General features: G+C 40.2%; 1 protein-coding gene across 2 annotated transcripts; it reads right to left on the bottom strand.

The window, feature by feature from the left end:
• Positions 1 to 92,223: 92,223 nt before the first annotated feature.
• EML4 (EMAP like 4) lies at positions 92,224 to 259,632 on the bottom strand. Of its 2 annotated transcripts, XM_059827574.1 has the most exons (24): positions 259,570 to 259,632; positions 167,429 to 167,611; positions 155,917 to 156,046; positions 150,068 to 150,241; positions 147,833 to 147,961; positions 144,899 to 144,924; positions 144,397 to 144,429; positions 131,584 to 131,707; positions 126,308 to 126,457; positions 124,741 to 124,810; positions 123,280 to 123,390; positions 120,824 to 120,919; positions 118,528 to 118,662; positions 118,164 to 118,299; positions 116,198 to 116,349; positions 114,502 to 114,627; positions 114,247 to 114,378; positions 113,552 to 113,619; positions 107,296 to 107,384; positions 106,050 to 106,147; positions 101,439 to 101,526; positions 100,057 to 100,155; positions 95,574 to 95,704; positions 92,224 to 95,054 (listed from the first exon to the last, which is right to left on the bottom strand). In XM_059827574.1, the coding sequence occupies exons 1-24, from the start codon at positions 259,592 to 259,594 to the stop codon at positions 94,590 to 94,592; spliced, it is 2,970 nt and encodes a 989-aa protein (XP_059683557.1). In that variant the 5' UTR covers positions 259,595 to 259,632; the 3' UTR covers positions 92,224 to 94,589. The 2 variants fall into 2 exon arrangements, with proteins under 2 accessions (XP_059683557.1, XP_059683567.1); XM_059827584.1 differs by lacking the exons at positions 150,068 to 150,241; positions 259,570 to 259,632 and having other exon boundaries at positions 167,429 to 167,603.
• Positions 259,633 to 288,358: the final 28,726 nt, after the last annotated feature.

Genomic DNA, 288,358 nt, shown 5'->3' with positions numbered 1-288,358 from the left:
GAGTATCTGACAGTGATCTGATGCTTCTAATTTGTCAATCAAATGTGCAAGCTGTGACAAAAAGCAGGCGTCTTTTGGAAAGTGGAAACGCACCCGGGGAAGCTCAGTCTTATTTAGTTACTTCACATAGCCATTGATGCAGGCAAAAAAACTGTAAGGCAAGTAGAAAGTCTCCTTCCTGACAGCCTATGTGTTTGCCTGAAGTCCTTCTACATGACGTCTGCAGGTGCCCGCTCCAGGGGCTGCAGCATGGTGTGAAACCCCACAGGACTGGGGCTCCTCACCCCCAGCCTCAGGCTGGGAAGTTTAAGGCTGGTACCCCTTTCCAAAGCAAAAACACTGTTTCTCCCCTTCTGCAGTCAGTAAATGCATACGCTGCTTTTCTCTTACATACCTAGAAAATTCTTTTTCTTCTCCATCCTATTTTCAGAAAGAGCAAGGAAAATGGCAGAACTGATCTTTTGCCTTTGTCCTGTTTTTCCAGCACTTTTCCTGTCCTCCCTGTGGTGTCTTTCCAGTATAGTAGCAATATGACACATTGCTTAAGCCGGGCTCTTTTGATTACCGAAATATTTCTTTCTCTTAATGAGAGAAACTGGGCATTTGTTTACCATAAGTCCTGCCTTAGTCATTTCAGACTGGGGTAAATGTTTGTTCAGTGTCCCCTAATAGCTACTAACAGTAATAACACATATTCTTGGGGGATCACAATGTCTTGCTATTAAGACAAATGTTCTTTTTCTGAAATACTGTTCTTTACAAAGTAACCTCCTCTCAGCATGTTATCTATACAGCTGCAAAAGACTAAGGAAGAGTCACAATCCATTCCATTTCCATTCCATCCACAATTCCAAAAAGCAAGAGAAGAAAAAGAAAAGAAAATCCACGTGGAAAGCAATGTCTTTGAAGATCTGCCCTGAAGCAATCATAGCTTAACCTAGAAAGTAAACTTTTCTGAAGCAGCAGGAAAAGGATGACTGGCCCGAATGGGCTTCTCCACTCCCCAAAGAGCGTGGCTCCTCGATGAGCCTGACAGGGCATTTTGCACAGCTGTGGAGTACGATCTGGCCCTATCCTTACAGCCAGCTCTGCACTGAGCGTAGAAATCTTTCTGTGCTGGCGCAAACTTACTGTCTTGATGGCTTCATGTACTCAAAATGCCTGTGTCTGAAGCTTGCGTCTCTGTATCTTCAGAAGTGTTTGTTTTCTAGAGTTTTCAATGACAGGGGGTACTTTGTCTAAAAGTTAGAAGTGATTTCATAAGTGAATTTAATTTTCTACTAGCAAATAAATGTGGATTTAAAACCTCTGCACTTGATGCCCTGTGAACTAGTAGGAAACCCTAAGGCTTACGCTCATTAGTTCACATTAGAAACATGGCTTTCTGAGATGCAATCCTAATGACCATTCACATTTTTCACAGGATTTTTGTCTAACTTACACAGGACTGCTGGCAGGTCATTTTACAAAGCAGTTAGTGATATCTAGCCATATTGCTGAGGCAAACTGTTGCATTTGATACGAAAAATTGTAGTGCTATAGTTTACAGTGGAAAAAGAGAACTGATACTAAAGCTGCTGTAGAGTCTCTGGAGACACAATTATGGCTTATTTCTGATATTCCAAGTAGCTGGACTCAGCATAATCACAGTCTCACTTTAACCCCAAAACTAAGTGGATTTCTCCTTGGCACTTCCCAGCTCATGGACTCAGTAATATGTAGCAATGCGCATAAAACAGTACTCAATCCAATTTCCTTTCAGACCAGCATGTTGTAGAGACATAAATATATACAAAGAATTTTCACCACTGGAGAATCAAGTTGACTTTAAGTCAGGCTGGCTAAGGCTCTGCCAGAAGAATTTTTTAGGTTCTTAATCCTTTTAAGTTCTGGACTTCAACTTTTGTGCCTTAAACTTCCGTGATTATCATGAGTCTTATGATAGTGCATTCTTTATGTCCAGTGCATCAAATAAAACTAAAATTCTCAAATTTTATTTCCAAGAAATAGAAAATCTAGTGCTCATAGCTTCAGAAAAACATGATCATAAAGGCTGAGAAACAGCCTTTTAAGAAAAACTGTATCATTTCTGGGTTTTTAATCCTATGATTTGGAAGATGGCAAGTCAGAGTCCCGATTTCTGAAGATCAGCAACTCATCTCTTGCAATCTGTTATCATGAAAACCATTAAAACTTCTGGATAAGTAAAGACTTCCTGCTGTATCTGGAATTTGGGATTCCAAATCTAATAACAGTAATTCCGTATTTCTTATGTTTCTTTAAAAAAAAGTAGAAATATACCAACTTCCTAGCATTGGCTTAGGTAGTGATGTAAGTTTTCTGATGAATAACTAGCTCAGGAAAAGACAGAGTTGCAAGGACACGTTGATCCAAACACTAATCAGAATGCAGGCTCCTTCTTGAAAGGTAAATACCAGAAGCTTCCTTGACACCTGCTCTGGGCACATGCACACGCTTCTGACAATATCTTTGTAAATCTGTCATCAGATCTTGCACCTTCTACTCCAACAGGATCTTGCCTTTAGTTTTTAAATGTTCAACAGGATGCCACCACCTCCACTAGTCCTTTCCACCACTGGGGCCAGACTTTCTGCACTTGGGCAATACCTCCACATGCTTCTTCCCCAACTCAAGGAACCGCACACTTGGCCCCTTCTACTGTCTAGACCTTTTCCACCTTGGGCCAAGAGCCTTTACACACGCTCCTTTTTAGCAGCATATCCACAGCGTCCTTCCACTTACTGCTTTTTCCCCATTGCTGAGCCTCTTCCCTTCAGCCCAGCTTCTTATAGCTTCCCTTGCTGCTTGACACTTTCTCCCCAAAAAATTTACTAAGGCATGTATATATTCTTTTAGGACATATAGGCCTGATTTCAACTTAAAATAGCTAACTGTGGTATCACTAGCAGCCTACTTGCAGCAATATAGTGCTCTCCATAGGATAATTGACTAAATTAACTAACTTTCAAGGCATCTAATTATCCTATGCGATGTTCCATGTGGCTGGACTACAACATATACTGGAGTTAGCTAACTGTAAACAATACCACCAAATCCACATGAGGTGTGTTAAGTAAAGGCGGCATAGCAGTAACCACAGTATAGGCAGACCCTCAGGATCAGGACTCATTTATAGCATTATCTAGCTGATATCCAGATAACTGTAAAATGCTGCAGTCGTCACATCCTACATTTGTCCTGATGGCTGATGAGCCAAAGAGTGCATTTGGGGTCAGACTACAGGCATGAGCCAAATCCAGCCATTGCTCAATCCTTGCCATATGGGAACCAAAACCTGGAGTCCTTCACTGGTGGAAATTGCAGATGCTCTTTCACTTTCTGCAGATTCCCTTTCTCTCCACACATTGTTCCAGACAGCACTGCATGGATACTGCACTACTTCTCCTATTTTTAACAGTACGAGGCACTTGGCTGGGAATTCTCCATGCTCTAATGTGTGTTTGATCAAAAATTTAACTACCTCCTATAATTTAATTGTAAAATGAACACTTCCTGCTCCTGCAAATGATGTTTCCATGGAAACTGCTCATGGCACTGTTGCTGCAAAATGAAGGGGGTTTATTAATGGGTCTTTCTCTTTTTTCTGAATTTAAAAAACAACTCTAGCTCAGAGTCTTGAGGCTTCAGTATTTCTCATTTATTGCAGAAAAATATATTCTGACAATGAGGTATATAAAACAAGCCATAGTACTATCATAGAGTACAGTAGCCTAAATTCTTGGCTTAAGCTTAAACTGAGAAGGGGTAGTTGAGGTGGAATTACATTTTCTGTTCAAAACTGTTCATGCAGAATGATGAAAGATACCTATTATGGGATGATACGTTTGTGATTTCAGAAGATGATTGTAGGCTGCACTGATGAGGAACATTTCGAGCACAGTTGGAGACTCCTGAAAACCAAGTAATTTATTTCATCAATGTCATCAATATAATCCTCATTGTAGGAAATGTTACTCTGGACTCTTCTCAGAAGCACTATTAGCGTGAGGGAAGCATCCAAGATAACTTCCTAGCCTTCTGGTTCAACTGGTAAGCAACTGGTATGCGTAGTAACACCTTCCTACAAATACCCATGTGAAACACTCATCCGTAGGGCAGATCCTATTTTATCGTGCTAAACTAAATCACATTTTGTTCACAGACACTGGAAGTAAGTGGACTCTGAACCTTTCATACCATGAATTTCTTAGTCTGAGGCAATGGAAATAGAGGTACTGAATGGAAGATCCCGTATTAGGGGAGCATGCAGAGAGGCTGAGCTCCATCTGTGCTTAGGAATCGCAAAAGGGAATTTCCATTCAAAGACGCACTGCTGGAGGCCTCGCCACTGACAGGCATGGGTGGAGATTAGGCAGCAGGTAGCCCCCTTTTCAGCTTCACCTGAGGCAAAACTTTTGGCATATGGCCTCTAACTAGAACCGAGTCTAAAGCAAACTCTATCTCTCTTCCATCTGGTAACATGGAAAGATAGGGTAGTTGTGATGGTCCTCAGGGTCATTCACATCCAAGAAATCTGGCAAGTCTCCTCTATTCACTGACTTCTACTATATAAAGGAGACTTTTCTACTCACCTAAAAAAACCTCTCTCTGAGGTCCACACAAGCTGACCTCAAATGTGGGTACTGCTCCCCACCTGAAGGCTGCCTGCAGTGGCAGGTGGCAAGGATACGTATGCTTATGCTTAAACTGCATCTCCAAGGTTTTATCTACAACTGCTAGAATTAATTAAAGACATATTTTCTAAAAGGAAGACCATGAAAGAGCAGGAGTTATACAGTGCTCATGATCTCCTTGAAATCTATGTAGACTTCTAGTTGGTAGGTCCTGGATGATGAGCAAAGAAAACCATGTGTAAAACCTGTTTTGCCGATATAATTTCACATCCAAGAGAGAAACAGCAAGGCCTTGTCCATAAGTTAAACTAGTATTTAAAGCAGAACTATATCTATGTCACTGAATGCATACATGATAATTTTACTTACTTTTGTGCTACTGAATGCTAAACAGTCTTCATCCTCCAGTTCCTTTGCATTTTTGCTGTTAATTAGGAAGTCCAGAGAAGAGAAAGCATATTAAAAGGAGTCAAAAGCAGGCAACTTTCTGATGATATAAGAAGATGCCATGGCAGTTGTTAAAGAAATCCCAACACAACTTAGCTAATTTGTTACTTTTGATCTAGGATTATAGAGCTTTCTTCCCTCTTGTTAATTGACTAGTTCAGAATTTCCTGAACATTATATCATCTTTGATGCAGCTGCCCTCGTTCTCTTTCATCTCTTTGCAGAACTCCATTTAACAATACTAGCAAGAGTTAATGACAGCTGAAATCTTGGTATTTGTGAATGAGAGTGCCAAAGTCATCTTTGACACTGGCTATCAGCCACAGCAGCTTCTGCTGAAAGATAAGGCTTCCCCGGCTGGTTTTTAGGCTTTTTGGAAAATGTTGGTGATAAGGTATCTCATGTTCTTTCTTGACCCTGATATCTGAATTCCACCAGGTAGCAAATGGCTCACAATGAAAGAACTCCTGTAGCGTGCTGTTAACATGGGTCTAAGATTGCTAATACTAGATGATCAGTACAAATGACTAGTGTCATCTGAATTAGATGACATGGGAAGAGCATCTTTAGATATTGCTGCCCTTTTTCTTATCTTCCAGAATGTTATCATCATGTTTTCCAAGGCCTTTCCTCTTAGATTCTCTCCTGGATTATGACACTACTATGAGGTGTTCGCCACGCAAACCAGTTTTGGGTTAATTTGTTATCTGACGATCTTGGGAGATGAAGGTCTGTAGCACCTGTATCATTTGCTATATATGAGAAAGTGTTGGTTGACTACTGGCAAACCATATCAAAAAGTATTGCCAAATTTCAGGAAAGAATTCTTTTTTTTCTTATATCAGTTTTGTTTTATGGAGCATTTTTTTCAGTTTATCCTGCTGATTTGGAAATGAGGAGAGTCAGCAGCACTTTGCCAATACCACAGACTTTAGTAATACACTTGCTAGATGAGGAGTTCAAATAGCTTTCCTTTGGCCTTTTGAATTTTACAGCTTTCACACCTGAAGAAAAATCCACACCTGTCTAAAAAAGCTATTTCTGTAACACTATTCAACCCAGATAGGAGGAGAACTAGGATTTTTAGCCCAGCAAAGAGAGATTTAAAGCTGGCCTTCCCTGCTGCTGACTTCAGACATTCACCTTTACATCAATAAAGCTCTACTCTTCTTGCCATATGATCCCTTCTCTGGCAGGATGTAAAAACAGAACTTGCTTTCACTGTCACTAGGTATTGCCAGCCACTTGTTAAATTAAAAATTGTCAGAGAGTATGATGTCCCATGTCCTCCGCATTGGCCATTACCATGCTTGCCCCTCCATGGTGGCAGTGATGATAGGATTGAATACTCAGGTAGGTCTGGTGCTAACAATTAACTGTTATCTCCACCAGACACAATTTGGTAGGCCACCTGCCAGCTATGGCACCAAAGTGGTCCTTTTCTGTGACCATTTACAGCAAAACCAAAACCAGGTCCACTACTATCACTGCATAGAAAACAGTATTCAGAGCCCAGGTACAGGGATTTGACAGATGTTCAATCAAGTTAGGGTCTCCAGTTATTCTAGGAGTCTTTTGGGGGACTAGCCTGCAAGACCTATGTTTTCATGTGTTGCTTCTGTCATTATCTTAAAGTACAATGTCATAATTTGGAGACTGACTAAAAGCTTGTAAAAGCCATTTTACAATGAACAAAGGAAAGAAAGGTTTCTAACTCTAATTTACCTTAGTTGGACAACAGAACTCAAATTAATTCTTATTTTCAGATTTTTTGTATACTATCATGGACCAATGTATCTTGGTTTGACTCTTTTCAGTCTTACAGGACAGTAAAAACTAGCAGGAAAAAAAAGCCAGCAGAAGCTGCCCCTGTGTTATTCCTTTAGGGCCAGGACACAAGAATAAATAGTTTTCTGAAGCTCTAACTCTGGCAATCCTTGCTTCTGATGAGTGGTTGTTTCATTAAGTCCTTTCTTGTCCTTCTCTAATAGTTATCCGGTTGCTTGCCTTGCTCTTTCCACCTTAACACTTCTGTTTTTTCTTTACTAGACTTGGATAAAGCATTAGGCAGATGTTAACCAAAAGTGAAAATGAAAATATGTTTAGGGATAATGCAGCGTCCCCTAAACTCTTTGTTCACTATTAGGAATTTCCTTTTTAACACTGTACTTAGAACATCTGACTTCTCAAAAGAAGGCAAGATTAGTGAGAACAGTTTTAACACCTTTAACAGAGATTTTTATGCCAACAAGGACTATAATACATGTACAAGTATACTTTTCACATGCAGAGCAGAAGATGAAAATAAGGATAGAGGCTCTGCACATACAAACAGAGCATCATGGCTTTGGAGTCCATTAGAAGGAGTGCTTCTAGCAGCAGGAATTGCAACCAGTTGTCTTATCCATAAATATTTTGTGATACAGCCCATGTTCTCTTAAAATTATGGCATAGGTCTTCTTTAAAGAGCAAATCATCTATGACATTTCAGTGAGATCCTTTTTACTTAAAGCCTTGCTACAAAGAGGGATTTTTAAAGCAGCTAAATAAAGTAGCCACCCCATTTTGTCTAATGCATGGATGATATGACTCAGCTCTGCTGGCAGCAACTACCTTCTGAGGGCTGAGTCTATTTATAGCTTCATAAAGAGCAACTGATAATGACCAGTGCTTATACATTCTGTTTCTGATATTTTATTGATCAGTGTAGGTGTCTGAATGGTGATTTCCCACTGCCAGTTCCATTGAGTAACAGCTTGTGAGTGCTTTAAATATTAAATATAGCTGGAAGATTTGATTTCCACAGAGGGAATCCCATTGTTTTAGCCCGTGCAGGGTTATTGTATTATGAATAATTGAAGAAAGTGAATTGAAAGGTTAAGGCTCCAAGCAAGTCTCCCACAGATCTAAGAAGAGCTGGCTAAAAGCAAATTGGGGGGGGGGGGGGGGGAGGGGGGGGAGGGGGGAATCACACAAAGTTTCATTAAGATTTAAAAAAATTGTATTATTCTCATAACCAAATTGTAGTGTGCAATAAACAAATCATGAAAGCTGATCTGGAGACATTCCATGTACTGATGCCATCAAGATTTCCAATAGTCTGTTTAGTTTTCTTGGCACAAATCCTAGGAAAAGAAGTAGTTCTCATCATAAAAGGCAGGGGCATAGGCACAGGGAGATTGGTGAAACAAGGTTTTGTAAGGACACAAAAACCACCTCAGAACAAGCCAGCTCTTCTAAAGCAAACAGTGAAATCAACTGGATTAGAAATAGAGACTTCCAATCATTTCCTGATTGATTTGTAGCTGTTGGCTACAAACTCGGGTGTGTTTTCCCCCTTCTTGAATACAAGCCTGTGCTCAGAATTGTTCCACTGTAAACAAGGATGCGTTTACAATACCTTTAAAGAAATGGATCCCATGTTTAACTGAAGATAAACATGTTTATCTGAAGAAACGTGTTTTTTGTTCAAGGAAGCGTCGAACTGCTGAAATAAAATCGCAAAGGTAAGGTGTCACTTCTGTTTCACCAGACGTAAAATGACTACAAAGTAGAGAGGACTGGTGGTTTGAGCTTGGCAATAATTTATTTCCCAACACTAAAGTGGCAGAAAGTCCTCTCCTTCCTATGCCAGAGACCAAGGAGTTTTAAATTTTGTATCAGTGCTAAGAAAGCCAACGCTTTTCGTTTAACTGTCATGAAGCAATGCATATCAGGCCTAATTTCACTGTAAACAGATTTTATTCACTAGAATTGTGTTTCCTTTCTTCCAGCCAAGCTTCATTACTTACTAGAGCAAGAAAATAACATTGGCACACTAGCCATTTCTTTAAAATAGAGTCACATTAAGAACACATTAAAACCTAACATCCATATGCACTCATCTTCTTTAAGGAACATAGTCAGGTATTATTTTAAAATATCTTATTTGTCGTGATGGTACTGAATTTTAAGAACAAGATGAGCTGTGAACGAGACAGTACCAAAATTTTTTCCAGTTAGAAACTTCTTATAAGGCACCATAGCCATCACAAAGAAATTCTGAGCACCGTTAATAGGCCAGAGCTCAGAAGATGAGGAAAGCACCATCCTGGAAGAAACCAGAGGGTCTCGGTTAGCATAGGTTTGACATTCTTCTTTTGAAATTGTCGGCTTTTGGTAAATGAAATATTCACATAAGTAATCATTGCTGTTGTCACCTAATGCTATATCTTAAAACTCTCGACTTGCTTTTATTTTCAGCATTTGATAAGGTTCTCCCAATCCTCTGAGGAGAACACTGAGTCCAAGCAAAGCTTCATCCATAAAAATTAAATTATGTTGCTCTGGTCATCTACAAAACAACTTCACGTCTTTCTAACAACATATTCACTGTTATCTCTTTTCTCTAAACATGCAGAGACTGTTCCCATAATGTTTGCCGTGTTGAAAAATTCTTGGAGTACTCACAATAGGATAAGGCAATTTCAACTGCATACAACTCTAAAATTCAGCAAGCTATAGAGGAGTTAGTATAGACTCTCATACACAATTTAAACTGTAAGGAAAACTAAAACAGGCAAATAATCCTTTTGCTTTTTAACTAAAAGAACAAAGAACAATGCTTTTATACAAGACCCTTCCAGTCCACAGCGAATTCAAGAGCAGCACTGTGATTACTGTGATTACTGGCCTATTGCTGTCCACTAACCCATGTTGTCTTTTCTGGCTTTGTGGAATAATCAGAAACGATACGGTGAGAAATTAATAGCGTCCCAAGCAGAATCAGTCATTCACCACTTCTGCTTTTGTGGGCCATACATCAGCAGACAAATGACCCCAGGCCATCAGAGCAAAAGATCATTACTGAATGTGATTCTATCATTTTCAGTTAATATACTGACCTCATACAAATAATTTGCTGTGATGCTGTGAGAGCTAGCGAGTAGCTCAGGCAGCGAACAATTCTGTTTGAATAACAACTGTCATCTTTTCGTCTTAATCTCTGAAAAAATTTATGAAGTAGGCCCTGCAGGCAAACCATGGATGATAGGGTGCCCATAAGCCTGATAGGATGCCATTAAGCTAACTCTTTGCATTAATGTTTAAAGTGCCAATGAATCTGTTGTTTTGTTTAGCTGTATGAACTGTTTTTCACATCACAGCTGTTGGATACCGAGATTAATTAATGGATTATTATGTATCCTCACAGCTTCAAACATATTAACCTTGAGCAGCCTTTTACAGTTAATCTCAGCTGAAAAAGAATATTGCACTAAAAATTCTGAGAAAAATCAATTTTCTTCTTTTTCGCTAGCAGCATTTATCGGACAATAAATTAGAAAATAATTATATTTAAATGCTGTTTTCCTGGAGTTGCAACTTTTTTTTCTTTCAATTCCTCTTATAGCTAAAGCTGACAAAGTTGTGACTAGCTTCATTTTCAATCAAGAGAGATAATATTTTAGGGGATACAGTAAAAACAGACTAAGTATCCCTAAATACTGGGTCTGCTGCTAGACCACTGATTACTGGCACATCCTGTGTTTTCTTCCACATGTTGGTCCCCAGCACGGGAATATAACAAGGTCATGCAGGGCCCCACACAGGAACAGCCACAGGAATGCAGCTTGTTTTGCTGCACAGATGACCACCCAATTACAAACAGCAGAGAAGTAAACCAAACAGTTTCACCATCCATTACAGGAAGACAGAAGACCAAAGAAAATAATTTGCCACTTTGTAGGCTTAATGGTTTCCTCTTGCCCATCGTTTTCACCCAAATATGTAGCATGGAAAGGAAAGACCTCAGGAACGCTAGCTTGGTGCTTTTTCTGTTTGCTTTGATATAGCGACTGAGCTATTGTAATGTTTCGATAACAACTTCTGTACAACTTCTGCTAATGGAGTCTTAGAGTCTATAAAAATACACTCTGTGTGCCTGATGTAGGTCTCAGGTGCTCCCCACCAGAAAGTCAGGAGACCGATTGCTGCTAGAAGCAGGAGCAAATCTCATCAGGTTTCCAGGCACTGTCCCCTTGTTAAATTCTGCTGTCAGGTTGCAGATTGCTTTCCTGCCTTCTTTCTGTGCTCCGGCTTGGGGTCACCCCCTTTTCAGGCACTGTAAAATGGTCCTTGTCAGAAAAAAGTCTTAATCCTTTCCTTTTCATCTAGCATGGTCGTAACTATACCTATTAGATGCAACAAACTCTTGATCCTTTCTGTCTAGCACAATTGTAACTATACCTATAATATGCAACATGATTTGTACGGGAGAGCAGTTTGGGAAATAAAGACAGGAACAAGCTTTGAGCAGACTCAAAAGGCATTTCTTTTCTGTATGTGATTGCTTCCTCTGAACTCCTTACTGAGTTGTTTGAAGTCGCCACAAATCTCAGGTATTTAGAGGGCCACCTTAGATCTTACGTTATCTTTCTCAAGCCAGTGGGATTACAGGCTCTAAAAGCAAGCCAAAAAATAGTCTCCTTTTGATGCTATGAAATTCCAGCAGATAATTTCTAAATGTGTGACCCTTACAATAAATGTAGTTACTTTGGTTTGGTACAAGATACAAAATTTGCTTGACTTTTAGTGCCATGGAAGGAAAGTAGACTGCAGGAGATAACTATCAAATGTGAGCTTATAGGGATCCAGTTGGGTGACTTTCTTGCTTTTCTTCAAGACTGTAGCTGCAGTCCTGCCCTGTTTGACTCTTGATAGTCTTATCATCAAAACCAAATTCTCAGGAAGCTGTTTTCATCTGAAAATGCATCCTGCAGAACAAATAATAGTTTAGGCAAGCATTTGTATTGCCCAATAACCTTCTCTAGCATACCTCATGATAAAACGAGAAGCTCCTCATAAAACTTGCCTGTAAGTTATGTGACAAGCATGGGTGAGAGGACATAAAGAGGTGATTTATCCACAACCCCTTCTCCCTAGGAACTCTAAGCACTTCATAAACAGAGACAAGTACTATTTCAGAGTTGCAGAGCAAAAGAAGATGAAGTGTTTTCTCCACAGTCTCATAAGTCAATGATGGAAACATAAACAGGCCTTAGGTCTTCTAGGAATGCCTTCCTTGAGAAAGAGCCAGAGGTCTGAAGGCTGTGGCTTCTAGGTGCTCTCCTACGATTGCCTCCATACCTTGGAATTACATCTTTATGCTCTTACACTTCAGTGTTTCCTGTAACTTTATTTTATTTAAAAATACTCTCGGCTGTTCAGTGCTTTATAAATGGGTGCAAGTGATTTTTAGCGTCTGCCCTTCTGTATCTATGAATTTTATGCAAGTCTTGTAGGCATATGTGAAAATGCAGTGACAAGGAAATGCTGTCTATGAGGCTGTCCAGAAATTTAACCAGATACAATACACCCATTTCCAGATTCAACAGGCTACCTGCCAACAAAGAACACCTTGCTTATCAATACATTCATAAAAGTTATCTTGCCATTTATTTGAATGTAAAATATTCAGGGAATGACAGCTCAAAAACAGTAGTGAGAGGAGAAAAGAGCAGACATCACCTGGGAATAGTATTCCAAGAAAAGAGCGCAAAGATGGGATAGAGTATTGTGAGTGCCAGGCAACATTTAAGAACCCATTGAATAATTCGCAAAATTATTTTAGGACATCCATTCCTGAGTGTGGAGCCTCAGATGAAGTCAAAATATTCTGAAGCTGAAAAAACAGTTGCATAAAACAGTCGTATCATTTTAGACCAACAAAGTTAAAAGTTATTTTTGAAAGTGTGTCTTGCTAAAAAGAGCCCAAATTTCACAGGAATAGGCCAACTGAGTAAAAATAAGTTAGCTTTGCTGGGCTGGATAACTTCTGGGAAGACTTTAGTTTTGTTTAATATGCATAACTCAGAGGTGTTTCTTTGTAAACCAGCAACGGCAAACTTCTTGCATATGGACCACTGGGGCAGTTTTGAAAAGACGATATTTTTTCTCTCTATTAGGAGCCATGTTTTCTTTGAACTAACAGCAAAGCGAAAAAGGAATCTCTGAACTGACTGTGATACAATCAGAGCCAACTCCTATACTGTATCCAAACTGGCTTAGAACCTCATTTATAAAGTGCTGTTGACACTTTCACCTGAAGACTGAATACTAAAAACACCACTAGATAATATAAGAGAAATGCATACAGTGTCAGCAAAATTCTGAGGACTCTCTTAAATCTTTAAGAAATTGTGTCTGCAGGAGCTGAGAGGGCACAAAAATTACTGACCAAGAAATGAAATCAGAATATACTTAAAAGAAAAAGGAAAAAGATAGATTGGTCCACAGTCCCTTTTTTACTGATTTGAAAAAGCTGATGGGGTCTTTAACTGCTATAGTATGGATAATGTAAATACATTAGAGAAATGTATTTTTCTTGTTTAGTAAAATTCAGAGACAATGGCTTAGCATCATTTTTCACATAGCCAGTTACTGATTCCAAGTTGCCATAATGGTCTTTAAACAGAATTCAATTGCATGAATAGGGTGACACAGCAGCATAGACCAAATTCAAGGATCTGGTTAGCTGGACACAGCTTCCCTGCTGTAATCATCGGGGCTGTGTGGTTTGTGGCCAGTCAGCACAGGAAGGGGGTAGCTGCCTTTGCTCACACATGCTCAGGTACTTCCATCTGCCACTCTGAATCTCTGGAATAATCCAGCTTTCACAGCACCATCTGCACTGAAACATTTATCAGAACAGGTTTGAATTTTGGGACTACTTGGCATCCCTTTGTCCTCCTCCCATTCAAAAAGCAGATGCTATTTTAGAAGGAGCACAGTTAATGAAGGCTTTCCCAGCCTACTACACTAAAACCAGCTCTCTGTTCACGCTTCTGAGCTGCAAATAAGTTAAATCAAGTGCTCCTGAGTGTTGGTCAACTACATGGCTTGAACCTATAGGGTGGGTGTTTTCAGAGACCATGACAGCATTTTCAGGTCTTCCTGAAATGTGAAAGGTTGCTGAATTCAGGAGATAAAGTTGGCTGCAGAGAGTGTTATTCTGTTGCTTTTACAGAAGTATTCTGTTAAATAAATTCTGTTTCTGTTAAAGAAATATGAAAAATGTGTCCTAACAACATTGTTATCAATGGTACATCAGTACTTCTTTTTCTTTGCTGCCATCAAAAGGTACCCAAAATGTGCAAGGCAGGCCTGAGAAATACCTTTTTGACAGTTGCCATAGTGTCGGATGCACCCTGGAGAGGTAAAATGGCACTTACTCCACCATCCGGGTGCCAACGTGTCCCCATGCCATTCAAAACTTCGGAGCCCACTGGGTATTGTCAGCGAGGCAGTGGGCAGCCTGTCTCAGTGGCTGGAAGTATCGTGGTGGTTTCCTAAACATGGTCTGACAACCTGAAAGTAAGCCCATCAGCTCAGGTACAGACCCAGGGCAGGCAAGGGGGGTAAGGGATGCCCTGAGTAGCTGCCTCCTGGGTGCTGCTCATCACCAGCTGACCAGAATGACACAGGAAACTTAGTTACTTAAATTTGACCGGGTGGTTTGCTGTATCCATTTTCGGTGTACCTGTTTATGTTGCATTTTTAAAAATGTAAAATACCCATGCGCAAGCTTTTCATATCAAGGTACCTGTGTGCTGTTGGTTTATAAACAATTTAATACCGTGTAAAAAAGTCTTTCTGCCTGGCTGTGGATAGTTAAGCCTCTAAATTATCCTTCAAATTGGGAAAACGTATGCTGAAGAAATACATATTAATTACAGGAGAAATCTACACACCGTTACAAAGAGACCATGCAGCTTGTCTGACAACTGGAAAGCATTATGCGCATTCTAAATGTGCATAAACAAGGCTAATGTGAGTGTGTGTTAGCGTATGACAGCATTGGGGTTTACACATTCAACAGTTAAACCCCTAGTAAACAGATGACAAAAATCTAAAGGTAGCAAAATTTATGAAGAACTGGCAAACGTCATTATTTGAAGTACACTTACTATCATGATGCAGAAATGGCACATAGGGCTCTTGCACATGAGTAAATTGCAAAAGGGCTGATGAACATTTCAAATCCTGCTCTCTACTCCATTAAACCCGTTTTATGCCCATGCAACACCATTATTGTTAATAATGAATAGTAAATAGGCAAATCCATTTGAAAACAACCTATTGATGACAATGAGTGCAAGTCATGCAGTTAATAACCTCATCACAAATAAAACTACTTTGAAGGAAGAGCAGGATTCTATTAAATAGTTCTGTTCATGGTGATCTCTCTCACAGTTGTACCCTGAGATCCCTGCTAGATGCTGCAGGTATAACATAAGAACCCCTGCCTCAGGAAGCATGCAACCTAAGAAGGAGGATGAAACAAAGCTCCATGGCAGTGAGGTGACTTGACTGAAAATGCACTGACCGCAGAGCTACACTTGGAAAGAGGACACGCTGCTTGCCTCTGCAGCTCCTTGTCCTCAGACCTGGTCACCCCCCCAGGGAATGGATCACACCAAGTACTTCAAGCTAAACTTTTTTATTTATACAGAAATATGCTTTCTTCTTCTAAATCTACAAGTCAGACTTCATGCCTCCTATTCATTGCTAGCCTGAAGCTGAAGTTGTCTAAAGTCCTGTAACAGATTCCCACCCATAAAGGTCTCCTAGTGTCTAAAGATGCTCTCAGCATCAAAAAGACTTACTCACACCTGACACGGATACCACTTCATCTGCCAGGCCCAATCCAGTCAAGTTTTCAGAGCTTCACGAGCACATTTGCCAGGATAGAGGAGAGGAGGAATAGGAAGTGAGCATGTGCAGCAAGCTTTCAAGTGGGGAGGTTTTAACTGCTGCTCTTCATTTGCAGCTTTTCCGTTTAATAGTAATAATAAGGCGATTAGCTATTCATTCACAGACAGGATGTCCACAAGTGTAAAGTGCTAAATTCACTTTAAAAATTGAGACAATCTAACAGGGTCATAGAAGACATACAATTTGCTTGCACTTAATCAGCATGTCTGGAATTTCCTTGGTAAATATTATAGTGCTGACACTTCTATCTGCAATAATCTACAAAATAATAGCTCAATCAACAAAGAAGATCGTGAACTATTCCAACATATACAAATTAATAAGATTTCTAGATGGGAGTATGACGTCTATTGAACAGGCTGCTAATGTGTTTGGATTTATTTCAGAAGTATTCATTATCTCTGAGCAGACAACAGTGAACCACATTTAAACTGATTTTTATTTCACAAGCAGTAAAATGTTATGGAAAGATAATAAAATGCAGTCATTTAGACTAGTATTTCAGATAAGTCCCACAAAGGCAATGAGCATTTATAAAACATTTTCTTCTGGCAATATATTAATTTTAAGTCAAATTAATTTACTTGAATGCTTGAAAGACAGCTGGATGTGGTAATCAGGAGGGGATCCTCTACCATGCAAGTGTCTCGGAGATGAGGAAAGAGCCTACGAATCACAACTGCTCAGGTACAGGTTTAGATTAAGTGCGAAAATTGATCTCTCTACCACACACCAGCCAAAAAAAACACCTGACATAAATCTAACAGAGTGAAGAAGAATCTACCGTGTTTTAGAGTAGAGTTCATGCATTTGACCTGAAGCTAAACCAACAGTATAACATTTGGCAGAAAGAAGAAAACCTGTCTGGCAAAGGCACAAGACAACTTCTTCAGTTTTCAGAAAACAGCGACTGAAACGTATTCCAAGCAGTAGTAGGAGATCTTCTTAAACACAGGATTTGCTTTGATTGCATATGCCCTCTATAAAGACGTTACTTTTGGACTATCAGCTTAAGAATTTAGAGACCCATTTTATCTCTTCTCCACAGAAGTAAAAAAAACATTTTATTATAATGTATGAAGATTTATTATGACCACTATGCAAGATAGTTGCTTTTGCTTAATTAGCTTGAAATCAGGGAATTTACTTATATTTTCTTAGCAGGATGTTGGTTTCTGCAATTAGCAAATCATCAAGGTCTTGCAATACCTTTCTGGAAGATCTACTTCATAAAGGAAACCTGTGTAGCACTTTCATTTGTGTTCTAGGATAATCCCATATTAGCCTTTATATTAGCTTCAGGATAATATATTGAAAATGTTGGATCTGAGGGGACGTAACTCTAAATTTGTTATGTTGTCACTTTCCCAACAGATAACAAAAGCGCTCAAAGTCAGGTTCGCGTAACAACCTTAAGGAAAGTCTTTAACTAACTTGAGAGCTGCAGGAAAGGTAATATAGCAGGACACAGATGCCCCGGATTTACTTATTTATTTAAAGTTAGACAAAACAACTAGGTGGGCAGCTACTTTTTATTCAAGCCTGACAAACAGGAGGGAAACACCTGAGATCCTTAAGGCAGAATGCAGTTTGCATGAAATAAGTCGTGAGCGATAGCACTCAACGCCAGGGAAGGAAATAACAGTAGGGTGAGGAGGCGAGGTGGGGACACTCCTGCAGAGGAGGAGGAAAGGAGAGCAGAAGCTACCGGCTGCTGCGGAGGGAGCAAGACCACTTAGGTAGTCTGACCAGGTCCTTCACTGAAGGAGCAGGAGGCGAGCACATAACAGATGACGAGGAGAAGGCTGAGTTGCCCTTTTGTATTAGCGTTCACAAAATCTGTGAAAGCCGATTAACACAATTAATATTAGCAGGTGGGCAGAAAGCAGGGCAGAACAGTTGAAGGGAATGATAGAGAATGGATAAATGGACTGTATTAAAGTCAGTCAGGCATGCTGAAATGTACCCTAAAGCCAAAGGAATCTCTTCTGAATCATTATCTTTGAGAAGTCATGGAAAGCTGGTGAAAGGCAAGCACTGTACATCCCTTAACACAGAAAGGGTTCAGGGAATTATAGATCAGCTTATTTCATACCCTGAAAGATGCCAGAACAAATGTTAAATGACCAATTTGTAAGTACGTAAAGGGTAGTAAAGTGATACAGTGGACATCGCAGTTTTCATGTATATCAAAAATGGTTAAAAAGAGTATAGTGGTTAATTATTCTCCAAGGTTATTGAAGGTGAAACAAAGACTAAGTGGTTTGTTTCACAGCAGGGAAAGGTTAGAGGCTCGACTGGAGTTTAGAGCAACTTTCTACTTAATAACAAGGACAGCAAAATTCTACAAGAACGCCTACAAAGGTTATGAAAATTAAGCTGGAGGTTTTCAGCAGTGTGTCAGGTAAATATCTGCTAAACAACATTTCAGTGTGACCTCTTCTACCTCAGAAAATGAAGATGAAATAGCAAAACATGAGATATATTCCAGCACTTTATTTCTCAGATTCTCTGTTTCATATATTTTAGGAGGGTATTTTCCTCAGTTTCCAATACATCTGTATTTTTCTTACAGATTTTCACATATTGATTTCAAAGGCAGTCCCAGATATCTATCATAACTCTTGCCAGCTCAGAACTTTATGGTGACCTTCAAGGTACTCAATGACTTCAAGACCTCAGCTCATCATTCATAAGATTTTATGAGAATACTAGTTTTCACTTTAAAAAAAAACAACAAGGGGGATTACAGCTCCCCTCAAACTTTGTAGTCCTTGCAGCTATAGAGAAAAACTTGACAACATGGCCAAAGTGTAATCTAAGACTCAGAAATCAAAGAGGATGAGATTCCTTTTTTGTAACTTTGATTTTCAAAAGCTCGATGAACTATTTTTTAAATATTCAGGAGTGGTCATAAGTCAAAGAAATAGATATTTTCTTCTAATATCAAAAAGAATTTTAATTAAAAGAAAGCCAAATTTAAATTTACTCCTCTTTGTTGGGTTTTAAAGCACCCCACTCTTATCTTGCATTGTTTAAGGAATTTAGTATGGTTTTTATCAGCAAGAATAGATGCAACAAAGTAACAGGGGTTTATTTAGCATGCAACTCAAGTCTTAGGCTCCTAATGAGGTGCTTTTGCAATACTGAAAGAAAAAAAAAATACAAAAACTTTTAATTAGACCTCCTTTTCAAGGTTTCCCTGGACTACCCTTTGACACTTTGAACAGGCTTACATGAGAGCACGTAACATAACACAAATCTATTCCTAACACAAGCGATCACTTTTTTTTTTAAAAACATTATCATGTATAAACCCAGAATAGCTGTAAATTATGCCAGAATGTATTCTGTTGATTTACAACAGCATGACTGGAAAGAGTGTGATCCAGGGTTATGATGCTCTTGACATAGTGCTCGGATAAGATTTACATGTTCCTCCCAGCCTGACAGGTATCATTTCATACTTCATACTTGAAAGGAGTATAATGTGGTCACCGTGCTTTTACCATAGTTATATTACTACATGTTAGCTAACATACGTGTTTTCTCTGTGTTCATTAAAGTTATAAAAAAATTTAAAAGTCTGAAGTGATTCCACCCTTTCTGTATTTCTCTTCTACTGTTTTTTACTTATTACATCACAATGATGAATTTTCATAGTTTTTTTCCCCAATTTTTACTTGCCATTTAAATCGCAAGTATATGAGTTTCAATCTTTCAATACCTAAGCCCAGATTTACAAAAAAACAACCTCTCACTCCACTAACCTTGTTTTGCATCTGTACCTACATGTGCAATTTTATTCATCTGATCTAAATCAAGATATTCTCCTAAACATCACTTGGTTAATTCCTTATCTAGATATGCATCCTGAACATGCATATAAATGATGCAGAATCTGAATTTATAATTAATTGATGTAACAACGCATTTGGGTGCATGATCACCTTCAGCATGCGAATACCACTGCATGGCTGATGTCCAGCATTTTTCAGGACTATGACTTGATGAGTAATATAAATGATGAGATTTATATCTGCAATTAACTGTTGCCCACCCAAAAAAAGCCGGCAAGCATTTAACAAGCCCAAAGAATATCTGTGAGCTGAAGAAAGATGGGCAGAAACGTCTTTAAAGAATGAGGCTCATTTCTTCATATATTCATAAAGTGTCCCTCAGACCCCATATGCTTTGTCAGATATAAAACTGTTTTAGTCCTAAGTCAACTCTTACTCTGGAGAACTCGAAGAACTGTCAAGCAGGAACCAACATGACATGCATCTAAGACAGAATATTAGGGTCATGCAAGCACAGTAATATGATTCTTTATGTATATAAAATCTATAACTCATGCAGTGCTTTTTAGGCAGCTTGACTATCGCTTGCTGTGATACTCCTACAAAAATGTTAGTCTGAAAAATAGACTTAATTGTGCACATCAGACTGGGAAGTGACCACAGACTGCATTATTTCCCTTTTTAGTTTCAACAGGCTCTCTGATAGTGCTGTTTTAAACATTGTTTTGTAGGAGATACATGTGGGTGAATTAATGAAGTGTTCTCTGACAACTAGATAACATGGGAAAAGATTAATTAAGAACATTTTTTCTTTGCACCGTACAAGTCCCTCAGAAACAGTAGCATTATATTAATTCTGTGAGTACAGTTAAACTCTATTGTCATCACTTTATTTCAAAGATGACATTTTCCCTTCAGATAATGAATAAAGACAAGGTATCTTGGGTGCTTGTACTCCACTGAGCATCATTCATGGTCTCCATCTCCTGATTCCCTTTTTAAGACTATTATCTTCATCAATTGAAATGAAATAGAGAGATATTTGACTTTGGGAAAGGAAGTGATGAGTACAGATTCAATATCAATATTTTTAAGTGTCCTAGCCATTTTGGAAAAGTAGGACTCCTACAGCAAAATATCGGTACCTGGGAAGTATCATGCAAACTGAGAGGAAGAGGCTGTATGCTGCTGAAATGTAGCTTATTAATTCACCAGCTTTTGTAACACTGCAATGATGTTGAAGGACTGCTGAACTAATCAATTACTGCATGTAACAGTCTCAGAGGAACAGCTGCACAAATAGAGTGAACATTATAGAGATCACAGGTGCTGGGATTTTAGGTCCATCATCTGTGCAAGCATAAACATTTAAGGCCAGTGTCTCACATAACACCCTCTCAGACAGCGTGGAAACAGGCTTATCACAGTCATTTTAGCCATTTCTTACGCTAACAACCTATACTTTCTAAAAGTCTTATCTGCAGAGCTAGAGTGTAATGCTAACAAATCTTTCTGAAAACCAATTAGGTCAGATCCCAATACTGGAAGAGTTATTTGTGTAGAAAAGCAAGAACTGTAAGAACAGGAACTATTCTCATATTGAATACCTTCTCCTCACTTTCTTTTTTTTTTTAACCATGAAAATGCCCTGTATAAGAAAGGCTGTATTTCTGTCATGAAACTGTAAAAAACAAGACAGCAGGTGAATTGCAGTATATTTCTAGTGTGTGTCAGAAATGCAAATGACCTCTTTTACATTTATCATCAGTGAACGTCTCATGTTAAACGATGAAACTAATTAAGAAATTATGATTTCTTTTTACTCAAAGCCGAAAGGCAGAAAAAAACAGCTCTCAGAAGAAGGAGGCTTTGAAAAGCCATTATAATCTATAGTACCTTGCTCCTCAAACTATCAATTCAGAGGAAGAAGTCAGCCATGATATCAAACCCTGCATCTTTTACACTATATTCCGTAAAAGAAGTTGTACTATTTTGCAATTAAAAGCAGCGTAATGATATGTATAAAATGAGATAGAGTAACATTTGGAACAAGCCAGTGCTAATCACAATGAGACACATCAATACTTGCAAAGCAATTGGTACCCACCGTGTGTCAGATCCTCCATCGCCCCAATGTCAGCCATAGCACAGAGGAGACGGGAAATGTTGCAAAAAAGGAATGGCAAATCCCTGTGTGTTTACCTGACTTCACTGCAGACGTCCAGACAAAGTAAAGGAACACTGACTAAGGCCCTAAACAACTCACTCTAAAATCTAGCAGAATCGGTGTAGTTTTCCCTGTGCAGTCGGTGAAAACTTGAGTGCCACTGCTTTTGAACACACCCTGATGTAACCTCTGTGAACTTAACAAGTAAATCGAGTATTACTGATGTTCCAGAATTTTATGAACTCTTCAGAAAGGCCTGAACTACATTTACATGTAATTTACAAAACACAGTTAAGATACACAGGATATTTCATATTATTTCACAAGACTACCAGTAATTTGGACTAATTTGGAGCCAAGTTCTGACACCACTGAAGTCAAAGACTGAAATCCTATTCACTTCAGTATAAGCATTTTTTTATCCAGCTGTGCGCACAGGAGGCTGCTAGAAAAGCTGCAGCACATCCCAAGAAGAGGAAACTAAAATGCGATCATTCATAGTTGTGCGTGAAGGCCAGAGTGCAACCATCCCCTCCAGAGGCGTGAGGCGTATCTGTGAACACAGATGGAAATGTGCTGCAAGCCGGTCATCAGGGTTTTCCTCATTGAATCTGAGTCACACATGAGACTGAGCTTCGATTTGGGTTTCTTATGACTAATTAAGCTAGTAGATACTGTAAATGAAGGAAATCATGCAAAGGTTGTAAAAGACTAACAAGCCATAAAAGTGCTCCACTGACAGAAAACACAGAGCTTGAGGAAGAAAGCCAAATAATGCTCTCTAAGGCAGTTTCCTTTGGTTAAAGCTTTTGTAACTTGTCAGCATCATAATCCTGAAATTAAACTTCATTTTTATTAGGAATGAGGATGATTTCTGCCCCTGCCGTCCCCCGTCCGTGTCCCCCCCCCAGTGTTTGTAGATTGCTAGAGGGGAAAATAAGACCATTTTCTCTCCTTAGTCCTGAGGCTACACTCAAGTGTTCAGCAGCTGTCCCCCTTCTCCCTCTTTTTTGCTGTGCTGGAGCAAGTGCTTGGGCGGCTACACTGCAAGACAGATTCATGTGGAAAAAATGATTCCCAAAGTGTATTTTTTGTTTTTTTAAATCAATCTCATGCCGGCACAAGGTAGGATATACGGCTGGACTGGGAAGCCTAAAGGGAGATAGGAATGAAGTGGCAACTACTTAACCAATATTGCAGTAAAAGTTATTTGTAATACTCACATGACTCATTAAAAGAGGATGAGGTAGAGACTGAGCTAGATTAGGTAAGTGGAATGCAATTATTAAAGGCAGCTTTACCTGGTCCAGCTAATAGCATTCAGCTCACCACATATAATCTAAAGTAGCCTGAGAGCTGCCCTATATTTTATTATTAATACTCTCAGATACCTTTTCAAATACCCATGAAGAGGAGCTCTGGGAAGCTCTTTTTCCCAAAGTTCCTCCCCCCTCCTCCTACCCCAGAACAGAAGATGGAGTGCTGGAGAAGGGGTTCTTCATATCCCGTAGGAATCGCTCTTGGGCAAAGGTGATTAGGATAGGATGGTAAAACCAGATCTCCAGATATTTTGCTGGTTTACTGCAAGAACAAAACTGCCAAACCACATGGGAGGATCAGGGTTTGTATGCTTTCAGAAACACTCTGTGAAGTAAAACCCACAGTAAATGATTCTCTGACAGTAAATTGTTGAAAATATTGAGTCATCATACCAGATGAGGAGCTGTACTTTTCCTTTGAGTTCACAGTCTTCCTGGATTGCTGTGGCAGGTCCATTTGCACTGCAAAATGAAAATTCATCCAGTATCTGCAGGATTAGAAGCAACAAGATAAAAAAAGTAAATGGCTAGGATGAATTGCTATGTACCTAAAAGCAAAGAATGCTAGGAAATCCAGCAGATGTGGTTTGACTGATTTCTTTACACAACCTGCCTGTTTAGTTAGAGAATTTAAGAAACCAGAAGAATCCCATCTGAAGTCTGAAAATATCTAGATTAATATTTTTCTTATTGATATTCAGTAAAATCTTAATTTCTTTTTGCTATGATCAGTGAAAGATTATACCAAACCAACCACTATGTCTTCATGCTCAGATTCATGATCAAGTCATCAGCTGAGATATGGTAGCTCTCCAAAGATTAATCCCACTTAACCTTAGACAATTATATCTGAGCTAGTCATGTAGATGCCTTTTAGACTCAGTGGAGCAGGATTCACCTGCTCTGTTTTGAAAAGCTTTCCCAAGATAAGACGAAGTGCACTCCAGAAGCACCTGTTTCTTTCCATTGACTTTAGCATGAACTTAACTAGCTCAGACATAGACATCTCTAATACAGACATCTAAATTTAGTATCCCTCCCAATGTGCACTCCTAACCCATGGCACACTGGGAGTAATTTGATGCAATGAAAGAGAGTTAAGTAACATTGCTTGGCATTTTATGTGTCAACCGCACACATGAACAATTGCAACAACTCAGCTGACACACACTGACAACTTCACTTGCTGAGTTGTGGTAACTTGATTGTGAGAGTAAGCTGTTAATCATACAATATCCTCCAGCTTCTTGGTTATGCAGGAGGGCTAAGAGACATAAAACCCTTTGGGTTTTGGTGGGTTTTTTTTTTTAGCATCCTTACATTGTCATGGATTTGACAGGAGGAAACGTGGTACACTGGTCATAAAATAATCAACCTTTCACAGCACCATATTATCTCTTCTTTTTTTCCCCCAATCACATCTAAGCATCTCCAGCTGTCCAAACTCTCAGCACTTCTTAATTTCTCTCTCACAGGTATGTGATGAATCAAGAAGACTGGGTAGCAGACTGATGTTGATTATGGCTGAGCAGCCAAGGTTTGGATTCCTAGCCCTGAACAGGGTATCATATGTCCAGTCTGTTTTCATCTCCCTGCTTCTCTGTGAATTTTTTCTTATGGGCTTTTGCAGCTGTCTTATTGTATCAGCTTTTAAAGTATTCTGTTCTTCACATTGCACTCTTGTGCATACTGGCAAAGGGAACGGCATTCAGACTGAACTTTTTCGCCCTCAGAAGACACACCAGCCACCGTGAGTTCAAAAACACCGAAGTGTTTTCTCGATATCAATTTGATCTGTGATATATGATGATAAATGCTTCCCAGAGTCTTGCTTTACCTGGCACTCTAACAGCTGGACTTACTCAGTGTGTCTACAGCCATCCTTCATGGCACAGAGTGTAGAACTTTGAGTAAAACTAACATGCAAAAATCATGCACTGCCCAGTCTTAAAATCCATTCCAGAACAATTATTTTTCTTTCTTATGAATCCTCAACTCTCCTTTCAATTATTTTTTACCCTTCCATACCCATCTTTCTACTAAATTCAATCCAAAAGCTATGTAACTGAATAGATAAGGCTATAATATCTTGTTATATACACATCTATATATATATATTAGTCCTCTGTGTACCCAAGGTGATTTTTAATATGTCCTCAAATAAAAGTGCATAAATGGCCAGTCTGGTTCTGAACACCAGCTGATATAAATGAACAAGGCTTGTCATAGCATTTTCTTTAATAGCTTTTGCTGGACCAGAACTTCAGATGGCAGAGACTGAAGCAGGACTGGTATAAAATGATAAAATTGCACTCAGGTCATAGGAGCTATGTGAATCTGAAGGATGCATAACATTTTTTCGAGTGCATCTGAAGAGTCTTCAAAGGTACTTCATGCTGAGGGAGGGGTTCATAACTTACCGGAATCATAAATCCAGCCAAAGTGGGCTTGCTCATTCAAGATATTCACAGCAAGGCACTATCCCTAGAAACACTTAACACTTCCGCAGCTTACCTGCTTTCAGGACGTGCAGCTGGAGGAGATGTGTTCACAGTTTGGTTAAATGGGCAAAGCCCTGCTGAGATCACTGGAGATGTACCCCTGATGCATGCCTGGAATTACTGATACAGGTTTACTCCTACCAGCATAGAGATAACCTAGCTAACTGGTGGGAAATTTTTACAGTGAACAAACCGCTTAATACAAAGTCTTTGCAGGAGTTCATTTATTTTGTCTGTTCAGCCTAGTAGGAATGGTCTAGGGTAGTGAGGAGAAGAAGGGATGAGAAGGTCCCAGGTATTCATGTCGTTTGGGATAATGAGCCAACACACCTCAGCTGTGGCACTATGCTATTCAGCAGCTCCAAGGCAGGCTGGTGTTCCCCACTGCTGTGAGGAGACTGCACCTGCACCAAGCAGGGATGTGAGGGAGCTCATGGTCCACAAAGCTCTGTGCCTCCTCAGTAAATCCACCCAAGAGGAATACAAAGTGTGATGGGTATCTTCAGAAAAGCTTGATTTAGTGGAAACTCAAATTCATTTAGCCTTGCCTCACATGGTAAGGAAAAAAAAATTCCTCTCTGTTGTTGTCAGCATCCGTTTAAAGAGCTCCAGAGCAAATTTCCCAGAGTAGCTGTTAGACACAGTGTTCACTCCTGAGCATCAGATGGAAAGTTCAGCAATTTTCATCCAAAACCTGCTTCCCTTGGGCACATCCCACATCTCTTTCAACACGTAAGCAAAATGAGTTTCTTCTACCAACTCTCCATGTGACTTCATCACTTTGTGCAGTTCTGCTGTCCTCCCACCACCCTTCCCACTCTCCCTTGGGGAAAGCTATCCATCACAGTAAAAGCACAAAAGGGATGTTACAAAACCAAAATCTCCCAGGTTTCTGAAGGTGGTCTTCTGCTGCAGGTCATACCAAAAGGAATAAACGGATGTAACTGCCAAATCCTTGGCTGCTGTAAATGAACAAGATTATGGATATATTTGCTTCATCAATTTCACACAGATGCCACAAGCTGAATCTTCAGCTGATTCAGATTGAAGCAGAGGTTTTTAAGGGCTGAAAGTCAAAGAACAAAAAAAACCCAAACATTTTGAGATGTCACATACCAACTCAACAAGTTTATCTCAAAACACATTTCTATTTTATAACATCATGGCTGTGAAACACTGAAAGGAATGTACTTTAAACTGGATTCAAGAGCTCAACAAGTTCATCCTTCTCTTCTTAAAACATCCAGAAATAGATTTTCAAATGTCATGTGTCAGAAAAAGTGCGGTTAACAGGGCAAAACATGTAACTCCTTTTGAAAATACTGCCATTGAATTCCAACATCCTCTGACCTATGCTCAAAACTGTACATGCCACTGTAGCTTAAAACTGAGAGGTCCAATTGATAGTTTTAGGAAAATAGGAATTTTTGAAAATGCTAGTTCTGCTCCTCCAGGGGCTTCACAGAGATGAGCTTTATTTGTCTCATAGTTAACTGTCAAGTTCAATTACAGTGAAACAATTTCAGTGCTAAGGGTACTCCTACTCCATGAATCTTGGTTAAATGTTAGTGACTTGCAATTTGGGGCTGCCTGGATCTGCATAAAAATTATCTTTTATAAAACAATTTTAAAATATTGTAAGTACTTCCAAGTTTTTTGTAATCAAGCATCACGTGATTTGCAGCAGAAGCCAGCTAATGATTCCTGAATTCGAAACATTGCACTTCAGTTTTCCTGAAGTTGGACAGTTAAATATATGACTGTTATACCTGAGTAATGCCAAGTAGGGCTCATATCTATATGAGTAACAAGCAGAGATATGAAAGCATGTAGCCTTTGTATGTATGTAATATCTTGATAGATTCAGTACTGGTACTTACATTTATGATGTTCTCGGTCCACACGTGAACAATGTTGTGGTGAATCCTTAGGAGAAATTGCTTGCATCTCAGCCTTGATGCAGTTTCAGCAGAGGGGTGGCAACAAAAATGTGCATTTGCGTATGATTAAAGTCATCATCATTGATGACACTTAGTGGAAAATGGGAGATCTTTGCAAGTATAGTGGAAGCATTTAAATCGAAATATTAGGTAAATACTCACTGAGAACAAAAGATAGCAGCTGGCATAGATACTGACCAGTTTTAATGGTTCCCAAGAGACCATCTTGGACAACAAAATTGCTTTCTAGATTGATGAACCACTACCTTCATGTCTGGAGGCAAAGAAGAGCATCTGAGGCTGAGGACATCATTATTGAGCAGGGCTTCATCTGAGAAAAGAGAGATCGATAAACAATGCAATTACATTAAAAATAAACTAAACTCAATATCCAGAAACAACAATAAGGAGTGAAATTCTGAATATGCTACTTGCAAAAAAGTAATAAGTAAAACCATGATAAATAAAGCAACTTAACAGCCACAGCTCTTCAACATCGAGACACCTGGGGAATATCCCAGATTTGGAGGTTGAAAATAAGGACAGTGGTATATGCGGCTGGTGCAACCTTCTTTGAATTCCCATTTACCTGATGAACAGCTTTAACTCCACAGAGTTGTCCTAAAGCACTTTGGTACTTTCAAGTTTTATGTTAAGACAAATTGCCTTTAAAAAAAACAGTAGTTTTACTGAGTTTTCAGCTTAATAAAAGGCTTATGTAGATTTCCAACCAGTTTCTATAATTTACAAACACTCCACAATAAACAGAGTCTTTCTATCCAGATTGTGCTGCAACTATGGAACAGCAAATTTTCCACGCACATTTTCTGTTTGATAGTTAAGCATTTCGTGACACTTCACCTTGCAATAATGATGGATAAGCTTCTAAAAATTCAGCATATGGTTAAAAGAATTTTTCTTGCATTTTTCATATACAATAATTTTCTCGTTCAGCATGTTTGCACAAGTTACGCAGGTAAAGAAGCTAACAATACACATTTTTACAACATAAAAGTTTACCATCTATTGACTGACCTCTAGTGGAAATAAGGTAAATTTTGGAATAATTTTTTAATTGGTATTGGGTATTATGAGGACTATGGGATTTTGTGGTGCTAAAAATGTAGTTAATTTGCATTATATGCTTGACTGTGTAAAAATACGAAACAAATTTGAGTACATGGGACTTTTCTTCTCAAAGTCTATCCAAATACGTTACTGGAATGGCAGGATGAAACCAGACCCCCAGAACAACAACAGTGATTAATCACAATTACTATTATGCTGCACACTCAGAAGTCAGCTCATAGGTTTTATTCAAACTAAGTAAATCTAAAGTGGCAGCGTATGAAATATGTCAATAACACAGACCCAGGCTAACGATGCTCTGTAACAGGGCACAGACCCAGCTACTTACTCTGTGTTTGTCAAAAACACTTAGTCATTATAAATAACCACAAACTCTTTCTCAACAACCTCACACATTTTCATCTTTATGCATGAGTTTCATCCATCCACAGATGCTACCTCCCCATCGGCTCCATTTTGACTCCATTCTTCGACAGATGTTGATTCCTCACAAGATCAGTGTTGAGGCATCACTAAAATTTGTTTTCTTCGCATTTTATTGTCTTCACTGTGTGTTCCCTAATTTCACCTCTCCTGTAAGAATTAGTGATTGGTACTTAAAGAAATAAGGGGTGAAAGTATATCTGTATGTGAGACACGAATTTCATTCTTTTTTTTGTAGGACCTGGAAGTAATTGAAAACTTGCCCAATAGCAAGAATGCTGAGCATATTTCTTTGCTACTTATTTGTCTTGCCCATGTCTGCTTGCCTGATTACTAATGGAATTCCACCTCGTCTCTCCTGACTGTTGGATTCCAGATACATCCTTGCAATTAAGCCTTTGGTTCTGTAGCATATGGCTATTGATGGTTTTGAATGAGGAGAACACAGTAGCATCTGGAGGGCTTTGAGTAAAAAAATATATTGAATATAAAATAAGCCAAAACAGTTTCTTGTAAAGATGCCTTCATCAGTCAAAACTCTCTGTTACTAGAGAAAATACTAATGCGTAATTTCTAAGGCTGCTGCATCTGAAAATTTTGGGCTTGCCATCTATTCAGCTCAGCCAGGCCTTTCTTGTTTCATTATTTGCCACCATTTTGAAGTCTGGAGAAGCAATCTTGCACTACTGTATGATGGGATTAGAGGAAAGCCAGGGAGTCTGTGTACTGGAAACGGTTAGGAATAGTAGGACAGGTTTGTAGTATGTAAACATTTGACTGAAAAGAAGAGCTATTTTGACTTCAGGTACATGGACTCCTCTGGTATAATTAGCCAACATTCTAGAATACATAACAGCTTCCAGTTCAGCTGTATTTCTTTCTCTGAGCTTACCTTTCTGGCAAGTACCCTGGACTATTCCCCACCTTTGCTCTCCCCTTACCCCCATCAGACATCCCCCACCTTAAACTGAGTTGGTGTCTTTTCTTCTCCTACCACTTTTTTCTTACCACGGAGACCCTCTCTGATTCCTGTTCGTCCAAGTCACCTTCACCATCCTGACATCATTACTTGCATCCTCACTTCCACTAATATATTCACACAGTTATACATTTCCTTGCTTAATGCAAAAGACATTAACAAGCTCACCATGGGAAGGAACACTGAACAAAAATACTGACTGTTATTTTATTAGGCTTTACAAATACCTTCATTAAGGGTATAAAATGAAGATAGCTCCTACTTTGAAGTTGGATGAGACACACAATAATTTTTGCTTAATTTACTTCACGTATTTTTCTTCACTCTTTTTGATTACATTTATTTTATAAGCAAGTCTACAAACTTGGTTTGGTTGGTTAAAGGAAACTTTTTGTAGCTGATGGATTTTTGCACTGACAGTAATAGAGAAATATATAGCAGGTCATTCACTGAGGGTCTTGTAATTATACATTGTACCACAGACATTGACAAATGCTGTTGTTTGATATAAGAAGAATAAACTGTCTTTATTTTGTTGAGTTTATTAAAGAGATTTTACTTTGTTCCTGGAACTGTGATCACATTTCTGATAGTTCCTCCACTTTTTTGTATTGGCCATGCTTGCCATTAGCAGTAGGGTGAAACTGTAAAGATTAGAACATCCCCATTTTCAGTAAAGATTTTAATGATGCAGTTAGAGGAAAGAAAGTACTGCTTTAATCCTGATTGGAGGACTACGTTTTATACAACACAATTTCATACTATTTGTTGTACACAGATTATATAAAGATGATGTGAATAAACATTCATTTAATGAGACTTTTCTGTACTTTCTTAGTTCTGATTCAGACCTTTCCCAAAATTAGACTTTCAACAACTTTCAATCTCCATTCTTTCTGCCCTTGTTGTAGTTATTGTTGTGCACTCTGCCTACTGTCCCAATCTCTTAATAGTTTTTCCATTCTTTATAGTGGAATAGAGGTTGGGTTTCAAGCTGCTGAGTACCTTGGACTCCTAATGACTTAAGTGAATGTTAAACATTCAGCTTTCAGGTCTGGAAAAAAGGGAGTTTTAATGTTATTTCACCACCATCTGTAGGACCAGTTTAAGGCTTAATAGTATAAAAGTTCTGAGCATCTCAGATGAGACTACAGACCTTCAGCTGGAGCTATCGCATCATCACTTAGGAAAAACCCATCACCTCACAAAATTTGTCCTAATGAGTGCTGTGAAAAAAAAAAAAAAGCACTGAACATCAAGATGCAAGTTAATTCAGAACTGTCATCTTCACCTGGATGACCTTTTCCTTCTTCATTCAGCAATGATGTTATGTGCAGTTTGGGAGACGTGCAAAAACCCTTAGAAAACAGAGACGGGATGGTCTCCAGCAAGAAAGCAGTAACCCCTCTATTGCCAAGGTCTTGCATTTGGCCCTGATAATCAGGGTGCCTCCTTTAGTCTTGAAATCATTATTACAGCAATAAAACTCTACCAAAACAGAAGAAAAGAATGTCCTGGTACTGTTTATAACAATTAAATGCCGGGAGAGAGGGATGTAAATGACTTTTACAGATAACAACAAAGTTTTGTTTGGAAATGTTCATTTTCAAAAGAACCCGTTGCATCAGAAATAGAGGAAATACAAATAAATGGCCTCAGGTGCATTTGCTTGAATCAAACTGGTCAGATCAGAAGTTCTTTGCCTGCAGATGCAAAAGCTGCAGTATGGTCATTGAAATGATATGTAAGAAAAATTCTGCCATTTTTAGAAGAATACCTATAAATACCTATTTAGGCAACTACATCTTTGGAGTTGTTAATGTAACATTGCGAGTTCATCAAACTCGCAGCTCTAAGAGCAGAATGGCAGTTCGGGATATGGAGTCACGTAGGGATTTTAAGTTTCCAAAAAGTAAGAGAAGCCCTGAAAACCTTCTGGGCAAAGAGTTTTCTCACCGTACTTGTAGAAATTAAATGACAAACCTAGATATGAACAATACACAGAATGGAAAATTTATACACAGTGACTTAGTATAGACTTTTTAGAGATGCTTGTTATTTTTCCTGTAAGTTTTCTCTCTGTAAGTTTTTTTAAACAATGAAATTAAAACATTTCTGTAATTCAGGGAAATTCTCTCCTTCTCTGATTTGCTTCCAGACAATCCTTTGTAGCTTTCTAAAAATACTTCACAAGAATTTACACAACTCTGATATCCCTAGTAGAATGTGCATCATATGATCAGAAAGGCTACGCCAAAATCATAGTCTTTTAAGGACTTGGCAGCTAATAAGTTACATTTTTTCCCTCTCTTAGACTATCAAAGGCTGGCTCTCTTTAGGAAGATATGACCTCGTTAACTCTTTGCAACCTCACATCCACTTTGTTTCTTGTGAAAAATGTTTATATTTTATACATCTATAATATGAGCTACTGTTTCACACAAAAATTAACAGCTTCAGCATGTGATTTAATACTGGTGTCAGCTTTGCCTTTCTCAAGCCTTTGCCCTGCTTCCCACCCTAACTTCTTCAGCCTATGTGTGAAATCAATGTATATTTCTTTTCCTCTTGGACCAGAATATTCCCATAATTTTCCACTGGGTCGTTAGTGTCCTAATCTGGGCTCACTAAAGATTATAAATTAGTTTTTCTTCTGTTTGACACATATATAACATTTTTCACACTTCCATGATATTGCTAAAGAATATACCAACAATTTTGCTTTGCTTTAGTGTTTGGAACACTGAAATAAGAAGATGCAGCCCAATGCACGCTCCAGGAAGATGTGCTGGTATACGGGTTTGGGTATAATGAATACAACATCAGACGCATAACGTCTCCTGTATGAACCCAGTTTCCTGCAATCTGAAGTACAACCATGGAAACTGCATGCAGTGAAAACAAAATAAACCAAAAATTCTTCCATTGAAATGAGGAGTACTGATTTTAATGAAACAGGAGATTTGTGAGATTTTAGTTTTCCATTAAAACCTTTTCTCAGCCTCTTTTTTTTTTTTTAATTCTTAATCTGAGCTTTATATAGACACCTTAATCATTCTTCATAGAAAACTTGGTCTCCAATCCTATTTGGCGGAAAACCCAAAGGATAACTAGCTGCAAGATTAGCTCTCTAGAGACCGTCCTTTCTTCTACTTACACTTCAGTCTTGAAAGCTGTTTAGCAGATTGTAGCCAATTTTAAGATTGAGATTAACTACTTTTAAAAAAAAAATAAAAATGTGTAACAGTCTTTTTAGAACCATTCGGGTTTGCTAATGGGAACTCTTATTTTCTACAGCCAGAAAGTATCAGACTATATGTTGGAGCTAAGTATAAAGAAGCTTTTGGGAGAAAACATAGGGATTTTTTTTTTAATCTTTCAAATACAGTTTGCAAAGTGTCTTTGATAAATAAACATTTACCTCAGGAATGTTTTAACTGGTCATATCATAAATATTGTGAGCAAATACAGTGTGTTGCTCCATTTGTTTGCTCTGCTTTTGCTATTTGTATTTGTAACCATTAAACCCAAATTAAAGCAGGGAGAGAACCGGGCACAGCTTCAGACCTAACAAAGAAGTGAAATTCCATGAAAATGAGAATTTGCAAATATCAACACCAATAAAAGAGATGCCTCCCCTCCTTCCCCACACACACATGCACCCTTTGCACATGATTAAATTACAGATCTCATTGCCTCCGAATTTATTAGTAAGTTCAAAGAGAACTGGACATTAAACTGATATGAAAAATATCGGGGGTTAACGGGACTACACACAGAGGTTGTCTGGTATGATGGGGTCCATTACAGCCACTAAGGATTGCTGGCTAGGTTGCCCTTCTTCAATTTTCTGCTGTGATTGTTGCACCTTCCTCCCATGCTGAAAGCTGGCTCCAACGACATACAAGATGTTAAAACAGCCAAACCACTGGCCTGAGCCAGTCTGGCCAACCCTCTGACAGGCTTCTCCCCTGCAAACATCCACCTTGCCTCTAACAGCTCGACTATTTTACCTTAGCAGCAGATATTTTATTACCTTAGGTGTTCTCAGGAGACAAGAAGATACAAAAAAGGGCCCTGTCTGTCTCTCATATGCATATAGCCTATTGGATGGGATATAGTCCCGTTCAGCTGAACCAGCTGTTGAAATTGTGGTCACCTCCTGAACTGCTTATTGCGCAGCTTCTTTTGAACATCACCTGCTTTTTCATGCTACTGTCGTCTCTGTCCAGAGCCGTCACCTCTGATCGGTAGGTGCTGCCTTATCCTCCCTCTCATCTCTTCCACAAGCTCATGGTGAATGTGGGAGCCACCAGCGATGGTGCAGACAAGGTGGCTAGGTCTTTTCTGCCGGTCAACAGAGAGCTGATGCTATTAAAGGTCCAAGACAACTCTGGATTTACATACATGCTCATACATTCCCATGCACAAAAATCTATACGTGTTTTTTTTCCAACAGCCTCTTGAACAGAAGAGGAGGATTCAAGTCCTTCTTTTTTAAAAGCCCTTTTTCTGAAGGTGCTTAAAAAATTCTGAAGAGAAGTATGGTGGAGGAGAACACAGATAAACAAAGTTTTATGTTAGAGAGCTCATTGGATTTTTACCTTTTAGAGAGAATATTTTTGCACTTTATGGCCAGACAAAAGAGAAATTTTTGGCACTTGGTTCTTCCCATGTCACATATGCATGTCTGGAATTGTTTCACTGTACCTTAGGGACTCATTACATTTTAAGGGCTGCGATTATACATTTGGGTCTATCATAGGCCGAGCTACACTGGAATCCAATGGTTTCAGACAGTCTCTTCCTCAAGAAGAATCACGTACTCCCAGAAGAGTGGAAAAACATTATCATCTGGCTCCCGCTCGCTTTGTTCATCCTCTGCATGTGTCCCAGCTGTTGATATAATTACAGGTTGTGCGATGGCAAGGTCTACAAAAGAAAAGGAAGAATAGAATTGGCTTTCTTTTCTCTTAAAATGCGAACATGAGAAAGTGTGTCAGTCAACTGCTGCACTATCTATCTCAGGAAACACACCTACAAGACAGTAATTAACAAAGCAACTGGGGGGCTAAAGAGCAGCTCAGAAATGGTTTGAATATCTCCAAATCCATCTTGAATCAATACCAGACTTTCATTTTGTGTGACAATTAATATCTGTATTTCCAAACCGAACAGACTTCCAGTTCCTGTTAAAAACAAGTAGTGAAAAACACGGACCTCTCTGGTCCTTTTATCCCAAGTGTTACCCTGTGTCTGTTATATGCCAGGGATTGTTACTAGTACACTGTTAATTTGTGGGTAAGGCCAGGGAAAAAATGGACATAGTCCCTTCGAATTAAGTCTATTTATATTAGCCTATAACATTAAGGGAAATTCCTAGACTAATCTATAAGGTCCTAGCAATCTGCTATTACATTAAGTATGATTAATTCAGTTATCTCTTCTTTATTAATTTATCCAACAACATTAATCAACTTTTTATTAATAGAAAAGATAGCCAGGAGATATTTTTTTCAGGAGAAAGGTCATCTAGACCAAAAATATAATTATGTTTACTAAGAGACTCTTTTGTTCAACAAAATATTTGGCTAGTTTAATCAAAATGCAAATGATATACCACTAGTGAGAAAAAAGACAGTACTTAATAGCTAAATGTTCCAGGATTGCACAGACCTTGCTGCTAGCAATTTATTTTGGAAGATCTCACTCTTAAAGTTCAATCTCATAAATCATGGATTACATTGCTTTGTGCTTTTCACAAGGGCATCTCATGTCTAAGAGCAAATCTTCCCAAAGCTTCAGTGCTTGGCATGCTGAATGCACAGCCCACTTTTTCTATACCCACTGAGCATTGACCAAACACTAATTCTCTTGGAATTTCTCTCTCTGGTGATGGCCATAACATAAAAATACAGTAGAAATGTGTAAACATGAGCAGTCTCCTTACCCAAAGCTGCCATTGTCTCTGCTGCAAGGGGGTGAGGCTGGTGTCTACCAGCCACAGAACGCAGGTCATGATTTGTCACCCTCACTTTCCTTGGTAACACTGGTGCTGGAACTCCACCTTGTAGCTCTACCTCATCTTGTCTCTACTTTTGTTATTCATTACGTGAGGCCTCAGTTTTGCCTTCCAGTTGGTGTTTGATCTGTTTAACCAGACTGTGGCCTTGGCAGCAGCTCAATTGTGTGTGCATGTCACAGCACGTTTCATCACTTGTCATGCAGGTTCCCGTCCATCAGCCCATCACAGTGGCAGGGCTTTGCTTGGGTTCCTGCAGTTACCTCACGGCCTCCCCTGCAGAAATCAGTTCCACATGATGAATTTCAACATATTTGTCTGCTTTCTATGTACTTCTTACCAAAATAAATAAAGAGATCAGGGAGGAAATACAAGTTTTCATGAAAGTTAGACACCCTTCTTCATTTTCTCTCCAAGCCCTTCAGGCTTTCAAATGTTTGAGAGGTGAGGTTAGGCTTGACAACAGAGTAATGTCTTTTTAGCTTCTGGGCTCTTTTGTTTTAAAACTGAACATCAGCATCTTAAAGCATTATAGAAAAAAAATCTTCACAATCTATATGAATAGTTCAAAAGAGTGGGAACACATTAGAAAGACAATTTGCCTGCCAAATCCACAATAATAATTAGGCTAACTGCTAAGCCAAGCATCAAAGAGTAAAAGCTGATTCATCAAGACCCACGTTCCTCTGCTTTGAGAATCCTGTGGCACTTGAACAGTAATGCTCTGGAGAGAGAGAGGGGACAGGGTTTGCTTCTGGACATCCACAAGCTACCTACAACATCACAAGCCAGAGCAACAAAACTTCTAGCTCGCTCTTAAGCCCTGCTGGGAACTGTGAACTTACTACTGCTCTGGCTCTTCTGTGAAGTCTGATCTGATGGACATGCTCAAATTACATCTGCTGGGTTGGGCCCTGCAAGGAAGAAGAGCAGATTAGTCTGCTTTTACAGGCTGGCTTCATTGCCAACATCTCCACCTCCTTGCCATCTCCTTCTTCTCTCTCTTGATTTAGCACCTCAGATATCAGCTCCAGCATGCCTGTGCTGAGCCACACTTGTGATCGGTTTACTACATTTATTAGTCTCTTCTTTGGAAACAATTCAACTTCAACAGACTATTTATATATGTCTTTGGACAGAGAATGATCTCAAGTGTGATTAAAAGATGACGGAATTTTCCTTCAGTGGAGAACCTGTCTCCCTGTCACTGCTCCAGCAACTATTTAGGTATTAGTTAAGCATACATGGGAAAAGGAACTGAACTCCAGCACCTCCCCTCCACAGGCCCTCCAGTTACCAGTCTGTATTTACTACCCTTAAGCTGCTAGGAAATCAGCCCATGCAAGGAGAACCATGTAAGCAAGTGGAGCTTAACGAGCATCGTCTCAAAAATACAAATAGCCTAGTAGCTATTTCAGTCTGGCAGGAAATAGGGAGTTGAATCCACTCAGACAGAAGTTCAGTTAGGAAGTCATTAGCGACCAACTTCCATAGTATGTGTCTGGACAACATTTTACAATGAATTCAGCCTCTGTTGGATTTCATTGTGGCCCTTTGAAATCAATAAAACTGTCCTGAATTCTGATAGAGAGGGAAACAGAGGTGCTGTTTTACGCAGAGAAGTTTTAGCTCATGTAAAGACTCTGGATGGTATAGGAATATTTGGTTTATTACTTATATAAAGTATGTTCACTATGGCAGTTCCTGCAAGTAAAAAATACATTTCATTTGCTGGGTAACTGCATAGTCAACATTTTTGGTCCTGGTGAGTGTATTTACATTTCAGTAAAGTAATTTTAAACCACCATAAATTTCAGATTTCTTCAGTAAAAATTCATCTTTTGTCTTGCAAGATTACTTGTGGCAAAAGCTAGATTTTACTTAAAAAGAAGCAAAACTGATTGCAATGCTTTTTCACTTGTTTCACTTGTTTGCTGCAGCACAAAAAGACTGAGGTTACGCTTGGCTATTTCCTTTTAACACAGTGATCCTTTGTGCTGATTTATAATTCATCATCTCTAATGGGATGTCACACTTTGTGTTCTGCACCACTGGGACTGTAGGCATGCGTGATTTAAAACTGATCACTTGAAAAAGATATCAGAAGATCCAAAATCCAAAACAATCTTTTCAAATTTGTTCCAAATATCTGGATCAGAAAAGAATGCGAAATTCTTGTCTGGTGTTTCAAGTTCTTCTGACTCTTTCTTCTTAGTAAACATTACTTAATTGTACTAAAGGGTACATCTGATTTGTTCAAGAACGAGATCCAGTGGATCTCATATCAGTTCCAAGGGATTCATATGAACTCTTCTACTTACACCAATTAAACTTTGCCAAATCATACACAAAAAAAACACTGTTTTATCACTGGAGAATCTTTGACCACATGGATTCCCCCCTGTTTTTTTTTAATTTCTTTCAGTAGTTAATGCTTTATATAAACCAACTAAGTCAGATTTCAGAGAATAAAAGTACTAGAAAAGAACCTGTTGATTCAATATTGTTAAGTAATCTTGCAGTTTAAGTGTCTTTTCCAACACCGAATGCAATAGAACGTCAATACATTGCTGGGGTTCTCAGCTGCTACAATGGTATCACACACACACAGAGTAATAATTCATCTCGTTATATAATGATAACGTTCCTAAAATTATTCATATCATTCCGGATGTAGGCTGACATTTCCCATGGCCTTGAGGACCAAGACTTCATATAAAGACCGCAGTGAGAGATCATCCACAAGGAGCAGCACGTGGGAAGGGTATCTGCAGTTATCGTGTATTTGGGGGCATATATTCTCACCAACCACATATCGAATGTTACCATGACTAGAAAAAAAATTAACAACAATATTCACACCTAAAGCAGCAGCATGAAAGACAATATCGCTTACAAGGGAGAAGAATCAACAAATACAGCCATCAAAACCAATGTCTGGATGTAAACTTATAAACTGGATGGTAGGAAAGGACATTTGGACTAAACCCAGTCTAGTCTGCAAATATTTGAGCATACCCAGGGAATGAAAATGCGAACTGTATTTAGACGTGCATTTAAAACACATTTAAAAGATTTTACAATTTGGGTGTGGTATAACATTCATCTTGGCAATTTAGCAAAACTATTGTTTTTTTAAGGATGAAGACAGTTCTTTGCAGTCAGTACAGAATACATTCTCCTATCATACATATCATTTTCTCCTGATTTGCTCTTTTATTGTAGCAAAAGATCCATCTCTATCTTAGCTATCACTCACAGAATTGTAAGGGACAGAAACTGGCCTCTTTTATACATATCCTATTACTAATCGTTCTGGATTTAGTTTTAAGAAGGTTTGTTTATCTGGCAGATTTAGCAAATTTCAGTTGAAAGCTATGGAAATTGAAAATCAGGTCCTAAATAGGGAGTGACAGACTGGCGTTGTAGGAAATGCTGACTGCACATGAACCTGGAAATTACATTGGCATATGAAACACATTTGTCAAGTCTCCTCACTGAAATATCACCTTTGTTGAGGATTATTTATGACAAATTTGTAGTATTGCTGAAACTCCCATTTGCAACATAAATCCAGGAAGGATAATTTAGTCAGACATAGAAATTTGTAACATATATACAATTCTGGAATATTTTATATATTCTGAATTTACTTTATTCTGCCATACATAAAACTTTACTCATTTAAATTAACAAATAGAAGACTTTTCATTGATTTATATGACGAACAGGTGATTTCTTATGCTAAGCAGTTGTGCTTTTTTCTTTTTTTCTTTACTTTTTTTTTTTTCTTAAGAAACAAAACTTTCTACTCTAGTTTAAAGACTTTCCACAATATCAAGGGGATTTTTGAGAAATTTTTCTCAGGGATTATAAGGACCTAAGAAGGATTTCTGTCTGTTCTAGAAAGAAGAGCTACATGTCCCTCGCTCTTCTGTGGTTGGGTGTAGGACAGATAAATATTTATCTAGTCCTCTGGACTCTACTTTTTAATCCCTTATTGCCGATGCTTTACATTGCTGTGCCATCTTCATTGCTGCTCCATCTCACTGGCCCGAGAGGGGATTAAGCAGACTCCACCAGGGATGAGAAGCAAAAGGAAGAAATCTGTCCCAGATTAAATTAATGGCAAAATTCCTGCTACCTTTCAGTGACAGCCAAGATTTCACTGGCAATATTTTGCCAAGCTCTCCCTGAGCTGTCAAGTACAATTCATCTGTTTTGAGCTGGTCTAAACCAACACACAGGTTGGTCTAAACTCTCACAGTCCTGAGGAAAACAAAGAAGAGCTATTGTATCAAGGCATAACGTTTGTTCATAAATCATTACAGGCCCCAGTTCTCCTCTGCTTTATGCAAATTTATTTCAGATATAAAGCCATGAGAGTGCTGCTTGATCCAAAACATTAGCTGTGCTGGGAAGACCAGCGAAAAGGTTGGACTGCTTTGTAACATGAGCTGATTGAACTAATACTGCATTTTGCCACCTAGACAAGCATAAGGATCCAAAAGAAAGGCATGTTGGCAAATCAAAGCAGACCTTTAAAAAGTGCACTAGAATTTCCAGCAAAACAGATTCATAATTCTTTTTCCACCATAAAAGGACAGTAATTGGTAGAGCTGACTGAAGAGTTAAGCAAGAATTTACAAAATGGGCACTTGTCCTGTTTTGTTTAGAGTCTGATAACAGCCAAGGTGCTATTATATCTCAAAAACATGAACACAAATAAAATTGTTGCTATGAAACAACCTTTGCCTGCCTTTGAAACATTGCAGGTGATATTAGTGGTCTTTCCTGATTTCAAGTCACAGGAATGGTAGGGCTATTTTTTATTTCAAATCAACACTGTTACCTAAAATGTGCCACCAGTTATCTCAAGTACTCCATAATCATTGCAGAAACAAGTTAGATTATTTGTTGGCAGTAATGTTCATTGAACTTTATCACCTTATAATCCAGCGTGCAAGTAGCTTTCAACAGCTTTGATACTTGCATATCTGATTGTTTTATGTAATATTTGGCAAACCTAATTTAAAACCACAGATTGCTTGTAAGCCTTGTGTTGTTCAGAAGTCATTGAGTAACCCAATGACATCTGAACCGAAGTCTTGTCTTTTCTTTAATATTGTATTCTGGGGCCTGAAAGATTATTATTGTAAAAATTGGAGCAAAGAATCTGTAATTTGATTGGCCCTAAAAATGAAAACATTAATGCTGCAATGCTGCTGTTGTCTCTCATAGAAGTTGCATGTAGGAGTTGTACTTGTGCTTTCTTCTGTGTAGCTCCCTGGCCAGTCCTAGGAATTCAGGAATCCCACGGATTCCTGCTTATCCTGTTTAAATGTTGACATTACTCTTGTTGTTGCATTTAAGCCTTTTTAACTTCTGGGCCAAGTGAATGCTTGGGGATACTGATGCCCACCTTCTTCATCTCTCAGCCTTATTACAGTATCAGTGAAAAAACTGGGTAACATCCTTCAGCACATCCATGATGGAAAAATAAAACAAGGAAGAAATTCCTTCAGTAATTCAATTTCGGGGGCTGGGGAGGGTGGGGGGGGGGGGTGGGGAGGAGGGAACCAAAAACACCCACACCTTCCTAAATCAAAATTGTTTGCAGCACTGCATTGCCTATGCAATCTGTAGCATGCCAGTCTTCAGAACGGATGCATGCCAGGGATCTCCAGCACAGCCACAGGACCACTGCCTGGGCAGTTAGAAATCAAGGTCGTTTTTCATCCCAACTTTTTGAGCAGGCTTTTGGTCACTCAAGTAATTTTTTCTAAATTTTACTGAGAATTTTATATTACCTAAATCTTTTTATGTACAATCTATATTTTTATGTTAATTGAGAAATAAGTAAAAACTTACATCTAACCCAGAAAATACTAAACCTTCATTCATCCCATTCTTTTTGAGGACAAAAGCAGACCATACAGTCTGAAAATAGCTATATTTATGTAGATTACTATCTATATAGCTAGTTCTTTTTCCCTTAAACATTTGCAAAGCTGTAGCCTATTGAAGGCAGTTTTCTATTGACAGCCAGTTCTGAATTACTTCCTCCCAAGAATTAACAACTTATTTTCATATTGCTTTCACACTTTCTGATTCATTAAAATATAAACTCAGCCCCCAAAATAGAAACTTGAGCTTTTCAAAGAAAATGTGTGAAGAGCCTTAAAATCTGAATGTATTAAAAATCCTATTCATAAGGCCACTGGCAAGATTCAGCTTCTGTTCCCAAAAGCTTTCTTTAATCCAGAACTTTTGATTTAAGAAGGTTTTGTTAGTACAAAATAAAATCTCTCCAAAACAGTGTATTCCATGACTAAAACTACGAAACACCATATTTATGGAGACAACAGAACAAAATACACATCTTTCTTTGTTCAGTGTTACTTCTTCAAAGTTTATAGGAAAATGGGAATAGACATGGCCCATTCTCGTGACCTGCTGGGAGGTTTCAGACCTGACATGAGCAGTGCATGATCACAGCGTCTGTGTCAGGCTCATGCACGGCATCCAGAAAGGATTCCTGCATACCAGTTGTGTCGCACAGGCACACGCTCCTTCTCCCCACAGCACAGCTGCAACCTGCTCTAACATACACAGAAGCAGTAGTGGTCCACTCTAGGTGAAGCCTATGGCTTGTGTCTTTGCCCTAGCTTACTTTCCTAATAACAACAGCAATAATAATAAAAAAGCACTTATCTTGAACATTCTGAAGTCATGGAGTAAGTCATCAATTATGAAGACTGAAATTTCTTTTTCTTAAAAAGGTATCTTTTTTTTACTTTGTTTTAAAGAGCCTTGCAAAACTCAGCATAAAAAATAAAAGACATGCAGAAAGCAGTTACCATCTGAGACCCCGTTTAAGCGCAAGTAAATTTCCTTTGTGTTTGTGTTCACAAACAGCAACAGCCAATATTTCAGTATGAATTCCAGAACAACAATTTTGTCTGTTGTATTTTAAAGATGAACAAAAACTTCCAGCCATATTTTATAATCTGTATTACTAACATCAATAACAAATTGTTGAGAACAAGCTCAACTACCTGAATCTATCTCAACATGAAACTCAGTTTTGCAATTCAGTGAGAAAGCAAAAACTAGACTGCCAGAATAATAAATTCTTCTTATAAACCATACTATCTTCCTGTGGATCCATAACATTTTCCTACAGATACTTTACTGTAGTAGCTAGTAGTCCATTTTACCATGTAAATCTTGACTTCCAACAGGCATTAAGGCTCCTTTCCAAGCAGCTGATGCATCATTGTCTTTCAGGGCTGGTACTGCCTCAGAGCTGTTGCTGACTTAATTTGTCCTCTGGAGATGCTGCCCCATGCTCCGAGCTGAACCCCAGCTCCTTGGGAGCTGGCATTACCAAGTCTGACATAATAAGGCTACGGGAGAGAGAGAAAGGTCTCATGTAGTAGCAAAGAGCTTTGGCAAACAGATTTTGAGCCCAACCAAATGAGCAACAACCAGCGTGCTGCACCTCACGGTCACAAAGCACAAACCATGGAGCAGTTTCCTGAAGCACCACTGGTGATGGAGGTACCAGCTCCCAAACGCCTGCGCGCACAGTAAGGGGCATCGTCATGCGTGATAAGCGTTTCCACGCCACTTTTGCTATAGTACGTTTATCACGGGGTAGGAACCTCAACAAGTTCAATGGAGGGTTGAAGGCAACTCTCTATTATGCTGACATGATGATTAATGCCTGCACTGACCACAGTAGATTCACACTGAATTTACACCGTTGTAAACAACCGGAGACATGGCCAGCAGGATCTGATCCTTCTGGAGCATAACCACTTTGGCAGGTTTGTACTGATGTCAGTGGGAGCATGCAGCATTCAGGTCCTGTTTTAATAATAATGTCTCTAAGCCCTTGGAAAGTTCTCTGAAAAAAAAAAAAAAAGGTGCCTATCATTTATTGACACTGTGATATTCTTAGCCACCCACACAGAGGCTAAAGCTGTATTTCAGCATGGAGAGAGAGAAAATAGTGTGCTTTTCCAAAAATTTTGCTATTTTATTCAGCCTACTATAAACAGATAATCTATAGGAGTCGGTTGTAATCTCACTCTGTTTTTAAATAAATCCAAGAACCCAAATGTTATTAGCATACCTCCTGATTTACACACCCTCCAAGGTATCCGATAACCTGCATTTCTGCCTGCCCTGGTCTCTCTGGGCAATACACCCTGGGCTCTTAGCCCTATCCAGTCCTCCTGGCTGAATTCACACCTACCTTCCACCTTCAACCTGTCGTCACTAACAATGGCAAAACTACTGCACATTAGAAAAACCTCTTTGTGCCACTCTCTTTCAAATATTCGCCTCTGTTCTTCTCTAAAGCCGTGGTATTGTTTTTGTTCTCCTTCTTTGGCCCTCATCTGTTAGATCAATGCATTCATTAAGGAAATCTTCCTTTTACTGCCCAGATGACGAACAGACATCATAAAATTGTTATATTTGACAATTTTTATTGCAGGTTTTATATGGTGGCTACATTTCTGCCACAGAAAAGACTCAGAAGACTTTTCCTGATGTACAACCTTTCCAACAAGAGGAGGAATGTAATTAAAGTGTATTTTCTAGAAGTCTCTGCTTTGCTCAAAGATGAAGCCAGACTTCATTCCTCCCATTCCCTTAGTTTTATGGTAATTGTGAATAAAGTGAAGTGGGCTGCAAATATCTTTACAATTGTTTTATATTACTTGGATAGATAGTTATCTGATTGTGCCAACAAATGCATGCTTAGCCTTCAACCGGTGAAAGAAACGATATGCATTTCTAGCCATAATTGTGTGCAGGTGAAAGAGCAAGAATAAAATTTTGAGAGCCAAACTGAGTTCCCTTTGAAAATCAAGAGCTTAACCCTTCTCACCCTGAAGAAAAAATAAAAAAAAAAAAGTTTCACGATGTTTTAAGACGAAGTTTTAGGACAAAAATTTTTAGGATGAAATAAATACCTTTTCATTTTCTGTGTGATTCAAGATTTTTTTGTTTGTGGCTGAGAACTCTGCAGTTAGCAGGGAGGGAAAAATTTTGCTTTTCTAGTGAACTCAGGGCTGTACCTTAGCCCCTTGAAAACAGCATAGCTTGCCCTTGCCACAGTATGAGCAATATTGCCCTTCTCCACCTTAGCATTGTCAGTCAAGTTCCTGGGAAGTGTGTAAAGAGAAAAACGACCCTTGAATGGCTGTTTTGCCTAAGCTGCTTCTGCAGCAATGATCTTCTGAGGTCTTGTCTGGGCTGTCTGCAGGTGGGATAATTTCTGCCTATCTCATGGTAATCATCATGGTATGTTGGAATAAGAGTTCATCACACACTTGAGTCCAAATGTCCTTGTCTTAGCTTTCCATACTTTCTAATACTCATGTCTCAGCACTGCAGGGGAGGAAGAAAAAAGGTCAAAAAATCATTGGCTCTGACGCGCTAAATGTCAGCAAATAGTTAAAGTACCTCCCCAGGTGCTCGTAGATTACAAACTTGGAAATATCCCATACGGGCACCAGAGTGACACCACAACAATTCATCACTGTCCCAGTGTATCACAGAATTATATCTGCCTATGTATCTCTGCTTTATCTGTGAAAAACAGTTAACTGCTCCTCTAATTGTAAGGATTGAAGTCCACAATTCTGTCATTTAAAAATACATGACCCAGTTGTCTCTATCATTGTAGCAAAATGCACTGTATGTCTTGAAATGACAGTGTACAGAGGTGTAGACATTCTTTTTCTTTTGAATAATCATCATCATATTCACATGTTCCTCTATGTTTTTAATAATTAATAAAGGGCATCTATGTAGAGAGTTTCTTATGAAATGTCTTTAGTATCTTATTTCTAAAGAGAGAGACCATCATCTCCTGCACTGTCTTGACACATTCTGGTTCTGGTAAGACAAGTAAGTGCAGCAACAGTAAATAAAACTTAGCTTAAAAATTTCAGTGACCAAATGAAACCTTAGAAGAGAAATGCTTCTATGTAATGACATATGGATTTTCTCTCAAGTGGATATGGTATTTGGGTGCACTAGATACTATATGAATAAATAAAACCATATGAGAATCTTATTTCTTGACCTGTTGAACTCAAAAAGAAATTTGTACTGCAAAAATTGCATTTTATTCAAAATACAGTCTCCTAGGTGGAGAGAAGGATGCAAAAAATTCCTGCCCATGATTTGTCTGTGACAGTCAAAGAGCAGTGCTGGGTAATGAATTATTCTGTGTGAATCAGCAGAGTGAGAAAGAGCCGGGGCTCACTGCAAGGCAGGCCTGCCTAATTAACACCTCTCACCTCCGACAGTCACTACCTGGAGACTTGACATCCCTGTCGTGGTTTAAGCCCAGCCGGACTAATCACCACACAGCTGCTCACTCACTCCCCTTCCTCAGCTGGACAGGAGAGAGAAAATATAAGGAAAAGGCTCGTAGGTCGAGATAAGGACATAGGGAGATCACTCACCAATTACCATCATGGGCAAAACAGACTTGACTTGGGGAAATTAGTTTAATTTATTACCAATCAAAATCAGAGTAGGATAATGAGAAGTAAAACCAAATCTTAAAAAAACAACACCTTCCCCCCACCCCTCCCTTCTTCCCGGGCTCAACTTCACTCCCGAACCTCTTCCCCCCCCCGAGCGGCGCAGGGGGACGGGGAATGGGGGTTGTGGTCAGTTCATCACACGTTGTTTCTGCCGCTCCTTCCTCCTCACACTCTTCCCCTGCTCCAGCGTGGGGTCCTTCCCACAGGAGACAGTTCTCCACGAACTTCTCCAACGTGGGTTCTTCCCACGGGCTGCAGTTCTTCACGAACTGCTCCAGCATGGGTCCGTTCCACGGGGTGCAGTCCTTCAGGAACAGACTGCTCCAATGTGGGTCCCCCGCGGGATCGCAAGTCCTGCCAGCAAACCTGCTCCAGCGTGGGCTCCTCTCTCCACGGCTCCACAGGTCCTGCCAGGAGCCTGCTCCAGCATGGGCTTCCCACAGGACCACAGCCTCCTTCAGGCATCCACCTGCTCCAGCGTGGGGTCCTCCACAGGCTGCAGGTGAATATCTGCTCCACTGTGGACCTCCATGGGCTGCAGGGGGACAACCTGCTTCACCATGGTCTTCACCACGGGCTGCAGGGGAATCTCTGCTCCGGCGCCTGGAGCCTCTCCTCCCCCTCCTTCTTCACTGACCTTGGTGTCTGCAGAGTTGTTTCTCTCACATATTCTCACTCCTCTCTTCTCCGGCTGCCTCTTCCCGTTTTTTTTTTCCCCTTCTTAAATATGTTATCACAGAGGCGCTACCACTGTTGCTGATTAGCTCAGCCTTAGCCAGTGGCAGATCCGTCTTGAAGTCTGCTGGCATTGGCTCTATCAGACATAGGAGAAGCTTCTAGCAGCTTCTCACAGAAGCCACCCCTGTAGCCCCCCCTGCTACCAAAGCGCTGCCACGCAAACCCAATACAATCCCCAAACTCATTTGCACACAATCCTCTCCCATGGCTCCATGTAACAGTCATAAAGCACACGTAGCCCCACCATCTCGGGTAAAGTGCAGATTTTCTGTGTCATTCAGTCATTCCTTCCTCCCCAAGGTCTGTGTTTCTTATGTTTTGAAAAGAAGAGTTCCTGCTGCATACAGGGCAGATTTATGACTGAAACTGGGCTGCTTTGCTCCCGAGCATGGAAAAAACCCCACCTTTCAAAGCCCCGAGCTGCAGAGCAGCAAAACCAGGTTCTACGGAGGAGAGAGATAAACTTTATAGGTGGCAGTGCCTTTTCCAGTTTATGAAAGTCTTACAGGATCTGTTTCCATCTTTATATATAACATGGAAATTATCATATACCTGCTGTAATACTACTAATCTGACATAAAATGTACTTGGGGCATATTTTAAGAATATCTAATTCAACCTAATAGTTGTGGGGTTTTTTTGGTTTCGTTTTGTGAACTCAAGGCAAGGAATGAACAGAGGGCCAAAAAGACATAGACCATAGTTGAATAAAGGTGGAAATCACATCATTACCTCTCTCTATATATAAAACCTGGCATATGATCAGGAGAGGGATAATTGGTGCCATTTGACTTCTGTGCTGGACAGTCTGGAAAGGTTAATCATGATTACCAGATGTTACATTCACAGTGTCATCTAAGTGGGTGTATATACAAACAGATATTAGTAATCATTGCTTTAAAGCTCTTTAAACTGTGAAAATGTAGGATACAAAATATTAATATATTTCATGCAAAGCAAAAATACCATAAGTATATTGTTCAAGAGTGTTATGGGGTTTTTTTTAAGTTAATATAGCTTAATTAAGCTGTGGTTATGAAAGTAAATCATGAGCATTCTTGAAATACAATATCTTTGCATAAATCCATTAGAGCACATAACCAAGGTAAAATCTGAGCATCATGGAGTAATTAACAAATTCTGGTGTTGCAATGAACCTCCAAACCACACAATCATCCAAACAGGAGGTTTCTTGCCCATCCCTGTTTGCAGTCAGTTTAAACAGGATGAGATTACATTGGAAAACCACCAGAGATTGCACAATCCAGACTGTTCTGCTTATTATGAAGAGTTTCACAACATGCTATGGCTGCAAATTGGCATATATGTACCTCCATCACATTGCTCCAGTCACACCAGTGAAATTATGGCAAGGATAAATTTAGGCTAATATGTCTAATGCAAGAAAAAGTCCAAAGCATTGGAAAAAATGAATAATGTCCATTTTAGAGACAGTATTGTTTTACTTATTAGATTATCTCTGTTAAAGCAATATCATTGACATAACAAAAAGTTAGAGTTCAGGAGTCTTCCAAGGACTTCTCCTAATTCCTAATCATTGCTCTCAGCAACTGAATATAATATATCAATTTTATCCCACATGGGGAATCATTACCCTTTGACTCTGAATTTGCAGAACAGAATTTAAGAGCTGCGGTCTGTTTCCCACATGATAGAAGACTAAATATTTCCATGAAGATTGCCTAGTTTGAGTGATATTTTTTGTCACTGCATTATAAAACTTTAAAAATATTGGGAACTTTTAATGTTCCACTGTGCTGAAAGCATCCCTTCTGGATTTACTGAGGTGTCCCAGAACCTTTCATAGTCTTCCAATCACACAACGCAGAATAGTCAGCCTTCCTGCACACGTCTAAAAATATTATTCACAGCTGTGTTTGGGCACACATTTTGGGACTGCTATAGACAGGGTTGGATGTAGCTGCCTGTGGCTGCGATGTGGGTGGGAGGCTGTGCAGTAACACCGCAACTTTCATCAGGAGACGGGGGCAACCATTGTGATAGACTCGACCCTCCGTGCTCGGAGAACTTCCGTGCTCGGCCACAGAGTCATTTATCACAAGAGGAAATTCTCTTTGTTCTTTCAGTATTTTTCCACTAGACGTATATAGGATACATGAAAGGTGCTTTAATTAAAGCATCTTTAGTTCTCAAAATTCCAGCAATACCAAGCGTGTCCCCATCTGATGATAGCCTCAGAAACACACCCCAGCTCCTGCGCTCAGGCTGTATTGTGCAGCACAATCTGCAACAGCAGTTTCCACGTGTCCCTACGACCCTTGGCTGTTGGCCTCCCTCAAAAATATTTGGGAAAAATAAGAATAACTGAACATGACTGTATAAGGTCTAATAACAAACTAATCTACTAACAGAGCTCTGTACTTGTTAATTTTTTGAAGACTGCATGTGATCAATACCAAAACGTTGGTGAATGTTCTATACATCTGTTGGGACACCCCCATGACAAAAACTGTGTAGCATTTTGTACCTCTCTATAAAGCAATTAATTCATAACCACTGCTAGAATCCACCAGGACCATCGGATTCTGAGGTCAGGTAGAGTAGCTAACTATGACCATACACTAGGCTAACAATTTATGCATTTTATTACCTTGGGTTGTATGTCTTTTTCCTGGGCTTTACTACTAGAAATACAAGAAATGAACCAGATCCACATGCGCATACAGGCACCACAAGCAGCAGAGCTATAGGACCCATCATACCAAACCAAGGAGAAATTTGTCTGGATTTCAGGCAGGTAGCTGAGGACAGGAACAAATCTCTAGAGGACTATGCATACCAAAACCGCTACATGGCAGTCCTCTTAGAAACCCTGGCCTTAATGAGAGATCCATGGGAGTTTAAAGTCCCTTCTTGGGTACACTTTTTTAACAATCATTAGCTACTTAAGTACAGATATCAGAATTATCAGTGGAGAGATGATCATAAAACAGTTCGGGTTGGAAGGGACCTCTAAAAGTCATCTAGTCCAATCCCCCCTGCAATGAGCAGGGACATCAACTAGATCAGGTTGCTCAGAGCCTTGAATGTTTCCAGGGATGGGGTATCTACCACCTCTCTGGGCAAGCTGTTCCAGTGTTTCACCACCCTCATTGTAAAAAATTTCTTCCTTATCTAGTCTAAATCTACCCTCTCTTAGTTTAAAACCATTACCCCTTGTACTATCGCAACAGGCCCTACCAAAAATGTTGTCCCCATCTTTCTCATAAGCCCCCTTTAGGTACTGAAAGGCCTCAACAAGGTCTCCCCAGAGCCTTCTCTTTTCCAGGCTGAACAACCCCGACTCTCTCAGCCTTTCTTCATAGGAGAGGTGTTCCATCCCTCTGATCTTTGTGGCTGTCGTGGTTTAACCCCAGACGGCAACTAAGCACCACACAGCCGCTTGCTCACTCCCCCCCTGCCCCAGCAGGATGGGGGAGAGAATCAGAAAGGTAAAAGTGAGAAAGCTCGTGGATTGAGATAACAGTTTAATAAATGAAATAAAATAAAATAATAATAATAATAATAATAATAGTAATAATAGTAATAATAGTAATGAAAAGGAAAATAACAACAATAACAACGACAAATAAAAGACAAGAAGGACAAGTGATGCAGATGAAAACAATTGCTCACCACCCTCCAACCAATGCCCAGCCTGTCCCCAGGCAGCTGTCTCCCAGCCAGCTTTCCCCCTAGTCTATATACCGAGCATGACATCATATGGTATGGAATATCCCTTTGGTCAGTTGGGGTCAGCTGTCCCGGCTGTGTCCCCTCCCAACTTCTTGTGCACCCACAGCCTACTCACTGGTGGGGTGGTGTGAGAAGCAGAAAACACTGTGTAAGCATTGCTCAGCAATAACTAAAACATTACTGTATTATCAACACTGTTTTCAGCACAAATCTGAAACTCAGCCCCATACTAGCTACTATGAAGAAAATTAACTGTATCCCAGCCAAAATCAGCACAGTGGCCCTCCTCTTGACCTGCTCCAACAGGCCCATGTCTTTCCTGTGCTGAGGGCTCTAGAGCTGGATGCAGTACTCCAGGTGGGATCTCACCAGAGCGGAGCAGAAGGGCAGAATCACCTCCCTTGACCTGCTGGCCACGCTGCTTTTGATGCAGCCCAGGATACGGTTGGCTTTCTGGGCTGCGAGCGCTCATTGCCAGCTCGTGTCCAGCTTTTCATCCACCAGTACCCCCAAGTCCTTCTCCTCAGGGCTGCTCTCAATCCCTTCATCCCCCAGCCTGTATTGATACCTGGGCTTGCTCCGACCCAGGGGCAGGACCTTGCACTTGGCCTTCTTGAACCTCATGAGGTTTGCATGGGCCCACTTCTCAAACTTGTTCAGGTCCCTCTGGATGGCATCCCGTCCCTCAGGCGTGTCAACCACACCACTCAGCTTGGTATGGTCTGCAAACTTGCTGAGGGTGCACTTGATCCCACTGTCCATGTCATTGAGTAAGATATTAAACAGTTCTGGTCCCAATACGGACCCCCAAGGGACACCACTCATCACTGATCTCCATTTGGACATTGAGCCATTGACCATTACCCTCGGGATGCAACCATCCAAACAATTCCTCATCCACCAAACAGGCCATCCATCAAATTCATATCTCTCCGATTTACAGAGAAGGATGTTGTGGTGGACTGTGTCAAAGGCCTTACAGAAGTCCAGACAGATGACATCAGTAGCTCTTTGCTTGTCCACTGATGTAGTCGTTCCATCATAGAAGGCCACTAGGTTGGTCAGGCAGGACTTGCCCTTGAATCAGCTCCCTGTCCTTCATGTGCCTTAACGTCACTTCTAGGAGGATCTGTTCCATGATCTTCCCAGGCACAGAGGTGAGGCTGACAGGTCGGTAGTTCCCAGTGTCCTCCTTCCTACCCTTTTTAAAAATGGGTGCAATGTTTCCCTTTTTCCAGTCACCAGGGTCTTCAGCTGACTGCCATGACTTTTCAAGTATCGTGTGCAGTGGCTTGACAACTACGTCAGCTACATGATCTTCACTATCAGTAAAACAATGCACTATCCCAATAATGTCAGGACAGAGGTGTGTCTAGTTTAAGTCATCTCTTATTAAGACATAAAATTTCAAGATGTGATTCATGGCATCTTATCAAATCCTATCCAGTCCTACCCAGGTTCACACGTAAGTGAATCACCACACCGATTGTTTAGCATTTGCTCACAGCAGGTATAGTTCCCCGATAGTTGTAACCTAGTTGCTGGCAACGATCAATAGAGACCTTAGGCCATAGGAGCAAACTTGATGGCTAAATAGGAAATAGCAGCTGTAACATCCAAAGATGCAACTATTGTATCACTTGTAACAATGGCCAAAAACCAAAAACAATCAGAAAAAACCCAAAAAAGCAGCTTTTTTTCATATACACATTATTAGAACACAAAATATGGAGGCTATTTGATATAACTAATGGCTGGCCAGCCAGCTAGATTTCTACTGCACCAAATTTCTTGCCTGTTTTTCTTCTTGGAAGGGAGCGAGAAAAAGTATATTGAGGTCCTGGGAAAGATCTGGGTACTCTCCAGGCAGCTCTGCTTATACATTTAAATCTTGATCTACAGAGAGGGCAAAAGAACACCTGAAAATGAAAAGGTTAGTCAGACATTCACTGAATCAGTATTTTTTCTCTTCTTTGTTAAATACCTTCAGAAAGCCACGCAAAGGAAGCAGTTCTCTCTCTCCCTCTCTCTCCCTCCCTCTCTCTCTTTTGCCTGACAAAAACCAATCAATGAATAATTGTGCTTGCACTAGAAAGGAAGCAATTAATCAATTCCAGCATGTGCATTTATTTACAATAGTTGATTATAAAAGCAAAGTGATCCATTAGGCTTTGCTTTCTGACTTTGTGTTGGGATTTGCCTTCAGACTTACCTGTGTGTGTTTTAAAACATTGCCAGCTGTGGAAATGAAAATAGCAAGTAAACGACGATTGAAAAGGGTGTCAAAGGAACATTCTTTATGAAGAATGCCCATGGGTAAAGTTATAGTCTATCCAGCGCTTGGTGCATGAGTCCTTTGTGCCGGACCTCCTCTTCTCCCATCACTTGCAGCCTCCCTTGAACTCAGCACGTCTTGAGAAGCAGGACCTGAGACAAAGCAGAGGCTCGTCTCCCTGCCGGAGAGCCCAGGGTCCCCAGCTGCCCACCGACAGCGGGAGGCAGGAGGGAGGGGACCCTGGGGTGCGTGAGACGGTCAGCGTGAAGGGGTTTGAAAGCCCAGGGGAGACATATTTTTCCACAGCAAGACATAAGTTTGTAGAGAAGGTATTCGTTGGTTTTGCATAAATGCAGACTAGTGACAATATTCAAATCCAGTGTATGAAATTTACATCATTTTTGTGAGCCACTTTCATGAACCATTACTATCAAGCAAGCCAAAAACATTCAGCATCTGTCCAACTGACTTTCAATAGCTAGGATATTGTATGCCTTTTGTTGTTTTTATAAATATAATGATTTCTTGCTGCTGCCTTTTAGATTTTAATTGCAGATTAAATTATTTCCAGACATTGTCTCATAACCCTAATTGTGTGGTAACATCACAATTAAGTTTATCTGTGACCTTCTTCCTTCTGACAGAAGCGAACTGTGCGGAGCTCAGACTTCCCAGAATTCAACCTCAGCACAGAAGCTCCTTGCCAGATCCACATCTGAGACAATGCAAGCTGATCTGCTCCAAAGCATCCAGCTAAGGCTGTGGAAGAACTGCAAGATACAATACAATATGAAGGCATTTTTGATTTAAAGGCAAAAACGTAGACTAGGTGCAATTCTAACCACTCTTTACATTGATCTTACGGTCTTGTAACCTCTTTCTTTCAAAGGGTAAATGTCTTTAAAATACAGAACACATATTTGTAAAAGCAATGATTTTTAAAAGGGTCACATGACATGAGCCTAATCTTTCCTGTTTAATCAGCAGACAGAGCAAATGAGATAACACATGACTGTCCGCATTCTCTGTGGCTTGAGCTCAGAGAGAAAGCTGATATGGAACATTTTGGTGGGAGGAAAAAAAGGGAAACAAGAGTTTTTACACACAAAGCACAATTCTGTTATCAGGATGATTAAAGCCATTTACTGTAAAATAACAGCCTTCCAGATCCTTTCAACATCCTGAACTCATCCTGCTGTTCTGTGGTAATTAAAAGGGTTTCAAATGTTGTAAAATATAAGCCTGTTTATGGAAAAATGTTTTGCTAATCAAGATGTCTCGGAGTATTTGGTACAAGTTTTCATCTCTATTCCTTCTAACATCTGCCATATAGGGGAGGCAATGGAGCTTTACAAAAACATAGCTAATACTTCTGCAACTCTAATTTGCTAGAGCTTAAACCAAAACATTGAAGAACAGAAAATTCTGTAAGAAACAAGTAAAGCTGGAGTGGCTGCCAGGGTCGAAAGGAAAACGAGAGTTCTGTATGAAATGTGCTTTCTGGGACCTGGGACGTGCCTGTGTGTGCATGTCTGAGTTCAGGTCCTCTGGGACACGTTGAGGAGTGAGCACAAATCACCTGCACCCCAAGGAGAGTTCTGACCCAGCCCCTGGTTTAAAAAAGAGGAGATAGAGCTACCAGCAGCACCAGCTTTAGATCTCCCCCTTCATTTCCTTTGCTTTCCTTACAAGTCAGAGCTTGCAAAGGAAACTTTCTGGTAGCTAAATTGCTACATCATTTTTATTTTAGTTTCTCTTATCAATTGTCTTTTTCCAGGTTTTCCTAGTCCTTTGAGGCAACGAACTGTCGGTCAATGGTTGTTGACTACAGTTCCATTTTATTTACTCTGTCATTCATTTCGCTGCTCCGAATCTCTTTGCAAAAACAATCTGCTGCTTTCTGCAATGTGGTAAGGATACGAGACCTCCCCTCCACGGCCCCTGCTACCCAGCTCTTACCTGTTATCTGCACTCTCACCAAGGAGCACACGGCACGACGGCTCTTTGGTGCAGGGCCATGTCATCACCCCAGCCGTGTTCCAGACTCGCTTTCCCAGGTCATTGGCTCCTGCTCAAGAGTTTCAGTCAGCAGCTCAGAATTACAGTACAATCTCAGGGTGCAGAAACGTGAGTTTTCCTCCTTGGGTTTTGACAATGATTTTTTATAACTAACATTTTGAGGCCATTTTTAAAGAAACATATGCCAAATGCTAAAACCCAAACTGAGGATTTGGGCACTGATGTCAGGACCCTGAGGGCACTAACAGCCCTTGCTGTCTTTGCCCAGCCTCCACTGGACCTCCACCCACCTTGCCCAATGCCCAGGAGCCCCATTTCGGCTCTGCTCTGGCTGTCAGTCCCTGCCCTGGGGACACCACAGCAGTGCTGGTCTGCAGCCCCACTGCTGGTCCTGCCTCCTGGATGGACCCAGACACTGTGGGTAGCCTGTCTCCAGGATGGACTCCTTAGATGTACCCTATAGCTGTGTCTCCAGCCCTATCTCCTTTTGCTCCTGGCTGGGTTCCCTGAGTGGACACCAGGGCTGGTTCCTCCCCTCACAGCATCAGGGGCTGTCGATGGACCCTGTTAGAGTGGCACCCAGCTCTGCCTATGGTGCCCGAATGCCATGGGACTGCATCCCATCAGTGAAGGTCACCCTTGGCTCCTATCCCCTCGGGGTGCCCTGACAGCACACAAGCTGAAAGGGAAGAAGAGGAAAAAACCTGGAGATTACTTGACATGTACAAATGCATCATGGAAATGGTTCATCGGTGGAGAAGATTTAGGAACTGGAATATGTCTTTTGAAGAAGGCAAGACTTGATTAGCAGGGTTTTCAGGCAGAAACTTTGCCAGAGGGATTTTAATGGCACAATATAGTTGTATGGACATATAGGGATTGTAACGGCACAATACAGATGTACATATATCTATGGTGGTGGTGGTGGTGGTGGTGGTGGTGGTGGTGGTGGTGGTTCAGATTTCTCTAGAGATGAACAAAGTTATAAGCTTCAAGGAAGCGTAGAGTTCTCTAAAACCAGTTAAGGGATGAATCTTTTTCATTATAATTCTGTAATATTTTCTATTACCAGTAGCATGATGTTAACCTGCCAGGACCGAGTGGCAACCATTAACCCAAGCCTGGGTGTAGTCAACTGCGAGGCAAAGTGAATTACCTGCATCGCTAGAGCCCAGTGAAACACAGACTCAGTGCCTGAAGCAAACTACACAGTGTAGACAGCTCAAGTGAGATCACCTCATCAAATCCCCTCTCCACCACAGCCATTGATTAATAAGGGTAGCAACCCATCACAGACAGCTCAAGGAAGGTAACTGTCATGCATCCAAGTGATGCTGGAAACTTTGAGTCCAGTTACACTAGACATATTATGAGTGAAAAAATCCATGGCATGGACATGCCAGTGCAAATATCCACACCACATCCTAGGGCTTAAAAAGTAGACTTTTAGCTGTGAACATTTCTCTCAAGACTGAACTGATAATAACTGCATCGTAGTAATTCCTGCTTCTTCAGAACGCTTCTCACCAAGTTAATGACGCAAGGCAACAAACGGATGTGGAAGCAGGGAGAAACTGGTCAATATTTTTAACACCCTAAGTCAGACATGCCTATAGAGGATGTTCTGCATTTAGTAAATTTGGATCACAGTCTTAGGCCTTCTGATCTACAAAGAGTTTCCATCCAAAGTAGATTTAATCCATATTAATAATAATTGACATTAACCTTGCAGGGGCTGCAGTGTTTTTTTCCTACCATTGACAGAGGCAAATCCTGCTTGCATCTGAACATCAGTTGTTTGGAAAGTGATGTGAAACCACTTACTCTTTTCTTTTTCTAATGCTGGAAATGCTGTTTCTCATTCAAAAATTGAGCCAAATTTTGCAAACTGCTAGTTTTGGTTCATCTACTGGACATGAACATGAACATTAAATTCTTGTTTGCTACAATTTCAGGAAGTTACCAGCCAGATTTTCAAGGCTAAGGGCTTGATGTGCCTATCACTCTGTGCCTCCCTTGTTCTTATCCCTTAGTAACTTATATTAGTTATCATTTGTATCAAAGATACAGTACAGGGTTAGATGGACCTTGGCGTGCTATATCTGTTCTACTGTTTGAGTAACCAAAGAAAAGTGAATTTATGAAACAGATTTGTTATTCATTCAGAAGCATGCAGTTTTAAACATAATTTCTGTTCAAGTGGAAAGCTGACTTTTTTTTTTCCTTCTCTTTTATTCAGAAGATTACTTACCTTGACGTTTTCACTAGAACAAGTATTTTGAACATTTCAGGATAGATTCTTGTAACATTTTGAATTGAGACTACTGAATAGCTTAGTTTAAACTATTTATTAATATATTAAAAACAGTAATCTTAATAGTCAGATGTCTGAGACGGAATGAAATGAGCCAGAAAAGAACATCATAGAGGGATATATAGACTACATTTTCCAAAAGAAAAAAAAAGGGGAGGAAATTGAGCTACAGCACCATATTGTGGTGTCAAAAATACCAATATTGGCAACAGTTTTCCAGTATGTTCCATTGTGGGGGGAAATGTCATTGGCAGAACTATTTTGGGAATGGTTCCTGTTGATTTAGAGAGAAAGACTTTGCTAGACTGGTGGTAAAAGCAAAGATAATTTATGCTCATATTTGCTCATTAATAGAAGTTCAGCTGATACACAGTTTGGACTGAAGTTTCAGCACATACATGCAGATGGATGGTATATTCAGAGAGAGAGGAAATTCAAGCACAAGAAACAGTAGGAGGGCTAGTGACATAGTGAGACAGCTTACAACAATGTTTTTTGAATTTTTGCTGCCAAGACACACTCTCTCCAATTTTACTGTTGCTCATACGGATAATTTCCTCTTTGAAAAACAAAATCAGTTCAAAGCGAAGAGTAGCAGCCAATTTCAGGTAACATACAGTAGATCTGCACCAAGAACATCAATAGATCAATGCCATATATAAGTGTCTGCTGGGACACAAATGAGCCTGTCACATGGTTATACAGGAAGAGTCTGTCAGTGAAACAAAACTATTTGTATTTAAATGAAATTATTTCTTCCACATCTACGACATTTGCAAGAGATGAGCAGTGATCAGATCACCTTCTGTCTGCATGGGAATTGTGAAATTTCTCCACTTTTTTGTAGATGCTCTGGTGACACCAAATGGTTAATGGAAAAGACAATATGTTACTTTGACTTTTTGTCAGACTGATTTGGAACATTCATAGGTCTTTCTATTTGATAAAAAGTTACCTATTTTGGTTTTGCTCTTTTCTCTGCTACATTGCAGTGCTCGAACGAGGGGCCTAACAACTTTTTATTTGTTCTATCACATATCTCAGCTCTCTATTCTTACATGACTTTAATTTACCCATCAGTACAAAATGTTTGATTAAAATAGACATGGGTGGGTGTGTGGCATAAACTGCACTTAAAACAGCAATCTAAAATGGGATTAAGAAAAATTATGTCCTTATGATTAATTGCAGTACTTTTTTATTTAATGTGAGGTGCATGCTAATGACTGCTTTTAACATATTCCTGTTGCTTCTTCTTTATCTGTCCACAAAGGCATTTGATCAAGTAACTGCTGTGAGTGGGGCTTTATATAAACATGCTTTACAAAAATCAGAGGAGTACGATTACAATAGGTTTCTTGAAGTGGCAGATTCTGGCAGCAGCAGTCCAGCAAAAGCAACAAATTGAGTATGTCAGCCTTTAATTGTTCTGCACTTTCATATAACTGATATTGGCACAAAAGCTCCATTCTGCAGACAGTGGAAGTTTAAATTATGGGAGGAGAGGGTTCAGTCTGTACCGTACATAAAAATGTTCAAGCAAGCCATTAACTAGATCTTCCAACACCTCCTTCCATCCCCTCACACTTCAAACTCTTCTCTCTTCTGATTGATGCACAAGATGGATTAAGAGAGAAAGATTTTTGTGTGAGAGGACAGCAAAGGGACTGCAGACTGCTTGCTGGCACAGGATGGCACAAGTTTTGGTCACTCCCATCAATGCAAGGGCTGCCTGCAGGTCTGGTACAAGCTACCAGGGATGCCAGGAGCGACTGTCACCAAAAGGAAAGCACATCTACCCTCCATTGTTCCCACGAACACAAACAAGCCAAAACATAATAAATAGTATCTATATTTCACCCTTAAGAATAACAAAAGTTATATGATTAATATGTAGACAAATGAAGTCAACCCAAGCGGTTATTTTTCAGCCTGTGGTAAGTGGTCTGTTGGGGATCTCTGAAATACTTGTAAAGAGGTTACGAAAGTTAAGTAAGGAAAGCAAGTTCCTTGTCCATAAGCCTACATCATTTGCATGGGGTCCACACATCCACTTGAAAACTTTAGGAAAAAGGTTTGAAAAACATTGATTTCAATAACACCAGCAGTCAGGGTTTCTTTTCTTTGTAAAAAGAGAGATCTATCAGACGAGCAAGTTATAAAAAAAAAAGCCTATCAAAATAATAGCTTGTTGATTTTTACACAATTTATCTTCTTAAGTATGGGAAACTTAAAGCCAGTTTCTTAAAGCCATGGATTTCTGGTCCCAACAAACTAGTCACAGAAATCATACACACAAGCGTAAAACAGATTATATGCTGAAAAAGAGTTTTAGAGTCACTCCTTTTTGCAAGGAAGATGCATTTCTTTCTTTCCAATGTGATAAAGTACAATTGCAGATCCTTCCTGAGAGTCAGTTTTGACTTCTTTCTAATGAAATTTCATGGGAGACCCCCTGCAAGGTAAAACACATGCCACACAGGCCTCAGTGCTGGTTGGCAGCAAACTCCTATACACAAGGTAGGGAAATACAGTATACATTCTCTTCTGAGTCACATGAGATGGAGCTGTGATGCCCTCCTCAGCTGCCACCTCACCTTAGAGGAGATTAGATTTAAGCCATGCACTTAAATGTCAAAGAATGACCAGGACTGCATCTCAGTCATGCTAGAAGTTTGGTGCCTAACTGCTGAGATTCAGAGGTGTAACTGTCATGCAATCACAAATGTATACTTCACTGTTAACCCTGCAAGAAGGGCAAAAGGTGAGGGAGATGTTTATTTTGGTCATTATAGCCATGCAAGTGGGACTCGATAGGCAAGTGAGTGACAGAGGAGACACTGTTTGCAGAACCGTTGCCTCTAAATTTTCTCCCTTTGTATATTTATTGTTTTTTTCATACAGTTTGATTTTAGATTCATTTCATCTTCAGGATGCTGTCCCGACAACCTTTCCTCAAGCTAAAAAAAGCTTCCAAGAGAACTGCATGACACCCTCCGAGAGGTACCCTGGGCTGACCTGGGTCGTGCAAATACTTTGCTGTGCACAGGGTGCCAAGGGCTTTAATCTGCACCTCATAGGCGCACAGCCAGTCGTATGCTGCTTCACTCCAGGGAAATAGGCAAGTCAGTAGAAAATTCAGACTAGCCTCATTAACTCAGAATATGCTCAGGCCTTCTCTTTTCTTTGCTCTAGCTTCTGCGGGCTTGGTAACATGTAATGGGACACACCAGATAATTTCTGGATGGGACGGAAAGGCTTTACTGCACTAAGAGGGATGAGAGTTAGGAGCTATTGCAGAGAGAACCTGTGACGCCTGGAAGGGTGAATGGCTACGTTGAGAAAATGCTTGAGGAAGGACTTCAGGCTGAGCATCATCAGTTGGATGGATTTTTCTGAATAGGAGAGGGGAAACAAGTAGGTTTCAGGTGGGGGAAGGATGTGAGACAGAATTGGTTTGGTAAGGTTTAAGATAGATAAGCAGAGGATTAAATAGTGTAGAGAGGGAAGGAGCACAGAGAACTGTTGAAGAGTTAGAAAATGTCAGCAAGTATTTGAGTAGGAAAAAGAGACAGTGGACAAGACTACAAATTGTAAAAGAAAGAAAAAGGGGGGGGGGTGAAATATAGGAGGCACAATAAAGACAGCAGCCTTCTCACTCCTTTCCTCTGCCCAGATATTTGTGTTCTGCATTAGGAACAGGAGAATCTCATTGCATTCAACTCCCACCAAAATCCTGTCTATTTGGCTTATACACCCCACTTTCTTTTTTTTTTTTTACTTTAAGTTCTGTTGAATCTCTGGTGATGGAGAGACACATCTCACCCCAGTATGTCTGATAAAGCTAAATCAAAAGAGCGGCTATCTTACTTCTTTTTAGGGATTAATATTCTCTGGTGAGTAAGTCTGAATCCTGTTTGAGATCAGTTTAGTTCAATATCATATGGCAATATCACAAAGTTTCTGTCGTCATCTGCCCTTCTGAGCAACATCAATGTCTTTCAGGGCCTCCTTTATTCTGCATCCACTGCTAGACAGAAATCACACTCTTTGCAAATCATCTTGTAAGCACTTCATGGAGCAGTAGCACAAGGACTTGCATCCACAATTTAAAAATCAATATAAGTGCTTAACCATAATCAAACATATCATGGTGTGTACCTCCTCTTGTTCACTGAGTTTTTGGTTTTTGAGTCAGAAATAAATTTACCACTCCTCAGGTTGCAAGAAATTTCTTTGGTAGCAATTTGTCTATACAATTCTCAGCTCTTGTGACCTCCATGTTGCAGTCATTTGCTAAATTCGTCCCTTTGCTAGTATTTTAAGCCATAACCCTCTGTTCATTATTAAATCATTCTAAAAAATATCATCAGCTAAAATTAATCTTTGGGAGGCAGAAGAAATAGCTGCAAGAGTCCATATCTTATCAGTCTTAATTTTATTCCCTCCCAGTCTCATAATCCTCCTTCCATTTGTTCCGGTAGTTCACTTATCAGCTCCCTGAGGGTACCTCAGACTAGTCACTTCTTATCTCTTTACCACAAATGTGACATTACTTAAAGTACAAGCCTGAACAATTATATCAGTCACTGCCTTTTCTTCTCCTTTTCTTTGCCAATGCACAGTACTATCTCTGCCCACTCTTTTGCACTTGATATTCCCTGAAATAAACAGTTAACAAACTCAAGCTGTTTTCTGAGTTTTCTTAGTATCTCTCGCTAGATCATGATGAATTTGAAACAATTTGGCTATGCAAGATAAGCTAATTTAAATATTTGTTTATGGTGAAAATGGCATTTTACCAGTAAACTTGAGAGCAAAGGCTGACAGCTGGGCTGATGGCTGAGTAACCTCTTGTCCTATGGGATTATTGGCAGGGCTGCTGACGAAAGTCAAGTTAGAAAACACTCCCACACTGAATATAATATCTACCCCAGGACACTAAATCATAACACTTACTCCTGAACATAATACTTTCTGCCAAGATTAGACAAGATTATTTCAATTTACAGGGTCAGATTTGTAAAGCTTCATCAGTAAAGGGCTGCAGCACCGTGACTTCAAGGACCAGATGGCAAACTAGGGAAAAATACAGAATACCAGGATTATTCACCATCAAAAATTATGAGATAAGCATTTATATGATACATACATTTTGATAAAACATTTATTCCGCAGCTTGCAAGGAAAAATAAAAGGCTGTTCACTAAGAACAGCTGTGAATGAAGAGCAAGTTGAAAAGAGCTGACCAAAGCCAGGCATCAGAGATGACATGAGAAAAGATAAGGTTGTCCAACAGAAGGGTAGATCAAGAAACACCAGCGTATGATGGCCAACAGAAAAGCAGGTGAGGAATAGGCAAGCGGTTAGGAAATTTCGGCCCTTTATGGAGGCAGGAGAAGAGGAACCAAAAAGCACTGGCATGGTCAAGCTGCAGGGTTGGAAACCAGTTTTACCAGCAGAACACGTTAGACTCCAGTTATTAATGTAATGCAACCAAATGGAACAGAACAGTGCGGTTTTTTCCCCTGTAAAATTTCTTTCAGCAAATCCACAATAAAAAAATGTTAAAAATCTTTCAGAACCTTTGCAAGTGCCTTTCTTTGCAAGTCTCATGTGATTTGGTGACCAGTAGCTAATAAAATTAATTTCTAATTGCTACCAGTTTAATACTCAGCTGTTTTATCTCTAGTTCCCTAGAAAATTTGGTTTGCCCAATCAATGTACTTTGAGTTATGTGCTTAGAGGGCAAGTTTAAATAGCTAATCCTTAATAGATGAAATCTTTTCTACCTGCGACTCAACCAATGTTTGCAGAGCACCTCTAGAAAAATAACTATGTTCCTTCAGAGCTCCCAGTGAAACAAGTTGTATGTCTCTGGAAGACAGGTCCTTGTTTAAGTGCACTGCTCCTACAGCAAAGAACAGAAAATACACAGAAATAAAGACGTAGTAAGTATATGTTTGCACAAGATCACATCACAGAGTTTACTGAGAACAATACATTTTATGTTGAGCCTTTTGATTCCTAGCTTTTTGCATCAGGGACAGTACCTCCTCTCTGTGGTTGTAGCAATCAGCACAGGCAAGGTAGTTGCCATCAAAATTGGCTTTGACAGCGCTAACCTAAGAAAGTATTTACAGTTACTGAGAAGCCTGGAAAATACAGCCACAAAATAGGAAAATCCAATTACTGGGAGAGAAGGGGAGAAATTGCCTGCCTAGAATCACTTACATTACACTTCAGAAATGATCACATTTTTAATCCATTCTTGAATAACACTTGAAAACAACAGTTGTCAGCTCAAACGAAGGCTTCAGCTTGCCCTGGTAGTCCTCATCCAAGGCAGGTGAGCCCAGATCCCCCTGGATGCTGGGTGCACCCTGTCCTTATCTTGCTAGCCCAAAGCACAGGCAAAGGCAGTGGTGCGCCCAATGATGCCCAGTGGCAAACCCTGGAGGTACTAAAATTTAGAACCCCATGAGCTGCCTAAATCAGTCTAGGAACTCTTCCAGCTTTCAATCAGAGCAGAAATTAGCACATAAAACACACAGCCTGTGTTTTCCAGCATATATCTGCAGGATGCTAAGCGCAGAATTTGACCCTGGATTCAATATCTGAATGCCCTTCTCCACATTTCCCTGAGTGCCACCAGAGATTTGTGTTCCCCTATCAGTGGCACGCACCTCCTTGCATCACACACTTTTTCTAACAGGTTGTGTTTTATGATCTGGGGTGATTTTATTGCTCCTATGGAAAGGCAGAGCAGGTCTTTTCTGGCTGAGTGTACCCTCACAAACCACTATTACCTATTTCAACTCATTTAAGGCACCTTCTGACAAATTTGTAGCTTAGTTAACGTAGTCATTCTTAGTGCATGCTGCAAAATCTCTCCTGCCAAATGAATTCTGTATTTCAGTCTAAGATTTACATTTCATAGGCTATGTAAAAAAAAAAAAAATAGATCTGTTTTGTGAATTTATGGAATATTAATTTTTATTTTATTTTAATACCAATAGTAATAATTGTTAAATACCATTTTAATGTAAAGTTTAATTTTAAATGTAAAATAAATATTATATTTAAATATTTGAAATTATTATTTTTGAACTCTAAGACAGTTGAGAATAATTCAAATAAATACCCACAGCTTACCAATACAGTACAAACAATCGCCTAAGTTTGTATTTTAAATTTGGTCACTTGGATTATATCTGGCCGGACTAAGCCCTAGCTATAATTCTCACATGATCAAGTAAGGCATACATGTCACTGCAGTTTAGTGAGCTGCCTACGCTTAACCCTGATTGAAGCATAAGCAGATCAGGAAGATGGTCAGCCTGTGATATATTCTCAAATGCCAAATATGCAAAGGAGGAGGAGAAGCCCTCAGATTTTAATAATTTATTTTTAAATTGTTTGGCTAGTCAGTCCAAACCAAACAAGGAATACGTTCTAATAAAACAATCAAAAAATGCTTTCACATCTATTATCTGGTAACTCGGACAAAATTACATGCTTATGTTTCTTTAGGATGGTTTAATGCTTTTAATCCCTGATTACATAAGAGTGCTTTAATCCAAGACAAATTGCAAGAGCGCAACAAACCCAAGGACCTTGAGAGTTTTGATTTTCAGATCCAGTTTGGCCTAAAGGCACCCTATGCTCTTAGACTAGGTAAGCAGATGTCTTCAGATCTCCGTAGAAGCCATGCCTTATTTGGTACTGTTTCAGGCTCGGTCCAGGAAAGATATGGGATTTTAACTTTTATGTTCTGTACAGTTATAAAGTTTGATCAGTCTTTGGTGTGCATGTCCAGAGTGGTGTGCACGCTTAGAGTTCAATGTCATTTTGTTCTTCAGTGGGACAGTTTTTCTTCCTCATCTCTGTCTCTGGTTGTTCCTCACTGTCTCTTCAGAGCCAAACAGTCCTTTTACTCTATTTACACAAGCAATCAACAAAGCAACTTTAGTCAGCAAATTGCTCTTTTTCCATACTGCAAATACCAAATATCCCCGCTCATAGTTACTTTAACTCCTACAGCTGGCACAAATAATACTGAACAAAGACTTAAAAAACCAAAATCCATACCTCTAAAAAAATACAGAGAATCTAACTGGGGAATATTCTAGGTACTCAATGCTTCTTTTGAATAGTTAGATCCAGGTAATTGCTGTCATCTTAGCGATACAAAGGCAACGATACAGAGCAGATAATTTTTGTTTCCTTGATCATTGCTATGGCAGAGGTGAGCAATAACTTACTCAAATTCACAAAAATCAAAATTTGCTGAGGGTAGATTTCTACCTAGGAGTGAGTTTTAGGCTCGAGAAAAATGAAAGCTTAAAAGCCAAAGACGGTAGGTACATAGCAGACACCAGAAATGCTAGGTTTGGGCGGGGAGTGGGAAGTGTCCCAGATTTGAGGCACTTTCCTCAAATTGGGCCTGAAAGAGGACCTCAGAAATAAAGAAAAAGATTCCTTCCAATTCAGTTGGCCTCGGTTGAGACTGCAGAAAAATGACAAGGAAGTGTCACATACAGCAGTGTTTTTTGTAGTCGTTCCTATTCAGAATAAAATGGGAGCCATCACACCACTGCTTTGTAATAAGAGACCTCCAATCAATCATCATTATGATGACAAATGTAAGGCACTATTCACCTGAGCTGAACGTAAATTAGAGACTGCACTATAATAAATCCTGGCTAAAATATTAAACTCAATGAAATTACATTCATTAATTCAAGAAATATATTATCCCCTGACATGTGAAAAGCTCTACACTGTTATGTGAGAGCAACTGAAATCTTTGGGGATGGTTAAGGGAGAACAATAGAATTTTTCTGTGGAAAGAAACCTGGAAAGTCTGCCAAGTGTTTCAGAGAACGTTCTCTTAGGATATGCTTGAAAATAGTATTAAAATCTTTTATATTTGTACTTTACTAAATGGTTTTAGATAAAAATAGATTCTACTTTGTGAAGTTCTACCTCCTCATAAAGAGGGGAGAGGCATATATTGAAAAAGCACGTTGACTCCCAGGGGGTATTAATGGTGTTCCCAGGAAAGACCGCAACCCATTGCGAAGCGTACCTTTAGCATGGGTTCTCCTATGCAATCTCCTCCCCTTTGAGTCCTCCTGCTTCCTGCTAGCTTTTGACCTTGCAACCACTCAAGAAATGTCACACTAGAGAGAAACTGGGAAGGAATTTCCCTCTCCAGTTTACTTACTCCCCAGTTCCTCACTTGCAGCCCCAGGACGTGTGTCAGCTGGGTGTATCAGTAGATTATTTCAGCAGTAAGCTTTCTGAGGCTAAGTCCCTGCTTGCAGAAAAGTGTCCACCCACTAGCCAGCTGACGAGATTACATATGGGGGGGGGCGGTCCAGCTTTGATTTCTGCTCCTGAAACGTATCTACGTTTTACATAAAATGGCACAGACGCAGCGTACACGGCCGGGAATCCACCATTTCTTCTTCCTAAGCGAAAGCCACTAGGTTGCCGAGCCAGGTTCATGCTTTTGAAATCTTGAGTTCTTCACCAGCCACTGCTGTGCTTGAAAAGGAGGCACAGAGGATGTGTCTTCCACCTATCTTACTCTGATCAGTACAATTTTCTGAGAAATAAAGAAAAAATAGGAAAAAAGAGATCGGTGGATTCATTCCAGCTTTCCTGCATTGTGTGTGAGAACACTACCCACTTGGCTACTACTTGACGTACTTCTTTGGACATATTTTTCCCACTGAACTGACCACCTGAGCTGATGGCACACACAAGAAAAAAAGGTGAGCAGTGTGTCCAACTGAGAAAAGGCAAGACCAAGAGGTCACAATGACCATTTCAACATTTAGAAGACTTACAAAAAAGGATGTAAATACTTTGTTCTCTGTAAAAATGAAAAACTTGCCAGAGAGGTGTAAGTTAATTATTAGAATTGTTTCCCAATATCTAAGGTGGAGAAACACAGGAGCAGGTTACCAAAATGGTGTTTCAAAACTCCTAGTTGGGGGTGGATTTTACGATCAGGGTGTAACTCAGGCAAGGACAGGACTAAAGAAACTAAATGAACTGGAAACGCAGGTGGTGTCTAAGCACCAGTGGCCTATAAACACCAGAACGCTTTCGCCATAACACTCCTCACCGTTGCATCGCTGGCTCTTGCCAGCATCATTGGCTCTTGCCCGGGAGGTGCACTCACCCGTTTGCATTGGTACAAAACCGAGGGTGGCTGTAAGGATCACATGCTACCACGTCTTGCTCTTTCATAAACAGGTACAGCGAAGCAGTTGAATGCAGCGCCTGGATTAAAAGCTCCAAGTTAAGGTCACAGCATCCAATGTGGCATTTCCTAACAGCTGCGTGCCCAACATTTACTGGAGGGAGAGGAGCCTCTAAGCAACATTGCACTGCCCCTCCTGAAGCTCCACCACAAAACCTTCCTTCCCCTGCGATCCCGCACATCTCCTGAGCCCGGGAAGGTCTGTCCACCAACAGCACATCTCCCAGGTGCCTCACCACAGAGGTCTGTCCTGCACGGCTCACGGAACGGGTCATTTACCAGAAACTGAGAGCCGTGCGTTCTTGTGGATTTTCATTTCCTATTTCATAATACCTCTAGTTATCCACACTGGAATGCGTGATGAATACATCCATACGAACTTTGTGGAAAAAACATACTGGGCATTATCCATTTTATACTTTTTCAAAGGCTCAGAAAGTTGGCCAAATCAAACCCAATTTCCACTGAAACTCTCCAAAGTCCTTCCCAATGAAAGCTATAATCCCTGCCAAATGTCAGTTCTCAACTTGTAGCTGCAGAGCTATTCAAATATTAATTTCGAAATGTTTTCATAAAGGGCAAAATATTAATTTTTTTCTTTTTGCATTTCTTTTTGCATTTATAAGCATCTCATCAACATTTCTTGAACAATGAAAAAGGGCCGCCTTTCCCAAGCAACATTTTAGCCTCAGAATGGAAAGATTCTGCCTGAATGAGAAGAGGTAATTTTGATGGCTGTCTTGGCTACCTGCATCATACGATCAGTCTCCATTTTTGCAAGATCACTGCGGCAAGTTCATAATTTATGACATTAATGTTGATTCCTTGCCAGAATGAGAACACACTGCCATATCATACCCTGACCAGAGCATCTCCCTGGGTGGGGGAAGCAGCGGCGCTGACATCCCGAGTGCTCATCCCACACCTGCCCTCACACCTACTCAGCTCAGAGGCCATATAAATTAAAGCAATAAACTGACAAATCACATCAAAACTTTAGCACTAAATCATTCAGGAAAGAAAGGCAGACCAGGAAGCACATCATGACTCATGCTCATTTATGTATTTGTTTTTGAAGACTCCTTAAAGCCTACCAAGAGTTTGCTGCATATAGGACTATACTAAACTGCACACAAAACATATGCACAAACCACAGTATAATTCATCATTTTCACTGGTATGCTGACAAAACCTTTAATAAGCCAGCAAAATGGATCTTTCACTGCATCATTTCATTAAAACAAAACAACAAATATTTGGTAAGTTTATGTTGTTTTTCTTGCAGTGAGGTACAAATTCCAAGTTATCAGTTTTCAGAAAGCTCAGGCTTTAGCTTAAAATAAAAAAAAATACAGCTGACTCAAGCGTACTTAGTAAATCTTTCTGACTATCTCAGAGTAAATTTTCTTTAGTATTCTGGTTCAACTCTAGCTTTCACCTGTTGTTTGAAGGATCTTATGGCATTAGCCCGTGGGAGGAACGATATTAACAGCTGATATTCTGGGGGAGGAAAGGGAAAATGATCATGATTCATTTTGTACATTTTTTAAACATGGCTTGCTATTCTTTGCTATTTTTATAGGCTTCATTAGAATGTACAATGAGGGAACTTCCATCAACTTGTGCTTGATGGTTTAGTGGTTTTATGCACAAAATCAAATCCAAAAGGAAGAGGAACAGGGAGAGAGCTGTCCTAGCAGAGAACTTGAAGTCACGCCTTCCTTGGTGACAAAGCTCCCGACTGACCTGTTGCAGAGCTGGGAGTGGTTGCTTCTCTGGGACAATGATATCTCCAGGAGCCAAAGTCGCACCACAACCCTTGCTCACCAGCTCACTCCTAAGACTGCAGTGCCACGATCTGGAGGGCAGATCTTGAGTTGCAGAAAGCAATCTGGAGAGAAGGCAAACACCATGCAAGAAAGTATAGCCAATTCTAATCCAACCCCTTCAGCTTTTCCTGATTTCTTCGCACTATGAGTAGGCAATATTTTAGTGTTCACACTCCATTATCATCTTGTGACTGAGTCTGAGAAGTCCTTGATAAAAGCCCTTATATCTGTATTTTACTTGGTTGCCACACTGACATTTCCAACTCTGTCAATCCCAAAAGCCAGAGAAAAGTTACGTCCTATCTTAATTAAGACTATAGTCAGGAAAGTCCAAAACAACTAGCTATTTAGCTATGGGATCATGGCCAATCTTAAAAATATATTTGTGTAGCTTGGGTTGGAGAATGATTGGAGCTGGCATCAGACTTATTTCATCAGATATTCTCTCTAAACATGCCACCACATTGTCACACAGTTAGCCCATGGCCTCTAGAGGAGCTGGCAAATTTGACATGTCAAATCCTCTGATCATGGATGGACAATTCTCCTTACCTGAGCCTCTAACACCCTGTAATACATATTTCCAGTGTATTAGAAATACTTCTAGTCTAGGAATTGCTGTGCTAACTAGTGCTCAGTGCAGAATTTTATAGCCCATGCTGTCAAGCATAATTATATCCAGTTGTTCTGCACTGTCGTCTCCCAAAACCTCGGTAGATTCAACTGACTGTCATCCTCTCTATTTCAAGTTAGTACTCTTTCCTACCATTTTCCCAGCAGACTAAAATCCAAGGGTTCACGCTGCTCACAGAAAGCAGAGGCTAGTACTAGGACTGAATTACCATCTTGTAATAAAGACTCCTGTTTTGAAAAAAAGGTCTCTGCTGTTTACTGAGGCATCCAATAACATTCAGTCCTGCATCAAGATTATTTTTGGCTACTGCAGAAAGTGTCTAAATAAATTCAGAATCAATTTTAATGCTAATTTATTTAAATTAATTGAATAGACATGCATATTAATTGTATTTTAATTTTTCTTTCAGATATTTTTGGTGAATGGTGAAAGCAGGAGGGAAAACATCTGTTCCAGGTGAATGACATACATAAAAGCTATCAACAGGAATATGATACAAAGGCTGGCTGAGCCACTAACATTTCTCTACAAGCGGTGCCTAATGCATCTCAATAGCCTAAGCCTAGAAACCATAAGAAAGCCTTTGTTTCTGAATAGTTATGCTAATCAAGGTTAAATATACATAATCGGATACAGAAGATAAACTGAGTGCGCAGAAAACCAAATGAATCGAAAACAGGAAATTCTAATAAGGTTCTTAACAAAATAAAGGCCAAGTTCTACTTTCAGCTCTGCTGGTGTACTGGTTTCAGTGTTATCACTCCAGATTTACAGCAGCATAGCTAAGTTCTGAATCTGGTCTGATCTAAGTATTGGTCGAGAATTAACTGATATCCCAGCAAAGGGTGTGCGTTGTACCTGTAATATTTTACAAATCCTACCTTTTTTTCCACCAGGTTTAGAATTATTTCAGTCCTGTCAAGAACTTGGTGTAAATCGTGACAGAATTAAATACAGAGTGAATGAATATTTTCCAGAACCAAATATCATAGTAAGTAAAAGGAAAAAGGACATGAGTATATTACTTGAAAAGCAGCTACTTTTGAAAAATGCACCACTACTCAGAATTACAAGATATTTAAATGACTTATTAAATGAAAAAGTTTTGTTATCTAATAAAGGTTCATTCAACCCATTCACAAGTGATAAGCGCTCACCATCATGCTTTAAAAAATTAAGGATGCCCGACCATTTTACATGCTCTTGCACCCTGCGAGTCGGAGCGATCTTTTAGAAGGGCTGCTTTATACTTGCAGCACTCTCGTGGAAATGCAATCTTGTTAAAAGGAGAGAGTGTGCACAGTAAACACGTAAAGACTTATCAGCAAGCAAAGCACTTTCTTTAGACAGGCACCCTTTCATACCAATTTGATTTTTTCCATAAAGCTTTAGTTTTCATTCCGGCTTCCACTGCTTCTATGAGGTCAGATCTTAAGCCAGCACAATAGATAGAGGAATATATGTGGAGTTAATTACAGGCACTGGAGAACAGCCAAGAAGATATATTACTATGAAACATTTACTCACATTCCGGAGATCATATGAACAACAGTAATGGGATTCCCAGCTTCAAGACTGCATGGAAATGAAAGTAGGGAACCTCCCATAGGAATATAAAAATGTAAGCTAAAAATGGCAAGTCGGACAACAGGGAAGGAAGCTTTAGGACTTATTAATGCAAGGAACTGTGTCGTAATGAAGTGAACACGCACCTTTTTTACTGATATGCAAACAGTAGATTTTAAGATCCAGCCTGTGAGTATGCAGTGTTAAAATATAGGGAAAAACCTGGTGCCAGCAGGCGAGTCCTTTCTCTCCAGTTCCCTGGCTTTGAGAGAAACACTCATGTAGTAAACAGCAAACATCAGGGGGGTTTGTTCTGATCTTCCTTTCTGACTTCCTTCCTGATTTGATGCTTAAAACTGCAGCCAAGATCCAGAAGATCCTGGTTTGTATTCCCCGGAATGGAATCCCTTGCTGGTTAAGTCCCCCGTTCCTGCACAGTCGAGCTGCTGACAGCAGGGGTGCTTGGCCATGCTTCCCAAAAACTCCGGCAGGACAGACTGAGGGATGCACAAACATGAGGAGGGTTAAGATTCCCAGGTACAGTTCTCCCAAAAGGAGGAGAGAGGATAAACTGCATGGCCTGGAGTGCCTCTGTGTTCGTTTGGGTCAGGAGCACAGCTTTGAAGCAAATCTCCTGGTTGATCCCACTCACTGCATTTTGGTTTGTATTCCAAGAATATCTCAGAGCGCACAATTAATTCCTTATGCGTGAAATTCAACAGGACGATGTGCTCCAGGAGTGCACATACTGTGCTAATGGGCAGCAAGTCCACAAGATCAGACTAGAGCTATTTAAGTATAAATTCCACCAAGGCACATGCTGCAGATATCAGGCTCCCCAGCACTAACTGTTTTACCTTACAGATCATCTCCTACTGCAGAGCATTTTTTGTTAATGCTAGTATAACCTTAGAGGAGTAATTAGCTCATCCAAACCAATCTGAAAAGGAATCATGTGAGACCTGAAAAGATTTATTCTGCCTTCTGTTGTTTATTCATAGACATTGTATATTCCTAATTCAACTTCTTTTGACTGTTTTTCCAACCACAACACCTCATCTACAAATATACCTCTCTTAGATATACCTCTTTTATACCTTCCAATATTTGTTGTCACAGTGAGTGCCACGATTGCTATTAGAAGAGGTGGGTCTGTCGGTCTCAGTATGTGTACAAACTTAATCTCAGGAAATACTTTCTACTACGTGTCCTCATAAAGATGCTGTCAAAGGCATGGGTGTGCTGCAGAGTTACTACCAAGGCTTCTAAGGATGAGATCACCTATCTACAGATTCACATGTCTTTTTATAGTTAGAAACCGTTTTGCCAACATGCAGTCAGAGCATATCCAATACAGATTACTCAAAGGCTTGTCAGCAGTCTTTGAAAACACTCAGGTTTGTTGAGATGACCACAATTCAAGTTCCTCACTGCAACTAATAGAGAAATGGTATACAAAGAAGAGAAGCCACATCCACAGCACAGACCAGCATCTGATTCTATAATTCTGCATGGAAGTGTTAGAAAAGTATTTAAGTACCGCAAAACATTAAGTTGCTATCAAAGTTCCCATTTGAAGAGTAAGCTTGGATCCACATCACCTAATTCGAGCAGACTCACTCTGTAGAACATTCTCTGATCCTTCAAAGAAAAGGAGGGTATTGTGAAGTGACGCACCCACTTATATGCCACATAGAGTACATCTCCCTCTGCTCAGCAAAATTCTGATGGGTGGGATGATAGTTTAATACATTCCCTTTTCCAGGTGCTTTTGCTTATCACTGTTTTCCAGGAAATCGTTATTTCTGCTCAGGGTATAATTGACACTCTGCTCATTTTGCTCATGCTTTAGCTTCTATACAATAATAACTAAAAAAAAAAAAAAAAAAAAAGAGATCCTTTATTTCACTGTTGTTTTTTCTTGGGGTCCTACCAATAGGCTCTGGATATTGGTGTTCTCTTTGTTGGTGTTTTGCCTCAAGCCTCTTTCAGGAATCAGCAACTTTTGGAAAGATCTTCACTTTCATCTCTTGGTTACATTTTCACTTGTTTTTTAAAATAAGCTTCTAGTCCTGGTAGCTGTAAAGGAAAGCTTTATAGTGTAATCCAAGAGCGTTGTTTCATTTTGTGAGCCAGAAAAAAAAATAAAAAAAGAAGCCAAAATATTTAATATGGAAATAAATTCTCCTTATTGTAATTTAATTGGGGAGGGGAGGCAGGGAGAGAAGGGACTAATGCTTAAGCTGTAAATTCTTGTGGTTGACAACTCTTTCATCCAGCCCACATGCTGACACAGCCCCGTTACAGTATTTGCAAACATTTTATGCAAAGTGAGACCTGCACATTGTACGTGCAAACCACAGAGCTCTGTCTAATTGCATAAAACTCAGAAGCCGACCAGGTATCTTTTCAACAACTCCAAAAACCTGACTGGAGGCATATGGAAACCTCATCCCTTTTCAGATACCACAGACTGCAGAACAGCGACGGATTTCTCATCTTCTCAACTGCTGCATGAATTCTGGATGAGCTAAATTCTCCTGTGTGAAAACTAAGAGCAGCTGGCAAGTGTAGTGGCTTCTTAGGAGGTTCACAGCCCCACATACAAAATCTCAAAGTGACATAAAAGCATGGATGTGCTTTGGTGCAAATAATTAAGTATGCTGAATCGTTTCATGTGCATTACAGCACAGTAACATCGCTGACTTCAAGAAAGTGGCTGCTGCTTTCATATATTAAAGATCTGAATCTGGCCTCTAACCTTAAACATCTGAATCTTTCTTCTGTCGTTCAGCCAACGGTACTTTCAATCTGTCTTGCCGACATCCCGTAGCCACAATGTACATCCATGCCATATCGTGCTTTCCAATCAGACTTATCTATGTGTGGGATGCAACTGTATCCTTAATGCAGGCCTCCAAGAGAAACGCACAGACTATTAAAAGCATTCCTTCCAATTTTAAACAGAATTCTGCCAAAATACTTAAATATAGCTGGTTAGCAGACTGCACAGTGGTTACTGTGATGAAGTGAGACACCAGCTTAAGCCCTGTCTGCACCACAAACTTAACCAAGCTGGTAGCTGGTTAGGGGTACAGTCTGTTGATCTGGGCTCATGTCTCAGTATAATACATCCTAAGTCATATTTGCTCCCATCAACAGAGTATCTGAATGTGTCTGTGGCTCTAGGAAGGCATGTGAGTAGGTGTGTGCTATTCACAGATGTGATGCTATAGACCTTCAGGAATGCAACAGAAGAAATTGCTGAGGGTTGTTTGTCCTCTGATTTAAGGCCAGGCTTTTAAAGGTGAAAAAATGAAAGACTGGTTCCCAGCACCACTTTGCAAACTGAAACCAAGTGAGTTTGTCTTCAAACAGTTGGATGATTTACTTTCTGATTCATATCCCTGGATACTACCTTCTCTCTCCTTTTTCTTGCAGTGCTGACGCAAAAAAATCACTAAAACAACACAACAGCCAAACAATAATTAAAACCTTCCATCACACTGCACTGACATTATCAAGCCGTGGGTGGATTCACTGACACAGTAGTGGAAGTACGAAATCAGCATTGGTTCCATTCTTTAGAGATGCAGTGCTGCTGGCGCCCATACAGAAACGCCTACAAGTCTTGAGAGAATATGATAGTTGACCTAAAATGTTTGTATACACTTGGTTATTCAAACAGTTTTCAAGATATTTCTGAGAGTGAGCCTTATTTCAGCTTGATCTCTGGCTCCATGCTCAAGCAACATCTTGCACTTAACTCAGAATTTGCTGGGAATCTAGATTCTATCCCAAGGCTGAATGCTTGGCCAAGGACATCTAGGGTCTCTGCCAGCAGAAATATACACTGGAACACAAGCTGCCTCACTGTGTTTTACCAGTTCTCCACCACATATTGGACTGATTTGAAACCACCAATTGCAGTTGTATTCCACCACAAAGAACAGTTAAATCGGGCATATTTCACCATGAACGACCTCAGAAGGATTTGAATTTATATGGAAATTTTTGTAATGTAATCTTTACAGGGAGGGAAGCAATAGCTCACAGGAAGATTAAAGAAAAAAAATAGCCTTTACACAAGTGTGTGCAGATAGCCTTTTGGCTTCATCATTCTTTGCATGCATGCCTACAGATAGAAACACAGAAGTTTTGAGCTTTCTTTCCCATTAGAAGAGAAGAAATATACAAAATAGCCCCGTTTCACCATTAAAAAGGAACAACCAAAGATCTGCTATAGAATAGAAATTTCAGTTAATTATTTGCAAGTATTTGAAGGGGAGAAAATAATAGACACAATCCAAAATATTAGAGCTGTCGTACAGCACAAAACAAGCCCTGGGCTAAAATTCAGGGGAAAAGAAAGCAACCCAGTAAACTGACTATTGGAAGAAAACTGCTAAACAAATGATACACCCAGGAAAATGGCACCAGTCCCTTGGGGCGATAAGAACTGGTCCACATGGAGCACAAGAAAAGGTATTATTTCGGGAGGGAGCCTTTAATGTTAGGGACAGAACCCAAATGACAAAAGTCATAGACTAGCATTAAAAAGTCAATGATCAGCAGCAGCAAACATACAGACACACACCCGCTTTATCCATTTGCTCTGTTTTGGCAAGGTCTGGCATTTAGAGGTGTCTGAAGCCCAGTCCTCCCTCCCCAGCGAATTTCCTAAGCACTGGGCTGGGCCAGGCTCTCCCCTTTCCCTCCATCCTCTTGCCCACCAGCATTGCTTCAGGCAGGAGGTGGAAGCCCTGCAGCTCCTCCAGCCAGGTGCTGCGGGTGCGCTGGAGCTCTCTCCCGATGAACAGTAAATCTGGGCACGCACCTCCACATGCCTGGGAACAAACTGAACCCAGGGTCCCCAAGATATCTGGCTCAGATATCTAACATCTGAATTAGTTCACAAAAACTAGTGCCCTTTTCCTCCTCTGCCAGCCCCATTTTCAAGGATGAACAGTGAGTTCTGCTCAGCTTTCTCAGAAAATGCCTTTGGCTGCCTCCCCGCTGGCAGGACCCCAGTCTCTGGCTCCCAAGGGATGGGTACCTCCAGCAGCCTCAGACATGCTTTTAAGCTCTGTCAGACACAGGAAATTTCCCCACATGCCTCAGCTTAACCAACAGCTCTCTCTTCTCTGGTCAGCAGCAGAGATGCTTCGTTTGCCCATCTCGCATCCTAACTCTGATCACGTATTGGCTGCAGAGTTTCAGGTCCGTAACTCTGAGTTAGGGGGTGAGTTAGGCTAGAGCAGCTGAGCCTTCGAATCCAGCCTTCAGTGTTCACGGTCACATAGGAAGTCTGTATCATCAGACTTCAAACATCAAAGTGGTAATCCCAGGGCTGGGTTTCTGTCCTGAGCAATAGGTCACCCTTCCTCTGAAGCTGCCCAGAAATAACATTGACGTAAGATCAACAGTTGACAATAATTTTCCAAGTCACATATTTTTCTTAACAGCATTCACAAGCTGAGTTTTTCTAACACTATCTATTTCTGCCCGATGAGCAGTGCGTATACAAATGGTCTATGACATGTGACTCAGCTGCGTGAGGAAGGATGGGGTAGGAGCCACTGAGAACAGTAATATCTTCCAGTGCTTTGATCACCTCCAAGGGAGGCAGGAGGGCTCCATTTCCAGATGTTGGCTGCCCTAGGGCACAGGGGTTTTTTAACCTGGATCAGGAGAGAACTTCTAAAGCAAATCTGATTGTCACCACCTGAGTGTGCTTCAGTTCACATCCCCAAGCAGTCTCACAGGTTGCAGCCAGGTTCCTTTCACATGAAACCTGCTTAGAAGACGAGCCTCAAGAGGGGACCTAACATCCTCCAGCTGGTAGACAGCACTCAGTGGGGCCAGGCTAGAGCTAGCCCAAAGTATATGCACTTAAAATCTGTAAAGCATGGATGCTCGGAGTTCAGCTCCAAGTGTTTAGAACCACAGGTTTGCTCCTGCTGGACTGCATTACTTTTTAACATAGACACAAATTCTGTTAATTGAGATTAGGGCACCTGATTCTGTCCCTGACATATTTGGTTGCAGAGGATTTTCACTCAGTCATATTCCAGGAAATTGTCTTATTGCCCATAGTTAGCCCCATGAGACAGAATTTCAGAGCTTGTTCTCAGGTGTGTGGTGCATGAGACACTCCTCTTCCATTTGCCACATTATTGATGTCATTAGAGGAGATCTTGAGCAGCATTCCCAGACAACACCTCTTCCTGGAATTAGAACTTGGATGGATCACAGTGCCTCTCTCCAGAGTTTCCAGATTATTATTTATCAATAGAAACTGAGTTCCAGCACTCAAGCCCTACATCCATCGGTTTCATTTTCTCCTCTAATGATCCGTTCTGCAAACATGCCACATCATTACCCACTACCAGGATCCTATCCTCCCCTCAGACTGATAGCTGGTCTTGCACCCACCCAGGCGGTATTTGTCCCAGAAATCCACCTCTCTGTAAAATCTTCACACACACCATACATTCAGTCCATTAAAATAAAAAAAACCATGGCAATGCAAAACTGTGAAAACTATAAATAGCGCTGCTTCCCCCCTCCTAGCCTCCACGACACTAAATGTACTGAGAACAAATGGGGCAGAATGGCCACTCTTTTAGTAGGTGTCCTACAATCCCCAATCCTATTCTCTACTGATGTGGCCTTGAATTACTTCAGACTGTAACACTACCCCAAAGGGCGCCACATTATTTACCCCACAAAACACCATACTGATTTCTCAGCAGTAAGCACAACTAACGGCACTATTAGAGTAAGTACATGGATTTAATTTCCTCTCCGCTCTCTCATCCAGTGGACATTAAAGAGGCTCAGACAGCTTTACAATCTAGCTAAAATTCCCCTCATATCACAAGATGGGTGCCTATCTCGTAACATTGATGAACCTAATCTCTTCTTGTTTTTCCCATTGCTAAAATGTTTACCAAACTTCAAAACTAAGGCAAACTAATTTAGATTATAGCAGAGTGCCACCTAGTGCTAAGCAGGTTTGAACTCAAAATGCGTGCTCTGATCTGTAAGAAATTACTGACCAAGAATTCGTTCTTCAGTACTGGCAGTGTAACACGGCCTCTCTGAGAGTGTGCAAGGAAAGCATATGAAATAACAGAGGGGAAGATTATAAAAGAACCTGAACTGATTACATTCTTTGTAAAGTTGACAAGGCTTTGCTATTAACAAAGCCCTGCACTTCTAGGTGAGTGCATTTAGACTGTTACACATGCTCTACACATACACAACATGATGTATGTGAATGGAAGAAGAAAATGTGACAAGAATATGCTCAAACTACTCTAAAAATGCCCGGGGCCAGGGGGGGCGGGGGGGAGGGTGTGTAGAGAGAAAAACTTTGCTTTATAAGATTTAATTTTTTTCCCACCAAGAGAAATTCTAAATCCCCTGCTGAAGTGAACACGTCACACAGGGCCAGGAACATCTTCTGTATTTCAGATGAAAGGCACCTACTGACCCCAGCAAACAGCAGCTGAAATCTTTATGTGCCCCACAGCTCCCTGAAAAGATATAAGGTGAAAACTCTGTGGGCTCTGAAAATGGCCTTAGTCATGAACAGAGATGAGAGATGCAAAAGTTTTGATTCCCTAAATGCTTTTACTGATGTTCCAAGGGAGATTTTAGGCTGAGAGAGGGTGGAGGCAGGAAGAAGTTCCCTGATAGCTCAAACAGAGATTAAGCATTTCCTACTATTAAGCTAGGGAAAGCATTTCCCTGGCTAGGATGATGTTCCCATGCTGTAGATGTTCTTCTCTGAGACCAACAAAGGAAAAATTGAGAAGTGTCAATTTTTTTTTTTAATTTCTTAAAATTTCTACACACCCAACAACAGGTGTTTTGTAAAACAAGATTTCCCAGAAAAGGATACCCAGACTTCAGAAACCTCAGTCCCTTCTCTTGCTGAGTGCTACACGTGGTTAAGAACAACTGGCTCTCACAGACTGTTGGGGTGGAGCACAGATATTCTCAGGAAAACACAGTCTGAGGTGAAGTCTATTTGCTGCTCAGTGCTGTCTTCTTCCTTGGGTGTGTTTGAGAGAAAGCTGAGATTAATTGACATTTATTATGAAAAACACAGCCTATCTTTAAGCTAGTAGGAGTGCGCAGAGCGGATCAAGAAATAGTTCAATGAATGATTCTGGATTATTATTCTGATTCCTGTCTCATCCTATTCAGTGCTTTCAGACTACAGCAAAGCCATGAAACACCACTTTCACTGTTGGTATTTGGAGCCTGTTATAATTTACAAGTATGGACTGCAGCATAAAAGTTATCAAATTCTTGTGTTTTAGAGGACAAACAAGACTTCATCGCTGCTTAGTAAATGTTTCCAAATATGGCAAATACACCCTTGCAGTGGGAGAAATTAGCATGATTTATGAGTTGCTTTTTCTTCTCTTTTTTTGTTAAAATCAGTCAAGTTTGAGAGGGATGAAACACAAATGTCTTGTCTGCTGTGCAACTAGTGTATGAACAACCTGAACTACTTTCCTCACGTTGCAACCAAAAGTCATCTGCTCTGACCCAAAAGTCTTATCTTGAAATGTGAGAGAGATGACACCCTGCTGAGACTATGCCTATTTGTAGCCATTGTTACCGTGGTGGAAAAATTTGGTGCAAGTCCAGCAGCACGTTAGCAGGCAGGGTGTGGAGATGCCTCTGTAGGCTACTGGCCTTGGGAAGACTTGCTCATGACCACCCTTTTGAAGCATCAAGCTGGTCCCACTACACACATTCCCACCGCCCCCAAAGCTCGGGACGGGTGGCTCCAGCTAGCAAAAGTGTTGCATACAGTTTCATACTGCACTCTGTGTGACAGAGCTCATATCCTACAGGTAAATGAAAGTGCCCTGTTTTTTAAGTCTTAAAAAACAGAACTCCCCTCATTCAAAACCTAAAATAGTAATTAAGACAGAATTGAACTTGCACTTTAGCTGATTCCAATTATTAAAAAAAAAAGAGGGAAGGATGCACTCCCACTCGCTTCTCAGGATTATTCCAGGATCCCCCAGAGACCCTACATCTTTCATTAACCTCGGCATCGCACCATCTCCAGCACGCTGCAAGAAATGAAACCTCCACCGCTGGCTCCGCTCTCTGGTCCTGCAAACATTCTTGCTGGAGGCAGAGAAAGGATTAACTCCATCCTGGTTAGAGCAATTGGCAAAAAGCTCCTTTTCCTATTACAGGATGCCCAGATGGAGGCAAAGGGAAGTGCTGCTGTCTCTCACATTTCCCGTTTTACTGAGAAGGGTTTCTCATGCTGCGTGGAATGAACCTACTTCAGCCCAAGTACAACAGGCCCGATGTGCTCTTTCATCATGTAAGTTCCTGGCCCACACGCCAGTTTGCCATGGAGAAATTTGTGTGTCTTTGCAAGTAAATATCATCACCACCACACCACCTATTTTTATATGGTTTAAAAGATATTATTAATTTATCTTTATATAATTTTTTTTTCCTGGTAGGGCAGGACACCTCAGTTTTACAGAAGTGAGATGCCCTCATTCTATGCACCGGGAACGTGGACACAAGGGTGAAGCCCTTTGGCGAAAGCTTCCCCGTTGAGTTGGGAGCAGCACTCTGATGTCTCCAGCTGCCATCCGAGGTGTCTCCGTCCAGCTGCAGCTCTCCCCACCGGCGCTCCTGAGGGACCATTTGCACAAGGTCATCCGCCTTGTTTAAGCCAGGACTCCAGTTTAGCACAAGGTCAGCCACCCACCCAGGACTCCGGTCTAAAAGACCGCTCTCCGTTGGGAAGCTGCTGTCCTAACCAGGGACCTTTAAACCCAATCCAGCAATCAAGGAGGAGTCCTGTCTTACAAAACTGCTCAGACAAAACAAAGGGGCTGAGCCCGAACGGCCTGTGTGATACCCTCCTGTGGAATCCTCCTCCTTGGGTTATTGCATTTGAACTGCTCAGAGCGAAACGCAATGCGCAGCTGTAAAATATTTTCTTTTTGGCAGCTCACAATCTTGTTCCAAAGGCACATGTGAAATACATTCCTGGGTAATCTTGGAGTGAAGTGGGCCAGATGGTAGCAGTCAGATGTGACCCAATTCTTAAGCTCTGATATTTTCAAAGATGTGTGCTTAAAAACCTCATGCTTCTCTCCCACAGCATATATTTCAGACCAGGTTTTTGAGGCAGTCGCAGGCATGTACAGAACTGTCACCTTTCAGCACCGGCTGTCCTGGGGATAAGGAGCTGTGTAATGGAACAAGTCATCCCATCGCAGTTCTCCTTCTGCTTCCCCTGGACCGAGGGGATATCAGGCAGCCTCCCGGTTTAAGGAGGGCGAGGGAGCGGAAATACTTTCTTCAGACTTTACTGAAGGGAAACAGATAAAAGAGGGACGGGGGTGGAAGCTGGTTCCAGTTGTTGTATCAGCTGGAGCGGAGGTAATGGCTTTCAAAACGGCTGTAGAGCATTTTAGCTTAAGATTTAGGCTTGTTTTTCTCAGAAAGACTTTAAAACGCTTGATTCTTGTTCAATTAAACATGCATGAAGGCCCTCCCCTCCTTCTGGAGGGTTTATTTTTTGTTCTTACTTTCTTTTCACGTATCTGGCACAGGCATCTGAGTCATATCCCGAGTGTCTAAATGTTTCAACATTCATTGCAATATGGCAGAGCTCAGGGTAAGCCCACGGAGCTAACACTGCAAAACCCATCACGGCAGGAGGGCCACCTCCGGGAGCAGGGGAAGGAAAAGCCCCCCCAGCCCAGGTGGCAGCTGGAGGTGACCAGTGTCAGAGCAGGGGCAGGACGCTCCCCGACCCCGCTTCGTGCAGGACTCTTCACCCACCTCACGGCAGTTTTAGGATGGCAGGTCAGACTTCACATGTCTATGCAGACAGACCGCTCCATAAAACTCGACCTTTTCAGCGCTGTTCTTTCTGATAAGAAGCTTATTAGTACTCAGTCATCACTGCCTCGCAAAATCATGGTCCCTTCAGAAAAACAAACCCAATAATTCACTACCAAGTCTGTTTTTCCCAGCTTAGGAGAGGCAGAGTGAGAGTTGCCCATTAAAATGGCTTTTCTCCCCACCAGGAGAGTTCAGCAAACAAGTCAACGTACGCATCCCTCCAAGGGCCTCTGCTGAAAATTTTAAAGGTACAGCATGCTAAGGAGAAAACAAAACTAATGTTCTAAGGCTACTTAGAGCCTGCCATGGCAAGCAAGCCTTTGGAAGGTCTGTGTCTGGATTTTGGATTTGATAGGAAATGAGATGTCACCGAGCAGAGCAGAGCCCGCACATACCCTTTCCTGTGCCACGCAGCCTCGCACCAGCATGGTCCTCCCTGCTCGGGCTCCCTGGACAGCCAGCAGCACCACCGTCACTCTCCAGCCTCATCTGCAGCTGGTGCAAACCATCACAGCTTTACGGAGGCGCATGGACGTAGGGATATCTCACTTGATTTAGAAGGTCTACCTCCTCCTTCAGTGAAAAGGCTGAAAGCAAGCAACTTGTGCATTAGAAGCATAATATACAAAGAAAACTTCAAACTAACACAAACATTTGGTTTCATATTCTGGATTAACAGATTGAGCAGCTGAATTTAATTTACAAGGCAGAGTTCAGCATCCCTGACGGGTGCAGCTGCTCACCGTGGAGGGGCTTGCACCCACACTGCGTACACAGCAGCAGACTGCAGCAGCAAGAAGTTCGATGCGAGGATCCGACACCTGCATTTCACCAGCGTAATGGTTTTTCATTGTCTGCAAAGAAGAGATCAATACCTTTGATTGAATATGTGGCTGAAGGTATTTTGTGGAATTTCACTTGCCCTTCGCAGTTTCTTGGTGAAGCTGCTTGCACCACAGAGACAGGGCTGGAGAGAAGTGTTTGCTCACAAGCCAACGTGGCAAGAAAACATTGTCCGTGCTAGGAGGCTACTTGTGGAAATCCTTCCCAGAAAATAAGCAGGTTAAATCTGAGCCTTATAGACCAGCTACATCAGAATAAAACTTGTTAATTGACAAAAACCAAACCAAAAACCACCAGCAAAACCCCATCTCTAAATGTTCTTGAGAGGCAGGCTCCTATTTCCACGAGCACACAGTCTACTCTGGTGAAAAAGAAGAAGAAACACCTTTTTGGCCACGGCCCAGACTAGAGATCCTGATGATTGATACCATTAACCATGGGGTCAAAGTTTTGGTAGAGAGATTAAATAATTAGTTTCTACCTGCAGCAAAGAGAAATACCAGATGTTCTGCAAGTGAGTGAGAAAGTAAAAATAAACAACATGAAAAATATATCTAGGACAGAGTATATTTTTGGGAAACATTCCCAAAGTTAAAAAGCAACTGTGCAGCACTGTTTAGTTTCAGTCTTAGCATAAGGCTACACAGAGCCAACTTAGATAATTGCAGCTACAGCAAAGATACTGTAAATTAATAAAAAAAAATTCATCAAAAAAGGGGAAAATCAAAAAAATTACCTGAAATGTCTTTGTAGAAATTTCTGCAAAGCTGTAGGGTTTCCCAAGCAATACACTAGCTTCAACATGAGAAATAAAACAGTCTCACTGCATATCCTCCTGTCTTCATTAGGTATAGGAGTTTTACAGTACTAAGTTGGGAGGTACGAGCATCTTTCCACCCAGGAAGATTTTTTCACCTGCTGGTAAGAAAGGCAGCAACACAGCTGGTTATCAGTCCAACTCTAATTTACACTGAGGTGGTGGTCAAAGATGATTCGGGGGGCCTTCAAAAAAAAGAGCACTGAAAAAAATTGGTTAAAAATAATCAGCAAGGAAAATCCTTTAGGAACGTCTACCTTGTAACAAGTTTTGACAAAGCATTGCGCAACACACTTCCTATTGCCTTTTCTCTCCTAGAATATAAAAGACCCTTTTAAAAGGTGAAATTCTTGTAGTTTAGAGAATGAGAATCAAAAAACCCACCGTCTAGCCTGCAATGCGCTGTAGTGGTGAGCACACTGCTAGGGAAAGTAAGATGACCCATCCATGCAAATCCCCTTTTGCAGCTTTCTCCCTCCTTTCAGTTTTCAAATTACTCAGGAAACATATCTTTATTTCCTCAAAGAGGTTCACTACTGAACTAACTCATCTACCTGTACCAGTGTTTGGAGACCATTTGCCTGTTATGTTTAAGAAAATTCAGTGGTGCAATCCCCTTCTTTTGTGGTATCAGTCATAAGAGACCACATCATTTCCTTCCTGGAATCAACTCTCAGAGTCACCTTTCCACTTCAAAGACTACGTTTGTACCTCTGAAATTTCTTATGTGAATATTTGTTAATGCTAGCTTAAGATTTGCCCACTGTAAGACTTCCTTCCCACAAGGAAGCTTGCTGGGATACCCTGTGACGAAAGGCAAGGTGAACACAGCATTCACAGCAGTGTGACTATTCCAAGTGAACGTTCATTAGACATTGTTCAGGTGTGTAACCTCAGTCCAGACAGAGTTTTTTATCTTTAGTTTTTCAAACTGTGGCAGCAGGACCAGGTAAATTTTAGAGGCACCAAGTAATTCAGAGCAAACAAAATATTCAGCATCTTGATAATAGTAAGGGAAGGATTCTTTTTCCAAATGAATGTCAACAAAAAGTCACAAGTTCCTATGCAGCACGACAGGTCAGGAGGCAAGAGTTGCCGTTATCTTCATATATGGTCACTGGCTGGTGCACGAGAGTCAAGGAAAAACAAGTATCAGCGTCACCCAGCTAACGCAACTACTAAAGGCAAACAAGTCTAATTACGATGTCTACATACCTGTATGAAAAACGGTATGCCTTTACCGCACTTGGCTTTTATTTGCCATTACGATGTAGAATTGGCTTTTCCTCACTAGTATATTCAGTAGCCGTGCAGCCTCACTACTGTAAGGTTTCATCAAACCATCAACAGTAGCTTGATCGATTTTGGATCACAGGAGAAAACAATGGTGAATTTTATTGCTGTTTAAATGCAGCTCTGCCCTGAAAATGACTCTGAACTGGAACTCCTTGAGAACTACCAATGAATAAACCTCGTGGAGGGCCTTTGAACATTTGAAGGAATAAGGGAAAACAAACAAATCACGTTAAGGATTACAAAAGAGTTGCATGTTGGGCTGATCAAAAACTTGCCCATTCCTTTTCACACATGATATTCATTCCCCCCATTTCACACACATTTCATTAAATACATATTTTACAGAGACGCGGCACGACAGATGTGCAGCAAGAACATGCGCACAGAGCACAGTATCGCCAGGTCAAGCTCTCTACACATACAACTTCGTGCAGATGTACCTCACTTAAAACTCGGGAGCCAATTCCCATGATTTACAGCAAGACAAGTCTCTAGAAGCATTTTCAATTCAGCAAAAAGCTGGACTGTCAAGTGAGCCGTTCATGGCAGCTCTCCCCATCTGCAGCCCTCCCCCCTAGGCACAAAAATCCTTTCTGCTCTTTGCTGTAGGGTTCTGGTTTATTCCCACAGGGTGATTCTGGGGAGATAGCGCATGCAGTGGGGAGATATTGTAGCTGGCAATAATTCAGGACCCAAAAATGAGATACAGCCCATGGTTTCCCTAGTTCTTTCCTTACAGCAGAGCTAAAACAGAGTGTCTTTCACGCTACCTGTGACATTAAAATCTGTGACATTGGTCAGGTTCCAAAGTGACGGGGGGAACATAGGAATAAGCTTTCCAGTCAAACCTGGGGCAGACTTCGTGACAATGCATTCCTTTGCCTATTTCCAGCCAAACAAATTTAAATCTGTGGAAAAATGAAGAAAAAAAGTAAAAATCAAAGCAGTAAATGAGAATGTTGCCTATAAAAACCTCTTCCCCTCCTCTCTGAGAAATTGTGATGTGCTGTTAAACTGGAAACAATCCAGGAGAAAGTAATCCGAGGACAAGAAACTGCTCCAGGAACATCACACGGGTTGGGCACGATGATGTGCCATAGCGCACCGCTCACCAAAACAGGGCGGCCCTGGTGGCACCCCATGTGCCACCACGCCTGGAGAGCCCTGCACAGCCACCTCCCACCCACCCCTTCAGCATACGCGTTTACGGACGTGCACAACCCTATTGAGTCTGTAACTGCAACATTGGCACAGGATGACTTTGTCTTGACAGCTGAAACCTTCGCCAAAATTTTCAGAAGACAGAAGGCCTAAGGCAGTTGCAGCCGTTCGCCTCTTTGATGGTTAGGGAGACAGACTCTGATTTAATTGCTGGAAATAACCTGGAAGGTCATCATATTCTTAAGAGAGAAAAACCATTTTGAAACGTTATGTATAATGGGGGGGGGGGATCTATCAGAGCAAGAGGCCTACTCAGGGAAAGACGTTTCAGAGGCACAATTCCAGGAATCTGCAAGATAATTATTCATAGAGTTGTGGGTTTTTTCTAGAGAATTATTGTCTAATTCAAAATACTCCTATACAAGCAGAAATTAATGTGTACATACACACACAAAATATGGCGTAAGCAGATCCGTATGGTCCTGGCAAGGGGTGGAACGGACATCTGTCCTGAAAAATCCTTCCTAGGTATGCTTTTTTGAAAGTTTAAAATGCTTCACATCTGTTTCCCTCCCAGCTGCCAGAAAATCCACAGGGTTGCATATCTCCCGATATGTGAATCAAGCTAAAAAATGCACTGCAGCTTTTGACATAAGAAACCCAGCTTCACAGGCTCAGTTGACATTTAATTTTCCATTTGCCAAACTTGAGGCAAATGGGATCCTTCCAAGTGCCCTGTGTGTACTACAGTCATTTCACGTTAAACATTCATGACAAATCTCTGTTCAGCATTAGCAATGTTGGATACCTGTGTATGGACAAGGTGTTGACTGCCCTCTCTCCAGTCTCAATTCTGCGTTGTCCAGTTCTTCAAGGGAAAATTCTAACCAATGCAGCGCTGAAAACAAGGTTTTCCACTGAAATTCTGCCTGTGGTGGAACCTGCAGTGCCGCTGGAGAGGAGAGTGCCCACCCAGAGCAGGAGTGCCGCTCGTACCCACCTCTGGACGAGAAGAAACGTAGTAAGAGCAAGTTTGGCATACAGTTGCCTCCTCTGCACAGACAACGCTGTGTAGCTCTGCTTGCTCCCTCTTCTTCCACTGTCAAACTGAAAATGGTTTTTTGTGTGCCTTGCTAAAGCCAGAGGCTTTAGCTGTTGGAGTGGTTTTTGTTTTCTGTTTTCCTGAGCTGTGAGGCGAGCCTCCAGGCCTCTCGGATGTAGCAATAACACCAGGTTTTTCCAAGTTCCTTTTACCTAGGACATAGTTTTTTAAGTTCCCAATTCTACTGTCAGTGTTCACACAACACCAGTGACGCTCATTTGTATAATACAAAATACTAGGGATTTTTGTACATCCATACTAGATAGCTTTTGAAGCTGTATCGCTTGTCTGATGAGGCCAGCTTATGATTGTCTTTCTCTATGATTTTCCTCTATGCAGTTACAGATGCATAGGAAAGTGTGAATGGACTTAAGAGAGACTAAACGGAAAAATTATTGCCAGTAAAAGGACTGATCTCTTATTTGAGAGCTGTGGGAGGGGAAAAAAGGGGACGGACATGCACACAGACACCAACTGGAATGACAAGACAGCATATTTAAAGGAAGCAGTAATAAATTCTGAAGCAGCATTAAAAGCAAATGTCACCTCTTGCTTTTAGCCTGGGAGGGCAGCGATGTACAGGACGAAGAGCAGGCTGCGCGACAGCGAGGATTCAGAGCAAGGTCAACTTGCAAAACAAGTGATGCATGACAGAGACATCGAATTGCTGAAACATCCCTCAATAGGGAATACAGTATCTCAAGAGCTATGCGGAGCACTTATTTGGCTCACCACACAAAAGCATGTTCTAGAAATAGCAACTTAAAGGCACTTTATCAAAAAATAAAGCTGGGACAATGTAACTGACTATAATTCAGACAGTCTAAGAATTTATAGAAAGTGTTTTTTACAGCAGTCCTGGAGAACCAACAAAGCGTGGGGGTTATCAGAGAGCAAAATAACGTTACGTACAGAGACACGCAGCAGAGGCTGTGAACAAGGCACGGACCTTGCTGACTATGCAGATCACTTGTCTGGTGAGAGCTGGGAAGTGCCCAGAGGTCCCCTTCTGAAGGGGGTACCGGGCTGTAAAACCCACCACTTAAATCACAGGGACACACATCACCCAAAATCTGGAAAGAGTCTACATCTTCAACGGTTGTTAGTAGAACTTTTTGGAAGAAAACAAGCTTTCTAGAATTGCTTATTAAAAATAAAACCTGGCCAAAACCTCCATGAACTTGCCGTTTCTCAAAACCACCCTGTAACCACCCAGTACTTCTAACCGAAGAAGTGAAAGCTCTTGTAGGTTTTAGCATACAGACAAAACCGACCAGAGGGCAACTGGGGAGGTGGGGGGGCAGGGAAAAGAGTTAATTTTTCTTTTTTTTAATTATCCAGTAATAATGACCCCTTCTTTCCTTAAAATCAGTTTAGTCATTTTGACACAGTGCCTTAAGTACAGCATCAGGAGGTTTTTGTTTTGGTCCGATTCTTTCCCCTCCTTTTTCAATGGCAACAAGGATCCGTCCTCTGGAGTCTCTCCTCAACTGGCCATTTCATCCCTCCTACCCCCTCAGCACTCCTTTAACACGCTCAGCCGTGCCAGGAAGCAGCCGAGCTTCCCAATTTTAAGTTTTTCTCTCTTTATAAAGAGGAATCTGAGGCCTATGCTCAGTTTAAGGTAACCGAGCAAGTTTAAGGGTTAGCAGACCGCTGAAAGGGCTTTCCAGTCATCTGGAAATGTCTCGCATTCGTGACATATCACTTAGGGAACTTTTAGAGGATGTGTCAGGAGCTTCCACTTAGCCCATCCCAACGGAGGGGGACAGCCAGACCCACACAGGAGGGTACTGGGGACCCAACCCAGGAAACGCAGCTCTGGTACAACCGCCATCCCACCGCTGTGCCCTGCTCTCCCTGTCCTCTCGCCTTGCCGTCCTGCTGGGAACACCTTTTTTCCCCTGTGCTCCTAAACCTTCTTAATTCGCTACGGTGTGATGTCATCCACGTTTCTCTTTCAAACCAAAAAAATGGCCTTGAGCAGCCTATCTGTTTGATGCTTGCATACGTGTGTATGCGCACAAAAACACATCAGGCACATTAAATACATTAAAATGTGTACACTGCCCTGCCTTCTAAATTGTATAATCCTACTGTAAGCAGTTTTTCCTCCTCCATTGATTTAAGTATTAGTACATAAAACATCTGTCAGAAATAGATTAGGCAATGGGCTTGGACTTGCTCAGAAGGAAAGCAAACAAGCAGCACAAATATCACGCAAGTAAAACCCACCTCATTTAATATTAATTCTTTCATTGCCAGGAACCAACAATTTATTGGCATGAGGCAGCGGAAAGGAGAATTTGTTGTTTGTTTGGCTCGGCCAAGCTTAAATTTCACAAGAACATTCTACTTATTTTTATGCTGATTCCATTGAACTACTGCACTGAACTGAAGGAAATATAAGGGGGTGTAACACACCTTACGGGGTGAAGCACAAAGCAGAAAATACAGCATGTTGTTCAGTGTAGACTATGATCAATGTAACAATCAAATTTAATTTTTGCCTTACCTTCAGAGACAAAGCCAGAACCTATGCATTCTAGGGTTGATTAAAAAAAGTAAGAGGCTGGAATTTGACATGCATCATATGCAAAAACTAGTACTTGTTATTTATAATGGGAATTACAGCAAGATCAACCTAAGAAATGCTTGGTTCATCACTACCCATCCACACCTCCAAGCCTCTTCTTCACCTATCCTGAAACTTTTACGGGGGGAAAACCCCGCAAAGTATGTGGTCATATCCTGCAAAATGCCCTTTATATGTAAAACCCAATTAATATCACTTTGTATGACATGTGCCGAATATGGACGCATACTGCAAGAATCCATAAGCTTGGCATTTCCTATCATTTAAGTATTTTTACTACACAACCTAAAAAAACATTTTAATGCAAATTTGAAGTTTCAATCATGTAAAATGGGGTGTCAATAATAGTTTTATGCCTCAGTGGAGCTTCCACCCTGAACTTCAGCCCCACATAACAAATACCATCGCTGCAGCTACCTAACCTGGCAGCAGATGCTGCTGTCCCAAGAGTGGGCACTTGGAGCATGAGGGAGGCTCACAGAAGACAAGCTGACCTGCTCCTTACGACGACCAGCTTGCCTCCTCTGTGGGAAGACTCCTGCCTTACCAAGCATCCCAGGAGAAGTGGTAGCAAAAGCCTTGTGCTGAATTTGGAGAGAAAGGGAGCAGAGCCTAGAAAAGCACACCACTGCACAGCTGCCCCCAGTGCAAAGTGGTACATGATGTTGTGGGTGTGCTGGAAACAGCACAGCATGACCTTAGGACATCTGCTTGTTGCTCAAGTCAGAACAGCAGCATTCTCCTGGTAATTTGGTGGAAAAGAAGAGTCATTGAGGTTTCCAGTCAAACTCAGGGGGTGGCAGCGATGTTTTTCTGTTTGTTTTTTCTTTAAGCAAGGATAAACATGAGGTATTTGGCTATCTTGTAGGTTTCTTTCTTCTCCACCCCACCCCTCCCCTTTGTGAAGGAGAGAAACCAGCTGCAAGCAATGGAGATGATTCAAAGCCTTTTAAAAGACTGAGAAGCTTTAACAAGGAATATATTCAGCATACTGTGACCCTCTGCAATTGGACAGAGACTGTCAGGAATGTGGAAGCATCATGGTATTTAACATGTTACATCCAAAATAAGCTTGTACTTTTCGCATGACTTCCAGAAGAAAGCTTCTGGCAGAACCCTGGAAGGTAGACTGCACTTCGCATCAGGACAAATACCTATTTGTAATCCCCTGCTGCCCATCAATTAGCTACAGTAGGATAATGCTAGTAGGATATTAATCAAAAATGGGAAAGGGAAGCGTCATAAAACTTTAAAAAAATAAACAAGATCAATACTCAGGACTGTCAGGATTATTCATGATGCTGAATCAACTTATTTTTAGGCAGTCTGTGAGGTTATCAAAAAAGCCCAAGTTAAAAAGGTTCTTCCAAAATCATAGACCCAGACATTGCAACTGCGATGACAGCATCCACTCTGTATACAGAAGGAATCAGAACAGATATGGAGAAAGACAAAGCAATATATTATTTTGATTATTTTATTTTTTTTAATCTTCAAAATTTTCTGCCTTGAGACAGGAATGCATGATAGATAGAAATGGCTCAAACATCTTCACATGAAACACTCTTAATCATAATTCATTCACAATTATTTTTCTAAAACATCTACAGTTACATAATCCCACCCATTTCCATCCATTATCACAGATTTAATTATTTGTTAAACAGTAGTTGCCAGCAATTGAAAGCTGTAAGGCTTTTTGCATATTAGTAGAGTCTTCTGAACTACAAACACAAGAATATCACAACTATAACTCTCACTTTACATGGCAACCCCAGGTGACAGATGTTCCAAAAAGAAATGTGTTGCTTACGTGGAGTTCATAAAAATGACAGAGAGAGCTCTGTGCCTCATTAGCTCCAAAATCCTTTCTCCTTTACTAAGATTATTTTCTAAATCTACAGCATATTCCTCATTTGGAACCAAGTACTTTGATGAGTTGACCTTTATCTTCCATTGCTGCTATTTGACAAATTTGCAAGCCAGGCTTACTAGAGCTCTCCAGTAAAACTCTATGTACAGAGCACAGTTTAAACAGATGGGTTGCTTGGAATCCGTATCTCCCTCCATCTGAAGGGAACTACTTTGAGGTTTTCTGGAACTGTTGTAAACAAGAGGATATTTTTTATATATATGTGTGTGTGTATATATATATTTATATATTTTATATATAAATGTTCTAAATGTCCTTTGGGAGTCCATTTGTTTTTATCTTTCCAAATGATGACTAAATACCTGATCTGTAGCATTTCTCCTGAGAAGATACTAGTAAGGGAATGACAGTCTTGATGCACTTTGGAATGGCACAATCACGTAAACGCTTGCACAATTAAGACTTATGAACTCATCCAAAGTTTCTAAACATGATATTCTAACTAAGAACTAAAATACCAGCACAATGCAGCAAGTTAAAAAAGAAAATTCTATGTAATTAAAATATAAACAAGTACATAGGAAATGGGTATCTGTCAGTAAATCTGTATCTTTTTAAAGTAGGAAACGTATGCACTTAAGAAAAAAATGTAGCTATCTGACAAACTTCGTAAAAAAAGTACTTTCCAAATGCATAACAAATGCCAAGATATCCCGTAACTGGCCAGGTATAGCCACATGAGAGCTGCATGGCTTAGAGCAACCCGGAGAGGGGTAGGGGGGAAACGAAAATCACAAAAATAAGATCAGCAAGTCTAGGGAAAAAAAATAATAAATCACATCATCATCTAAATTACTGTATGCTTATATCACAACTGCTAAAGGAGCCAGGGAGAAAAAAAAAAAAGGGAGATTGCAGTTTACTGATTCTTAGAGTTAGCACTAAGAATTCAGAAGAAAAAATTATCAACTTAATATACTAATCCTAAGCACCAATTTAATAATTTAAGTTAACTGTATTTATATTTCTCCTACTAGGGATGGAGCAAGTTCTGCTTGAAGGCTTAAAGTTTAACTCTGGAGCCCATCTGACTTCTGTGTTCTTGCCATGCTTTCTCTACCATTCACATCAAAGTCACTGTAAAGACTCTCTTAAGTTCCAACTCTCTAGGCAAGCAATTCTTTGAAAAGACAATTATGTCCTACAGTTTAAATCAACTTTCAGGTCATGAAAAGTGAAACACGCCAGTATTTGGTTAGTCTGTTACTAAATAGTCTGTGAAAATGGAACAGCCGACACCGTTCCTCGACAGGATTTGCCTTAGAACTAGCAGCACCCAGGGCAGACCAACTGCGAGCACATCCAGACTCCACTAGGAATTAGTAGTGTTAGAAAATTGCATATGCGTTAGATCAAGAAGGCATCGCCATACATGTGGCATCGTTACATTGTTTTTCCTCTATTTTTCTCATTAAGAAAAAACAAAGGAAAACAGCCCTAACAAAGACCTTTTTGGTTGTTTTTTTGTTTTGGTTGTCTTCGCACCTGGAAAAAGCAGCACAGTACTCCCCAGCCGGAACAGCTCAGCACTTCCCATCAGCTTAGTTCTTTCAGAAAGCACTTTCACGTAGTTAAGGTGGTCTACTTCAGCTAATTCTCAGAGCTAACTTTTTTTCCAGTATGTATTTCATGCCACTTCCTGACAGCAATTTCAGAACTGAAATGGATCTATGGTAATGTCCACTACTAACCGTGACCAGATCTTGACACAGACCGTAAAGCCAGGCCCTTGGGATGGTTCCACACGTTGAACTGAAGCTCAGACTAAAAATCTCACTGAAACTCAAAAGCTGGAGTGGTCATGAATCTCAGCTACTTTTCCCTATTTGAACCCTCACCCTGTAATGAAAGCACGCACACCAAGGGAAAATAACAACCGCCACAGCTGGGAGCGTTAAGACACCGGTGAGTTATCTTGTTGCTCTTCAGTGACCGTGGATTCACTGTGCTCCTCGCTTGTCTCGTTGGAGGGCTCCTCGTAGCCCGGCTCAGCAGGATCCAGGCTGCTCCCCTCACTTTGCTCCTCACTTTGCTCTTCGCTGGCCTCTGCAGACTGCTCCAAGTTGCTCTCCAAAGAAGCTGGAGAGCTGCCAGTTACACTTTCGTTTTGGTTCATTTCATTAAAAGGCTGTGGAAGAGGTGCAGGAGACTGTACAGCATTTTCACTGGCAGGGATGGGCACTTTGGTTGCACCGATGTCTACGACAATGTCATTTTGTGGTAGAGTTACCTTCTCCACAAGTTTCCATTGAATAATACTCATGTCTTTCCCTCCAGTTGAAATCAAGTGACCATCACTATGGGTGAAGCTGACATTTGTCACATGACTACTGTGAGCACTGTATTTGTGACTTGGAGCCTATTGAAAACAAGCAGACAGATAAATCACATACTTGACTAGAAGAGCATGCGATACCAAAATCCAAAACCACTACTATTTTTGTTTAGCCCTTCAAGACTGCTCTTTATTCATGTTAAGAGTAAAGAATTACATTTACATTATTTTCCCCCCCACAATACACCCTCTCTTCTTAAGGCTTGTAACTTGGGTCAGATTTAGATCTTTATGCAAAAAGTAATGGACTTAACACCAGGGCCAGCCAACAGGAAGCATCAAGCGTCTGCTCCAGAACTTAAGGATAACTATAGCTACTTCACTTTTAGGTGTATTATTTTCTATTTTATATTATTTTGTATTTTCTATTTTTTATATAAACTTAATGGGGAAAATCATGCTTTTGTCTCTAGCACCGTACTCAGATATGAATGAGTCATTTGGCTGCCAAGTTCCCAAACGACCGGGCTGGAAGTAGGTGTCTGGCAAGGAAAGCTCCATGCAATGCAAACAAGCACATAGACTAGACTGGTCTAGACTTACCTTTGGCTTGGAACAGGGATACTGAAAGAGATGGACCTTACAAAAATCGTCAGCAACTGCTATCACTTTTCGGTTATGCGATCTGACAAGGGCATTTATGTCTGTCCCATCCGATCCTTCGGGCCAAACTCCTAGGAGAGAGTAGAGCAGGTATTTAGCGATGGTAATTTTAGAAACAAATTAAAAGACAATCCATAAACAAAAATAAAATCTATAAAGCTGTGAGAAAAGGAAAGCTTAACAAAAGGTAAGTAAGACATTTAACTGGAAAATGGATTATGCATTGCATTAAATATCGTTAACATTTTGCTGTCTCATGCCTCTCCCCCACCCGGTCCCCCCAAAACCCTCAGCCTTGGCCAGGATAACCTCTCGGGCTTGATAAGTTTCCTGTTCAAAACCTCAGTCTTGTTTAAAGCTTATCTTAAGATTAAGTTTGCTGCTAAAACTGGCAACTCTTAATTTAACACTTTCATTCACGCACAAACATTTTAAAAGCAAGACTGATGCTGAAGCATGGAACAAGCCCAGGTACCACGCATTATGTAGAGATTTCTTTTGGTTTTATTTTACATCTGGAGCAATTTCTAGTATTTGCATGATTCAAAGGAGACAACTGATTGACGATACTTTTGCACAGAAACCCAGCCTGTACGAGTTTCATAGATGTAAGTGCTGTCAAGTGCTTAAGTACAATTCAATATGCTTTTAAGTGAAAAGAATGACACTAATATGTCTAGACAAAAGAATAACAACATTGCCTGGATGAAAAGCACTGAACAAACTGGGGCTGGGGGGGAGGCTCTAGTTTTAACAAAAAATAAAGACCCTAGAGATGCCCATAACAAAACCGATGATTCACATCTGCAAGAAAAGCTGAACAAAAGGTAAGCAAGGGGTTATAAGATACTAATTTATGTCAAAGGTACCATATTTTTACAGCTTAGACTTGGGTTTCTCATTAGTTCAGGAGTTAGGAGGATTTCCCCCCCCTTCAAATTTCACCCCCCACCCTGAAAAACCGTGTGTCCAATTGACTGAGAGGGATGTCCATTATCAGATATGAAAATATCTTCTTCCTCCCTTACAATCACTGACTTTGGTAAAATAAAAAACATGTGCTGTCCACTGTTTTATACAGCACAAAACGCTGACTTAGAATTGCCTTATCTTTTTCAAACTCCCACAGTATCTCTTCTTGGTTTTAAGAAAAATGGCAAATAGCATTTAACTTTAAAGTTTTTTTTCCCCCATTCTTCAGTGGGTGGAGTAAGAACTCTTTATTTTCTCTGAAGAATAACAATGGCAGCTTTGTACATTGTAGATTATTTACTAAATAAAGACATGAAATGCTAAGGAAAGTATTTAGAAACATTTTAGTGCTCTCACATCAATGAAACCAACCTGAAAAATATATACTATTTAAGAATTTTCAATTAGCTCAAAATGAATGAATTTTAACTTTCTTCTGCAGTCAATATATAAAATACTGTCATCAGGTGGGAATAATAAATGAACTTCAAAGCAGTTTCCTGAAGTTTCAGCTACCACCTTAGGCAGACTGTGCCAAACAGCTATGCTATTTCCTCTTCTTTTTAATTTAAGATTAAAAAGACTAATATTCAAGATTACATCTCTTATTAAACATCTTTTGTGTTCACAAATTCCTTTAGCAGCTCTAAAGGTAAGACAACCCTTTGTCATAGGACAGCAGAATTTGATTTCAAGGCATTAGGCAAAACATGGAAAAACCAAGACATTAATATAACCAAGTTCTTAGTTCTTAATAACTGTAAAAATAACAAAAAATACAAAATAATAGGACTTTGTTATTAGGTACGACAGCAGCACTTCAATTTTAACAAATTCTGCTAGCCAGCAGTAAGCTTCTCAAAAGAACCTGCTCAGACAAAAGCGTGGGAAATGTGCAGTAAACGAGAGAGTGACTTCAAGTGCTCAGGGTGCAGACTGATACTGCTGAGCCAACAAAGTAATATTAACTGCCAAAAAAGAGTGATGCTATTCTCATCCAAACCATGCATTTCCATCCTTTTTCTTCTGCTTGACAACAGTGCAATGCCTGAGCCTACGGACACACTATCCACAGAACTAAATTAGTAAAACATATACCCCAAAAGCCCAAATCCCATAAACTTAACCTTCTCTCCTGAACATCAAGATGAGCAGCCCTTGGCTTGTTTGGATCCCTGAGCCAGCTCATCATCGGGTCAAAGCCAGACTTCTCCTTTGGGCAGCAAATATCTGCTAGGTTGGCTTAGCTGCGCTGTCTGATTTAATGGGAAAATACTTGTCTTTGTCCGAGACCAAGCCATAATTTTAAGATTCTGCAAAGGGTGTCAGACTACCAGACAATATAAAATTAAAGCATGATGAATCTTGGCTAGGAAGTTTAAATATATTCTGTTCTGCCCCAGAATAACATCACATTATCTGCTTTATCTACTTCACTCCCAGGTCCTCTGGCACACTGAAGATTTTGAGAGCAGTTGAGACTAATTAAACTTAATCCAAAGTGGTTAAAGTTTGTATTAATCCAAGAGGGAATGCAGACAGGATCAGCAGACTTAGCCACTTTTTAAAAACAGGAAGTAAAAAGGCTTCTCAAAACAGTGGTTCTGGGAGCTGCTCATCTCCAGTCTGGCCCCAGTCACCACTAACTTCTATCCGACAGCTGTTAAACAGACAAAACCAATGGTCTAGATGTGAAACCAAACTCTTTCTGCACTCCCAACATCTCATCTCCTTAGGTCAGGAGTAAAGGACACTTCTGGGAAAGCACTGGAATTCAGACAGCTGCTCCCCTTATTCTCTCTGCTCTATTACCAAATGTAGTGGTAAAAGTTCAGTAGCAACAGATCCACTGTCTGCTACCTCCATGGTTCTGGTAGATTCAAGTACTCTGCATAAAACGTAAAATGGCTTTCGCTCCAAGGCTATTCCAGAAGGAATATTCAGTCCTTACAAAGCGTTTTCATTGCTCCTGGAGAAAGACGTCATACTACTGTCAAACAGAGTTTTGCTTTTCATTTTCTCAAGTGTCTCCTGAATCTTCTGATACTCCATTTTAAAAAAGGCATTTATGTTGCACTATTATTTCGGTCGCAGTAGCAAAGACAGTGAGGAAACGACTGCTGAGGACCAACTCCTTGTCAGCCTAGGCTTACATGCATAGAGCAGGAGGAAACAGCCACCCACCACTCTCTACTTCACCCAGACAGACTGAATAAAAACAAACACGTACACAACCCGGTTCACAGGTCTCAGGCTAATGGGAGCCAATATTTTCTATCAAACTAGCAGTAAGAAACAGTATTCAGCTCCAGAAACAGCATGCTCCTGTTTATTTCTGCCACCTACCTCAAGCTCCAAACAACCCAAAAATATCTATGCAGTTTATCATCTTCCTTCTCTGACACCTTTATTTTTCCTGCTCTGCCTCAGATCTTTGGTACCCAGAAAGGAAATCCAGCCTGGTTATAAAGCACTAAATGCTCTCCACCCAATCAATATGCCACACAAGAGTGTCAGTTTTAGCCCACAAATGAACTGCAATCCTTTAAGACTACTTGCTCATTAAGCACATGACAGTCCTAAAATATGCACAATAGGTGTCAGAAGCTACAGAAAGCACTCAGACTTAACTTTTTTCTACCCTGCATAGAAACTGATATTCAAAGTTGAACTCCTAGTAGCTGTGAAGAGATTTGTAGACCTAACCCTCACCTCTAAAGAATCTGATGATTTATCTGCTGTTGATGTTTCCAACAACATGAAGAACAGAGGCAGGTATCTGATCTCAGCAGTGGAAGCGAGACATTCAGCATCCTGCTCACAAAACTTGGTTTTACAACGCTGACAGGCTGAACCATACTTTTCAACCCCTCACAGAGGGTCTCCTCATTTATGGCTAACAGAGCTGCCTTCAGCAAAAGCAGTCTGAATTGTTTGTAAATTTTTTTTGTACATTTAAAAAATAAACTACTAGGTAAAGAATCTGTTTAATCTTCAAAGCATTTTTACTCTTTAGAAGCAGTGCATATTATTCACCTTTGACTACAGGTATCAAAGTGCTGTCATGATTTTAAGTCATGAACTGTAACCTACACTCACATAGTCTTGTTCCTATCCCAAAACAAGGTAAGCAAAGGAGAATATACATGTGCCATATGAGCACTTTAAAATATCAGCTTTTTGCTTCAGTGCCTCCAAAATTGGTAGTCTAAAATGACAACAGAAAAATCAAATGCCAAACTTCAAGGCTAAATAGAAATCAATTATGCATTGTCTATAGAGCATCCAGTGCCCTGTATCACAGACAAGTATTGTGGTCAGTCTCTTTGGTCTGTCATCTAAGCACCATCCTCAACAATCATTAACAGCGTATTTCTAATGACATATTGAAGCAAAAGAAAACACAAAAGCACAGTGTGAATAGCTTAAAAGCAAGTTAAATGGTGCTTACCAAACACCTGAAAGCCTAGCACACAAGTGTATGTCGTCCAATCTATATCCTTACAGTCAGAACGATTCCTGATTAGCTTACAGCCACTTGGAATGTCCCCTGTAAAAAAAGTGAATGATGAGTTATGCCATATAATTTTATATTTACATATGTGCTCTTTGAAGGTGCTAAGACAGTAAATAAATGCATCTTAAAACCAATCTGGAATCACACTGTAGAGGCAAAGACAGACCAGTACCTTTACCAAATTCCAGATAAATACCAAGCAAAGCTTCAAGTAAGAGTCACATTTACTTCTCATTTCCCTCTTCAGATCAGTGTATTCCAAAACACTTCCCTGCACCTTGGATCCCCTGCTACCTACTCCACAAAATGCTTTAATAGAGTCTATAATAGAATAATTTCTCCTTCCTACCACCTCCACTAATGTGCTAAAATGCAATCAATCATTCAGGAAGCTCTGCTGTTAGAACAGCGAGAAACTACTGCCAGAGGAGCCTTAGACTGTTTTGCAACTTCTAACTAGGAAAGGAAAGACTGCTTCCCAAAAGAATGTCCATCTTTCAATACACCAGCCCAGTACTAATGGGTCACACCTCTTTGCTTCCCTATACAGGCAATTATAAACACCAACACTTCCTTTTGGTAGATTGAGATATTGCACTATCCAGATTTGAAACCTAAGTTGTGACAGGCAGAAAGAACATGTTAAGGTGACAGATATTTAAACCAATGGCTCTCTTGCCTGTACAAGAACAGAATTACAATCCTCTTGGATCTTCTTAAAGCCACAGGAAGACAAGAATACAAAAAACAATTTAAAACCAGACTGATATGCACTATGCAAGTTGAACTTTCGACATAACCACTATATATTAAATTAGTGTTTTCACATATTAAAAAAAGACAAACACAAAAACATTATTACCACTAACTCATTAAAGTAGTATTATTGCTTTCCTTAGTTTTCCACACCACCAACCAAGATAAAGGTTAAAAAAAGAAACCCCAGAACAGAACAGTGGCACAGACCTACAGATTTTATTCGCGCAAAATAACTGATACTGTTGACACTAATTAGACAACTGTATATATTATTTTCAATCTACAGAACTTTGGGCCAACATCAAAACGTAGTGCCACTTGTTCTGTAATTTCTATGCTGTTAAAGCGATTTATGACCTTGTAAAGAAGTAAGCTACATTTGGCACTGCCATTAGGTAATACACAACTCTGAATAACATCAAGATACCAGGTTACACAAGTTCAAATTGGTTCCTTTGTCAGCAAGCATTTTATACAGTTCCGATCAAACACACTCTTTAAATATTCTGACAGCAAATACATACTTCTGTTTCCAGTGTATTAAATTTCATACTTACAGTATAGTATTTCATAGTCTCCTGAGTTTGACATTATATACTTGTTGTCCGGGGACCAGTCAAGGTGTGTAATATAGCTGGAATGTCCCTGGAGAAGAATGCAGTAACACCAACATGAAACACGTATTTTAATTCAAACAGAAGCAGAAGTTGCACCCACAGATGGGACAGCTAACAGCAAAAAAGCACCTCCCCACCCACCCCAGGTCTGCCACAATTCACTTGTGCTGATTTAAAGGCTCCTTACTCCACAGTGCCACACTCCCTAACAGCTAAACAAACGCAGGCTGGGCATCGTGCCTCTCCCATGGCCTGGTGGATTCTTCACTTGTAAACGGTGTTGTCCCTCTTAGAATCCAGAATGATTTACTCCTAGAAGGTATATTGCTAAAATAAGGATGAACTCGCATTTGTACTTGAATTAAGAAAGTATACGCTGCTAGTAATTGAGAAAGGTAAGTAACTTACACAGGATCATTTTTAGATCTCATCAGAAAAATGACAGATAGGACTCTCTTTTATTTCTCTGTCCATTCAAAATAATTTCATTAAATGCACGCACGTTCAAATAACCTTTGCTCGTCCTAAAAACTTCGGATACCTTGGTTAACAACCACCATGTAAAACTACAAGAGCAAGGACTGGTGTTACAAGAATACCCTCCTTAGCTTTCTGGAAGTTTCTGCTGTGTTTCTTACACTGCATGCATGTTAGTGCCAGCTTCGAAAGGAGTCTTTCCTATAGGCACAGGTTCATCTATATAAGAGTCAAAACACTTTGGCCTCATTGCTTAGTTATCACCATCAAGAGCACAATGAGGGCTAAACACTCATCTTTGTTTTTAAGGGAGAAGCTAAATGCAGCTGTCAGAGTATTTTTCCTGTGCATGAACTTTTTTGTTGGTAGTAATAACAGTAATAATAAAGATATGAGAGGCTCCAGAGAAGCCGCAAATTTGCATAAGGTAGGAATAAATTATTTCTCTGTAGAGGAAAGGGTAGGAAATCAATGGACATCATTTCACTCTTTTTTTCTTCCATCCTTCCGTTTCTCCTTACTGCTCCTCTTCCCTTTATAAGACCATCCATTTTCTCCCCCTCCTAGTCATTCTGCCAGGCAACAAAATGCCACTTTCTTGACTGATAGATGCCTATTCATCTCCCTCTCCTGGTGGGCGTTATGAATACGGCGTCACTCGAGCCCCCTCATGGTCTCTTGGCCCAGCGCGCACCCACTGTGCCAGGGCCATGCTGGCGCACCGCACTGGCTGCCGCGCCACCCACCACACCAACCTCCTCTACGGAGAACTCTAACAGATGCTCATTGCTTCCAGAATTACATGTAGAACTACACCTGTGTCTGTCTCCCTGTCCCCAGGTCCTCTGTGAGAGACTGCAAAAACATTTAGGAGAAAAGCTAGCCTTTAAGATTTATTTACTTATGAACTAGCCTCTGCCTCAAGCAGAGGAACTGTGTATTGACATAACTGCTTTGCAGTCATGGGTGGGATATATGATATCCACATGCAAACTTGGTATTTTGAAAAAAAGAAGAAGAAAAAAAAGCACAACTGGCTAGGATTTTTTCTCCCCCCTTATTTTCCAAGTCTTCAAATTTGCAAGCGAATTCCAACATGGAAAAGAATTGGTCGGTCATTTACTAAATCCTGCCAGACATTTGGCAGCTGTTAAAATTCCTGGGGGTGGTGGGGGAGGGAATAAAGCAATTGGCCAGGGGGCTCCATGCTGCAAAATCCCTTCAGGCAAGCGATCACTGAACGATGAACTGGAACATAACACTGTCGTAGCATTTTCAACAGGACGATCCCATTTTCTATTAAAATCTTTCTTTGGTAGCTGCCCACTGATAAGGCAAGATTTTACTCTTTCCTTTTCTGTAACTTTATATACAATGAACATAGTTACTCACATTATCACTGGCTAGTAAAACTGACTAAATGGAAACCCTCTCCTTCATTGGCAATGTTTATCTGTTTCAGACTTAAGTGGTGCAATGGCCAAAATGCCCACAGCCTATAGGACTGGCACACTAATTATTTCAGGTTAAGTCCAGTGTATCAAATACTTCAGTGTGGCTGCCTGTGTGGCTTTCACCCCACAGCCCACCTGGCAAATGCACGGCACTTGCTTCTCCTTTGCTAACAGGTATCTCGGATGTAAGCCAGAGACAGCGCCAGCTACCTTGGAGCTGCTGACACACTGGAAGTTCGTAACCCAGCCCATACCTTCACATTGCTGTCTGCATAGCTGGAGCCCTCAAAAAACAGCTGCACAAGTCGAAACAGTTTGACTCATCTGAAATTCTTTCTGATCACAACCAACACCATCCCTCACTGTGGAAACACACTTACAGGTCAGAGGCTCACCTCTCAGGCAGCAGCAGAAAGCCTGGTCGTGACTGAAAGGGGATTTAAACGTAACTGTGGGTATACGGCCCTTAGGCACAAGCTGATGCTGGTTCAGTAGATAAAATCCTTCTGAAAGTATTCAAATAATGTATTCAAGTTGGAAGAAACAACCAGAAGTTGACTACCAGGAGGACTGAGTCATACTACTTGGAGGTCACCCGCAAGGCTACTGAATGACAGAAGAACGCCAGAAGGATGCAGTGCCAGCGCCCAAGCACCGGCCAGGAGAGCACTCCGGGTCCTGAGCGTGTGTGGGTGCCTCCCTGCTCAGCATCAAGCTGGTATTGACCTGCCAGCGTGCTGGCAGGGAGCAGAGGGGAGACGCAGGGCACGTGAAATCCGATCAGCAGTGTTAGCTCTGGTCAGCTAACACACTGCTGCCTTCTGCACAAGCTGGAAGGGTCAGGGGAGCTCAGCCCCGACAGAAACCAGGTTGCTAATTTTGGCTTCTACACGCAGCCACTCAGAGGGAAAAAAACGGTTAACCGAAATCTGCTTTGAAGTCTTAACGCTTCTGCCTGAGTAGAACAATGCTCTTTCTTGCCAAGGCAGAGGGACAGACAGACATACAGATGCTGGTTTAAATTACAATATGCTCTCTCCTGATACATAATACATATGATATACAGAAATAAATGACCTCATACATCTTCAAAGAGCTCACAGAGACCTTGAAGTACGTAGCAAGCTAAATATTATGTTAAATATTTATGCTAAATAAATGTATGTTAAGACTAGCCATCTCTGAGTGATTTTATCTTTTATGGTTAAAAAATAAGTGACAGGCTGAAATGCTGTAGCGAGGCACAGACATCCACTGCTGTCCCCACCAGCCCCACTGGTCTGACCTCCCTGTAGGCTCAGTCCTTTCCCCACTGCCTGAGGTCCCCGGGAAGGCTGCAGACCTGATTTCTCATCTCACGATCACTGTGCTATCAGCTAACCCCGTCACCACCCAGCTTGGGGACTGCAGGGTGCCCTGGCTCACCCTGCACCACCACCCTGCTATCAAGGAGTCTCCAGCACACCCAACAGCCCTCCCTCCCAGCCGCATCCCATTCCAGCACCAAGCCCTCCCTGCCAGCCTGCACACCACAGGGATGGAGCAAACCTGCTGCTGCTTACAGCCCTGGCAGCCCCGTGCCCCCAGCAGCAGCTGGACTCAGGCTGCTCTGGACCCCCACGCTCTAGCAGCGCAGGGCATCCTCAGCTGAATGATGGGTAGAAATCTCTCAGAGACACCATACATGGCACTAAAGGTCTGACTAATGCCTGTTCCGTTTCCCCCTAACAGTTTCCACTGCAAGTCTTGCATCAAAGGTTGTAGAAGAATAATAATTAAAAAAAAAAAAAAATCTTAGAAATGAACCCCCCCCCAATTTAGCCTTATGGTCTCCTTACCACTTATCTTCAAATTAACAAAGCAGCTTGAGAAATTATCTTATTTTTAAAACTAAAGAAATGCCACTGGTGACAAACATATGAAAAGTGTTTTGAGCAGGGGATGCGTTCCTTAAAAACACGTTTCACATGTCAAATGTAAACCTATTCTTATGATATCACTTGCAAATCCCATTAACATGTTCTTTATGTAAATATTCCCACTAACCTAAAGAGATAGCTGAACTTAAGGCCAGCATGTTAGATAACTAAGTACTTAAGGTAAAAAAAGTATGTCTTTTTAGTACTGGGACAACCTCATGTAAGTGTAAGGACTAACATAAACTCCACTACTTGTGCTACACTTACATTTATTTACCCTGTGCCAGAAATGTATTGTTAACTTATCCCCCAATTCCAAATTTTTTAGTAACAATTATAGCTGAAAATAGTGCGCATTTGCAACCTCCAAAATTACATATTCTAACGACATTCCACCATCTAGTGTGCATATAGGTATACAAGGCATTTCTTCATCTTACCGCTAATTTCCCATTTCAAAGAAAAAGTCAATAGTCTGAGAAATTAGTCATGTTTGATGCCAAAGTGTTCACCTAACACTAACGGTTGCAGTTCCCATCAGACTTAAGTTTAAAATCAATCAAATGCTGAAAAAAAACCCCATAAAACCTATAACCAAAACTAAAAACAGAAAAGCACCAACCCGGAGAGAGTTCCACTGCTTAACACCTCAGTGTATTTATAACATCAAAATGCAAGAACTGCTGATTGTGTTTGCTTACAGTGCATTTTCCATATCTGCTATACTTTCTTCCATTTTCTGTTACTACGTAGAGGTAAATAAAGTTGTCATGGGATCCAACTGCAAGTAAGGTGCCATCTACAACACAAAATATTTGATATAAATTAACAGACTGTTTGTTTTCCAAATTTTAATGATTTCAGATTTATCACTAAGACAATAGTCTCAAACTACTGCTTATGAATTGTATTTAAGGACACGTAACTGTTCACATTATATTGTTTTTCAGTCAGTATCTGTTTACTTTGTGGGTATGTTTTTTGGGCAAGTTCTTCCACTTCTGCTTTTTTTTAAGTAAGTGTGCAATGGACAGGGTATAAATCCTCAGATCGCATTGGATTTCTGGAAATTGTTGACAGCAGACAGGTTTGAGTTTTCTGTATCACAAAAAATGCAGAACAGTATTTACTCTATGGTTAGCTTAGCTTTGGATATAAACCAGCACTAAATATGTCTAAAGAAGAAGTCGAGCATTCAAACATTACAAGCAGTTTTCTAATCTGTGTTGTCTCCATTAAAAAAAAAAAGTACATGGACAAGAGTTGCCTTGAATCATGATCAAACGCCTCTAGTGTCAATGAACATCAGTGCATTAAAATAAATTTCTGCGCTTGGCAGAGGAACATTTTGCCCACTGACATGGCATGTTATCCAAAAGCAAACAAGAAACAGATTTATGAGAGTGTTCTTCCATGCTGTTTTAACTGAGAGGATTCAGCCTCTGATGACCTCACTTCACATCTGAAGAGGAGACTCAATACTGGCTTGAACTCCATGCAATCCCAGAGCAAATACTTAATGAACAGCTCTGAGCTTCAGACAGACCTGAGCTTAGTTTTATTTTTTTGTATTAATAAACCTGAAAATTAACTAAGAAGTATATTACTGAAATACTAAGCTTTTTACAGACTTTTCTATTAACCTGCCCACTATTTAGTTGAGAACTTTCAGTTTTTCTGGGAGCAAAGCTAAGGTTTATTGTAACAGTACAGTTCAACACGAAGGAAAGGCTGGGAAAGGTGACTGTAATGTCTGCGGTTACAAAACGCCAAGATTTAGTAAACACAAACAAATCTGTAACCAAGTATTCAGTTATATATTAAGCATCTTAAATTATTTTTTTCAAAGCTTTGCCTTTTCTAGTGACTGGGAAGTACTTTAACACCGTTTAACAGAACAGACATCTCATTTATCAGCAATTATTCTGACCGTACAAGTCTGCCTACCTATTGAGTAGCGCATCACTGAGAGCTGTTCATTGCCATCAGTGTGTATTGAAACCAGATCCCTCGTTTCCGCATCCAAAACAAACCACCTAGAGAAAGGAGAATGCCAATGAGTATCTCTTCCACTCAACAAAAAAGCAAGCAAAAGAGCAATAATGACTGCCTGCCTTCATCTTCTCATGCTAGCCTCTCAAGGGCAGCACAGCCAACATCGTTTTTAATGCAATGCTTTTCTGTTTCACAAAGCAATACAAGTTCCAGTGAAGAATATATAAAAGATTCTAAATACAGCCCGATTTTTTCCCCCTCCCTTGAACTGTAGTAATCACCAAAATGTCTACTGGATGATAAACATGTCACCAGATAGCTAATATGACTGTACCTTATCATCCTGAAGCCTTAAGGCTACGGCTGAATTTTAACCTACTACTTCTTCCCCATACTTCCCCATTTTGAAGAGCAGCTTTGATTTAAAAACTAATCTTTCAATTTGTATGAAGCAAAGTTAAAAAAAAGAAAAACAGGGGTAGCAGGAGGGAGTGGAAAACATATCTGTACTCATTTTAAACACAAAGTATATTCTAATTCGGTATTTTCCCCTCAGTCCTTTAATTTCTATGAATAATTTTATCAAAGTAAGAAGGAATAACCATTTACTGAAATGTGATGGTTCATAACCTAGCATATTTTTTTTTATTTCCTGCTTGCATGATTTATAACTAAGGTAATTAATTGCATTTTTTATTTAACAATAACTTTTAACCTGCAGTATTACTTAGAAGGCACATGTAAAAAGCTCAGAGAAGCTTACAAAAACTCGGTGGCCCATACACCGAAATGAGCACTGACAGCAAAGCGGGCAGTATCAGCAGAATCTGTGTGTTTTGCAACAGTTCTGATGCCCACCTAACTCCTAAATACAGCGAACATTAGCAAAACAAAGACAATGAAAAATTAATAAAAATATATATACATACATGCGTATCATGAAAACGTAAGATGTCAACATGGCTAAATACATTAAAGCTGTACTCGGAATTTAATTTCTTTGCTGCGAACTTCTGATCTCACAACCGTGTGCGTACGCCACAGCCAGATTTCTGTCCCTAGTGGCAAACGGCAAGTTCACACACTGTGGAAACGAGCGAGGCAATTCCACTCGCTGTCTCATAGTGAACTCGGTGGGACACCACTAAAGCTAGGACCATTTATTCCATAACAAACATACATAACCTAAAATAAACTCCAGAACAACAGTGTGCATTGCTGCTTCCCATGCATGGAGATGAGATTCCAGCTCACGTTGATCTGGTGTCCGGCAGCTGCGTATCTGGAAAGTGGCCTGGTCCCAATGGTTTAAAACCAGCTTGTGGTTAAAGAACCACATAAAACAAAAAACCCCAGCCCCGCATGCCACGGACTGCTGAATAATCTGTGTGCAAGACAGGTGGAACCAGTGGAAAACAGCTAGTATGTTTGCACTGGACATCAGTAGAAACCACGCTCAGAATTTCTCTGCTGTAATCCCCTGCTGAAAGTGGACTTTTGCTTTCTTCCAATCTATGCACTGAAGCTTTGCAGGTTCTCTGAATGCATTAGGAGTTACAAGTTGTTATTCTGCTATTTAGTTCAAACTATGCCCCCCTTTGGCCCTGCCAAAGGCTTCACTAAAATGTTACCTGGCTGATAACCCTGATAGGCGTGTGGATATTAAAAAACAAACCAAAATAAATTAAAAAAAACCCCAAAAAACCCAAAAAACAACCACCAAAACCACAAAAGGGTTTGGTAGGGGGGGAGAGTGAAGGTACCTATGCCATTTTGCCACCATAGAAAGAAAAACAATTACTCCATCATGACAGCAAAACTGCTCTAAAAGTACATCCTGGTGGGACAACAGAAGAGTGATGAACACACATGGACGCATCACTGAGTTGAAGTCATCTGGTTTTCAAGCAACACGAGAAGCTGGTCTGAAAGCCAATGCCCCACCGTCTCATTCTTATTTGTGTTTTCCTGAATTCAGCACAGGGTGGAGCTCCTCACTGCTCCAGCCCAGGTGGGTAACACACCTCTTGTGCACGGACAGCAAAACAGGAGATAGGAAGACCTTCTGCTTTACCAGAAAACTTAGGCATTATACTGTAAAATCTATTTATCTAGCAAGATGACGCAGCATGACGCCTGGTTTTTTATCCTGAGCAGCATCACTGTGGTGCCTGGATATAAAAGCTGATTATGAGCACAGTAACAACTAAAAGCAGTCGTCTTCCACGAAGTGGATGGGTACCCCCTCCTCATGCCCTCCCGTGGGTGACCGTGCTACACAGAGCTTCTGCCAGACAGCCAAGGGGAGGGCTGACCCCTCCATGTCCCAAAATACTCAACCAGGACAGGGAGGCTGCTGCAGCAGGGACATGCCTCTTGATGCTGGCTCTGAGACCGGCTCTTGAGATTGGTCCTTTGAGGCTGTTCCCTGAACCAGGTAGTCTTCCAGTTAATATTATGTAAAATGAAAAATACCCAAAGCCTAAAAATGCAACCAGAAAAACATGCAACCCCTCCCGCCCCTTACTGAAAGCGAAGAGGTGGTATTGTGTGGTATCAAACACAATGCAAAACTTCTGCTGCTCTTAAGAGTCCACACGGAACTTCATTTGGCATTAGGAGACAGCACTTTGTGACACCAGTTATTCTCCAAAATTTTTTTCTGAACAAGAGATATTAGTGGCAATCTTAGCTGTCCGAGGAAACAGTCAGCCCACCGTGACAACGTTGATATTAATTAAGAAAGGAAGCGTTGGTCACATCTAGTTCAGCTGCTTCTTGATGCTTCCGTAAGCTGTAACCAGACAGGCTCTCTTCGATCTTTCAAACTCTCCCAGGGCCATGGCAAACATTGCAACTGCTGGCAAGAAAGCCTGTCTCCATGCAACGTGTCTCCAATCTAGCGGCTACAGCAGTTGATCGGCATGCCCTGCACAGGCCCTTCTTGTTAACAGCTAGGGTCCACCTTGAGACTGTGCTTCAGGAGAGGATCTTCCTTCCAACACAAAGGTATGCAACACAGAAACGGCAGCTGACCCTGAAAAAGTCCTACGGGACTGTGAAATGCAAAGCTTGGCTGCCAAGTGAACTTCTGATCTGTAGATCAGATGAAATAAATGGATGAATGGTATCCCAGCTGTAAGATAGTAGCTCTTCTGCTTTTTCTGGCTTTTATTGATTTTCTCCTAATTGTTAGCGAAGATAACACGCTTAACTTGTTTGTGAGTTCATGTAAACAAGATGGAACTTTTGCCATTTTCATCCATTTCTTGTCTTCCCATTCCTTTGCTATCTAAAAAATACATGTTTTTAGAAACGAAACCCCTAAAACTGCTCTCTTTCAGAAAACAAATTCTGATCCATGATAGACAGTTATTACTGGTAATTCACATCTGTGAATGCAGAATTTTTCTGATTAAATCACCAGGGAAACAGTATTCCAAAGTAGTAACACATTTTTTGCACTTACACTCGCAATTCCCATGTTTAGTTAATACTGAATGTTGAACCTGCAAGGCATTAATCAGAGTGAACAAACCAACCCATCTTATAAGATTGGTTCCCTGGGATATTTGGGCTTCTTCATCTTAATACCACAACAGATGCTGAACTGGTATAAATTTCAATAGCTTTATTGACTGATTTACCTCCCTGTGGCTCTGACTTATGCTGGTCTTGTCCTCAAGCCTTCAGTTTTCCTAATAATGTTAGTATTTTTGTAAGGATCTTATTAGTCTTTTTTCTGCGGTGCACAGCACTCAAGATATTCTACATGATTAGTCACAGAAAGGTCCACTTCCCTGCAAATAATACCACTGACAGCATGGCAAAAGGATCTGTACAGTGCCTTGAAAAACCCACTTTTCTGGCAGGATTTCTGATTGCCAGCCCTTTTTAGTTTTTCAGCTGTGCATTTCCAGCAAACAGCAGGTCCACAAAAAGTATTCGTTCTCTCCAAACCAGGCTCAATCCCAGACAATTGATGATCAGGCACTCAGAAAGTATTTAAAGAAATGGTTAACAAAACCTGCAGCATTTGCAGACAGCCCAAAAAGGGAAATGATACTGAAATACTCATCATGGGAAGTGGTACGTAAAAAGCACACGAAAAACATGACGTGTTGGCCTGATAAAAAACATTGCCGTGAAACAACAGACAAGAATGGGAAGAGAGGTAGAAAGTTTAGTTTTCTTCAGATGTCACAATTTTAACCATCAAACCCAGCTTTCTTAATACTCCATTCCCTACCCCTGTCTTACTGACCTCCGTACTGGAAGCAGAGCAGCACTAGAATGACAATAGATAGACACATCCAAGGTTTATAGAATTCTAAACAAATTATACTCATTTAATATTGGCTTTATGCATTTTGGACTATGAATCAAGCAAGTTATTTAATAACTTGTTAAGGGCTTGAGACTATTTTCTCTCGTACGTTAATCAAGAGACATCATGCAGCTCTCATTCCTTGGGAAATAATTCCCTTGGAGTGGATTATCTGGCACAGAAAGCACTGCGTGATGCCACTGGTTAGGCAGTAAATTTAAAACTGTTCTGTTTATCTTGATTCACAACTCCATTTATTTCTCATACACTTGTACACTTACCAGGCCTCATTTCAATTCAGTTTCATGTGTATATCCCAAACCTATCACTGAATCATGCAATTTCAGAATGCAATAAAATATAATGGTGAAAATAAAACTGCTCAGTTCCAAGAAGAACAGGTTAAAAAAAAACAACAAAAAAAACCCCAAGGCCATCATCAGAAATTTACCCAATGCAGTGTAAACCAGTTGCCTCAACTAATAAAAAAATATTAATTTAATCTGAAAAGTGCTGAACTGAAAAAGTAGTATTAAAATGCTCTGGGAGGAAAAAAAAAGGCAAAAGCAAACACAAGACTGAATGCTTTGCCTGTCCAATATGCCTTCATTGTGCTTTGATGTAATTTCAAAAATGTCTAATAACTCTCAAGAAATGTAGCCTGACCTTCTTTTCCCTTTTCCCTGTTTCAAGTACTATTAGGCCAGTATCTTCTGCTCTGTTTAATGAAGGTAGAAAAGACTTGTTCAATTTAATGCTATAATTAGAAAGAGATGAAAAAATGGAAAGGTACAATGTACAAAGGTACAAGAGCTCAGCAAGATTTTTCTTAGGAAGGTAAACTAGATTTTTTTAGCCTGATGTTACACCTAATGAATTTAGTGAAGACTGCATCTTCATCTTGGAGAAAGAAACTCCTTAAAAAGTATTTAACATTTAGTTTTTCCAGGAAAGTTAAAGGGTGTTGTTCATGTTCAACAGTTTTTAAAATCAAACTTAAAATGGGTTTTAGGCACAAAAAAAAAATTTTGGGAGGCAAATTACACCAGTCCCCCTCGCAATTTTCTTACATGTACTAAGCATTATTTTATCATCAAGTTGTCAAACATGAGGTAGAACTGAAAAACAGAATAAAAAGGCCAGTATATTTAGTATCTGCTCCTCTCAGCTTTCTAATGCTACTAATATCCCATTTTTTCTTTTACTTGCTAAAAATCCATTGCATGGGACTCCTTTCTTGGGAGATGACACCAAGCCAGAGTTTGGATATGAATTAAAACAATTTTTTTTCACCACTGAAAGAAGCCTGAGTTAAAGGATTTGGCTTGTATTTTGATAGCTTTCAAATAAGCAACCATGTTAAGAATGAATGTGAACAGCTCAATAGCACTTCATTGCAGCAATGTGCCACGTTGAACTTTGTCTGACACAAAAATCAAAATACTAGCCTATTCACTTGTCTTTCCATGTCAATTTAGAAGGTTGCAATTGTGTCTGATTTGGGAAGGGGAAAGATCAGTACTGTATCTGTCTTATAAACTGTCACACACACACACACAATATTAAAATATATGATACTTGGTAAAGCCAATAAGGAGTGCTCATGGAAACCCCCACAAAAAATAAGTTTAAAAAAAAAAAAAACCAACATCTGGAAAGAGTAGTTAAAAAACCAAAACAGCCTAACAACAGTCAAATAATCCTTCTGTCTTCATCTAACCCACGTAATAAAGATCTGTCCCCTTTCCCCAACCTTTTTAGGCCACTTAACCTCAAGCAAACAGAATAAAAAACAAATGATATACAAATTCCAATATATAAAGACACCTAGTATCAAACCATCTCCTTTAAACTTGCACAATTCAATTGAAAGGCATTTACCTGCCCGAGTGCGTTCCTATCGCAACCACTGCTCCACTGGGATGGAAGTCAGCACAGTGCCCCGGTTCCTGAACAGAGAGGCACAGACACATCATTCACTTGTCCACTTCCTTACGGTCAAACACCTCTCCTTGTACCAAAGCTACTCTAAAAGCCTGAGGTGAACTGACACAGTGAAAAACTAATTAGTTAGCAGCATGCTTACAATCCTCAGACTGATTTACTTCTAATGTAGCAGTGACAGGGATTACACGACCTTCTTGCAAGTAAAAAGCCTAAATTTCTCTGTAAAAAGATACTTTTGGTTGGATAGTAGGACAGAATTAGACAAAATATGAAATGAACAATACAGTAAGGAAGGACTTCTAAAACCAAGCCTTGCACATTTGTATGATATCCTCTTTGAATTGTTTCAGTAATTGGAAAAAAAGTTAAACTCTAACAAGAACAAAGGATGTTGAGTTTTATTTGACTTGGATTGTTAGAATGGCATCAGACAATGGTAACCAGATTACAGTTTATACAATGTCTGATGAGTCTGGTTAAGTTTATCAAAGCCTCCAAATAGCTGTTTTTAATGCTGTAACTACAGGATTTTTGCTCCTCTTGCAATCACATGGGACAAAGATGTTTCAGAAAATTAATGCTTTTTCCTATTTTCCAACTTTATATTTAATGTTGAAGGGCTGACATACATCTAGCAGCCTGGTCCATTCCAGTGTGTGGTCCACAGAGTTCCACATACAGACTTGCCTATCTTGAGCACATGTTAAAAATAGGTCTTTGAAAGGATGGGATGCCAGTCCCCAGAGTTCATCCGTATGTCCCTGGCAAGAAAACACACATGATTTAACAATGAATAAAATAAAGACTCCCTTAAAATAACACACCAGCAGGGAAACCCTTTACATTCTTGGGTTTAAAAAAAAAAAAAAAAAAGCTGTCCTCACCTGTACCTCAACTAGGAAACCATCGTTAAACGTCCCCCGCAAAACAAAGTTTCGTGAAGTACCCACTAAAAACTGATCTGCTTTTCCTTCCGCTACTGCTCTGATGGTTCCATACTGGTCAGGAACCTAGGAAAAGAAACATCTGTGAAGCCACATCATGCATCTTAATATGGGCATATTTTTGAAGGCCACAAACAGAGCACCAACACAGTACCAGAACTGCAGTTCATCCAATAAAAAAAAATCTAAGCATGTATACATTAGATCAGGACTTGACCTGAAACCTGCCTCATTTATTTGTTCAGTACAGACACATACTAGAGGATCTCACTCCAAAAGAATCACAATTATGCCATTTTAACAAGTCTCAGTGGAAAAAAGTTACGAATTAAGTTCCACGGATTTTTCAGTGTCAAATACACTAAACAAATGCACTCCACATCCTTATAGCTCATCACGTAAGGACAGGAATAATACATAGTTACTGTTTACTTTTCAAAACTTATAATGAAAAATAAAAAAATCTTGCAGCATACAGTAAATGCTTCCTGATTTTCATAATGCTTCCTGATTAACCTTAAGTAAATGTTCATATGCCTTATGTCAGCAATGACTCCGAGTTTTATTGAGTTTGTTTATTGCATGCTTGAATTTTAATACAGTGCTTTATTTTACAGTGTGCATTTGTTTGGTTTTCTAAATGATTTATCTTTAAAAAATACACTAACTTTAATATCAGCCACACAAGATAGAAAATCCATACAATCATTCAGAAAATTGGTTCTGGTAATATTTCTCTAAAAAAAAAAATTAGATTTAACTAACATTATTAACAAAAGGAAAACAGAGACACTGATATGAGTAGAGTGTGTTACTCAAGTCTAAGAGTTGTATATGATAGTCAATGCTTACTTACTCTCAGCCATGCTTTCTAAAGGTTAATATTAGATTCAAAGTAATAACAAACTCTAGATGGAACTAAACATATATGTTAGGAATTATAAGGAAAAAATGCTGCTATAAATGGATACTAGGTAAATAGAGTAAACCATTACTAGAACAACTGTTTAAGAAGAATACATTATTTCAAGAGGTCATCTTATTGTCAGGGGGGAAAAAAATATTTTAAAATCCATAAGGTACAATTTTTTTCAGTTCATCCCCGTTTACCTGGCATTGCCATATAGCCAAATCACAAAGACATACATATTCACTAAACACTTGGCTTAGGTTAAAGTCAAAAGAAGGTCCTAACACAGCTCTTACATTCTTACAGGGTACCCATATGTATCCTACCTATTGTTTGTCTTGTGTCAAAAATTCTATAAAAAAACCCTCAAATCCTGGTAATATTGCCTTTCTCCAGACAGGCAAACTTAACAAAAACACAGATGACACTAAAGAATATCCTCAAAAAATGGATGAGTGAAAGAAACTAAGGAAGAACTTGGAGAAAAGAAAAACCTTACAATTTCTGTTCACTTAAACAGAAGAGATCTGAAGCCTCAGACAGGCTCCTTTATTGGCTGAAAATTGATACACTTTTTTAATAAAACATCATCATCCACTTAAAAAACAGCAACCAGAAGATAATCTGTCATCCTAACTACTGATTCTCCAAAGGGTGGGGAGGGCTCCGTCTTGCTAGTCAATACCTTGGTCAAGGCAAATTTCCTTGTCACTCTTGCTTTCTTACCTCAATTTCCCTTTCGGGATTCAAATCATGATCCCACAGGATGATCTTTCGGTCTTTCCCACCTCCAGTTAGCAGCATCCCATTCCTCATTTGGCAGAGTGTGAACACACTGCCATCATGAGCTTTGATTTGTCTGCTTATCTGATATACTCCTACATGCAGAAAAAGAAAATAATAAAGAACACTACTCATTTTTTCACCTGGGGTTTACAAGAAGCTGTGCCTTTTGGCAGAAGAATAAGATTAACAGCATATAATAAATAATTACATTTGGACTGCCAGGCTATTAGTATTGCATCAGTATTGCAAACACAAGGTGGTAGTGTTTTCTTACTGGATAAAAAGATAAAACAAAGGGCCTGCCTTTCTGAATACGAACTTTTTTGAGACTGATTGTCCTACAACGTGTGAAGGCAAGAACAACATCTATTTGTGAAATGCTTTCTTTTCTGTGCTACCCAAGGGAACACAGTTTTTCCAGATGCAAGAGAAACTGTCCTTTACAGTCAGTAAATATTTAGCAAGTCATTATTAGAAAAGAATTAAAATTATTTTATTAAAAAGAAACTTGTTGTCTATAGTCTTACGGGAATAAAAAGCAAATTATTTATAGCAAAGTTTCCAGGATGCATGAACCTAATATCTAATGCTGGATGTTGCCTCACTTGAAAATAGTATAACCAGCATTTGGCATCTATCAATATAGCAGTTTACCGAAAGGAAAACACTAGGAAGAATGAAAGAGAGATGATAAAATTAAAGAACAAAGGTAGCAAAGAAAGCCTTCTGCATCCTAATTGGGTCTTCATGTCAAAAGAACTGCTGTAGGAAATTATATTAAAAAAAAAAAAGGCAAGATTCTGATGCTTTGAGATTTGCATATTTTCAAACAGCAATCACAGAAAAAGCCCAGAACACCACCCAAATAACTACTAGCTTAACTTCGCTGACTCTGCCAATGGCTCAAGTCAGTTCAAGTCAGCATGCTCTCACAATGTGAAAAAGAGTTTGAGATCAAGTCCTGCGACCAACCTAATGTGATAAACCAACTAAAAGAACCCGTCTTTAATTAAGCCAATGTAAATAAATGTTCTATTCGATATCTTTTAAGATTATACTGGGAAAAGGTTATTTTTGCATAAGAACTTCAAAATTAAACATCAGATAATTTGTTAAATTACTTTTCCATTGCAGTTAGCTTGAAAGACAAGAAAAAGATTTACCTACAAAACCAGACTTACCATTAAAAATTTACTTTTTACATGAATGTTTTCCTGGCATACCGATTTAAACCAGAGTGTTTGAAATAGCTGCCAAGTAAAACAAATTATCCTTGAATTTATAAGTTACCCTAGGGCTCAACCGTGCCAGGTCTGCATATGTTGGGTAACAAATCATTTCCCTTTCTTTTTTACAAAAGCTTTGCCCTAAAGAGTAAGTTTAACCCAAACTTCAAGTAAGATGGGTTTTAAAGTATATTTTACAGCCAAGACTTGAGTATCTGCTAAACCAGATACTGTTATTTGCATAACTGGTACAACTATGCATTGTATTTTTCCTTCACATACAAGTCCTATTAACATCAGCTTCAACACTTAATGGTATTCCTTGGAGACTAAGCATGGTACAACATAAGCCTGCAGAATCCTCAAACTGATCCTACAGCCTTTTTCATATCACAGGATGAAAGGAAAGCTGATTAACTGCACATTTTTAAAATGCAAAGCATTTAGATGAAGTAGTTTTCATTCACTTCAGGCACAGCCTCATTAATTATTGAGAAACTCTAGATTGCTATTAAGTCAGAAAATTCATGAGACTTGAAGGAGTTTAGTACCACCTGTTAATAATAGGAAGTGTACACCCTTAGTCAGGCCTGTTTCCCTATTCCTCTTCTAATGCAATCCTTTATGTTTGTCTTCTACAGACTATCTAAAATCTGCGATTAACTGTGAATGTATCCTACCTTTAGGTCCTTTTCCTGGAGTAGATTCTACAGTAGTTTTGCCCCATATAAGTATTATCCCACCTGAGTCTCCAGTGAGCACATCACCGTTTCCCAAAAAAGCCAAACACTGAACAAATTTGGGTTTTTCATATTTCTGAAACAAAATAAGCAAAAGAAAGGGATAATTGCTCGTACTCTTTATGTAATTAGTGTAATGTATCCACACCCATACACCCTGCACACACACAAGCAGAATTTAACCTTTTTTGTTTGTTTACCTCTCTGCTCAAATAGTATATGATCACAACTAAGCAAATTTATAGAAACCGTGAGCAGATCATACCATTGATTTAAAACTGACCTGGTATCAAGACATTCTTACCCCAAATATCCCTTGCTTCCTTGATAATGAATTGCCACTCCAGGTCCAGAAAAATATATGAGATTTGCCACATGTTATTATGGTATTTGCATCAGTTGGATGAAATTCTACAGCAAGAACAACTTCATTTGTAGTCTGAAATAATAACAGAAATAATATTTATTCAGATGGGACATTAACTACTAGAAAAACATGTAAAATCCCAAGTTTCAGAATAGAGATATGAGGAACTAGGCAGCTCATTGTATGCTTCAAAGAATCTGTAGGTGTTCTGTGCTGAATCAACTGTCTGAATGACCACACATATAATTTTTTATATATATTGAATTTTTACATTCATAAGAGATCTTTATAAAACCTCAGTAGAAAAGTCAAGGTTTTACATTCACTTTTTAGTCCCAAAAGCTTCTGCCCTCTGGAATAGCTAAGACTTCTGCCATGGAAACTGAATGATGTATAAAAGACACTTTTTTGAGTTGAAAACCCTGCTTAGTTTTTTTTACACAGACTAGTTTGCTATTCTGGATAACAAAGCTGTGACAGAGGCAAGTGAGACAATGGTAACACAGTCAAACAGGATTATAACCATCATTCTCCTTCTGAAATTCTATAAAAATTCTTTTGGGTTCTTTCTTCTTCCTTTCCTCCTCATGAAGAAGAAAAAAGAAGCCTGCATAACTCTAAACTCTGAAACATAGCGTCCCACCTTTGTATTTTTACTAGCTGCATATACTGTTACTGAATTACAAACACCTCAGTGAATATTTCATCCTTTACCAATAGTTTTTACAAACATAACAAACTGACTGGTCATTTATCCAACTTCTAATGTATATTCAACCAAACTATCTTTGAAGACACTCTCCTGGAGGCAAGGACTCTACAAAACTCTCAGGTAAATGCATCAATGCATTGATTTCTATGGGATTTAAGCCCATGCTTTAAAGGAGTATACTTAAAAGTGCTGCTGAATCAGCACCTGTGGGAGTACCCTTTCCCACACCACCATTTTTGGCTCACTTCAGGAAAACAACCTTCTTAAGTTTCATTTTTTGTTGATGGCCATATTTATTGAATTATGCTTCTCACATGCAATTTCCTCCCCATGAGTGGATCTGCTATATCCACAAATAGTATGAAAACTAAGCACTGAAAAATTTAATTGAGTTCAGCTGAGAAAAGGCTTCTGTTTTGCACCCTAGCTCAAGGGATGAAACTCTGCTCACACCACCTGTCATGGAAGGTGCTTAAGATACTGCAAGATCAAGCCCTAAATGTGAGTAAGTACCGAAAGGCAAGCTGTCCCTGCCAAATTGGTTTTAGCCAATTCTGAAACACTGAGGAACTCCCTGGAGAGTGAAAATAGTCAAAATATAATGTCAATAAAATGGGAAATACAAGGCATATGCCAAATAGCTTCACATTAACTATCTGCAAGGAAATTAAAATACTGACAGAGAATTACACTGAAACTTACGGAACAGAATATAATGGGTATTGGGCAACATAATTTAAAGAAAATGGGTCAAACCAACCTGATTTTCTTATCTGAAATTGCAAGTTTGTAATCATATAGACATATATACTTGTAGAGTATTCCACTTGCTGACTCATGATTAAAAAAAATTAAAAATACTCAGTTTCACATCCATGTAGTATCTCCCTGCTTGATACTGTATAATGCAAAGCAAGATGTCTCAAAATATGGACTTCAATAGCAAGTTATTATTGGATTGGGTATTTTCAGTGGAATCAACTTTACACAAACATTGAGGACAACACCTCTGAACACTTCTCATTGATCAGAAATTTAAAAGGTTATGAAAGAAACAGGAAAGCAGACAAGATCGCAGTCTACAAAAGTACTAATGGACTTCAAATGAGAAGAGACACATGTACTGAGAATCAATGTCTGGAACTCAATTCAGACAAAAATGAAAATAAGTAATGTCTAAAAGTATTAATTTTTTTTTAAAATAAACAACTACAGACTGAATCATCACTTCAGTTTCCTAAAGTTCCCAGGATTTATTTTTTTTTAATTAGAAAAGTGTTAGAGAATTGCTTTATTTGGATTGGCTGTTAGGGATGAGTAAAATGTAATTATAAGCACTCCAATATTCAAAACCCTTCCAATATACAAGTTAAGAATACATTTCTTTTGCGCCCTTACATAAGCCAGCAGTATTACACAGTTGCAGTTTCCAAGTAAGATCAAATGCATGTCTCACAAATCATTGTATTTATGGGAATAAAACCACTTCTATTTCAGAATATTAATTTGTGCAATAATTACCTTTATTTCTGCTATTTTTGATTTCCTCTGCCAATCCCACACAGTGAGCATATGCTCATTAGAGTCATCAATTACACACAAATGAGTACCAGAATCCTAAAGGAAAAAGAAAAAAAAGATGTGCTGACAAAGTACTATCATATCCCATTTAGAAACAGAGCAGGGCAATAGTATTTTAAAAAACCACAAAGGTACAAATATAAATTAAGCAAGTCCTTTTAATTATAAGCCCGATACGCCTGGTATTTTCCTTTTCTCTTAAAGACAGAGATAGGTTTTTGCATAATCTCACAAAAAATGACCATGCTTCAAATAATATTATAGGAAAACTTTAAAGGTGTCTTAGCAAGTCTTTTCCTTTTAGTTTTTGTTGTTGTTGTTGTTGTATTTTTTTGCTTTCTTGTTTGCAATATCATGCTAGTAGCAAAGAGGTTCCTCCCTTTTGGTTTTCCTCAGGTCTCAAGAGGACAGACACATGGCTCCGCTTGTGCTTTTTTCTTAAATGTCACCATCACATACACGCAACTTCACATTATCAAATTTTGTAAGCTCATCTCATTTTTTACTCATGAAGCATCAAGTACCAGCAGTTTCATCACGTAGTTGGTAAAACTGCAGCAAAGGTAACACTTTCTGAATAAAACAATGCTTACAGAGCAGAAAGACTGGCATCTACAGTATTAAATAACTGAAACAGCTTATTTTAAACAATTTTACAACAAAACGGTAAATATGGCTATACGGAATTAAAAAAGCAGACAGAAAATCTTAGAATAAAAACATACTTGTTCACAGCAACACATACTTGCACAAACCTGTTGTTTCAAGGACATGTGTAGAAAGGTTTGGAGGAGGTCTTATTTATTTTAAAGTTGATTCTTGCAGTTCAACCATATTCTCTAACAAATTATGAAAATAGAGGTGGCTGAAATTTTTATTCCCAAATACTATTATGAGCAGTAATATGCAAATACACGTCAATTATTAAGTGGAAAGAAACCCTGAAGACAGCATTGGCGATATATGCAGCTCTTGCATGGGTTAATGAAATTATGTGTTAAAAACACAGTTTTAGTCACTGCACATTCACTGTTTCAATCTAGTGAGGAATCATATGAGACTGTAATAGGTATCAAAATCAGTTTCAGCTGCAAAACAGAACTAATAAAAACTAAAATCTAGTCCTCAAAAATTCTTTAGTGGTCGGTTAGTTTGTTTTATTCTTAAAATGATGGAACATGTATTTATTCACCTTGGGGGGGGGGGGAGGGGAATGAATCCGAGTTCAAAAGTTTTATTGGTTTATTAGAGTGACAGGAATGACAGTACTTCTCTCACATTATTCTATTTATGCTACCACCTATTTGTGGGGAAAAAAAATATTCTTTTCTTTACTGAAAGACAAAACCTAGATATAACTAACCTAGCAACATTTCAATGTTAAGTGCAGCAAGAGAGTGTAAGCATTTCTTTTCAACAGGTTGCCCAGCGACACCACTGAGTTTCCATCCTCGGAGATACTCAGAGCCCAGCTGGACCACAGCCCTGAGCAGCCTGCTCTGGCTGAGCAGGACAGTAGATGAGATGATCTCCAGACCTCCCTTCCCACCTCAGCTGTCCTGTGAAACTCTTCCTCTATTAGCAAAATACAGTGGACATTCTTTTTCTGCATTCTTTATTTTTTACACATATTAATTCTTCTTGCTGGAATGCAAGAATCACAGCCTGGGTTTTCAAGAGGTCTGATATGTCTCAGCGCTTTGGCAAAAATACAAAAGCAGCTTGAAGATCAAAATATACGTGTATTTTACAAAAAAATAAACTCATTGCCAATTTTGAAATGAGAACTTTATCAATGTCAAGTAGCACATACCCATTTGCTACTGACTTTTCTGATAAATTCTGTGGGTCCAGTAACAAGACTCTTTTTTTCCCCTGTGTAAAAGTAGAGGCACAAAATTAACAAATTATTCCTTGGGGAAAAATAGCACAAGATAATGGTTTGGGTTTTTTTACTTCCTGTTGGTGGATTAAAATCTGCTCCAGCTGTGCAAGCAGAAAAGTTACCCCTTCTATCAGAACTCACTAAAATTTGTCTTCACGAACCTCACTAACAAACTTGTTTTTAACTTCCAAACAAAAACCCAAGCCCCTCACAAACAAAACCAAACCACCAAACCCAGCACAGACTTCAAGTTCTAGTTAAGGCTTTTCTTGCCTGGTATTTATTCACAGTGATGGTTTGTTACCGCAATTTTACATGTGCCATTTCCTGTTTTTCCAGCTAGCTCACTGTCAGCTGGTTTTATAAAGCATACATAAACTTCACTGCCACACTTTTCATACCAAAATGGATCAGCTAAACAGCCATGTACAAAAATCTCCAGAGACTTCCTTTCCGTTTACATAGGACTGGATAAATTATTTAATACACCAAGTAATGACACCGGTCTTACCGCTTTTGAAAAATCCAAACACCCCACTCCACGTTCAAAAGTCCCGAGGCCGATAACCTGCAGCGTCACCAGGCTCACCGAGTCCCATACTCTAACATGGGGCTGCAGAGGCTGCGTGAAAAAGCAACGGGACAAACAGCGTCATCAACAGTGAAAGCATCATACGCAGGTGTCAAGTTTTGTTAAGCAGATGCTACCTGAATTACAAACTGTAGACCGAAATGCAGGATGACCTGTGCTAACAATGCTGCTGGATAGTATCTTGAAGTTCAAAAGGTGAAAGTCAAGACAATCTTGCCCCCTGTATCTGGGCTACAAACATGACAGCGGTGCTGTTGAGGCAAGAAATTAAGTATGGTGGTATTTGGTAGCTGTGAAAATAAATCTTTGCCCAATTTAAGTAATTGAACGAATAATGGAAGAGTCATCTTGCATTTCAGACCCCAGACCTAGCAATCTTACGCAACAACTGAAAATAATGATCAAACCTTGGGGTTTTTTTAGTATGTAAAGTAAAAAAAAAATAAAATAAAAAACCCCTGGTGAACCGAGTCCCCTAACCATCACCGACCGCTTAATGAAAATCTCCATGGTATATTTCGTACAAATACTATCCCAAACCAGCTTAGCTTCATAAATGTGAAACAATCACAAATAAAGTGGGAATTAAGTTGGCTTAAGGACAGCATTCACCATAGAAAGTGACAATAAATCATCCCACTGATGAAAAAACAAACCAACCAGCCCTAACAAGAGATTCAACAAATGTTCAGTGGAAATCATAACAATATCTATACAAAAAAATCCCACATCAGTTTCTTCCAAAAATGTAAGAAATTAAATTGAACATCTGAATAAGGGTTATATTCAACGGGCTTCTACACCTCATAGTATTTATCCCCCTCCCCCCCCCCCCCCTTTTTTCCTCTGTCTATAACTTCATGACGATAATCCAATTATTCAAATTCTGACAAAGTTCACCAACAGCGAGGGACAAGAGCATTTAAACACACTTGCTCTCAAATGAGGATGTTTGTAGGAAAGCTTGACACACCTTCCATGAATTCTCAAAGTTGGCTTCCCCTTCCCTGAAGCCTTAAGAGTACACTGACCCCCAGAACTGAGGACTTGTTCTCCTCTGGGAGAAGACTTATTGAAAGAAATGTGACAGAAATCATGTGGCCTTATAAATCAATTACAAGCTTCACATTTGCTTGCAGAATTAAAGGACTTTATGAGCCTCTGCTCTTCTTGATGTATGGCCGAGTACTTAGTTGTTACTGTCTTTTGCTAGAGATATAGGCTGTTACCTTAGAAACAGCAAAATATCTCAGTAAATGCAGTGCATAAAATAAACTGCAAATAGAAAGTGATGATGAGACTTAAAAAAAAAAAAAAAACCAAACACTTTTTCCTGATTTTCAAAACAAGATACTACTGCTCAACAGCTCTATTACTTACCCTTCCATCTTTATCCACTCCAGCTAACTGTCCTGTTGCAATTCTAATTTTGTCTGGATGAACTGCAAGACTAAGACAGACAGAAATATGACTTGCTTTTGCTGTCACAGGTCTTCAAAACTGAGAGGGTTTTTGTATATTTTTTTTCTTTCTCAACAGAAGCCCATGAAGACACTTATGAACCTAGATCCCACTTCTAATGAGACAGCTTGAATGTTTTTCATCAGACTATTTCATACACACTGTACTGATGGGTTGATCAGGCTCTTGCGACGGCTGCTGGCACAAAACCAGGAGTGCCAGAAGAGCCACCTCTGCATGTGCTCTGACAAATCTAAGGTTTGCACTATATCCGGAGTCCACTGTAACAAAATAGACATTGTCTCATGATGAACTTCCTACACGTAGTTATGTGCCATATTTATAAACACTACAGCATATTTTATGCCTAAACCCATAGATAGAATGAAACTGGGGAAAAATCAGCTGAAAAGTTGGCTGAGGGCTTGTGCACCCAGGAGTCAGGGATTACTGCCACTTGAAATGAGTTACTGATGTAATTGTACTAATGAAATTCTCCAGCATGGTGCACTACTAGTGCAAGTAAAAATCTGCTTTTGCTTGTAACATTTTGCTTTGGAGCTGATGTGAAAAAACAGATAATGCAATTTCAGAGTACATATCCTCTTAGTCCTAGTGCTTTTTTGACTGACCTTCTTACTTACTTTGTCTGTAAAATTACAAAGGTGAAGAAAGCCATTGAAACAGGAAAGGGGAAGCAGGGGGGACCTGAGAAGATCAGATGATGGACACTAAACACATTTACAATTCAGTCTAGTTTTTTTGAATGAAAGTGAAGAACACAAGACTGACAGCATTCCTCCCACAGGAATAAATTACAGTTATCGAAGCACAGCTAGGAGAAAAGAGGTGTAGATGGCAACTCCTCTCCATTCAGGTACAGCAGGGAGCTTATGTTCACCATTACATTATGTGCACTACCCTTCAGACTAATATCGTAATGTCAGCAACCGCCTTTGCATCCACAATGACATAGGCTTCAATTTCCCTGCTTCTCCGTTTTATTTTGCAAACATCCATCTGATTTCCCAGACAGCCTTAATACTTGGATAGGGCATCTATGTAAAAAATGAGAAAATTATAGCCCAGTTTTCCATTTGGCTTTCTAAATCTCCTTTAAGACTACACCTTTGCCACAGTGCCTGTAAATTACTGATTTAGAATTAGGCTGACAACAATTTTTAATTTCTGGGACACCTATTTAGAATAATTTATGCAAAGATCCTTTCTTTAATCTGTCACTCTTAGATTGTCTGCATTCCCATTGTTTCACATTTCAGCCAGAGACCCTAACCTAGCATGGACTGCTCTAGCACTGTTCATTTGTGCAGTGTTTACTACAGTGAAATTTACTGGGACTGATGAAATGGGAAACACCTACAATTATGATGACATTAATGAGCTCATACATACAGTAGGAGAGAATAAAAATAATACATTTCTGCATTATTACACACATACTTACATGCAAATGTTATCTACTAACCATTTAACACAGTCTGTATGACCCAAGTAGTGTCGCTGAGTTCTCTCCTCATAGTTAAATAGTACCACCACTGATGCTATGAAATATACAATTTCTCCGGTAGGAAGGAGGTAAACATTGGCTCGACAGTCTCTTCCACGATACCCATATCTATACATTTTAAAGTCAAGGTTTTCATAATCACTGTATACCAGAAAAAAAAAATACCAACTTTATTGTGGTTTTTTTTTCCTTAAAGGATTCCTGGGGAGCTCATGTCAACAAATGACCTTTATGTTTTTCCTCTGGAACTATAGCACAATTTCAGTAACACAGTCTAAAAAAACAAAACAAACCCCACACAACTGGACTTCGAGAAACCAAATCCCTTAACAAGTGATGCTCATTGATGTTAAAAATAAAATGTATAAGGCACATTTAAGTAGAACAAATACAGTGTTGTCATTTTATAAAAACCTCCATGTGACATTTCATTAGGTAACAGCAGCACTCACTGTACTGGCTTAACATTTTTTACAGCAATAGAGCTGTGCATCTGCACCCCGGGCACTAGAGTATTACTTCCATTTGGCCTTTTAAAACAAGCGTGTGAAAATTCCTAATGCCAGTCAGAAAAGGGAAAGCTTCTGCACAGCAGCTGCCAAGTGCAGGAAGTATTTCTTTAGCCTGTTTTAGAGTATTTTTAAAACAAACAAAACTCAAAAGGAACTGACGCAGTGAAAAATATTCTATCCAAATCTATCGAAAATATATAAAAGGGATTATTTTTGTAGGAAACCTGCATGACTCCTAATGACGTTCAGAAGTTTTATACACTGCGAACCAGCCTTGGTTAGCACTGATCAAATGTTATTACAACTCATTAATTCTTTGAAACAGGTGAAATTTTCTCCATCTAGACTATTAATGTGGCTGCCTGCCTCTATTTCAGTTCCCAGGGTCACTATGCACAATTAACTTAACAGTATCTCTGTAGTCTCAAAAAATATAATTTTCCTGTTATGTCCTGCCTTTCAGAGAGCTCCCCACTTCAGTGCCAACTAAGACACCTGCAACAAGCAAGGAAAATATGGGAAATAACATTAAGCAACTTCACCTAATGGATTCCAGCCTTAGGTCCTGGTTAATCAGGGAAATAAAAGGAAGTCAAAGACCCACATGGAGAAAGCTGGATGGATGAAGCTGGCCCTTTCTCATAAATGAAGACAGGTGCAGTAGTCCAAGTCTGGGAGTATCTAAACTGACATCTCCTAAACTGACAGCCTGGCCTCTATTCTTCTTGTAAAAGGGCTACCTTTCTACCAAAAATACCACGACACCCCTTCCAGTGCCAACCCTCACCCCCAAAATCCCCCACCACGCTACCTTTCCTCTTTTGCAGTCCCGTCAAAACACAAGACTGCTATACCACAGGAACATTTGCAAAATTAAGCACGTGCTGTAACTAAATAATGGTTCAAAGAGGGACACTGCATTCACTTGTCAATTAAATCTCTTAAGAATACAGAAAACAAGAGATTTATATCGTTTATTACAGAAGAACACAATGGCTCCTCTAAAGCAGAGATACTCACTGCCTTGTTAGCAAACGATATCAAGAGAAATGCTGATATAACACAATGCTGAGGGCAGGAAAAAAAAGGATGCCTCTGTTTCTCCTCCATCTCTATGTACTTTCCCACTAAATTTTCCTCCTTCTTTTGAACACCGATGGAACAAAAAGAAACTCCAGAATGGCCTTTTATAAAAAAACCAAACCAAAACAACCAGACCACTGAACTTTCAAAAACGGCGGGCTACAAACCAATGAAAATATTTTTTCTATCCTGAAGCATGAAGAAAGCTATTCTAAATACCTTCTCAGAGGACAAAGGCAGATCTTGTTAATCTGCTGTACGCAATAGGGAATGTATTGATAAGGATTTATTAAGATTGACATCTTTGAACATTCATCATAGAGAAGTATTAATGATTTACGCAAACGTGCCTTTCCACAGCAGAAGCCTACGATGCAAAGCTAACGCTAAATATTTTGGCACACACCATTGAGCTCTGGCATTCATGAAGCTGCAAAAAATGGTTACATTTTTTCAGTTCGTTCCTTTCCTTTACCGCTCCTACATAATAAAGTACCATAGAGTGGCTCCATTTTCTAGGAGTGTGTTTTTTAGGAGCATGTAAAGGAACAACCTGTTTTGTGGGAGAAAATTTTTGCTTTCTTCATTCTCCATCCCAGACTATCTTGAGAGAAAACGAGAGGGGTTGTTGCTCCACAGCAGTTCTTTCCTTCTCCACACACTCAGAACAAAGCAGCAGATAATACAATAATTGACTGTCTCTCTCCACAGAAAAAGGGGTGACACAACTTTGATGCTTAATTTCCACTAAATTTCAATGTTAATCTTTCAATGAGATTGATGTTTCAACCAGGGAGATTCAGAGATAGTTGTCTTCATATTGTGAATGGTTCTCACCAATTACAAGAACTCTTTTGTCACAACATTTGGTATGCTTAAGAGCTTTTATTTTGGGGTGGTTTTTTTTGTTTTTAATCAGTTAAGAATAGCCATGGCCCTCATGAAAAGTGATCCACTGTACACCAGAATTCAGTAGTATATTTACCACTGACTTAAATTCTTAGAAAGAGCAGCACCGGTGCTAAAAATAATCTTGTAAAACGGAGTCAGAAATACCCTCCAGAAACTGAGCTACCATACATTGGGAGAAAGAGTCTATATAAAGTCATTGCCTGTTAGCAGCACTGACTGTGACCTCTGTAGCTGCTAAATGAGCCCATTTCGCTATTAAGTAGGAATGCCAGATAGGCTTTAATCAGTTCTGAAGTGCAGTAGGAAAGATTGCACTACAAAGCAGGGATACCCAAACAAAATTATTAAATCTAAATGAAATCACTCAGGAACCAGACACAGGCAAGAGCTCAGACTTCCCCACGAGCTACTTTATCTCACCAAGCAGCTTAGGTATTTCTTCAATTGACAGTAAACTGCAGGGCAGACAAAAGCTAAGTGTGTTCTGTTGACTCTACAGTACTAGGTATCAGTAGTTGAATATGCCTGCAGGACACAGTTCATCTAAAAAGGACACCCCTCTCCCAAACCAACCAACAACAACAAAAAAAAACCCAAACAAAAAACCCACCCCAAGAACCCTCTGTTCTTGCCTTGAAGTTGTTCAAGTCGATCTTCCAAAACAGTAATATCGAAGGAAAACCCAATTATAAACAATCATCCAGAAGGCAGGAGAATTAAAAGGCATTCAAAACAAAACTTACAGATTGAACAATTCAATACTCAATCGACCTTTCAGTTGCAAAACACTGACATTACTAAAATATTCTGTGAATTGCTGTCCCCATGCCTTTTTAATAAAGTGTACAGGCTTTAGTTTGCCATCATTTTTGGAAGCTAAGGCTGGCTTGCAGATTTCTTCCCCTTGCTAAACCTGTGCATGAAATACAAGGTCTTCTGCTGCTGTGTCTTCCTGTCTCCAAAACTGAAGAACGGTTTTGTGCAACTTCATTGAGACCAATATTAAGCCCTCATAAATTTTACTGCCTTTTCCTCATTGTTTTCTTCACCATCATATCCAAAAGACACCCTACACTCATAAATACACTGGTCTGATTTAGGATGCCATTTCCTTAAACAGATTCCAAAAACATATGGACAGTCTGTTTAGATTAGATTTATTTCACTTTAATTAACCCTCAGCAGGAAACTGGTTTAACATGAACTTAAGGTCCTTGGGCATTAAATAAGCGTGTCCACACTGGGATTTGCACCTACTTAACTTAGGGTGTGATTTCATGATCAGTTTTCATCAGTCCAAACCGCTCACTGCTGCTGAAAAAGTAGATCTGATCTTTCTCCAGTATGCCAGTTCTAGACCTTGCATGTTTGCGGGGCAAATCAAATTAATGAGTTGATCCTGCTGAAAGTTAACTCCTCAAAAAAAGATTACATTTCAGCCAGATTAGTGACTGACCCAACTCATGCCACGGTCATATGAGTGCCAGCTTCAGCACCCAAGAGCTGTGACAGTAGGAAAGCTGGGCACCACAGCTTTGCAAAGCGTGAATAAGAGCTCTGTTTTCCTCCTGGTCAGATTTTTAATCCAAAACTTTCCTTCTTTATGGTCTAAGGTTCCACAGTCTCGCTGAAAAGTTCAGAGGACATGAGCTCCACAGCTGCTCTTCATAACCAAGTACCCAACACTGTCTGTTTCAAACATCTGTTAGTTAATAAAGGCAGGAAAAATAATAGCGAGATCTTTCCTAAAGCAAGTAACAAGGGGTGGCTTAAAATATATATATGCCTTAGTCACTTACAGATAATGTTGCGAGAGGTACAAGCAGCCTCTGTCTGTACATATCCTGACACATGACAGTGTATCATCAACACTCCTAAAAATCTTCCTGCTTTCAGCAACATCAGAAGGATCAAACCTGAGATTATTACACTAACTCAAGTGCTGCCTAGACATGTTCTTTTACTGAAGTACTAAGAAACTTACTTATACAATCACAGCTTACTGGAAGACTCTGCAGAGACTAGGGGGGAGGGGTGGGTGGGAAGGGTGGTGGTGACAGGAAGACCCAAATGTGTGCAAAAGCACGTCTCTTATAATGAACTTAACGTCTGATCTACTAAGCCTGGAAAATCGTCAACAGCCACACACCAGCTTCATTCTTCAAATGATAAATTTATCTAGTGCATTTAATGCAAACTAGTCTCCAAGAAATTAACCCCTTCACTTTGGAGCTGAAACACAGAAGCGGTGCAAAGGATGGCTGCTTCTGCAATCCTTGCTCTGTAGGTAAGGGTAAGAAGAAATTCAGGATCTTCCATACCTCTAAAACCTCCTAAAAAAGAACAGAGATTGAAAACTGACAATGTTGCTGAACCCAAAGCCTACATTAATACAGTGGGGGGCAGAGGGGGACATTTTTGAAACTCTAAGTCTCCAAAGACACCTTCTTCCACACTAAAAATAAATTGCAATTAGTTTCAACAGCAAAACAAATAAAGAAAAAGTACCGCTTTTCTGTGCCTGCATATTTTGCAGCTTAAAGTCGTATTATACAGTAGCTACAAACCATTTCAATTGTTATATTAAATTGAACTTTTTTCCCCCACTTTTAAATAATTTTTATCTCTGAACCAAGAAGACACAAGACCAGATTCTAAAGGGGGGAAAAAAAAAAAGCAAGGCAAGACAAAAAGGGAACAGCAAGTAGTTACTGATATCAAGGATACACCCACTCCAGTTTTAACTTTTCAGGAGGCAGTTCTGTCCTAATATCATCATAGTTTTCTACATCAGAAGGAATGAACATTGTGATTGGTCGACCCCGCATGAACATCTTGATATATTCTCCCTCTGTTGAAACAAAAAAAAGCGTATTAATCATGTGGCAAAAGTTTACATAAGAAATAAGCACAAAAGAAACCAGTAATAAGCAGAGAGATGCAAAGAACACTTGTGATGTAACAATTCCTTTTGAAATGCGAGCTTAGTAAAGGCCCAGATTTTATCTTTTTTTAAAACGGAACACTAAACCAAACATACACGCGTGCACACAGAGTAAGCGTTAGTTGAATTTGTGATAGAACAGACTGAGCATGTAACATTTTAGACATGCAAATTAAATTACAAAAGCAAATTTCAGATTCAAACTAAAATACAAAATTGAATAAAAAAGTAGTCATAGAATCACAGGATAAGGTATTTCAGGTTGAAGGGGACCTCAGGAAGTCTTTAAGACCAACGTCTGGCTCAAAGCAGGCTCAGCCATGAGGTCAGACAAGGTTGCTCAGGGTTTTGCCTAGTCCAGTCTTGAAAAGCTCCGAGGGTGGAGATGGCACAACCTCTCTTGGCATCTGGCTGTCTGCCAGCACCCCTAGGGCCTTTCCTGCAGAGCTGCTCCCTGCAGCCCCTCTGTCCCAAGCCTGTATCCCTGCCAGGGGCTCTTCTTGCCCTCAGGTGCAGGACTTGGCATTTGTCCCTGCTTAATTTTGTGAGGTTCCTGCAGGCCCATCCCTCCAGCTGCCCAGGTACCCCTGGTTGGCAGCTCTACCCTCCAGCATATCAACTGGGCCCCCTGGTCTGCTGTCATCTGCAACCTTGAGAGTGTACTGCATTGCGTGGTCCAGGTCCCTACTAAAGATGTTAAACAGGACAGGTCCAGAGCAGACCCCTGCAGACTCCATTTGTTACCCACTGGCCACCAGGTAGAGTATGACCCATTAACCACGACCCTCTGAGGCCAACCATCCAACTGGTTCTTTTGCCCACCTAGCTGCCCACCTATCCAACCCATAATGGCCAAGCTACAACACAAGGATATTGCAGGAAAAAGTGTCAAAAGCTTTGCTGAGGAATATAATCTGAAATTACATATCATCACAAACCAATACACTAACCTGAATTATTAATTTATTGAAATCATTCCAATTGCATGCTATTGCATATTGCATCATATCCTGAAGAATGGAAAGACGCAACAGCTCCTAACGACTCCAGCTGTAACACTGTCTATAGCTGTGACAAAATACATGCATAGCTCTGTTAGGGCACCTGAGCACTTCACAAGCCTTGAGGAGTTCCTTTTCAAGAAACATGAGATTATTTTCCACCAGAGAAAACTAATTACAGAGTAGCTGAGTGGTTTGGTCAAACCGTTGGAAGGTAAGTCATCTGGATTTAAGGAATATACGATTGCAACTAGTGTATCAGGTGCCCTACAGGAGTCTTCCCTCCACACTATGACAATAATAATTTTCTAACTTAGGAAGACCAGAAAAGCCCTTGGAGACTTTTAAAAACCTTTACGCCCTACCCACACAGCAAAACCAGCACTGTAGTGCTGTTGACCTATGCTGAAATCAGGCCTCAAATCCACAAGAATTAATGCCAGCCTCCAACACTGCTGACACAGAAGTTTCATTTCAAAAAGCACTGACGACAAAGACCCAAGTATTTCACTAATTTTGCATCAATTAAATGGTAACTTTTTATCACACTTCATCTTCTTTAGTAATTAATATCCATTGTTAATATAACTAATATCACAAACCCAAAGTAATATAATATTCTGCTGTGAATCTGGAAGTCTGATATTTTTATGAGTAGGGATTTGAAAATCACAACAGAGGGAACGCAGAGTTTCAAACCAAAATGTAAATAGTTGAGTAGGACTGGAGTAGAACAGCTGTGAATTAGCAATATAGTATTAAGAAATCTCTAATCGCATTTGATGCAACCAATATTAAGCTCTAATATGAAGATCTTTAAACAATCACTTTTGTATTTCTTTCAAAATGCAAACACGAGACAGACTTCCTGTAAATGCCCAGGGAATGCTTGTAAATATTTCCCCAATTAGGCATAACATTATTACTCAGACTGCATGAATGTGCAATCTATGTTTTGCATTCCCTAAAACATCTAAAATTGAAATTATGAGAAACAGACTTATTCCCACAGAATTATAGCTTAACAGCTCAAGTCAAACTTGGGAGATCTAAAAAGGCAAGAGAAAGCAGATCATTTCAGTGACAGCAGAAGCAATGTAGACTCCAAAATAGTCTCTAGCTTACAGAAAGATTTTAGAAGATGCAAAGATCAAGAAATAATCCAAGTTGTGAGCAAGACCAACCTTAAGCCAGGGTCTCTACCCTTCTCTGAATTTGAAATACCCCTACTATGCAGACTGCAGAAACATATTCTGTCTTACTGCAGACAGAAGAGAATGATAAAGGAAAAACCTGTAACTATTTTCATCCACCAAAGATATAAAGCAGTCTTGCACAAAGTTTGGAAATGAATTCTTGACACTCAAGGTCTTTCTTCTATAGCTAGACAAGATAGAAGACTGACAGTCATCAGTCTAACAAACAAATGCGGTAAATATTCTAGGTTATTTAAAATAAGTATTTCTGACCATAGAGGATTTTATCAGAGTTGTGTGAAATCCTGTGGAATATCACCCCAGCTCTGAAAACACTGGAAAGCACTAGCTTTGAATACAGCAGTGATGATCCTAGCACACACCAATGACTTGGGCAGCACTGACACATATAGGAAAAATCTATGGTGACCAAATCACACAATATATTCAGTAACTCCTAGCCAGAGAAAGAACTACCCATGAGTTTGCATGGTTTTAACGTCACATGTACAGCATTGCTCAAATTTAACTAAGTCAATGAATCCATGTACCTGAAACATAAGCTAGTTGAAAGTATTCTACTACATGCATGACACTCACTTTGAAGATTTCACAACACATATGGCTTAATTTGTCAAAAACTTCTGGTTTTCCACTTACACTGTAGTTTGATTTCTTGATGCTTAACAGTTTTAACATTTTTTTTAATTGTTTGATGAAACAGATCACAGTTTATCAAATTTACCAAGTTCCCAGACTAAAAAGGTATTATTAGTGTGACTCCTTTTCCACTTTTAGTGTGCTCAAGTCAACCTTCTGAGACCAAGAATTCATTTTACTTGAATTTTGTGTCACTTCTGATCCTGACAGTAGGTTTACCCTGTGCTGAAGGCAAGAGAAGGGAATTTTCCTACAACAGTCCAAATACAACTGAAAGCTAGTGCAAAAAAAAAAAAAAACACCACCCCACAGGCTCAAAAAATAATTCCTGAACAGAAATCGTAATAATTGAGCAACGTAAAACTAACACATAGATAAAGGTTTCTCCTTATTTAAAATATTAATATAATGGAAGTTGAGCCATTTAAGTCCAGTATCAAAGGAACAAATATCAAGAAGATGAAAAACAGTTGCCCCACTTCTTTCTAAGAACAGATACAGCTCCTTTGAACAAGAACCCTGTGAGTCCATCCACTGACAACAGCAGAAAAATTGCCTCAGATCAAGTATCAAAGAACAAAGAAAATCACTTCCCAGTAGCTAAATTAGAAACAATAGGTGTTTTACTAAATGTGCATTGCTTAAGTGCATTGCTGAGAAAAGCTAAAGATCGGTGTTGTTACTAGTTCAATACAAATATTTAGATAATTACTCCAAACTAGTAATATGTCCCATTTTTCAACCAAAATATTTTTTTATAGTATGTATTTTACAGAGATAAAATAACACCGGCCAAAACCAAGAGAAACGTATTAATAATGACCTTTCTGTTAAAATCTGGTGCTCATGTTCTTACAAATTAAAGCACAGCGTAGCCTGAGGGTATTTAGAAAAGACCATTCGTTTGTGCAAGTCAAATTCTTGATTTAACACTGAGCTTGGCACTTCTGGTTCCAGAAGACCAGTGCAAAATGACACCACAAATTTAGGATCAAATTTCTCATCGCTGCTTGGAACAGTGGAGACAAGCTGCAACTGAAATTCATACGGATGGAGGCAGTTGCACCTGTCGGACTCTGCAGATGAGAGAGATGAAGAGTCCAAGAGGAATTCAGTCAGGTCTTGGGCCAGAAGAGAAGAGGCTCTCCTGGAGCTCAGGGAAAATATTATCTGCAGGGCATACAGATACAAATTAGCTCTCTGAACTTTCTCATTGAAGAAAGAACATTTTTTGCTTTTATTAGCTAGCTGCATGCTATTGAAGATTAACTTTGAAGATACATATTTAACACACTTGTTAGAGAAACATAGGCTAGGCATAACCTGATTAAGCCTCTCCCTACAGAAAAGGAAGGGTTAAAAAAAAAAAAGAGACAACCCACTGAAAGATTTTTGTCTAAGACTGTAGATTTCCTTTCGTCAGAATAACCTGTAGGGCAGATACAATATTAATATAAAAATCTTTTGAAATACTAGAGAGGATGGCAGCATATCACCAAAACCATTCGCAAACAGCAACTAATTCCCTGAGGCCAAATTCTTGTATTTGCAAGTTAAGAAAACCAGTGATTTAACTCTTTCATAGCATACTAGCTCAACTGAATGTTTAGACTATCTGTTTCTTTCCTACATTCTCACTATTCCCAGGTACAAAGCAGTATGTCAAGACTTGTTCTTCCTCACTTGATCTTTTGGAAGAAAAGAGCCTTGGTCATCTCATAACAGGTATGTAGGTAAGGGGGTATAGGTGAGATAAAGTCAGAAGTTTTAAAGCAGAGGGAACGCAGCAAACAAAAAATCCTTGAAAAGTCTGGTATCTACCAGGCTGAAAACAGGAGGTATGAAAGTAAAAATTCTCTACCCAATATGAAGAGATGTTCAGACCCCACTACCCACTCTGCAGAAGCATTTGGTGGGAAGGGGGGACGGAGGGGTGGAGGAGGTGGAGGGGCAGGAGTGCACACCTGAAAGGACCTTGGTGCTTGCTAAGGTGATTAATCTGCAACTGCAGACATCCTATAAATCCCTTCAAATATGGATCAAACCAACCTAAAAGTACAGATGAGGCTCTGTAGTTAGCACACCCAGGCGCCATGGATTATCCACATCACACAAAAAGGAATAGCTCAGGCCCAGGGTTGCTACAAAAGGCAGCATCAAGCAGAGGCTTCAGGGGCCAGCTCTTCACTGGGACAGCTGTAGCTGCTTTTGTGCAGCTTTGAGCTCAAATTCACACCCCTTGCCAAACACTGCTTGGCTCCACAATAATTCACCTCTGGAGCCTCAAAAACTCTTTGCGCAAGTGCCAGGGGACACAGGACCAGCACTCCCAATTTTTGCTCCCAGGATCAGCTCAGGCTTATTAGCCTCACATGGAAGCCCTCTAGCTGTGCTAGACCCAGGCAAACTCCATGCAAGTCTCAGCTCTCTGTGGGATCCCCAGAGGTCTGTGGAAATTATTAACTTAGCCCCAAAGATGCAGAAACACTTGATCTGACTACACCATGGCCCCAGTCAGCTGAAGGGACACAAAACATCACTCAGGAAGAGTGACACAAAGGGAGAGCTCAGCGACTTGGCAAGGGCCCATCTAAAGGCGGATATGAGCGCCGATCAGCCATGAGGCTCTGCAAACCTATGTCATGAGCTGGAGGAACATCACAGCTGAGCCCAGCCCGCCTGATGGATGCACAACATGCCCCCAGTACTCTCCCTCTGACTGCACTGCTCTGGTTTTCACTCAGATCAGGGTACTGCAGCACTCACTCTGGACAGCAGAGACTTGGCTGTCACTGGGATACACACAAACGCGCTCTGCTGATTTCAGAATACCATCCAAAAACCTCCTTCTCCTAATAGTTGGGAACGTCTCAACTTCCAGGTGATAATAAAGCATGGCAAGGTTGTTTAGTTTTTGTGCATGTGACAGCATGGCTGTTAACTTCAGCACAGGTCTGCCCATCTGCTGTCTGAAAGTGCATCAGGTGAGCACAAAACCAGCAATCATGCCCTTCCTCCTCCCAGCCTTCATTTTTCAAAAATGAAAACATCCAGCTATTTTAGTCTCTTTTTGCGTGATAAGGTTTCAGCAGTCTGTCTCCACACCAGCACAAAATTTACCTTTTATGATTGTGGGTGGCTATAACTGCACGCAGAACCTACCAGGGTTTTGATGCATTAACATGTTCCATAAGGCTGCGTATCTCCATTAGAATTACTTCTGATACATCCTGGGATTGCATTTGTGTTTTCATAATAAGCGAGTCGTTCAGTCTTTGTACGATTAACTAGCATGTTCGAGCTCTTTTCCTCACCATTTAATTCTGGCAGGCAACCTGTTTATAGCTACACATTGCTAGCAACTCCTGCATGTGTGATCTTTTACTTCGAGTAATGTAATTTTGTCTTACACTACTCCAGGCCTCAGGAACATCTAGGTCTTACTGTATTAAAATCTCAGCTTCCGCTGTATCAGTTTGGTCTCTCAGCTTCGTGTCATCAGTGACATTTCATCAGCGCTCCTACTTTCCAGTGTTAAGTTCATTAGTGTAAACACTACACCACATAGGTCCCATCAGGCTGGAGGCAGATGTTAGCAACCAGAGTATCTACTGCAGGTTCTTTGAAACTTTATAGCCTGCTAGAGAAGAGAGGAATAAATATGACAGTGAAACAAGGTGCTGCTACTGAGAGGGAACCCTAGAAGCCTGCCTGATCTGCAAGGGAACAAGTGCATCTTCTTCATTGACAGTCACCGTAAGCCAGTGTACTTAACTTGCATGCAAGGAAACTGTTGGGGTAAAGCATTCAACACCAAGAAGCCAGGACTAAAACTAGGGGCAAATAAAAAATTGTAGACAAACAGTAGACAGTGGCTTGAAATTTTCTACAAAGCCTCCTCGTATCAAAAGGAGATTCCCATTAACATAAATAAGCTTTTAATCAGGCCTTATACAAGAAAAAGAAAAAAAAAGAAAAAGTAGCACAAAGGTAACAGGAAAATTCAACTTCAAACAATGCCTATTAATTTGCTCTTGGAAGAAAGTTTAAAACCCAGCAATTCAGGGAAAGCAGGCTGGAAGGTAAAACCAATGAAAAACACTGCAGGTGGTAACAGACAGCAAAGATATGGCAATACAAACCATCTGAAAGGCTGAAATTAGTGCTTCCTTGAAGTCAGCACAGAAAGACTCATGCAATGACACTTAAGCAATTTATTACTTTTTGTGAATCACATTCTTAGAGGAATATGGAAAGTTTTCAGAGGAAAGTAATAAAAATAATAAGAACTTAAAGGAGGAGAAAAAAAAAATCAAAGAAGTCTTTGTAGATTAACTCGGAAGTATCTACAGAGAAGAGCAATTCAGGAGACATGAAAGCTACTGTTCTGATCCTTCAGAAATTTGAAGACAGTGACATAACAAAACCAAAATCCTCCTGGCTTCCAAAAAACATGCCTCAAAATGAAATAGTCAAGGAATACACAGTAGTTTCCTAGACGCATGTGAGAAGCCCTCATCCTCAGTTACTGATTTCTTCAACAAAACTGGACAAAGTATTAGTAGAACATATTTTGTATCACACTATTCCTCATTATTTAGACCGACCCTGAGGAAGTCCCGCAAGTCTGTGCTGTAATTAACTGCTCTTCACCTAGCAAGTGTATGCATAATGGGAAGTCTAATGAGCATACAGTAGATTATACACACACACAGAGTAGATAAGAATGAATAAATAATAAAATTATCTGTTCTTCTACATGATTATAAGTTTAATTCTTAAGGAATCATTACAATAATCTTATCTTGCAAATTATTAGTGAGTATTTTTCAATAGGACCCACCCCATCTACTTTGAAAGCACAACATGGACTGATGCATCAAAACCCTCAGCTCAGTTCTACTTGTGTTTAGCATCTGAATCTTACCCTTAAAGTGCATTACAAGCAAAAGAAAAACCCCAAAAGAATCCAACTAGCTTGGCCAAGCAGAACTCACTAATAATATACAATAAACTACCACATCCAGAGTACATTTATTAAACTGTCTTCACCTTCTGGTTACTTGACCAGTGAAGTTATGCTTTTTAATACTACAAATAGCTTCTTTCCCACAAGCTTTCTGCTTTCAGGCCTGTGTCCAAGAACTCTGTAGGACCACTAACCTGAGGGACAAAGGCTTAGGAGCCTGTTTCTAATTTAAACCAGTGCTAACAGCACAGAGACAACTACAACCAAATGCAGCTACCAGGCCCAGACCATTACATTTTAAGTTACAGTGGAATTAAAATGCAGCTGCAGGTCTGTCATCTCTCACCCTGGGCTATGTGTCAATGCTTGCTGAACCTGACAAGCGGACACGCACTGGTGCAATGCAAATCAAACAGTTGAAAAAAGCAGATGAGACGAGAGATTTGCCTCAGTTTGGAATAATTTTACAGCTTGCCTTGTGATTTCTTAATAGATATTTGGTTATTAATTTTATATAACTTGGTAAGTAAATCATAGTTAAACCCTGTTTTTGCATGTACCAGGTGACATTAAGAATCTAGGTATTAACAACAGCTACCATTTGCGTTGAAATAATTCAAGCTTAATATTAAACTCTAGCTTTTTATTTAAAAAAGGACTCAAAAAGGAGTACTGCACACAAACAAGGTCAATAAGACTCTATCTCAATGCTTCCTGCTTAAATAATAAAATCCTGACTTCATCAAGAATCAATGATAAAAACTCCCAAATACCAATTTGTTTTTCTGACAGTATCTATCGTTTTGAATAATATGCACTGTGCGTGAATGAGAGCAAGCAGCCCAATAATAATGAGACAGACTGGGTCTCCATTTGCCCTCAGGTATGTGAGCACCTTCAATAAGCATCTGACAGAAAAATCTGTGTCGGATGAAAAAATTGATCCAAGGTAGTTACTGAATTTTGCATTCTCAGTGGACAGGACACACCGTCAGCAGGGAAAATTTTTCCATTGTGTGCTTCATGATTGCCCCGTTCTGTGAAGCTAGAACTATAGCACAGTTAAACTAACAGAAGAAAAAGTACTGGAAACTAATAAAGCACAATCTAAAAAGAAACAAAACTTAGGAATGCAGTGAATGTTTTTCATTAATTCTTTCACATATGGTTTTCATTGCCATCCAAAAACATCTAAGTGCCTCTTATTACTTTATAATAAGTGAACAAGTGATTCATATACGGAGCTGCTATCACTAAAAACCAAACTCAAACATGGAATCTCAGTGAAAAAACTTACCTTTTATCTTAAAATAAGCCAGGTCTTTAACTTCTCGGTATAAAAATATGAATGCTTTATGATTAATACTTTAAAAATGTCTCTGCTGAAGTGAAAAGCAAGATGGTTTTTATAGACAATTATGAACACCTGCTGGTAAAGAATTTAAAAGTATGATTTTAGCTAGTGTCCTTTTAAGGCTGTAGTAAGCACCTGTTCATTTCCCCTATAGCTTTATTGGATTTTCACAGAATTTTAATACCTCCATAGTACTGGATTTTATTGTAAAAAGGTTGTCCTCATTTACAAGGATAAACAAACAAATACTCAAAAATAAGCTGAAAAACCTAAACCCCAAAATCTCTTCAGCAAATGTATGGAAGTGTGTATAATACTTCCCTCATTGGATTGGCATCACCAAAGTGTTCCTGTCTGTTATTACCTCTGCTTCAGCATATAGCCCAATGCATAAAGCTCAGGACTAACCTTAATGTGGAGCAGATGCAACTCAACCCAAGCAGGAGACGTAAAGGCACTGAGGGGACAAAACTGGGTACTGAGATAGAAGGTATGTGACGAACACCAGTAATGTGCATGGCCTCGGCATGGTGCTGAACAGAGGAAACTCATGTGATTGCCCGCAAGGCAGCTGCAGGCTGCGGTTCCACACGCTGCTGCTGCTGGCAGGAGGAGAGAATTGCCTAGGTCTTGCTGACATTTACACGGAACACCTGAAGCACACTCTCTGCGGGACTCCATTCCTAAGTCAATTCAGACGTCAAAGCTAACACTTTTCGGTACCGAAGCTCATCTAAGATTCTCACTTGTTCCTCAAGTCTGTCACTTTTATAGCTAATACATACTATCAACAGAAATCACAATGAACGTGCACAGATGGTCACAACACAGATAACATTGCAGTAACTTCTGCTGCTAGAAAAATAAGATTCCAAGAACTAAACGTGCAAAAACATATTTCTCTACATTTTGTGGTACTGTACTATACCGACATGTTTTAAAGCAGTTTCTTTACTAGCTGAATCAAAAAAAGGAAACAAAGTGATTCCAGGATGTTCAAAGCTACACAGAATTGTCATCTTCCATCCTATTAGCCCATGCAAACACCTTCTGCTATGATAATTTGCAATTTCACCATGCTTCCAAACTTATTTTATGTGTATAAAGACACTGAAGTATTTTTATGTAGATGTGCTTTGAAGCTTGACAGTTTGCACACCAGCAGTCTTCCCAAGAGGTCTCCTTCACACGGTTTCTAGGAAGCGCAGTGACAAAATCATTAGCGTGGGAGGTGTGTGCGCAGTGTTTCACATACAGCCTAGTGAAATAAGCAGCTCAGGGGAGCTGCCGTTAATTTAATTAACACCATGCTAGAGACTGCTCGCCCCTAGAGGCAAAGGCTGGCAAGCCACAAACGAGTGTTAAAGCAGCTATAACTTTTCATGCCGTTGGGTTGCAGAACGGGAAGGTCCTGCACAAACAGCATGAGCAAAGGCTACCCTTCATCCCACCCTGCCCAAGACAACTCTGTCCAGCTGCACAGGATTTACCTCCAGAAACCATGTTAACTATCTGTGCAACTCTTCAACTTTGTGACCGGCTGAGTCAAGGTGCCAACTGGAAGTTGGTTTATTTATGTGGCAACTATCAAGTACAAAACAGGCTAAAGTCACCTGCCCTGAACAGGATGTTGCACTACAGAGAATTGGCTGAGCATTGCTAAGCTTATACTAGAAAGGATGGGGGGACCATCTGCAACTACAGTAACTAAAAGGTGGTTACTTCTGTGGCAGTAAACACAACAAAACCTAACACAGCCTTACACACACACACACACGCGTACTCTAAAAGCTGTCATTGGTCCATATAAAACAAAAAATCTTTGGAGCCTGAATACTGCCAATTGCAATTTCATCCATGTTAAAGGCAGAACGATGTTTTGCCACTACACGTGTTTAAAGTGTTAGTAAATGCATTTTCTACAGCAAGACTTTCTCTCCATCTTCCATATACGTGGGGCCACTGCCATCTGCATCGTATTTCTCTTACATTCCAGTTGGGCTCAGAACAGACTATGGCATGACACAGATGGAAGGTACCCATTCATCATTCAGTGAAAGCTCACATCATCTGCAGAGTAACAGAACAGACAGCAGGGTACGTGTCGAGGCCACTTAACTTATAGCTACCAGGATGAGAGAACTGAAGGACAGCCCATTCTTGGCAGACCACGTAGAATTGTAGAAGCGTGTTTAAGGAAAGAATTAGTACTGAAGGTATTTTAGTTTTGTGAAAAGTTGTGTTTGGTAAAAAGGGTATTTTGAATTTAACAGTTTTATTTAATTCTTGCAAAGCTAAATTGCAGCTGGTCTGGACACTACTGGTTAGTTTTCTTTTTACAGTAACCATTGTTGCACACATGTACTGTTCTACAGCTGGCGTTAAGCAACCTGGCATAAAGAAACATTGCTTCTTTCTTCGTGGTGCTTATACACCCTCTTTCACCCCCCTTGTCTTTGAAGGATGCTTTTGGTAAGCATCAATTTAGAATATTTTTAAATCTGCAATTTCTCTATGAATTAGAAAAAGATAAAGCAATTGGATTCAAGCTGATTTTGCTTTCATTACAACAATTCATATATAAACGTCTAAAAAATTTGAGTGTTTTTTTTTTTTGAAAGAAAGTCCAGAGAAGACCAAAAGTAATCTGTGTATGATGTCATCTTGCTTACAGCGCAGAATTTGGAGACTACAGATTTGTTAATTAGCACCAAAAAAGCATGAGACAGAACCTCTGTACATAGATATATGCTGTGTACAGCATGCACTTGGGTTACATGCTTTAGTTTTGAAACTGCATGCTTCAGTACAGTTTGCAGGACATCAAAGCAGAGTAGTTTTGCGACACAAGAAGTTGATTTCTTTTGTTGTCTTGTCCCACCACGTTCAGATAGACAGCTCCTTTTCCTGTCTGAAGAAGCCAACAGTAGCAGGTAGCCACAGAATGCAACATTTATCGGTGCAAAGACATACACTTTAGAAGAGACTAATTTTTCATTTTAGGAGACTATACTAAAACCTTCAGTCTCTGTTCTTGTCCAGTCAGCGTGTGTATGTTGTAATATTTGCAAGACAGAAAGCTGAGATAAAACAAATCTTTTAGTTGGCAGTTCTTAATATTCTGGTATCTTGGGCAACAACACAAGACTTCTAGAACCTTATTTGAACACACATTCCTCTCTGAGGAAATTATGCGTGTAGTATTTTATTTTAGATTACCCCCAAATAATCCCCACAAAACCTGCAATGTGCATATTCATATATATTTCCATAATAAGAAAGTTGAAATATTTATTTAAATACTCAAAGTTTTTAAGAGATCATGCACTGATGGTCTTTGATGGTGAAAAGCCAAATAAAAGATTCGTGAGAGCGCCAAATTAGAAAGCGACCAAAGGGCATAGCTTAATTCTTACCTTGGCTGTTTTTTTCACGAGTTGACATTTTTGCTGGTTATGGGACAGAAATAAAATATCTTAAAACTACTTCTAAAGTCTCACTCACACCTGCTTGGATGAAGACTGGCACATAGGTCAAAACTTTAGTTTTTTGTTTTCCTAATGTCTATTTATGCACATATACCCGGGGTGGGGGTGGGGGGGTGGGGGGGTGGAATCTAAAAAGGTTTTTTGTTTCACAAAATTAAAATGAATCCTCCCACCACCCACCAAAAATTTCTGTCTTTCCTAAAGATCCAATTTGATGAGGCATTTCTCCATAATTTCAAAGATACTTATACCAGTTTTGAGTAACATTTAGCCAGATGAATTCTTGGAGTAATTATTAATGCTGTTTTAGCTCTATATCCCTGTTTCATAAGGATACGTCCCAATGTATTTATTTACAGGAAATACAATTCCGTCAAAAGCAAATCTTTTCAACTTCATCCAGTATTTAAAAATAAATGTTTTTATTTACCTTGGCTGATGATGACATCTTTGTGCCTGGGGAAAAATTCAAAATAATATTGTTAATAATATGTGAAATGCTTATCAAGCCAATACCATCTAGTTCTTGCATTTTATTGCATTTGACAATCGCATCACATTCTGTATACAGTATAACTGTAGTATAGGATGCTAAATAACTGAACTCGGTCATCGTAGTGCATTTTTACCCATGTATTATTTTATGCAGTTCACCGTATCTTTCGAGTAACTTCAAGTCTTGGCACGGGTTCCTAAGAACTACTGTGATAACAACAAAATACAAAAAGCTTTCAAAAATAAGTTATGGGGGGCATATTCCTTGTGCATGGAAAATTCCATTTTGAGAGAGCGAACTTGTAATAACCAAACGTTTTAAGCTGCCAAACACCCTCAGGCCTGCATGCAAAGCATTTAACACCTGTCAAAATAAGCTGTCAGCACACAACACAAATTTTTCTAGGAATTAGCCCTGTTGGACACATGGATTAAATGTATGTAAGTTGCAGTTTCATTTAAACCGGATCCATGCAGCATTACTGGATGTACAACACAAAGTCTTTGAAGGAGTGCAGTTGAGCCACCTCTCTTGTCCAGACCAGGAACAAACTACTCACAAAAAAACTTTTTTGTGAAGAGGGAAGAAATACTAATTTCCAGCAGCCGAGCTACTTCTTACCAGAATAACACTCCTCGACAGGAGAATGTATTGCATAAAAAACCCTCTTGAATTCATTTGAAATTCAGCAGGAAGGTATGAGTGGCATCCAGTATTTTTAGCTGGATGGAGGTCAAATTTTTGTAACAGTGACAAAGGGTCAAGCATATGCATGAGGAAAGTCATCTCTGGCTATTGGTAGGATCACCCTTCACCATGCTGCCAAATGAAACGTTAAAACTGGATTCCCAGTCTTGCCTGCAAAACACTGAATGATGGGCTGCCGTGGGAACCCTCTTACTTCCTATGCCTTTATCAGACTGATTTACAGCCCAGTGCTGGCTTAAAGACTGAGCTTACTAAACAAAGTTCATATCCTGGGCTGGTAGCACAAAGCATATGTAAGACATTTTTGTCCCGGGGCCCACATTAAGGGCTGAATTCTACTCCCTTGCACAAGACTCGGGTAACTCCAGGCAGATTAGGCCAACGTTTCTTAATTGGGAATGATAAATGCAATATAACAATATGCCTTTGCACAATACCAACCAATTCTTTTAGAAATTGGGTACACAGGATGTGTGCTCTTGAATGCGGATAGTGCTTTTATTATAAATCTGAGCGTAAGAACAAGGTACACAAACAGTACACCACCCAGTCTTCAGTCAGATGATGGTCTACAGTTGATAATGTTTGAAGCTTTGTTTTTTGCCAGATACTTTAAGATATAACAGCTTCAAATTATGAACAGACAACCTTCCCTAACAATAATTAATACTAATCTTTCCTTGTCCGCTCTTTTGTTAGGTACCTGATTTTTTTTCTACATTAGAGACTGTAGAAGGGCAGCATTTAAAGTCTTTCAGAAAATAAGCAGAGTCACAGGAAAATGAAACAAGATACCTCTATATTGACCGTGCCTGAACCAATATACAAAATGTCAATAAAAGTAAAGTAAAATTTAATTTTATTATTAGCAGATTTGAAGTATATACCACATTGTGGAAGATATTTTAGTAGCATAACAAAAACCGAGAAAAGAAACTTGATAAGCAGAAATCAAGACAGAAGGTTTTTTCATTCCAAAATACTATCTAGCAGTACCCTGCTATAATCTAAATTGCCAAAGGGCCTTTAAATTCCAACAGTGAAAACCAATTATAAAAGGAAAATAAATACTTGCAAAATATGTAACCCATAATCCCTCACACACAGCACTTCACTGCTCTGCAGAACTCCTCAGGCTAAGCATAAAGCTTTTAGTAAATGTGCCGATATCCACACCCAAGATTAATTTAAGAGGTTTTTGTTCTTCCCATTCCTAGGAAAGAAGGAATGCACTTGCACTGCTCTTGACTCTAAGTATGTATTTGACAGTCTTACAGGCAAGCTAAGGAGAGCACTACAGACACAATCATAAAAAGACTGGAAATTACTCTGAAAGGTCTGAAGAGTTTTATTTGTCATAGTGGGAGGGGTTTTCAGGTAGTTCTGCCTTGGACCAGCTAATGGCTACTTGAATGAAGATTAATGAGCAGATGTTTGAAATCTGCAGACGACATCAAGCTGGGAGAAGCTGCCAGCACGCTGAGGGAATCTCAGCAGATATGAGAGGGGTCAGTCAAAAAGTCAACACAACAATTTTGAGAAATCCAGCAAAATTTCAACAAAGTCAAAAAAAGAAACTAAGTGTGTGAATACGAAGTGGGAAGCCCAATTGGCAAAGAGTACTGAGGACGAGAAGTGGGTCACAATAGGGGTCAACAATGTGGAGTTACAGCAAAAACCAAACTCAGGAACCTGTTAAACAGTTAATTTGAGAGACCTACCTGAAATCATAAAAATATATTCCTACTATTACAGACTACTTTAGACACACACAAACTACGTCAAATCCAGTAAATTAACTTCAAGGAGATACACTTGCATTTTCAAATCAGTTTTAGTTAGGAAAAAACTAGTTGGAAGCTTCACAACAGCAGCATTAAGCCATAAATCTTAATTCATAGTGCATAATTCCGCTAACGCAAATGGGCAACATTAAAATATATTTATACTCAAATGCCGCATTCACATTTTATAATAATTTTAAGATTTCACAGGCACCTGGAGCGCCACATTGGCAGGTTATGCAAGTAATTACTCCTGGTAAAACCAAAGATGCAAATGGTCTTAGCATATACATAAATAAGTTCACTAACATTACACAATTTCATAATATTTTGACTCTAAAGTTCACCCACTTTTATGTACCAAACTGATACATACTTGTCTGCATTCTTTGCCACTTTTGATATTAATTTAGATGTTGATGCTACTCTCAGCAGCTTGTTACGACTTTCATCTGAACTTTCCCAAGCACTGTGAGGTTTTTCAGCAGTCAAGGATTTCTTTATGCTAGAAGAAACAAAAATATATTTTAAAATGACAAGATAATAAGAGAACAATAACTGGAATTGGTATGCAACGGACAGATCAAGCAGCAGGAGACAAAAGCAGAGCTAGGTCTTCCTTCAAGCTGAAGCACGAAACAGGGAAAAAAAAGGTAGGTCAAAAAGTTCTAACTGGATGAATGAAAACAATTGAGCAAGACAGTTGCCAAATGTTTTATCCATTCCTTTCCATTTCGAAATGTTCTTACATAAGACTTCAACAATGTAACTCTATTCTTCATTACTATATTGCTGACGAATTACACTAGTGGAAAAAAATGAGGCTACAGTATATTAGCCTTCAAGAATAAATTATTAAAAGAAAAATCACTTAAGAAGGTAACAAAGAAAAATAGAAATTTTTCCCTGATTAACTGTTCATCAGCTTTAACACACTGATTTCTGAGGCAGAACAGTTCTATTAGATTACAGTTTCATACGGCTAATTTGCAGATAGCACATTCTAAACCACATTAATGGCTTTAATCTTTTTGTAACAAACGTCTGCAAACTTCTTGCATTAATAAGGCAAGTTAGGTTTGGCCCAATACTACAGACAACTAAATCCATGAATTCTGGTATAATTTTTCAGCAATCTTACTGTAGCCAATTTACAGTAATGGGAACCCGTAAGTTTTGCAGTCACTAGTTCATTAGTTTCACACACATCTTAATGATGGAAAACATGTTCAAAAGTGATTTAGCTCAAATTATTCTTCAGCCAGCTGATTTAGAGTCTGCATATGTCCTGCTAACAGTTATTATACTTCATCCCGTCAGAAATGCTTTTTGCAGGAGTAAGTCCTGAACTGCAACCTTAGAAATGGCAAGCTCCTTCCACAGCACCCCGAGAGGCTGAAAGGTCCTGCGACAAACAAGTTAATCAAATCAAGTTAAACCATTAGATGACTAAAAAGGCATTTATTTTTTTTCCCCACACTGCAAAAGATTAGTAAGCAAGACTCCAGACAAACATCTTTATAGTGAGATACCAGGCAGGAGAACAACAGGCCGCAAGTTCAGCTTCAGACAACTTCAGAGTTTGTGCAAGACATGGAGACAGAACCTTTATGGAGTGTTATAACATGCATCAGTCAAGTGAAAGTTTAAATATTTATTAGAGCTGTGAATTCAAGCAATGCAAGACAACATAATCTTGTGAATTACAGGAAATTTCAGAAGAATAAATTTCATTTATTTAAGACCTTGTTTCAGTCTCCTAAATACCAAACAGAAAAAGATCTCACACCTTCCAAAAACAATAAGGTTACAATGAACCCAAAAAAAAAAGGAAAAAGAAAAAGAAACCACACTGAGTGATCTGCATAGTTTTGAAACTCAGAAATAATCACCCAAATCTTAATATCCATTTCCTTGACTTCAGAAAGCCATTAAAAAAAAAAATTAGTCCCACTAAAATGAGGGGGAAGTTAGAGGCAATCCTAAATAAACTTCTACATTCACTCAAGTCAAGCAGTTCTATGATTTGGGTGTAAAACCAGAACTTCACTCATGTAAAGAATCACAGTGAAGTGAACCACCCTGCAACCTAGCAGGAATTGAAAAGAGAAGAGCTGCAAAAAAAATCCAAACTGCAGTCACTCTATAGAATAATATGAGAAGAAACACTCATGAAAGAAGAGTTGCAAGGATACTAGTATTTAAAAAATACTGTTACGAGATGTAGCAAATGACCATGTGCAAAATACACTCCACAATCCAGCTATGCCAGGCAAAACCGATGAAGTGTATTTTGAGAAGGATGAAGTCAGAGCTGTCATTAAACATTTTTGAATAATGACTGATGAGAGGTAATCCACCATATTAGGATTTCAATCACAGAGAACAAAAAAAACTTTGCAATCTTAAAAATTTACTCAAAGAAAAACTGCACTTCTACATATTTGCTCTGTTGCAATGCATGTTGAATGCATCTTCTCTAGCACAAAAACCATCAAACATTTATTAACTTGATCATGAGATTGGAACTATTTCACATGACTTGTTGTCAAATACGAACTCAATATCGTTACAATAATTTTCTAGTTCTGTACTGTGGTACTGTGAAAACCTTTTAGCTGGAGCAGAACTCTTGCTTTCTTGAGTTTGCCTGTGTGTTTGGAGAGTCTGTGAGGAGGGCTGGGGAGAAGGTGATGCTTGAGTTTGTGGACTTTGATCATTAGAATGAGATTCCTCTTTTTTTTCTTTCTGTCCTGGAGGTTTTTCCTTCTTTTTTTCTGTACCACTGTAAAATAAAGTATAACATAGGGGGGAAAAAAAAGAGAACAAGCAAATAAATTAAAAAGGTGGGAGAAAATGCCCTCTGTGACAAGATGGGAGAAGCATGTAACAACTTACTATATCTAATCACTGAAAAAACGCTTTGATTATTTACTCACTTTCTTCAGGTTAGCATTTTGCTAAAATAAGATTTATTCACAAGCTCCAAAAATAAAAATGGTGAGGAAGGCATGGAAGTTTATTTACTTATTTTTATTGTGTAGTAGTACTAAGTTTACTCTGATTTTAAAATGAATACAACTTAAATTTGAGCATATCCTTCATTTGTGGGTGCTTCTACAGCATTCAAAGCTGACACAAATTGATGAACCACAAGTCTGCCGTCTCCCAGAAAAAAAAAAAAATCATCCTCTGGTTCAGTCCACTGACTACCTTACCATGCTGCCAGCTAAGGCTCAGTGCAAGCAAAAGGCAGGAGTGTGACTTGCGCTATCTCCAATGTGCTTAAGCCTGCCATGAAACTCTGCCTCTCTCTCTGTATTTCCCTCTCTCTCTCTGTATTTCTGGACGTGCATAGTACCACTTATCTTTGCGCTGTCACCGAAAGAGTGAAATGCTGTTGCTGGTCCCTTGGCTCTCCCTGGCTGCACCAGAGTTCAAACGAAATCATCCCTGAAAACTCATTGCTGTTTTGATCTGTAGTTGACTAACATCAGACCGTCTTGCCACTTCTTTAAGGCCTTCAGTAAACAACAGCTAAGAATACATCTTTATTTTCATAGTGCTGTATTTATTAAGTTAACATTTGAAACAGCTTTAAATACACACCATTAACAATCTAACCAGAGGTCCAGTAAGTAAACAGAAAGATTAATTAAAAGGTTCTTTATAAAACAGCATGCTTTGCAATATACTCAATCACACAAATAATAGCAGGACCTGAAAGAGAAGATTATTCTGTAGTACATGGCCTATTCATTTAAAAAAAAAAAAAAATCTACCAAGATAAATTTCTCAGTGAGCAAAGCAAGATACAAACACCAGCTAAAAACAAAAAAGAAATATTTTTCTCTTAAGTTCAAAGTAACCTGCAAAGTAAAAAAGAAATAGTATGTTTCTGAAGGGGAGAATCCAGATTTCTATTCCCTCACACCAACTCCCCCCTCAAACCCTTGTATAATCTTAATTATTTGTGTTTCCATTTAACTTTCCCCATAAAATAATGAAAAGCTGTAAAACAATATTCAAAATAAATGAATAAAAATGGGCCCCCAATTTTAATATAACATTCATAGGACCCTCTTCTTGTTTCATTTGTTATTTCAATTAAAGTACATCATCTACCACTGGGACAAAGCCCTCAATGCTTATATCAGTTCAACTTTTCTAAATGCTTCCAAAGAAGCACTGAAGAACAGGTCAAAACATGAAAAATAATATAAAACCCAAAATACATTTATAAGGATCACTCAGGATTTCTTCTGTAAACCGTATTAACTAGTTAAAAATGTCAATATAATCCATCAAAGTTACATTCTCTTTTCAGAAAAACAGATGAAAACAAAGCAGGAAAAGCTTTCACATTTCTTGAGGACATATATGTAATCATAGAGAATAAAGATTGAAGAACTGTGGGGTTTTGGTTAATTTATAGCCAGAAGTCCTTAATTAACTAGAAGCATAAAAATTATTATTAATATTTTTTAATCAGAAGACTTAGCTTGCATTGCTGGATGCAAAAGCACACTACACAATCTTAATCTTTTCACAATTTGTGGCAAGAAATGCAGTATAGTGAAATAAATTCTTGGAATCTCTTGTCACTAAAGAAAACAAGAGTGTCTCTCTTCTTACTCCGACAGGTACACTCACAGACCTCCACATTCATTCTCCCATAAATGCAGGATTTCTCACAACAAATTCCATCTACTAGGACAGACCTCTTTTTTTTTTTTTTAAAGTTTTCTTTTAAAAAAAAAGTTTTTGTTTTTGTTTTTTAAAAGAAATCTTTCAGGAAGACATGCTTCCAATTTTCCCTTTCCCTCTGCTTGAGGATTTCAAAATACAGTCTAGTAATAGTAAAAGAAATGAGAGACACAGGAGAAGAGAGAGAATACACAGACGTAATGACTTCCATAACCCCAGCTTGCAAGTCTACAAAGAATGGTCCTACTTGGCCAGAACAATGGCTCACCTGGCACCATGTTCGGTCTCTGATGGTGGCATAAAAGAGCTCATAAGCGAGGTCATTACCTGCAGTCCCTTTCCCCATACTTTTTGTAATATCCTGTTTACAATGACAAACCAGCAATCCCGTAAGTCACCTCCGTGTTCCTCCAGCACGCTCAGGTGAATGCCACCTGCTGACAGCACCATACCATCTAACTTACCAATTTGGTCTCATATTTTCCGTGTTCTTACCCAAACCCATTTAGCTCATCTGATCCATCTCCCAGAAACCACAGGTTCAGTGTGGGAATCTCTTCAATGGCTTCACCAAGCTTGTCAGCTGTGGACTATCCGGTTCACACCTTTGCCATTAGGTTCACTCCTCAACTTCTCTGTTGGGCCATGAGAGTCACTGGACCACTTTGGTTTCTCTGAGTTGCAGCACAAGGTATAGCTTGGGTTCCAACACAGTGCTTTTATCTACCACCAGGTTGCAAGTGGGCTTTTTTTTTTTAATGAAAGTAAATTATGTAGATATGTGGCAGTCTTGGTATTTAATATCTTTGGGCTGAATTTATCTGGTTTGCTCTCTCCTGCTAAAATCTTCAGCTTAATTGTATTATGGCTGCTATTACACAGCGGCTCTCCCTCTAATGCCTCTTTAACTTGGTCTTGTGCAACAACTGAAACCAAATCAAGAACAGCACCTTTTCTTGTGGGTTTCTAAAGACTAGTTGTTCTGGGAAGCAGTCATTTAATGCATCCAAAAATTCTTTCCAAATCCCAACTCGATGAGGCATTTCTTCAGTCTACATGTGAGTAGCTGAGATCTATTACTATCTGTCCTAATTTTGCAGATTCTCTAATGTCACTTAACACAATGTTTCATCCTTTGGACCACAACACATTGGCAGCTACTGTGGATGGTGCTCATTCTGAAACATGAAGACTATTCTTACCAGAAGCCCCTTTCAGAAGAATGTTTATTCCTAAGGAAAATGATCAAGCAGGTCTTTGTAACAGTCATCTGCAGCTTGAAGTACAAACCTGTTTCCAACTCTAGTGATAATACAAGGTATGCAGCATGTTTTTTTGTTCTAAAGTGTTTCAACATCTCTATCACAAGTCAGTTCCAGACTACAGGGCTGAAATTTTCCCAGCTTGCACGTGACTTCATCTCTGTCAATGGGACATCATCTACCTGTTGTTCGCAGTACATTCCTGGGCTCTGGTTTTCGCGACAGCTGGTATTTTAGCATACCTTTGTTGAAATGAGATGTGCTGCTGCTGTGCAGCTACTGAGTCATCAGATCACCTCCGTGATCTCAGTGTTCAAGTTGGTAGAACAAGGATTAAACAGTCCAGGAAAGGAAACAGAAGAAATTATCAGAGATGGCAGGTCTAGAACGGCCAGAGGCCCAGAAAGGTACAATATTAAGACTGCACAAAATACAGACACTAAACTTCAACAACGGTAACAGTTGGGACACAAGTAGGCCTTCTGTTATTTGTGACTAGATGTATGGCTACATATATTTAGAACATGAAAAGCTATAGGCAGGTTTATGGGGGCTGTTTGGTAACCAAAGTGTAATTCTACATCAACAGATGACCACGTCCACCTGCTGCACCAGTTCAACCTCCAGCCTGAAGAAAAGCCTGGACAAATTGGGGTGAAGCATCCCATGACCAGCTGATATTCCCCTTTGGCCTTCCTCCTTTTCAACTGTGTCAAGAATGTTAGAAATAGACACATTTACCCTAGCTTTAAGGAAATGGGACTACTACTGACATTCACTTATGTTTCCTAGTAGGAACGCTATTTGGTACTGAACAGTTTTGCTGTTGTTAAAAAAACACAACCACAAAAGCCTCAGATTTGACATTTTCTTTCACCTTTCTTGAGCTGGTAAATTTTACAAAAGGGCAAGTCATTTTCTTCCAAATACCAAACAAATTTAATGGAAGAACGTATGAAGACAGGAGAGTGAAAGGAACTGCTGAAAAGGTAACTAAAGAGGGGAGTTAAGCCTTCCTAAAACAAGCTTTGAAGAAGGGAGTCACATGTCTTCAGATGCATTGGAAGCACCAAAACCTCCCCTGGACAGTTATCCGAGTGTCTGGGGAGAGCTGACCTCTGCATATTAAGGCTTTCCTCTTTTGGCCTATCCTGGTCTCCTTTTAAAGACCTTAACTCAGATGAAAGGGATGCCGACCACTCCACTCTGCTCTTCTTCTGTAGTCAAATGTTGAGCAGTCAATGAATCAAGAAGGTGATTCAGCACAAATGCAAGCTGAACACCACGGGAACCAGACTGGCTCCTATCAAAGTGCCAAGAGCCACAGGGGTAAGATTAATGGAAAAGTGCTAACTAAGAAATACCTTCCTGCAGGAATGTCTTTTGTCCCAGTGCCTGTCACACTAGCAGATAGAGACATATGGTGATCACTTTCTGATTTATTGTTGAAAAGTAAACATAAGGATTCAGTAAAAATAAAGGTATGTGATGCTACACAATGGAGATGAGCAAAGAGCAGGGCCCTTCCTTTCCAAATTCCAAAGGACACTAAAGCTTTTTCTGGTTTATTCTTATACAGTTTACATTTGTATACAGCACTTTTATTCCCTGAAGTATGTAATTTCCCTGTCTTGTTGTATAGCACAGTATTTACATCCCCACTAGAAGATAAACCAGCCACTGGAGTTACCAGAGTACTCTACAGAGCGCAAGAATTTGTTCACATAATTTACCACAGTTACACATTAGAGTATTCTCTGTCCTGTGGCTGTATCCGGCAGCCTGTTCTTCCCAACAAATAGGAATAGGTGCAAAACCTATTAATTAAAGAAGTCACGTAATCACTATCTAACAGACCCACAGAAGAAAGTAGTTATACAAACACTTTGTTTACTGTATGCAGCTGAAACCATTACATGGAGGAAAAAAACCTATTGTTTGGTGCATAGCTCATTTTACTTACAAATACTCAAGCAGTGTTATTTCTACACATTTGAGATCTGATACAGATATTCTTCATAAAGACTAAATAGCCGTATTTTGGGTTAAGATCTTCTACACAAAAATGTAAACTTTTATCTTACACAATTCACTATTGTTTCATAGCTATTTTGCTGTTGCCTACTATTTACACTCCAGACAATGGAGTCAGCTTTGTCCGTTAATTTCCTTGAAAAAAAAATAAAAATGCAGATGAATACCAGAAGGAAAAATTTTCTGTTTGTATTGGAAATACATTTGCCCCTTCTGTCCCTTAGTGAGAATGTATTTTGGACACTATACACTCTAGAAATACTCTCCATTTATGAATTCTTTTCAGAACCCTGCTGTAAGCAGCCCAACAACATGGTACATCTCCAAAGTTTATTTGTGCCTTACTAGACTTCAGGAACCTCTGCTGAGGGTCATGCAGAGGCTAAAATCAAACTCTTGCTCTGTTTGGTATTTTTTTCAAAAAAATATAATTTCAATTTTAATTACAAGTAGGTACCTTTTTGCAGCAGAAGAGAGAGTTTCTTTTCTGGCAACAGAAACAGAGGAACTGTGGCTTGTTTTCCTGCTTCCTGTACTCCCGTTAGTTATACAGGACATTGAGATAGCTTCTCGGAGGCTTGGCTGACCTAGAAAAAAAAAATATTGAAGAACACAAGGTTTTACAGCTGTATCCAAAGATCCATCTGAAAAACCAAAAGCTCTCAGATGTGGACCTGGTATCACATGGCAGCAGCCCCAGCATTCAAGACAACCATCTAGCCTATATCCAGTCACATACATTCATGAAAGCTTTAACCTGGGCAGCTGGAGACAGGAGACCTGGGACACTAAGGCAAGAATATGCTCTCACAGGGGTCAGCTTCTCTACTGCCATGCTGCCAGCAAACACTTTTATTCAGCGACATGCCACATCTCTTTCCAGTTGTGATCCACAGGGAGAATTACAGATTACGGCTAGCCTTGGGAAGCTGGTAGCTCCAACAGCTGTGGCAGAGCAGATCTGATTATTTCAACTCTGTTGCTCAAAACCATCACAGGTCAGATAATATCACATGAGCTTTGTTGCTTTCAATTTGTTTGGTTTTTACTAAAGTTCAAAGAAGCTGCAGACAGAAGCCCTCTCTACTGAAAGAATTATTAAGTTATTTACAGGTTGTGATTCTAAGGATTCAAAGATCAAGTTTTTCAGCTTGTTTTCAGCTGCCCCTTCCATCTTAAAAAGGTATTGACCTTTGAGTAGATGCACTATGGTATAGTTATTAAGCTTCTGATATAGTTTACTCCATAGAACAGCGCCACATCCAGTGAACATTACAGACTCCCTCTGGGGATGAATCAAAACTGTGTATGTGAGGAAAGCTGTTGTCTGTCAGATGCCCACTTCACTCACTACAGAAGTTTGAAACTATGCAGTGAATGTGGGAGGGGACTGCAAGGAAGACGGGGGAGCGAAGGCGCTTCTATTTAAAGAGCTGAACACTAGCCTAGCAATCGGCTCCCAGACCTGCCTCTGCCACAGACCATCAGTGAAATACAAGGCATTTTACTCAAACCTGACATTTCACCCTTTCCCACTAATTGCGTGTCTCTCCTTTTTTGCATGCCTGTCTTATTTCTAAGGTCTTAGTCAGAAAAGAGTTTTGCCCTCTCCTCCCCCCCGGGTGCTAAACTTTTGCTTTTCTCCTCTGAAGCATTACATGCCCTGAAAAAATCCCTAGGCTAATCTCACATTAAGCATCCAAAAATCAGCAGTCACTTTTGACCCCATCTCCGTGCCACATTTCCATTTCACAAACAGCAAGTTGTTACTGCATCTCATGGGATTGTGATGTCCAGCCACTCCGACTGTAGCAACAAGCACGAAGGACACGATTGCCAGGAAAATAACAGGTCTGTGTTTGTGGCGGGCTTGGAATAGTGTGAGATAGATAAGACATGAGACCACACATTGAAGATACAAGTGAGGAGTAAAAAAGCAGTCGGGGAGAATCGACTGCTCTGCGCACTGAGGGCAAACTCCCACAGATGCATCATTTGAGCAATACCAGCATTTGGTCCATTTGTCACATCGCAGCTCTATCAGGCAGGCTGAGAGACAAATTAATTCTTATTTTAAACAAGCACTTTACATATGAGAGATATCCATCAGGGGAATATTAGATTTCAGAACTGTTGGGATGAAGGCAGAAATGGGCTGACCTGCGCTAACCATATACTGCTTTAAACGCACCAAGCAGCATGTGACCATATCTGAAATTCAGACCAGGAAAGCCAAAAGGAGCATGCAGAATATCCCAGCCAGAAATGAGAATAAAGAAAATCTGAAGAAAGTAAAGACACACTTAAATACAGAACCACTGCAAAGGTCGTTGCTCTTCCTAAACGCTGCATAAATCAACTTAGCATGATTCCTTCCAACCGGTACTTCTTAAGAGACCATTTTATTTGCAACATACGCACTTGGAATACAGGTTTTATTTTAAAAGTTAATATACTGTACAAAACCTCTAAAGCTCACGAGATTTTTACCCCCCTGTGTAACTTAGATGCAGGAACAAAAGCGCATGAGCTTAAAAAGCACTTTTAATATTAGAAGCCTATAAATTAGCTTCTTTTATGTTCAGTGAGAAAGTAAATCATTGTCTTTGTGGAGATGCACAATATCAAGGCCTGTGATTCACTCTTGAACTGCATATGACCTTAACATCTCCGTCTGCTCATTGCAATAGATCAATGCCTCTCCAACCAGCACTAGCACGGCTTTCCAGAAACGTGAAGCAGGAGACATAGTAGTGGTAATTCTCAGTACAGCAGGGAAAGCATTCAGTGCCAAGTGTAAAGAACAACAGTGCTACAGACAGGGTACAGTAACTTAATAAGATGGGGAACAAATCGCTCAGTTTTCTCAAGCAAGAAGCACATTGCTATTTTATTCACTGACAACATCTAGAATAATTCCCCCTACCAGGTATGAAAACTGTTAGTTCCTGCTTACGTCCAAGGACAAAACTGATTACAAATAAAACTGTACATCAATGTATATTCATGACAGGAATGTGCTCTGCTCCATGCAATGATGAATGCAATAATAATAAAAAAAAAGGATCCGTAGGGCAGTTTTTGGGTTATTTGTTTGTCAGTAAAGTGGATGTTGATGGTAGATCTGCAGAGTACTTTCTAATTTCAACAAGTGGCATACAAAATTAAGTTTGAGATGAAGATTTTTGAATCAAAGTAAAAACAAATTTTATAAAATGACCAACAATTACACATAACCCAGATCTCTTGAATCATTCATTTCTTGAAAAAGTGACCAAAACATTTGGACACAGACCGAAACATAAGTATCTAGGGAAAAACTGCATTGACAGATTTTTTTCCAAGTGTCAAAAATGTATCGGCTTTCTTACACTCCAGAAGAAAATCTTGGTCCATTACAGTTCAATGTGCCACACTCAATGTGCAATAAAATGTAAAAAACAACAAAAACAATGAACCACCAAACCAAATAAAAACCTCAACACCCCTAAGAAACAAGCCCCCTTCCAGACTCTCTATGTATTCCATTTTAACTAGATATTCAAAAGTGACCTTTAGAATGTCTATTTTTAAAGGGAAATAAAAATAAAAATTCAAGTAATCATCTGCAATTATATGTAAAGAAAATCCATTTAAATTTTAAGCCGTGAGTAGGAAGGGCAAGTTTAAGCCCTGTGTGCATCCCAGGCAGCGGAGCAGTGAAGCCTGGCTACCCACAGGGTCAGAGACACATAACCAGGATCTTCCCAGCCGGGTCAGAAGCCCAGGGAAGCCGACACACCGGTCCCAAACCACACAGCTCTCTTCATGACTTTTAACCAGGGCAACTCTACAGTCAAAAGATGTTAAAAATTAACAATGCTATAACCTTGTTCACTGCAGAGACAGCCCTTCATAGCAGTCTATGAAGCAACTTTGCTTCAGAGACCTGGGAAATAAAAAAGTGGCACAGGAGAACACAAATTCCAGATCAATAGACTAAAACAATTGAGTTCTTCCAGCACTCGGATTGCACACCTCTGCCAATATCATGTCATACGTCACCTGCTAGCATAAACAGTCTGAAATTTTTCAGACTGAATAGCACTCAGCTTTATCTGTTAGTTTGGAACAAAAGCCAGACATAAACCGAATGTAAAATGAGAGCTAGTATATAGTGACCAGGATTAAAGCCAAATTGTCAGAGATCAAAGTGGTAAAAAATGTCTTTTATGGATAATGGATTCATCTCTGTTCTGATAATTTTCATAGAATAGTATCCATTGAGTTCAAAAGAAGCATTTCATTAACATCTGTCAAGTATACAAGTGTGTGAATGAAAGATAAGCAGGATTAGAAAAAACAGACCACAATAAACGAAGAATCTATTTCCAACTCTTTATCAGCCTTGATTAGCTAACTGGGGAAAAGCTGAAGCCAACCTGTAAGAGACTGTGGTAAGTTTTGAAAATGTGTGTCCTGTGATAAGATGATATCTTTTCTTTCCAAACATACATATAAGGTACTAGAGCTGAGGATCAGTTAGCAATTCACTTCTTTTTCCCAAACCCAAAAGTTACAGTTTTTTATGTTAAAATATGTTTTATTATGTTATTACTTGTGTTAACTGGAACAACAATTTGCTTAATATCTTTGAATTTGCTGATATCCTGACAGGTAAACTGCCTTTCTTCCAAAGAAAAAAAAATCAAACCCTTCTTTTTCTTCTTCAGGTAATTTAAATTTAAAGTAAGTAGCCGCAGCTACATTAAAATAACTTCTCTGGACACTTCATTCAAGTGGATTTAAAACAAAAAGCTCAACAAATTACATGTTACAAAAAAAGGATTTACTTATACTGTGATTTTTTAAGCTTGCCCCCCCTGGTTTTTTGGGTTTGTTTATTTTTTTTACAATAAGGCATATAATATCCAAATCCTTCAATAACCTTAAAATACTTCATTTTCAGCAAAACTTGACACAGATTTCTGTATTTCAAATATATTACATGCCTACGGGTTTTGTGTAAATAAAACTGATGGCTTGAAGGACAGAAACCCAATTTAGTACTCTTACTAAGGAAGCGTACAGTGTGTGTTCAACCACACCATTAGTCACCAGAGAACCCACACAGGTGAGCTGCAGAAAAACAGACTGAAATAGTTCTAAGTGTAGCAGAACATGCGATTTTATCTGCACTTCCTTCCTAAAATAAAGACATCAAAAACAAACTAGAAATTAAGACAAGTCCTAAACTTACTTCAAGATGTTACAATGAATTGTACCAAAGCAACTAACTGTAGTCACTACTCTACTTCCAAAGTTTCAAAGGATGTTGAGTCCCTCAGCTCACGGAAAACGCTGGCAAAGAAATAGCTTGGTAACACTAAAACTCTTTTCAAAGAGTACTGTATTATGAAGGGTAGGGGAAAATTCCTTCAGCATTTTGTTTTATTCAACCACTTCACTTACGTAGCAAGAGTCAAATTCTGGTTGAGACTTCTTAAGTAGAAAAAATGTTCTCTTCTATCACATGAACAAATGTTACAGGTCAGGGCGAGATACTAGTTCTCAAATAATGACCAATATAAATCAGGAAAAAATAATTCAGTTCACTACCTATGGGTTATACTTCATCATGTTTAATAATTCAATTTTAAGACAAAACTAAGTCTTGACAAACTTTATTCTTCTTAACAACAATTATAGCCAGCTGAAAAAAATTCAGATGCTTTTTATACTTTTTTTTTAATTTAAGCCTAATTTCACAAATCTCAACTGACAACAGCTACTAAACATAAATTAGTTGTCATTTCCTATTAAAAGGAAAGGAACTATCTGAATAGAGGCATGTTAATATGCAACAGTTTGAGAATTTATAGCTAATGCATAAACATCTTGAGATGCACGTGAATCTCTCCCAATAGGTAGATAAATTAACTACAATGTTAAGAAAAATTAAGTATTTGTTTAGAGATTTCCTACAAAATTTCTACAGCTAGTGACCTACTGTCAACGCATACATTTCCAACTGTAACTGGTTCTCCTAGAGACATAAAGCTAGTTTTTCAGGTGTTATGCTCTTAAGAGTCTAGGGGAGCCATGCCCCCGCTCTGATGCTTAGCTCTTGGGGCAGACATTTTAAAACCTACTACCCAGGGAAACTGAAGACTTCTTTGGTGTGGGACAGACAATAGCTTATTCAAACCAAACAGCCCTCTTCCTCCTCCCTCCCTACCATCTTATTATTTTGCTATACTTTCTCAGAGGCACCATCTACTTCCTCAACCAATTGCCAAATGAGCTATATCCAAGCAGAGGAAATAAAATTTTAACTACAGTATTCTGAAACAATTTGATATACTCTGGCAAACAGTGATGAAAGAGCTACTCAAGTGTTATAAACAACGAGCCAGTTCTTATTTGAAAACGTTAGTGGCACCATTTAACTCTTCCATTATTGCAATTCTTAGTTTAAGAAGCATAATGGAGAATAGCAGAGTACTGCTCAGGAGAATTTGCCCACACCGCCTAAAAAAAAGGCACACAAATGCACAAAACATATCCGAAACTGTAAGAAGCACATGGAAATAGAATAAGGATACTTATCACCACAACTGAAAAACACTCCTCTACAATGCTCTGAATATCTTCTTCAATGAACAAGCTTATCAAGGTTACACAAGTTAAAAAAACCTATACTTTCTTCTTCACTTTTCTCTCCTTAAAATTAGTTCAGCTGGTTAGTCACCTTAGTCCATTAAAATTATTTTTAATAATTAATAAATTTTAATAATTTAATAACCTCTAGATCCAGGTTCTTTGAATAAAGGGAAATACATGAAGAACAGAAGAAAAAGAAAAGATTAAAGAGGAGGAGAAGATAGGGGAAAAAATGGGGAAGAAATGCAGAAAAAATAATTTTAATGCAGAAAGAACAGATGGCACTAAACCCAATACCTGGAAAACCCATTAGGACCTCAAGAGTATCATTATTTGTTATGTGAGCGTACAGCCTGCAGACTTCAGTTGGACTATTCCCATGAGTAAAATGACACACGCACAAGCTTGCCAGGTTAGTCTTAATTACATGGATAAGAGCCTATATCCTGCATCTACCATAAGCATTTTACTATCTACACTTCTATTTTCTGTTTCTTTAAAATTTACTGATTAGACAACATACACGTGTACCTGGTTATTAAAACAATCCTGCACATTAAAGTGCGTTAAGACTAAAACCACAAATGCGAGCCTCTTATGCTTTCATTAATGAAGCCTGCTGAACACCTGAAGTCAATTTTTGTTAATATAAACCAAAATGAAATGAAACCATTGCTGAGATAAGGTAAAAATTGCATCTGAAGTGCTTTTCCTGCTTTTTAGCAATGAGATGGAATTTGATGCAAGATACTACTTAGGATTTTTCCTACTGAAGAGACATTGAAGAGGCACACTATTTCACACCAGAGAAGGGAGCAGGAAAGTAAGGAAAACTCTCCAGGTTCCTATTACAAAAATTCACCACACAAAGGAAAAAAAAAAAAAAAAATTAAAAAAACCCCCACCTCCTGCATTTCCAGTACATAGCTGCCTTGGCAGATCCCCAAGATCACTACTTTAAGTAAAATAAATGCCTCTCGGTCTGCCAGCCTGCGCTGTCACGGGAGACCCTCTCTGGAAGATGCCATCCACTATTTCAATTTCACTTTGTAAGCTGAATTTGCATATGGGTTATTTGACATCAATTCTTCTCCAAGCAATAGGAAATGTTCCTCCCAAGGTTTAACCTCTGACAAGCCTCCTCATTACTTCCGAGTCCAGAAAAAGGACATGAACTCTTTGCCTGTAGAGAAACATCAGATGTACTTTCTGGTAGATGGCCACTTTTTCAGGCAAGAGCTCACACCCCAGTGATATGATTAGTCTGAGATATTTTAGTGGTGCCATTGTGTGCCACAATCTTGTCTCCACACCCGGAGCCTGAGGGATGAATTCTCCTGTTACACACATTTTGACACCCTGGAAGATTTTAATAGGTTTACCAGGCACCAGCTGTGAGTCAATCTATCTTGCTGGCAGCCGCAAGTACCAGGCTGCTTTATGCTTTCCTTTTCCGCCACGTCCAGGTAATCTTTGGTTTTGGAACTTTCTGTGAATGTTAACAGCATCAATCATGCATCAACAGCAACATGTGGCAACAAGAGCACAGAGCTGCCAAAAGCAAAGAACTTTCTTCTTACCAAGCCATCTATTAAAAAAGAAAAGACAGACAGACAGAAAGAAAGGAAACCCACCCCAACCCCCCCCAAACACACCCACACTACGATCCCCCCAAATCCTGTAGCTGCTGGGGACCCGTTCCCTAATCAAGTCCTTTCACAGTTCTAAGTATCCTCAACACTCTCTTCGGACCTGTAATTTCTGCTTTGTGTAGTAATTCTTAGCTGTGTGCAGAGATGGAGAAGTACTATCGTAGCCTCTTTATTTTGGAAAGATCGTCTTTATTTTGAATGACTTTGCATTGAGAAACACTGAAGAGGAAAACAAGCCACACGTGAACACTCCCAGTCTGCTTTTCACTGTGCAATAACAGACAAGCACTAATTCTGTTGCAATCCCTACTAGAGGTTATTTCCCTCACACAGTATCTCCACTTCATGCTTCACTAGGAGGCACTAAGGTGGCTAAAAAAAAATCTCACCCTTTAACTTAACTTCACAAATCACCTATCCCCGTATGAAGAGTAGCTTGCTTCTGAGACAGGGCTAGACAGACAAAATCGTAGGTAGCAACCTCCTGACTGATAGCCCATGGGCTGGAAATAAAAGTTTATCTGTGCCCATGTGAGTTTTTTCACTGAACACCAGACTAAGTTCAAAACAAGCATGCAACAGATACGTAGGAAAAGAGAAAAACACGGACAAGGATAACGCAAAAAATTTTAGCTTCAGCTATGGTTGATTCAATCTGTCAATCTAAAATAAAGGGATAAGAAAAATAAGAACAGAATTAGCTCACCAGACGTGCAATGCAGACAAACTAACATACAGATGAAGAGATCTCTTTTTGCACTAAGTTGGGCCATCAACTTCAAAATGAGAAAAATCAGTAAAAAAGTGATCGGGATTTGTCCCTTTTAGCAAAATTCAGTCTGTTCACAACACTTACTTTTAGCCTACGAAAAACCTCTCTTCAAAGACACTGCTGAGGTGACAACAAGAAAAAAAATAATGGAGGGGATTTAGAAAACTCATTTCAGCAACAAGTAGGAAAGACTCCTTCAAACTAGGCTAGATACTATGTCTCACTCAGATTAAAACTCTTTTGTTTGATGGAAAGATTCAAGTTGGCTTTTTCCAGTACTATGATTCTTGTAAGTTCAATTTATTTTAAAAAGTATTTATCTCATTGTGTTGCCATGCTTCACATTAAACATATCACTCTCCATGTATTCAGAAACACATACGCATCTATTCTCTTTGCTCATTATTTATGTCAGCATGTATTTAAGGGCTGCTGTAGAGATGAATACTTCTGTGAATCAAAGCCTCGGCATTTTTTTTTAAAGGAAACCTACCTATCATATTTACCATGAAACTGCAACTGTTGTAATCCAGAAATCCAGATTCTTGACAGAATCACGAACACCGAAAAGATTTTTGGAGGAATACAATTACTTTTGCAGCAACCATGACTTGACTAGTAAGAGCCTGTTACATACCCGTAAGATACTTCAAAGAAAAATTAACAAAGACTTCCTTGACTATTATTTTGTATGACAATTCAGATCTTCTGCCAATCCTACTCATTTACGAAAATAATACATTTCTCTTTGTTAAAACATTTCAAGAGTTTTTTACCTATTGAATGAACTTAAAAAACAGAAAGCAAAAGCAGAACCTAAGGTACTGCAAAAAGCTATGTACGAACTTGTTTTGAAATATTTATTAAAATATTTATGTTTAAATTTAAATCAATATTATTTAAATCAATCTCAAGCTCATTCTTCAACTCTAATTTTAGACTTGCACGAAATTCCAGTGACTGTATGTGAACATTTTCTTTTGCGACATCTTTATACCATCTATATGCAGCTGATTTCATGATAAACAGTGAAGTTAATGTGTTGCCTGGTGCTATTAGGTAACTGAACACAATGGGGACACATCCACCACAAACTAAATACAGTGCCAATTAGTCATAACTCATTTAAGTTCAATGTATTAGCTCATATGTGTACGTCTCTGCCCCGCCCCCATCTCTTTCTTCACAGTTACATGCTGTTGTCGTTAATTGGTAAAAATGTAACAGCACAAAGCTGAAGTTATTTAGATATTCCACCGTCTCCCCAAGAAATAATTAATTTATTTTTCACTGAACAAATTCACCTGGAGAAGTCAGTATGGCCCCAGGAACCCCGGAGTCCCAGTAAGGAGATGGCTCCAAGGCATTTTGCAGAACACAGCAAGTTTGCCCTGCCTGTGCACGGAGTTTGCTGGGTATTAGACAGCTCCAAGTCAAAAGGTCTTTAGCTCTGTTTGCGCATATCCCAGCTCATCTGCATTTAAATGGAATGAATAAGGTCCTACGTTGCACACATTTTGCCCAGTTTTCCACCTGGACATTTTGCTTTTGTCATAACGGACAGCAGACAGCGAAGACTGATTTAGTTGAAATACTTGCTAGAGCTCTATTCACAGAGTTAGAGAAGGAAGTCTCAATCTTGATGAGACCAGAGATGCGTATCGGGTACATAAAAGCTGCATTTATAAGCAGGGATGACAACAGTCTACCATTTAGTAAGCGAAAGAGAATGGCAGGATTCAGAGCCCAAGCCAATTAAGCATCATCACTTCCTTCCATCTGGCAGAGAGACTGCAAAAACACTTCATTAAGGAATTTGATCTCTCTGCCACATCTAAAATAATTCAAACTTTCAGCATTTTTAGCTTTTGCATTTTCAGCCTGTATAATGCAGCCACCCGAACAAACATAGGCTATGATGTGTCAGGTCAGTGTTATACTGGCATTGGCGTAATGGGTGTATTTCAAGGCTGAAATACAGGGACTGAGCCCAGAAAACTCTGCGCTCCGTGGTTTGATGGGGATACGTGCATTTGTGGTGAATTAGAATTGTGAATTATCTGAAAGATGACGTAAACTTTTATTTAATCAGAGGCTTACTATGTGCCACAAACATACGTAGCCGTAGCTCTCTCCGAATACATATTTTTAAGTTGGAGTAAATTCAAATAACTCAATTCAAATAGTTCTCCAGAACAGAAAAGGAAAAATTCATAAAAAAAAAAAAGGCAAAAATTAGTGCAAACAGCATCTAGTTTCTTTACTTTGAAAGAATCCTACGTATTTCAAAGTTACAATGTAAAAGTTACTAGCCACTAAGCAAAAGAGAGATTGCTGAGTGGCTACATGGCCGCTTCTTACAAGAAACCTACTGGTGATGGGTTACCTCTGTAGATGTACAAAAGTTAACTGTATTCAGAAAACTTCCTTATTTGGTGGCAACGTGTTTTGGGGTTTTTGTTTAGTTTTGTTTTTTTATTTAGGGGCAGGGGGAAATATAGCCTCTAATATACCCCTTTCAGTTGAATAACTTCTAGGTGAAGTCAAAGCTGAGACTCAGAGGTGCTCATAAGCCCCAGAACCCCCAGTAGCAGGTTAAAGACCGCATCTGTAAAGCATTTCACCATTTAAATTAAAACAGGAACCTTTTAACAAGAAGTAAGGTAAATATTCAGGGGTCTTAAGTACATAAAAATGTCAGCAAACAGCAAAATTAATAAGCACATTTCAGATGTTTATTAGCTATATACTATAAAGCCACTCAAAAAAACCTAACCACTCCAACTTGAAATATACCTGGCTTTCCAAATGAGACAGAAAAGGGAAGAAAGAAGTGATCAATGGAGAACATTTTAAATTATAACATTCTGACTCTAGAAAGAATTTACCAAATATGGCCTTACCTTTACTTGGTGCTGATTTTCTCACAGAAGCTACATGGTCTTCAGAGATAGCAAGACGCCTCAGCACATCAGCCAGCGCTGCTTTTAGCACAGTGATTTCATCTTCTTGTTGCTGTACTCTCAGCTCCAGGGCTGAAAGACGGTCCTGGACATCAGATGTGCTCGCAGCTGAGATGCTGTCATCTGTACAGCGGAAAAACAGAGTAGGAAGAGGCATTTAACTGTTTTGTTCTAAACTAAAAGCCACAGAAAGAAGCATGTACAGCACTGAGTATGTCTGTCCCATCATTTTGAAATACTGAAGACATCCAAACATGTTCAGGCAAAGAAGAAATGGATAATACATTAAATATATTCAAATTAGTGCTTCAAGACAGAAATATTACTAATCATTAGCTAAGACAGAAGGCTTAAGGAGTGTGGCCCTATTACAATCAGAAGAGGAAATGTGTTTTCTGTTAAAATAGTGCAGAAAGAAAAACATGCTTACCAGTAGAAGGAAGACTGAAATTAAGCTTATTTAAATAGCCAACTGAATTAACTAAAAAGGTATAAAATTGTGGTCAAATTTCGCAATTTATTCTTTTGGAACTGTTGAAGCATTTTAAATGTGATCCTTACTTTTAAAGCAAGATATAAAGTTAAAAAAAAAACAAAAAAACACAGTTGAACATACAAGCAGTGCTAACCATGACCCAACTGCATCAAGTGGCAATCTCAATTTGAATGGTCTAGATCAGAGTTCCTAACTCCAATTCCTCCTCTCTAACTTTTTTCACATCACCACCCTGCATGTGCCAAAAAAATATATGACATTGTAACGTTTGGCCTGAAGTGAACAGAAAATAAATACGCTACGAAAAGGTTCCAAAAATCTGTTTGGCCACACAGAGATAGATTAGCATTGAAGGCATAATCCAGCCAAATCTATTCTTCAGTGGTAAAAAGGAAATTACAGCTTCTGCATACTCTTTGCCTTTGACAGTTCTTTGCATTATTTCTGCCAAGCCAAAATAACACATAACAGATTTTTGTATGTGGCTGTTCCAACAAATCACAGTCCAACCACTAAAAAAGACCCATAAAAGAATATGTTGCTCAATCACAAGGTACTGAATTCCTTATCCGTCCTGATTTAAGCTTACTAAAAAACTCAGGAAGGAACTTCTAATACAGGTTTACACAATTTACCTATATAATACAGACAGACAGTATGAGTCCATATTCTATGAAAAATACACAAACAGCAAATTTACACATAAGGGTAAATAGCCGGATATTATTACTGCGATTATATACAATCTAAACTTTAGTTCACTAATCTTACGTAGACATACAAAAGGAAAAAAAGGTAACGTAAGCCACAATCTTAAAACTCTATTTTTCATGAAAAAAAGCATATATATTGAAATACTTGCATAAGGGCACTTTAAAAATAAATGTAAGCCAGAGAAACACTGGGCCAAACCTCTCCAATGAATTAAAAAAGGTATTAAGGAGTTTAATGCCAACTTCCATTCAGTTAAAACATGATACTCACTATCGAAGGAGCAAGAATTGAACAAACCGTAATAAAGAATCACAATAATACTTTCGCAACACTAACATAATCCCTACAAGGAATTAGTAAAACAAACTAGTATTAGTAGTGAAATGTATTCACAATTATTATTAAACTGAAAAGAACAGTTAACATCACATTGATAACTCCTACAAGAAGACAGTTTTGCATATTGGTTTAATTCACTATTTGGTTAAACCAAAAGCCGAAGTGTATCACTTCATGGTTAATACCGTATTCATTCAGGCTAACAAATAAAAAGAACTGCAAGGGAATTAATAAGGCAGGTAACCAGAGTGAGATCCAGAAACAACAGATCAGAACAACTCTGAACAAAACACCTTTAATATCACCAGCCATAACTGCACCTCCTATATGCAGAAAAGTTATTTTAACAACTCTACAGCCCAGCATATCCGATGCACTCTCAATAGTACCTTACAAATCCAGACCAGTGACAGCTACCCCAGGTTGGGAAGGACTGTGTGAGATTTTTATTAAAACCCCCATTTTCAAAACATAAAACCCCATTTATTTTAAGGAACTCGTAGAAGTTCCTACAAGCACGCATACCTACGCAGCATATCAAAAGGAACTAAGGTAAATTTACATATATTAATTCATGCAGAGAAGTTTTTACTTTAGGCAAGTAAATGGACTGAAAGCAGTACCACGTAATTCATACTTTTGCTATCCTTACAATATTAGCCTTCAAATATATGCAGTGGATCAGTCAAAATGAACATTGCAGAAACAGTGACAATTATTTTCAAAAAATTATTATCTTTTTATCTCGTCTTACACTGGGGAGGCAGTCCAATCACAGAAGAGAGAAGTTTGACATTTCCTTAAAAAAAGAGGAAAAAAAAAAGGAAAGCTTAATTTTTTTCCTTTTTTGCCCGCCAAAGCCTTCAATAAATGAACTATTAAAAGGTCTTACAATGGATAAATTATGGATAAATTCCCAGGCCACAGAAATATACAGATTATTATAAAAGCTTTGTAAAAGGAGTAAGTAGCTATGTCAAATCGTCATTTTAGAAGCCAGTCATTGCTGTCTTCCCTGTGTGGAGTCCAAATAATAGTAATTACCAAACCAGGAAAGGCTCCACTCTTGGTCAGTCTCTCCAACGAGCACAGATGCAAGTACTCTACCAGAGTGCTGGCTGCCTGACATGGACATCTTTTTTCCCACCGACTACTAACATTGACTAGACTGCTTCTGCTGAACCCCAGCATCCGAAAAAAGGGACACATTAGATGGCTCCTGCAGGTCCCAAGGCCATAGTTATGCCACTAGCTTCAAAGGGGAACAGGAGAGCAAATCTTTCTGCCCTGTAAGGGTGAGCCGCAATGTTTTTACCTCCTCAACGTATCAAATGAGACGGTAGAGGAGTTGGCCAACGTTCACCTCTGTGACCTATGCTACTGAGGCTTAACCCCTAGAGATGGCATGGAGAGGCGAAAGGACCCTCAAACTCAACTTCATCGCAACAGCTTGTCAGAGGTCATAGCTGTATAAATGGGGCATGAGTAGAAAACAAAGGTTAAGCCATTTAGCAGATTCAAAAATAAGCAAAGCAATGGGCTACGTGTGTACAATGGGAGAAAAGAGGTTTCAAACCACCAGCGGCTGCTTTGCATTGCTGAGAGGGCACATGAGACACAGCGACTGAAAGAAATCGGATAGCAAGAAGATCACTAGCAAATCAAGAATTTGGTTGATCAAAGAACACAGTAGCACCCTGGGAAGACATTTTATTGTTCTTTATCACTCTACAGAAGCAGCATCTGTTTCAAGTGATGACAATCATATATTACCCTGGCAACTATAAGAGAATTAAAATGAATGATTCCCAACCCAAATACCTCACCCATGACAGCAAATATTCAACTGAACTCCAACATGCCCTTCTTGGCAGTGTCTTGAAAAGTAAATCAACCAGGGATTAGCTTAAAAGAAGATGCTTTGAAAGTAAACACAACTGCAATCCTTGAGATCATTTTGACAAATCTGCACAATGCATAACTATTTTTTTTTCCATAGAAGTTTTCAAATCTTTTCCAGATTTCTTCTTCTGTTAAAAATACATTATTATAATCTAAATAACTACTTCAAAAAAAGTTAAAACAAAAAGCTTCCTTCAAGGGCACGCCCTTCCCCCTTCAGAGGGGAAAGAGCTCTTATGTAAGTACGAAGTCAGCCACTTATGAAGCAGAAGTCCATCTCCTCCCTTCCTCTTCTCCCACTCCTAAACATCTGGCCTTTCCCTCATGCAGTCTCAGACATCTACCCAGGCCTTCCATGAACCACTCTTAATTTACTAAACCAGAGGGAGATTTATTTATTTATTTAAATAGGGAAACCAGATTAGGGAATATAGCAAGAAATTAGTAAGTGCAATTGACTATTGATTCATTCACTTAATTCATTTTTAAACGACCTTTTTAGTTACCCGGTTATTTTTATTATAACCAAATAGCATCATTTCTGATGTGTTGGTCACGTTTCCCAAGCTGTCCGTGACCTATGCCTTCAAGAGAGCCACTGGGAACAAGATCCGTTGTGAAAAAAGCACCATCTGCGGTGCTCACTGGTAGTAGTGAGGATAAATCCACACAGATGTGGATCTAAGGTCCTTCAATGTTAAAAAGTGGTTTAAGATAAGAGTATTGGTTCTTAAATGATAGTAAAAACATGCTAGATCTAAACATACGGTACTGTAACTTTCAAAATAATATGTCTTGTTAGTTTATCATAGTTCACTAGTTTGATATTTAATTTTAGCCATTAAACATTAATTCTTCCCCTCCTTTTGGACTAAGCAGGGCTGTATGGGATGCTTGTATTCAGTACTCATGAGACATCTGAATGACCCTGAAAATTAGGGTTCATTTTTCATAGCCAGCGAACGGCATTAAATAGATGCATTACACGGTGTGGGACTCCTCACTGTCACATGCGTCAAACCACTCCCAGCAGATTGAACAAAGCAGCAGCTCAAACTGACCCTCAGATTTTAGCCAGGAACTTCGAAAGGGGTGTCTAGTACGTAGTGATGTTAACAAACCTCCCAAGCCACGTATCGCTCCTCTCCTCACATGTCACCAACCAGGCACGTGAGGATAACAGCACTGGAAAAGGATCACCCTTCATCACTGACTGCCTAGGAGAAATCTGAACTGGCTGCATTTAAGAAAAAAAAAAATAAGTATCTTACTACTGAACCATCTATTCTTGGGCCCCTCAACAATTTCAGTACATCCATTATCAATTCTCTGAGTCAATTCCTCCCAGCCCCGACTAAACATAAGCAAGGGCTTCATTTTAGACATAAGCAACACTTCAGAAAAACAAATTCTACAAACTCCAGCACATGGAAATTTAAACCACAGGGTGGAAAATCCTACATTTTATCCAATAAAGCCACAGAAACCACAGATATTTTTAAACCCCTGGCTGCCAAGGCTCCCACACAGTTTTCTGTTTTCCCCAGAGTGGTACAAGTCTTTTATTACAGAAATGCAACAGAAATTACTCAGACTGGTATAAAGATCTGGCTGACAATTTCAGGAGATAACTGGCCCAAAAGAACCCTTTCTCACTAGGACTGTGATCTGTCCATGTACACAGGAAGGTATGTATTTGTACAACTTGCAAATTTTATTCTGAAGAGCAGTGAATAATTTGATTCTGGATGAAGTTTACATTTCCAGAGAGATAACTGACAAATTTGGTTTTCCTACCATATTAAGTGAAAGAAAATTCTCTGCAGTTTCCTGCAGCTCACTTGCCTTAAGACTAGTTTATAAAAGGTGCTTATAAAAGATGAGTAATTCTGTTCCGTATCTCTCATACAAAATTCTCTTAAAAAAAAAAAGGAGAATTAAACTCTACACTTTTGCCCACAGTATCTCCTTCACCTCCTCCAAAAGCCAGCACACACACAAATTATCTCAGTTTTGTAAAGGACATGAGTCATGGAAGGAACATAAGAACGGAAATTAAAACACACAACACAAACGTAGAAGATTTAAAAAGCTTCCCCACCCCCCACCCCTGCATTAACTTCTGATGTGTCCCTGGAAGCTAGATCTGGTGGCATGGAAGTGGAGTGGGAAGTTGTCCCCAAGTTTTCCCTCATGTTGAGAAAACTGTCTTCCTTGTGCAGCTCATTAGATCGTTTAATGTTTCATAGTCCAATTTTATTTTCGTTTCCCACATGCTAGTTAATTAAAAAAGAATATTACTCTCCACCAGCCTTTCACAAGCCACTTTAAACACAAGTCCACAGTAAGCATTAAGGTTTTTTGCACAGATCCCACTGCAGAATCAGACCATAAAAATCAGACTGCAACGTCTAGTGGATAGTGCCTTAAATGTCAAAAGTGATCATCCCAATGGCTAATCTGCATTTTTAATCATAAACCATGTAAAAAGATTGCTTATTATTCACTTTAAAATATAGCAGTGCAATCCACCATGTTAACTGATGAATACAGAACTTGACCATAAAAAAGCCCAACAAACTAACAACAAAAAACCCAACCCTCACTCAAGGCTGAAAATCTAGACTGTGCCTAAAAACCTCAGTCAAAACCCTGAAAGGAATATAATTTACGCTGTTAAGAATTTATGCATGACTTGAATAAACGTAAACTGGTCCATCTGGAACAGATCCATCTGGTATATATCTGTATAGATAATCATACACCCCAAAACTCAATTAAAAAAAAATAAAAATCAAAAACACACACAAAAACACACAAACAAACAAAACAAAAGGGCCATAAACTATAAATTTAAATCATTAAAGCACTGCATTAAATTTTAAAATAAGATCAAAGATATATACTTACGCTAGACAAAGTTTCCTTAGGACTTTTCAATTAAGCACAACATACACACATTATACAACTGCAGTGTTTTGTCTGTAGATGATCCATGAGAAGTTTTTACCCTAGCACATGAATATTCTGCGATACAACCGCTGCACAGATCTTCACTGTTTGTGGACTGCTTTATGGTTTATATGAAGCGACTTCTTACCTATGAGCCTACTACTTCACCATTACATTATAGAGAACATCACCCATGTTTTCAGGCAATCTCGTTTTAAAGGGCTGGTCTGACACATAAGATCGTCTACCACTTCATCCCTAATAAGTAGTAGTTCTACTTGTATATGCTAAACAGACCTATGCACATGGGCTTTCTTTTTTTTTTTTTTCCTGACATGAAAAAGCAAGGGAAGGAAAGAGATTAAAAGACTATACAAAAACATCCTGAAAAAATAACTTTGTAATAACCACAAATTACAGCTGTTATGAAAAAAATATTTTTGTAATAATACCATGCATCTGCTGCTGTAAACACTCGTATTATTTTTAATACAGATAATCTAGAAATATATCAGCACGAGATTCACAGGGCACAACTCCACCCATGCTGTATTTGACCAACATGAGTGTTCAGCTTGCCTAAGTTTCCAGTAACTGTATTATTTATTGGGCACACAAGTTTTAAGAAGAAACAGGTCAGACTTTATACTTGCCGATACTAGTTTTGATAGGTAGACTGAAAAAACAAAACAAAGCCAACACTTACACACACTTCTCATATTTGACGTTGGTATCCATATAATGACTTAAAGAGGCAGATAATTATGCTGGCTCTCTCGTTTATCCTCCCCCAACTGCATACTTCGTATCAGCTCCACCTCCGTTAAGATGCATCTCACCAGTAAGACCATTCACAATATTTTCACCACCCACTACTTAAAAATCCTTGTGGTTTTTAAGTATTTTTCTTCCCCTAGCATTGCTTAGCTCTTGATGCTCCTGATACCGTCTGAAGCTCAGGACTCTCCAACACTTGGCCTTCAACAAAGGCCAAGGACATGCCTTTACTTTCCAAAATGGTGCTTCTGTTAAACAGATGAGCGAGCTCTACACATCATAGACAGGATTCATGGTGGCTACAGGCACCTGCTTGGGATGCCCAGCATAACTTGTTCAGCAGCAATCCCAGTCACCCCAAGCTCTTTTTAGTATCTGATGCCACCCTATTTTTATGTGACAGCGAGAGAAAGAGAGGGGCAGAGAGCATCTTTTCCTGTTATCTAACACATATGCTTGGAAGCTCGCACAGCAACCAAAGAGATTGCTGCAATGAACTGCTCTACTGCAAGTTACACATGCATTAAAAATAACACTTTAGTGCACATATATTAGTACTTCTTTGTCGAAAATATTTTATGTTGTGCTAGAAGTGTTAGCATTATTAACATTTATGATCATTTCCACAATAAAATGCTGATTTAGGAGTTACAAATTAGTAACTTTGCCAAGCACGAAACTATGTAGGCTAAAAATTTCAGTGCCTGGAGTTCCTCTCCGCTATCCTCCCCCAAGCCCAAACTGATCCAGTTACAATCTCCTGAGAAAACAACTTCTCTCATGCTGAAGAGGGACCAAATCTCTGAGGTCCTCCTGTTCACCATGGGCTCTGCCACTGCTCGCCTTCCCACATCACGAGCGGATGGCACCCCAGCCACCCCATGGAGAAACTCAACCGTCTCCAGCTTTGCAGGACAGAGGCAAAGCCAGACACTGCCTGGGGTTCCAGGGCGGCCAGAACAGGACACAGAGAGCAGGAAAGCATCCTTCCCATGCTCCCAAGGCCGCAGGGAGGAAGAACCTACATGTTCTGCCTAACCTGAAACAGCAGACATCAGCGTGGAAAAGTGCTGAGCTCTCACAGGTACCTCCTACCTATGCACTTTGACAATCAAGTCTTCCGAGTTTCAAATTGGGCAATTACTTAATTAGAAAATTGGGTGATTAGCAGATGCTTTTGACCTTAATCTCTTTTTAACTTCACTCTTCATCTGTTAAATCTAAGCATCATCCCACACAACATAAAGGTTAATTAACACTCGTGGGCTACTGAGGCACCACCATAAATGCTGTAGCAAAGTCAATGTTGAAATTCATGCAGTTCTTTGAAAAGGAAGACTAAAAGCCTTCACATAAAAATAACATAGGGAGCCATGTAAAGAAAATGAAGGCAACTCAAAACACTGAGCAACTGCTTTTTAGGTAGAGTCACCTTTTCCAAGTACTGACTTGGAGGAGACTATGATCAAGTAATTAAAGGCTGCATCTTAATACCTGTATGATCCAGAAGATTAAATATAGGCTTGAAGGACTACCCCAATTCTGGCTTTGGTGTTCAGTCTTTGACTTCCCACTCCTAACACTTTTCTTTAACCATATTTCATTACTGCATAAATCTACGAAAGACAGCAGCATTAATTGTCACTGATCTGCTCAACACAATGAACGATAACAATAAGTGTATTCAGGCTTGGATAAAAGTACCAGGATCCAAAACATCACAAAGTCCAGCAAACATTGTAGAGAGTTCACCGAGAAACAAGGGATCATCTGAAACACTCTGGTTTTCACGGAGTATTTTGCAAACTCAGTTACACAGACAGGTACCCACCAGTTATCTGGCGGACGAGGAAGGTGGTGTGAAGGGTTGTAAATAGAAAAAGGGGGGGTGTGGGGTGGTGGGGGAGAAGGAGGGGGAAAAAAAAGAAAGAAAAAAGAAAGAACACTCAAGTAACCTCAGATTCTCCACCTCTCCCTCTGCACCCCTCCCTCCCCCCAGCGCCACTTATTTTTTAACTGCTCTTGTCAGAGGGATGGTGCTAATTCCTGCTCACAGAAGTGTCTGTATATTTAGGGTATCTTTTTTTCAGAATTTAAGCGCAAATTCATACGGGTTACCTCTGATTTTCCAAGCTATATTTCGAAAATATATTTCCAATATATTTTTTCCAGTAATGTGCAAATAAAATCCACGTTTGCAAAACATTCAGTCCTTAGATTCGAACCACACAGGGCAAGTCCAACATTCCCCATCGCTGCAGTGCATCTCCTCTGCTGCAAAACATTTTAATTCAGTAGTACCAACATACTTTTAATCTGAAACTTACGGAAACCTTCCAGTGTCTTAAATATTTATTGCTTATTCAGGCAGCAAACTATCTGAGTTTTTGTTTTTGGTGTGCTTTTAACAAGTACATTTTTGCCCGAGGGGAAAGCTGTTTCTACTCTTTAAGCTTGCTATATTCTTATCAATTCTAGTGTATAATTTCAGCAGCAAAACAGAAAAGCACTGAAATCATTAAGTGAGATAACATCAGGCAAAGCAACATACCCTCTTCTTTTATGGATACAATTTATTTTGTACCATGCAATGTTTATTTGCAAAATTTTACTAATCTCAAATCCTGAAACACAAATGAATAATCTCCAGCTTCTGTTATCTAGCAATCAAGTTAGACATTATCTCTGTAAATAAGTGTTGGGACATTTCTGAAATTTGTTGTACTGGCTGCTTCATTGTGCTGCTCTTTTCTCCTTCCCCCAGGACTCAAATATCTTTCTAATTTGTAACATCAAAAATACCACTGTACAAACTAAGTTTCTTTGATCTCATTCTGTGCTATTCTAAGCCACTCTATCATAAATGCCACTATGCAAAACTCCATGAAAAATAGAGTCCTGGCCTATTTTATTAATTTCCTTTCCCAGAGAAATATGTTTTTATCCATACTGTCCACTTATGAATCTGGGTTGTACAGATTGTGGAGCTGTCAGCAGTTGCTTGTGTTTCACAGGCAATAGGATGTTATCTTGTAGATTTGGTATTATGTTTATGCAACAAAAATAGTCTCCTGTTGAAATGATGGACACACATATAAAAATATCAGTGCGCTGCCACATTAAAGAGATTCACTTCTTGATATTGATATCAAACACAGAACATAGTGCATACTGTTCTCACTCATCTTCATCTTCCTTCCTGCTTAAGGAAAAGGTGCTCAAGCCTGTCCTTTGCAGCATCATTTCAGACCCAAAATCCATTCTTAAAGTGCAGACACCCCTGTTCATCAGCACTCCCCCAAACTCACAGCGAACTTCTCATGGGTGTCTAGACTACACAGCAGGACAGGATGCCACGCTTTTCCCACAGGACAGAGCCCTGCGCTCCCTCCCAGGGAAGCTGGTGGCTCCCCACAGGCCACCAACCCACTGCAATTTGGTTTCGTGGTGCTGGCATTCCCCTGGGCACTCGAGGCTCCCTCTCCCAAAACACTCCTCTCCCCCACAGGGGAAGCCTTCCCTTTCAGCTCTGCTGGGAAGAGTAGGATGTGGCGGGTTCTTGCGCTCCGCAGAAATGCCCTTACACCAGAGGAGGGGAGAGGCACCAGGGCTGGTGTACACAGCAGGGTATTTGACGGCTCTTATCTCTCCAAGTCACGGGACACAGTGATTTTGGATAAAGGTAAAATCTGTTTGGAAAGAGACTTAGCAACTCACTGCCTTATCCTTGTTTTCTGGTATTTCAGGTATAGGAATTCCTTCCACTTATTCACAGCCCTACCCGACCATTGCTTTATTACCTCTCAATACCTTAGCCTATTCAGTAAAATGCCAACTTTCTCTCCGACAAGCTAAAATGACCTTGAAAAGTTATTGTCCTTCTTCGCATTTTCTTATCCAAAAGCTAAGGATAATAATACGCTCCCCCCCTTATAAAAAATAAGCTCTATTAAGAGACAAGCCTTCTGGAGGGAGGATTAATTCCAGTGTTAAGTTTTCTCCCGTGACCAGCCACCACGGTTGAGGCGCTGCCGCAGCGGGGCCAGGGCGACAGGTTGTGCTTGCATGCCCATCACACTCCGTGTCCCCGCAGGCAGCATCTCCTACAGAAGGCACCCCTTGCCCCAGCTCTGCGTTGAAAACGTCACACCCAGTGCTGCAGCTGGGGATACCACCTCGCCGTCATAAAACTTCTCCTGCATCTTGTAGGCAAGAACAGACATAAGGTTTGCTTTTGATATTTTTAAAAGTCCATTGTTTCTTGGGAGTGCGAGACTAAATCTCTCTAATCACAAGCTAGATCCAACATGGCACTTCCAACACCAGCAGTCAAAATCTCACTTTCCTTTACCTCCACCAAGATGCTTCCCCAGCTTCTGAAACTGCAGCTTTGGTACTAGAGGAACACCTCTACAACAGCTAATGCTTACTCCAGGCAGAACACAACCAACAGTGGGTTTGAGGGGTTTCTGCACAGAAAAGAACTAAAACTTCTCTGTACAGACTAGTCATAGTATAGACGCTGCTAAGCTATCTGCTTAGCTTCAAGAATAAAGCACAAGCTGCATGACTCCTGCAGAGCCAACCTGTAAGGTGGTATCTGCAGCTCTTCATTGCACATTAGTCACAATCTCCACTTCAGTTACTACAAAGGAACAAGTACTGAGAAATAAAGGGAATGTTTGCACATTATGTGTCACAGAAAACATTTCGGACCAGACAGCAAGCAGAAATATCTATACTGGTGTAAGTCAACAGCCACCCTCAAAATGGGGAACCGAGCATAAATACAATTAAAAAACTGACTAGGTCTTTAGTTAAGCTCCTTTTGTTTTATTATGGTAGCAATTAAACAGCCCCGGCAACGCTTTGAAGTTAACACCTATAAACAAGACGTGGGTGGAAAGCATTGCTCACACCTTTCCTGCTGCTGTGGCTGCTGCTGCCTGACAGGAGACTGCCCAGTCATCGATCCTGCCATTCTGCAACACGCTGCATCTGAACAGCTGTAGAAATATTTAATATTAATGTTTATTATTTTACAGAGAAAGATACTCTTTTAAACAAATCAGAGTGCAGATCTACCATCAAGTGTTGCCATGTTTTCCTCAGCAAGGACACTATCAACAGTAAGTTTCCACAAATGCTCTACAAACAAATGAGGTATGTGAGAAATTACATGAATTTAATTCATGAAGAGGAAGAACTCTTGAACAGCATGACAGACTTCTATATGTGTGACTACACATTTATTTTAAAAAGATATAGTTAGGCTGCTTCCACAGAAATGAATACATAAAAATGAAGCCAGTTTCAATGATAATTTCAGTTGCTAATCCTGGCACTATTATGCCTAAAATGGAAAACTACACGGGAAAGGGAGGAATTAGGTCTTATCTTCATTTAGGCTAAGCCACAAAACAGGTTTCAGAATCGATTCACTTGCAAGCAAACACAAACACACGAAGACAGTTTTATGTGATGCTACAGTTTCCCAGAGAAAAATCAATCACTGAACAGAACATTTTGGACAACACAGGCATGCTAAGGCCTTCTAAAATTTCACCCTGAACATATTTTATGTAGAAGTCCTACACAAAATTGAAGTGTCACAATCGCTACTGATAACCGTCATGAATACGTGCATGGAATTTGCCTGCAGGGGAAAAACATACGCCTTTTCACAGAGATACCTTTTCCTTCCTTCTCAAAGGATCCTGTAGGAAAACACATACATTTCTTATGTGGAATGTTTGCCAAATTTTGTAAACTCAAAAGGGACCATATTTCTATCCAAGTTGCTTAAATAAATCACATTTTGTATAATAAATAGATTACTTATCTGTTCTTTCCATGGATGGTGCCTCTGAAATGGAAAAAATCTTCAGGTTTCTTTTCCACTGTTTGCTACAAAGCAACAGGTTTTAGATAAAGAAAACATCCCTACAAATAGCAAGGAAGACGGGACTGATCATGGATGTGTCTGGTATTACAAATGATCAAGTCCTACAAATACTTGATAGGGAAACAAGAATTAAATCTGGATGAGGCTAAATAATGGCAGTGTCACAAACCAGGAATAAGCTGCATTTTTTCCCATTTTCTTCCTTCTTCCCCAAAATCAAGGCATTAGTTAATCAAGAACTGACATCAATCAAAGCCTTCTCAGAAAGAGGAATCTTTATGTGCTGAAGTACACAAGCTCAAAAAAAGCAGGAACGTTTTTCTGCAAATGTACACCAACACCAATGCAGACAGACAGCCTCTATGTTGCTGCTCAACCTTCCACTGCCATGTTGGCCATCACTCCCTCACAGACCTACGTCAAAGCTCTTCTCTTCAGTACACTGGGTATCACTTCCAGCATTTTATAACAGGTCAGGAACAGCAATGCTAGGTAAAGCCTGCCTGCAACCCATGGAAAGGAAGTTTGTAGTTTCATACTAATACACTTCAAACTAATGAAGTTAAAAACATACTGGAAAAAGCTATATATTGTAGGCCTCCACTGTTTGCAATTCAGTTCGCTTCCCTTTTTAAAATCCTGGAGTTTTCTATAACTTTGTTTGATATCTGTGGGGGGAACAATCTAAAGCCAAAAAAATAATAGTTATTCTGAAAGCAGCTATCATCTTAAACCACAGAATTATCCAGTTTATTTCTTTAATGCTTATGTTTTAAGATTGATTAATTCCACATACACTTATTAAGCATTAGCTATACTAATTCAGCTATTTATACGCATAAAAGAACCATCCAGGAGCATGCCGTTTCTGCATAATACTGCCAGCCAAAATAACAGGATCCTTCATGCATGAAAAGGATTCCCCCCACCGCAACCGAATACATCAGTAAGAATAAAATTGTTCTGGACATTTTCAACTCCTTCTAACCTTTCTGATAATCTTATTTTACAAATTTTATTTTATTTTTAGCGTTAGCAGGAAAGAATTAAAACTGAGCTAGTATGAGCATGTTCTTTGGGCTACGACCTGGGGTACGGCCACATAAATTGAGTGAGGCAGTGAGCCCAAGAGGGAGTTAACAGCATCACAGCTTCCATGTAGTAACTACTCAAGCACACCCTCTTACTCAAGAGTAAATGCCAGGCTGTTTAACCTACTAATCCACATTTACTAACCTACTGTGTCAACATGCTATAAGTTTCCGCCACCACTTAGCCCTCTGCAACTCACATGCAAGCCCACGCTCTAACTAGGTGTGACCATCCTTTGCGACCTGCAGCTTGCATAGCAAAAAGTCCTCCTACGAGAATGCTACACAAAGCGCATACCGTATACCTCTAAGAGCTAGGGAAGACCTCCTGGTATCAACCTGCAGACAAAGAGGACAAGTGACCCTGCCCCAGCAGTGTCACTGCTCTGGTGCAGACGGAGCAGGGCCAGGAACACAGCTTTGCCCCTGCCAGCTCCTGCCAAACTCATCCCCAACAGCACCCAGGGCCACTTCACCACCAGCTATATAATGTAAACCCGATATAGAAACTGCATGTGATCAGTGCAAACCACTCAGGAATCAAAAGCCACTTCCAGCTCCAATTTTTGCCCCTTTATCAACTGAAAAAAAATCAACCCCCAAAAAACCTCATTGCTCAAGACCCCGTGACACATAAGCCATTGAACAAACGGGTAAAAACAATGGTGACAACAGCATGCAAAAACCTGAAGGACCAACTCAATCAGCTTCTTGGGGAAGAGAATGCTCCCTTTGATGCATTTCACAGGTATCAGAAATATGGCTGTGGGTATTCTCATGGTTTTAAATGCTTCTGAAAAGCATCACAGGCAAACAAGGGCAAAACCCAAATTCATGCATTTTTAGAGCATACGAAGAACAAAAAAAAGGTGCTAGGAGGGAAGAGCAAAGGCAGAAGACATGGTACCTAAATTCTATCTGTTTCTATGATACATCAGAGCATCTTCTCATCACACAATAAACAACTGTGACTCATGACTGTCATGTCTGGTTATTCCTTCTCCTTCCCCACTCATCACAGGGTGGGTTCTGCATGCCCAGCAGTTTTTCTGTGTTTCTGTGCAAGTTCTGCTCTTAGAGCCACTCGGGGTCACTGCAGAAGGTGCAGGTTTAAGAAGCACTTTAGTTTTACATGCTGCAGAAGAGAGGTTTCCAATGCTGCTGCTTTCCTGATTGATTTACTTACCTGTGTGCAGCAGGGGTGTGATGTAGTGTTCATATAGGTATTTTCTTAGGTTTCTTAATCTGAGCATTACTCAAAATTTGAGAGCAAAGACTCAGTGCTGAGAAAGTGTGTGCACTCTGAACCTTTTTATCTGACCTTTAATGACAAGTTTACTGTGTCAACTTGTACCTTTGATATTTCACTAATTTTGATACTTCAGCAATTTTGAGTGTGGCTTGCAGTTACTTCACCTTGCAATTACTTTCTGCAACTGCTAAGAAAATGTTAACTGTTACCCTGCACAAGTCATCATTATCTCCTCAACCCCCTTTTGATGACTAATACATATTCCTAGAACTGTTAGAAGTGAGATAGAGACCCGAATAGGCAGAAAAAACATTACCAAAAAATGTAACCACATTTTTGAAAGTTAAGTATCAAGTTAAAGAAATGAGACTTTTCCAGTGAGTCAGGGTAAGTATTAATCTTCTAAACAGTGTGAGATGAAAACCCCTATGAACCTTTACGATATTTGTAATTTTATGTTGTATCTACATAGCAGTGCTGCTACAGTGCAATACAGTGCAGATATTTAGACACATGCTATAGTAGAATAATGCAGATATTTACCGAAGTATGTAGCAGATACATTTTTTTTTCTCAGTGGAGACGTACATCGAAAGGTTTTTAATGAGCTGTGTACATGCAGACATTTACAGTACATCTACAGCCAGCAACGTGCAGAGTCAAACACCGTGTTTGACCTGACAAAGGGGTCTCCGCGGCTCTGGCTCTGTGTGATGCCACAGCTCCAGCCCATCCTGCGCACAGTCAGGTCAGACCAGGCACCTCTGTTCTCTCAGTTACCTGGGAAGGGGGTAGAATCTGAAGAGGAAATGGCACTTTGACAATACATTTCATGTAATGAAGCCTGGAAACAGCTAGCCCATCTAGCTTACAGCTCACTTCATTAAGCACAGGCTCAGCTAACTCACGAAGCAAGTAAATACTGCTTAGTCCAACCGTGCTTATAATTACTCAATACAACCACTCAATAAAAGCTTCCTTTAACTCTGCCAAATTAATAGAAGGTGGTAAGTAAAACTATACTATACCTGATAAGAAGGTAGAACTTAAAAACAAGTATATATTATCCTGCAAATTCTAGTAGACTTATGGCTGCGTAAGAGGCAGCAATAGTATTTTCACAAAGTATAATGACATAGGATTTCAGCTCTAGACATAAGACAAGGATCCTAGCTGAAGATGCTGAACTGATGTGGAAAATTATGCCAGTAAAGAGTGGTGGCTGTCATTATCTCCTTCTATAAAGTACAGAATAATCAGCAAAGAAGAATATAAAAGGAGAGTAATATCCCATCCGTCCACACATTTGGAAAGCCCCACTTCCAGGCATTTCAGCCCTTCAATTACAAGCATGAATGGCCACGTCTACAAAAATGCAACCCTTTGCATTGATTTCTTGGTGACTACTGTTCCTCCTGGTAGGGACCAGTTTGCCCTTCTGTCAGAGGATCAATAGGAAACAGAGAATTTTCCCAAAATACAGCCTAAAGCATTTGGACTACCGTAACCTTAGGGAGAAGGAGCCGCAGCTCTTGTGGAATAGCTGGGTTGCATTTCAGTATTTCTAGAAAATAAAACACTCTGCCTCCTTCACCCAGGAAACACTGCAGTTCTTTAAATAAGCTACTATCAATTAGTTTTCTTTCTGGAAAACAGGAAAGCAAGTTCAGAGGAACCATTAACACATTTCTAGCCCAGGACTGTGGCCAATACTATTCTAATATAGCTTTTAATTCTTTAAACCTCCTTACTAAAATAACTTCCTGATAGCAAAATTGCTTAAATGAGTTTTGGGCCATTCAGCAAGCCTGACCCTCATCCCCCAGCGCAAACAGCTGCTCATCAAACACTGGATACGGACCCCCAGCAGCACTCACGGTACATCAAAAGCCTTCCCCAGTCTTGCCAGTTGGAAATCTCGTACTAGGTAAGCCAGCATATGTTTATAAGGCAGGCTGGCAGGAATTCTCCCGTCCTTTGTAAAAAGCAGCGCTTGCTCTGAGTCTGATAGTTTTGGGAGATGGAAACAATAATGTGGATTGATTACTTGCCAATTACTCAGAAAAAATAATTTAAAGTAGTTTAAAACTAGCTATGACAGCACTGACTCTTAGTCAAATTGTGTGTCAAATACACTGAAACCTACAGCAAGCTAAATTTTTCATCAAACACTAAATAATGTCACATTTTAGGTGAATCAACTAGGAGAATACAGATTTTTTCAGACTGTTTTTTAATTTTATTTTTTAAAAAGTATTAAGATAGTGATATGGAGCTTTACATTTCTCACCATTGTTATTGGCAGTGCCTAGAGTAAAGCTAGCTCAAAAGTTTTCAATGCAATTAGAACAAAACTTGTCTCATCTAAAAAGGCTTCACCGCATCAACACAAACATTGTAGTTGTGGCAGTCCAAGACTATATGGAAAACACTATTTAGGGAGATGTAATCCCCTGCAATAGGCTGATACTTGGTTCATTTAACTGGTCCCCATCCAGTACCTAGCCATTCTAGGTCAAATATCAAGCTGAAAGTAGGACTTCTATGTCAAATCTGTCTATGTTTGCCTACATAAAAGGGACTAGAAAGAAAAAAGCCTTTGTAACATCTAAATACTTAAAGTTCAATATGTTACATACTAATTCAAAGTAAGTACTACTTCTCCACAAGCGCCCGGGAAGGGAAGCAAGGCAGCAGGAGCAGCACCACATGCCAGCCACCGTCACCCCGTCAGCGAGGATGAGGGCAAAGCCTCTGCCAGCCAAGATGCCCTCCGAGGCACAGTGACAACCCCTGGGTAAGAGGCACCAAGCCCAAGGAGGACTCAGTCTCACCCCTGCGGAAACCCTGCAGGGCCACCACAACGCCGCCACCTTTACCACCGACACCTCCAGCAACTGGCAAATACCACCTGTGAAACAACACTTAAGCAAATTGTCTACTAGTCTTAACATTAAAAGATAAACATATCCAAATCAATTTAAGAGTCTGAAAGCAATGAAGTTTACAAATTTGGGGACATTGGTGTGAGTTCTTTTCCACTTACAAATACTGTTTACAATGCTAAGTGTTATTGGAGGCAAATACTTAATCAAGATGCATGCAAAACTAAAGTTTTGTTTGCAGGTAAATATTTTCCTTGGTCAAACTGAAAATTTCTATCCTGATCTTTATCACCTAAGCTCAATTCTAGACCAGACTTAATTTGATAGCTAAGGTCTTCCTGAAGGCACGTGTTATGACATAAGCTCTTGCCTTAGCTTTAGTTATAAAAGGCTAACTAAATACAAGTAGGAAAAAAGAAGTTGTCCCTACTGACATCAAACAAGCTTTCTTAAAAATCTGACTAAGCTGCCCATCAGCACTGATATCCCATATGTTAAAAGGGAGTGCTAGTTCTTCACTGCTGAATTAGGAATTTATTTTTAGCTTTGGCAAGAAATGAGTAATTGGACATATGTACAATGATACCTGCGCACAAAACAATCACAGTTAAAGGTAAGGTGGAGAAGTTCCTATAGAGAAGCATATCACTATAGGATACTTACTAAAAAAAATGAAGTTATCCCCCAAAACCTCACCTCGACTACCCTACTGTTAGTACAAAGCCTTCATCTCCTTCAAACAAAGCAAGAATGAGCATGTATGGCCAAAAAAAAAGAATTCAATTCTTTCTACAGCTTAGTCTCAGGCTTTCTCCTACTTGTTACCACTGCAAAGTTGCTAAAAGCCCTCAAGGCAAGGAGTTCTCAAGGATGAGGTTAGAAATTTCGTATGAACAAAGCACTTGTTGATTCTCCGTCATACCAGTTTCTTATTGCTGTGAGTTTACCTGCCAGCCAACACACATTCCTCAGAAAACTTTATATAAAGGTACATCAGGCTTAACAATGTAAGTAGGAATAAAGTTTTAAATCAGCAGAATATATTACACTGCTAAAAGTCTCCAAAGCCACATTTTCTTTTAATTACAAATGCTGCCTTTAACTCTTATTCAGCAAAATCCTCAGTCTTGTACCAAGATTTCAGTCAAAATTATTTTCTAAGATGCAGAAAATAATTAACGTAGAACATATGCACTGAGAAAAGAATGTATTTCTTGCACCTTATTCTGCTGGATTTCTAGACAAATCTCAAAGTTAAGTCCATCATGCCCCACTCACTTCTGAAATTTAAGATATGCCTCAAGCTCAAGTCTGAGACACTGTTATATTTTTTACAAACGATCAGAGAAACTCTTGCTAAAAGCCATTAAAGTCAATGGAAGTGTCTTAACATAAACCTCTACTCGTCAGTAACAAAGTTGCAAGTTATAGCCATAAAAAATTGCTGTTCTTTTGAATGTTCTTCTGGAGATAAATAGCTAAACATTACCCTTTCTTTTCTACCGTAAAAATTCTTGCAAGCCTGCAAAAGATTGTATGAAGCACATGTAATTTTAAAATTTCCAGTTCACCCTCCCTCTTTCCCGAGGGTTGCAACATCTTGAATTCTAAACCGAATGCTTTGAATTCTGAAGCGGATAAAGTACAGTGCATCGCTCACTTTAAGAAAGCACACTGTGGCAAGGTCGTTCCTTTCTCCCGCTAAATACACATAGAAAGCTATGCACTAAATACCTGCCCTTATTTTTTTGTTTTGTTTTGTTTTTTTTTAAACAAACTTTCCTGCTGACCATCACATTTTAGGCCAGAAGCTAAGTTTTTCTATGCAAGATGCTGTATTCGTATCAAAACGCGCTCGGCACGGCGCGAATCGGCAAACAAAGAAGAGCTGCTCTGTGACTTTTTTTTTCCCGTTTCATTCGCAGTAACACACTTCCCCACCGTACACAAGAGCAATACCTTTTATCTCCGATTTGACTTCTTGGTGGGGGTGGAGGTTACTTGTTTGGCTGGTCTTTTTAAGGCTTCACTCGTAGGCTTTTGGTTGACACCGCTAGAATGCTGCAATTAATTACCCGCGTTACACTCAAGGGAGGCTGGTTTGATAGCAGCTGTTTAAAGGAAGACCCGTGTGTTGAAGTGTTTCATTTTTACCACGACACTAGCAAAAACCAAGCGGGGCAACGACTTCGTTCTGGGGGGCAAACAGACGTTTCAGACGCGCGCAGCCGGCGCCCGGCGGGGCCGACAGCTGACGCTGCAGCAGATGCCGCTGCGAAGCGCCTCCTTCGGGCGAGCCGCTGCTGCCGCCTGCCTGAGGCCCGCGGGCGGCCCGCGCTGCCCGGCGGGGGCTTCCCCGCACTTCTCCTTTGTGCAGCGTGAAACGGAGAGGGGGCAACGAAAGACCGGAGAGGCAGAAGCAGCTCCTTCCCGAGGGCTGCAAGGGGCTCGCTCAGGCCAAACGCTTCCCCCTCCCAGCTTACGGGCCAGGCCGGGACGGCCGGCGGGACCCCCGCTGCCGCGGCGGCGGGGCGAGCACCCACGCCAGGAGCCCTCTGTCCGGCGGGTGTGCCCGTCATTTTCTCTGCTACCCGCACCGCACGCATCGGAATTTGACTGAACTTTTTTAAGCTTCTCAGGGTTCGGGTGCCGCACGGCAGCGAGCCGCCCCGGTCTTTGAGTAAGCACACCTTGCCGGCTGCTAATGAGGGCGCAGAGCTAAGTTAATCGCACCGACGAGTATTTACAGGTCTCCCTTCTTCCCCTCCAGGGGAGGGAACTGCTGAACGAGAAGAGCTGGCGGTCATGTTTAGAGAGCCCTCAGAGGCGCGCTGCGCGGCGGGCCGGAGGAGCGCGGCGGTGCGCGCCCGCCCGGCGGCGGTACTTTACCCGTGCAGAAGCTGACGAGCGCCGAGGGGTCGCAGGCTGCGGCCAGGCAGGGCAAGCTGTCTTCCATTCCTCTCACCGACGCCGCCAGCGACGCCGAGCCGGCCCCCTCGCCCTCCCGGCGAGGCTCAGAGCGAGCCCCCGCGCCCCGGCCCGGCCGCCATGCCGCGGGCTCTGAGGAGACCCTCCCGGGCCACCCAGCACTGCTGCAGGCGGCTGCTCCCGCCGCCTCGCCCCGCAGCCCCGGCGAGAGCGAGAGGCTCGAGGGGGTGGGATAGGGACAAAACTCGGCGGCTGCCGCAGGGAGTGGCTAACCCTCAGACGTCAGCCGTGCACTCGCACAGGCACCCACTGGGCGCAGGCAGCGCCGCAGCGCTGCTGGCCCCCGGAGACCACGGCGTCGGGTCTCGGATGCCTTTTCTTCGGGGAAGCGGAGCTCGCCGACCTGCTTCCACGCAGGACACTGGCGGCTGTCTACACACAGACAGGGTCTTGCACCCCTCCCCTCTGAAATCACAGTAATCGGGCTGTCGCACGGGCAACCCGCCATCCCCCTCCGCGATCGCACTGCACCGCGAGGTGCCTACGGCCCGTCCCAAAACGCCGACATTAACGATAAAAAGCCAACAGCGATCCATCTGCCCTCGGTCTGAGCATGCAGGAGAACCACCAATGACTAATGAAAAGGATTTTCATACTTGGTCAATTCAGATAAACCATTATTGCTCCAAAGCATGTTTGTCCGTATGTCAGAAACACCACAGATGTGACGTCAGTCAAAGCACAACGTGACATGAAAAGTTCACACGGGGGGGGGGGCGGGGGGGGGGGGCGGAAGGGGGTAGTTGTTTGTTTAGGATTATATTTGAATATTTTTTCATAAGACAAGTTTCGAGCAGAAAAAACAATGACATCACTGGCAGTAGGCTCGTACCCATTATATTAAAATGAAGCAAGATATCGTGGCTTCAAAGCAGCAGCTTTGCAAAGCTATCGTATTCAGCAGAAGGGAACTCGTATTACAAACGCATTACAATCTATTTAGCATGATCGTGATTTCGTCTGTCTTGCAAGATGAAGCACAGCCAGATGAGAACTAATGAATGCAACATGTGTTCATTCTTTTGGTAGCCGTGCCTGAAGCCAATTGGCAGAATGACTACAGCAAGATAAATGTCAAAACAAAACTATTTGTGAATATGTACTGCATACATTTTGCCTCATCTCTCTGTCATACTTCAAATAGTTTATTATTTTCAAGCTTTGCAAGCATATTAAATAACTCTGGATTAAAGTTTTGATTTCCAGACAACAGGGGAAAAAAACCAATACGTGAGGGAAGTCCATGTCTCCATTCAAAAAACAAAAAGGGGCAGCACTTTCCACCCTCACAAATGAACGGTTGGTAAGAAGGTTTGTAACAACACATACAAAACCCTTTTTCTCCTGTCTTAACTGTATGTTTTCCCCAGAATTATCAGTCTACATAATTTCAGCAGTATCCTCCATTTCCAGCAGCTCCTGACACACTGGCGGAATCAACCTCTGCAGTGATTTAAAAAAACAGAGAAAGGCAGTCAGCTGAACACAGCTCTGCAGTATGAAGCCAGCCAGACAACTACCGTGATTAATAAAAGGAAGGGACTAAGAAACCGAGTGGTGGAAGATGGTGGAGGGTAAAAGGCAAGGGCACACAGCTAAGGAAAGGACCCGAACTAAAGCCAAGGGCCTCAACACACAGCCACGGCCAAGAACTCGTACTTCCAACTTGTCCCAACGACTATGTTGCATCACGTCATTCGATTAAACAATCTTCATTGCAAGATGAAACATTGAGTCTTATCTTGGGTGGGCTGGACACACAGAATTATTTAACACGCACAGACATACATTCTGGTATCCCTTTAAATTCAACATCCTTCCTAATACAACTATGAAGCCCCTGAAAGAAGCTGAGGGCAAAAATCCTCCACGAGGCCAAACAGACATTGTACGGGCTGGTAAAGACCAGCACAGAGAGCAGAAAAAGGCTTCATTTGCTGTTTTAAGTGGCCATTAGTGCTCCAAACGATGAATGATTACATACAACTGACAGGAAGCATCCAATGTAGATCAAACTAATAAAAATTTTTAGAATGTCTCATTTTTAGAGCAAGTAAAACACTTTGTATTAAAAAAGTTAGGATCTCCTACGGTACTAAAAGGATATGAAAATACTGATTATTTCTAGATAGCTATGACCCTGATTTTCAGCTCTAAAAAGAATGGATTTCCTCAGCATAGGAAAAAAAAAAGTTGCATTAGGGCAGTGTTTTAAACAGAGCTTAATGCCTGCCAAATCAAGAGCATGCAAGGTGAGGCAGAAGGAACCAAAGCAAATGTTAATGCACCTTCAGAATGATCCTCTGAACACTAATGTTTGAAATAAGATTTCATATGGCCCACCGTATACAGCTCACCCTGAAAATGGCAGAAGCAGTGTCAATCCACCTATCGCCTGTTCCCTGCTGGGCTGAGGACTCAGATCAAAATTCCTTGATTTGCCCTTAAATTTCCCATGAAAGCCTTAACTCTTCATTAGGATTTTTTCGCTCCTCTAGCTCTGGTCCATACCTGTCCTCCTAAGAAATCTCGCTATCTTCAACATCTGTCTACCCCTAACCTTTTCAGTCTTAAACACCATCTCAGGCTCCTCTTCCCTGCTGTTACTTAACGTGAATGGTGGGGGATGAGGAGGAACTCCTCTTAAGTATTTTAGGTAAGCACAAATGACAAAACAAGTACTTAAAATATGGCACAGACCAAAATAAAACACATATGACATAGGCAAGTAACCTTTGCCTAGAAAATAAACCTCTCAGAAAATTAGTGGTGCAAAGTACAATGTCACACCATGGGGAAAAAAAACTATCTTCAATCTAACATAATAAAGCAAGTTAAAGATCAGGAATAGAGCCATGCACATTATACAAGCACAGAGTATTTTGTTTGTCCCCAACATACAGGTATTTAGTAACATTACACATGTGTAAAGCAGATGTCTCAAAGACCACAGCAGCAGTCAGATTATGAACCTACAAAAGGAGTAATTTTAGACACTTCAGGTTTTTACGCACCAAAAACCACTCCAACTCACATATTTTTTTCAGAGGTGGAAGCAAACAGTTCCTCCAGCTTTTGAAGAGAGCCACAGAAGGCATGAACTCTTTGGAGTCCTCACTTCCACATGAAGAGTAGGAAGAAGCAGGTCCTCCACCCCATAGCCTAACCATTGCCTTTCAGCGACTCAGACCCAGCCAGCGGAACTGGGGGCTGCCCCCGCCAAAGCCACTGCACCCCCCAGCTGCACAGACTGCAGAACAGGCACCTTGTCCCCAGGACGCCTTTAGTAATTTAAAACCAGAGAGGAAGATTATTTATTGAATTTCCTTGGCAAGTGATACTGCTACCAAGAAAATACCTGCAGTTACATGGAATTTGGAAAAAGTCTAAGCCTGTTTTCACAGAACAAGAGTCTCTTCATCTCCTTCAAATTTTGGAGATTGCAGATCCAAGAGCTGCTGCGTAAGGCAATCAATCACCTTATCTTCCCTTCAAAGGATTACTGGAAACTCTCCCTACCCACCCTTCCTTCAGAAAACCTGTAGCTGTAACTGTACCTAAACAATATAAAATGATCAGTGTACTGAGACTAGTTTAATGACTCTCTTGCTGTTGAGCTGCCAGAGGGCAGCACCAGTTAATTCTGTTTCTTCATACGTATAAAACTAATCGTGTTTCCACTGGCAAACAATCCTTCAATTATTTTGCTTTCTTCTTTCTGAAAAGAAACTGCAGCAATGTTTCAGTTGGCAATTAACCTCATGGCCAAACAGTATCACCTTTCAGCAGCTGCATGCATCTCTGTTCCAGTATTACCTTTACCCCATGGAAAAGAGAGAATAATAATGATTTCTTTAATAACTACCCAATTCCTACAGACTTGAAGCCTTTTATTCCTTTTTCCTTAGAGGGGAAAAAAAAAATCCTTTCTGGAATCAACAGACTGTTTTTAAAGCCATGTTTTATTTGCAATCGCCTAACTAGTGCAACAGATCAAAACTATCTCATTAAATGAGACAAAATTAAGCACAGTTTTAAAATACACACTTCAGTTAAGGACACTCATTGCATCAGGCCTGTTTCCAGCAGGACTTGCGAGGTGTACAGAGGTTAGCAAGCTATGAAGGACAAGGACAGCCTCGCACGATCCAGTGCTGTCATTAACGCCTGCAGGATGCAGCAGCCTCTGCTCGTTCCTCCCTCTTACTCCAGGTGCTGGCACTGTAATAAAACCTATTAAAGTCCCATTCTCTGAAGCATTAATACCAAGAGTGATGGAAGGCAGGACCCTTTGGCTATGATTATGCCACTTACAGTTGGCATACAGCAGCACTACTGCTAAAGTAAGCATCCCTGCCCTTCTCCTGCATCCTTCCCATCCTCATCCCGCTCCTGCCACTGGCACAACCGCTCAAGGGGCTGCACAGGGAAGCACACCAGGAGACTGAACAGCATGAAAACTAACATGAACACCAAAACAGGAAAACTCACCAGGCCAGTCATATGGCATATGGCACAATGTTGTGTTGCAGCAGCAGGGAGGTGGCAGCATGGGAACCATACCCGTCAACAGCAGCTCTGCCCATGGATGACTTAAGGTGATTGTGAAACAGCTACACTTGTAAATCGCATTTCATTGCCAGAAAACTGAGCGAAACAAGAACTGATACAGAAGAGAGTGAAGTCCCCAAGCAAGCAGTGCCAGGGCAGGACATGGCAGAGAGCACACAGCGGTACCAGAGGCCATTCCCTTATCACCCCTCCCAGACTCTAAACTGAGCTCCTTTGCCTACAAGCATTTTTCTTAAAACAGAGATAGCATGCAGAAAACATGAGAAACTATAGGTGTACATCAGATCTTCAAAGTTGTCCTGAGGCTGTCCTCCACAACTAAACCATACCTGTGTCCATGCGGTCAACCATCCCGGGAAAGGGATCTGAATAGGGAAATATTTTTTTTTCCCCAAAACCAGATTGCCTAACTCAAAAAAGAAAACCCGTGAACAATTCAAAGCCCTCCAAATGCACACGCATATTTTAAGAATAACCACCTGAATGTCTATTTTTGTCATGTGGGTTTTCTGCTGCATCGGCTGCTTACTCTAGTTTGCAGAGGCAACTGCACCAACACGACGGACGTGGCAGCAGGCTGATGCGGAGAGTAGGAAGGATGGCAATGTTTAAGGCTGGTATTTCACTGAGCATAACATCAAACCACAGCTGTAGCATACCTTCCGCTGCCTGCTTGGAGCACTTGCACAGCAGACTGCTTGCAGCTGCTTTCCTGCCTATACCCATCAAATGCAACATGGAAACAGCCAGCAAACAAGAGGAAAACGTATTAAATCTGAAACACAGACACAAAACGGTTTCTCCTGCAAATTTTATTTTGGGCATATGTTCCAGACCACAGTCCAGACCGTGTATCCTACGTGGTGGCCCATGAAAACGTGCAACCCTGCCCCTGAGAAAAGGAAGAGTCTCAACAGCAGCATCCTTGTTAGGTGCAGTCTGTATTTTTTTGGCGGTCATCACAGTTTCGTCTCTGGTCAAGAGCCTATGCAGCTGCAAACACAGCAGTTTCACATAAGTGATATTTTTAAAACTACAGGTACATCATACAAGGTTGTTGTATGAAGCATTTCCATTTTCTGAAAGCGATCAGCAGAAGTTTGATTCTTAATACAGACAACTAACTGTTAGTTTTAGTCATACCAAAGCTATAGTTATGGACTAGCTATGGTTAAGTGACTGCTTTCTAATCATTTAGCTCATGCCAACAGAAGAAAAATGTTGCTCTTGCCATGCACAACTGGGGCAACAATGGGGTAGAGACCAACTGCAAAAGTGTTTTCTAACAAAGCACCTCCAAAATGAAGTATCTGCTTCCAGAAATATTACACTGTTTAAGAGCTGCATATTCTTTCAAAAAAAAGATTAAATGTCATTCTTGCATATCAAAACATCTTCAAAATGTTGGCTGTTTCCAGTAACATATTGCTGCAATGTTGACTATTTTTACTACTTTCAAAAGTAGTAAAAAATGAACTAAATTCAGTGTAAAAAACCATCAGAATTTGAGAAAGTCCACTATTTATAAGAGAGACTAGAGAGTTTCTCATTTACTATTCACTTTGAGATGCTGAGGAACTAGAAAAGCCATTACAAAAACACCACCAACAAAACCGGCAATCCTTCACACGAAAGTAATTCTTATTGAGGATGTCCAGCACCAGACTTGTGGCTGCACTGAGGGCTCGCACAGCGGGTGACCGGCTCAGCAGCGCACTGGGACAACGCAATCCTTGTTGTGCACAGAAAGCTACCCTGTGGGCAGCAGACAGGGATGGGAAACACAACCCAGAGGGTGACTGAGACTTAACCATGCGTCTTGGTACAGCACGTAAACGAGGAAGGAAAAACAGTCACTAGTCTGGCTTAATCTAGATAGCTAGGAGCACCTTTCGGCTTCCAGACTTCTGCATACGCCAGCCAAACACAAATCTTCCACCTGAGGGGTGGGGTGATCATCTCCGCCTGTGACCACGCAGCATAAACACAGTATCTCCAATTTAAACATTATCTAGTACATGCAAATGTGATGTAGGTGTCAGACCTTAAACTATTACAAAATTTGACCTTATCAAAAGATCATTTACAGACACACGATTTTGACATACTATATATAACAGCTGTACAGTCCATAAACTAATTACCCTTCTGATGGCACAGACTACTAAACAAAGTGGTGTAAAGGGAATCTGTAGAGACAGTTTTATATCCATGTCATTCCTTTAAATTTAGTTGACAGCAGATTTTGTACTCTCAGTAAAATGGGTCACAATAATAAACATCATGGTTTGTTTACAAATACAGGATTGAACCGTTGTGAAATCCTCAGGCGGGGCTTATGACCTATGCTGTTGGAAGAACATAAAAGATACACATATATTTTTTTCAAAAAAGACAAATATGGAAACTCCTGTTTACTTCTCTTGTTTTTCAGTAGTGTTCTCAGTATTATATTTTAGCTTCACTTAAAACTTGGTGAATATAAAAATGGGAAGAACAAGCCACACTATTTCCATAAATTGTTTGATAAAAAACTGTCATTAGAAGGAACCAGCTTGGTTCACAGACAGAGGTCAAAAGAGACCTTTCAACTAAGTCAACAAATTAAATTCGCCAGACTTGACTTTAAAGTCTGAATAACATTATTGACACAAAATTAGGTATTGATTTCCAATTTATTCTTCCTGTAGGAATAGTAATGTTACAAAAAATGACACAACTGATACTTTTGCCAGCCTCTCTGGAGAAAAGCCAAAGGACAGCAAGAGACAACAAGCAACCCACCACTTTAATTGGTAGCTCTTTCACAGGTCAAGACCAAGGTCAACTTTGGTTGACCTTCTGTATTGGTGTTGATATTGCCAGAAAAACCATTCTATAGGTCAGGAAAAATAATTTCTTCCTCTGGATCATCAATCCTGTTATGACAGCTAAAGGTCAAAGCAAAGAACAAAAAGGCTAATTAGGGAGAGGCAGAAAGAGAGAGGGGAAACTTTGGTGTGCAGTGGTAGAGGCCTAAGTGAACTGACAGATTAAACAGCTGTGGTGTAGACAAGGACACACCATGCTACGGTGGAAAAACGCAACACAAGAAAAATTGAAAAGGTCCTTGGTGGCTTTAAGAAATACAGTTGCATTTTCCAACAATCCAGCGTACCAAAGCTTCAGAGACCTACTAAAGGTCAGAAGCAGCAGGAATTTGATGGTATCATATTATGCAAGAGGCATTTTCATACACTGCAAAACCACCAGCCCTAGGAGGTGGGAATGGTTACGGCAGTACATGATCAAGCTCAATATGTCCTTACTTCACCACAAGAAGCTTCCATACTCCAGATCTACCTAGTCATCTTCAAGTAGTAGCTGGAAAACGAGAACAATCCAAAACATACTGAAGTCACAACTCTAACAGGAATTTAATCAAACCTCAAATGAAGAGTTTACCTATCTGTTCTTTGAGAAGGAGGAAAATCCATGATCTATGTGAATAAAATACCAGGGGTGACGGGACTACAATTAAAAGCAACTTCTTCACTAGCAGAAGAGACAACAGTACTGACTGCTCTAAGCTCCCAAGGACTTAGTATAAGGATTAATCTATATATATTTGCATAGGAAGGAAACTATAAAAGAATAAAAACTATTCCCCCTCCCCCCACCTTTTCTGAAATAGACTATGGCAGCATTTGTATTTTTCTTAACACAAGAGGGTATCCCCAATCCACGAAGTCAGTAGGCTTCTTGTAACTAGCTGCTTTTGTGTAAGTTTACACAATCAAGGCTGGTATGAGCACAATTCCACCACAGGATTTTTAGATAGAAACTTGACAAGTGGATTTAATCCAAGGTTGGGGGATTTTTTTTGTGTGTGCTTCTTTTTTAACACAAAGTTCTAACCTACAGACAACCTGAACATACAACTCTGATTTGAACTGTGTATTCCCTATGAAATGAACTGTAAACACTTTTTCTCGTATCAGCTTGTACAACATTTAAAGCACTCCATAAAGCCAAATAGAGGATCACAGAATTATAACTGCTCATGGCTACGCAGCTTTTAAATTATGTATGTAATAAAGCATCATTATATTTACAGTCTATGTTTTTCTTTTGTATTCCAAATTTTTAAAGTGAGACTTGATCTCAAGAGTCTTGAGTCATAAAAGATGTACAAACCTTAGTAAAGTGCTCTAAATCATGTATACCATAGATCACATCTGACCATTGAATACTCAGTCCAGTATACAAGCCCCCAAGCCCTCCCCGCTCTTCCTTTTTCTATCCCCAAGCCAAAAGAATGTCACTGTTTTTTAAAAAAAGTTTTTGTCAAAACAAAGCTACGGAAGACAAACAGTAACAGTGATTTATTTATCAGTTAAGTTTGTAATCAACACAGGAGCTTACCAAACACTGAGCAATTGACAAAATTACATTTTCAGCCTAAGTTTTGTTTAGTAGAAATGTTTTGCTTTCTACCTCTATAAACAGGAAGACTCAGCTATTTCCTTCAACCAAGTGCTAGAGACTTACTAACATAACAGAGCCTGCAGCAACATCTACTTGAAAGTAACAAACCTGTAATGCTGGACATTTTATTATATTTCTCCACTGGCTGTATTTACAGCATGAATATGCTTTTTCTATTTTCAAAATAAAAGAAAATCCTTCTACAGGAAAGCATACACTACCAAATCATATTGCAGGACGCCAGAATTAAAAGAATGGTATTAAGTAGCAATGCAAAGACAGGCTAAAATACCAAGGAAAAGAAAATTCCAGTCACTTTTTCTGAAGTTTTCGCTAAACATTGTGTTTCTCTTTAGGCATCATTTGAGGGTGCATTCAGTTTGCAAGGTAACAGATTTGAAGTAACCTTTAAAGGCATCATCCAATCAAAAATACAGGTTTTCACTCTTCTGTCAAATTGCTCAATATTCTGCCACCCCATAGGAAAATAAAGTGTAAAATTATACTACAGCAATCACAGAATCATTAAGGTTGCAAAAGACCTGTAAGATCATCAAGACCAACCATCAACTAACACCATCACACCCATTAAACCACGTCCCGCAAAGCCACGTCCACACGTTCCTTGAACACCTCCAGGGATGGTGACTCCACCACCTCCCTGGGCAGCCTGTTCCAGTGCTTCACCACTCTCTCAGTAAAGAAATTTTTCCTAATATCCAGCCTAAACCTCCCCTGGCACAACTTGAGGCCATTTCCTCTAGTCCTGTCACTCGTCACTTGGGAGAAGAGACCAACACCCACCTCTCTGCAACCCCCTTTCAGGTAATTGTAGAGAGCGATGAGGTCTCCCCTCAGCCTCCTCTTCTCCAGTCTGAACAACCCCAGCTCCCTCAGCCGCTCCTCATAAGACTTGTGCTCCAGACCCCTCACCAGCTTCATCGCCCTTCTCTGGACACGCTCCAGCACCTCCATGTCTTTCTTGTAGTGAGGGGCCCAAAAATGAACACAGTATTCGAGGTGTGGCCTCACCAGCGCCGAGTACAGGGGCACGATCACCTCCCTACTCCTGCTGGCCACACTGTTTCTGATACAGGCCAGGATGCCGTTGGCCTTCTTGGCCACCTGGGCACACTGCTGGCTCCTATTCAGCCGGCTGTCAATCAACACCCCCAGGTCCTTTTCTGCGGAGCAGCTTTCCAGCCACTCGTCCCCAAGCCTGTAGCGTTGCATGGGGTTGTTGTGACCCAAGTGCAGGACCCGGCACTTGGCCTTGTTGAACCTCATACAATTGGCCTCGGCCCATCAATCCAGCCTGTCCAGATCCCTCTGCAGAGCCTTCCTACCCTCGAGCAGATCAACACTCCTGCCCAACTTGGTGTTGTCTGCAAACTTACTGAGGGTGCACTCGATCCCCTCATCCAGATCATCGATAAAGATATTAAACAAGACCGGTCCCAAAACTGAGCCCTGGGGGACTCCGCTTGTGACTGGCTGCCAACTGGATTTAACTCCATTCACCACAACTCTCTGGGCTCGGCCGTCCAGACAGTTTTTTACCCAGCGAAGAGTGCACCTGTCTGAGCCACGAGTCGCCAGCTTCTCCAGGAGGATACTGTGGGAGACAGAGTTGAAGGCTTTGCTGAAGTCCAGGCAGACAACATCAACAGCCTTCCCCTCACCCACCAGGCGGGTCACCTGGTCATAGGAGGAGATCAGGTTGGTCAAGCAGGACCTGCCTTTCATGAACCCGTGCTGGCTGGGCCTGATCCCTTCATTGTCCTGCACGTGCCCTGTGCATGTTCATTAATCAGGAATTAATGAATTGTTGCAAGTCACTTGCACAGCTTTCCTACACTTGAATAGCTGGGATATTTACATTTTAACATAAACACATTTGTGTATCAAAAATAATCCTTGAAATAACTGCTTCTCTTTTTTTTTCCTGTCACTATACACCTCCTTGTTGAAAAGCGCCTGTCACCCTGCAAGCTGGCTCACAAGGAGGCAGCTCCCCCCTCGCCCCTTTAAAACAAGGTCAAGAGAGAGCAGTTGGGGATTGCAAACGACTATACTTCATACATTTCAAGATTTTTTTAACATAGGATTTATACCTCAGTATTTTTCTTTGCTAGTCTCTTGACAGAATTCAAATCACTCATTTTGTTTCACCAAAGGAGGAGTATTTGATTTAATGATTAACTCATTTGGTGGGTAATCACGCAACCAATTTTATCTGCTTCATTGCTATCAAGTGGTCAGCATTACCTTCCATTAAGGCAAATTACAGGTTTTAAAGCATACCTGCAATCAGAGGAAATCAGTTTGTTCTCACAGCATCCTCAAAACCCATGGAGGATATGTGCATTGGAGGGAGGTGGGGAGCAATGGAGAGAAGAGTATTAAATTAAGCAACAATTTGGAGGAAGCATCTTGCTGTTTTCTGTCTCCACTGATGAAATCAGGTCTATGGCATTAAAACCGACATGAGAGTACACGGCTTATTTGCATTGTCTCCTTCCTTTTCTCATTTAAAAATCAATTGCTATCCTTGGGCAAGATATATATTGGTAGGAACAAACGAGCAAAACAGTAAACTGAATTTGCAATCCGATCCTAATTGCCCACCCCAAGAGCCATACAAAATGGTCCGGAGGTAGACTGCACCTGAGATCACTGAGCATGGGCATCACATGTCAACGTCAATGCGCGATGAGCAACTGGTCTGCTGAAACCTTGGACATTTATTTTCTTTAAAAATAAAAGTTGCCTGAATCTGTATTGGCAGTTATTTAAAAATGTTAATTAGCGAAGCCCTCCACTCTACAAGAACACATTACTGATTTTCAAACCCAAAGCAACACCTTGGGCTGACCGTATCACACACACATGCGTGGTGTGGAGCACCTTGATGCAGGTGGGGAGAGTGCAGTGGGGCTTTTCAGCACAGGTCCACTCTCCTACAGACAGGATGGAGCCAGGCAATGGCTGTGGGAACAAATCCAACCATCCCTGAAAACTTGCCAGAAAATGCTTGCAGATAACTGATTACAAGGTACCACTCTTCAGTAAAAGGATTAGACTGGAAATAACCCATACTTGGCATGAACCTCTTGAGTCAGGAGCTGGTTTAGATCATTAGCAAATGAGTGGCTTAAACTAGATTCACTGTTGAAAGATTTGATTTGCTAAGGAATTTTTAGATCCTGCTGCACAATTTTGCAGGAAGGAATTTGCCTGGCAGCTGCGGCACTGAGTAGAAGGAGGACACAACTTTCTACATAGACCATCTGCCAAGTGAGGTGGTGGACAGGCTAAAAATCAGTGAGAAACTCCAGCTGACTGAAAAGGGAACAGGGACTCACCTCAAGACTATTACATCCCTTACTCTGATATAATTTAACATCTCATGGCAATTCCAACAAGTTATTAAAACAAGGCATCCTCACAGATACAGAAGTCTTTAAAAATAACATTTTAATAAAACTATACCTAAGTAGCATTTGGACAACTTGGGCTATAGTAAATATTATACGACACAGTCATTTCTTCTTTTATTGCAACATGTTCCTAATGATTGAGTCTCAGAGCTACTTTTGTAAAAAGAATGGCTATTAAGTATAATTATTACTCCACTAGAGTTAAAATTTTTTGCTTTTGCAAATTATTCAAGTACTTTGATTTCTCATACTTGTTTTGCTAGAAAAGAAAAATAATTAATATATCCATAAAGATGACAAAAATAAAAATATGCTAACTTAATAGAAGTCCACAGAAAACAAACTGCTGTAGCGTACCCCATGAAGTAGGACCAGCACAAGTTTTACTGATAAGCTGCTTCACCAAATGAATTCCACTAATGTGTATTAAAATACTAAGTAAGTGAATTTACCTACTAAAATTATTTTGTATTATATAGTAATACATTAAGGACAGTTTTCCCCCTAGGAGAATGTAAACCTGAACATTGGTCCACTTCAGTTAATTCATTGCTAAAATCTGAAACATTAGTTACTACTAAAAGACATTTTCCTTGGAGAGAAAATGTCACCGATTTGTCATTTATGTATCAGCTCTATCTTAAATAGAAAATGTGAGATGGTATCATTGAACTCTGAAAAATAAATACCTTTGTTGTTAATAATAGAAAGTCATCTTCTCCCCATATAGGTTGTTGTAGATACCACTCCTGATGTTATGGAATAATATAAACTAACTCCCCAAGCAAGGCATTCCATTTTTCAGTACTTTTTTTTTTTTTTAAAAAAATGTTGCATCGCTTTGGGTTTCTTTATGATCTAACCTGAGCAGCATAAGCAAGACGGTGCACTGTCCTACACAAAGCATTAACTTACTCAAAGCCTTCTGCTGGCTTCACAAAGCACGGAAGAGGCACAAAGGAATCAGTGGTTCAGGTTCGCCTGAACTGAACACAGCTGACATAAAACATTGATGGGTCCACTACTCTGGATTTGCTTTTGAAACGATCCAGTGTTTCCAGAGAATGGGAAGGGGTGGAATATCAACCTCCTACTGGGGAGGGGGAAAAGGTGTCTTCTACAATTGCAAAAATATTTTTCAATATATGGGGTAGCTGGACCAGAGTGAAGCCCCCCACAGGTGAGTGAGGTTTTCTGCTGGGTATAGCTGCTAGATAGCAGGATCTGTTCAGTGAGATAGCAGCTTGAACAGAACAGCTATAAACAGTGTCAGTTTAAATTAACTATGCTTGTTTAAACTGTATGTTATACAACAGGTATCTGCCTCATCCAAGTTTTTATAATTTATGAAGCAGATCTTAAATACAAGGCCAAACTCAGAATGCTGAATTACTGGGAGGGGGCAATGTTTTTTGGTCAGCTTGTGTTTGTTTTTTCAGGATGTTTTTTTTTCTTAATGCTGCAGCCCTGAGATGTCTGGTTTTCATGCAACTTCCAGGGCTGCTAATTTCCCAGTTTTATTAAACAAACACAGAAATCCTCTTCATCGTACTTCACAGCTTCATCAAGAATGGCTTTAAGGAAAATCAAACTCTTGAAACATTCACAACAAAGTCATACCTATTAGCAATGGAGCTGATGATGTTGTAAAAAAATCCCACATCAGGAGCTATACAAGGCCTCGTCTACCGGGAGGATTGATGGAGTTCAGTCCCTCGATACACCGCTCTTGCTAAAGCTCGCTTCACTTTGGCTTACTTGAACATTCACAATAAAAATTAACAAAGCCTCTTATTTTTATGGGTCATACCGATTGTTCCAATGCATGCTAATCGTATCTTCTACAAACAAAGCCAGGATTTAATTGCACTGGAGCATTAAGCAGAAATCCTTTAAAACTCTTTCCTGTTTAACCTATCTGAATTGCAAGTGGCTGTATCAGAAAGGACCGAAGTGTGTGCAGTTCTGCAGAATAACCCGTAGTCATATATATAAGCAGGTAAATTTCCAAAGTAATTGCAAAACACGTAACTGATAAGGAAGAATTGTAAGTTTGCCTTTCTAACCTTCCTTTCTTAATGCAATTTCAGGTTCCTAAAAAGTAACTACATAACCTGCTCTAGGCATTGCTGACATTGTTGTATTATTCCCAGCACAGTTAGGAGGGGCTGCATATTAACAGCAAATCCACATATCTGAATTATCAGTGCAAAATTCCTGAAGTTTCAGTTTAAGCCAGTCAAGGCTGTATTTTTTTGCTTCTATTCATTCTTCTAGATGTATGACAAAATTTTGTGCCCATTACAATTTTATAACTCCTTTGTAGACCATTAAAACAAAGCAGTAAAGCATATCGATGAAAACAAACTCCTGATTGTTCCATCTTAAGGAAACAGTCGCATTTCCAAACCACTGTAAAATCTAGCAAAGTCGTAATTTATTAGACATGCCCAACAATTCAGAGGTACATAACAGTGTTCCAGACACACAAAGTAAAAACCCAAAACACAACCACACAAACACAGATCACCCCGCAAACCCTCCTATACTCTCCTAGTGATAGGATGGATTTCTCTACCTCAGCTAGTATTTTGTCTCCCAAACCTTGCATTGAACGAGTCCCTTCCTCAGGTGAATTCTCGGCTGCAATACTTTTCTGGCGAATACAAGACGAGGGCCGCTTCCAGCTCTGTGACAGATGTGACACACACCAGCCCCACAGTGTCTTCAAAGCAATGACAGTCTTCTGGGAGCACCTCAGAAAGAGACACCATGAACTCCTAGCAGTGCTCACACCAAGAATCTGTCTCTGTTTCCAAATTCCTCCAGGGACTGCCTTTAAATAATGCCCCTAAAACTGTTTGCTCCTCTTTGTCAACATGCACAAAGGTGGTAACTCCACAGCTTTGGGAACACAGAAGGTGTAAAACGGGCACGTTTGACATTAAGCACCAAGCAGGAAATAATATACAGGGGACATTGGCAATGAGGGGAGAACAGAGGGCCAACAAAATACCTTTATTTCCTTTAAATATTACCTTTTGTCCTGTTTTTGCTTTTCTTGCCTATTTAAAGCATGACTTGATGATAGGAACTGTTCTGAGACTCCTATTATGCTAAAAAAGGTGCTTAGATGTATTATGAAAGGCTATTTTTTGCTTCTCAACCTAGTAAGTTTCTCTTAGTATTTCTGCTTCGAAACATATACCACAATTCCAGCCCCCTCTGAGCATCAAAAGGACAGACAGAGAAGAGATTTAAAATTTACACTTTGTTCCACTCCCCGAAAGGACCCTGAAAAAAAAAAAATGAAACCTACACCTGGATTAGCAAACATCAACAAGCTTTATTTCAAATGCCTATTTCTTGTTTTTCTCCCTTCTCCCTAGCTCAAAAGCAGAGCTGAAAGACCTGGCACTAACCCTTCTTTTGTCAAGTGGCAAATAACAGAACTCGACACTCAATAAGATTTGCACTTCCCCAAATAAAGACTGAAGGCTCCCTTTCTTGACAAAGTGGGACTTGGTTATAATAGTCCCTAGATCTCAACATGAAGTCATCTTAAAAATAACCTGCTTACAGGGTTAAGCAGGTTCCTTAGTGATACAAGCAAACAAGATCCCACCTGCATAGAGGACAAAAAAAAGTGGCCTTCAAGATTTAGCAGACCTCTTTAAGAAGTTATTGCCCCAATGTATCTTATTCCCCCACTACAGTTACAGACACGGACACCCTCACATGCAGTAGCTGCCTATGGAGGAATCCCTCGTTTCTGTTGCTGCAGGGCAGTTACGTGCATGCTCCTTGGGGAGGTCTCACCTGCACCGCCAACCTCGAGCTACAGCAGATGAGGAGAGCTCTCACCAGGGCAAACCAGCTGCACGGACAATGACGGACACCAACACTGAGCAACGTGCCGCGCCAGCTCAGAAGCACCTTAAACCATCACAGCTGTGAAGCAACTTAACCCCAAATTTAGTTTAAAACAGCTTGCAAGTCCAGTTTGCATATATACCCATGTATGCATGCACGCGTCTGTGACCTACAAAGCCAGGTACATGCCTGGCCCCTCAGAGCAGCTCGCTTAGGGTGCATAAAGGACAAACCTAGCACCAAGGTAGAGAGTTTTTACTGTAAAATGCAACTGAGTTTTAACAGGTGCTGCATCTGTTCAGTGACCATAAAGGAGAGGAAGGAAGTACTGTGTTAAGTGAGAAGACAAAATTATATGTACAAATGAGTCGTTTCTGGGTTCAAAACTTTTGAGATCCTTTTTCTGTTATAAGTCACTGGTCAAGGAGAGATTACACTAACATCTCTGTAGATCTCTAGAAAGAGTAACAGAGACCTTGTCTCACCCTGCCCGTTCTGAATCACTTGGCATCCTTCCCTGCATCTGATGGCATTAACATTAAAAACACGCTCACCTGTTAAGAGAGCAGCAGCAACAATATGCCTGGGACTACCTGACTACAAAGGTCTACAGAGAAGAATCAAGCCTGGAATTGTCCACCAGCCCAGACAATACTAGGCGTAAGTCTCAACAGTTGACAATACTGAACATTCTTCACATAGAAAATAATTTGAACAATATTATTGCACATGCTGCAAAGATAAATCATAGAGCATTACAAGAAGTTGTTAGGCAGGATGTGTCCCACTTCCTCTTCCTCCTCATCGAAAACTAAACAACATAAATCACAACCAGTTATTTCAAATGTAATCAAACCCTGCCAGACATCACAACTTGCTAATGCTTTCCCTCTGCCCATCTCTGCTCACCATTAACTCAAAAATATAAAACAAACAACAACAAAAAAAAATCTCACACCCTCTGCACACCCAGATCTACAGACCCACAACCCACAGACCTGATGATGTCTTCCCCTTTTGGAGCTTAAGTAAAGCTAAACAAAATAAACAAGCAAGAGAAAAGGGAAAAAAAGAAAAAAAACACACAGAAAAAAACACACAGAACAAAGCCGTAAAAACCCAGCAAGCACAGAAGAGGGGCTGGGCAACTCAATGAAGGGAGCACTCAGAAATGGTATACCAACATATATAGCAGATCCAGACATACAAGTAAATTTTAACCATCCAAAGCTTACAGTTTCACAGCATGATTAACAACTATCACCCCACTTTTAGAGAGAGGAGTCACTAACAATTGCATATACAGCATGTATACCTTCGAGCAGATGCATTACTGTGCACATGGAATCAGAAAAAAACAGAGTCAATTATTTGTGTGATTAGACATTTTATATGAGTCTTTCTGTTCCTAAAGCTTCTCATATCCTAAAATTGCCATTAAAGGTAAAGGGATCTTGTCTAGAAAAAGAAGTGTACAACTTCTTGGGTTTAGACGGCCACTTTTCTTGTATGGCAGTTAAATTTTGCCAGAATTTCCCCTACAAACACGTGTCCAGCAATTTCAGCTCTCTCACAGTCTTTGGCCCTAAAGTAATAGTCTCCTGCAGAAAAGTTTTTTTAAACACACACAAAAAATAATTCAGCCACATACTTCTCTTACATGATGAATCGTTTTCCACATTAAGATGACAATGCACTCTCCACTGCAGTGTCCTGCCACAGCGGGCAATTAAGAGATTCAAAAGAAAAAGCATTAGTCTGGCAAAAGACGAGCCGTTGGCACATTATGAAATACAAGAAGTAGACTAAGAGAAACACAACCTTCGAGAGGTAGCCAATACTTACACAAAGGCTAAAACTGCCGAGTAGGATAATCAATGGGGGAGGAGAAAAATAAAGGAAGATAAGTACTAATACACGCAAATCTTCATCAATGGATTCATCCATCCGTCAAAACCAACTAGTGTAGAAAGACTGAGCAACTGACCGTATCGGTGAGTTTAAGAGCTCGACTTGCTATGTTTTACTGCTAAGGAGGATCAGGCTGACTGCAGAATGCAGAACTGGCTGCTGTGCAGCACATGGGCAACATCTATCCTCTACATGCCAACGGCAATCTCAACACAGGCACCGAGGGCTGCAAGATATTCAAGCTGGATAAAAAAAATAAAGGAATGAGGAAGCACTGCATACCAATGAAATGGTTAAGAAATAAAGAACAGTTGAAACATAACAGACTTTTGGCAATTATCACTTTGGAGAGCAACTGGGATCCTACTGAGATTTACACCTGCACACAGACTGCCATCCACAGATTACCCCTCATACACTGCCAATGAAAAGTGTGAACTCCTGGGAAACCAACTTTTTTTTTTTTTTTTTCCTTTTTCTTTAAACCATGACTGTTAGCAATGGCATGAACAAGATAGCTGAAGGATTCCTTTGGTCAACAGTCATCATCATTCACAGGTCAACAGGGATGCTGCCTCAGAGTCAGTTCACGCTGTCAGACAGGAGAGATGACCGGTACCTCAAGCAATCACAAGCCAATCCTGACCATTTCCGATCACTTCCCAGGGACATATCAAACAGTCTGGAATTTGGGAAGCGTAAAGCTCAAAAAGCGACTGGAATTTTTTAATGGGGCTGATAAAGCAGACAGGTTTCAGAGGGTATTTGCACTCCAACTGAAACCTGTTTCCATTCCTTGGGTTTGTTTTCCAAGCTAAAGAACAAATTCAGTGAGGAGGACCTCCAGACTACCTGGATGAATAAAAACCTGACCTGTAATGCTAAAAATAAGCAGGATATCTTTTTTCCACGAAGTGGAAAAAAGCTTAAGAAATGCGTGTTTCAGAGGTTACAGGGTGCAAACAGGAGAGTAAAACCAACTGGGAGCCTGCTTGAGCTGAACCATGCGAAGGAAATATCGGGGGCATCACTGTTACTATGCATCGCAGCTTCAAAAGAGGGAGAGAAAGCTGCTGCTACCTATGCACTGAGGTTTAAGAGCATGTTTAGGAAAAAATAAGCAGGAACAAACACCGGAGCAAATACTTTGCCTTCTGTTTCAAGAAAGATAATAAAATGATACACTGAAAATGAGGATAGGATAATGGTTATTACCACGTACAGTGTGGAAACAAAATTAGACCATTTATAATAAAGAAATAAGGGGATCTGGATAATCTCCATCCCACAACACTGAAATAATTGGTGCACACACAACAACAATAGATATGCCAAAAATCATTACAAGAGGGAGAGGGAAAGGAAGTACGTTGGGAAAGAAGGAAAAGCAATCTTGGCACTACAAGCGCATAAGCATGACCTTGGTAATACAAGATCTGAACAAAAGAAATCAAGGAAATGTAATTAAATAGTGAAATGAAGACAAGGCAAATTTGATTTTAACCAGGTAATTTATTCCTCAAAAAAGGATAATACAGTGAACTTAATCCAGAGTTAAAGCAAGAACTGACATGATATCTCATGAAATAATATTTAAGGCACAGACCTATAACATTTTAAAGATGAACAAAGCACTGGCTGAAAGACAGACAATAAAAAGGTAAGATATCCAGACATAGAGACGGTACTGTGTTCCTTAGGTTTTGTGAGATCAGGTCTATTAAGACCGTACAAAAAAGCAGGTAGCCACTAACAACTTCTGGGACACCAAAGTTTGGAGAATTTGATGTTCCTGAAAGCATCTCACAGAAATTAGACAGTCTTTTGGGCTAGCTAGAGCAACACAAATGCAATGAAATTTAAGCATACAAAGTGAAAGACAATTATGAATAACAACTTCTGCTATGATCTGGGACCTAGAAACAGGAGATGAAGGGGAGAAGGGAGCTGTCAGAGCATCAAAAGATCACAGGATGCAATTAGCCCTTTCAACAGCTGTTTGATACTGGTGCCTTGCAGTAGTTCTACATAGATACACACACCCCTACACACACACACAGACCATAAAAAAGAAAAAAGGTATTTTCAGTAGAAAACCAGAATGATCAATTAGGTAAAGTATCGGTAAACCGCTATTTGTAATTTTATATATATAGTCATGGCTACCTAGTCCAAAGCAAAACAAAACCACATGCCTTCCCCCAAAAATCAATTTAACTGAAACTGGTACAGAGAAGACTACCCAGAAGATACAGGATAGAAAAAAATCTATTTTATGAGAGAAGCTAAAGCACTCAGGATGCTTTAGCCTAGCAATTAAATGCTGAAAGCAACACAACTGTGCAGGTATGACTTGTGTAGAGCAGGGTAGACCTCATAGGAAAAGGAAGGGGTTTTTTTAAGGTGGAAAAACAGAGGCTGGTCCCAACCCAGGGGGTGGGAGTGCTTGTCAAACTGGATGGGCAGATAAGGAACTGTTTCAAGATGGAATCTCAAATACGTGAGGAACAAAGCAACCCAAGCACTCCTGGTTTGAGGCTTCAGGTGTTCAATCTGAACAATTTCCTAAGAGGCACTTCAAAGACGGTTCATTAATGCACCACATACTATATCATAGTAATTTAAATTCTGTACTGATAGCTTCTGCTGATTGTCTGAGAGACAGAAAATTTTTTTTCCAAGAAACCTCTGCCTGGCTCAGGAGCAGAAGGGCTCCCATTGCCCCAAAGCAAGAGGTATTACTCCAGCTGGAAAGATGAAGGGCCAGTTGTACTTCAACATGAAAACAAACTTCAGCAGGGTCTGCATGGCACTTCATTCATATTTTTACTAATGTTTGAGTGAATCTTTCCTGGGTCTGAATTCTGTAGTTTAGGTATGGTCTATTCCCCCACTCGTGTAGACATTTACATTTAGTACATTCCCTGCTATAACAGGGATGTAGGAAAAAAGGCTTGGATCTTTTTTGCTGTCTCCCTAGGGCACACTACAGGTTTTTCACTCTTTCAGCCTTTTCATTAAGGCTTTCAATTTGTTAGAACACATGGGGAGAGTGAGCAACAGGCCCATCTAGATTTAAACTTTTCTTTTTTACATGACTGTTTGGGGAAATTGTCCCCTTGAGTCCTCCATTCCCAAGTCAGCTGTACTTTAATAGTCCATTACAAGAAGAGAAACAAATCTCAATATTTACTTTTTGTTGAACTATCAGATAAACGCTGGGTCTATTTCTGTTCTATTCACATTCTCCCACAATTTCCATTACAAGGTATGCACTAAGCAGTTTGACAAGAAGTTCCACACTGCTAAAAATCTCAGTGCTAAAAGAGAAGGGAAATATTTATTTAGGTTTTGGTTTCAAACAGAAATAAAAGTTTTCAAAATTAAGCTGGAATTCCCCCCAACTTACTCTGCCGCAAAGCAGGCTCACACAGTCCAGCAGCTCACAGATACAAACTCTAGATGTTGCAAAATTAATTTGAATCCCATTTTACTGACAACACCTTTGATTTGTTTAACTGTCCTGGACTACCAATGAAAACTACACTTCTTTGCGATTAATTTGGTTACAAACGCCTCACAGTAACTTTTGTTCCCTTCCCAAGCTTGCATGGCATCCAGAAAACAGGACTACCTGCACTGGCTGTAATATACAAAATACAGTAGCATCTAAAATTAATTTTTAATCATTAAATTGTAAAGATATACATAAATACATGTTACTTGTTTTCATACTCTTGGTAAGGCAGAAGGCCTAAACAGGATATCTGTATGATATTTCAATAGAAACTGTATACATGCCCAAAAATGATTGGTTTTCAACAAATATACATATTATTTTGCATGTACTATGCCTCTACTTGAAAGCATGACAGCATTCTTCTAGCAAACTAGCCATCTTTTTTTCCCCTCCCCTTTCTGCTACTTTTGCCTGCCTTTTTTTTTTTTTTCTTTTTTTTTTTAGTTCAGCTTGCCATACCCTGTAATACTTTGGAGTAGTTAGCCTTCTTTCTCCAACTTGCAAACATGTCTGCACACTATTTAAAAATGAACTTCAGCTCTCCATCCTTAGTTATTTTTTGATTTTTTTTTTTTTTTTTTGGGGGGGGGAGGGTAGGAGTGGTGTTTGTTTTTTAATAAATTATGTAATGGTAAGCTGTGGAAAATGGTCTGTAGCTGTCCTAAAGCAGCAGGCTACTGTCAAATCCAAAGCAGTGACATGAAATATGAAAGGGGGAAAGTGCACTTGATTTGCGTAACTGATTCTGATTTATCCCTACTCGATGGTGACTTTACAGTCAATAAAAGGAAAAAAGATAACTGAAAGGAAGAGTAAAGGGCAAAAGTTACATTAAGCCTACTTCAGCACTTTTTATATTTTCTCATTCTTTTCTATGTATAAATGATGAGGTCCAAATCTCATTGAAAGGCCTTGGCAAGACTGGTGTATAAGAAAAGGTATCACATGCATGTAAGAACCTGAAACTACAGTCCTAGAGTTAACATCCTGTTTTATTTCAGTTTATGTTCAAGAGTTGCTGTTTGCAGGTCATCAACCTGTATGTCACATATCTACTGTTCAAAACCTGATAAAGCAAGCAAGGATACAAGAAAAGCAGTTGGGTAGGACAAGTAGCTTAAAAAAAAAAAAAAAGTCAAGAATTTCAAACTGCAGAGGAATTATTTCTTTCTTCTTTGCTTTTAGTAGAAGCACTAGAAACTTTCTTTACAGAGCAGCAGTGGCTATTTTGCTGGTTTTTATTAAAGAAAAGCATAAATAAAGACAGTATACAACCTAATTTCAAAACAGTTCAGAGTATTTAACATTTCTCTCTCACCAGATCTCTCTGCCTCATAAGAATGTAGTTAGTCCCACTTATAAGAACTGTGTCCTTTTCCTTCCTTCCCTCCTCCATAGGAACATGTGGTTATTTTTGACAGCACGTTAACACGTTCTGTCTGCTATAAATCGATTTTGAAAATATACTACAGCAAGTTAATTTTGTTTGGGGATTATATGCAGGCAAAAGCAAACACAACCACCACACACACACACCCCCCCGAAAAGCAAAAAAACTCTTCCCGAACAAAGTAGTTAGCGTCACACAGCAGTAGGAAGAGAAGGAAAATTCATTTGATACTCTGAAAATTTTCATAGAAAACTGACAGATAGATTGTTTTATTTAAATGCAAGGGGCTAAACATGGGGTTTATTGCCACCACTGGCTAAATAACAGTGCCATCTGAAACCCACTCTAAGGAAGCATTGCCATAATTTCTTCTACCAACATAATGGAGTATCCTTCAATTGATACCCATCTGGCACCTGTATGAATGGCAGATACACCTCATGCATAGGAAACCATTTATATCCTTAGCCTTTTAATAATGCAGGAAACTACTGTTCAGAGAGACTGTAGGTTTGAACTTCATCACCAGGCTTAACGTGGATCTAGGTTCGACTTTTGGAAAGAGGCTGAAGGACAACCTATGGGTTGCAGGGAGAAGTGAAAGGAAGCATGGTGCTGTGTAACAGCCTGGTGCACCAAGCGTTCATCATCCCTACGGGAACTCCCCCGCCACCGTTACACCTTCACGCTGCTGGAAGAAATAAATGGTTCAGAGGAGGTTTCAAACTGGCACTGGTATTTAACCGCTCACATTAAACTCGTGCACAGCATGCTTTTAAAACACATATGAAACACCTAGCTATCGCCAATAGCTTTCCACATAACGTTGTGATTAGCAGCAATATTAGCTCCAGGAGCTACTGCTGCCCCACTGTGTTGCTAGCCCCAACATCTCCTGTGCACAAGTTCATACCCGCTGGTGGTACCCCTTATTTCTGCTCTAGAAACCTGCTAGGGCGCTTGACATCAGAGGAAAGGAACAAAATCTCCTTTTCTAGCTCAAGCTAGCAACTTGGTAAAAATAAGCCTACTCGTGGAAGTGTCTTGGAGCTACCAGTAGAAATGAACTCGTTTGGAAAACCATGATACTGTTTAGGGGAAGGGGGGAAAAAAAAAAATCTTTTAGGCAACAAGAATTTTATCCTTCTGGGAACCTCACATGTCCCACAGTTCAGAGGCACAACTCACAGGTGTTCTTGTCCTGATCCACTTCTGAACTGTATTCATTCCAGGCAGTAAAAGGGAGATGCTAGGGAAGCTAGGGGAAGACCACCAAGGATGGTGGAAGACCTATTAACATATGGGGTTGGGAGCCAAGACCACTCTGCTGAATCTGGGCACTGCCTGCTGCTGCTCCTTGCTCTGGGGAAGCCAGCAGGACCTGGTGTCAGCACACTCAGTCCTCTAGAAAACGCGGTCTCTGCTAAAGCCAAGGGTGGCTCAGACACATAGTCAAGGAAAACGAATTTCAAAAAGCAACGCCTCAAATCCAGAAGCCTCACGGAGGATCCTCTGCCTTCCAGCCTGGACCCTGGTGGATGCACAGCTCCTTGGCTCCTGCCTGTAAAGGTAGCCACACACACCCCAAAAAGAAACAACCAAAACAAACCAAAAAAAAGAGTCAGATGGAGCTCTCATGTGCCACCCAGAAAAGTCGGGTAACGTCAGGAAGCCCACCATTACTGGACTTGGGCGACAGTATCAACCAAAGAATCAACATCCTGTTATTGAACTTGCTGAGCATCTACCCTCTCAGTTTCACTTGATTAGCGTCACCGTTTTAACTACATTATCCTCTGCAAGAAGGTTTTCTGGAGCCAAGCCCATAAACCAATGATCCATGAAAAACCATTAGAACTATTTCCTTTTGACAAATTATGTAAGCAACAGAGATCCTATCAGTCAGGGCTGGAACAAACCCATCATACTCTTTCTTTCCTTTTTCTCACACCTTCCCCCCTCCCCCCTTAAAATACACAACCCCTCAGTAACAAAGAGCCGTTTTCTTGCTTTTAAGTATTTGGCACATATCAGCCTTTGACTATGCTAAACCGAGCGCTTCCTCATGCATAAAGCATCTACTCTCTCCTCCTTGAGCTCTGTCCAAACAACCTGAAGAGACAGGATGTTTAAATTCAAAAGTCACCCTCTGGAAGGCTTGAAAAAGGAGGTTTTTAAAGAGTGTCATCTCTTCCTGAAAAGCAGCCTCAAGCCTTGTGCAAGCTTTGCCTACCTTTCATGGTCCAGGGCAGCATTCAGCGTAGCACACATCCCAAGCAGTTTTAATTTAGGGCTCTGGTGGTAACACAGTAATCCCTTGGAAAAGTTCTTCTAGAAAATACTTCTGACAGCAACAAAATATTAAGACATCCAAGATGTGCATAATTCTAGCTTTGTGTGTTTGATGGTGGTGCTTCCCTCTTCCCTGTACACTGCTCAACCAGAGCACCTGCACTCCCTACAGCTGCTTCCTCAAAGGTACAGGGGCAACCCTGATGCTCCTTCTCTTCGTGTTTTATAAAAATCCTTTAACTCCAGTAACCAGCCATCTTACTAACTGTTACTGAAGCCAGCTGGCAAAAAAGAAATATTTTTTTATATGTATTATCTGTATGTATAAATATATAATGTGTACATATTTTATACATGTAAAAATAAATCAGTGTGTAAATAAGTATAAATATTTTTAATATATATACAAATAAATACAGGGTCTCACTTTAAAATATTCCCTTCCTATTCCTGCCACAAACTTGTGGGTTTTTGGAAGTTCAAGATTTTCAAGTGGAAGGTGTTTACATGGGATGCAATAGTCAAGAGGGTAAAAGCATTTGCAAAGGGAAGCATACAATTGTGATAAAAGCACAGAACCTACAGTTAAGTAATAAAAAATCTGTTCCCAGCTCTACGATTTCTTCTTTTTTTTTTATTGTGCAAGTAAAGGACAAATGACATTTTCTAGAAGCCCTACAGTAGTAAGCTACTCATCTAGTACCTAAATTCATAAGAAGTGGGCATTAGTCCGCTTAAGCCTTCAAAAGCCTGAGACCACGGATACATTAAAAAGAAAAAATCATTGAGATATAAAATGGCACTTGCTACCCCTTGACTCACAACCTACATAAGTCAGCTTATCATGGTCAGGGCCTTCCTCCTCTTCTCCCATCCTCACCTTCCAGCTAAAACTACGATAAAAAGATTCTTTTCATCCAAATATTACATTCAAGCCACAGCCTGGTTTTTAAGTTTAGTAAAGAATATTTTGCATCTTGAGAAGTGTAATGCAAGCAGGCAAAGGTCCCTCAACAGGTATCTGCCACAACAGATCTTTCCGTCAGGCACTTCAGGCCATGATAAAATACAGCCCTTCAGAACTGTCTACTAAAACTTCAATAAAAGGCCAGTTTTCTACTGACACAGTTACACACACAGTTTCTTGAACAGCCATAACCTGAAGTTCTCCAAAGTATTTTTAAAGTCTTATAAATGCAGACATGTGCTATTAACAAAAATGTTGGTAATTCCCAGTATAGCGTGTGTATATATATATATATATAGATATGAGGTTTTTTTCTTTAGCAGTAGTCTTTTGCACACCTCAGCAACAAACCTCAATGTATCCTGCCACGGAATGTATTTCTCCGTTTCACGCATGTTGCAAAATGACCCACTTCTTTTGACCCCAATAAAAAAGGGACTACTTAAATTATTAGATGCTTAGCATTTCCCTAGCAGCCCAAACAAACACCACCATGATTTTAATCTAAACACATGTGGTAATATTACTTTTATGGAAATTTTCACTTTCTCAAAGCAGCAGACATATGTTCACAAAACAGACTCGTCCAAGAGCCTGTACTCCCCGCTAGAACGGGCTGACAAGATCCTCTTAAAACAGTGGTATCTTCGTCATGAGTTTTACACATCAAAATCTACCTGCTGAAGTTAATGCCTCTTTCATTGGAAAAACAGAAAGCAGTTTTGCTTATTAATTCAGTACGCTTAGAAATCTGTTCACTAACAGCAAAACAGAATAAAATTAGCTCTTCATCCTGGATCAGGCAGTGAAAAAAAGCTTTATTTAAAGGCCAGGTATATTGTTCCAGCTAAATGCAAGCCACAAAACTTCAGCTGACATTTACTTTGGCAGCCTCACACAAATCAAGATCACCCATTCTGCCTTCAAAAAGGGATTTCGGATTGACCACGTTAATGGGACATTGTTCATTTCTAAGTATGCCAATTCACACAAACTTGGTTTTCAATAGAAAAAGTCACAGACGAAATTATTTCAATTCCCCTTAGAAGAAAAGAAGCTTTTTTTGAAAGTTGGCAGTGTCCCTTGCCTTTTCTCCAATTAAGAGAACAAAGTCGATGCAGCAGAGGTGGAACTAGCCATACAAGAAACAGCGTGAAAACACAGAACGACCTGTGCGGTAACCTGTAATTGCAAGGACCCAGCAACCTTTTTTAACCAAAGCACAATGAAATGGGCAAAGCCACAAATAAAAAGTAAGGGTGTCTAAGTGTTGTACAGAGAAGACAAGACAAAACAAAACTAAGAAGGTCTCAATTCCCCCACCCCGGAGATAAAAGGGAGAAAGACTGTATAAAGAGCGTACAGAAAACTGCTGCTAAAGAGGAAAAGCAACAAATACCAGTATTATTATCCTGTCCAGAAGAGTGAGTTAGGACAAGCGAGGCAGCACCTTGCCTTGCCATTATGCCTGACGCATCCTGGCATCCCGCAGCAGTGACTGACCAGCTCCAGCACACATCGTACTTGCCACAGATGGCTCTGTGAAACCTGTCCTGCTTTCCAAGCCAAAAACTCTTTTTGCTGCACTTCTCCGTTTCTTAGGAGCTATCTGACAAGTGATCACAACTCTGAGTCTCCGGATTAGAAACGTTTCAAAGGCAGTTGTGTTAAATCTTCCTATCTTCTCCTATTTAAAAATCAGCACTTACCACTACTTACGCAGAGTAAACTTTGGTAATCTTCACGCAAATGTATTTGGGTGTTTAATTCTCGGGGCAGGTAATACAGATGGATGTTCTTTCCATGACTAGAGAATTTTCCTTGAGCTAATTGAAAACAGGCGTATTTTGAGTAACGTACGCTACTGCCAATAGTCTTGCAGGGAGGCAATGCAAGAGTGATTTATGGGCTGTGAATATCACGTAAATCTGTCTTCAAGTAAAAGGATCATCTCTGCATAGAATAAATTTAAGTACTCAATTATCAACGCTCTTAATTTTATGTATTTCCTAACTAAGCAAAAAAACCCACAGCATACCCTAGCCCTTCTCAGAGGTTGTCACACACCAAGTAAATGGGTATCATTTATATCTAAACACAGCCAGGAAACCAATGCTCAATTAAACTATTCTTAAATTAGATTATTTCATGCTTTTTCCAAGTCTTTTACCATCCCATTTTCACACTACCTTAGCATTCACCACTTTGTGGCCCAAGGGGAAGGCACAGTTAGTCAATCTCCTGGAAGCTAAAAGAGGATTTTCATCTGTAACAGCTGTTGTATATCTCCTCTTTTTCACTGCCTTTTCCAGCAAGCATTTTTTATTTCATTTTAATTTGAGGCCTCCGATTTCTGACTATTATAGAGACAGGGAAAAAAAGAAATCAATTTTCTCAAGGAAACTTTCAATAAACATCAAACACTTGAGCAACTATCCTGATTCCTGTTGGAAGTACATTCCCCAAACTACTTCTAAGGCACGCAGAGTTTTCCTTTGTTTACCATTTGGGAGACACCACTCTTGAGCATCTGGATCTCATTCCAGGTATCTTGTATCCATCACATAGCAGATTTACTTCAAGTAAAGCTGAAGCTATTGTCTCTGCAGATACTCACTGTCTCCTAGACAGATGCTAGCTTCAACCACAGTGAGCACAGTAGATCTCTATTTGCATTGCAGCAGGCAAGTCAACATATATCAATGACTGGGAATGCATTCAATGAGGAAACTGATTTTTTTTTTTTTCCTCTAATGGAAAACTGCACTAAATACTTTGGTAACCATTTTAAAATCTTTAAAAAAAAAAGAAAAAAAAAAAAGTAAGTGTCTGAATCTGGTGATCATTCAGTTAGTTGGAGAGTGCTGCACATGTAAAAACCCTGGGGTTGTAAGTTCATTTTCCTAGTCCATTCCTAGCAGAAACTACAGTTTAGTCCCTCAAAGTACAGAATATGCTTGTATCCTTGACTGGCTCCTCCAAGGGACTTACGAAAGGAGTAGTGTTGAGTAGCTCTGGAAGTCAAGTCAGAAACCAGGAACTTAAGAGAAAAGAAACATGGCATTCTTGGCAAGTTAGAGAAAAAAAGTATTTTTTTTAAACGACGACTTTTGCGTGCCCATTTTAACTCAGTGACAGTGGATTGTGGTGATGAATGTCACATTAAATATGTCACCATGTTGAGTACAAAGGCAACTCACCACAGAAGAAGATTACAAACCGCTTTTGATGAGGTTCTTTGGCAGCTGTCCCATAATTTGGCAGTAAATTGGGACAGTACGAAGATCAGGCACAGCTGAACACAGCGACAAACAAACTATAAAGGCTCCACTCACTACTATTGTTTCTTCACAAGTCATTTGGAAAAAGATTGCTTTCTTTATTTACTTCTGCTGTAAACAAGGGTTTGACCCCTGGCATCGCATCTGGCTGGAGAGGAGTATATTAACTGTGTACTGAACGCTCTCCATGACCACGGCTCTTGATTTCAGCCCTCTACATTCAGCAAATAATCAAAAAAGATGCTTGAAGCACTTATGGGCTTGACAAATTAGCATTTGCATCTGAGGAACAAATTTCAGAAGTCTCAGTACACAACTTCGATATTTGATAATTAAAAGCCACATGCGTATGCACGCGCTTCAATATGGATGGCTCCAGGCAGGAATGGATTGATTTTGCTGATCCTTCAGGACTCCATTTCAAAACTCTTAGTTTTCCCCCAAAGTAATTAGAACAGCTAATCTGTAATTACATGCTCACTTTCAATCTGATAATGGTGAGAAGTTATACCAATCGGAGACGCAGTCCTGCACTCACCGGAGCACATACAGCACAGGAACAGAGGTCAATATACGTAGGTACAGCACAGGCAAAGGGACCAACTCAGCATGTTAATAGTGAAATATGCTTCAGAACCGTAATTGCTGTCCAACAACTATTAATTTTGAAGGGATTCTTACAAATCCATAATTACAAAAAAGCAAATCCTCATCATAAAGCAGTGAAAACTACAGTCACACAGTCCTAGAGGGAGCACTTTCAGCAGCATGGCTCATTAGAAAGGTATTCTTGCATTAAACACCAATACCAAAGACAAATGTTAATGCAATACCCCAGAGCCACGCTGAAAACTGTATTGCGCCAGTGAAGACGTATCTACTTAATTTGATCCAGTATCCCTGCGCAATGGAAGGCAATCAGAGCCCAGTGATGGCATTCTGCGTTGTTTTTCAGGTATCGAGCATAGCTCATTATGAAATCCTATTCTACAAAACCCACACCATCTACACCACTCAACACATGAATATTGAGCATTATCCTTACCACAGTGATTGGGAAGAGAATCCATTTATCCTTCTGCCGTCCAGTTACCTTAACACAAAACTACTGTAAACCTCAACAGTACTTTGCTGCTGCTTTTTCTTCTGAAACCCTGCATTTCTTTAGCACAGCTCCATTGCAAAAGGAAGAAAGCAAACCGCCTCAGATGTTTTGCTGGAAAAGGAATATAGCTATGAACAAAGGTTAAAACTGAAAACTTGAAACTGCTTAGCAGAGGTGTGGCTGCTGAAACCTGACAGAGTTGCGTCACCAAGATTTTACTTTGGCAAACAAAGCTTCCTGAATTCAAACAAATTTTAGACAGAACTATCTTTTGTTCCAGCAATAAGCAATTATTGCACAGACCTGCTTTCAAGGTCACTAGCGGGAAGAGTAAACTACACCAGGATGTGTCAGTCATAAGTAATGTTTTAAAAAAGTTAACACGAAGCAATACATATTTAAAGCCTTCCACGCTTAGCAGGATGCAAAGTGCTTACTTCCTTCCCGCTGACCACAAATAAACACGAACAAAAAGATCCATAAAAAAGGCAATATATTCTTCTCTCATATTCTTCTCTATTACATCTCATTCTAAACATTCTTTACAACCAAAATTATTTTTGTATTACTTTGGCATAGTAAAACAAAATTAAATGTCTCGTTTTAATGATTTTGGTAGAAGAAATGTTGCCTTCAAAACAATTTTAAGAAGAGGAGAAAAAAAAATATTAACCAGGGACTTTGTTCTCCTTTATATTAGGAACTCTAACGCAAATGCATATTCGGAAAAGAAGCATTTTCGTATTTGTTAATATTAGGCTACGTAACCTATATCAATATTCTCCTTAAAAACAGAACAGCACTGTAATTACAAGTATTGTTATATTTAAATGTAAATGTTTTTATTAATATAATAAATGCAAAGTCAAAAGCTGCAACCATTCCTAGAAATGCCACTTGTTCTTTTCAGGAGTGTAATAAATACATTCAGATTATTATTGACAAAAACAGACAAAAAAAAAAAAAAAATCACAAAGGAAAGCCAGTTTTAAAAGCAGACATGATAGGCCAGAGTATAAAAAAACCAAAACACAAGTGCTTTAGAAAAGATACAAAGCACCCTTTTTAAGGATTTAAAACAACTTCTATTAAGGAGGAAGATCATCCCACATTTGTCTGGCAGGGAGGTTTTACACCTTTCTTGAAATCGGCTGATGATGCCTGAAGTTAAATACAAGATATCAGACTGAACATGGTCTGTTTGAACTAAGCACAGTATGTTCTCATAGTGAAGGTCATCAGGTGTGTGGGAACTATTACTATGGGCTTTCCTACACAACTGTTGGAAACAGCAGTTTCTTTTAATTTACCTGTGTATTCCTCCTTCAGTTACTGTGAACTGCATGCTGGCCACTGAATACTGAGTGATAATGAAGAAAATGATGCGATTGCTGTATTTTTTTGCCTTTGACAAACGTATGAGTTGTCATGTCTACTGCTTCAATACATTTAACTATACTCAGGATGTACAGCTACACTTCAGCTTTTCTGTGTATTTCAGAATATACACCACTACCCAAACGTTAACAAGAGCAGCTTTGGTAAGACATTGCTCACCTGTGGTTACTGGATTTAAAAACGCTTTCAAAGCACCTAACATGGGAAAAGTCATACCTGAAGATCTCACTGAGCACACAGAGCTGAAGAAAACAACTTGAATTGTTAGGTTTACTGCCTTCAGTGAACACATTCTCTCTCAACGCAGATACACACACACAAACAATGATTAACTCCTGTAATTCAATGCAAACAGTAATAAAAGGTGGGGTTCCCCCCCCAAGCAGAAAAGTTAAAGCACCTTCCTTTCGCAAGCCTCGGAAACACGTATTGAGATAACACTTTGACACGAGGCCTCCTCATGCCCAAGAAAGTACTTTACGTCCGTAACACACAGACTTTGAAGTATGGGGTTTCTACTTGAACACATCTGCACAAGCAATTCACATATCAAAGATCTACACACACACACCTGGGCAAAAAGTGTAACAAATCCAGTATAAATGCAGTAGGCGTGTAAATTGCTTTGCAAATGTGCTCTGGAACTCAGAGAATGAGAGAAGAATACTTGTTAGGTGCATTATAAAGCCCCTCTGAAAAAATATTTCATTCTATTTGATGCTTACTAATGGCAATTGGTTAGGATTTAACCTGACCATCAAAAGAAAAGGTTATTTCACAATCACAAACTATGGAGCTCCCTGTGCCACAGGAGGGGAGCATGACCAGCAGCCACCACCTGCACTAGATTAGATGGTTCTCCAAGGTGATTTGCCAAAATACCCATGTCCTACAAATTCAGCTTATAATTTCTACATCATATTTTGAAACTGCACAACTGATCTCAGAAATCTCAAGTAGTGACAAGAAGATCCAACATGCCCAACCTGACACCAACTAACTTACGTTTCTCTTTAGCAGAAGAAAGAAGTCAGGAGTTGTATTTGACAACTTCAGGACTGACTCTATCACACCACCCTTTGCTCAGCCCTCAGATTTTTATTTGCATACCTGAGATGGAAATTCATGTGCTACAGGGCAGATCTCAGCTCCTCACAAGTCTTAGCCCTGGTGACAGCAGTGGCTGCAAAGTAGCTGGAATTGGGCAGATGAAGGCAACGTGGCTCCAGCAGTCACTGGTGCTTGGAAGCACTTGAACTGCTAAGGCATTTCAGTTTCCAGCCAAAGCAATTTGTGTTTAATTCTGTTTATATTCACAGAGCTAAGAGCCCATGACATCTCCCCATTGATGCTACAGCCTCATACCAACTTTCTAGAAGTGGGAGAGAAAAACATACTTGTATATTCGTAAGACAAGTTGTTCCTGATGATTTTCCCAAGCAAAAGTCGAGCAACATACAAATCAAAGCATTTGGGTTTTGGTTTGTTTTTTTTTTTTTTAAAAAGGAAGTAAATTAACGTTCCTCCCATCTCAGGAGGACCTGACGCACACTGAGGTCACAAGCTCCCATGCGGTAGGGCTGTACTTCAGAAAAAAAAATTTCAATCTGGTGAGGCTACCAGTGAATCTAACCTACACCATGTTTCTAAAAATGGATAGCATTTGCTTCTCCATTTATTTAATACCACATTCGGAGATGCTTTCTTCTGAAGGGGGAAAAAAACCAAAAAAAAAACCAAAAACCCACACCTCTGAAGTGTGCTTTTTTCTAAAAACAGATTATTTACTGTAACAATTCCTACTTGCTACTCATATGAACGTTTAAATCATCTCAATTCTTGGGAGAGTTCTCGGCTTCAGTGGCCTCTGAAGGAGATGTGTTTTTCAATGTAAACACTAATTCTGTGAGAACAAGGATAAGGAAAAAAGAGTGGGTGGGAGTATTTCCTTTTCCTTGGATTTAGTTTTGCTGAGTGTTCATTGTTCACAGGAGATGTTCTACCTTTCCATTGTCTCATACGCTTCCCCCACCCCTGTTTTTTGATCCCTTGGAGATGAGCACTAAGATAAAGCAATCTATTTTCTCCTATGTACTTAAAATTTGGTTGCCCAATTCTGGATTTAGAATCTACATCAAGGTTCTCTTTTATCTGTAAACTCATGTTTGTCCTGCCCCCTTCCTTCACAAATTAAGACAGTAATCAAGCCCCTGTAAATCCTATTAGTCTAACATGCTGTCCTTGTCTCCTTGTCGCTCACTCAACCTGATGAAGATCAGGTTACACTGCATTTTCTCATAAACCTGCCTAGTCTTAACCAAATTAAATAACTGACTGTTCTTATACAATTTTTGTCATTTCACCATGGTGCTCACACTGACAGTAAAACACACGTTTGGAACAGAGTAACCCCGTCATCCTTAAATTCTACCAGAATTCTTTGGCATATCCAACTGGTCATGACAGTTCGCTGTGCTTCAATGCACCAGCTTGAGCATCTGTTTATTTAACATCCTAAAGCTTGACAGTAATTCATTCTTATTAATAAGACAAAAAAAACCCCACAAAACCAAAACCCCCACAGAACTAGAGTACTTACCACCACAGTCCCACCTGATTTTTAAACTATCTATTGGAAAAGGAACAATTTCACTTACTTCCCATTTTTGTAAGGTGACTCATTACAAAGCGGACCATCTGCTTCATAGACTTATCACCCTTCTGGTATCCTTCCCATACGTTTGTCTGATTTATTTTATGGCTTTCTGTATTGGTTTCACTAGGGTTGAATCCCCTTTTCCGAAGGGCCTCTGTTGACTCAACCTTGGTGTACCACCCTGTCTTCCTGCTTCCCTTTTGTCTTCTTTTTTTTTTCCCTCCAGACATATAAATCCTTTCTGAGACCGGACGTTACTTAAACTGTTATGACCTAAATTTAATTATTCAAGTTTCTTTGCTTCCCGAGTCAAATTATTGATGGCACATTTCTGTCTGAATGGGTAGGAGAGCAGGAATTTAATTGAATCCTTCCTCCACAAATTCACTGGGATTGTTTGTGCACGGCATTAGTTTGGGGTTACCACATCAGCAGTACTCTTGCATATTATATTTAGGAAAATATCTAGAAAAACCTCTCATGTGAAAAAGACAAATACCACGGCTTGGTTTCTTTTGTCTATCACAAAGATTTTCAAAACATTTTTGACTCTAAGCTAATCTGCTTTCACTTTAAATAAGGGCGGGGGGAAGATAGAAAAGGAAGATATTTCTAAAATCTTAATTGATTTTATTTTTTTTTTAATCACAGCTGACATATCTAAGTTTAAATAACTACGATTGATGTAGCAGAACTTAGCCACCCCCAATCAGCTGCCTCTGTACTTACTGCATATAAAAGGCAGGCATTCAAAACTGCAGGAACCTGTTAAAACACGTTGCGCATCTTAGCTCATCTTTCCAGATCAGTAAGTACTACCAAAATCCAGTAAATATCTTCTAATGTAGAATTGTATAAAATAGTTCTTATACTGGCAAAAAAGTCCTCCTCCTTCATACTCAGTGTTAAGAAACACAGAGTAGCAAAACACAAAAAGGAAAGTGTGGTTCAAAAGTAAGAGATTTAAAATCCTACAGCTAACGAGAATGAAGTGTCAGAAAATGTTCCATTTACCATAAGCAAAAAAAAAAAAAAAAACCCAAAAAAACCCTAAGGTACACAACTCTAATTATACCTGATACTATCTGTATCAGTAATTAGTTAAGGCTGGGAACATCCATTGTGTAGATAGAGGTTATTTATTTTTTAAAGACCTTGCAACTCTACATAAAAAAAATAGAGGTAAAGAGCAATGGGTTCATGATTAAGCCCCTTATAATATAATTTGATGTAAAATTCAAGCCACAAAAAAAAAAAAAATCAAATGTTGATTTATATTTAACTGTAGACTAGTAAAATTAATCTGAATATCAACAGACACTTAGGTACAGTATTATTTCTACTCCTCACATTTGTATGCATTTGGTTTTTTTAATACAGCAATATTTTAATACAGTTTAACAGAGTACTAATTGTAAGTTCAGAGTCCCATATGTGGTAATATCCGGAAACATTTAATTATTTAGAGACAAAAATCAGTTTTGCACTTTTAAGTCTATTCTATGAACTACAGTCAAGTTCTAATTTCAAGTAGAGAAAAAAGTTATCATAAAATAGCCTCTATTTATTGTCTCAATTCACTTTGTTAGATGAGCCAGTGTTTTACAAAAGCACAAACAGAAATTTCAGCTCTTTATGCAAGTTTTGAAAGCATACACACATCTTCCTTTAAAAAAAAATAATTAAAGAATCACCTTATTCAGGATGAGTTTCTTTTTAACATTTTAGAGGGTAAAGACCTTCTGTTTCATGACTACCTATTCCCTGGTTCTGAGACCATGAATAAACCACCTAGGTAAAAGTGCAATTTTCTGCACTGTGCCTCCTCTGCAGTATTATAATCATACTCTAAAACATTTTATCCAGCTTCTTAATTTTTCTCTTCCAAGTTAGATGTAATCCTGCTTTTTCAAGCACACATACTATACAATTCAGAACCTCCCTAACAAAGTAACATATGGTATAGACTATCACTACTATCCACTGATACTTTTTAAATGTAATCCTATACTGCAACATGTATTCGCAGTGTTATTTCCAACAGACCAGTCACTCAAATCAGGTGGGTTTAGATATTTGTACGCATTGTTATTTCCACTGCTGTTGTCCCAAGAAATGCCAGATGAAGATCAGAGCAATAAGCACTGGACAGACAAAAGGACCTGCAGAGATTACGGATAAGGTTAACAGCCAACTGCCATCTGTTTTAGAAGAAATGGGAGAAGCACTGGAGTGAGCAGTGATGCACCACACTAAGCAAAGTCCAACTGAGGGGATGGATGCCTCAGAAGGAAAACATCTGCTTGGAAACAGCACATATGGATTTGTGTGTGTAAGTGACTATCTTAACAGATATAAATTACATTTTCACTGCTTTTTCTTCTTAACAATGCCATTATTTTTACTTCACACCTAAAAAAAAACCCACAGTGAGAAACAGAGCAGAAAATAAATAAAAGTCCCAAACACAGGAGCTGACAGTTCATTTATGGAAGCTATACTCTAATCTCACATCTCCAAGCTAAGCTTTAAATGTTTAGGTCAATAGCTATTGAGCCTACTGGGAACAACCATTTATGCTCTTTTTTTTAAAATATCAGCTATATTCAAGCAAAACATAAAACTCACGAAAGCAGAGAACAACAATATTATTCTACAACTAAAGCAAAACAGAAAAGAGGAATGTGTAGTTATTTTTAAGCACCTCTGTGGAAGTTGTACAAGATATTCCGTACTACAGTTCCTTTAGTCAACTTATGAGCAAGTACATGCAGTAATGTATAATCAGTATTTGAAGAAGGATGCATTTATTGCTGAATCTCCAAGGGTTGCAATCAAGAGATTCCATCTCTAGCACAAAGAATTAAAGAGACATATGATTTCAGATCAGTCCTGTTACAGCAAGTTAAAATAAAAAAAGCTCACAGTGAGTCTTTCCATGAAATGGGTTCATTTTGCTCCACTGCCAATATAAAAAGGTACTAGAAGCCGTACTTCAGTATTGGCTCAAACATCTACAAGTGCAACAACCAGTTCAGCTTGGAGAAGTTACAATAAGACCTTTTTTACAAGTTCTGTCTTCCCTAAACATCAAGCTGAGGTTTAGAAGTACATCAGTGTCACTGAGTGATCTCCCCCATCCTGTACCCAATTCCTTAACTTTTTTTGTCCTACCCTGTAAACAGGCAATAAGACTGCATCATTTCTAAAGTAAGCAATACAATAAGCCTTGACTTCCCAGAAGTCCAAAACTGCAAAAACACCCATGTATTATTTCACTTGTAAAAAATAAATATCAAACAAACAAGAAAAAACCCACCACCACCTCCCACACACACATTCCCAAAAAACCTTTTCACATTACACATCCTTTCTCCAGTTCTCTTCCCTGGGGAACAAAGAAACCAAAGGAAGTTTATGGACACCTAACAACCTTCTCAGAAAGCACTTATTTAATTAGACCAGGGCTCATGTCAAAGCAATCAAATTCAAAATACTATACTTTAGTTAAAGCCAACACTACCTCTTCTTTTCCATGTAAACAAACCACTAGCCTTTTCATTCAGTGAGAAACTGCAAACAAACTTGTTTTGCCCAGAGAGATTTCAAGTCACCTTTTACTTGCACCATTTGATAATCTTTACAGATTCTTTCCTTTCCTTAGTGCTATTTAATCTGCACCTGAAGTGCAGATCCTCCTGAATTTAGAACAATACATAAAAATGGATTTGATTTATTTTATAAACTGAATGGTGAACACAGCCTTCTCCACATGAACTATTTCTGTGTAGCTACATGGGGGGTGGGGGGTGCGTCTTCAAAGAAGTTAAACTTGTCAATAGTCTTCAGAGAATCAGCTGAAGGAGACATGTTCTTGCACAATACGTTATTTTAAGCTTGCTGAAAACTGATGCAGCACACAAATGCGCATCTTCCTTTATTATTTTTAGCATGGGGATCCACCTCCCTGCTCCCCCAAGCTACACCAAGGGAATATTAAAATAATCTTCCAGTAAGGAAGAATTCTGCACGCTTAATAGAGAGGATAATTACCACTGTCCTTACAGTACATGCTAATTGTACTTGGCTACAGATGGTTAAACAAATACATTCAGAGACTCACCATCTGACTTTCAAGCCACATCCAGTGAAATTCACATTTTATAAATATTTAGCTGGAAGTAAAAATGGCAAGGCTTATCATAGCTGTTACAGCTTCATGCAACTGTATCAATTAACGACAGAAAAACTTAAGATAATACAGATATGGGAAGCTTGTGATTACTCATAAAAACCTAACTGGAACAGATTGCAATGCAATTTCCCAGCTCCTGGAGTAAGTGCCCATGTGATCGCACCAAATCCCGCCAAAGAGGAAAAAGCTGTCAGTCCCTGCCAGCAAGTTGTTCTAAGCACCTGCCTGCACCTGGGGGAAATAAGAAAATGCAGCAGCGGAGCCAGGGGAGCAGAGGGATGCAGTGCAGCGAGAGACGGCGGGGCAGAAAAGGCCAGTGCAACGCTGAGACTTCCAGTTCTTCTTCTAATGCTACCAAGTATTACTTGCAGTCTGAATTTTACTTATACATAGACACACATATATGCACCCACAGAGCCGACCAAACTTCCGTCAGCACTTTAAATCTGCAAGGGGAAACAAAAACATTCAGGAAAGTAGTGGGAACTTCTGCATTTTTCTTTTGCTCCATGGTAAAAGCAACTGAACTGTCTAATTAGATGAATCGTGGGGACTGATCATACAGCAGTCAGTGAACAGATTTCTTAAATTGACTTTAATTTCAGTTCCAACCTTGTTTTTAATTCCATTTATTCTTTCATTTTAACTCTAGCTATGCTCCCATTTCCTCTGACATTTTCTGGGCATCCCTTGATGTAATCCACAGAAACAAAGAAAATAATATTTTTCCACTGTAGGCTTTCTGCCCCCTGCAGAAATGAAGTTTCTTCTTCCTGTTCTACCACGATGTTCACTGAATGCAAAATGTAATGCAGTTACGGACTGAACACCAGCTCCAGATCTGCTGCATCCACACAACAGAAAACCCCAAGAGCTCTTGCATTACAGAATTGGCTTTAGGCGAATCTCGGGTAAGACCGCCATGTAACACATAAGTAGCAAGTCTCAGATCCAAAACCACATGCAAACTTTTCTTTTCTGTTTCAGCAATTCATAACAAAGACAAGCTCAAAATTCATATGAAATTCATCACCAGCTTTCTTCCTGACAAGGTATTATAGTCTCATGTTTTCAGAGCTCAAGTGCTTTAGTTAGAATCTGCTGCCTTATACCTGCTCAAACCACAGAATCCACTGAAATTATGCAAAGCTTTGAATTTAAAAAATCTTATCTACAAGAAGAACACCAGCTACTAAAAAAACCAAACAGAAAGCTACATCACAGCCTCAAAAAAGTCATACACAATCAGAACTATGCATTTAAAGCTCAGTATCCTGTGAGATACTAGGGTGGTTTTGGAGGACCACAATAAAAGCTTCTAGCATTTCTTTCTCAAAACTACTACTAAGACCTATGGAATTGACAAGAAGAGTATGATAATTATGCCATATTGTTTATTGCATGAGGGGAAAAAAAATATCAAAAAGATTAGTGAAAGACCAAAACTTGGACATCATTATCTGATAACGTGCTCTACATAGTATCACATGCACAAGCTATAGGTATATTTTCACATCTAAATTGGTTTTTGATTAAAGGCCTCTATTTAGCATGAACGTGATGCTGTCGGTAAAAAACTAAGCTCTCAAGCTAACGGTGCCCTCTTAACTATATTTTTGTCTTAAAAAAATAATGTATAAAACCCAATAGAAGTTTCTTCCTCTGGAATTTCTTACAAAGCTGTGTGCTGAAAAATTGTGAGCTTTGGATCCCATCGCCACCATTGGTTCATGCAGTCAAACTGCTCTGTCTGGACTCAGCGCCACTAACTCCACCCAATAAACTTACAGATCAGGGTCAGATTTTTATCATAAGTTTTTTTTATGCTTATTTCTGACAACACAAAAGACCAATTAACCAAAAGCGCAACACAATTGTCCCTCAAACTGATGCAGCTGCAAAGTAATTGCGAGATTACTAGTAATTATTAGAATAGCAATTGTATTCTCCAAAGTTAACTTGATTTTTAAATTTCAATCAGATTGACAGACCAAGATATCTTAAACACCTTTATAACTGCAAATCAAGGGTTATACCCAGGGGCACACATACCTGATGATCAACAGAACTACTTAAAAGCTAGTGGTCTTCTCAAAACTACAGTTACTGACCTGTGTCAGAAACTTGAAGGTTACACATGATCTTGACTAAGTCACTACAAAGACCAAGATCTCCAGTGATTACATATAGTGAAAACAGAATAAAAGATTTCTGCTTGCGGCACCATAAGGGAAATTCCCAACTGTACACGCACTTTTCCCTCTCAAAACCCTGCCCCATTTTCCCCAACACCAAAGTCCTCCCTTGCTGCAACTGCAGTTAAAGGTGAACTTGCAGCTCCTTCCAGAAGATACAGCTCGCTGCCCAATTCCATATTCAATCACAGCAAGATGAGCTTCAAGCAACATGGGGGGGGGGGGGGGGGGGGGGGCGGTACCCCAAACAAAAAACCCACTCACTTTCCACTGTCAACAATGAAAACAAATAAATTAAAAAAAAAAAAAAATCACACATCTTCCATTAGGTAAACTAGCCTGCAAGTTGATAGCTCTCACATTTTCACTGTATTTGACAGCAGATTATTTTTAGGAGAGTGATTACTCCTCAGGGTATGGCGAACAGGCTTTTACTCAAAACTGAAGGCATTCTCTTTATTATAAGTACTCCCGCTGGCATCAATCTATACCTCCAGCACCTTAAGCAATAGATCATGATTTTATTCTGTGCTTCAAGCAAACTCGAGTGTTTAACAACAAAAGGTCAGTGCGTCTCCAGCCTCCTTTATATTTGACAAATCAGTATCTCTAGTACCATGCACAGCTGTATAAATTCATATCTGCAATGGAATTTTTTCCTAATTCATTGCAAGAATTCTTAGGATTTTTGTTTTGTTTAAAAAAAAAGCTATTTGGAAAGAAAGCATTGCACAGTTTTATTATAAACTTCAAACAAATTGTATCAACACTTAGGACAAAAAAATTCATATGCAAATTTTCAGTAACAATTTTTTGCTCGTTTCCAGAACACTAGTTCTGATCTCTGCCACCAAATTTTCTTTTGTGGGTGATATTCTGACCATTAAATTTGATAATACAAGTCAGTTGTGGCATAATGAAAATGAATGTTCATTCATCAAGGTGCCTCATAGAAGAGATTTTCCATAGATCCATCTAATTTATCTACCAAACACTTGTTCGTTTGCAAAGTCAACATACTTGTATATCTTTTGACACACAAAGCTGCCTGGCTTAGTTAAAAGGCATTCAAATACACCTTTGTTGTGCAAACTTTTGCAAGTCCAAACCAAACAAAAAAAGGAAAAAATGTGGAAGTAATAATGGATCTAGTGAGGTTAACAAAATGAATGTACTAAGGCATGATGGCCAGATTTACCCACAGTATATATTTGAAATACAAGATACTCGTTCCAACACATGTGCCTGTCAATGCAGCAGACTGTGGTGGGCGCTGGTTAGTTTGCCAAGGGGGGCAGGGGGGTGGAGAGGGAGGTGTCAGAGAGGGAGAGCAGGAACAGAGGTGTAAAATCCCTGCTGTCAAAGCAACACAGGACTTTCATACGAATCTTCCCTTAAAAGAGGACTGTTGGACTGAAGTCCTCCAGCATTAAGCTGCTATGCAACATTGGAAACCCTGCCTCTGCCCAGAGAGCATTTTCCCCAATTTGCAACTTCATTCCCCACATTCATATGGTGGGAAAATGCTCCACGAAGCTCATGCACATCAGCTGTTCCCGAGCTTGAAAGATGTTCTCCCATGCCTGTTCTCTCCCTAGCAAGTTCACAGCTCCACGGTGTTCAGATGTGACTTCCTAACACCCATTAAGATTGTCTCACTGTGCAGGAAAACAATCCCCCTGCACCATGCCTCAGTCAAACCCTGCTCATTGCTGCGTTTCACCACTCAGATGAGCCCAAATGTTTCAGGACAGCCACGTTCATAGACCTTGGGGTTATCCAAACCAAACCCAAGTTCATTTTCAGATGAAGAATGATTTACAAAACAAATTCTGATTAACAATAATTTGCCACCACCTCCAGAAAAGAGTCTCCCAAAGGTGAAAAAGAAAAAAAAAAAAGAAAAAAGTCATACATGAAGATGACCTTAAAACTTCAGTAAGTAAACGATTTTAAAATTATTCCAATAATACTGAACCCTCCTGATACTTTGTGGTTTTACTGTCACGTATTTCCTTTAAAACCACTCTTCCTCAATTGCTTTTCCTATAAAAGTCCTCCACATGCAACTAGTGCAATAAAGCTCAATGTAAATTTGTACCAAAAAAAATTAATTCAAAATAATTGCAATTGTCCCTTTAATTTCTTTCCAGTTCTAATCACTTTGAATGTACCACTTTCAACATGAATATAAACTGGTTAAAAAAAAAATATCATTCATCTGCTGGACTCTGTCCTTTTCACAAACAATTGCCAATTCCATCTTAAAAGCCATGATGCATTTTTAGAAGTCTACAATACAAACAATTTCTGTTCCACTGTTCAGCTTTCCACTAATCTGTTCATTACATTTGCATTTCTGAAATGTAAGGATTGGGTAGAGAAGAAGATATATAATAATTTTTGGAAGTTGGGTGAAAAACTAGCTGGGTCATCAGGCTTGAAATGCAGTGGTTGTGGTCTAATGGTTCTGGTCTAACGGTCCAACTGGCAGTTGATCTCAAGGGGTGTTCCTCATGGGCCAGTATCAAGGTCAATACTGCTTCACCTGGTCAATGGGATGGACACACCCTCATCCTATTCGTGGATGACTCCCCAGCATCAGGACGAACGTCTCACAATATTCAAAGACAAATGCAGAGTCTTGCAGCAGCACTAGGATAACCCCACAGCAGTGCAGGCTGGGGTGACCAGCAGAAAGGAGCGGGGCATCCAAACTGAACAGGGGACAGCAGGGCACCCTTGCAGCAACCAAGGCTGACCACACACTGGGCTGTATGAGCAAAAGTGCAGCCAATAGGTTGGCAGAAATGATGATTCCCTTCTGAAATGATGATTCCCTTCTGGGTGGCAGCTAGACACATGTCCAGTTTGGGGTCCCCTAATATAGTGGAGATTGACCCACTGGAGAGAGCCCAGTGGAGGGCCATTAAGATGGTAAGGAGGCTGCAGCACATCATGTATGAGCAAAGACTGTGAGAACTGGGATCCAATTCTGCTCTTCACTGCTTCTGGTGGCTGGGGTGCAGGGGCTGTAGAGAAGAGCACGCCAAACTCTTCTCAGAGGTGCACAGGGAAGGGCCATGCAGAGGCAACCATCACAAGTTGTAACAAGGGAAACTCCAACTCAGCAACCTGTTTTAGCTCTTAACCATTCTCAATTAGGATCTTTTTTCCCTTCGTACCCAGAGTTGTAGCCTTTGCATCCTTGGAGGTGTTCAAAACTCAACTGGAGCAAGACCCCAAGTAACACGATCTGTCTTTGAAGCCAGCACTGCCGGGGCTGGGGAGTGTAGGACCAGATGACCTCCAGAGGTTCCAACCTACATTTTTCAGTGATTCTATGATCTATTCTAGGAGGGCATGCATGGTATAGGATTACAAATGTAATATACCAGCAAGCCAAAATGCACTGACAGCCAAAATGCAAGAATAGAAGATCTACTCTCCAGTCTTTTGACATACCCTTGTCAGCAGATGCTCCAAAATACTGGGTCAAAACTCATGGGAAAGGGCAGGGGGAAGAAAAAAAAAATCCAGAAATGCAAACACACAGTTTTTCTGATGTATCTGTACATAAAGACTTCTACCTTATATACAGCAGGCCGTACCTTTTTGCAGCTCATCCTCGAGCAACAGACACAGGTAGCACAGATGCTGGTTGTACAGACTTGATGGGGAACAGCTGGGATGAAAGGTAAGTGTTATGGAAATGGAAATTTTCCTTTATAAGATGCCCTCCACTGTTTTGCTCCCAACTAGACCCTACTCTAAAGTCACAATTCAATGACAGATTTATCAACCTTTTTGAACAAAACCTGATGTCACTTATTAAATAGGTATGTATTGCCCATTTTGTCTCAGTCAGAGGTACTCCGTGGCAGAACATCTTGAGAAAAGCTTGTGGAAGAAACTTGTTTGTTTAAATAGAAGCATCTGATAGCTAGCCAAAGTCACAATAAAAAATCTGTAACAAACAGCCCAGGGAAAATAGATTTTCTGTAACACAGCTGATACAACAAACTTTCCTCCAATATAAATGTCCTCTCAGTGTCTCACAGAGCCAGTACAGCTATGTTTGGGAATTGAGAGCACCAAACATGCTGGGCCAGAAATTCAGCTAATGTTAATCAAGAGAACCCCATCAAGGAGAGCGGATCTGGCCTGCTGTGCTTTTGTTGTGCATGTTGAAAAAACCTCGGTGAAGTCTGTTGTGATAACTTTGATTTATGTTGGTGGACAGTCCTCATGACAGAAGGTCTGCTAAGGAGAATAGGGTAAGAGTTTGCTTGTTCCAGTGTCTGATAGTTTAACTTGGAGTGGATGGAAGTATACCACCTTTTTGAAGAATGTGAAACCAGCCTACTCTACTTACAGAATATAGAAGTAATTATTGCTTTTTGCTAATAAATATAATTAAGATACTGTGTGTCTAAAAGTCCACGTTAGCTTTAGGAGACAAACTGAAATTTACTACAAAGACTGGAATCTGGCCATGATTTGGGTTTCCTAGCAAGGTGGAACAAGTAAGAGGAACCTATACTGGTGAAAAATGTAGGTGCCAACAGAACCTGAAGACAAGATGAGAGCCAGTAATAAGCTTATGTATATTTTTATAGGTATAAAAACACACACACTGATTGTCCTCCTTCCTGTAAGTAAAAGGACACACCTCATCTACACTACTGAAAATGCTACTTTCATTTTAAAACTATTTTGAAGAATTTTGTTTTCACTTGAGGACTGCTAATTTCAGGGGGTTAATAGGGCACTGTTAACTGCAGAGTCTAAATCTTATCCTTTCTCTGAAATAGGAAATGCTGATAGTCTCGAGGGGGGGGGGCGGAGAGGAAGGGAGATAAAACAGGCTTGTCCAGCACTACAACTCCAATAAAAATACTCACTCACTCCATGTTGCTTAAAGTTGTGGGCATTTGCAAACAAGAAGCCCACAAGCAAATCAAGGAGACTGAGGTGACCAGACTTGGTTAAAAGTAACTTTAAAAGTTAAAATACTGGGAAATTTATGCTCTAGAAGGTCTGTAATTAAAAAAAAGAACCTACTCAACCATTAGTAAGAATGTCAATTCTTACATTTGGAAAACATAGCCTTGGAAAACATAGCCTCATAGTAAGAGTTTCTGCGTGAGCTGTACAAAAAGTTACTGAGCTGGGTGAAATTTATATGAGCATACATGTAAGAAAAGGAAAAAAAAAAAAAATCACAAAAAGAATGGAAAAGAGGGGAAAAATTCTTTCAGTCTTAGGAAGATTCCCTATTTTGCTGGCCAAAATGCTAAGTCTTCTGAGACATCTGATGAAAGGAGTACATTCAAATGTGTTGAATAGGTACTACAGGAATGCTGTCAAAAACATGGGAAAGATGTTAAATGCTAAACTCCTCATCATTCTTGCAAATTAACACTTTGAGCATGTGTTATACTGATGCAAAGCAAAACCACCTACACCAATAACATAAGTGATGTGCAAATACACGTTAATTCCAACAGTTTTTGCTAGCTCCCTGGTTGCAAAGAAATAAACACAAGAATAACCCAACTAACGTGTCTGCAAATCAGCTAAAAAGCAAAGAATAAGCCCTATATGAACAGATGTAAGGGAAGGACAAAAAAAAAACCCTCAGAACACTAAAACCCTTTGAGAGAGCAAGTGTGGCAGAGTTTGATCAGTGACTGAAGATGCCAACACTTATCAGTTTCTAAATTCCTGCCTGCTGGCTTGTCAAGTGTCATTTACAAAAATGAAGTCTGAGTGAACGAGACACACTTCATGACTCAAGACAGTGTGGCATCAGAAACTCAGAATGTGAATAGATACATTTGGCTAATCCATTTAGAAAATAGAGAAAAACTGAATAACCACTTAGATATTTGAAGGAAGTATGTAGTCACATCTAATATTGATATCATGGTTCATTAAACTAGGAAGGTTATACAGATTAGAGGTTTGCATGTGTCTATGAAGAATATCAAGAAAACTTAATTGTACAATTGCAGTCTTTTGTCCTCCAGTCATCTCCTTATGTCACTCAAGATTTTCTTATTTGGACAACTAAAGTAATCAGATTAGACCACCAAAAAACACTGGAGAAACCATTGTCTGATCCAGTTAGGGAAACAAAAACTTGAAACGTTTCACAGTACGTTTCTATACATTTAAGGATTTTAACCTAAGAACACCTGCCTATAGGTAATTTTTAAACAGTCACAACTCCTATTAGCAGCTTTACTTGGATGCATCAACTTTTTGCAGAATCAAGAACATGCCTACCATATTCCTCTTCAGAGGTCTTAAACTAAAAACTTCAAAACACACCCATCTAGAAAGAGCAAAGTAATCAAAAGGTGCCTTTCAGACCAAACATTATCCATTTATAAACACACCTGTGTCAAAAGCCAGGGCATGTTTTTTGAGTAACCCAGAGGAACCTCTTTATGAAGAAATTAACTGTATCACAAATTTTTATCATTCAACAATACTCTAGATTTTTATGCAATGCATCACCTTATCTTTCAACATATTTTGGTTATTGCAATCGCCTGTGGCAACCCAGATTACAAAGAAGTGAGACTACACACTACTTGCAGGGTATTACTACGTATTAAGAAAATCCATACTTAAATGACAAATTTTGATCTTCAGGAGAGGACAGCGTGGATGTCATATTTGTAATAATATTGGGCATTTCTTCAATTAATCTTTACTTCTTAAATTAAATAAAAGTCACCTCTGCCATCTCCCTTTAGGAATGCATTGGCAATGCTTTGCAATAGCTCCTAATGCATCCTCTCCTCCACACATCTTCAGTTTTACACAGATTAATGTAGTATATTAATTAAATGTTTAAGTGTTTGCTTGGAGATATAATGCTGTCTTTTGTCTTCTACTAGCCCACATTTCACCTGAAGGAACACCGTTTGTTTGTCTGGAAGGGTATGCTGGGGGAGGCAACTGCACCTCCCATTACAGCATCCCCTCTCCTTTTCCCAAATTTTAATTCCTCATCACTCCAGCAAATTACTTCCACATGGGCCTGTGCTCTTCATGCCAGATCTCTACCCAAAGGCAATTTCTGTAGAAAGAATGAATGTAACTGGTTCAGTCATTTTTTAAGCTGTCTATGCACCCACCCCACAGCACCTTCCTTATGCTCTGCACAGAAAATCGGTGCTGATGTAACTCAGTAATCTATGTATTTCTGCTCCAAAACACAGTTTCTATCACAAGTTACTCCAAGACCTTAGGTGCACACACACCCCCACCAGCCCCCCCATCCCTTGCAAGGGCACACGCTTGCAGATTTTGTCAGCTTGCAAAGGTTTTGCTCAAGGGCTTTTGACTCTCGAGCAAAATCCTGTCGCCTCATAGAACGAGTCTAACAAATGCTTCTGAACGGCTGAATCCCTCAGACACAGTAGAAAATACAAGGAAAAGGAGTCCCCAGAGAAGAGGGAGCTACTGGTGGGTGTGGTGACGGTGTCTTCCTGAAACCCTGATGCAGAGGAATGATCACAGAGCTTAAAAAACAACAGACGGTGCTTCACTGCTGCCACATCAGCTGTTTAAAAATAGAAAAGATGCATGCAAAGGACACTGCACCATACACATTAACCCACCTTACATGTCACGGCAACTTTTCCAGGTAAACTACTCACCAAGTAAGTAGTCTTTAATTTTAAAATGAATTGAACAGTACGTAGGATTTAATTTGCAAAGCAGCACTTCTGAGAGAGTTCTTATAACAGCAACCCTGCAAACAAGCCTAATACTGCAAAAGCTTTTCCATTCCTTGGTTTCTCAAAACAACTGCATGGAAATACCCTCCTCCTTATGTGCAAGGGCTTGTGAACATGTTTAAACTTACACACCGAGTGAGATACAAGCCAGTCAACAGGAGTATCTAGCTGCACAGAACTGTTTTCATCTAAAATGCTGAAGAGCCAGGGCAAAAGTTTCATAGAAAAGTGACAAAACCCTTTAAAATACAGAATTTGAACCAAAAAAAGTCTAAGCCACAGATAAAGATGACCACAACAGTACTTGAGCCCGACAAGGCATATCACGTTATGCCTCTTCTGAACTTTTTAAAAGATCGGTGCATAGAAACGGTACAGTCACAAGCATGAGAAAATGCTTACCCTTAGCAATCCCAGTCCTCCATACTGCTAAATTTTGCTCTCCTTCTAATCCTGGCCTCTTTCCTAGCGGTATTTCAGAAATAGCACCGTACAGTAGGTTCTGTACTCCAGAAACTATTTCGCTCAAGTTGCACTTTTCCACAAAGATTATATAAAATATGATGCTTCTTGAGAAATCAAGATGATAACTCTCTTAAATAGCCCATACTTGGTTGAAATTGATCAGATTTTTTTAAAAATGCTCACATTTTATTCACATTTACATTTATTGTAAAAAGGACAGCGCAGAACTCTGTTTCCTTACATTAACATAAAGAAAACCCACATTTGCAGACACGAACAGCTAGTACCTCACCCAAGCATACGAAGAACCTCTTTATTTAACAACCAGTTGAAAGTCATTGAGGCAAGCTTATAAAGGCTTAAAAGCCACCAGGCTCTGAAAGTCCTATTTTATATTTCACATGACTTGTGAATAATCAATAAACAATATTTATAGCCCCAAGAAGTAGTAAAAGAAGGATAAAGTTCTCAGCCATGAAAATGAGTTTTCCAGATATTCTGACTTTGTAGTTGTCACAGCCAAGACTAAATCCTATACCTCCCTCTGCTATGAAGTAAATACAGTACACAGCCTTTCTTAAACTCCAGAAATTTGACTGTGGCAGCAGAAATAAAATAAGGGAGGATGAAGATGAAAAAGCAACTTAGACCAGGCACTTTTCATGCCAAGCCCATCATGTGCGATATTAATAGGTCACGCATGGACCTCATGTGATGCTCTGAGCAAAATTAAAAATAAAGAATCTATTGACATGGGTACTTATTATTTCCTACAATACTGACTTACATTGTTAAAACTGTATGAGGAAGTAGTAAATGAAAAAAACATTGAAAACACAAATAGACACTCATAGTAAGAACTGCAATGATCATTCTGAATTACCTTGGGATACCCTAGTGCCTTATCATAAAGAATAAGCAAACAAGGATAATACGGACCTGAAACATGATCCAGGCATTCCCCAGGGAGATCAAGAATGATCAAGTTGCCCAGGGCAGGAGGGTAAGAGCACTGGAGGATTACTACAAACCACTCCTGAAGCAAGGGAGTCCCAAGCGACCTCAGATACAGGAACTATCAAGACTTCATTAACTCTAACCTAAAATTGCATTTTTCTCACCTTACCAGGAAAGTGCAGCTGCAATTACTGAGATAAGATATTTAACCACTGCTTTTGACAACATGAACCAAGCTTATGCCTATTTCTAAGGTTCCTTTTGTAACAAAACGGTCTTTAAAACTACCTGATAAATACAGAGTACTCCTTTTTTTTTTTTTTTTTGAAGGAAATCATTAGAGAGAAAAGCTGGCAAGCTCTCAGAGTAGGTTTCTTTCAAAAGCAGTTGCAGGGTGCACTAGTGTTGGCAGCCAGAGCCATGGTTGCAGAACAATTTCCATTATAATATTGTTTTCAGAGATTTGTAACTTTCTCAAATATTTACCTTTTTATTAGAAAGGTTTCACATTCACTCTGGGAATGCTCTCAATAAGCATCTGAATATGCTTCTTTAAAATACATATTAAAAAAATAATCATACTGTAAAATGTGATCACTTAGGGACTACATAACAATAATATAAGTAAAGGTCTACACAACCAACCTAAACCTGACATATCCCTGATAGCTCAGCTATGCAACCAAAAAGTTGGGAGGTGAGAGGGGACAATGAATAGGTGAAAAGTTTAGATTTATACACCAAGCAAACCAAATATATTACTTTATTTTCTTCTGCTTGTAATAAACCTATGGATTGGCTTGTTTACAAAAAAAAAAAATTAAGAATTCTGAAGACTTTAAATCCAAAAGAACAAATTATAAACCAGCAGCCTACCATCTGGAATTATTCAAAGGCACATATGGTCATATTTTTACTGTAGAAAAATTCTGTAATCTGATATTATTCACCTTTCTTATGATTAGCTGCTCCACAACATACTAGCTTTAGAATATGGGGCTTGCAATCTGGTCTTGTAAAAGAAATATTAAGTTACTAATTCATTAATTTGAGGCTATTACCATAAAACATACACATGCTAAGAGACTGAATTAGGTTGGCTTCTGTTTTTTCTTTTAGCACACAGCAACAGTAAAACCACATCAAAATACATTTTCTCATCTGGAACGTACACATAAGTGCCTTAACAAGGACAGCTAGACAAATTACAATAATCAAGTGGGATAATTATTTCATTATTTGCGTTCAAGGCTGGGGTTTGTTTGGTTCAAAAAAACAGTAATACATTTGTTTATATATGATTTTTGAGATTACACAATGACATAGCCTAATGCTACATGTCCACCTTTTTCAGAAGGCTTTCAAAAGGAAAATCCATTCCCCAAGTTGGGAGCACCTGGTCTCTCTTTTCACACACCTTTTTTGAGGATGGCATGACAAGGAGAAGGAAGGGAAGAAGTGGAGGCAAAGGAAGAGAGGGTGAAGCAAGCTGCTAGGTTTGGAGAGAGGAACAGGGATGTTCAACAGCACCCAACTGGCTCCCCAACTGCTCTACCACCATACCAAGTAGATTTTCCTCCTTCGCAGCATCAGCCCTGCAGCCATGCCTCAAGGAGGTATTTTCCCCTTTGGGGTGGGAAGTGAACCAACTTCACCACGGTGGCAAACAGGAGCTCTACAACGGAGAGAGACAGGTCTTTTTGCAAAGGGGGACCAGACCACAGGCCGGTCGTACCGGGTGGCACACAACAGCTCAGTGCCTTCTTATAGCTTCTTCCTCCGCCCCCCCCCCCCCCGCCCCCCCAAGAGCTCTTCAAAGGGCAGAGACACAGCGTTATCTCTACACTTTCCAAACAAATGTTTCAGACCACCATCTGCCTGCTCGCTTCCAAGACCCACATCTTCTGCCCTCCAGAAATAAGATGACAAATTTACCCTCCCGGTAACCTCCTATGCAGCTACTAACAGCAATCCACCGAAGTCAAAGGCAGTGCTGACACACCACCATTACTGCCCTCCTGCACCTGGGCTGCTCGTGGAGGGCAGAGCTGAGCCTACAAGGCTCAAAATCTCAAAACTCCTCAGAAAGGCTGGAGGGCTTCTCCAGCATGACTGAAAGGATAGAAGAGTTACCACTGCCACCCCTGGACATGCAAGAAAGCAGTTACCATGAGGTAAATGGTCTACCCTGGCAACCCAAATCATTAATTGGCTGATTTTCTGCAGAAGTTTACCCATTATCATGCTGACTGGCACACAGCTAATCCTAACCATTTTATACAAGGCATCATTTCGGCTCCAAACACTCACCTTTTGTTTTTCTCACCCCTCTGCCCTCAAATGCAGTCATTACTCAGTCTTCGCCAGAAGAGGGTTTATAAGACCTGACTAGTAAAAAAAAATAAATAAATTTAAAAATCCTTTGTTTTCCAAGGCAGAAGACCCATGCTCAGGAGCCCTCTCCTTGAATGGCACTGGGCAGACCGCTGTCCTCTGCTGCCAGAGCTGCCTCTCACCAACCCTCTGAGGTCCTCCAACACAGCCTCACGTGCCACGCGGTTTAAGCCACAAGTTTCGGAGAACACCTCCAGACTGGGTCCAGCATGGCACGGTACCACGCAGATGGGCTTACACACACGGAGCAAAGCACAGTCCCACAGGCAGCAGCATAGCACCCGTGGTCCCAAGAGGGAATATAGTGAGAATGCAACTAGAACTGGAGTCCATCTGGTTTGCCCCCAGCGACACTCTTAGTAATGTTTTCATACAAAGAGGAACAATGACCTTCTGAAGGACTATAAATACTGCCTCAAAACTACAACTGAGCTTTTTCTGGTAGGTAGAAGGTAGCTGAACTGCTCAATACGCAGCTCCTCTCTAAGGCTTACTCAAAAGGGAGCAGAAAGATAAATGCAAAATGACTGTAGAACACCGCATATGGCAATAAAATCGCAATATGTAGCAGAAGAGCTGCACTACCTCTTGATAATTGTAACTATTCTATATGGCTATTACAGATCACTTCCTAGATCAAAAAAAGAAGCAGCACTAGAAAGCATTTAAGTACAACTGTGTGTTCAATTACAAAACCAAAGATAAGTTTCCTACTAATTACGTTGACGCATGTGGGTTCAGAAAAACATTCTCAGTGATAAAGCAGACGCAATAGACACTATGCATGTGAAACAGAACAGGCACAGCAAGAAATCATTAACTTTAACACCACAAAACATAAAAATCAGCTGTAAAAGCAGCAGAGAATCTTCAGTGATCTGATGCTGCACTTCCTTCTAGGCTTCCTGTTGTACGTGTGTAACTGCTGCAATAAAAGTCCTTGGAAAAATGAGTCACATCAAACAAAATAATCAAGCCATAATGATTAACAAAGAAGTGGAATGTACCTTACAGTATAAAAACCACTTCTCCAATATGAATTCTTTTAAAATCAGATTATATATCGTATGTTAAAAAAGCATAGTTCTATTTTGCAAAACCTAATTGTGTTGTATTTCCATAGTTAAAAGTCACCTTACAATGCATTAACCATTCTGAGGGAAAAAAAAAAAAGAAAATATCTAAACATCAAAACAACCCCACAAATCTAAGAATTTTCAGGAACTCTAGGAATACAGTTTACAAACATGAACAGAACATCTTCTTAATTCACTAAACTGTGAGTAAACTGCCCCTAAAAACAAGTAGAAATTTACCTACTTTCAGTGTCATAATGGTCTAGGAAAGGGTCTTCCTGATGCTTTTACTACATAAATGCACATGCAAAATTGAAATAAGAGGGGCAAGAAGAAAGCCATATGGCAGCCATCATCTTATTAAATAAGAAGGATGGTTCTTGTTAGAGAACTGAAGAGAAGATTCTTGTTGGACTGAACAGCCAGTACGGTGAAGCAGCAGCAGCACCCTCCTGCTCTAAGCTCCCTGGAAATGGCCCAGCAACACGTCAAGTTCTTGGAGCATCAACATGATTCAGTTTTCCATTTCTAGAATATTGATGCTTAATGTAGCACAAAAGTTAGATTCCTAAAACCTATCCTAACAGCTGCTTCCAGGAGACAGAAAATTGCTTCTATAATGCCGAAAACATTCAAAGTCAGCACAGGTTAGAAAAAGAGTGACATGACATAAAATAGCTGATGACAACCAAGAGTGTAGCCGAAGAACATGCGGAGCATGTTGTGCACTACCAGGTTTGGACAAACAGAAACGTTTGCAGAGCAGGGCTGTGCTAGCCCTGCCACCTGCATGCCACAGCGGCCCCAAGATTTGAGGAACAACTTGATTCTGTCACCACCACGAGGTCAGGGACACACTGGTGGGGAGCCCAAGGCAGGGCAGCAGTAGGAGTGCAGCCAGCAGCTGGGGCTAAGGAATCCACGGGCCTCCCCATTTCACAATTTATTTATTTTTAGTGTATAAAAAGAAATGTCATGTCACCTCCAGTTCCCGTCATTCTCCCTAGTGCAGCAGCAGTGTGAAGGAAGACTGGAGTAAGATGTTTCTCTGCTGTCAAGTATGCTGGGAGGATGATCGTCACCTTTCCCTGCCTCCTCTTCAAGGACTAGAGTGTAGCCTTACAGCTAACAGCAAGAATAGCCAGGACCCACCTCAAGAATTTTTCAGCAAAAACTTGAGGTTAAATGGCAGTCAGTGAAAAACAAAAAATAATATTCCCCAAGGAATAGAAGTTTAAAAAAAAATGCACCACACAACAAAACATCCATACAGATACTGGGGGGGCGAAGTTCTACAACATTCTATAGAGTTGGAAAATCCAGGTATTTCTAGTGAGGAGCACATGTTATGGCAGCCTAACACAACAGGAAGAAATAGGAGTTGCACTCCAGGCAGCTGCAGCTTGTCAGCATCCCAGTGACACTTCCCAGAGAGTAGCTGAGGGTGGCTCCCGCAGCCCCCGATTAGAGGCCCTTCTTCCAGGGGCGGACGTCTGCCTTTGCCTTCCCCACTACAAAGCTGCTTGTTCACTGCAAGCCAAAACGGCATTTAATATCTGATGATTAACATTACCCCTATTTCATGCAAGCACACGGAAGCCTCTGCTGTTGCACGACCCATCTCCGGCTTCCCTAGACGCCACTTAGGACCACGTGTGCAGTGGGATTAGCAAACAGCCACAGGTATGTTTTTTATCTTGAGCAACACCTTGAGGGTGTTTGCCCAGGTGGGTTACCCCAAACCCCAGCAGGGACCCGGCTCTGCTTCCCAGCAGGACGGTGCCCATGGGTAGCACGTGGCTCAAGGCCACCGACCAGCCACTGCTCGTGGAGCTTAGAGGAAAACATTGGATACTTGTACTATGCACTGCACAGAAGAGGGGACATTAACACATACACATCAAAGCCGATGAAACAGGTGATGAAAATCACTACGAAATGGTGATTTCTACACCCCTGTTCCACAATAGACAATGATGCAGATCAAAAGCAGAAGCCGGTACCAGAGGCTGTTCAGCCAGTACTGCAACTCAAGGGTCCCTAACACCCAGGGTAATTAAACTGATGAAGAAGACTTAAGAGTGAACAGGCAACTCTTAGATGACATCAACCCTACCCATTTTTCTTCTAAAAATACATACACAAAGATCATATGATAGCACAGAAGAGTTGTTTGCCAAAATGTAGCTTCTTGTTCATCTTAGGCAAGTCACTTCTTTCTAGTAAAGATTTCTATCTTCTTGTACCTGCCAATTAGTTTAACTTTGAAGGTATTTGAGTTTTAATCCGTACATTGTATGCAAAAGACTTGTAAATAGCAATATGGCAGAGCAAAAAAGCTAATTCGAAGTTAGCTTAAAGTTTAGCAAAACCAAAATATATACTGCAATAATACTGAAAAGAAACCAAAATATGTATTAATCACACATACAAAAAGTACCTGAAAATAGGTCTATATTATATAATAGAAATGTTTCAACTGAAGAATGCATATATACTTTATTGAGATTACAGGAACACTATGCAATGATTTTACGCAGTTTTTGTAGAAGTCAAAAAGACCTGTTGTAGATGCTGCTGAAAATGTAAGATACTACCAGGTCCAGAACAAACTGTAACAGCATTCTTTGAAATGTTCAGTTATGAACTAAAAAAGGCCAGACTTCAGTCCCTTTAAATAAAACCTGGGTGGGGAGGTGGTGGTGGTGGTATATATACACACACACTAGAGTCTGGAAACTTCCCAATTAGTTCTGGAAACAAAAATAAGGACTATTCAATTTTTATCTGTTTAAATTAACTTCAACTAAAAGGCTGAAAGGCAGATGTAAGTGACCCTATCAAACACAAATCTGCACATACCAATAAATGCAATACATGCTGTATGCTGCAAATACTTTACGCATGCTTTCTTGTCAATTCCCTTTTGCTTTCTCGCAATTCCCTTTGTCACCTTATCTATAGCTTTGAAAAAATGTCCCTTTGTGGTCTATAAAAAACGAACAGCAAACGTTGCCATTAATTCACAAAACCAGCAGCCAAGTTAGAGTCCTTTTGCTGGTAAAGCTGCTATAGCTATAGAAACAGGAAACTGAGATTTCTACTGCAAATAATAATTACTTAAGTGCAGATAATTAAAAGCGTGTTAGCAAGAACCCATACACACGTACCTGTATTATTTAGCTAGGCAACAACTGAACCTATATCCAGAGAGCGTACAAACAGTAGTTCTCATTTTCATATTTCTGACGGTTTCAAATCACTGTATTTAGATATGCTGGGGGGGAGAGGGGGAGGATGATCAAATACATCAAGTCCCACCTGAGGTTCAAATCTCACCTGCACAGACACCACCTCCCCTTTTTACCTTTCTCCAGCCCTCACCTCAAATTTGTAAGGCTTAGGGGAAGCGAGCTGTGTCCAGCTCGGCCGGTGCAGGGGCCAACAGGGACTCCCTGCACGGAGACAAGAAAAGTCAAGAGAACTGGAGCAGGACAAGGACAGGAATGGCCGTCTTTCAGGGGAGGGAAACAAAAGGTAAAATTCGGCTCTGTCAACACCAACAGAGCTTTTTTCTATTATTATTATTATTATTATTATTATTGACTTCAGCATAGCCAGAATTTCAAATGCATAGTTTACAACCCATAAACATCCGAGTTAAAGGACAGACGTTTAACTCTTTGGTGGCCCACACTCTCACCACCACTTAGAATAGGAAGACCTGATGAATAAATGGGAGGAAACGGACCGAATACAGCAGCACCAAAGGTCCAAGCCCCCTGTAAAAGCAACAGGAAAAAATGCTGAGTGATACCGGGGCAGGGGGGAGCTGCACATTCGCACTTTGTTTAGAGACACTCTCTTGCTCAACGCACTAAGCAACTTCCTCCCTCTCACAAGAATTCCTTGCTTGTCCCAGGCGAGTGCCCCGGGTTCCGAGCGCACACGTACAGCAGTGCTCATCCAGCAGCTCAGAGCCTCCCCTCCCTCCCGCAGCTCCAGCCGTATCAGGGGTAGGTCACACATGAAGCTGTAAGGCTTTGTGCAGCTACAGAGAAAGAGACACTGCTGGTGCTTGCACAGCTGGCAAGCTTTACCTGCATGTGTTTGGAAATACACAGTAGTAAACAGCTTACACTCTTTGTTGTTGAGACGGATGACCACTTCAACATTTGACGACTAAAATTCAAACTAAATACTCTCCCAACCCCATATTCCTCTAAAAGCAGAGCGCAATACAGATGTACACACATACAAATGCTTTTCTGTAGCAGAACCAGAAGCTTGGCACACACATACAAAGTTAATGATCAAAAATCTGTTCAAAACTCAGATGACTTGATACAAAAAAACACCTGTCTCTCATCCCAGTTCAGAAAATAGGATGCCAGATTAAGTCCCGCCCAATACCATACCACTCACTGAGAAATTATCCCAATGAAAAAGCAACATAAGGTTCCTCCAAGCGAACGGTTTTTTCTGCGTTTGCTAATGCACACCAGGATATTTAACTGCAGAAACCATTCTGCAGTACACCAAGACCAGAGATCGATAACAACTGCCAATCTGACGCCTGCAGGTTGAATACCTGCACACCAAAGTTACTGTGGTAATACATTTACACAGAACAGACCCTGCGCATACCTTTCGTTCGTCCAGCCAGCATCCTCAACACTCCGTAAAAGTTCGCAAGTGCCTTTCATGGGTTCCACCACAGAAGGAGGATCGAAGCATCCTCTATGAATTTGAGCCAGCCTCCGCCCTGCCTCTCTCAGGGCTGGAATTCAGGTTCCCACCGAGGCACAAAGCAACACAGCCACCTGGACCACAGGTCTGAGCTCTCATTTTAAGAAAGGGTCCAGAGCTTTACTGCAAAAGGGCACACAAAATCAGGTAAGCAGCAACTAGTATGTTGATATCATAGGAAGCATTGCTGGCCAGGCACAGAAAAAGAAACAAAAAAGCCAAGTAGGGTTAGGATTTAGGCTGGAGATAGTTTTTAAATGGAACGTTTAGTAGGATGTTTACCGATGCACCAAAGCACAGGATCCCATTTCTTAAACAGCAACAGAGTGAAAAGTAGAACCATACGTCAAGTTGTCTTCAAAAAATTTGTCCAAAACACACCCCACATAATTGCAAGACCCAGAGTGACAAAGCTGTTTAGCCTACAAGCCCAGAAGGGCATGCAATAGCGTAACAAGAGCTACCCCCTCTTACAGGTAGGGTTCTTGCAAATATTAAATCTAAATGTATTAAATTGTCATGCTCAAAAGACCAGGACAGGAGCATTTTTTTCCCTCCTGTGCCATACATTGTATGTACCTAACAGTTCTAAAGAAGTAATTGATGCAGATTACCTGGAATATTTAACTCCCTTAACCTGCATCAGTATCTTTCCCACTTCCTCTCTCCAATGCAAGCACATGTAAATCAGTAAGACTTCTATTACACTGAAGTCTTTAAGCAACTCATTGGGTACATTTGCACTGTTATCGACTGCAAATAGGTACTTCCCGTACAATGCATCTTAAAACAAAAGCAACAGAATTTAAATAACTAACAGCTATTAATATCTACAGGTTTGCCATCTAAATTGTATTTTAGAATTAAATTTGTCATTAAACAATAACTTTTAGTATATATTTTTCCACATCATTAATAAAGTTGGATTGTTTCTCAGTTCTTGGCTGCAGCTGTTCTAAACATCAGAGTTCATAAATTTGCAGATTGCAAGCTTAGATCTATTTTCTTTGCATCTAAACCAGCTAGCATGGAAAAGCTTGAGGCCAGATGTTAATCTCACACAGGAATTAATTGTATTCTCCGCACCGCGAAAGTTTTCAAATCGAATCATAATAATGTATATCAATTTGTGATACAGTTACTGACTAATGTGCTGGGTAGATTTTGGAGACGCACCACCTGAGGCCCTCCTGCACTTAGGGGTCAGCAATCGTTTCCTCCCAAACCCACCACAGGATGAGGACAGAGCTCCTGACACAGCAGCTCCCAACTCTCTTGCACGTGCCTACAAGAGACCCGAGATGATTAATTTCTGTATCTGTGTTCCTCCGTGGTACTGTAGCCCCCTGGAGAAGGCACATCGCTGACACTCCTTGGCTTATGATCCACAGAGCATCCCGGTCACCCCGCCGTACCTGTCCCACTTGGTCAGCGTGTTCACCTCCAGAACTGAAGAGGGGACCTCCAGTGCCCTTGCTGGCACTCGAGCAGTAATGGATACAGATACACACCTATTTAATGCTCGTACCTGACCATTCAGGTTAGCTGTATTAGCAAACGGCACAGCAATAGTGCCATACTGGAGCATCATTTCTAATGAAACACTAGTAAGCCAGATCAAGTGCTCATAAACAAAAAAAGTTTTTTCCAAGAATCGGAATTGTTCACAGTTTTCTACTACTGTGCTGAATTATCTATTATTACTATGCTGAATTATTCTATGTTTAACAGGAAAACAAACAACTTCAAAAAGCTATTCTGAAAACATTTAATTAAATTTTTTTCCCCCCTCAAATCACCCACCTCTTTCTCTATGGAGTCACTAAATACTTCATAGCTATAGCTTCCATTAACTTCACAATACCAATAATGCACGAATGTTCATAGGGTTGCGTGGGGTTTTTTTCCTCATTTTAAAATCAAACAGAACTGAAACAAAGAAGTATAAATCAAGGCTAAATACTTGGGGGGGGGGGGGGCAGGGGATTTAATTAAAAAAAAAAAAATCAGGAGAACCCAGCTCCATTAGCTTCCCAAAGCCAGAAAACACAGGTTTAGTTGTAGAATTAAAGAATATTATGCTGTTATGCAGAACCTGAAGTCATGAGGAATCCTATAAATACCTGTATTACGCTGCCTTACAGGATTTGTCTTCATCACCACTGGGCACACTGCACCTTCAGCCTACCACATTTCACCATAAATCCTGCAACAACGTGGTCTCTTCCTGTTCCTGTTCCTGTTCCTATTCCTGTAACCCAGTCTGCCACAAATTGGGTCCTCAGCCCCATCAGCTGCAACAGATTTCTGGCACGAGGTGAGAAACAAAAGGAAAACAACCCGGGGGAGGATGCTGCAGAAAAAGCACATATCCTCCAGGAAGCTTTTCCTGGAAGACAAACGCACGTACCAAACTCAGAACAAGATTTCAGGTATTTCTTAGCTTCATACTAAATACTTGCCCAAGCTACAGTACTTTCTGCAGATCAAGCCAATTAAAAAGAAGTTAAAACAATTTAAAATAAAAGTGTTAACAGATAGAAACAGCACCTCCCCAACACATTTTTAATTCAAAAGATTATTTAAAAAAAAAAATCACATTTACATCAGAAATATTGCCATCAAGTCTACACCTGCTAAATAAATGGCCTTGTTACTCTGGTTCTTTAGTGTAAAGAATAAACTCAAAGAAATCAAGCTCCTAAGCATTTCACCGTATCTACCTCCAAAAGCAACTTATATATTCACATTAATTATACATTCACTCCTCTAACAAGGATTCAGTCCAAGAGCTGCTGCCTTATCCATGCTAACCAACCCTTCACCCCCCTAAGCATCTTTCAAAAAATACTATGGTCACAGGTCCTTGAAAATACAACACAAAATCCAAATCTGGAGAACAGCACTGCCAACAAGTCATTTCATTTTCATGGAAAAATGCCATCCCACACGTTAAGCGTTTAGAAAACAGACATGCAGAAATCCTCCCCATCACCCCAATCCCAATGCACGTGAGTCTAAAAACAAGACGGATCTCAAAGCAGTGCTTATTACAGCTATTGCAAACCTACCAGTAGGGACTCAGAGCTCTTTTATGCTTATCCTATGCAAAAAAAGGCAAAAAGTTCAGACTGCTTGCTGTTGTTGTTCCCCTTGCCTCATGACTATAACGGACATGTTTAGAGTTATAGTCTAAACTATAGAAAGCAAGCATTACAGCCACACAAACCACTGATTTCCTGCTAGATCTCTCTGATGGCATTTGCACAGCACATGTTGGGAGAGGAGACAATAGCAGTTCAATGCAGAATTTCATAGCTAAACAAAGTTGTAATTTTCTCCTTGTTAGAGTTCTTGTTTACAAAAGCTAAGTGATACTACGCAGAACTGCGTATTGCCATGTCTCTGAATCTTGCAGCTGAAAGAGTTTAATTTACGGTTCCTACCTCTGAAGGTTCCTCCTTTCCACACCTTTCTTCGAAAACACCAAGCAGCACATTTTTAGCAATGCGCTCCTGAAATTCTATTCAATCAAACTGCATCCAAAAAAACCCCAAACCATAACAGTTGTAACACATTAACACATCTGAAGTGGACCTTTCTCCCAGAGAATCCCAGATGTACATGTATAGCAGTCGTCTCTGAACTGCTCCATCTCAATGCGTGACTTCACCAAGCTACATCAAACCAGAGATGTGTGAGAAAATCTCTAACAGCAACACTTTTCCTTCCATTCCACACAGTCAGGTTTCCAGTATCTACTGCTCCTGGAAAGGGATTAGGTCTACCATGCCCTACCTAAACGATTAAGCCTACAATTCCAAGACACTCCAAAATTTGTCTATTAGTTGTAAAAGCCAGAGGTACTGTAGGATGTATAGCAACAGCCTAAAAAACATGGTTAGTTTTCGGAGGTGACGTCCATCCTCAAAAACCGAACCTGAAGGAGAGGCTTTATTCTGCCATTTTTAAGCAGAACTTGCCAATAAAATCCAGTGGTCTAATTAACTGAAGATCCATATAACAGACACAACAGGAAACATCTTAAGAAAACGGCATGGTCCGTGAAAAAGGGGGAAGGAAACACACTGCAGCCCACCCTACTGCAGTTGTTTTGTACAGCGATGGGCACAAAGCTCATCAGAACCCTCACGTAAAAGCAACGCTTTTCTTTTGTTCTTGAAAGAGGAAAAAATGTACCATACAGTAAACCATAAGCAAACTAATAATTCTACCATTCATTTTATGTATATTCGGGATTGTTAATTCAGTTACACTTGTGAGCACTTGCTTACCTCAGCAGCTGACTGAAATTACGCATCTTAAAACAATTTCTGCTACCCTTATGTCATAATTTCATTAAAAACCATAAAAAGTGGTGAAATCATTACCTCTTCTGTTTGGACAGCAAATATAAATTTATCTTGTTAATAGCCATCTTCTTGCTTTTGTGTCCTCAACTCAGAATAAAGAAATCCAACTCCTTTGTCTTCAAAATTATTAATTTCTCATGAAAAAGCATTTTCATTTACTTTAACTAAACCACATTTCTAGGCCTAACTAATTTACAGCGTCCCTTTAGGGAGCAAAATCTGGGCCTTAGAAGCATTTGTGACTTTAATTTATCCACTGGGTTTCAAACTCCCAATTTTCCCAGAGGATTACGAAAGCCTGCCAACTTAGCTTGATGCACTAAAACTGTTTACACAAATCCAACATACATTCAAACATAAAACAGTTTGGTTTCAGGCTCTCCCCCCTTTTACTTTTTTTTTTTTAAGCCCAAAGTAACTGGCAGGAGAAGTGGGAACCAACTCCAGGCTGGAGCATTGCATTCACAGCTGTGAGCTGGGTTTCAGTGAAACAAGAGAATCAGGCAAGAGACAACAGTCACTATTTTTCTTTAATTTAATACAACATCTGAAATCCATGGCAGTTGTACCTGTCCAAAATCTCTCTTAACTGTTTATAGAGCATATCTATGTTGCTTCCTCTCTTGCCCCTTCCACTACACTTTTATTATGTGTAAGAGTAATACACACGTACAAGCAGCTCCAGAAAGCTAAAGAAAATGTATTTAAAACAAAGAGCAAGCCTACTTCTACAATAAGACATATTTTCACTCGAGTATCCTGCCTAAAAGCTGCAAGACCATGCAACCCATGTCATTAGACAGGGTAAAAAGGCAGTGTAGACCATCACCAAAGAAAGAAACCGAATTCTCCAACACTTGCTAAAAAAAAATTGTCCTTCCTGTCATGTAAAGTAGAACAGTACAGACACTAAAAAGTCAGGAGAGTAATTGGGAAACCAGCAGTTAAAGAACACCAAGACACAGCTATATTTAGTAAACAAGTTAGGCTGAAACTATTGAGGATGAGCAGAAGAGGCAACACACTGAGAGGCAAAACAATCAAAAAAAACCCCAACAAACAACCTAGCCCATCCAACCCGGTAAGAAGTCTTAGGGCAAAAAGCTTAGGAATAATACTGTAATATTCACTGATGGTATGTAGTATGAATATTTACAACATGGAGAAAAAGAAAAAAAAATTAAAGTAAGAAGGGTAGCAGGAAGGAGGAAGAAAAGAAAAACAAAAACCATTAAGAAAAAAAAAGCAAAACCAGGAGAATAAAAACATTTTGTCTGTTCCAAGATTTAGCAATAAACTCAGGCCTTTAATGTCTCTGGTGCCTTTCTTCACATCCCACCCCTCCAGCAGCACCACCCATTTACTGCCACTGACTGAATTATCAGCTCAGGCTGCAAGCTTGACCATGAACACAACCTTTTCAAATCTGAGTGCACATATGTGTGTTCCCTAAAGATGACTCAAAACTCTCAGAAGAACTTGCACATCACCGTGTGGTGTTTCCAGGTATCCATCCTTCAGCACCTGATGAAAGAAAACCCTAGAAAACCAAAATTCTGCATGCATTTCAGCAAGCAGATGAAAGGAAAAAAACCTAACAATTCCTCTTTAAACTGTTGGTGCCTGTGCTCACTTGTTTACAGAGAGGAAAAACGAGGCAAGCAGTGGCTCCACCTGAGCTCGTAAGTAACAGCAGAAAGATTTCTTGAAAAGGAAGTTACTGAAGCTTATAAAAAGTTGTTTATCAGGTGATTCTCATCTCCTAAACAGAAGAATGTCCCTACTAGAAACGCTCAACACCAGCAAGAGCAGAGAGACTTGCACTGTCATTGTACATGCCATGTGCTATAAAATTAATGACCCTCTAACACCCTTCCTATTACATTATGTGTGGGTAAAACAGGAACAACATTCTTGGCCTTAAAATCACATTCATTAAGGATTAGATTTAGCAAGGACCTAAAGAAAGAAGGGGAAAATAAACCTCATTAATTGATAGAAACCACACCAAGAAGGGAAGCAGCTACCCTGAAGAGCAAGGAGTGGCATACAGATCTAACTAACAGCACAATTAGCAATATAATGCTGCTTACAAAACACAACAATGCTTCAGAGGATTTGCAGGAGCACTATTCTTGACCAATTTTTTCCCTCTTACATACCTCATGACATAAAGCACAGGGAAAAAAAAAAAACCCTTTCAGAGTCGGTTCTTCAGACCAGAAAATGCTGTCAGATAACTGTACTTCCCATACCAAAAATATTCCATTAAAGAGTACGAAAACACACTGCGAGGCCAAAAATTCTTCTCAGCATCCCAGGCATTAAAAGCCTTTCTAAACGAGAGAGAAGAGAGTCTTTCTGATAGAGACCCCTGTGTTTGGGATTGTTTCTTTTTTTGTTTTTAAAAGTGAGAGTGTTACTCACAACCAGGCCAAAGATTGCCAATTGCTCTCTGCAAAAAAAGAATTGTTTTTTAAACACAAGATCCCTTCCCTTCTCAGTTGGCTACAGAGCACAGGTTCCTCCTTGCTGCCAGTTCGCTAAAGCCCCATGCAGCAAAAGGTGGGCCACCACTGAGTTTCTAAAGCGAACAGCCTGCCTTCCTCGCTGCTGTGGTTTAATCACCCCTGGCACCAACCAAGGCCATCCTTCTCAGGCAGGATAGACTGACGTCCTGCCAAAGTTTTTATTTTTAAGAAGACTAGCACACTGACAATAGCACACAGCAATCCCACGAACAGAGTCCCATGAATTAAGCTGAGCTCGCTGTCACTATGAGCAATTGCACTGCACCGCGGCCACTTTTGCAGTCTAGACGGACAACCGTAAAATTTCATATTCTAGCCCAAACAAATGACAAACACCCCAATTTGCCATAGCTAGTCATTCCACATGCTTATTTTTCTCGGTACGGAACCCAGCCAGAGATGAATCATGGTGCGCACACACACTCCCCAGGCTCAGAGCACCAGCGACCACAAGATCCTCTCTGCTCGAGCTCTCCTGACCCCTCTCGCATACCTGCCTGCGCATCACTGGGGGCTTTAGAGAAGACTTACTGGGTTTTAGCAAAGCCACAGGTTCAGCAGACTCTGTTGGCTCTTCAAATACGCAACAGCAACACATACTGTAATACCGCCTCAGTAGTTATCTGATGCAGACCTGTCATACCTATGAAACAGGAATGTTTTCCAGCAACTTTTATACAATATCCAGTATAACAAATGGGGAAAAAAATTTAGGAACTGACCTACATGCCACCCCTCCAGTAAGTAGTTGGTACATATACTGCAGTTAGTAGCAGTACATATACAGTGACAGAACAATATGTAGATTCTACATAAAACGAAAAAGTGAATCTTTCTTATTCTTTCTCCAGTTCTCCCTCTAATGACATCATCAGGCGAGCAAAACATTGGTCTCCACTTAGTCATTACAGCTCTCCTTTGCCTTCTATTTCTCTGGGAAAAAAATGAATAAGCTCAACTACTTTTTAATGAAAAAAATCCTAAATTATTCTGCTTGCCTGAGACTTCAAGAGAGGATTGATTTTAATTTCTCTGTGAAAATATTTTCAATCATAGAGAATTTTTCAGTAAAGACTACTTCTAAGCTTCAGGGCATCCTGCACAGCTGCACAAAAACCATGGTTAGAATTCAGAAGTTGAGACTTCTTCACTTATTTTTATGAGTTACTATTCTGCCACAGACCTCATCGCTGGAAAGAGTCCTATTGAAATGCTTTATACCGTGTTGTTACCATACGCTGGTGACAAACTTGGAGACGGCTGTAGTAATTTTTTTTTAACATAATCTGATGAATGCTTCCATATCTTTGTTTACAATGAGTTATTGTTACAGAGCTCAATTAGCAGAAGCTTGCGAAGGGAAAACAATGCAACAGCTAAAAGCAATGGAAAACTGTCCACCCAAAGAGCACCCCTCACCAGCCCCAGGCAGCTGGTCGTGGCTTGCTCTCCATAAGCCTAAATCTAGTAGGATCAAAAAGATCTCATACCTTAGCCAATTAACCCTACAGAAAGTAAGATAAATGAACAGCCTAAGAAGTGCCACAGAGAAGTGACAGAGGGACAAATGCTTCATATTAAGACAGCATTCCCAGACACCTTTCAGCTGAAGGCGGGCATCAGCTGCACCAGAAAGTTACATTTTAGGCCCAAGAAAGGCATCACCCTCCAGGCTGCAGCAGGTTCACAACACAGCAGAGCCAACCTAAGAGCTGCCGACTACACAGTGCCACCATGCCTCACCCACCCCCAGCTGAGGGCTCCTACCACTTGCCTCCCACCATCTGTCACGCTTCTCTTCCCCTCTAACAAGCCAATTGAGGCAGAAACCCGCCAAAACAGCTGGGGCAAGCAGGAAGACCATAGATTAATACAAACCATGACGATACGTAAAACTTAAAATTATTGTTGGCAAAACTGTCAGCCTTCTACGGTCCTGCAGCCTTCCGATGGGCAGCTCTGAACCGGTCCTCCACGGGCTCAGAGGCACCAGTGTGAGGGTGGGTGAGATGCAAGGCAGTAGCTTGCAGCACAAAGACCTTTTGTTTGTTTTTGTTAGAACTCTCTTGCTCGATTCTTCTGGTGGAATTAACAGTGCTTTCTTCTCCCTGAAGATGCTGTCTTCGGGTCGTTTTGATCAGGACCCTAAGAAGCGAGAGAACTTGGCAGAGCCAGAGCCAGACACCCATGCTGTGCTCCTGTCTCGGCAAGGGCACGAGGCAGAAGCTCAGGCGCTCGGTCCAAGTTCCCAGACTTCTTGTTCCCATTCAGAAGCACATTCTTTCACTTCAAGTGATGCATCTGAAAAAAGCAGATGGCCAAAATCCATTGAGCCCTCTGACAACTGCCATGTTGGAAATGCTCAAATGTAAGGTACGACTGTCCTACTTGAGACAACAAATGGGATTCAATAACCGCTTTGCTACTGGTGATACTCAAAAGGTACTGAAGTCCCAGTAAATGTGAAATAACTCAGTGTTTTATCAAAAGAGTAAATCAATACCTATTTCAACTGTGCGAGTTAACTCATGATACATAGATATTTTTTACTTCATGCAGTAATTGTATACTCTTAAGTAGAGTGCTACGTAAGCATTTACTAAACCAAGAACCAAAACAATTTTCTAAATTACATGTGAAATGGTTTCTTTCATCTGTTTATTCTCATAAAAATTTCAATGTGGAAGCCAAAAGAAAACAGCTGCGTAAAGTATTTTCAACTGCAAGAGACATGTAAGAAGGTATTTCTGCCTGTGCTGGAGGGCACAATCTGTAATAACATTTTGCCTTCCAGATAATGACAGGAGGCATTAAAAGGACAACTTGCTCTCTAATAAGCTCGCTTGACTGGTTGAGCACGCACATACATAGATAGCACAGTTTTGCCAACAACAATTTTAATTAATTTTTACATTTAATTCTAAATTACATTAATTTATGGCCTTCCTGAAAGACATTCAGCAGACAGCTAATTAAATTCAAGCCATTAGATTTTAATTAGAGATGTTTAAAAAAAAAAATCTCAGAACAATTCACACATCTTTGTGAACGCTACACGCTTGTTAGCAGCTAGACCAACCAACAAGTGATTATAAATACAGAAGAGGACTAAGCAGCATGATTCAGACCTGAAAACAAGGAAGTCACATAAAGTTTCATGCTTCAAAGCTAAAGATTTTGGGAATGCCCACTCCTCAGCCCAAGTCCAGAAAACCACCGTGCATCTGTGCTTGCCAGAAAAGCAAAATCAAAGGCCAACTAACAATGAATATCATGATACACAGTTTAAAAGGGTGAGCTAAGCTTAATCCTCATTAAATTCTAATAAAACCACAGTGCCTTCCTGACCAAACAGCGAAACAAATTAAAGGTCCAGATGGAGCCTCCCTTACTAAGGCAAGCGGGATGCTCTGAGCAGCCCACCTCTGCTCCAGCGCAAGGTGCTGGGCCACCCAACCAGCCTGCGCCGTCGCTCCACAAGCAACCTCCACGCAGGAGAATGACGCTTTATTATTTCAAAATAATTGGGTTTTTTCAACTCACAACACAAAACAGTTATTTCTAAATATCGGCCTCAGCGGGGCCAGTGCTCCGTGAGTTAAAAGCAATATCGGTGCCCTTTGATATGGTGATCAGTTCCACTACTGGGTAGAGAGGTTCATAAATATTAACCGCGGCACATTTGCATGTGTCACCCACAGGCACCGTCTTCCCTCTGAGAACGGGGAACAGAACCGGTACAATTCCTCCATGTGTCGCTTTCTGACCGTCAGATACAAAATGACCATGGAAGTTACTTGAGCAAGGAGAGCGTATCAGGCAAAGAGCCAAACTACCAAAGTGCACTGTTAATTATGGTGCACCAGTTTGGTTTGGACAGGTGCCCAAAATGCTGGAGTTGACATTTCAAAAACCTGAAAGGTTAGCATCACACTCAGAAGTATTTAAATGAGTCAATTTTTCCAGAAAATTGAGAACTATTCACTATTATTACAGATTTCACAGGAGTGCTGTAAAAATAAACTAATCTAATTTTTAGAGGCACGGATTCATTCTCCTACAAAAGATGGAGCGAGTTCGGTCACAAAATGCCTGCAGTAGATGCAGGAGCGCCGAAAGCGAACAGAAGGCGTAGGAAGAGAGCGGCAGGTAGGCACCACGCGTAACGTCACCGCAGAGTGAACGGTCAGACCCGTGTCACCCCTAAAATGTTCAGAAAATATAATTCTTACATTTGGATACATTTTCGGTTCACGCTTTTAATCACACGACATGCAATCTGTCCTCTGAATCATTCTGAAAGTGCCCTGCTGAGGTATTTCTCCTTAAAGAAACTGATGGCAATTTGCCGCAGCCTTGACAAAACTGAAGAGAACGCAGCCTGTCAGTTTTCTGGGAATATGTGGATAAACAAGCAGTAAATATTTTCGATGGCAGCACAGCTCCAGGCAGAGGAACCTGACGCTCGGGGAGCCAGGAGGACTCCTCGGGCGCACGGGCGGATGCGCGGACGCCGGGAAGGCGCTGACTCCGCCGCCTCTGACATTTCCGCGGACGCGGCCACCGCTCGCAACTTTTAAGGCGAGCGAGCGAGCACCGCGGGGCCGACCTGGGCCAGGCCGCGGGGAGAGCGGGCCCACGGCTCCCCGGGGCGCCCCGCGGCAGGGGCGCTCCCGCGGCTCTCGCTGCCACAGCCGGGCCCGCTGCGCCCGGCCGGCCGGGGTCCCTCCCGTCCCCGGAGCGAAAGGGAGGGACAGAAAATAAAACAGTAACAGTATTTTAAAAAAGAAAAAACAACAGCCCAAACGCAAGCAACTAACTCTGGGGAAGCGCAAGCCCACGGCGAGGGAAGAACAAAGGAGGCAAGTGCAGCCGGAGCTCTCGCAACAGATGGTTTGAAGCTGACCAGATTTCGCGCTGGCATCCCCTCCCCTCCCGCCGCGGCACGGGCGGTGTTCGCACGCACCAGCCCGGCCGGCACCGCGTCGCCCCGGCCGCCGCCGCGCAGGGCAGCCCCCGCCCGCCCGGCTCCGCGCAGCCCCCGCGGCGCAGCCCAGCCCCAGCCCCAGCCCCAGCCGCCGGGGCCGGCACCCCCGCCGGCCGCAGGTGCGCGCCCCCGGCCCCGCGCCCCCGCGGCAGGGCGGGCGGCTGCCGGCACGCTTGCCCCGTCCCGTCCCGCCCTCTCCCTCACGTTTCCCGCCGCCGCCGCCGCTCACCCAAACTCCCGGCGAAACCGTCCATTTTGTGTGGGGGAGGCTGGTGCCGCAGCCCGAGGCGAAGCCGCTGTCGCCGGCCGGGACAGGTTCATTCACCCGCGGAGCGGCGGCGGCAGGCAGCGGCGGCGCCGCAGCCCGGCGCTCATGAGCCGCCCGGGGAAGCGGCTCCCGCGGCTCCCCGTGCTCGGCGGCGGCGGGAGGCGGCTCCGGCGGCTCCTCCTCCTCCTCCTGCTGCTGCTGCTGCTGCGGGGCCGCCGGCGGCGCTGCCCGGCTCCGTCCCTGCGCCGCGACCCCAGCACGGCAGCTAGTGCCGAGCTCCTCCCGCCGCCGCCAGCACCGCCCCAGCGCCCCGTGCTGTCGTGCTTCCGACTCCGCCCGCCCTGGCAGCCGCCGTTTCCCCTGCGGGCGGGCTGGCCCCGGCCCCGGCCCGCGCCGCCGGGAAGCCCCGCGCCCCGGCGGGCGTCTGTGCGCGCCCCGCCGCCGCGAGAGCTGCGGCGGCTGCTGCTGGCCCGCTGGGCCGGGAGCGCGGGCTGTAAAGGGCCTCCCAGGAGCGGGGGGAGAGGGTGGGCTGCCGACCGCAGCTTTCAGCCGGGGGCAGCGGCGGGTGCCGGTGCCGGGCCCCGGTTTCTGCCAGCACACCTTCTCCGGGATAAGCCACTTGGGAGTAACATCTCGAAGTTTATACAGTCGGGCAGTTTGTGGGAGGGTTAACTGGGCGAGTTCGTATGACGATCCCAGCAATCAAAACAGAAATTCTCTTAGATTAATCTGAAAACGCTGGTTCAAAGCAGTTTGGGGAAGCTTTTCCTCACTGGGTATTAAACCAGAGGAACCGTCACTTCTGTAACCTTACGTTTCTCATAGCTGGGTACAGGCGATCTCTCCCCCCACTTCCAGCCAGCCACACTCCCGGCTGTCTCCTGTAACTTCCAGCCATGTGCTCGACAACAAGGGAAAATAGAAAGCAGAACCAGAAATTCTAGTCAGCCGCGCTGCCTACCATCTCATCTCTTGGCCAAGAGCATTTCCTACGTTAAGCAACATCATCAAGTTGTGTGATGCATTGCTTTCTCCGCGGTCAGGAAAAGCTACGTACCCATTGCGACATCCTGTTCTGCCGCAAGAATTTTCCTTCAACGCACTCAAGTGCTAGTGCTGCGGTCGTACAGAGACATGGATAATTCCCTCGTGAGCATGTCCCTGGCATTTGCGGCCATGGCCTCTAATGACAGTCTGTGGATGCAGTTGAACAGGACTGGGGGGAAACGCGGTGCTGGAGAGCAGCACAGACCTGATGGTAGCAGCGCACGTTTCTCCGGCACCTTCCATCTGCTTAGGCAAAAGCGTCGTTATCTTGCTGATGCGCAATATAAAATAAACCCGAGAGGTTTATGCTAGCTCACATTAGAGGAAAACGCCTTGAAATTTTTCATCAAAACCTAATCTCCACCAGATTCTCCAGCAAATTTTACTGAACAGCTGCCACAGCAATGGATTTGAGTGTAGCTGCCTGCAGACTACATCCTGGAGTCTTGTCAAAAGAGATGCCTTTCAATCCATCTGCTATAAATACATCATTAGCCACTACGTTCTGGTGGTAATTACCAGCAGGTATTAGACTTCCTACCTGCTCATGGGGTCTCTTGCTGTAGAATGGCTCTATATAGACTCTTTCCATGGTCTTTTAGCTATGGCAAGATCGCTGCAGTCAGTCCAGTCCAGTAAAAATTCCCTTTAAAATGCTACATTTTACAAACAAAAGCACGAAGAACAAGGCACTACAGCTCCAGTCCCATCTCCCCACCCCCCATTTATTACTTGCCTCAGGCAAGGTTTTCAAGATGCTTAAAGCATTGGGAGTACGGAGTGGCAAATCTCTAGCTAGGAAAAGTGCCCAGGGAATTCAGAGCCTGTGGACAGTTTCCTTCAGAAAAGGGCCCCATCGCCCTGAGGCAGAGCCTTATGGAAATTCTTCAGGTGGGACCTGTGTGCTTCGATGTGCTGTTTTGTTAAACAAAAACCACCAAACTAACAAAAAGCATGCTCAGATGCCTTCTTGAGTTCTCAGCAGCACCATCCTTCAGACACACCAGGGAGTGAGTTATTGCAAGCATCCTTAGGTTTGCAAGTAAAGAAGTATTGCCTGTAGTTTATAGGCTGGAAACTGAGGCGCAGAGGTGAAGATGACAGCATGGATCCTTATCTAGATGTTTAATAATTCCTACTGAAATTGGTTAGGAGCATGAATGAATATCTTTGATTATCTGGGTCGTGCAGAGCTTGCACAGAAGTACATAAAAAGTTAAAGAGCTGCAAAGAAAGCGAGTTCTCCATAACCTTACCTTAAACCCAAGATGAGTATGGTACTCAAGTATTGTTGAAAGCCCCAAACTTTGGTTCCAACATTTTAAAAATAAAGCTGTATCACTGCAGACTTAAGGAACTGAACAAAACTGAAGAATTTTAAAAGCAAGGAAGTTTACCTCTGTGTGACTTGTTAATTGGGGATTTCTGAAGAGCAAACAAAACACTATGCAGAACTTAAAATATGGCAAACTTCAGCTTTTAAATTCTTATGTTAAATTCTTCAGTGTAAGCCAACTTCTGAATGCTACCTAGATTTAGGCGGTGTTTTGACTGGAGTGTTAACTTACTTATTGGCTGTGTTTATGGTGTACACAACAGACTTAATTGTGGTGTAGACAATATACAAGCAGAGTTTTAGCAAAAAAACCTGCACTAAATACATATATGGGCATGTTTATATCATCTTTAACAGTTTTACTTGGCTGCTGAGCAGAATAACTTACAATTAAAGCAAAAAATACTTTTGTTTATGTATGTTTCAGACAGGTACTGGCAAATTACTCAATATAGCCTGTCGATTGATAAACAATATGACTGTTGCAGCTGCAAAACCTAAGAACAAGGTGATTTCTTACCTCTGGTATAGTACCTAGTGCCTAACTTGGAGGAGGGAGGAGCTGGATACTGCTTTAAGGGATTTAGCTTCTGTTTCTTAGTTGACAGTGATTCAAAAACATGAACTAGAGAGTTGTAACAAAGTTTTTACAAGCTGAGTGATTGTCTCCTTTTAGTTTACGTTTTGATGCTAAAGAAAGATTATATTATTCAGGGTTGGAGTAAACTTAAAATATCTCCCCTCAACTTTCAAATCAGCTAAACAACCAGTGCTTTATTGCACGTATAGATGGTAAATAGAGAAAGACAACTGTGATACCACAGGGCAAGAATTTTACATCAGTTTGACAGATTCACAGTTTAGGAAATCCAAATTCTTGTCTGCAGCCTTCCCTCCTCCTGCAGTGCAGCCCGACCCTTTGCAAGTCCCACTGGTGCAGGAGGCAGCTGGACTGGTGCTGGGGTAGGCAAAGCCTGGGCTACGCTTCTCAGAGCAGCTGGTGAGCAACGAGCTGGTGCCTCAGCTGCGGTAAATCAGTTTGGTGTTGCTGACTTCACTGGACAACGCTGACGTACACCAGCTGAGGACCTGGACATACACGTGGAGTCTCCCTCTTACTAAAAGGAAGTTATGGAAAATATGAACCACAGAAAGAGGTCACCCTGAAATACACAGTGGAGGCTACACACATTCCAGAGATTTTTACCCAGCCCTTGAAGGAAATAGGCTATTTTTCCCCCATTGTTTCATTTCTCTGGCACACTTTCCTTGGACTACAGGTTTTTGAACAGTACTTCTTGTAAGAATACCTTTGTTTGTTTCGTTGGGTTTTTTTTTTTTTATATTGACATAGCTTGGCAACATTCAGCCTGGGAATTGTTTATAACTTTTTGGTGGCTTGAATGTAAATTATATTTAAGTATTTTTCCACTGAGGAAACATAAAAATGATTAACAACTGAAAATGAAATTGCTGAGATTCTTGTACATGAAGTTGGAAATCTAAACCTTTGAGCCACTTCATCTTACCCAGTAGAAAGAGGATTCTGCTTCCCACAGTACTCATCTCCTGTTGCTTACAATGATATCTGGTTTCCTGGACCAAAGTGGAAACATCTGAAGGAAGTCTTCTCCCTCCTGCAGTTTTTCTGGTGAACCTCTTTAGGGTGAGTGGCAAGAGCCTGGATGCATGGCAGGGAGCCCCAGCCCCAGTGATCTGGTCCTGCCTCTCCCCTGCTCCCACCTGCAGACCTGAGAAGAGGGAAGAGGTGATGCTATTTGTAACCAGCTGTGCCCCGCAGCTGGTGGTGTAATCAGTGTAGGATCACTCCCCGAGCTCATTTGAGATGTTGTTCCTTTGCTGATATGTGGGGTTCTCTATGGTGCCTTGTTTTGATGAGGAACACCTTTGTTAGCTTGCCATAAGGCATGGGATATTGTTAATTCTCCCAAGTGAGGCTTGAGTTATAAGAAGTTCCTAGGGGTCACTGATGTAATGGAAAAAATTTTATGCCTGACCTAGAAGTAGATTAAATTACTCCTTCCTGATTTATAGAGGGTACTCCTCTTACCTCCAACACAGAGTCTCCAAAGTTTTCCTTTCTGGGCTGGGATTTTGTCTCCCCACAGAAGCAGCCTAAGGTTTAGTACCTCTAAATTACCCGAGGGCATGAATCAGCACCCGTAATGCTGAGTGGGCTGGAAGGCACTAGGAGTCTTGCCAGGGATTTGAATAAACTAGAGAGCTTCAATTAAAGCTTTTAATTATGTGTTTAACTCAAATATGACATAGGGTTTTCAAAATGTGCCTGAATTTGTTAACTGCTGTGTCTATCCTCATCAATTTTGATAAAGACGCCTAGCTGCTACGGTATAATACAGGACAGAAGCCAGTCTTTTTGATGTTGCTGTGTACCTGCTTCACTCAATTTTTGTACATTATTCCTAGAGGGCTGAGATGAAGGCATACCTAAGCATCTCCTGGTCTTCCTCCATTGTTGTGGAGGAACAGAAGTTGTCTTCCAAAACAAAAATATCAAAGTTTGCTGGAAGGTTTCAAGTGGCTAAACTCTGGTTAGGTGGACATTTTTGTAGTAGGATGGATTGTAGTCCTATTTTTATAATGCTACTACTTCACTGTTGATTAGCATGGAAAAATCTCTGAGAGTCAGGGTTGACTTTTGCAGCTTTATATATTTGATCTTTGATTTACTTCTGCACGTTTAGTTTTTCAGTTTATTGCAAATAGGTTTTGATGACAGTTTGCAAAGTCATTCCCAAATGTTCAGAAACGTCTTCATTTAATGCTATAAATATAATTTACTGACAGTCAGAAAAAAACCCATATTTTTTAAAGATACTAATGATTTGTGAGGGCCTCCATAATAGCGACTTAATAGAGATGGTTTTATTTTGAGGAAGTGCTGAGCACCCACTTCCTGAAATTCAAGCTTACAGTTTGCTGCTTTGTATTGATTATCCCAAAATTGCAATTCCAAGCCATTAATGAAACTTTGGCAAGAACTGCATAATTTCCTGGGGTCCTCATTAAATGCACAGTTTGGTTCAACTGTAGAACCTACAAAACCCTGTTAGCTTAAGCTAAATTTCACATCATTGCATTAACGTATTTAGAAAATGGCAGTCTCCTAGAAATGTGACTACCGAGTACGAGAAAACTAGCAGAGCTCTAGTGCTAATTCATTCACCAGCCCTGGTGGGGAATGAGCAGATTCAGTGTGATTCCTAAGCATTTGAAAATTGGCAGAATTCGAGCAGAGATAGTTGAAACCCTGTGCGCACAATATTTTTTTTTCTCATGAGGGGAAAGGCTTAGTGTTTTAACTAGAAAGCAGGTTAAAGATTTTATTCTGAAACTTTGTTTGTATCGAGCTTATATTAAATGAGGAAATCGGAAAAACATGCCGGAAAGCTGGAAAAATAGAGTGTTATCTTCCTTCATTTCTCCCCAATGGATAAGTGGTCTGGTTTGTCATACCAAAGAGCACACTCAGTTGTTTTCTCAAATTAGTGAGCTCCTCATGAAGTTCATACCTTGGTCCAAGCCCTATAAAAGTCTAATGTCTTACATAAGTGCTAAGTTAAGGATTTAGTTGAGGCATAAATTGGTGCATTGGCTTTGTATCAGCCATTTACATTAGGGTGCAGTTTATTCTCTGCCTCAGGAAAAAATGTGCTTTAGCTTGTACTTGGGAGCAGTATGATGAGCTCCGGAGCAATCCCTTTTCTGTTCTCCTTACTTAGATAAATTAGGAAAAGGTAAAGCTGGCAGGTTAGCGATGTTACCTAGGGGTGCTAACTAGGAAGTGTTAAAACTGCTAGAAGAGGAGCTGATTTTTAGACTGACGAGCTTATGGGCATCCCCCTTGGGGACAGAATAAATTAGCGTTACATGTGGAATTTATATTTTTTTTCCTCGACTGTTAAAACATCTCCTGTAGCTCTGCATTTTAGACAGGTCATTATCCACAATAAGAAGCTGGTCCACACAATAGCCCGTGTGGATGTGTATGTATCTGTAAATAAATACGCTCATATAGATCCTTCTTCGTCGGTGCTGTTCACCCCTCTGTGCAATTCTGTTTAAGCTATTACTCCGCTTGAACCATTTGTCAGTGGAAGGAAGTGCCTGCAGAGAAGTGATACATTACTGTATAGTTTCTTGCTGTGAAGTGTTGATTTTAAAACAGGCTGGCAGTCTGCAGCCGACCCCATAATAAAAATGAACAGACGTGGTTTAGGAGGTTTTGTTTTTCTTTTGTCCTGTTGTTTTGCCCAGTTTAAGGAATCTTTTATTGTCTTTCAGCTATGCCACACTCAGCAATAAATTTCTCTCTTATGTTTGGCCTTTTCCCCTCTGGGAGTTTGGGATTCTTTCCCATTTCCATTTCTACATTTTTAAGCTGTGACAACCATCCTATTGCCTGGTTATTAGCTAGCAGGGCAGGTGTGCGACGTTTTCTTTGAGAAGGGATAATGTTAGCACCCAAATTCAGTGAGCAGCACAGTGATCTTCCTCTGCTTTACAGGCTGAGAACACCAACAAGGATGTTAATGTAAGACCATAGGCTGGACAATGAAGACCAAAACCAGGTCAGCATAGACTAAACTGAAATAAAGTGGAAAGAAACCCTATTCCCATTAAAAAATATTAATCCTGCAATAATATCTATCTAGAGATAACTCGGATTAAGGGCAAGCCTGCTCTCTGTATACCAGCAGTGCACAACTGAGCTTTTAGGCATTGCTGTCTTCCATGTCTGCAGTGACAGACATTTACTTTACTGCTCCATGAGAAAATGTAGATCTAGGAAGGAGGCTTCTGCCAGACACACTTACACCGTTACTGCATTTGCAGGATGGGTCCTACAGAAATGGTGTATCACTTGCAAAGTCTAATGAGATATCTGATTGCATCTTTGCTGAATGAATAATACCAGGACCATCGCTATCAATCAAGAAAATTAAAATTCTAATCTTGGTTTCTTAATGCTCATCAAAACATACGTCTCAGCTTAGTATCTCCTGCTGTGATAAGGCCTTCAAATTAAGTTAGGCAGATAGTGTGATGGGGGTGATAGTTGATCTTTCTTTGGACCAAATCTGTAAAGACTCGAAGGTGAAGCTTCAAACCTGTCTTGCACCATGATTCCTGGATGTGGGTCCCTAAGAGATGTAACCAGGGGAGTTAGATTTTCTGTAGTCAAAGGCAGTAGATTATTAACTTACTCATAATAAGGCTGTTTTAGGCATGCAGTGTGTACCTGGGGTGAATGAACTCATTTTCAAATAGATTTACCTGTGCCTGAAGAATTAGTTAATAAAGCACATTTGTTTTAATTTCCATTACCTACCCTACATTTACAAATTATAGTTCCTGATTAATGACATCAGGAGTTGAACTTTGGCTTTTAAAGCACCAGACCCATGCTGTGCTGTAGACACATTTACATTCCATTTATGCAAGTCGTCCAATTAAAATTTACTCATAGAAAGTATATAATACACCAGAATGAATACATTATTTCCCCTATTAATCTGCTTTCTCTGCTTTTCAGCAGAAGTGACCAACCTTTCCCTTTGCCCCAAATGGGAATTCATGTCAAACCACCCCACCCCCCCCCAAATAGGCAGCAAAAGTAAAGGAACATTTTCCAGATCGAATTAGTAATTTATAGTTCTTAAATGAAGAATTAGGAAAATGAAAGCTTTCCCTTTAATTTTGCATATAAGATTGCATTTAAAAATTGAAAAAAATGTGGTCTGATCCTGCAACAATACCAATTCCCCCTCATGTCAAGAGAAACATGTCACAGGGTTGAACTGCCTCTGTCACAGGATGGCCCATATCTTAGAGAAAGCATCTCATCCAGTAACAGCATCAAGAACTACTTCAGGCTTTTCTTTTAAAGATAATGAGCAGAATTTACCAGGCACTTTCCAAACAAAGACGCATAAAAAATGACTTCCAACAGAACGTTTCAGGTGTGCAGCTAGTGTTAGCCTTTCCACAGGTTGGTTTACTTGCCGGTTCTTAGGAGCAAAGCCGATCGGAGTCCGGCATCTTCAGTAAGAGCAGCTACTCCCAGTAACTCTGCAAATGAAAGAGCTGTGCTTGCTGTTTTCTGGAACCACAGAGCGAACGAATCGGCGTGAATGATACCTCCCCACACGGTCCAAATTTTTTTTGCCAAATTGTCGGTGGGGTTAATGCTATAGGTAGAGGGAAAAATCATGGTACAGTATTTGCAATTTTCCATGCTTCCACAGGGAAACAGCAGATGGCAGCAAGAGAGACGGCGTGGATCCGGACCTGGGGTTTGCCGTCCTCCCCTTGGTGGGTAGGCTTTGAGTCCTTTCTTGGCTAACATCTCTTCTAGTTGGTCATGAAAATATGAAAACGTTGAAAATTCCCTTTTCTTTCAGGCATGCGATCTCAGTATCATCCTGGAGAGGTATTTCTTGGTTCAAGTCTCTCTGGCCTGGCACTGAAGTATCCTTTGTCCTTTTATGTGGTTTGTAATGCTTGAGAAATCGTGCTGAAGGCAAAGGTGAGTGCCCAGAGAAACTCGATATTCTTATTTTGTTTTAAATATAACATTGGTGAATAGGAACATTTCTCCTCCTAAAACATGCTTCTCAGACAAAAACCTTCATGTGTCAGCGTCACAACTCCCAGCGTTTACTGCTGGATGCAGAGAATGTATTAGACTGAAGACAAGATACGAGAAAATTTCTGCCTGAGCATCATGTGCTAAATAAATGGAGTCACAGGCAATGCTTTTCAAAAGAGAAAGAAAAATGTCATTCAAAACCCAGTATTGCTGAAGTTGTGAGGCAGGCATTAAAGACAAAAGTTTCATTTACTATCCAGGTACTCAGGAATTCATCCTTTAAACAGCAGCCAGTGGAGGTAAGATTTCCACAGGCAGTTCAGAGCATCAACATTAAATTCCGCAGCTCCATCTCTGCAGAGGTATAATATGTTTTAAGGAAATAAAGCTTGAACTGTGAGAAGGGCAAGTTTCCCTTAGGACTTCATAGCTGAGGAAAGCAAGTGCATTGGGACAGTACAGAGTCTAATTTAGCAAAAATGTCTCAAATTAACCATTCCTGTGACATTATAAATAGTCTCTTTTTTTTTTTTTTTGAGCAACTTCCCCAATTCCATCGTTTTGATGGACATTCTTATTTGAAGTTCTTTCTTACTCTTCCTGCACATAGTATGCTAGCTACGCAGATGTCTCATGCTCTGTAGATTCCTTTACCACATTTCGGATCAAGCAACCCAGTCCTCTTCAGAGAAATATATTTCTAAATGTTTTTTCTCTTTACTCTGCTAATTCTTTCACTGTGTTTTCTTCTACTGTGGGATATAAGAGGGGTTTTGGGCTCAGACAGCCCTGCCAGGTTGACTGCTTGTTCCAGTCCCAGTTCACAACTGATAGTGATTTTCTGAACGTTCTTTGTTTCAGATTTAAACAAGAAAATTTCTAATGGTCTCCTAGTGACTTCAAAGTTACGGTGTTCTTCCTGTTCCTATGTAAGCCTTCTAAAGGTTTCCTCTCTCCTTCTGTATCTCTGCATGCTTTGGTTGAAGTATGCATGATAATGAATGACGTTTTCTTTCTGAATAAAAGATGCACCAGACAGACTATGTTGGCTATACATAGTATTTTTCTCTGCCAAATCAAAGGATTTAGAGACATCTCCAGCTTTTCTTCATATGGAAAACCATTGTAAGCTGGTTTATATTTTGCTGTTCCAGCTGTTACAATTTATGGAGATCAAAATCTGATTTAAATGTTCTTTCTACAAAGACTGTCAAACCAGAATCTTGCTGGGAGAGGACAGGTGGCAGCATAGGAAAGGGGGACTTGATCGGTTTCTCTTCTTTTTCTTTTTTCAGTATGATTGCTACTATACTTCGTGCTTCAGGTAATGTTCTGAACCCCAGGAGACCTGCACTGAATGTTTTGTCATGTCCCTCCCTACCTATGTCAGCCTTTCAGCATCCTTCAGAGCTGGGAGTACCAGAGGGGTTACCTGTACCTGGATAAGACCATTTCCCCCCCATTCTGCTGTGGCACACCACACCAGTAGAGTGGATGAAAGGATGGAGTCCCCCCAAATCTGTTACCAACATGGAAGACTGGGATGAGCAACCAGTCCTCTGGTTTATGAGGAGACTGTGAAAATAACAGCTAAGCAGAAAAGGAAAAAAGCACCGTCAGGCGCTAGTAGACCTTAGTTAGTAGTCCAAATGAAAATATCACTACTTAGACTATAAGGGTTTCAGGTAAATGAAACAGTAAAAGTTTGGTTGTGATGACAAGTGTTTGGAAGGGCTTTTAAATTATTCTGGCTGGTTCCACATCAGTAGAAAAGATTGACTGACCTTAAGGACTGCAAAAAATGTAGACTAAAGCTAAGAAACATGAATAAAATGGCAAGAAAAATAGAAGACTGCAGCAACTGGGGAAAAAAAACATGGAGGAGAACTTATTAATTATGCCTGATAATGGGAGGAATGGAGCAGCTTTTCTTTAACAGACCTAGAGTCAAGTTAGTCATCTTTTTCTTGTTTTCTGTGCCTAATGGGTTCATACTGCTGAAAACATGCGGTGTACTTCAGGCAGCCAGTGAAGAGCTACGTTTAAATCATCTTTGTATGTAGCCAAAACAATGACTTGAGGGCAGATCAAGGGCTACTGTCCTTTCCCAAGGTCCAGAGAGGGGTTGGTGGGCAGGTACCAGTTTCTCACTCTGCTCATCTGTCCATTGCATAGACAATTGCACCAAGCAAACTCAAAACACTACCCTACATATGCATTTCACAAATGGAGGAAAACTACGTGAGGCATAAAGGTACTTTTGCTAAAAAGTGGCATTTGTCATCAGAACTAATTTCCTTTCAATAAAGCAACTTTTTTTAAAAAATACAGACTGTTATCTGTAAATGTTACTGAAACCACATTGTAGCTGGAATGTGAGAGTATGGAATAAGCACAGTTTGAATGTAATGTGAATGTACAATATGAATAAAACACTTTTGGTGTATTTGGAATTGGCTGTGGTTTATTTTTTCTCAGCATTCTTTCTGTGTTCAGTTCCTGTATTGTCTACACTGGTTACTTAAACAAATTTGGTCTGAATTTCATCTGAAAAAAGCAAGGAGGGCCATATATGCCTTTTAAGAGAAAATTAATGTTTCCTTTTCAGTATTCCTACTACTTGCTATATGATTGCAAGTACAGTTTATCCTCTAAGTTCATTTCAGCAGAAAAATTTGAATCACCACTGGAATGCATGTGGCCAGCAGAGAAACTCTATCAGCAGCGAAGCCCCTCATCAAAAAGAGTAGTTTTAAGACTGCATTAGGACTTGGATTGATTTTGTGGTGACTTTTGTTTGGTTTCTTGCCATTATTCTAAAAAATACAAAGATCAAAGAAAGAAAGTCATATTGATTGGCTCGGGTCTGGTCAAAAACTAGATTTGTGTCTTCTAATGTAACTAACATTTTACAGATGGCTTGGTTCATGTTAAAGCTAGGGATGCATGTAGATTGAATTATCAGAGGAGTAGAACCAGCTGCATTTAGTTTGAAAGTATTTTTGTGCGTATTCTGTCCAGCAAAATTCGCAGAGCAGACTCTTGCTGTATGAATTCTAGCAAATGCCTAAAAAAACCCCACGGAGACTAATTGAGAGTCTGCCCCTGTTTACTGCTGGTTACCTTTTCTTCAAAGAAACCACATTGTATGTGACAGCACTCATGAGTTCAGGTCCATTAATCTCATCTTTGACTGTGAATTAAGGGTAAAAAGGATCAGATCTGAAGAATTTACTTGAATAAAACTAGACTCCAGCCCAGTGTCAGTAGGAGACCCACAAGACACTGGGAGTGACTTTCCACTTTCCTGCCTTGCATTTTGTGCACCTTCATAAAGGGATTTGGAACAATGCGATTCTAATTTTGTAATGTTTTGCACTGACTCTGCACATCTCTCAATGACTAGACCAGATGTAAAATGGCGAAGGATCAGCACCAGTGAATAGTGGATTGATCTGCTAGCAGAAGTGTCCTTAATTATCTACTTCTTCAGATTCTGAGTATCGAAATCTTTTCATGATGTCTCAGGACACACAGAAATATCAAACACAGTATTAAAACAGACCTTCTAGATTTTCACTGTTAAACTAGATTTGCCACAATTGATAAAATTTATTTAAAGCTCTTTGAAGTAACTAATAAAAGAACACTTAAATTACAAAAGTGTTCCAAATGTACTTTTTCTTAATATATAAAATACCAGCATCCACACTTGCAGCAATGTTATTACCATTAACTAGATAAAATGCAACTAGTTTTCCTAGCATTAGTATTATGTAGTTTATTCTGTTCTAGGTTCTTAGATTCATTACCCGTGATGTATTATGAAAACCAAGGATAAATTCTTGCTTGGTGTTCATGAAGTCTTCTGTTATTGATGTCCACTTATACTGAAATGATTTTGTATGCTCATCTGCTGCAAAATTCAGAATTATTTTGCTAAGTTAACCTCTCTTTGTGTATATGTCTTAGATTTAAAATACATTATTAGTGATGCTTAGTAAGACCAGTTGATTTTTTAAGGGGTGGTTCTTGCCAAATTTACTGCATGGGATAATCTCACCAGAAAAAGTTCAGGCTTACTAGGAATAAGCACTTTATATTTTTATTAAGTTCAGGGGATATGTCTTTGCAGAACTTTTTTCCTGAAGCAGATCACTTATGGTAAAATCAGCATGCTTCTGCGATGCATGTTTTTCCCATAAACTTGAAGTCCCTTTACAGCATACGCTGATGCTTCTGAGAAATAAAGCTTTGTCTTGAATACAGAGCCAAATCAATTATTAACTTCTCATACATAAGGTTTATGATGTGGGCGAGGCCCCTAACGCTGAATGCTATTTTGCATCAGGTATTATAGCTATATGATTTTAGTAAAAATGTAGCTTTAATCTTGTGTGGGTGTATTTGTAAATCAAAAGAAAATACGAAGCAAAGTCTTAACTCTGTCTTCATCTTGTCTTGTCAGTCTTTGTGGATTGCATTGGATCTGTACAGGTTCACCTGGTTGGGCATCTCTCCCTGTTTTTTTGCCAATTACCTCTTTAATTCCCAGCAGTAGTGCGTACAAAATGACTTGCTGTGGCAAACTCCAGTGAAAAGCATTATTCAACTCCCAGGAGGTTATCTTCTGGAAGTCCTATTTTATTTTTTCTTTTGAATATTAGTTTAAAAGGAAAATGTGGCTCTTAAAATTTCTTGGCCATATGAGAGAAGGCTGGAAAGCATTCAGGCCCCGAGTTCACTAACAGCCTGGATACTTGTGCAAAGAATTATTTCTGGTTTTGCTTGCTAACAATTTTTAATTTTTTTAATCAGGTGTCTAATCACCAGGCTTCTACTCACAGAATGAAATGAGCTTACGGAAGACTTTAACAAATATGTGTATTTTTCTTCTCTTTTGGTCTGTTCAGTTTGCATTCAGCTTAGGTTTTTGAACTTTATTCACACCAGGGGATATTGGAATTGCTTTTAGCTGATACCTGAAATTCTCTTGTAATCAGATTTCATATTTTCAGGACTTCAGAAAAGACTTCTAATTTCATCATCAATTTTACAATATTAATAGTTTATGACAAGAATAATGATATGATATATGTAACAATGTACTGGCTAGCATATTTTAATGCAATGTATATTCTATGATATACATTGTATTTTAATACAAGATATTGCAATAAAAATCTATAATTAGGCTTTATAGTCTTTCATGAAATGTTGATGTCTGTCTCAAAAAATGGTGAGTAAATCATTAGACATCCACAGAGCTGCAACAATTTTCAGAAGCAGAAAATGCTGTACAATATTTCAGTGCTGAAATAATCATAGCACAATTGCTATTGTCAGGGTGGTGCAGCCCTAATATTTTCAAAAAATACATCTATCAAGGGAGTAGATCGGATCTTAGATTTGCTTGCACAGCACTTAGCAAGAGAGGGCACGGATCAGTTGGGTAGGCACTAACCTGGACCGTGAAGAGCTAAGTTCTACTCAGCCTCTCCTGGGGGACCCTGAGCAAGCAGCTCTGCTTCTCCGTGTCCAGATCCGACAGAGGGATTCCCATCTCGTGCGGGATCAAAGGGGACCTGTTGCTCTTCTTACTCAAATAGTCATGAGAATACTGCGTGGAAAGCAGTCAGCAGCAAGCAAATGCAGATTGATTCACCAACGTGATATTGAGAGAAGATACTTCAGACTTTCTGTTCCAGCCTTTAAAAAGTGAACAGAGTTGGGGAGATAATCCTCCTGATCAGTTTTTTTCCCAGCTCCAAACCATTGACTGCTACTGACGGGTCACTTAAGTAGGTCTACACTAACAGCTACTGCAAATTACAGTATTACAGGGAGGTAAAATTTTAGCTTAGTCTGCTAATGTAAGTATAAAGTAGGAATGAAAAAAATTAAACAACAAGTAAAGACATATTAAAGAAAAAAGTCTAGGCCAGCTCTTCTTCCATTTACTTGCCAAGACTGGAAGACTGATTTCATGTTGTTTTGTGCACACTAGCCACTTGGGACACTGTCACCTAATCATATCCATGAACCTCCCGAAACCTGGCTGACAAGGATCTCCATCCCAAAGGACTCACACCAGAAAATAATTGTGCAGAGAGGTGTCAGTGAACATGGGTTCATTTTTTAAATGCAAACCACATTTCTACCACCTCAGTTTCAAGACTAGCCAACATCTTCAACGCAAATACCAGACAGTAATAAAAAGAGATAAGTCTGATGTTGATTAACTAGAGGTTTTGTTATAAAGTAAGGCATGAGATTTAATGATTCTGAGTAGCCACGCAGTGTCGAGTTCAAGAAATTGCTTCACTGATTGTTTCACTAAGAGGGAAAATGAAGTATAGAGAAGGCCAAGTTGCATGATACGATGGCTTACCTTCTTAAATGTATTATTGAGTGAAATATAGTATATTATGTGATGCAGTTCCAGATTTCTAAAATGGATCCTGAAACTCACTGGAAACTGGTAATACTTGATACTTCGTACATCTGGTTATCTACAGAGTTGTTGAATGATGTCCATGGGAACTTACCTCTAGGTATTCCTTTTTTCTTTTGCAAATCTTGACCCCTGTATGTGAAGTTTTCTGGAGCTTTCACAGATTATAGGTATTTTCCTGATAAGTTTATATTTCTGAGGGCTGTTATTCTGCCTGTGGTTTTACTGATTAACTATGCCTGTAGGATAGCCTATGGCCTTACTTGGGTACGAAGGCATGAGAGATAAAATCATCAGTTGTAAACTGGTAAGACAAGAGTCGAGAAGAGCGGGTAGAAAGCAGCAAGCATCAGAAGTGTCAAAGTGGTGGACTGAAGGAGGAGTGCTTATTTCTGTGGCAGCAACGCTTCATTTGCTGTATGGGCAATGTTGTGCTGCAGATGAAGCAGCTCTGGAGAGAGTGTGGAAGCTGGCCTGGGAAGGTCTGAAGGCTGAGGTGAGGTGTGAGCCATCAGCAGGGCAACATCCATCTCTGCTGACCGGGGCTGCACCTCTGAATCCTCCACTGACTTTGTGATTCTGCAGAGATGTCTATTGGAATAGGTTACCAGGAGCACAGGTTTATTTTTAAAAACTACCTGGAAGTAAGAACAGCACAGAATCTGTAAGTGCCTTGCACAAAGAACAAATGTTTTTTTAATCTAGACCCTGCTCTTGTAGGGTCAAAACTGAGAACCTGTAAAATAAATATGCTAGTGAAACTGCTCCATATGGCTTGATCCCAGTTCCCTGAGATCACTGACAACTTCTTTTGTGTTAACTGAAATGGACTTTGGATAGGACCTGGTAATAATTAGGGTACAAAATGTCTGGCACTCTCAGGAAAACAGGTGGATGAATCCATAACTAAGCAAAAAATGAACTTATGCATATTTATTGTGGACAGCTGCAGGCAAAATCCCAATGTTTTAACCCTATACAGCCTTTGTTATGTGCCTGCATTCCTTTGCACTAACCACCTGTTATTTATCAGTTCCACCACACCAGCGTTGCCTTATGAGGAAGAATTGGCCGTGATTGATACAGACACCATCCCCAGCGCATGGCCTGAGGGACTCCCGGGGAAGTCAGGGACATCCAGTGTGAGAAAGGACTACAGGCTGGCTGCTGACTGTAGCCCTTGAGTTTGGATCTTATTTGGAATAAATACATGCAGCTCTTCATCGCCTCTTTGAAAAGAAGGACAAATTGGCATAGTAAGAGCAGGAAAAGCAAAGGTACCAAATCTGGTACCACATCCTTCACCCATAAATGTGCTTTCCCAACCTTTCTTGAACCAATTAAAACTATCAGTTGCGTGTTTAATGAAATGTGGCTTAGTATTATTTACCAATAATCATTTCAGAGATAAGGAGATTCTGCGATAAGCTACATAAAAATGAAGCAAGGGCTGTGTCTAGCAGGCACTAGGCACACAAGAATAATTTTCATGAAAAAAACCTGCCTTAACAATACCGCGACGCCGATTCCTTTCATGATCCGCTCTGCTTTGCTGCTCTGGAAAGGGCCAGGACTGCTTCCAATAAAAATGAGAGACAAACCTTCCCTTACTCTAAAAGCAGTAGGCTCAAACTTTAAAACACTCCTTTCATTTCACCCACGCTTACTGATATATGTCTGAATAACCAATATACCATACAGAATTTGAAACAGGCGTTCTAGAATATTTGGGAAATATTCTTGCATGTTTTCAGTAGCTCCTTTATACATAGTTAATTTACCACCTACTCCCACTAAATCCACTGACATCAACTGCAGTCTTTTGTTGTTAGCATCAGAAGGTTTTTCATTAGGCCCTATAATTTCACTTGAAAAATATAATTAAGGATGAAATCCTGATTTCTTTGAAGTCAATGACAAAACTTCAATTTTATTTAAGTGTTAGTGCCGGCGCTTGCAAAGATAACCTTCCGCAAGGAATTCAATTCAATTTATATAATTATATCTTTGCGTATGTAATGACTAATGTTTCCCAATTATTGTTTAAAAGATATTTCAAAGTCTGTACAGCTATGTTCGCTTGCCTACAGAAGAGAGAAATACTTAAGAAAAGCTTCCTAGGACACTGTATGTCTTAACGAAATTATTTTTTACTTTCACTGTTTAAAATCAGCTTTGTCTTTTTTTCTGCTTTTTTTTTTCTTTTCCTGAATCTGCCAGGGCAATGCTGAGATGGCCATCAGTTGTCAAGATGATCTAAATCTGAGGCTGGTAAACACAGATGGAGTTTCACTTTCAGGCACTGAGTGTTGTGAACATGCAGAAAAAAAGTATCAGGAACAGATTTTAACATCCACCTCCTAATCTGTGTGAGCTTAATTTATGTCTCTAGGTGTTTACCTGTACTGGAAAACCACCATGACTTAGCCTATGCCCTTTCACTGTTTTGCATAAAATATTTGGCAGAAGACATTCCTTCACTGTCTTCAAACTCCCAAACTCCTATTTCCCCTTACAGCTCTACTGTAGTTGGTGGGGTATGTAGTACAGGATTAAAACGATACCATGGGAACCTTAAAGTTTCTTATTCTTCCTTCCTTCCTTTTAAGGGGGTCATGACTGAACTCACAAATAAATATCAGGTATAAATTTCCAGTGCCTGTTTGTTTTTATTAACATCCACAGTAATTCTTGCAGTCCTTTTGGTGGTATTATTCCAGGAGGAAGAGTGCTCCTCTTTCTGTGTCGGCTGTCAAATCAGTTTTTCCTACCTTCTTTTAAAAGAGGAACTTATTCCTCACCAAGCACTATCAGTCAAAATCTAAGATACATTTTTAAACCACATGGAGATAGGTTTTAACAGGACAAATTTTTATTTGGAATACTGTTGAATTAGAGCAAGAAGTTGCATAAAGAAGACACATGTATGATTGCTGAAAGCTATTGCTGGGCTAATTCTGCATTGAATTATGGAGTTTTAAAGTTTTACTACTCTCTGGATAAACTGTCCTCTTTCATATCCTAGAGCTTTGTGTTCCTACTAGTTCACATTACCCAGTCCTTTCTCTTCACTGCACCAAGGACAGTTTCTACAACAAGGCAACTAGTGCTAGTGGGGTTGTTATAACGCTGTAAAATATCAGTGAAGAAAAGGCACCTGCTGGTTTTGCTGTCTTTTTTTTAAAGACAAGAACAGACCAGCACAATATCTACTGATGGCTAACCTTACGTCTTTCACCTTTCCAGTATATCTTCAGTGCTTTGTGCCCACAGAGGTTATGCAAGGGAAATGAAGCACACAGTAAAAATACGCCTTTCTCATGCTAGAGATGAAGCACTGGCCTCTTTTTATTGCACAATATCTGTCTCATTTTGAAAATAAAATGGAGCTACAGCACTGCACATCTGCTGCTGGACAACAGAAGAGAGGTCAAGCACAGGTACGTGGTATCATACTGAACCCTCCTCAGTACCTGCTGTTAACACTCCAGATGCCTTGCTTTCGTCTAGGACATAGGGTGAGATAACAGTTTAGTAACAGGCATTTCTCTGCAAACTGCCCCTTCCTTCCCTCCCCCCCATCACTCTGTCATGGAAGACAAAGACTTGGATTTATGTATTCATAGGAAAGCTACCACTTTTACTTTAAAAAATGGAATAAGGTACCTCACATGCATTATGCATTAGGGGTCTCTGGCCAGGAAGCTAGTGCTGGATAATTGGTGTTCTATAAATTCACACGCTCCGTTACTGCACCATATCCTCCCTTTGTAGTGAAGCCCTAAGTATGAAATCTCCATAAGCATTCTTCACAACAAAATCCTCTGTCTAGATGTAATAATAGCTTTTTGCTTGGCCATATCTTATATATTTAACATTTTCCAAAAGCTCCCATTCCCAAGATTTCCTTTTAAGTATAGATTTCTTCCAAATCTTCCTAAATATAGCTGATATCCTTAATCTCAAATTAAGACAGGTCTATCTATGATGAAAAAAAGTGCTATACAGTTATAAAGAGACAAACAGATAATGTTACCTGGCATACAAAAATGTTACCTGGCAGAAAAAGCTGGGGAGATAATGGTTAGATAAAAATCTCTCTTCTTCTTTTGCCATTGTAATGCCCTAATCACATCAATGGATTCCCTGCAACAGCCACCCTGACAGCGACCTGATCTATATTCCTAATCCACTGCAGAAATCGTGGCTGAACAACGGATCCCTTGTGCTTGCTCCGAATGGGCAAATAGATGGGAACACCATCAGGTCTGCTGCGCCCGTTAACATCAAGTAGCATTAAAAATCACCGGAACCTGGATCCACCTCTGGTGCAAATCTAAGCATATTTCAGCAGCACATAGTGTCAAACCAAAGCTATGTGTTTATTTGTACTTACATGTAGTTCTCATTTTCCTCATAGACTGTGAATGTATGGATTGTTCTAATTATCTATGAGGAACATATTTTGCAAGAACTATTTCTATGCTAGCAAAATAACTGCAGTTATTATTTAAACAATGTGATCTGGAGTTTTGATCTGGATGCACCAGTCACACCATTAATTTCTGTTTCATGATTCATTGGGTACAATTCTTGGAATTATATTTTATTTCAGCGGTGTTTTAAATTGTCCCTTATTATTGTTTTAAACTCTACTGTTTGGATTTGGTGAGCTTCCTAGAAAATAAACTTCAGTCCTGCTCACTTCCACGCTGGCATCCTTTGGAGAATTCAGTGTTCTCTCCTGCGAGCCCTTGGAGAACGGTGTAATGTGTTTAGCACGACAGAGTACTTTCCTTTTCCTGTGCTCTGCTTGTCAACAGTGCATTACCTTTGGCTTCCCATGTCTCCAAACTGTTCCTCAGGCAGACTGCATACGTAATTTAGTGCTCTCCCCTCTTTATAGTTTTCCCCTTGTTATGTGGAGGAGGTAACAAATCCTTCCTTCACCACGAAATACCTCTCTTGCCAGTCATGGTCTTTAATGGTGTTACTTGCAGCCTGAAAGGGCTGTTCGTCTCCCTGAAAGGCAACGGAGTTAATTATTTATGTTCGGCTCAGCCTCTCTTCCTTTTCCATGCAGTCATCCCGTGTTTTCAGTTCACTGCAGGTGCTGGAGGTGGACTTCTGCATAGGCAGACCCCCCCGTGAAAGAGGGACACCTGAGTACCAGCTCCCGGTGGTACCTTTTTAGCAGTACCAGCAGTACCAGCCTGACACCCGGCTCCTGACCCAGCAATATCTGCCCGGGGCACCATTCTGCCTCAGCCTACCCCTTAGTCTCTGCAAATCTGTAATTACGAAACCCCACATAATCTCTTTATGAATTTCTACAACATTTGCTCTTTCAAGATGAGCAGTCTCGAACAGAGGCGGTTTTAGCAGGACGTTTTCAGAAAGAGGATCCAGAAAGGATCAAATTAAGCAAATTTGATTACTTTTTGGAAAGTCCATTTCGGTACAGTTTGTGGCTGTTCTTACCCAGCAGTGCTGTGCACAGGCGGAGGGAAATCGCATGTATTTACAGAGGGAGAAAAGGATTTGGCTGTCCCAGTGCCTTCAGCTGACTCTTAGGTATATCAGATAAGAGTATGTTCTATTCCTATCCAATTTTTAAAAATTATTTTAATAGACCTCCTTGGACCATAACCGCCACTTCCTCGCCATTTCGTGGGTGGCTGAGCTGTGCTGCGGGCAGGAGGTCCCCACTCCCACTGCTGCCCACGGAGGTGGAGGTGGTGGTGGCAGCAGGCGGTCCCCAGGCACCTGGGGAGACGGCAGGTTGGTGGGGAAGCCCGGGGCACCCCGGGGCTCCCCTCTGCCAGAGGTCCCGCAGAGCCAGGGGCTCTCCTGCACTCCCCGGGCTGCCCCCACACCACTCAGCTATGGCGAAGCCGCCCCAGGTCTCCCCCGGCGCTGTCTCCATCCTGCCCATCACCTCCAGAGCCCTCGGCTCCGGGGCCAAAATGTGCGCCTGAGGATGCTGGCATCAACACACAGCTGAGATGAGGGGGACACTTCCTGCTCCTCCAACCCGGAGCTTTTACAGTCAGATTTTGCTCCTATAGGAAAGCTGGTTTTTTTCCCTGTTTTTTCTTCCTCCCTGGCCCTGACGTCCATCAGAGCTGAAACAACAGCCAAGGTCCCACGCAGCTGCAGGGCTGGCAGGGCTGGACCTCAGGACATGGAGCCTGCAGCCTCTCGACCCCACCATTTTGCAGAGATTTCAGCTCCTTCACAAGAGGCACGCAAAGAGAGGAAATGGTCCTTATTCCTTCCCTCCGCAGCACACACATGCTCCAGAGCAGCCAGACTGTGGCCTTCTGGTTTTCATTATGACTAAGTGTTGGAAATGTGGTGTGCATTTTCCAGAAGGGGCATGTTGTGCATTTAATTTGTGAAAGTAGAGAGGAAGAGTCTTCTAGATTCTTTTCGGTTCAGCGTTTTGTATAAATAGGAGAACTGGGGTAGTATTGTTCCATGTCTTCCAATGATTATTAGCCAGATGTCTGTGTATATGCTGTTAAAAAATATAATATTATAAAAAAGACGTGTGCTACTGTTTTATTTATAACGTGGTTGTGTACAGAAGTCTTATTAACATGTCCTGATAAGAAGGACATATACCTACAGGAAAAAAAGCTGCAGTATGTGGATGCTATTTCAGTTCTGAAGCCTAGATATTTTTAGCATCTTCATTTTTGGAATAACTTCTACCGTAGCTGTACGAAACAGAGATACACAATACGTGCAGAGAATGCAGGAGAAGACTTATTTTATTTCAACTATGCATATGTACTGGGCTGCATAGTACGGCGTGTGTATTGGGAACTGGCTTAGAGCTGAGACTTGGCAGTACACGGGTGTCCATGGGACAGATAAATGAGCAGTTTGTGTGGACGGACCCTGGTCTGCGCCTACAGAGCTTTAACAAGACCTCACTTGTCAAAAAAAACCTCAGGAGAAACATAGGATGTCATAAACCTGATTCGTTCCTACTTTGTAAAGATGTAAATCAGAAGTAAGGTTTTTTTGATCCAGTGAGGTTAAGATCTAAATTGAAGAAATGAACTATCCCTGTCTGATAAGTGAAAACTCATGTCTGCTTTGTGCAAGCTTTTGATGGAGCAAAGGCAGTACACCTCGGCATGTGGGGCTTCTGCTGGGAGGTAATGCTTGAGCGAGCACGAGAAGCATCGGCAGAAAATTAATAAACAAAAATACACTTTTGATTACTGATGGAAAAGAGAACATCTCCCTTCCTTCAGCTGGAGCCGCTGCTGCCCAGTGTTTGATCCTTTCTTTAGGGGACACAGGCAGCATCCTGAACTACACAGCAGTTACCTCCCGAGAAAAGGTTTCTTCCCCAAGAAGCGCCAGTATTTCAGCGTGTGAACAGCATGCCCCCTCAGCGCAACAGGGACTGAGGCAGATTCACCAGCCCTATGCATTCAAAAGTCAAAAGGCAGATAACAAAAATCACTAGATTGGTCTAAAAATCATGAGATGATAGAAAAACACTAGCTGTGCAATTCTTTTCAATTTCTTTGGATTGTTAGAAGTTTTCAATTTCGTTTCAACTTTTCTCTGCAATCCCAGGGGCAAACTAATTTTTAAATGAAACCTACAGGACTCTAGAAACCAGAGTTAAAAAAACCCAAACAAACCTTCAAATGGGAAGAGTTAGAAATATTGCACTCAAAATATTACATGAGTAGCTGGGAAGGATTGGTTTATTACAATTAGAATGAAGAAAGAGGACATCAAATTAATTCCAGAACTTGATACTGCTGACATGATGAGGGAAGGTAAAGGACAATATAACTTACTAATACGATGCATATGTTTGCAGTGAATCTATTGTAGTGATGGGAGGTTGCCAAAGACTTTAAAAAGCATACGCATACACACAAAAGCCCTTCTACGAGAGGAGAGCTAAGCATCTCTCTGCAAATTCTGGAACTAATCATGAAGACTGTATTTCTTTCTTCCCTAATCTCATGGTGAAGCAGATTGGGTGTTAGCTTGGGAAGGAAAGCCTTACTGCCACCATGAAATAGTCTTGGGCTTCCCTTAGTATTTACCTCATTCTTCCCCTTTCATTGAAGGAACCATAGATACAGACAATATTTTTTCGTTCTCATTCGTTCTTCCTACGGCTTTGTTCTTAAGATTTTACATGCACATTCAGGGATGTTGAAGGTATGTTTTGTAACTAGGGATGAAAGCTCATGAATGTTGACAGAGACCAAGCAACAGCAAGGCAGATATGGGTGGGAGTCTGTAATCTCTGTTATGTTTTGGAGAATAGGAGGGAGGGCCAGTTGTTATGCCAAGGTGGGCTTACCTCTAGTCCGTGCTCCCATGGAATCTATCCACTTGTCATTTTAATGATGAAAGCAATTAAATACGTTGAAGTTGGGGCACTGACGTTCTTCAAAGCAAAGGGACCATACACATAGAGAGCTGAGGGTTTCCCCCGGGGCCAGCAGACACCTCTGCAGGGCACAGCCATACCCGCGCCAGCTACGCCAGAGCCTGAGCTACACCACAGCGAGCTGATGGCACCAAGCATTGCTCACCAGGTATCATAAGGGTACGAGGGAGCAGGAAATGCTGGCTTCGAGGAGCAGGATAGCCATGTATTCCCTCCTCCAGGAATAACTGGTGATGCTTCTCAGCTAGCAGGGCTTTGCTGGAGGTACCTTCGGTACCTTGGGAGGGTATTGCCCCAGGCAGCCGGCAGACCCTGCAAGGCGCTGCTGCAGCTGCTGTTTTCCCATTTATGAGTAGCCTGTGGATGGCTCCGCAGGATCCCAGATCTCCTCCTCAGGCGAGAGGAGCTTTAGAGAGAGCAGAAAAGAAACATATTTTCACAGCAGGGAGGAAAAGAGAAAGATGAGGAGTGTGGCACTAAACAAGGAAGAAAATGTGATGGAGAAAAAGAAAAGTTGGCAGCAGGGAAAGCCAAGTCCAAGTACTAGCCTGTGGGTTGCACAAATTATCTGTGCAATTAGGATAATAGCTTCCAGGGCAGTTACTGTGGAAGAAGTCCCATAAGATTCCAAGAGAAATCATTAAAAAAAACCCCAACTACAGAAAAGGAAAACAAAATAATACACAGATGAGAGATCCCATTTTGTATTCTTCAGCAAACCATGCTCTAGAATATGTGGTGATTTTTTATGTCTTCAGTATTTTTCTTTCCCCTTCTAATCAAGAGTTTTCTCTCAACTTTTTTTTTCCCTTTTGGTTCTGTGTGCATAAATCACCGTGGCTGGCACCTTCTTGTTGACCTCATCTGCACTAAGAAGTCTCGTGCAAAGTAGTTCATGATATGGTGGCAACATCTGAACCGTATTTCACATGAATGCTCATATATCATTGTTTGTAACACTGTAAGTGCACGATTGCTGGAGACAAGTACAAATCACCCTGCTGGAAGGATAGCTGGTGAGATTTATGTTGTATTGTTGCCTGTTCTTCCAATAGTATGTTCTCTTTACTGGTGCAAGCGTGACCCCTCCGCTGAGCAATATACTACATGGCCAGACATATGGAGTCTAGCCTTTCTGTCTTTATGGTGCAATACCAAAATATGCTACAATACCTGACATAGCTCCAACTGAACCAGCTCCAGAACTGGGAACAGTTTAGCTGCATCAGCACAGTGGTATGCCCAGGCTAATTAAAATAGGGCAGAGGCTGCACTGATACAGCTATATTGTTCCTGAAACCAAGATACTATCTCAGCAAAGAGCTGCACCGTGCCATATAGATATACTCTTTAAGACTGATGAGAGATATATAGATATATCTGTCAAGATTCAGAGACAAGCACCCATGTAATAGTTTTCATCTTACCTACCTGTTTTAAATATTGGCACAATCCTAAATGATTTTCATCTCTCTTCCCAGGTTTTCCCCTACATTCCAACAGCTGCTGAAGAAAAACAAAACCCCACAACCAAAAATTACTCGAGGAGGTAGTTCAGAAAAGTCCTCAGACAGTTCTTGTAAACTTCTTGAATAGACATTGTCCAAGCCTTCCCACTAATATCAGGCATTCTCGCTTGTTTATTACTGTTGAAAATTTGGCCATTTTCTCAAGGTTGACCATTTGTTCTAATACATGCTCTGAATGACTTAGTCCTTCCATTCCTAATCTTTTAAAGATCTCTTCTCACTGTTCTTAATCGTGCTGGCCTTAATTTTTTTGCTTCCCTTTTCAAGTTTTTACAATGCTTTGTAAAATGCATTTCTGTCGCATATTTTTATCATAAACTTCCTTTTTCCTTCCGCTTGCTATTTTTAAAATTTCAGGGCTGCTTTCCACATTCTCTGTGATACTGACGCTGCTCGAGTCTTACAGCTATGCAGAATTTTACCCAGTTCTTTTCCCTTTCAAGGTCATGGCTTGCTGGCCATTTTCTGCCTTCCACCATATGAAGAGTAGGCTCATCCTCTTCCATGTCCTAGATGTAAATGGTCAAGCCTCCCAGCCAATTTCTTGTTGGCCAGTTCTTTTTACATTGAACTGAAGCAAGTGATGCTTTCTCAATATGTTTGCTCAAGACCCCCTCAGTTTCTCCATTGGTTTCAGGTAGTGTTGGAGCTTTCTTGTGGATCCAGGCTCAGCAGACTCAGCAGAACCGCTAAGAACTGGCTTCAGGGAAGAAAACACGACAGGCCAAAAGCACTGTTCCTGGCCATTGTATGACTGCATATAGAGGTCACTTGGGAAATTTAAAGTGAATTAAAATACACGTAGAACTTTCTTATTTGTTGCATCTGTTGATAAGAAAATAGAACAAGGGATAATCAAATATCGTGTAGCCTCACTCTCTGTCCTCCCACAGACAGTGGCCAATAGCAGATCCTGGCGAGAAGCTTAAGAACTTCCACAGAGTATCTCCTCCAACTCCAGAAAAGTTTGACTTGGAGCCTTCCTGTCCTAGAGGTAATGTTTTTGATTTTACAGCCCCAAATGTTTACTTACATATCTTAATCCACCCACTTTATGAAATGATGCCATCCTTTAGGAACCGCAGTGCCCTGTGACAAAGAGTTCCACAGCTCAGCCAGGCACTATGTAAAAGACTTATGCAGAGAAGGGCTGAAACTTTGCCAGTCAATTCGGTTTTATGTGGGGCTTCCCTCCTGAGCTCTATTGTTTCACTAAAATGCAGACAAACAAATCGAGAAACACCATCATCTTGAGTGTAGGGATCTGCAAGTTAAACCAGTGAGAAGCACATGCAAATATAGATGCCTGTTCATGAAGCCTCAAACATTTGCTAATTAATTGATGATATTTTACAAAGAGCTGAAGAACTGTTCTTGAGATGGCATTTCATGCCTTGACAAGGCATGGAAAGAGAAACGGAGTTGTTGGAAACATCTGCATGGTGTGCAGGGCAGTACAGTCCAGAGCCTCAGCTAATGCTGAACCTCTTCAGTTGGTGAATGGTTTGGTTCAAACATGAAATGAGACACCAGAGTGCCTATCCAAAATAGCTGATACTTCTAACAAATCTAATCAGGATCAATAGCTGTAAGTCTCAGGGGAGAGTTGTCATTAAGGACTGTCAGGAGGAGGTACACAGGAAAAATTCAAAAGCAAAACCAACCCTCTCCCATCCACTCCGAATTTGTGTATCTGTACCAAAAGTCCTTCCCCTTTATTTGGGCTCAGTGAAGAATCAACCAAGAAATTCTGTTTCCAGATTTGCTTTTTGCAGCACACTAACAGTGAAGATATGCCAGTGTTAAGATTTGCACATTTCAAAGAAATGAGCTTGTTTCTAGAACCTGACCTAATCATGCTCATTTTCTTTTGAAGCTTAACCATCTCCTAGAGCCAGCAAAGAGAAATGATGCCTTCTGCGCTGCCCCACACAACTCTATCCGGGTAGCTCCACGGGCATTGCACCAAGTATGAAATCAGGGAGATGCTGAATAAATTTATCAATAAAAGACAGTTGGAAAAACTGACATCTGGAAATGGACAGGGTATAGGCTAAACAAGTAGAAAGTGAATTTTGTAAGGTACAGTTTAATTTATTCATCTTCACCTGTCTCCCTGTGATACCTTTATAGGCAAAAATTGTGCAAGCGTTGTCTATCACAACGTGGAATGAAGGCAGGGAAATAAATTTCTGACTCAGATGGAGAATGTATCTTAGAATCATTAGCCTATTTAAGGGGAGTAGTTATGCAATTGCCTAATCAAGGAACCCCCTAAAATTTGCAGCTGTACTCTGACAGCAGACCAGGTCTCCTGGGCCATGCCTTGTTTGCATGTGTATTTGCATACTTTCAAATTTAAAAGTAGCATAGGGAATTGCATCTGCCTGTATTTCAACTTTCTTGATAAAGGTTAGACAGTGACAGCCTGTGCATGAGAAGGTAGGGGCAGAAAGGCATCCTTTTCCATGTCAGTCACAATATCAGATGCTCCTAGCACATCCTGGATGTCACCTGCACCCATGGGAGCAGGAAGAGCCAGCCCAGTGCTGGAGACCTGCTCTCACAGCTTCATCAGCTGAGATGCCATGCAGGGTGGTCAGTGTGCAGTATCACCCTTCAGATAATCCCACTGATACAAATCGCCTGGGATAAGCCCTCACGAACTAACACAAAAAAGTATTCCCAGGGAAAAACATGCATATGTGTAGCTTCATGAGAAGGAATTTCCTGTTGCTTGACTTGCCTCATCTCCACCATCACTTCAGAGAGCCATCTTTCTACCTGGATTATAGCTAAAATTGTAATTGTTCCCTTATTTCTTCTTGAATGGTCCTTTCCATTGGCTTTGTTGAATTACTCATGTCCTCATCATTTACTTCTTTGCACATTAAATAAAGTCAGGCATTTTCATCTCTTCTCATAAGGAAAGCCTACAGGTCTGTAAAAAATTTCATTGCCCTAGTCTGAACATTTCCCTTTGATTAGATTAAAGATACTTCATTAACAACAATAACACACCAGGACAAAAGAGTGACATCTCCTGTCATGCATAGTAACTATTGTGGTCATTTCCAAGAATTAGTTTTTCCTTCCCTTTATTTCGTTTTTGTACTTTCTGCTTTGCCTCTTCTTAATATTTTTTCAAAACTTAATTGGATTTATTTTTCGGGTGTTTTTTTGTCTCACACCAAATGACATTTTTCCAATACAGATCTTCATTTAGAGAAAAAAAAAAAAAAAGGTTGCCCAGGAACAGCTCTGCAGCTATATTTGATCCGCTTTGTACAATAGCCACTGTCAAAACTAACTT

Source organism: Gavia stellata, chromosome 2 (genome assembly GCF_030936135.1).
Source record: "Gavia stellata isolate bGavSte3 chromosome 2, bGavSte3.hap2, whole genome shotgun sequence".
Taxonomy (NCBI): Eukaryota; Metazoa; Chordata; class Aves; order Gaviiformes; family Gaviidae; genus Gavia; species Gavia stellata.
The sequence above is the reverse complement of the archived record's forward strand: the minus strand, read 5'-3'. Positions and strand labels throughout refer to the sequence as shown.

What these genes read in the sequence shown, in the direction of transcription:
- EML4 (XM_059827574.1), bottom strand. Translation starts at nt 259,594, where the DNA reads ATGGACGGTTTCGCCGGGAGTTTGG. An exon ending in AGACTATGAAATACTATACT is followed by an intron (nt 100,156 to 101,438) that starts GTAAGTATGAAA and finishes CTTTTTTTACAG; the next exon opens with GGGACATTCCAAGTGGCTGT. An exon ending in GCTAGGCTTTCAGGTGTTTG is followed by an intron (nt 95,705 to 100,056) that starts GTAAGCACCATT and finishes ACTCTCTCCTAG; the next exon opens with GAGTTTGGCCCGAAGGATCG.